At 44.8% G+C, this 288,358-nt stretch overlaps 1 protein-coding gene across 1 annotated transcript; it reads right to left on the bottom strand.

Annotated features, from left to right (window-relative positions):
* Window positions 1-51,029: 51,029 nt before the first annotated feature.
* Window positions 51,030-232,086, bottom strand: CDHR1 (cadherin related family member 1). Its single transcript, XM_044300029.1, has 17 exons — window positions 232,023-232,086; window positions 231,081-231,176; window positions 202,243-202,388; window positions 190,415-190,465; window positions 184,942-185,031; window positions 184,626-184,712; window positions 178,191-178,307; window positions 174,652-174,795; window positions 174,373-174,451; window positions 145,767-145,867; window positions 141,421-141,624; window positions 141,176-141,328; window positions 139,216-139,380; window positions 107,849-107,916; window positions 64,140-64,368; window positions 53,411-53,665; window positions 51,030-51,584 (listed from the first exon to the last, which is right to left on the bottom strand). The coding sequence occupies exons 1-17, from the start codon at window positions 232,084-232,086 to the stop codon at window positions 51,030-51,032; spliced, it is 2,604 nt and encodes an 867-aa protein (XP_044155964.1).
* Between the last annotated feature and the right edge of the window lie 56,272 nt (window positions 232,087-288,358).

Below are 288,358 nucleotides of genomic sequence, written 5' to 3'. Positions count from 1 at the left end.
GTATCAGAGCTATTTTAAATCTATCCCTAAAAGGGTATATAAGATTCAAGGTGCACATAGGGTCATTCTGAATAACTTCACACACACGCTACTGTGCATTTCCAAGTCTAATTCTGTCAGTAAACCTATACCTGTCACCCAGCGCCTAAATACTAGGCCTCAAATTTATATCCAGCTAAATCTGTCGTTACTGCTGTGCCTGTATTAGTGTAATACGGTCCTAAATAGATAGCCAGATAGTGTTAGGTGTCTGTAAAAAAAGGCCTGAATTTGAATTCAATACATTGGGCCAAATAATATTTTTCTTTTTGTGGTGAACGGTAACAATGAGGAAAACATCTAGTAAGGGACGCGGACGCGGACATGGTCGTGGTGGTGTTAGTGGACCCTCTGGTGCTGGGAGAGGACATGGCCGTTCTGCCACAGCCACACGTCCTAGTGTACCAACTACCTCAGGTCCCAGTAGCCGCCAGAATTTACAGCGATATTTGGTGGGGCCCAATGCCGTTCTAAGGATGGTAAGGCCTGAGCAGGTACAGGCATTAGTCAATTGGGTGGCCGACAGTGGATCCAGCACGTTCACATTATCTCCCACCCAGTCTTCTGCAGAAAGCGCACAGATGGCGTCTGAAAACCAAGCCCATCAGTCTGTCACATCACCCCCATGCATACCAGGGAAACTGTCTGAGCCTCAAGTTATGCAGCAGTCTCTTATGCTGTTTGAAGACTCCGCTGGCAGGGTTTCCCAAGGGCATCCACCTAGCCCTTCCCCAGCGGTGGAAGACATAGAATGCACTGACGCACAACCACTTATGTTTCCTGATGATGACGACATGGGAATACTACCTCAGCATGTCTCTGATGATGATGAAACACAGGTGCCAACTGCTGCGTCTTTCTGCAGTGTGCAGACTGAACAGGAGGTCAGGGATCAAGACTGGGTGGAAGACGATTCAGGGGACGATGAGGTCCTAGACCCCACATGGAATGAAGGTCGTGCCACTGACTTTCACAGTTCGGAGGAAGAGGCAGTGGTGAGACCGAGCCAACAGCGTAGCAAAAGAGGGAGCAGTGGGCAAAAGCAGAACACCCGCCGCCAAGAGACTCCGCCTGCTACTGACCGCCGCCATCTGGGACCGAGCACCCCAAAGGCAGCTTCATGGAGTTCCCTGGCATGGCACTTCTTCAAACAATGTGCTGACGACAAGACCCGAGTGGTTTGCACGCTGTGCCATCAGAGCCTGAAGCGAGGCATTAACGTTCTGAATAGAGTTGAGCGGACACCTGGATGTTCGGGTTCGAGAAGTTCGGCCGAACTTCCCAAAAATGTTCGGGTTCGGTGTCCGAACCCGATCCGAACTTCGTCCCGAACCCGAACCCGAACCCCATGGAAGTCAATGGGGACCCGAACTTTTCGGCACTAAAAAGGCTGTAAAACAGCCCAGGAAAGGGCTAGAGGGCTGCAAAAGGCAGCAACATGTAGGTAAATACCCTGCAAACAAATGTGGATAGGGAAATGAATTAAAATAAAAATTAAATAAATAAAAATTAACCAAAATCAATTGGAGAGAGGTCCCATAGCAGAGAATCTGGCTTCACGTCACCCACCACTGGAACAGTCCATTCTCAGATATTTAGGCCCCGGCACCCAGGCAGAGGAGAGAGGTCCCGTAACAGAGAATCTGGCTTCATGTCAACAGAGAATCAGTCTTCATGTCATAGCAGAGAATCAGGCTTCACGTCAGCCACCAATGCAACAGTCCATTGTCAGATATTTAGGCCCAGCACCCAGGCAGAGGAGAGAGGTCCCGTAACAGAGGATCTGGCTTCATGTCAGCAGAGAATCAGTCTTCATGTCATAGTAGAGAATCAGGCTTCACGTCAGCCACCAATGCAACAGTCCATTGTCAGATATTTAGGCCCAGCACCCAGGCAGAGGAGAGAGGTCCCGTAGCAGACAATCTGGCTTCATGTCAGCAGAGAATCAGTCTTCATATCATAGCAGAGAATCAGGCTTCACGTCAGCCACCAATGCAACAGTCCATTTTCATAAATTTAGGCCCAGCACCCAGGCAGAGAAGAGAGGTCCCGTAACAGACAATCTGGCTTCATGTCAGCAGAGAATCAGTCTTCATATCATAGCAGAGAATCAGGCTTCACGTCAGCCACCAATGCAACAGTCCATTGTCAGATATTTAGGCCCAGCACCCAGGCAGAGGAGAGAGGTCCCGTAACAGACAATCTGGCTTCATGACACCAGAGAATCAGTCTTCATGTCATAGCAGAGAATCAGGCTTCACGTCACCCACCACTGTAACAGTCCATTTTCATAAATTTAGGTCCAGCACCCAGGCAGAGGAGAGAGGTCCCGTAACAGACAATCTGGCTTCATGTCAGCAGAGAATCAGTCTTCATGTCATAGCAGAGAATCAGGCTTCACGTCACCCACCACTGTAACAGTCCATTTTCATAAATTTAGGTCCAGCACCCAGGCAGAGGAGAGAGGTCCCGTAACAGACAATCTGGCTTCATGTCAGCAGAGAATCAGTCTTCATGTCATAGCAGAGAATCAGGCTTCACGTCACCCACCACTGCAACAGTCCATTTTCATAAATTTAGGCCCAGCACCCAGGCAGAGGAGAGAGGTCCCGTAACAGACAATCTGGCTTCATGTCAGCAGAGAATCAGTCTTCATATCATAGCAGAGAATCAGGCTTCACGTCACCCACCACTGCAACAGTCCATTTTCATAAATTTAGGCCCAGCACCCAGGCAGAGGAGAGAGGTCCCGTAACAGACAATCTGGCTTCATGTCAGCAGAGAATCAGTCTTCATATCATAGCAGAGAATCAGGCTTCACGTCAGCCACCAATGCAACAGTCCATTGTCAGATATTTAGGCCCAGCACCCAGGCAGAGGAGAGAGGTCCCGTAACAGACAATCTGGCTTCATGTCAGCAGAGAATCAGTCTTCATGTCATAGCAGAGTATCAGGCTTCACGTCACCCACCACTGTAACAGTCCATTTTCATAAATTTAGGCCCAGCACCCAGCCAGAGGAGAGAGGTCCCGTAACAGACAATCTGGCTTCATGTCAGCAGAGAATCAGTCTTCATATCATAGCAGAGAATCAGGCTTCACGTCACCCACCACTGCAACAGTCCATTTTCATAAATTTAGGCCCAGCACCCAGGCAGAGGAGAGAGGTCCCGTAACAGACAATCTGGCTTCATGTCAGCAGAGAATCAGTCTTCATATCATAGCAGAGAATCAGGCTTCACGTCAGCCACCAATGCAACAGTCCATTGTCAGATATTTAGGCCCAGCACCCAGGCAGAGGAGAGAGGTCCCGTAACAGACAATCTGGCTTCATGTCAGCAGAGAATCAGTCTTCATGTCATAGCAGAGAATCAGGCTTCACGTCACCCACCACTGTAACAGTCCATTTTCATAAATTTAGGCCCAGCACCCAGGCAGAGGAGAGAGGTCCCGTAACAGACAATCTGGCTTCATGTCAGCAGAGAATCAGTCTTCATGTCATAGCAGAGAATCAGGCTTCACGTCACCCACCACTGCAACAGTCCATTTTCATAAATTTAGGCCCAGCACCCAGGCAGAGGAGAGAGGTCCCGTAACAGACAATCTGGCTTCATGTCAGCAGAGAATCAGTCTTCATATCATAGCAGAGAATCAGGCTTCACGTCAGCCACCAATGCAACAGTCCATTGTCAGATATTTAGGCCCAGCACCCAGGCAGAGGAGAGAGGTCCCGTAACAGACAATCTGGCTTCATGTCAGCAGAGAATCAGTCTTCATATCATAGCAGAGAATCAGGCTTCACGTCAGCCACCAATGCAACAGTCCATTTTCATAAATTTAGGCCCAGCACCCAGGCAGAGGAGAGAGGTCCCGTAACAGAGGATCTGGCTTCATGTCAGCAGAGAATTAGTCTGCATGTCATAGCAGAAAATCAGGCTTCACGTCAGCCACCACTGCAACAGTCCATTGTCAGATATTTAGGCCCATCACCCAGGCAGAGGAGAGAAGAGGTCCCGTAACAGAGGATCTGGCTTCTTGTCAGCAGAGAATTAGTCTGCATGTCATAGCAGAGAATCAGGCTTCACGTCACCCAACATTGGAACAGTCCATTGGCATATTTTTAGGCCCCGGCACCCAGACAGAGGAGAGGTTCATTCAACTTTGGGTAGCCTCGCAATATAATGGTAAAATGAAAATAAAAATAGGATTGAATGAGGAAGTGCCCTGGAGTACAATAATATATGGTTAAGGGGAGGTAGTTAATGTCTAATCTGGACAAGGGACGGACAGGTCCTGTGGGATCCATGCCTGGTTCATTTTTATGAACGTCAGCTTGTCCACATTGGCTGTAGACAGGCGGCTGCGTTTGTCTGTAATGACGCCCCCTGCCGTGCTGAATACACGTTCAGACAAAACTCTGGCCGCCGGGCAGGCCAGCACCTCCAAGGCATAAAAGGCTAGCTCTGGCCACGTGGACAATTTAGAGACCCAGAAGTTGAATGGGGCCGAACCATCAGTCAGTACGTGGAGAGGTGTGCACACGTACTGTTCCACCATGTTAGTGAAATGTTGCCTCCTGCTAACACGTTGCGTATCAGGTGGTGGTGCAGTTAGCTGTGGCGTGTTGACAAAAGTTTTCCACATCTCTGCCATGCTAACCCTGCCCTCAGAGGAGCTGGCCGTGACACAGCTGCCTTGGCGACCTCTTGCTCCTCCTCTGCCTTGGCCTTGGGCTTCCACTTGTTCCCCTGTGACATTTGGGAATGCTCTAAGTAGCGCGTCTACCAACGTGCGCTTGTACTCGCGCATCTTCCTATCACGCTCCAGTGCAGGAAGTAAGGTGGGCACATTGTCTTTGTAGCGTGGATCCAGCAGGGTGGCAACCCAGTAGTGCGCACACGTTAAAATGTGGGCAAGTCTGCTGTCGTTGCGCAGGCACTGCAGCATGTAGTCGCTCATGTGTGCCAGGCTGCCCAGGGGTAAGGACAAGCTGTCCTCTGTGGGAGGCGTATCGTCATCGTCCTGCCTTTCCCCCCAGCCACGCACCAGTGATGGGCCCGAGCTGCGTTGGGTGCCTCCCCGCTGTGACCATGCTTCATCCTCATCCTCCTCCACCTCCTCCTCATCCTCGTCCTCCTCGTCCTCCAGTAGTGGGCCCTGGCTGGCCATATTTGTACCTGGCCTCTGCTGTTGCAAAAAACCTCCCTCTGAGTCACTTCGAAGAGACAGGCCTGAAAGTGCTAAAAATGACCCCTCTTCCTCCTCCTCCTCCTCCTGGGCCACGTCCTCTTCCATCATTACCCTAAGTGTTTTCTCAAGGAGACATAGAAGTGGTATTGTAACGCTGATAACGGCGTCATCGCCACTGGCCTTGTTGGTTGAGTACTCGAAACAGCGCAACAGGGCACACAGGTCTCGCATGGAGGCCCAGTCATTGGTGGTGAAGTGGTGCTGTTCCGCAGTGCGACTGACCCGTGCGTGCTGCAGCTGAAACTCCACTATGGCCTGGTGCTGCTCGCACAGTCTGTTCAGCATGTGCAAGGTGGAGTTCCACCTGGTGGGCACGTCGCATATGAGGCGGTGAGCGGGAAGGCCGAAGTTACGCTGTAGCGCAGACAGGCGAGCAGCGGCAGGATGTGAACGCCGGAAGAGCGAACAGAAGGCCCGCACTTTATGCAGCAGCTCTGACATGTCGGGGTAGTTGTGAATAAACTTCTGCACCACCAAATTCAGCACATGCGCCAGGCAAGGGATGTGCGTCAAACCGGCTAGTCCCAGAGCTGCAACGAGATTTCGCCCATTATCGCACACCACCAGGCCGGGCTTGAGGCTCACCGGCAGCAACCACTCGTCGGTCTGTTGTTCTATACCCCGCCACAACTCCTGTGCGGTGTGGGGCCTGTCCCCCAAACATATGAGTTTCAGAATGGCCTGCTGACGTTTACCCCGGGCTGTGCTGAAGTTGGTGGTGAAGGTGTGTGGCTGACTGGATGAGCAGGTGGAAGAAGAGGAGGAGGAAGCCGAGAAGGAGGAGGTGGCAACAGGAGGCAAAGAATGTTGCCCTGCGATCCTTGGTGGCGGAAGGACGTGCGCCAAACAGCTCTCCGCCTGGGGCCCAGCTGCCACTACATTTACCCAGTGTGCAGTTAGGGAGATATAGCGTCCCTGGCCGTGCTTACTGGTCCACGTATCTGTGGTTAGGTGGACCTTGCTACAGATGGCGTTGCGCAGTGCACACTTGATTTTATCGGATACTTGGTTGTGCAGGGAAGGCACGGCTCTCTTGGAGAAGTAGTGTCGGCTGGGAACAACATACTGTGGGACAGCAAGTGACATGAGCTGTTTGAAGCTGTCTGTGTCCACCAGCCTAAATGACAGCATTTCATAGGCCAGTAGTTTAGAAATGCTGGCATTCAGGGCCAGGGATCGAGGGTGGCTAGGTGGGAATTTACGCTTTCTCTCAAATGTTTGTGAGATGGAGAGCTGCACGCTGCCGTGTGACATGGTAGAGACGCTTGGTGACGGAGGTGGTGGTGTTGGTGGTACATCCCCTGTTTGCTGGGCGGCAGGTGCCAACGTTCCTCCAGAGGCGGAGGAAGAGGCCGAGGCGGCAGCAGCAGAAGAGGCCGAGGCGGCAGCAGCAGAAGAGGTAGCAGGGGGAGCCTGAGCGACTTCCTTGTTTTTAAGGTGTTTACTCCACTGCAGTTCATGCTTTGCATGCAGGTGCCTGGTCATGCAGGTTGTGCTAAGGTTCAGAACGTTAATGCCTCGCTTCAGGCTCTCATGGCACAGCGTGCAAACCACTCGGGTCTTGTCATCAGCACATTGTTTGAAGAAGTGCCATGCCAGGGAACTCCTTGAAGCTGCCTTTGGGGTGCTCGGTCCAAGATGGCGGCGGTCAGTAGCAGGCGGAGTCTCTTGGCGGCGGGTGTTCTGCTTTTGCCCACTGCTCCCTCTTTTGCTACGCTGTTGGCTCGGTCTCACCACTGCCTCTTCCTCCGAACTGTGAAAGTCAGTGGCACGACCTTCATTCCATGTGGGGTCTAGGACCTCATCGTCCCCTGCATCGTCTTCCACCCAGTCTTGATCCCTGACCTCCTGTTCAGTCTGCACACTGCAGAAAGACGCAGCAGTTGGCACCTGTGTTTCGTCATCATCAGAGACATGCTGAGGTGGTATTCCCATGTCCTCATCATCAGGAAACATAAGTGGTTGTGCGTCAGTGCAGTCTATGTCTTCCACCGCTGGGGAAGGGCTAGGTGGATGCCCTTGGGAAACCCTGCCAGCAGAGTCTTCAAACAGCATAAGAGACTGCTGCATAACTTGAGGCTCAGACAGTTTCCCTGATATGCATGGGGGTGATGTGACAGACTGATGGGGTTGGTTTTCAGGCGCCATCTGTGCGCTTTCTGCAGAAGACTGGGTGGGAGATAATGTGAACGTGCTGGATCCACTGTCGGCCACCCAATTGACTAATGCCTGTACCTGCTCAGGCCTTACCATCCTTAGAACGGCATTGGGCCACACCATATATCGCTGTAAATTCTGGCGGCTACTGGGACCTGAGGTAGTTGGTACACTAGGACGTGTGGATGTGGCAGAACGGCCACGTCCTCTCCCAGCACCAGAGGGTCCACTAACACCACCACGACCATGTCCACGTCCGCATCCCTTACTAGATGTTTTCCTCATTGTTATCGTTCACCACAACAACAAAAATATTATTTGGCCCAATGTATTGTATTCAAATTCAGCTGAATATAAATTTGAGGCCTAGTATTTAGGCGCTGGGTGACAGGTATAGATTTACTGACAGAATTAGACTTGGAAATGCACAGTAGCGTGTGTGTGAAGTTATTCTGAATGACCCTATGTGCACCTTGAATATTATATACCCTTTTAGGGATGTATTTAAAGTAGGCCTGATACAGCAGAAACCGCTAAATTAGGAAATTGCTAAATTGGGAATTGTATTTCAACCCAGAACAAAAATTGTGCTTTGACGGACACTAAATAACTTTCCCAGCCAGAACAGTACACCAGTAATGACAGATTTAGCGGGATATAAATTTGAGGCCTAGTATTTAGGCGCTGGGTGACAGGTATAGACTTACTGACAGAATTAGACTTGGAAATGCACAGTAGCGTGTGTGTGAAGTTATTCTGAATGACCCTATGTGCACCTTGAATATTATATACCCTTTTAGGGATAGATTTCAAATAGCTCTGATACAGCAGAAACCCCTAAATTAGGAAATTGCTAAATTGGGAATTGTATTTCAACCCAGAACAAAAAATGTGCTTTGACGGACTCTAAATAACTTGCCCAGCCAGAACAGTACAGCAGTAACGACAGATTTAGCGGGATATAAATTTGAGGCCTAGTATTTAGGCGCTGGGTGACAGGTATAGATTTACTGACGGAATTAGACTTGGAAATGCACAGTAGCGTGTGTGTGAAGTTATTCTGAATGACCCTATGTGCACCTTGAATATTATATACCATTTTAGGGATAGATTTCAAATAGCTCTGATACAGCAGAAACCACTAAATTAGGAAATGGCTAAATTGGGAATTGTATTTCAACCCAGAACAAAAACTGTGCTTTGACGGACACTAAATAACTTGCCCAGCCAGAACAGTACAGCAGTAACGACAGATTTAGCAGGATATAAATTTGAGGCCTAGTATTTAGGCGCTGGGTGACAGGTATAGATTTACTGACAGAATTAGACTGGGATATGGCCAAAAAATAACCACACTATTGCTGGTTAAATGCACTTGGTGTGACAGCTTGACCAACCACACTACTGAGGGTTAAATGCACTTGGTGACAGGCGCAGCTTGCCCCTGATGTAGTATATGGCCAAAAAATGAACAGACTATTGCTGGTTAAATGCACTTGGTGTGACAGCTTGACCAACCACACTACTGAGGGTTAAATGCACTTGGTGACGGGCGCAGCTTGCCCCTGATGTAGTATATGGCCAAAAAATAAACAGACTATTGCTGGTTAAATGCACTTGGTGTGACAGCTTCACCCTGATGTAGGCTTTAGCCAAAAAACAACCACACCATTGAGAGTTAAATGCACTTGGTGACAGGCGCAGCTTGCCCCTGATGTAGTATATGGCCAAAAAATAAACAGACTATTCCTGGTTAAATGCACTTGGTGTGACAGCTTCACCCTGATGTAGGCTTTAGCCAAAAAACAACCACACCATTGAGGGTTAAATGCACTTGGTGACAGGCGCAGCTTGCCCCTGATGTAGTATATGGCCAAAAAATAAACAGACTATTGCTGGTTAAATGCACTTGGTGTGACAGCTTCACCCTGATGTAGGCTTTAGCCAAAAAACAACCACACCATTGAGGGTTAAATGCACTTGGTCGCAGCTTGTGCTGGCGCACAACAAGACACAAAATGGCCGCCAATCACCCCAGAAAAAAGTGACTGACAAACGGTCTGGGCAGCCTAAAAACAGTGAGCAATTGAGTATCAGCAGCTCAATGACCCACAGCTGCAGATCGATCAATAATCAAGTCCTTTGGAGGAGTTAATCTGCCTAATCTCGCTCTACTGTCGCAGCCGCAACCTCTCCCTACGCTAATCAGAGCAGAGTTACGGGCGGCGCTATGTGGCTCCAGCTTAAATAGAGTCTGGGTCACATGGTGCTCTGGCCAATCACAGCCATGCCAATAGTAGGCATGGCTGTGATGGCCTCTTGGGGCAAGTAGTATGACGCTTGTTGATTGGCTGCTTTGCAGCCTTTCAAAAAGCGCCAAGAAAGCGTCACAAAAGCGCCAAGAAAGCGACGAACACCGAACCCGAACCCGGACTTTTACGAAAATGTCCGGGTTCGGGTCCGTGTCACGGACACCCCAAAATTCGGTACGAACCCGAACTATACAGTTCGAGTTCGCTCATCCCTAGTTCTGAACCTTAGCACAACCTGCATGACCAGACACCTGCATGCAAAGCATGAACTGCAGTGGAGTAAACACCTTAAAACAAAGGAAGTCACTCAGGCTCCCCCTGCTACCTCTTCTGCTGCTGCCGCCTCGGCCTCTTCTGCTGCTGCCGCCTTGGCCTCTCCTGCTGCTGCCGCCTCGGCCTCTTCCTCCGCCTCTGAAGGAACGTTGGCACCTGCCGCCCAGCAAACAGGGGATGTACCACCAACACCACCACCTCCGTCACTAAGCATCTCAACCATGTCACACGGCAGCGTGCAGCTCTCCATCTCACAAACATTTGAGAGAAAGCGTAAATTCCCACCTAGCCACCCTCGATCCCTGGCCCTGAATGCCAGCATTTCTAAACTACTGGCCTATGAAATGCTGTCATTTAGGCTGGTGGACACAGACAGCTTCAAACAGCTCATGTCGCTTGCTGTCCCACAGTATGTTGTTCCCAGCCGCCACTACTTCTCCAAGAGAGCCGTGCCTTCCCTGCACAACCAAGTATCCGATAAAATCAAGTGTGCACTGCGCAACACCATCTGTAGCAAGGTCCACCTAACCACAGATACGTGGACCAGTAAGCACAGCCAGGGACGCTATATCTCCCTAACTGCACACTGGGTAAATGTAGTGGCAGCTGGGCCCCAGGCGGAGAGCTGTTTGGCGCACGTCCTTCCGCCGCCAAGGATCGCAGGGCAACATTCTTTGCCTCCTGTTGCCACCTCCTCCTTCTCGGCTTCCTCCTCCTCTTCTTCCACCTGCTCATCCAGTCTCATATGTTTGGGGGACAGGCCCTACACCGCTTAGGAGTTGTGGCGGGGTATAGAACAACAGACCGACGAGTGGTTGCTGCCGGTGAGCCTCAAGCCCGGCCTGGTGGTGTGCGATAATAGGCGAAATCTCGTTGCAGCTCTGGGACTAGCCGGTTTGACACACATCCCTTGTTTGGCGCATGTGCTGAATTTGGTGGTGCAAAAGTTCATTCACAACTACCCCGACATGTCAGAGCTGCTGCATAAAGGGCGGGCCGTCTGTTCGCGCTTCCGGCTTTCACATCCTGCCGCTGCTAGCCTGTCTGCGCTACAGCGTAATTTCGGCCTTCCCGCTCACCGCCTCATATGCGACGTGCCCACCAGGTGGAACTCCACCTTGCACATGCTGGACAGACTGTGCAAGCAGCAGCAGGCCATAGTGGAGTTTCAGCTGCAGCACGCACGGGTCAGTCGCACTGCGGAACAGCACCACTTCACCACCAATGACTGGGCCTCCATGCGAGACCTGTGTGCCCTGTTGCGCTGTTTCGAGTACTCCACCAACATGGCCAGTGGCCCAGGAGGAGGAGGAGGAGGAAGAGGGGTAATTTTTAGCACTTTCAGGACAGTCTCTTCGAAGTGACTCAGAGGGAGTTTTTTTGCAACAGCAGAGGCCAGGTACAAATGTGGCCAGCCAGGGCCCACTACTGGAGGACGAGGAGGACGAGGATGAGGAGGAGGTGGAGGAGGATGAGGATGAAGCATGTTCACAGCGGGGTGGCACCCAACGCAGCTTGGGCCCATCACTGGTGCGTGGCTGGGGGGAAACGCAGGACGATGACGATACGCCTCCCACAGAGGACAGCTTGTCCTTACCCCTGGGCAGCCTGGCACACATGAGCGACTACATGCTGCAGTGCCTGCGCAATGACAGCAGAGTTGCCCACATTTTAACGTGTGCGGACTACTGGGTTGCCACCCTGCTGGATCCACGGTACAAAGACAATGTGCCCACCTTACTTCCTGCGCTGGAGCGTGATAGGAAGATGCACGAGTACAAGCGCACGTTGGTAGACGCGCTACTTAGAGCATTCCCAAATGTCACAGGGGAACAAGTGGAAGCCCAAGGCCAAGGCAGAGGAGGAGCAAGAGGTCGCCAAGGCAGCTGTGTCACGGCCAGCTCCTCTGAGGGCAGGGTTAGCATGGCAGAGATATGGAAAAGTTTTGTCAACACGCCACAACTAACTGCACCACCACCTGATACGCAACGTGTTAGCAGGAGGCAACATTTCACTAACATGGTAAAACAGTACGTGTGCACACCCCTCCACGTACTGACTGATGGTTCGGCCCATTCAACTTCTGGGTCTCTAAATTGTCCACGTGGCCAGAGCTAGCCTTTTATGCCTTGGAGGTGCTGGCCTGCCCGGCGGCCAGCGTTTTGTCTGAACGTGTATTCAGCACTGCAGGGGGCGTCATTACAGACAAACGCAGCCGCCTGTCTACAGCCAATGTGGATAAGCTGACGTTCAGAAAAATGAACCAGGCATGGATCCCACAGGACCTGTCCATCCCTTGTGCAGATTAGACATTAACTACCTCCCCTTAACCATATATTATTGTACTCCAGGGCACTTCCTCATTCAATCCTATTTTTATTTTCATTTTACCATTATATTGCGAGGCTACCCAAAGTTGAATGAACCTCTCCTCTGTCTGGGTGCCGGGGCCTAAATATATGCCAATGGACTGTTCCAATGTTGGGTGACGTGAAGCCTGATTCTCGGCTATGACATGAAGACTGATTCTCGGCTATGACATGAAGACTGATTCTCTGCTGACATGAAGCCAGATTCTCTGTTACGGGACCTCTCTCCTCTGCCTGGGTGCCTGGGCCTAAATATATGCCAATGGACTGTTCCAATGTTGGGTGACGTGAAGCCTGATTCTCGGCTATGACATGCAGACTGATTCTCTGCTGACATGAAGCCAGATTCTCTGTTACGGGACCTCTCTCCTCTGGCTGGGTGCCTGGGCCTAAATATATGACAATGGACTGTTATAGTGGTGGGTGACGTGAAGCCAGATTCTCTGCTATGGGACCTCTCTCCAATTGATATTGTTTAATTTTTATTTATTTTATTTTTATTCATTTCCCTATCCACATTTGTTTGCATGGGATTTACCTACATGTTGCTGCCTTTTGCACCCTTCTTGCTCTTTCATGGGCTGTTTTACAGCCTTTTTAGTGCCGAAAAGTTCGGGTCCCCATTGACTTCAATGGGGTTCGGGTTCGGGACAAAGTTCGGATCCCGAACCCGATCATTTCCGGGAAGTTTGGCCGAACTTCTCGAACCCGAACATCCAGGTGTCCGCTCAACTCTACCCAAAATACATTGCCCTACTTCTCCTGAGTACGGTGACACTTTTTTGCAGCCAAGATGCGCAAAGGGGCCCAGATTTTAATGGGGCATTTTTACGCATTTGGATTCCAAACTACTTGTCAGGACTCGAACCCGTGGCCAGTCATTTCCCAGTCAGTAACTCTACCCACTAGGCTACCATCTCTCCTTAGACTACTCTCTTGCTAACTTCTAGCTAACTTCTAACTATTCGACTGGCATTCACAGTCGAAGTGGACGCTTCCGACACCGCAGTAGGCGCTGTCCTATCACAACGTACGGGAGAAAAGATGCTTTTACACCCTTGCGCCTTCTTCTCTCGCCAAATGTCCCCCGCAGAGAGGAACTATGACATCGGGAATAAGGAGTTTCTGGCAATCAAAGATGCCTTCTCGGAGTGGAGACATCTATTGGAGGGGGCCATCAATCCCATAACTGTGTTTACTGACCACCGAAACCTCGAATTCATCCGTTCTGCCAAGAGGCTTTCCGCCAGACAAGCCAGATGGAGCCTTTTTTTTTTCTCGATTCAATATCATTATCACATATCGCCCGGGGTCGAAGAATGGCAAAGCAGATGCCCTTTCCAGGATGTTCTCTGAACCTTAACAGGACAAAAGGGGCCAAGCCAGCATTCTACCCGAGAAAAAGGTCTTAGGAGCTACCTACCCAAAGGAACTCCTGGGGTCAATCAAGAAGGCTTAAGAAAAGGACCCCTTCCTCACCCACCCAGCAGAAGACATCAACCTCACCCTCAAGGGTGGCTTCTGGGTATACCTGGATCGACAACTGTACGTACCAGAAATGGCACGGCTCGATGTACTAAAATATAACCACGATACCAAGTTGGCTGGCCATCCAGGTACAAGAAAGACCCAGGAACTCCTGTCTAGCTCCTTCTGGTGGCCGACGTATAAGGAAGATACTAAAAGGTTTGTCTCCTCATGCACGGTCTGTGCCCGCAACAAGACTCCCCGCTCTTCACCCGTGGGGCTGTTGCGACCACTCCCCATCCCCTCCCGACCTTGAGGTTCAATTTCTATGGACTTTGTGGTTGACCTACCCCCTTCAAAAGGGACGAACACTATCTTGGTCGTCGTGGACCGCCTTACCAAGATGGCCCATTTCATCCCCTGCAAGGGCCTACCCACCGCCAAACAGATGGCTGACCTGGTATTCCGTGAAATCTTTAGGTTACACGGGGTTCCGGATTATGTGGTCTCTGACCGAGGAGTGCAATTCACCTCTAAATTCTGGAAAGACTTCTGCCTGGCCCTTGGGATCACGGTAAACCTGTCCTCCGCTTTCCATCCCAGTCTAATGGGCAGACAGAGAGAACGAACCAGACCCTCGAGCAGTACCTACGTTGTTTCATCACTCATTTGCAGGATGACTGGTTGGACCACCTTCCTATGGCCGAGTTTTCCTACAATAATGCGGAACACAGTTCCACCCATTACAGTCCTTTCTACGCCAACACTGGCCTGCATCCAGCTTTCATCCCACGCCTGCCCATCACCTCCACGCTTCCAGCTGTGGCCGAACGCCTGGCAAATTTACAAGAGGCACAAGAGAACATTTCCAATAATCTCCTTGAGGCTCAGAGATGCTTTAAGCAGGCGACAGACAAACGTCGTAGACCCGCTCCGGACTTTCAGATAGGAGATCAAGTGTAGCTCTCCACAAGAAACCTAAGACTGAAGGTACCTGCTCAGAAACTGGGCCAAAAATACTTGGGGCCTTTCCGGATCTCTGGCCAGATTAATGAAGTCACCTTCCGGCTGGACCTCCCACATTCCATCAGGGTGCACCCAGTGTTCCATTGCTCCCTTCTCAAGCCGTTTGTAGAGAACACCTTCCCTGGCCGCCATCCTCCCCCTCCACCACCAGTAAGGGTACAAGGCGAAAAGGAGTACATTGTCTCAAAGATCCTTGACTCCAGACTCCACCGGGGCAAAATCCAATACACAGATGCCCCCATAACAGTGCCATCCACAGATGCCCCCATAACAGTGTCATCCACAGGTCCCCCATAACAGTGCATCATCCACAGATGCCTCCATAACAGTGCATCATCCACAGATGCCCCATAACAGTGCCATCCACATATGCCCCCATAACAGTGCCATCCACATATGCCCCCATAACAGTGCCATCCACATATGCCCCCATAACAGTGCCATCCACATATGCCCCCATAACAGTGCCATCCACATATGCCCCCATAACAGTGTGTCATCCACAGATAGCCGCATAATAGTGCCATCCACAGATCCCCATAACAGTGTCATCCACAGATCCCCATAACAGTGTGTCATCCACAGGTCCCCCATAACAGTGCATCATCCACAGACGCCCCCATAACAGTGCATCATCCACAGATGTGCCTATAACAGTCATCCACAGATTTCCCCATAAAAGTGCATCATCCACAGATACCCCCATGACAGTGAATCATCCACAGATGCCCCCATAACGGTGCCATCCACAGATCCCCATAACAGTGTCATCCACAGATGCTCCCATAACAGTGTGTCATTCACAGATGCCCTCATAACAGTGCCATCCACAGATATCCCCATAACAGTGTCATCCACAGGTACCCAATATCAGTGCGTCGTCCACAGATGCCCCATAACAGTGTCATCCACAGATATCCCCATAACAGTGTCATCCACAGATGCCCCCATAACAGTGCGTCATCCACAGATCCCCATAACAGTGCCAAATCCACAGATCCCCTCCATAACAGTGTCATCCACAGATCCCCCACAATAATGTCATCTACAGACTACCATTAGTTCAAAACCCACAAAAAGCACACCTTTTGGTTCAAAATATTTTTTTCTATTTTCCTTCTCAAAAACCTATCATCAGGTGCGTCTTATAAAGCGAAAAATATAGTACTTGCTTGCTCCTCCTCCTGACCTCCCCTGCCCTTTGCATACGCTGCGTGCCATGACGTCACGTGGAGGCACTGTAATGCTAGGATGAGCCCCGGTCTCCTTTCAGAACTGCAGAGCGGTGCCCACTTCCAGCCCTGAGCAAAGCTGTCCAGAGCACTGATCCTGAGCATGCTGGAGTCTTCAGAACTGTGAAGTATTTACAGTAATTCGCTGTAAGCTAATATATATATATATATATATATATATATATACATATATATATATATATATATATATACAGCCAGGTCCATAAATATTGGGACATCGACACAATTCTAACATTTTTCGCTCTATACACCACCACAATGGATTTGAAATGAAACAAGCAAGATGTGATTTAACTGCAGACTGTGAGCTTTAATTTGAGGGCATTTACATCCAAATCAGGTGAACGGTGTAGGAATTTCAACAGTTTGCATATATGTCTTGTTAAGGGTCCAAAACTAATGTGACAATTGGCTTCTCAGCTGTTCCATGGCCAGGTGTGTGTTATTCCCTCATTATCCCAATTACAATGAGCAGATAAAAGGTCCAGAGTTCATTTCAAGTGTGCTATTTGCATTTGGAATCTGTTGCTGTAAACTCTCAAAATGAGATCCAAAAAGCTGTCACTATCAGTGAAGCAAGCTATCAATAGGCTGAAAAAAACAAAACAAACCCATCAGTGACATAGCAAAAACATTAGGTGTGGCCAAAACAACATTCTTAAATAGAAGGAACGCACTGGTGAGCTCAGCAACACAAAAAGACTCGGAAGACCACGGAATACCACTTTGGTGGATGACCAAATAATTCTTTCCCAGGTGAAGAAAAAACCCTTCACAACAGTTGGCCAGATCAATAACACTCTCCAGGAGGTAGGTGTATGTGTGTCAAAGTCAACAATCAAGAGAAGACTTCACCAGAGTGAATACACAGGGTTCACCACAAGATGTGAACCATTGGTGAGCCTCATAACAGGAAGGCCAGATTAGAGTTTGCCAAACGACATCTAAAAAAGCCTTCATAGTTCTGGAACAACATCCTATGGACAGATGAGACCAAGATGTACTTGTACCAGAGTGATGGGAAGAGAAGAGTCTGGAGAAGCAAAGGAACTGCTTATGATCCTAAGCATACCACCTCATCAGTGAAGCATGGTGGTGGTAGTGTCATGGCTTGGGCATGTATGGCTGCCAATGGAACTGGTTCTCTTGTATTTACTGATGATGTGACTGCTGACAAAAGCAGCAGGATGAATTCTGCAGTGTTTTGGGCAATATTATCTGCTCATATTCAGCCAAATGCTTCATAACTCATTGGACAGCGCTTCACAGTGCAGATGGACAATGACCCAAAGCATACTGCAAAAGCAACCAAATAGTTTTTTAAGGGAAAGAAGTGGAATGTTATGCAATGGCCAAGTTAATTATCTGACCTGAATCCAATTGATCATGCATTTCACTTGCTGAAGACAAAACTGAAGGGAAAATGCCCCAAGAACAAGCAGGAACTGAAGACAGTTGCAGTAGAGGCCTGGCAGAGCATCACCAGGGATGAAACCCAGCGTCTGGTGATGTCTATGCTTTCCAGACTTCAGGCTGTAATTGACTGCAAAGGATTTGCAACCAATTATTAAAAAGTGAAAGTTTGATTTATGATTATTATTCTGTCCCATTACTTTTGGTCCCTTAACAAGTGGGAGGCACATATGCAAATTGTTGTAATTCCTACACCATTCACCTGATTTGGGTGTAAATACCCTCAAATTAAAGCTGACAGTCTGCAGTTAAAGGGTTTCTACCACTTGCATATCACATATTTGGTGATCAGACACTAGCGATCCGCTAGTGTCTGATGTAGCTTACAAGCTAATTATTACCTTAATCCGTTCGGCCCATACCTCAAAAAAAGCACTTATATCTTTATGCAAATGAGCCTCTAGGTGCTATGCAGGCGTTTTTCCAGCACCTAGAGGCTCCGTCTACCTTGCAGTTTGCCGCCCATCGCCTCGCTCCAGCACGCCCATCTTCAACTCTATTCGATCCTCCCCCTGCTTCTGCCTTCCGAAATCTCGCGCCTGTGCCGTTCGTCGTGGCATTCGGCGCAGGCGCAGTCAATGTCTGACCGCTCCGTGCTCAGACATTTCCACTGCGCCTGCGCCGATGACATCGGCGCAGGCGCAGTGGAAATGTCTGAGCACGGAGCGGTCAGACATTGACTGCGCCTGCGCCGAATGCCTCCGAATGCCGCGACGAACGGCGCAGGCGCGGGATTTCTGAAGGCTGAAGCAGGGGGAGGATCGAATACGGTAAGAGATGGGCGTGCTGGAGCGAGGCGATGGGCGGCAAACTGCAAGGTAGACGGAGCCTCTAGGTGCTGGAAAAACGCCTGCATAGCACCTAGAGGCTCATTTGCATAAAGATATAAGTGCTTTTTTTGAGGTATGGGCCGAACGGATTAAGGTAATAATTAGCTTGTAAGCTACATCAGACACTAGCGGATCGCTAGTGTCTGATCACCAAATATGTGATATGCAAGTGGTAGAAACCCTTTAAAGCACATCTTGTTCGTTTCATTTCAAATCCATTGTGGGTGTATATAGAGCCAAAAATGTTAGAATTGTGTTGATGTCCCAATATTTATGGACCTGACTGTATATATATTACTTGTTTTATGTGAGTAAGGGTGCTGGGTGGTTGGAGAAGGGGAGGGTATATGGAGAAGGGGAGGGAGGGGTGGATGGAGGATGGAGGGGTTAGTAGTACAGTACTATCTGCACATTGTGTTGGAGGGCGTGATTGCATGCTAGGGTGTGGGAAGGCGGGATGCATGGGGCCCAAGTAAATTCTTGCCCAGGGTCTTATCAATATGAAAGACGACCCTGGCAAACTAGCAGAGTTTACCCTGGAAAAGCTGTCCTGCCCAGCCAGTAGTGTGGCATCAGAGTAGGTGTTTAGTGTGGCGGGGCCATAGTTACCCCAAGAAGAACTCGCCTGTCCACCCAAAATGTGGATAGACTGACCTTTTTCAAGATGAATCAGGAGTGGATCAGCCAGGATTTCCAACCACCAATTCAATTTCTGATGCATTAGACTAGATCATCCGTGGTGCCACATCAACACTTTGATAAAAGAGATCAGTTTCTTCTGACTACCTGCCTCAGCTACTACTCTGATGCTGCCACCTGCCTGATGCCACACATCTGATGCCAAGTTCTCCTTCTTGCACCCACCTTTGTCAGCGGGTACTTGTATTGCCACCCACCACCCCACTCTGTTACCGGGTCAATTTGTGGTCTCCTGATGTAGCTGCTGCTGCCATATACACACTATGTTACCTTGCCACTCTGTGGTCTCCTGATGCTGCTGCTTCTACTGCAATCTCCACATCAGGTCACCTTGCCACTCTGTGGTCTCCTCATGGTGCTGCCATCTCCACACTATGTCACCATGCCACTCTGTGGTCTCCTCATGCTGCTGCCATCTCCACACTATGTCACCTTGCCACTCTCTGGTATCATGCTGCTGCTGCTGCTGCTGCTGCTGCCATATCCACACTTTGTCACCTTGCCACTCTGTGGCCTCCTGATGCTGTCGCCACCTCCAAAATATGTCACCTTGCCACTTTTTGGCCACCTCATGCTGCTGCCATCTCCGCACTATGTCACCTTGTCACTCTGTGGTCTCCTCATGCTACTGCCATCTCCACACTATGTCACCTTGACACTCTGTGGTATCCTTCTGCTGCTGCCATCTGCACACTATGCCACCTTGCCACTATGTGGTATCCTGCTACTGCTGCCATATCCACAGTATGGCACCTTGCCACTCTGTGGCCTCCTGATGCTGCCACCACCTCCAAACTATGTCACCTTGCCACTCTGTGATCTCCTAATGATGCTGCCATCTCCACACTATGTCACCTTGTCAATCTGTGGTCTCCTCATGCTACTGCAATCTCCATACTATGTCACCTTGCCACTCTGTGGCCTCCAGATGCTGCCGCTACCTCCAAACTATGTCACTTTGCCACTCTGTGCACTCCTGATGCTGATGCTCCTGCCATCTCCAACTATGTCACCTTGCCACTCTGTGGCCTCCTGATGCTGCTGCCATCTACACAATATGTCACATGCCACTCTGTGGCCTCTTGATGCTGTCGCCACCTCCAAACTATGTCACCTTGTCACTCTGTGGCCTCCTCATGCTGCTGATGCTGCCATCTCCACTATGTCACCTTGCCACTCTGTGGTCTCCTCATGCTGCTGATAAAAAATGGCTGCACAACTTTACACATAGAAACAATAGAGCTGAGAAATGGGGATTATTCTAAATTAAAGTGGTATTATACAGTACCTACTATAAATGGTTAGGGCACGTTTTTGATCAAACGTGTGTCGGGCCCATCCAATAGGCGTCAAGGTGGCTTCCGCAGACAGGTACCTAACACTAATATACCGCCTCTCTTGGACTTACCTAAGCCTACATTTTCAGGGCAGTGTAGGAACCAGCTACATTTGTAACCTGCTCCTCATGCTGCTGCCATCTCCACATTGTCACCTTGCCACTCTGTGGTATCCTGCTGCCATCTCCACACTATGTCACCTTGCCACTCTGTGGCCTCCTGATGCTGCCGAATGAATGACCGAATGACGTTGTGTGAGGTCGTGTGACGTCTGAAAGTGTGAGGAAAATATATATTATGAAACAATAAATATACAAAAAGTACATGAAAACAATTACAACCTCTTGATGCTGCTGCCGCCTCCAGACTATGTCATTGTGCCACTCGGTGGCCTTCTCATGATGCTGCTGCTGCATTGGCCACTTCCAGACTCTGCACTTGGTGGCTTTCTCCTGATGCAGGCACCTCCAGACTATGTCATTGTGCCACTCGGTGGCCTTCTCATGATGCTGCTGCTGCATTGGCCACTTCCAGACTCTGCACTTGGTGGCTTTCTCCTGATGCAGGCACCTCCAGACTCGGTCATTGTACCACTCGGTGGTCTCCTCATATTGCCGCCACCTCCAGACTCTGTCATTGCGCCACTCGGTGGCCTCCTTATACTGCTGCCACCTCCATACTCTGTCCTTGTGCTACTCGGTGGCCTCCTCATACTGCTGCCAAATCCAGACCCTGACCTCTGTGGTCTCCCCATGCTGCTTTCACCTCATCACTATGTCATAGGTCCACTCTGTGGACTTCTCATGCTGTTCCCACCCTTCCCACTTCATGATTGATCCACTATTTTGGCTTTGGGGCTGGGCTTAGGGGGGCGGGGCTGACTGATTCACGCGCATAACAAAACACATGGTGCATATTAAAATATATAACACTATATAACGACTATATAAACTGACTATGGTCTCTGCTGCACTGGTCTCTGCTGCACTGTACCGTATTTTTCGCCCTATAAGATGCACCTAGTTTTAGAGGAGAACAATAAGAAAAAAATATTTTTCATCACACCTCAGGTCAGACCAGCAATCAGACCCCCAATGTTAATCAGACCTCAGATCAGACACCAGTGGCTCAGATCAACCCCCAAACTTGTAGCCATCTATCAGCCCCCAATGTCAGTCATAAACCCCCCATTAGCCCCTCATGTCAGCAATAAGCCCCTCATGTCTGCCCCATGTCCCCCAGGTCAGCCATCAGCCCCCAGTGCAAATAGAATAAAAAAAATAAAAACACTTACCTCTCCTGCTCCTGGTCACCATTGTGATCCTCTTCATTCTGCTGTCGGCTGGCTGTGTATAGCGGCGCACAGTGTGAGGTCACAGAGAGATCTCCCGCTGTGCGCAGCCCTGCACAGCCGATAGCCGAGCCGTGGACCAGGAAGCGGTGAGTACAGATACTTCACCGCTTCCTGGTCCTTATGTACTAATGAAGCGCTTCCATAATGGAAGCGCTTCATTAGTACAGCGTTAAAATGTCACAGAAGGTGTACTGGAAACAAGACAACACAAAATGAATATACGACTCACTGGATCCAAAACTAAGGAACAAAAAGGGAGACCCCTGCATCACACCTGGCACTCTCCCTGACTGCTCAGCCTAAGCGAAAATCCCAATGGTAGATGATCGCATATCCTCGTACCTCGACTGTATAACACCTGAACACCCTATAATAGTGAGGGGACACGACCACCGTCTCCCTACACTAGATACGGAGGGAGTCAGGGTCACCTGGGATCCAGTAAACAGAAAAACACAAATGAATACACAATACTTATCTTGTAGAAGACTGGGAAGTAGGATCAGCATGCACACACACTCCAGGAAGTAATATAAACCACAAACTGATGCACTATGGGGAGGAATTTAAAGGGATGCAATCAGTACAACTACATGACAGCTGAGAGAGGCTAACGAGATGAGGAACTGAAAGCAAAACAAAGGAAGCTCAAGGAGGAGATTCTGAAAGGCATCTGTCAGAGCTTCTTAGATGTCTGGTGGTGACATAAAGACAGCCCTGATCGCCGCGGCCTGGCAAACCATCTTCCAGGGCCCGGTCCTGGGCCGCGGCCTGGCGGTTGGGGACCGCTGTTCTACACCACTATAAAGGCTCTTAGCAGCCGGGAAATTGCCGTTTTGTAACGTAATTTTGTCGGCAAATTTATTCGGATCGAACCAAATTTTTCCCGAAAATTCGGCAAACCGGTGAATCAATTTTTTTTTTATTCGCTCATCTATAGTTCACATAGCTAGACAAACAATTAACTCTTTGTGACAGAACGGCTCAATATTTTTAATAAAGAATATATTTTCATAATGGAATGGGCGGCCCATTATACAAATGCCTATTCTTTTCTGCAATTGCTCTAGATTGGAATGAATGGGTCCGCACCCGTTCTGAAAAATTGTGGAACGGATGCGGATCCATTCATATGGTCGTGTGAATGAGCCCTTAGTATGAGCTCCTCCAGTGAGATTTTTGATGTTATTGATCAGCCTAAATTTTTTGAACTCACAGTGAGAGACGAGTGGCAGTATCTCCTACACTGTGCAGCATATAGAAAAAATGTAATTAAAAAAGTTCCCTTTTTCAATCCATACTTCACCTGACCTCTATGTCACAAAAAGAGGAACTCGTACATTATAAATATGGCTCTCATTCTGATACTGTATTTCAAAATGTATTTATACTAGATAATTAGCATAAATAAACAGATACATCTTCATTATATAGTTGTTGAGGAAGGGTTGAGACACATGCATATATATACATATATGCATGCAAACATCTGTGCCCCCTTATAATATAGGGGCTGTGCCCCCTTATAGTGTAGAGGCTCTGCCCTCTTATAGTATAGGGGCTGTGCCCCCTTATAGGATGAAACTATGTCCCCTTACATCCCCCTTCATAACATATATTCCCCCTGAAGTATGATCAATGTATACATGTGTATGGATGTGCCCCAAGCATCCATACACATGTATATTATATATATCCTCCCCCCATCTCCATAGGCTGTAACCAGGTGCATCAGTGTGAATGGGCCCCAAGCATTCACACCGATGCAATCTGGCTAATTGCATCAGAATGACCGGACAAGGGTCCGGTCATCCTGATGGATACAAAGAGCTCAGAGTCAACAGAATCTGAGGCCTTTGTTCTAATTATCTCCAGCGCCGCTGGAGAAACCTCCCCTCCTTCTATTATGCACATTCCGGAATGCCAGGTGCTGCAGGCGGTAGATCAAAAGCTTCTCCCACCTGTCTGCTAGAAGCGCGGCCCCTCTGTGCGCGTGAAGGGACACGTGGGCTGGCGCGGTGATGTCATATCACCGCGCCGGCCCACATGTCCTGGCTAGGCGCGCGCGCACAGCGCATGCGCGGCGGCCCGGGAGTGCGAGCTGCAGGGTATAAAGCCCGGCAGCCCTGCACACAGAGGAGAGCCCGACCGGACCCCCCCTCCTGAAGGAGAGCGCAACCGGCGCTCAGAAGAGGGTCGGGACCCCCCTTACCTTGAGAAGAGAGCGCATCCTGCGCTCAGGCAAAGCGGATTCCCCCATATAAGAGAGCGTGATCGGCGCTCAAGACGGAGCGCCCCCCCCCGGAAGACGAGCATCCATACCCCTGCTACCCCTGCTACCCCACCAACGATGCTCCCCTTTGAGTAACCCTTACCTACCCTATCCCACCAACGATTTAACCCTTACTTACCCTATCCCACCAACGATTATATCCCTGACCCCATGTATCCCTGACCCCCTACCAATTATCCCACCAATGATTTCACGCATTGTGGTGTCCCTACCCTGATACCCACACCCCTAGTGGCCCTGATTAACCCCTGGTGGCAACCCCTGACAACCCCTGCATAATCCCTGCCACACCCCCCCCCCCCTCACTGTACACTTGCAGGGTATTAACCCCTGCATTGCTGTACAGCCCTGATCACCCCCATTGTTAACACTTCCCTGATACTGTAATTGTGTTTGTGGTCTGCTTACACCCCTGTAAGACCACCGTTAACCCTCGTCGTACCCCATAGGGATAGTATAGAACCAGGTGGGTGGGTTGCTAATATTTGTATGTGTGTGTATTGTATAGTTAGTTTATGGGTGGACATTGGGAATTGTGTAGTGTAGTTTAGTATTGAATATTTAGTGCTGTATTGTTAGTGTATTGCGTGCTTAGTGTATTAGGCATTAATAAATACTGTGTTTCATGTACTACTATCTGTGTAACATGTAGTTATTAGCGATAGTTTAGTAAGGCGCATGCAGCTAGCGTAGTGATTAGTGTAAAGTATAGCGAAAGTATTGTATTGTTGTTATATAAAGGTATAAATAGGCGGGGTCATCACTAGACGGCTCCTCCCATTTATGAATATTAATTATTGCTATTTGCATAAATATTGGTGACTAATATTCCCCCTTTACATTGGCGAGCCAGGCCCACTGCGTGGATTTTGCATTTATTTTTGGTCTTGAGGCTGAGGGTCGCTGGAACTGTGAATTAGCAGGCAGGATAGACGCGGTCAGCGGAGTGTCTGAGCGTCTAGGACCCGATAATTCAGACAGGAGAAGCGATACTTCCCTTAGAGCACCAGAAATAAAACAATATCTTTTGCAGAGAATCTATAATCTATCTGTGTACTAATATTTTTGTATTTGCTTTACTGTAATGACCGGCGTCACGCACAGGGAGGGAAAAGGGAAAGCCCTGCCCAAGGGAGAGGGAAAGGTGGTGACCCCTGACTCACCTTGCGGCAGGCACCTGACTGCCCTGACGTCCCTAGATGGGTTCCTCACCTGTGCGGCGATCACGTGCCTAAACCCTGGCTTTCCCTAAAATGAGCCCTAGGTAGTGAACGGGCCGGTGGGATCGCTAGTCCGCACCACTGACACTAAGAGGGAAACACCAGGGAGAGGACAGACAATACAGACAAACACATAAACCCAGGTGGGCGACAACCGCAGACCACAAAGGTCCAACAGGGATCCGGAGGGAAACGTTCTGGACCAACAACCAGAGAACGCAGCAACACACCTCCAGTGGGTCAGTATAGAAGTCCAGGCAGGAAGCTCTATATCTGGCAACCAGAGAAGTGTGAGAGGGGAATATAAGGAGGTTGGGAGTGCTGGACAAGGAACAGCTGAGGAGAAGGAGCTACGGATCCCTGAGTGAGCCAAAAAAGGTCGCAAAGCAAACCCAGAAAGCTACCATAAGGAAACAGCCCTATCTTACATAGAGCGCGCAGCTAACCGCTGCGACTTCCTGACCCCGGGTATAACGGAGTCAGGCGTGGGTCTTGACACCCTCGTGACATTTACACGGTCACCGTCGCTGGGGTAAGAGAAGATGGATACGTCACGGAAAGAGATCCATCTTCGTTGGAGGTACCTCCAAGTCCGGCTGGTCGGGAAGAAGCGATCCGGAAGAAAAGGACTTCTTTCAAGCAGCTGCAAGGGACGAAAAAGTACAGCACCAACAAGAAGATGGAGGCTCAGAAAAATGTGAGTATGAACTTCTCTACACTCCAACACTTAGCCAAAAACAGCACATTTAACCCCATCCTCCCCACCACATACATGTCAGCAGAAATGCTGTTGTCCGATTTGTTAGCACAGGCTTGTAGTTATGACAAGCTTTGTGTTAACAAACGGACGGTGTTAAACAAGGCCACCAAACGGCTTTGGATGCTAGCCAAACTGGTTCATATGTTTGAGGCTAGCATTTGTAAGCCAAAGGAAGTGGCGCTGGTGTCTCAGTCAACCGAGACAATTCCTCCGGCCGTTCACTGCCAGTGCTGTGCCAGTAATTAGGACCAGGTTTCGGCATTGCGGACACAGCTGGCGGAGAATGTGCAGTCTACTGTTGACCGAGATGCGCAGGTGGCTAGGTTAGAGTCACAGTTAGTAGAGCTGCAGAGGCAGAAGGAGGAAATTGAGGCTAAGTTGACTCAGTCTTATACTGAGGTCAAGGCCTTCAAGGAGCAGACTGCCTCTACTAATGTGACGGTAGCCAAATTGAAGGCTCAGGTTGCTGTAAGCTCCCAGTTAATGACTGGCATGCAACAGGTCGTCACCAAGTTGGTGCCGGCCCTTTCTTTTCCCATAAAGTCAGGGTCAGAATCTCCCAAAACTTTGCCCTATGCAGGGCAAAAAGGGGGGAGAGTAGTCTGTGATGGGCCAAATCACCAGACCAAGCCTGTCCAGACTAACAGAGAATTTTCCCTAACTTTGGGGAAAAGAAAGATTGTGAAAAGTGCCTCCCTGAGGATGGAACAATTCAGGGAGCGCAGTTGCAGTGTGGACAGACCTAAGCCATGCCAGGCAAACATCAAATGTTTTGCGTGTGGTGGCTCGGGTCATATAGCGAAACACTGCAAAACACACAAAACAGAAAGCCCAATCAGGTGCTTCAGGTGTGGGAACAAAGGACACATTCCAAGGAATTGCCCTTGTGCAAGTAATTGCAATGTGTCCAGTGATGGGATTCAGGTAACAAATCGTGCAGTGGGGTCTAGTCAGCTTGGCCATAAAGGGGTTACCTCTCAGCGACACATGCATCAGGCGCTGAGGGGTCAGAATGGCCAAGCTAGGCCAGGCAACATTTGACACCCCTGTACTATTTGTTACACAGTGTGTTCCCTGTGTATGTCCATGTTGTGTTTTTTGTTATCTGTTTGTACGTTCTTCTTGATGTTGATGGTGGTAGTCCTTGACTACAAATGTGTTCCACCATGCTGATTTATGTAGTTTGTTGTAAGTCCCGTCTGCTGTTTTTGTTTCATTCTGTGTCCCCTTGAAGTGGAACAGTGTTATACTGTGGATCGAGAACGTATAGGTTTGCGAGCAGATAATTTCACACAGGAAATCCTGTACAAAGGATGATGTGATATTATTCTGGGCAACCAGGGTCTCAGATCGATACAGATAACACTGTTGTGCTCAAGGTTTTCGGTAGGGCTGTGTTGCGCTGGGGACTGGGGCGGACAGACAACATTGGTGTAATGTTGTGATGCGCGCTTAATTCTAGTCCGAGCAGGTAGCACAGCTCTGATAGGGATTGGACGCAGAGTGTTTGGAAGCAGAGTGTGGACTGTGTTCTTGTGTTGTGGGGTCCTGGGGAGCCAGGGCATGACTTTGCCATTGGTTCTGCGGGCCTCCACAAGACAGGATCACAGGGGGAAATCAGCCTGGGTACACATGAGTGGACGGGGATACGGTGCCATCAATAACAAGATGGTGGATTGTCCACAGAACTTCAGTTATCCTAACCTAGAAGGGTGGCCATCCTTATCTGTTGGTGCAGCGGGATGTGTAGCAGAGGACGCGATCCTCTGAAGGTAGGGTGTTCAGACACCAGTGTTGGGATAACGAGGGGTCCTGTGAGATAAAGGGAAGCCCAATACCTTTCTCTACCCATGGGTCAAAGGAATTGGTGCTGGGAATTTATGACATTTAATTGCACTGTGAGGGGAGAAATTCCCCGGGAGCGCCTGCTATTTTCTTCTGCCATAGGTGTGTTTTATATGGAGCGGAAGAAAAACCCAGGAGATGCCACAGAAGAGACCAGCTATTCCCCCTGACACTCTTGTGAGGCTCCAGAGGATCCCACTGGATTTTGGCAATCAAGCGACCTCTGTCTAGAGGTGTTCTAGAGATGGACTGTGCCACAATCCAGCGGGAGCATTATCTCAGGCTCTGGAGGAAGACTTGGAGACGTTCGGGTGGAGGAGCTTATTATCACTTGTTTCACCCAGTGAAACTTCTTCTGGTTCTGGTCATCGTCATCTACATTAGACTGTGTATCGGAGGGTGTGAGGAATATGGATTAATATTTACTGTCAGCCATGTCCTCACACCCCCCATTTGCTGACAGACAGCAGAGGTAGGGATTTCCCTGCTTCAAAGCCCCCCAGCCCTGATTGTAATTTTATGCACCTCGTGGCATGATTCAGTGTATATGCAAAATAAGTTTCCACCCCCCCCCCCCCCCAGCTAACTGAGTGTCAGTTGGCCAGGAAGACACCCCTCAGGGGGTCCAAGCTTCAAGGAGAAGTTCACACCTCTGTGCAGCAGTTGGGAGCCACCTGAATCTGCAGGAAAACCCCCTGCTGTGGGTATCTGCTTTTGCCTGGATCAATGAGATTTCCTAGACATATTGGCACCTACCTCTCATAAGGAATTATGAATCACCTGGCCATCGCAGGCGCAAACCGGATACATATTTGTGTCCCGGTGGCCACGAGGTACGGTCCCATGGTCTTTGTTTACTCGTACCCAGTCGGGGTAGGGAGATACCCATATCTCCCCATAGAAGCCACCTACCGGTACCAGGTTTGGGCTCTACTTGTAGCCGGAACCCAGGCAGGTCCATTAGTCCCAGAACCATCTCCCTGTGACCTTCTGGTCTGGAGCTATGACCCCTAAAGGGTTTTGTGGGTCATTCACCGTCAGCCCAGAAGAGGGGGAGTTGACCCCTCTTTGAGGCAGGGACGGGATGGGCCAGCTACAGGTTAAAAGCCTGGTGCCAGCAAGTAGGCGGGGTCTTTTCTCTGAAGAGGGGTCACATCCTACACATGTGTTTAGAGGGACCCAGGAAATAGCAGGAGATCACAGCCCCTCGTGTGGACTCCAGCTCAGGACATCACAAAGAACTTTCATCATACTTGGTAACTTACTTTTACACTGCTTAGCCCAGTTGTACCCATATAATCTGTATCTGTAATCTCAGACCACTGTATATATTGTCTGTGTATATTGTGTCATATCTAGTGTGCTCTTACAGCGATTAAATCTATAATTTAATCTTGTGCTATCTTGTATCTTGATCACGAATAGCCACGTCCGTGTTTTGGCCTAGCTATAAGCTACCGCGGGTTGGTTTCTGACCCTATATAATCCCGTTAGCGGACCGGGCTTATATCAAACGAGAAACTGGTGGCAGTTACCCGGGCTGAGTGTGGGCTGTTTTCACTGTGGCAGTGAAAAGGCCCTTCCAGCTTGTTGCCTCTCTATGCCCGTGTGGACAGGAGGTGTGTGTGTAAACTATACCAGCCTGACCTTACGTGCTCCTCTGGAGGGCGTAACTTCACGTTTTTGGTAAACCCCGTGATCATACCAGGTCTCGTAAGCTCGACGTGGTTGACGTCAGCGGACACGAGGGGTGGTATTCATCACATATTGGTGGCAGCAAAGTGGGATCGAGATACTAGTGTGTGTGAGTGTGAGACCCATACTTCCAGACACTAAAGACGACCAGCAGTAGCTCTTGCTGCTGGAGTCTTAAGATCAGCTCAACACTAGACAGTCTGATTGCAGATACAATAAGGTGTGTGTGCATCAGGTTGCAGTGGTGTCAGTGACCATCCGTTGCAATGCCGGCCAGTATCACAAGGAGCAAATCGAAGGAGATGGCCGATGCTTTAATTGGGGGCGTAGAGGAGGTGGAAGGCGAGGGGGAGCACAGCCAAAGCTCCCCAAGGAGCCAGTCGCCAGAAGTGAGGTCCTCGGTGGGCCTCACTCCACCTGCCCATCCCCCCAGCCAAGCTGGCTCAGCTGCTCTCCTACAAGCTGCCATGGACCGTCTCCAGGCTGGAGACCAGGCAGCCTCTGAGCTCCTACTGGCGGCTGCAGAGCGTCGCGAGCAAGCAGAGGCTGCAGAGCGTCGCGAGCGAGCAGAGGCTGCAGAACGTCGCGAGCAAGCCCAGGCCGAGCGTGAGCACCAGCTACAAATGCTCCAGCTGAAGCTTCAATTCCAGCAGCCCTCCCCAGCCCAATGTGAGTCTCCAGAGGTCCGGATTCCCAAACTGCGGGCGGAGGACTTTCCCCTACTGGACAAAGATGGGGACCTGGACACCTTTTTGTTGGCATTTGAGACAGCCTGCCATCAACACCAACTGCCAGAGGACCAGTGGGTCAGATTCCTCACGCCACAAAGCCCTTGAAATCTTCGGGTACCTGCCCAGCGAGACCATCCTGAGCTATGAGGACATCAAACAGGCTCTGGTCAGGCAGTATAACTTAACCCCTGAGTCGTACCGGAAAAGGCTCAGGAATTTGCACCGGGGTTCTACCCAGAGCTGGGCCGATCACATGCGGGCCTTGCTGAGAGCGGTCGACCAATGGACCACAGGATTGGAGCTCTCCACCGTCCAGCAGCTGAAGGAGCTCATCGCCACAGAACAGTTCTTGTGGAACTGCCCAGAGGATCTCCAGCAGTACCTCCGTGACCGGAAGCCAAAGGGGGCCTCCGCAACAGCAGCCCTGGCCGATAAATACACCAACAACAGGACTTCAGAGGCCCGGAAACCTGTCGGCTGGAGAGGGGGTAAGACGCACGCTGCACCTGCTACCCCTGCCCCTAGGCTCAAGTGGGCACCGGCCCCTGCTGCACTTTCCACGTCGGTGGGGGAACCCCGACTTTGTCACCTGTGTAAGCAGCCAGGACACTTCCAAGCCATGTGTCCCCAGCGCCCGAGGGATCCGTCCCAGTCATCAACCCGGAAACCGTCCACTGTGTTGTGTGTGGGTGGGGGTGGTGGGAGGTCCCTTGACAATGTTCAACCGGTCACCGTGGGCCAGGCCGTGGCCATGGGACTTAGAGACACCGGCGCTGAAATGACACTGGTACGGCCTGAACTGGTGACACCCCATGATTTACTGCCCGGGAGATCCCTCACTGTCTCCGGGATTGGAGGAGTGGAACCGACGCTGCCCGTCGCCAAGGTCTATCTGGACTGGGGCGCCGGTCGAGGAGTAAGGGAGGTGGGGGTATCCGCGAATATCCCTGCCAGTGTTTTGCAGGGGACAGACCTGGGGCGGCTTGTGTCTAAGTACATGGCCGCTGACCCCCCAAGGTCCGATTCCCCAGAATGTGATGTAATGTCCCCCCCTGATAATACTGTGAATGTACCCATTATGCCTGTTGATGGGGAGGTGGGGGATGTGATGTGTGCCTCTCCCCTCAGTGGAGAGGGGGGCATTCCTGTCAGCTGGGCTGAAGCCCCAGGGTGTAGCCAGCAAGCATGCTGGGACCTGTTGTCCTCCAGTGTGGTGACTGGGGGGACAAGCAGGGGGCAGACAGCTGCAGGGGGGAGGATGCAAATGAGGTCAGGGCTGTCCCAGGAGAAGTGGGACTGCCAGGTGAAGCCTCAGTGCAGTGTTCCTCCACCACTGGGATGTCAGAGGGCCCGGTTAGTCCGTCTGGACTGGCGACTTGGTCGGGAGCTGAGGGGAAGCAGGCACTACCAGCGGTGGCAGCGGCTGTCACGCGCAGTGGGAGTGCCGGGGCCCTAGGGGCCCCTCAGGGGTCTGATGGCTTTCCCCCTTCCGACCAAGTGGCTGCCAAGTCAGATGGAGGCCCAGAGACAGGTCCCAGGGACCTGACAGAGGACGTGGCAGTCTCATCTATTCTGACCACGTCCAGTCAGGGGTTTCAGGTGGCGTTAGTGGCTGACGCCAGCCTGAACGCTCTCAGGGAGCAAGCGGCACTGCCTCCCTCGGACTCTGACCTCAAGCAGGTAGTCTGGGACCAAGGAAGGCTGTGCCAGGGTCACGGTCCAGCAGGGCTCACCGGAGGAGTGGCCTAGGGACCAGCAGTTAGTAGAACTGACAGGGGACGTGGCAGTCTCATCCATTCTGACCACGTCCCACCAGGGGTTTCAGGGGGAGTTAGGGGCTAGCGCCAGCTTGAAAGCTCTCACAGAGCATATGGCACGGCCTCCCTTGGATTCAGACCTCCAGAGGGCGGTCTGGGACCAAGGTCGGTTGTGCCAGGAAACGGTCCCACAGGGCTCACCAGGGGCGTGGCCTAGGGCCCGACCATTTGTGGTATCCTATCCGTACAGGGCAGAATTTCTGTGGGCTGTGCATGAGACTCCGGTAACCAGATACCCAGGGGCCGCTAAGGCAGAGGCTTGGAGTGGAGACCTAGCCACCCCTGGGGCATCGGTCATCGAGTGTGTCGTGTGCTTCCAGGAAAAAGCGCCGGCCTTGTCGCGGTTGGTGCACGACAGGATGGGGCAGGCCCAGACCGTCCAGAAGCAGGGGTACGACCAGTTAGCTTGTGAGAGGACCCATCACGTGGGTCCGCAAGCATGGATACTGGTTTCGGTACCTCAGACTAAGCTTCAGGCGGCCTGGGAGGGACCGTACCTCGTGCACCAGCAGCTCAATGCCAGGATGTACCTGGTCACCCTGGACCACGCCCGGGGAAGGCAGAAGGCACGGGAGGCAGGTGCCCTCCCAGAAGGCCACCCCTTCCGGGAAATGTTAGCAAACAAGCATGGAAGGACTGCGTCCACCAAGATGCCCTTGGGCATGGAGTATGCCCCTGCCACTTCTCAGCGGATGGTCAAGCTGCTTAAGGGACTTGAAGGGTACGCGGCTGCGTACCTGGAGGTTATTGCCGTCTTCGGTCCTACATGGGAGGATCCCCGAGAGCATCTGGCGCAGATGCTCGGGCAGATCTGCCAGGCAGGCTTGACCCTTACGCCAGGAAAGTGCCAGCTGGGCATAAGTGAGGGGCCCTGGGTAGGCAGGGAAGCCTCGGAACCGGAACCTGGGAGAGGGGATGCCAGCTCATCCTGGATCACCCTCCGGGACAAGCACCAGGCGATATCCTTCCTGGGCTCCGCCGGGTACTATAGGGAGTTCGCACCCCACTATAGTAGCCTGGCAAGGCCCCTGACGGACCGCACCAGGAAGAAGCTGCCCTCCGCAGTCGATTTGACCAACGACTGCGAGACGGCCTTCCAGGCGCTGGAGCATGCCCTTTCTAGCTTCCCGGTACTATAGGCAGCCGACTGCACGCGGCCGTTTATGGTACCGTCTGATGCCAGCCATTGTGGCCTCAGGGTCAGGCTCAATCCAGGTGACCACCTGGGTCAGGAACGAATGGGAGGTTGGTACGCAGGAGCCTGGCTCTCCGGCCGTACCACTTTGCCATTAACCACCAGGGAGGGCGCGGATGGGCGCACGGGGGAACACAGGAATGTGCTGCTTCCTGGCGCCCTCTAAAAGGGGGAGGTGTGAGGAATATGGATTAATATTTACTGTCAGCCATGTCCTCACACCCCCCATTTGCTGACAGACAGCAGAGGTAGGGATTTCCCTGCTTCAAAGCCCCCCAGCCCTGATTGTAATTTTATGCACCTCGTGGCATGATTCAGTGTATATGCAAAATAAGTTTCCACCCCCCCCCCCAGCTAACTGAGTGTCAGTTGGCCAGGAAGACACCCCTCAGGGGGTCCAAGCTTCAAGGAGAAGTTCACACCTCTGTGCAGCAGTTGGGAGCCACCTGAATCTGCAGGAAAACCCCCTGCTGTGGGTATCTGCTTTTGCCTGGATCAATGAGATTTCCTAGACATATTGGCACCTACCTCTCATAAGGAATTATGAATCACCTGGCCATCGCAGGCGCAAACCGGATACATATTTGTGTCCCGGTGGCCACGAGGTACGGTCCCATGGTCTTTGTTTACTCGTACCCAGTCGGGGTAGGGCGATACCCATATCTCCCCATAGAAGCCACCTACCGGTACCAGGTTTGGGCTCTACTTGTAGCCGGAACCCAGGCAGGTCCATTAGTCCCAGAACCATCTCCCTGTGACCTTCTGGTCTGGAGCTATGACCCCTAAAGGGTTTTGTGGGTCATTCACCGTCAGCCCAGAAGAGGGGGAGTTGACCCCTCTTTGAGGCAGGGAGGGGATGGGCCAGCTACAGGTTAAAAGCCTGGTGCCAGCAAGTAGGCGGGGTCTTTTCTCTGAAGAGGGGTCACATCCTACACATGTGTTTAGAGGGACCCAAGAAATAGCAGGAGATCACAGCCCCTCGTGTGGACTCCAGCTCAGGACATCACAAAGAACTTTCATCATACTTGGTAACTTACTTTTACACTGCTTAGCCCAGTTGTACCCATATAATCTGTATCTGTAATCTCAGACCACTGTATATATTGTCTGTGTATATTGTGTCATATCTAGTGTACTCTTACAGCGATTAAATCTATAATTTAATCTTGTGCTATCTTGTATCTTGATCACGAATCCCCACGTCCGTGTTTTGGCCTAGCTATAAGCTACCGCGGGTTGGTTTCTGACCCTATATAATCCCGTTAGCGGACCGGGCTTATATCAAACGAGAAACTGGTGGCAGTTACCCGGGCTGAGTGTGGGCTGTTTTCACTGTGGCAGTGAAAAGGCCCTTCCAGCTTGTTGCCTCTCTGTGCCCGCGTGGACAGGAGGTGTGTGTGTAAACTATACCAGCCTGACCTTGCGTGCTCCTCTGGAGGGCGTAACTTCACGTTTTTGGTAAACCCCGTGATCATACCAGGTCTCGTGAGCTCGACGTGGTTGACGTCAGCGGACACGAGGGGTGGTATTCATCACAGAGGGTCAAGGGACTTATTGACCAAATACACCAGAACCAGACAGAACGTTACAGAACTAACTGGAGGAGGAGGCTCAGGACATAACTCAAACATTGTTCCTGTAGCCAAATATTGTATGGACACACTTTGTTTCCTATGAGGGTTGGGGACGTATAATTTGTACTACCCTGAAACCCCATGGCACATTATACATTTATTAATTATGTTTGTTGGTCGATGGTGTACCCATAGACACTCTAGGTACAAATGTGTGACAGCCCACACCCAGGGAAACTCGCCCAACACAATATGGTGAGTTATTATTTGGCTGCACACATTTGCATCCTATAGTCGTTTCCCATTGACACGGGGGTCTGAGACCTACCTGTATCTTTGGAGGTGTAGAGATATGCCAGGTGGCATGAGTCTCTATGGGTACACATACATATAATGGAATTTGGTGGTGTTGGGAGGGACGTGACCTGTGTTTTGTGTGAATGGGGATAAGGTTAGGACACGATAGGGACAGGCATCTTTTGTTTTCCATTTGCCCCCTTGAACCCTGGAACGGTGAAGTTCTTAAGGGAAGGGCTGGACGTGTAGTGTGGCAGAGGTGTTCTCCGCAGTTAGAATTTAGGTACTATGACATCACCGCTTAAAAGTCTGACCTGCCTTGTAAAGACCTATTAATCTGTCCACGGGAGAACCACACCCATCAAGATGTAAACAGATGTTGGACGAAAGTTGTGATTGAAGAAAGCTGGGACTGAGGTTGTGAGGGTGAACCCGCTCCAGATTCCTTGGAGGCGGGCCATACCTGAAGATTGGCAGAACTACCGAGAGACTGTGGGGGTGTGGTCACTCCAAAGTGGGGGTGGCCGACACTGAAAGACTGTTAAAGAAAAGTCAGTTAAAGACTGCGAGGGTGAACCCACTCCAGATTTGGGGGGGGACGACACCTGAAGATCGGCAACTACCGAGAGGCTGTGGGTGTGTGGCCACTCCAAACGTGGGGAGTCGCCGACACTGGAAGACTCTAAAGATGTCAAGAAAGTTCCCGAAGACGGTATATCCTGTGAACGGAGGAGTAGGTTACGGTGAAGGGCAGGTCGGAGGAAACTGGATGAGGGATGTCTAAGTACCTAAAGATCAGTGTGCACTACAGTTCTTCCTGAACTTTCACCAAGGATGGGGTTGAGGGTGGGGGGGGCAAATATCTCAACCCTTTTTCCTCAAGATATTGTCGTAAAATTTCAACAACAGGGGGATTGTTGAGGAAGGGTTGAGACACATGCATATATATACATATATGCATGCAAACACGTGCATGCATATATGATATATATGCATGCATTAATGGTCACTCTATAGGGTGATGTGCGCAGATGTGCCAAGCATCTGCGCACAGTGGCCCACAGGGGCTCATGGTGGCCCCTGTGGGAGATCTGTGCCCCCTTATAGTGTAGAGGTTCTGTCCTCTTATAGTATAGGGGCTGTGCCCCCTTATAGGATGAAACTATGTCCCCTTACATCCCCCTTCATAACCTATATGCCCCCTGATGTATGATCAATGTATACATGTGTATGGATTTGCCCCAAGCATCCATACACATGTATATTATATATATCCCCCCCCCCATCTCCATAGGCTGTAACCAGGTGCATCGGTGTGAATGGGCTCCAAGCATTCACACCGATGCAATCTGGCTAATTGCATCAGAATGACTGGACAAGGGTCCGGTCATCCTGATGGATACAAAGAGCTCAGATTCAACAGAATATGAGGCCTTTGTTCTAATTATCTCCAGCGCCGGAGATAATTATGCATGATAGAAGGGAGGGATAAACCCCCCCCTCCTTCTATTATGCACATTCCGGAATGCCAGGTGCTGCAGGCGGGAGATCAAAGGCTTCTCTCGCCTGTCTGCTAGAAGCGCGGCCCCGCTGTGCGTGTGCAGGGACGCGTGGGCTGGCGCGGTGATGTCATATCGCCACGCCGGCCCACGTGTCCTAACTAGGCGCACTCCCGGGCTGCAGGGTATAAAGCCCGGCAGCCCTGCACACAGAGGAGAGCCCGATCGGACCCCCCCCCCCTCCTGAAGAAGAGCGCAACCGGCGCTCGGAAGATGGTCGGGACCCCCCCTTACCTTGAGAGGAGAGCGACGGAGCGCCCGCCCCCCCTATGGCATCCATACCCCTGGAGGGCTGAGTATACCGCTACCCCACCAACGATGCTCCCCTTTGAGTAACCCTTACCTACCCTATCCCACCAACGATTTAACCCTTACCTACCCTATCCCATCAACGATTATATCCCTGACCCCCTATATCCCTGACCACCTACCAATTATCCCACCAACGATTTCACGCATTGTGGTGTCCCTACCCTGATACCCACACCCCTGGTGGCCCTGATTAACCCCTGGTGGCAACCCCTGACAACCCCTGCATAATCCCTGCCACACCCCCCCCTCACTGTACACTTGCAGGGTATTAACCCCTGCATTGCTGTACAGCCCTGATCACCCCCATTGTTAACACTTCCCTGATACTGTAATTGTGTTTGTGGTCTGCTTACACCCCTGTAAGACCACCGTTAACCCTCGTCGTACCCCATAGGGATAGTATAGAACCAGGTGGGTGGGTTGCTAATATTCGTATGTGTGTGTATTGTATAGTTAGTTTATGGGTGGACATTGGGAATTGTGTAGTGTAGTTTAGTATTGAATATTTAGTGCTGTATTGTTAGTGTATTGCGTGCTTAGTGTATTAGGTATCAATAAATACTGTGTTTCATGTACTACTATCTGTGTAACATGTAGTTATTAGCGATAGTTGGTTTAGTAAGGCGCATGCAGCTAGCGTAGTGATTAGTGTAAAGTATAGCAAAAGTATTGTATTGTTGTTATATAAAGGTATAAATAGGCGGGGTCATCACTAGACGGCTCCTCCTATTTATGAATATTAATTATAGATTTTTGCATAAATATTGGTGACTAATATTCCCCCTTTACAATAGTCATGATTCCAATAACAAACATAATTACATTGTAATGTGGTTTCTCACAGTGACTCAAAGCACAGAGATAGTTGTCTGACTGGGGCAACTACCGGGGAAGTCAAAGGCAGCTATATAGGCTCCCAACTCCAACACACTCTAGGGTCAATTTCATAAGTAGCCAATTTGTCTATTTTTGGAGTGTGGGAAAAAAAACAGGCAAACATGGGGAAAAATACAAACTCCATGCAGATGTGATCGGATTCAAACCCAAGACCCTAGTGCTGTAAAGGATCAGTGCTAACCATAGAGCGACGGTGCTGCCCATCATAAAAATGGCTACCTACAGTCACCATTAGAGGGAGCTGTATGTATTTTAAGGTATATTATTGAATATATCTTTGCATTAAGCTCCCCTAATGGTGGCTGATTGAAAAGGTTGTGAATCTATGTTGGGAAACAGGAGAAGAATATCAGCTCAATGCCCTCTCTCACCATGGGCCCCATAGCATTGTCTGACTTGCTGCTGTATGTCTTGTTGCAACCAATACAAAGCTAAAATTGTATGGCAATAGAAAGGTATTTACTGACTTGAAAATAGGCAGTAGCTTGTATTCTGACAATGAGACTTGGGGAGCATACTGTAGCTTGAAGATATATCAAGTTAGACTAAACAAGTTCATCATGTATGTACTGAATGTTCTGGAAAGATGTGAAATTGCCAAATTCAAGATAAAACTACTGTATGAGAAACTGCAAGAGACCCAGATTTATACTGCGATAAAAAATAAAAAAGTATATTTCAAGATCTTGAAATGGAAGAGTAGATCTTGACCAGTGATGGCCAGTTCGCCGTGTTCGCCCGCGAACACATGCGGGCTGCCATCTTAAATCACAAGTCCGTCGATGCACAGGTAAGTCCTTACCTGTGACTGCGCCACGAGACGGTCTGAAACAAATGCGATCACCGGGAGCAGGCAGTTCCGAGAACAGCCGTCGGGGGCCTTCATCGGGCTGTTCTTGGAACTGCCTGCTCCCGGTGACTGCATTTGTTTCAGACCGGCTCGCGGCGCAGGCACAGGTAAGGGCTTACCTGTGAATCGCCGGACTTGTGATTTAAGATGGCAGCCCGCATGTGTTCGCGGGCGACCTACCATCACTGATCTTGACATTGGAGAATAGATGTGAATTTACATCTCCATTTGCCTCTCATTCCCTAGCAATATAAGTTCTATTTACTAGTGTGTGATTGCTGGGTATATTTGCATGATGATATACCTGTGAAGAATATGAGGAGATATAATTTGATGCCCGCCCATTTGCTGTCAGGGTGATGGGCATCTGGCATAGGGAATAGGCTCCACAGGTGGTCCAGCTTCAAAGCCTCACAGTGATAACATTTCACACCTCCAGCAGCCAGACTGGAAGCAAACTTATTTGACAGGATCACCCACGTGCTGAGGGCCTGAGCTGGTCACCTGCATCAAACAATTCCCCCCAGACAGTGGGGAACTGGGAGTTCATAAGGAATTATGAAATTACCGTGCATCTTAGCCATACACTGTTTACATCTTCAAGACCCTGGGTCTGAGCCGAATGTCCCCCTGGACTTCGCTTGCTTATAGGACCTAGGTAAAGGGAGAAATTAATAACATTGTAGAAGCCCTGTAGCAACACTGTGTTTGGTCTCCAATTGTACCAGGGACAAGGCTGAATCCATTTGCTCAGAACCGCCTCCCTATGACCTTCTGGTGAAGAGTTATGGTCCATATTGGGTTTTTGGATCTTTAGCTCCCATACCCAAGGGGAGCAGCAGTAGGACCCTCCAAGTGGGTGGGAGAGGTGTGACCGACCAAGGGTTAATTGCCCATGCTCATCCAATAGCCATTGTCTTTCTTCTGAAGGGAGATCATGCCGTGGATCATGTTGGAGGAGACCTGGAAACCACGCTGACCTCACTGCCTCCCATTTGACTACAGCATCAAGGATTACACACCTATCCGGTCACTGAATTTCACATTATCCGCTAATTCTGACTGTACTACCACATTTATTTGCATCTCTGACTATTGTATATATCCCTTGTGTATATAGTGTTGAATCTAGTGTGCCTTTATACAATTTAATCTTGGATTGTTCTGTTATCTCGATTCCCAGACCCATACGTCCGTGTCTCGGTGTAACATTACATGCTACCTGGGCTGGTTTCTGGCCAGATATAATCCTCTTTACGGACTGGGCTCATATCTAATGAGGAACTGGTGGCAGTCTACCGGGCTGGTAGGGCTGTGTTTCACTGGGGCCGTGAAAGGGCTCTCTCAGCCTGTCATGGTTGTGAGCAAGTGTTTTGCCATGCCAGAGGTTGCGTGGGCCACCCTCTCACACTCCCTAGGCTTCTCTGTGCCTGTGTGGACAGGTGGTGTTCTATGTAAAACTGTGAAAAACTGACCTTACGTACTCCCAGGGAATGCAGAACGTCTTGGTGAATAGACCGTACCGCGTGATCCCGATTAGTGATGAGCGGCAGGGGCAATATTCGAATTCACGATATTTAGTAAATATTTGTGATCTCCAGGCATTACTTTCTTGATTGCGAAAATTCGCACAAAATTCGCATCAACATTTTCGCACTAAAAATTCGCATGAACTGGTATTAAAAAAAAAATCTATTATTCGCGATTACGAATATATTTTGCGATATTCTAAATATTAGCGAATTCTCTAAGTGCCCATATTCGCAACTAAAATTCGCAATTTGAATATTCGTGATCAACACTAATCCCGATATACTGTAGTGTGATGTCAGGTGTTGCTGCGAGGTTAGGTTTGTCACAATACCCAAACACCTAAATATAGTATGTCCACATGGAGTTGCAGATTTGCAGATTTTTACCACATCATGGCAATTTAAGCTGCGAATTTCCACTGTGGATTTCACCCTTTGAACTGCAGAAGATTAAATCTATGAACAATCTGCAGCCAATTCTGTGGTAAAGTCTGCATGTAACTTCTATAGATTCTGCTGGGGATTTATTGCATTTTATGTCGCAAGTGGAGGCACACTTAAAGGCTATGGGCTACTTTGGGGGCAATTTTTTTCAGTGTTTTTACTGTGTTCCTCCAGGCAGGAGATGAAGGTTATTAGATGACCGGCACAAAGTAAAAGTGTGATTCTCATAGCTAGGCAGAAATTGACCCTTTATGACAAAACTGCTGAAGGCCAATTGATAAAATGATTTCAAGCCCAAAATGAGTCAAATGCAATCATAAAAAAACTGCCTTGAAGATGTACATAGCCTTTAAACAGATCTGACCTGTCGATTTATCATTCTTTACATTTCTCAGCAAATCAGTATGATATAGCCAGTGGTGTAGAATGTAAGGAAACGTATTTGAAATGGTTTCCGAAAGTTTATTGAGTTTTATTGATAAAAATGATACATATTGAAACAGAATATTTCCACAGCACATCTTAGCATTTATCTTATTGAATTACAATTTGCATTCACCCACATGAATAAAGTAAGCACAGCTTTACTAGAAGAAATATGGGTTACCCTTTCAGTGTATTCCTGGGATGCACAGTTACCATTTCTAAGAGACAGCTGCAGTCACAGTTAGAGATATGCCTAATAAATGAGCACATATTTTTCAAATAAAGATGACAAATCCACTTTACAGCTTGCAGAATAAGGAAACGGTGAAGCTAAATTTTATTATTTCTTTATGTTATATCAGCTACTGTCCTATCAACGTAAATTCATAATCCCATTATACAAAAGTCCTGCCAGCCATAGAATATTTAAAATTTACAATTTAAGGAGTGTAGTCCAGGATTGACTCTTTGGACCTGTTCACGCATGGGAGACAATTTCTGCTGTAGATATGACCTTAAATCCAATTTTCAAATCCTTAGCATGCCCTAAGGTCCACAGAGATATTTTCCAAGGGGGTGTGAATGTGATTTTATAAAAATCCCATTTACTTTTATTGTACTGTATTCTTTGCTGTAGATCTTATCTATGTGGCTTCACTGAAAGCTGCACACTTGGAAAATGTGGCTATTTTCCTACAGTTCCTAGAATATATTACTTTTAAAATTATAGTTAAAGAGTAACTAAACTTTTAATTAGGTTTTTTGTAAAATGTCCTAAATGCCATAATTATACTTTTTGTAATATATTTTATTAATGGGTTTTTAATTTTTAATAGTTTTCCCTCCCTAAAGTGCACCTTTCCTTGTGCACTTCAAATTCACTTTTCTGTACACTGCTGACTTCTCAGCAGTGTACGGAGTATAGAATCTACAATTTATCAATGGGGCTACAGCGCTGTGAGTATGGGCAAGAGCACACATTGCTGCTCCTGCCTGTGCCCCCCTGAGGTTTACTAAATCCTGGCATAGCACATGGGTACCCTGTAACTATGTGCTATGCCAGGATTAGCTGAGCAGAGCAGGCTCCTGTCTGTGCCTGCTTCACTAAGCTAAAAGCATGCAGAACTCTTAGGCCTCATGCACACGACCGTTGTGTGCATCCGTGGCCATTGTGCCGTGTTCCGTTTCTTTTCACGGACCCATTGACTTTCAATGGGTCCGTGGAAGAATCTGAAAATCCACCGTTTTGCAGCCGCATCTGTGATCCGTGTTTCCTGTCCGTCCCAAAAATATGACCTGTCCAATTTTTTGGATGGACAACGGTTCACGGACCCATTCAAGTCAATGGGTCAATGAAAAAACACGGATGCACACAAGATTGGCATCCGCGTCCGTGGTCCGTGGCCGTAGGCTACTTTTACACAGACGGATCCGCAGATCCGTCTGCATAAAAGCTTTTTCAGAGCTGAGTTTTCACTTCGTGAAAACTCAGATCCAACAGTATATTCTAACACAGAGGCGTTCCCATGGTGATGGGGACACTTCAGGTTAGAATATACTAAAAGAACTGTGTACATGACTGCCCCCTGCTGCCTGGCAGGTGCTGCCAGGCAGCAGGGGGCACACCCCCCTCCCCCCCCCTGTATTTAACACATTGGTGGCCAGTGGGCCCCCCCCTTCATCCCCCTCCTAATTAAAATCTCCCACCCTATCATTGGTGGCAGCGAAGAGTACCGATCGGAGTCCCAGTTTAATCGCTGGGGCTCCGATCGGTAACCATGGTAACCAGGACGCTACTGCAGTCCCGGTTGCCATGGTTACTTAGCAATTTGTAGAAGCATTATACTTACCTGCGAGTTGCGATGTCTGTGTCCGGCTGGGAGCTCCTCCTACTGGCAAGTGACAGGTCTGTGCGGCGCATTGCTTAATGATCTGTCACTTACCAGTAGGAGGAGCTCCCGGTCGGACACAGGCATCGCAGCTCACAGGTAAGTATAATGCTTCTACAAATTGCTAAGTAACCATGGCAACCGGGACTGCAGTAGCGTCCTGGTTGCCATGGTTACCGATCGGAGCCCCAGCAATTAAACTGGGACTCCGATCGGTACTCTCCACTGCCACCGATGATAGGGGGGAGATTTTAATTTGGAGGGGGTGGGAGGGGGGGCCCACTGGCCACCAATGAGTTAACTACAGGGGAGGGAGGGGGGGCCGGCCGCACTGGCCAACAATGAGTTAACTACAGGGGAGGGAGGGGGGGCCGGCCGCACTGGCCACCAATGTGTTAACTACAGGGGGGGGGGGGTGAGGGGGGCAGTCATGTACACAGTTCTTTTAGTATATTCTAACCTGAAGCATCCCCATCACCATGGGAACGCCTCTGTGTTAGAATATACTGTCGGATCTGAGTTTCACGATCTAACTCAAATCCGATGGTATATTTTAACATAGAGGCGTTCCCATGGTGATGGGGACGCTTCAAGTTAAAATATACCATCGGATTGGAGAAAACTCTGATCCGATGGTATAAAAGGGACTCCGTCCTGACTTTACATTGAAAGTCAATGGGGGACGGATCCATTTGCAATTGCACCATATTGTGTCAACGTCAAATGGATCCGTCCCCATTGACTTGCATTGTAATTCAGGACGGATCCATTTGGCTCCGCACGGCCAGGCGGACACCAAAATGACTTTTTTTTTCATGTCCGTGGATCCTCCAAAAATCAAGGAAGACCCACGGACGGAAAAACTGGTCACGGATCACGGACCTACGGACCCTGTTTTTGCGGACCTTAAAAAAAAACGGTGCATGAGGCCTTAGGGAGAGAAAACTCTATAAAAAATAAAAGTAAAAATCTATTAATAAAGTATATTACAAAAAGTATTATTAGAGAATTTAGGACATTTTACAAAAAACTGAATTAAAAGTTTAGTTACTCTTTAAAGGGTCACTATAATTTACTTCATTAACCTATTTTCATTATTTCTTTATGTCTTCCAACAATTTCTCTTTTTTGTGATATAGCTTTATTATCAGTTTTGTCTTTGCAATTAGTTAACTGGCCTTGTGATGCCCTGTTGCTACCTACGATCATGCCAGTACACAGATTCATTGCTGCCCCTAGTCAGGAGAAGTCTGCATACCATTTTGCTCTATATGCATACACATTTCGTCCTGCTGCCTGCTGTGCTTGTTCCCACATTTCAGTCTGCTCACTGACTTCACTTCAGCTATTTCCCAAAGTCCCTCAAACTGCTACCACAATGTATTTTACCATTTGCCATATGGCCTGGCTTTCCAAATTGTTATGAAGCACGGGTGTACCTCTATGGGAGTTCTGGAAATAGCCGAGCCTATTTTTGGCACTCCCATAGAAGTGAATAGGGGGTGACCGATGTTGCGTGGTGTGCTCTCATTCACTTTGGGGGCACTTTTCTAGAGATGCCACTAATTTGCGAGATGAGCCAACCCCTTTATTTTTTATCAAAAAAATAGAATATCAATGGCATGCAGAGATTTCTACATTTATATACAAAATACAACATGTTCTAGAACCTGTTGAAAGCAATAAGATTGCATCAATGTCTGGTGTAAAGTAACTGTTGAATATGCAATCACTTGCTGATCAATGGAGACTAGATTCCAGAAACCCCCATGATCCTTAGTGTTCAAGCACTAGTTCACTTTAATAGTGACATGCCTTAGCATTATATGATGGATATAGCCCTTAAAGTGGCAAAGCTGTCTATATAATGTGTCCCAAAGTCATAATTTTCAAATATATTGATATAGAAAAAGAGCAAGACTGTGCAGAAGCCATTACCTTGTTTTCTAAAAATACCGTGCAGTGGGAAGACTACATATAATGCAAATCACCAGAACTGCTCTACTTACGTGTACAAGTGAATACAGCTTGCTTGGAGTTATAGTTTCACAACAATTGCAGTGCCAGAGGTTGCCAACCCCTGGTCTACACAACGAGTCAGCAAGAAATGTTGGTAGAGTCTGGCTCTGAAGTATTCAGAATTGGAAATACATTTCTGGATTTTAATACAGACTGTAGCTCAAAATCAATATCAAAATAATAAAATGTTACTCAAACTTCCTTTTTTAACTGTAAAATTGTGTTCAAAGGAGACATTAAAATACTAATCGGTAATGATTTACATATGCCCTGCTGGCTTAATTAAACCTTGGGAATACATTTAAAGTGTAACTACCATTTCACTACCAAAAATGTAATTCCTAACACATGTGATGCTGAAGGGAAGGTATTCATGAAGCTTTATTTTTTAGTCAATTTTACCTTTCTGTATTCAGCCCTTAGCAACCCTATTTCCCTATGCCTCTAGTTCAGCATCTTCCTAAAATGGCCTCTGCTGCACTTCCTGTGGTGATCTTTGCCATGTCCTGTATTTCCCTCACTTCCCATAACCCCTTGCTCTTCTTACATGACCTAGCAGGACCAATCAGAATACAGATAACTTCCCCTACTATGCCAGAGCAGTGTGTATCCTCTCACATACAGCTAACCAGAGACAGACAAGACCAATCAGAATGCAGATAACTTCCACTACCTCAGAGCAGTGTGTATCCTCTCACCATTGGCGTAACTACCATAGCAGCAGACTATGCGACTGCTATGGGGCCCAGGGAAAAGGGGGGCCCAGTTGGGATCGTCCCCTCTTTTACTGGGGGTGAAAACTTGGTCAGGACTCTACCCTCTAAAGGGACAACTTTTAGCAAATAAGGAAGCGGAAAAATGGGCCAAGAGTCATTGAAAAGAGTTTAGGCAGAAACTGAAACCCTTCTGTCCTGTGTGGGGGGCCTGGTTTTATCCTTGCTATGGGGCCCTTACTTCTCTATGTATGCCACTGCCTCTCACATACAGCTAACTATAGACAGACAAAAACAATCAGAATGCAGATAACCTCCCCCACTACCCCAGAGCAGTGTGTATCCTCTCACATACAGCTAACCAGGGACAGACAATACCAATGAGAATGCAGATAGCCTCCCCCACTACCCCAGAGCAGTGTGTATTCTCTCATGTACAGCTAACCAGAGACAGACAAGACCAATCAGAATGCAGATAACCTCCCCCACTACCACAGAGCAGTGTGTATCCTCTTACATACAGCTAACCAGAGACAGACAAAAGCAAACAGAATGCAGATAACTTCCCCCACTACCCCAGAGCAGTTTGTATCCTCTCACATACAGCTAACCAGAGACAGACAAAACCAATCAGAATGAAGATAACTTCCCCCACTACTCCAGAGCCGTGTCTATCCTCTCATATACAGCTAACTAGAGACAAGCCCTGGAATTACATGAAATCAATAAGAATTTGTTTTAGCCTCTTAAAGGGTTTCTGTCACCAGAATTAACCCTATTAAACTAGCTGACATTAGCAATGTGCTAATGTCAGCTGAACCTAACTAGTCTATTCCTACTTTCATCTATGCCCCCGTTATTCCAGAAATATAACTTTTATAATATGCTAATTAGCCTGTAGGAGCCAGGGTAGGCATTGCCCCTGCTCCTAAAGGCTCCGTTCTCCCACCTCTGGCCATGCCCCACTACACTAGATTGATAAGGCCAGACAACCTTCACCTCCAACTGCCGGCCCTGTGTGCTGGGGAAATCTAACGCTGTTCAGTATTCGGCGCAGGCGCAGTGAGGAAGATGACAGCCGGCAAGCGCCCTTCACTCACTGCGTCTGCGCAGAACACTGAACGGGACGGCGCAGGCACGAGATTTACACGGCAGACAGGGCAGACAAGTAGGAGACCAACGCTGCCTGGCCCTGTCAATCTAGTGTAGCAGGGCATGGCCAGAGGTGGGAGAACACCCCCCTGCTCCTAGAGGCTAATTAGCACATTATAAAAGTTATATTTCTGGAGTAATGGGGACATAGATAAAAGTAGGAATAGGCTATTTAGGTTCAGCTGACATTAGCACATAGGTAATGTTAGCTAGTTTAATAGGGTTAATTCTGGTGACAGAAGCCCTATAAAAGTCACCTGTCAGCTCTGCAGAAGCTCCCACATTCTCCTCCACACTGACAGGGGGAGGGGGGACTGCTTTAGCTGCTCATATCTCTGGTTTGGTACCAGCTAGAGACATAGGCTTTGAACTTTCTGAAAGCTGACATTACAGGATTTTAGACAATACCTGAATGGCAGCAATACATTTAGTACAAAGGAAGAGATCACTGATAGAAATCGGGATGCTGTGAATGCAGCTGAAAGTGAAAATAAAAGCAGATTTTACCCTCCATTATTCCCAACTCGATTTCTAACAGTGATTTCTCTTCCATTGCTTTGATATTAGCTACTATTCTGGTCTTGTATGAAAGCTTGGAATGTCAGTTGCATGTTTCTACCTTCTACCATTCAGGAGCTATCACCATCTAAAGCATCGCTCCCGCCTCCACTTTCTTCCAGGCACTCAAGGCTGTGCTCCTCCTCCCTGTGCTCTCCCCAGGTACTCAGGGCTGTGCTCCTTCTCCCAGTGCTCTCCCCAGGCTCTCAGGGCTGTGCTCCTCCTCCCAGTGCTCTCCCCAGGCACTCAGGGCTGTGCTCCTCCTCCCAGTGCTCTCCCCAGGCACTCAGGGCTGTGCTCCTCCTCCCAGTGCTCTCCCCAGGCTCTCAGGGCTGTGCTCCTCCTCCCAGTGCTCTCCCCAGGCACTCAGGGCTGTGCTCCTCCTCCCAGTGCTCTCCCCAGGCACTCAAGGCTGTGCTCCTCCTCCCAGTGCTCTCCCCAGGCACTCAGGGCTGTGCTCCTCCTCCCAGTGCTCTCCCCAGGCACTCAGGGCTGTGCTCCTCCTCCCAGTGCTCTGCCCCTCTCTTGTTTATGGTACAGAGGAGACAACGCTGTGAGAAGAGGCTGCAGAATAGGAAATTAGCACACATTTGTGGGAGTTATTATCAGGTAAAACTGAAAATGATTGCATTTTAAAGCACAAGAGAATTTGTACAGAAGGGTGTACTATACCATTAGGGTATAAAAAAATGAAACAGCAATTAAACTTTAAACAATATGCCTCTTACCACTGGCATAACAGGGGGTCTACAGTCCACTGTATGAATATGGGACTGCTGAGTACAGCACTCGGATAAACCCAGCAGTCCCATTGAAGTGAGAGGAGAGGAGGACATGCATGCACCATTCACATAAAGGACTCAGGAACCGCTGTCTTAATCAGTGGGGGTTCCAGCAGTTGAATAGTTGGTAAAAGTTGTTTTTCAGCCTTTAACAAGAACTTATTTGTAATACTTTTTTATTATACCAATCTATCGTCATCTTGAGCGAAACAGTGGCCCGATTCAACTTTATATTTATCAATACCAAAATAAATTCTGGTAGACTGGTAGATGCACGTTTTGTACACTGGGCCTGCATGTACTCTGTACACCTCTGTTCTGTTGGTTCAAAGTTTGGTAGGTTTCAAGTGAGGTTTATGCTGAAGAAAAGGTTATTTAAATGTACCCATATTCATGTTTTTTGATGGTTATTAGAAGTTTGCATTTCTTAAAATACAATTTTAAACTGATTTTATTTTATTTTTTGCAAAAGAACTAAAGCATGTAAATTAATTGCTAGATTATAAGCCTATTGAATGCTCATATTGAATACTTTCAATGAAAGTATGTTTCCCAGTTATTTACATTCTATATTAAATGCTTGTAAATCTGTAAAATCTTCATTTATATTCCTAAACATATTTTACAGAACCTATAATTTACAGTGAAGTTAAGAACCCTTCATTTGACATTCTAGTCATAACACCTTAACATAACACAGCAGCTTATTAAACTTACTATATGAAAACTGTTTTGCCACAATTTCATATCTAAAGTCAGCCATAAATATTAGATTAAAGCAGTTGTCCAGTGACGTGCCACTCCAGTCATTGGCCGCAGTGGCACCCCTGTCTATTCTGGAAGTTTAAAAGCGGGGACTGGACTGCAGCAAACACAGTGGTGGACTGAAGAACTAAAAACTGAGCAGTGGGTAGCAGGTAAATAGACCTCCCTCCACAGGTCTGGTGAATATTGATGGCCTATCCTCAGGGTAGGTCACCAATATCTAAATAGAGATGTTCTGACACCTGACATTACCATCAATGATCTGTTTGAAGAGGCCACAGCATTCTGGTGAGTACTGTAGCTTTCTCACAAGCATGCCAAGCACAGCACCATTCATTGTATAGTAGCTGTGCTAGGTATTGCAGCCCAGGCTCATTCATTTGAAGGGGCCCCTCAGTGGAGAGTCACAGCTTCATCAAACAGCTGAACGGTGGAGGTGCTGGAAGTCGGATCCCTACCATTCAGATATTGATAACCTATCCTGAGGATAGGCTATCAATACTTTACTCCTGGAAAACCCATTTAAAAAGGTGGAAAAACCCTTTCTTGTGGGACAAATCCACAGGGTTATGTGGATTATCCTGACATTCCAACATGCCTTATCTTCTTGTTTTCGGGGGGAATTAGTCATTGTCAGCTGTGTCTGTGTTCCCCATTCAGAACATATGGGGGAGGTAGGGAATGATAGCTGTAGGTGTGGTCAGGAAGGAAACACTTCACCCGACATCTACAGTGTATGGCCATTCTAAGACAATATAGCTATGAAGAAATGAGCAGCCAGACAAAATAAAAATAATAAAATGACCAGAAGCCACAGAGACCCTTTAAGACTCAAACACATGACAGCATTAGAGCTCAATGAATGTGCCATATACTGTATATTTAGGCCAAATAATGCCAGGAGAGCATTTCCCAAAGCTTTAAAAGGTTGTTGTCAGTGTTTAGAAAAAATGGAAAAAAGGCAGGGAAGGTGTTAATAAAAGTAATTATATCCTTTGGTTCAAATACCCTCCCTGAGCTTTAGCCATGACATTATGTTCTTGACTGCTGCAATGATGTACCCATATATTACACATGACCACTGCATCCAGTGAGACCCCACAAGACCACTAGAACCAGTCATTGGCTGAAACAGCCATGTGTGGTATGTGGGCTTGTCACTTATGCAGACATGTAACCAAAGCCAGCCAGGAGGATCAGAGGGGAGGTAATGGAGTGGAGCAGGTGTGCATTAGTTTAACACCTTCCTTACCTTTATCTATTTAGGCAACCCATTTAGTCTCATAGGACTTACCATGATCCTGATATATGACTCATGCACAGAGCCATAATACAGTTTTGTGCGGAGCCCTAGTGATCACACTCTTGACCATTTTTGTCACTAGAGAGACAACTCAGTGTGACAGGCTTAAAATTATGGTTAGCCTAAAGGGGTTTTCCAGGCTCCAAATACTGATGACCTATGCTAGCACTGTGAGTGGAGAAGGAACCATAGCTCAGGTCAAATTGTAGTGGCTGTGCTGGATTGCTGCACCTCAGCTCCCAAAGAAGTGGATGGGAGCTGACCTGCAATAACCAAGCAAATCCACTAAACACGAATAAAGTTGTGGTTCCCTCCTCATTCATAGTGCTAATTCCAGCTCCAGAAGCTTCAGAGAACAACTGATTAGTGGGTTTGCATAGAAAACCCCTTTAAGAAGAGTGTGTATTGAGTAGAATGTAGCATGTATACCCTCCAATATTTGAACTTTATACAGCTTTACATATCATGTCAAATCACTGTATGGTTTTCAGACATTACACTCTGCACATAGATCCATAACATTTTGCAAACAGATTTCCTTTACATTTCTAAGCTAGGACGAGCTAATAAAAAGATATTGAGCTTCCAGCGTTTTTCTTCTCCAGCATCAGTTTCAGTTCAGATACAAGGGCAACACTAGCGCTTGGGACTTTCTCTTTCATTTGCTGATCAATAATCCTCGGTGTAAGGGACCCAGACACAGTAGGCAAGCTCCATTCTTTCTTACTGGCTTTAGGTATTAGACGAGGGGGTGGAGGAGGAGAGGGAGCATTTGGTGGGAAAGGGTTAAACTGGCTGTTGTTATTTCCATTATCATTTTGAAGATCCGCTTCTACATCTTGCATGGCAAACTTCTCCCCAGAACCCGAGGACTTCTTGAACTTCAGCCATTCAGTCCTAATTGTTCTGGGAGGATGGTCTGGTCTTCGTCGTCTAATAATCCTCCTCATGGGCATAATTTTATTAGACTTTTTGTTGCGCCAGAACATGGCTGTAGATATTAACACTGTAATGACCACCATAACTGCCATGACACCAGCTAACACCCCTAAGGCTTTCATGGGGTTATCTTTACTTTGCATCAAAAAGGCAGCCACAGGCCCCTTGTGAAGAAGAGTCTGTAAAAGAGTACAAAGATAACATGTGACATACATACTGCCCTGTCTGTATGTCTGCCACTCGACCTCACAGTAAACCTCATTTAATAATGTGCTTAGCTTTCAGGATTCTGAACCGTAAATGATCATGACTGCCTGAGGATAAGGAGACACAGGTATTCTGATTCTAAAATCATTATTATTGCTGTAAAACCCCAAACAATCATGGATGTGACGCAATATCTAACACATGCTGACAATGCATTTTGTACATTGCTACAAATCTACCTTTAGTTTTCTTGTACTCTTTTACAGACAAGAAAGTTCTAAAATGAGACATCATTAAAATACATAAATGGAGACCAACTATAATTGTAATAATTTGGCATCTTGGAGGCACATAAAAACTGGTTCAGTTATTTAAAGGCCTGATTTCGTGGTCCCCTTGTAATCTTTTTGACCCTGCCTTTAGGATGGATTTTTGATCTTTTCACACTTTTCCAGTACATGATGGTGGAAATCACCATAGTTATAGAAATGCTGGAGAGGACTGTACTCAAGCAAATTCCAAATATCATCCACGGCCGTTTTCTGAGACTCAAAACATAGGACTTTACCCTTGATTTGATCTGGAAATGGCAAACATGAAAAGACGTAATGTGGGAAATGGAAGGGTGGCTGCAGACAGGGAAACAAGGAAATAATGATTTGCAAGGAACACAAATGATAGTGAAAATTTTTGCTGTTAACTTCCAGACTCTGTGAAATGGAAAATGGTGGTAAGCAACAGATGCCAATGAACAAACAGCTGTGACGTTCTAGCTTATTTCTCTGTGAAAATGCTGACTAGTTCGATTTTCCTAATAACCAAGGATAATACCATGTCAAAAAAGTAATTGTCACATCATAACATTTCTTATGCTCTCTAGGAGTAGTATATTTGTCATGATGCAAGAACTACCACTTGATTATTATGGATATATACATCCTTCATTATTAAGGGGCGAAGCTGATTTCAGATATGCTGGAACCATTTAGGAATTTGACAACTCCAATGTTTTAGTAAAGGCCCTTTACACAGGCTGATTATTGGGAACAAACAATTACACGTCTCGTTCCCGACACTTGGCCCATGTAAAGGTGTCGCTGATCACCTGATGACTGAGAAAATGCATGATGTGAACACCAAACTCACCTTTGCTGGTCAGCAGATCATCCTGTGTAATTAGGGTTCTGCTACTCGGAAACTATGATTTTTTTAATGGTGTTATTTTTTCTGCAGCTTTCGCCTACTCTAATGAGGGAATGAATGGATTGTCCTGCATGCCTGCCTGTTCAGTCAGCCTATGGAAAGGGGTTTAAATGTCCTTTACAGATACAGACATATGTAAGAGATCCAAAATATCTCATCACAGTGACATTTAACAGAAAATTATAGTGCACTTAAAGGGGTTGTCTGAGTTAAATAAAAACTTGAACAGCCTCTGTACCTGTGCTGAAATAAAAGAAGTGATCCCTACCTCCTTCCTGCCCTTCTGCTTTTTTCACTGTTGTCCTCTCCACTGCTGTTTGTTTCCCTGGCTGGAGTGGTGAAATCCTGTATACTGCTGAGGCCAATGATTGGCTGCATGTTCATCTGTGTGCATAGAATATCACTGCTGCAGCCGGGAAGATGATGGGAAGGACTGGAGAGATCACTTATTTGGTATTTTAGCACCTGTCTGGGACTTCCAGAGTTTTTATTTAATTTGAAAAACCCCTTTAACTCCACTAAAACAACCATCAAACTGATGGTATTAGACTGTACTATATGAATTTAAAAACACTTAATGCCCTCAAGGACTTACCTCTTCAGTAACATCAATCTTGACCACTGCTGTGGTACTGAATGATGGAGAGCCTCTGTCTTTGGCCTGTACAACCACAGACCACTTGCAGTTTTTGTTACGAGTTATGTTCTGAATAACATCCAAAGACCTAATATAGGACTTGAGGTTTATCTCGCCAGTGTTTTGATCTATGTCAAATACGTTATCTGGATCAGCTTGCATAATAGAATAATTTACAATATTGTTTGGTTCTTCTGCATCCTGGTCTGTTGCCTGAATAGGAAAATAATAATTTCAGCATGGAAAATAGAAGAAAACATCTGCAGGTGTATGTGTTATCGTTGCAGAAAAATATCTATACATATAGATATTTAAAAACCCAATGAGATGCATTTGCAAAGGGTTATTTAAAGACTTGCTAATGAAAGATGTGACCAATGTATTAAAAGTGCAGGCTCTTAATAAAGTAGGCGCTTGATGTCCATGTGACAGAAACTAAAAGCTACAACAACTAGGGGCTGGCGTATAGTTCAGTTATAATTTAAATACGTTTTCTAATGTAAAATATAAATGTGTAAGGCCATGGTGTCCCAGCTTAGTTTGGAAAAGATCTGCAAAAGTGGTAATAGCAGCTTAAAATATATAAAGAGAGAAACATTATTGCAGCAGAAATTGTATATGCGCCCAATTTTTGTGACTTTTTTTTAATGCCAAAAAACTGGCATAAACCTTTCAAAAATGACTCCCTGTGGGTATTTTTTTAGAGGAGGGGGCCTTTAATGTTTACATACAGAAACAATCATGTCCGTGACTGTCATTAGGGGGATGTACTGCATGTAATAACAATTCCCTCTTTCACTACCTAACCAGCTCCCCATGTACAGATATCAGTGACTGACAGCTATCTATGTAACTATACATATTTACAGGAGGAATACTATCACTGATTACACCTCCCCATGTACAGTTATCAGTGACTGATACACATGAACTGCCACTGGCTAACATCGAAGTTACACAGGGGAGTACTCCTGTCCGCTTGGATCATCAAGAATTTGTTGATGGCCTTTCTTTGTTCATATAGTCGGTCCAACATATGGAGGGTGGAATTCCAACGGGTGGAAACGCCGCATATCAGCCTATGTTGGGGAAAGGCGTTCTGCCACTGCAGGTCTAGGAGGGTGTGCTTTGCGGTGTATAAGTGGCTGAAGTGCATGCAAAGATTCATGGCCATTTTTAGGATGTCTTGCAGATGGGTGGAAGACGCCAGGAACCGCTAGACAACTGGAATGTACACGTGTGGCTCAGCCCTCCTTGACTCAGTGCCGACACCATGTTCTTCCCGTTGTCCATCACCATGGTTCCCATTTTCAGTTGTCACGGAGAAAGCCAGGATTCGATTTCTTGCTAAAGGAAACTGTGTGACTAGGGTTGAACGAACCCGAACTGTAAAGTTAGGGTTCGTACCGAACTTTAGGACTTTTGGACCCCGGACCGGAACCCAAACATTTCTGTAAAAGTTTGGGTTCGGTGTTCGGCGCTTTCTTGGCGCTTTTTGAAAAGCTGCAGAGCAGCCAATCAACAAGCATTTAACTCTGTGCCCTTAGAAGCCATCACAGCCATGCCTACTAATGGCATGGCTGTGAATGGCCAGTGAGCATGTGACCCAGGCTCTATATAAGCTTGAGTCATGTAGCGCTGCAAGTCACTCTGCTGTTACTAGTGTAGGATGCTGCTGGTGATTTCAGGGAGAGAATTGGAGAGAATCTTTGGTTCAGAACGTGAATCTAACTCAGCAATCTACATACATTTAGTTGTGTGGGTACAGGGCACAATCTGTTTACCTTGCCCTGAGCCCAGTGACTGAAAAAAAAAAACTTTTATCCGTCTGTTAGTTAGCTGGGCGGCGGCAGCGACCATTGTATGCAAGCTCAGTGCACCAGCACTGCATCTGAGCTTTTGTGACATTGAAATCCAATCTTTGAAAACTGCACTAATAATCTGGTTGTAAAAAAATCACACTTTTTTGGCAATATACAACATCTGGTGCATTTGCAGGATTAGTCAGTGTGTAATTTAAGCTATAAATACAGCCATCATTTTCAGTTTTTTTTAAAACACGAGTTTTATGCAAAATACACTATTTTACATCCCTAGCTGTATCTGGACGTGTGAAATTCAAATGTCATATACAGCTTTCCTATTCTGTTAGTAAAAAAAAAAAAACTTTTTGGGCAATATACAACATCTTGATTAGTTAGTGTGCAATTTAAGCTAGAAATGCAGCCATAATTTTCTGGGTTTTTCAAAACACACTTTTTTTGGCCAAAATCCACTATTTTGCAGCAAGTGTGAAATTCAAGTTTAAGATATACAGCTTTCATATTCAGTTAGTAAAAAAAACACTTTTTTGGCAATATAAAACACCTGGATTAGTCAGTGTGCAATTTAAGCTAGAAATACAGCCATCATTTTCTGGGTTTGGGGCAAAATACACCATTTTACAGCCCTTGCAGCATTAGCACGTGTGAAATTCAAGGGTTATATACTGCTGTCGTATTCAGTTATTAAACAAACACCCATTTGGGCAAAAATAGGTTTATTTGGCAGCCTTTGCTGCATATGTCATTGTGAGATACACCCTTTATATACAGGGGTTACATTCAGTTATTTAAAATAAAGCCATTTTGGGCACAAATCTTTAATTGTTGCGCCCTTGCAGTATCAAGACGTTTGAAATTCCAGGTTTATATACTGCTGTCATATTCAGTTATTAAACAAACACCCGTTTGGGCGAAAAAAATATATTTGGCAGCCTTTGCTGCAGGTGTCATTGTGAGATACACCCTTTATATACAGAGGTTATATTAGGTTAATTGAACACAAATCTTTAATTGCGGCCACATCAGGGCATGTGAGATACACCCTGTATATACAGGGGTTATATTCTTCTATTAATAGAACACCCTTTTTTGGGCAAAATACACAATTGTTCTACCCTTGCAGCATCAAGACGTTTGAAATTCCAGGGTTATATACTGCTGTCATATTCAGCTATTAAACACCCGTTTGGGCAAAAAAATTGAAAAATTGGCAGCCTTTGCTGCAGATGTCAATGTGAGATACACCCTTTATATATTTGTGTTATATTCAGTTATTTGAAATACAGCCATTTTGTGCATAAATCTTTCATTGCTGCCTAGTGTGGGTCAGGGCGTGTGAGATACGCCCTTTAAATACAGAGGTTCTATTCAGGTATTTGAAATACAGCTATTTTGTTCACAAATCTTTAATTGCGGACTAATGTGGGTAAGGGCGTGTGAGATACACCCTTTAAATACAGGGGTTCTATTCAGGTATTTGAAATACAGCCATTTTGAGCACAAATCTGTAATTGCGGCCTAGTGTGGGTCAGGGCGTGTGAGATACACCTTTTATATACAGGGGTTCTATTCAGGTATTTGAAATACAGCCAATTTGGGCAAACAAATTTAATTGAGGCCTAGTCTGGTTCAGGGTGTGTGAGATACACCCTGTACATACTGTCGTTCTATTCTACTATTAATTAAACACCCATTTAGGGCAAGATCCTAAATTCGAGAAATATGAGGAGAGCGTCAAATAAGGGACATTGCCCAGGTCGTGGTGCTGCTGGTGGAGCTCCTGTTGCAGGGAGATGATGTGGTCGATCTGTGCCAGCTACTCGCACAAGTGAAACCCCTTCCTCAGGTGCGAGTAGACGACAGAACCTGCAGCGGTATTTGGTTGGGCCTTACGAATGGTGAGGCCTGAACAAGTACAGGCGATAGTAGATTGGGTTGCTGACAGTGCCTTCAGTTCCTTCACATTGTCTCCTACCCAGTCTCCTGCTGAAAGATCAGAGTTGGCCCCTGCAGCACATGTCCATCAGTCTTTCACCTCACCCCCTTGCAATTCAGCCAAGCACCCTGAGCCCCAAATAATGCAGCAGTCTCTTCTGCTTTTTGATGACTCTGTTAGCAGGGTTTCCCAGGGCCATCCACCTAGCCCTGCCCTAGCCCTCCCCAATTACATGGGAGGACCATCGCAACATATCTCAGATGATGACAAAACACAAGTGCCAACTGCTGGGGCTTTTGAAAGTGTGCAGACCGACAAGGAGGGCAGGGGTGAAGACTGGGTGGAAGATGATGTGGAGGATGATGTGGTCCTCAACCCCACATGGAAATCAAGGTCATGGGAGTGACCTACGTAGTTCGGAGGAATAGGTGGTGGTCGCACACCAGCCACCAGCACAGCAGCAGAGGGAGCAGGGTGCAAAAGCAGAGCGGCCGTCCTCTAGACAGTACGCCTGCTACTGCTCACCACAGCAAGGGACTGAGCACACCAAAGCCAGCTCCAAGGAGTTCCCTGGCGTGGCAGTTCTTCAGACAATGTGCTGAAACAAGACACGAGTGGTTTGCACGCTGTGCAATCAGAGCCTCAAGCGAGGCATAAACGTTCTAAATCTGAGCACAACCTGCATGACCAGGCATTTAAGTGCTAAGCACGAGCTGTAGTGGAGTAGACACCTCATAAACTAAGAAAGGTCTCTGGCTCCTCCTGCTTCCTCTTCTGCTGCAGTCTCGGCCTCTTCATCCACCTCTGGAGTGACCGTGCCACCTGCCACCCCGCAAACAGAGGATCTTCCAGCAACACCTCCACCTAGGTCACCAAGCATCTCCACAATGTCCCAAGAAAGCGTTCAGCTCTCCATCTCCCAAACACTGGAGAGGAAGAGGAAGTACCCCCTACTCACCCGCGATCCCTAGCCCTGAATGCCAGCATTTCTAAATTACTGGCCTTTGAAATGCTGTCATTCCGTCTGTTGGAGACAGATCGTTTTAAAGGCCTTTTGGTGGTGGCTGTCCCACAGTACGTCGTGCCCAGCCGCCACGACTTTTCCAGGCAAGCCATCCCTTCCCTGCACAACCAAGTAGGGGACAAAATCAGGTGTGCATTGCGCAACGCCATCTGTGGCAAGGTGCACCTCACTACGTATACGTGGACCAGTAAGCACGGTCAGGGACGTTAACTCTCCATAACAGCACACTTGGTAAATGCAGTGGCTGCTGGTCCTGAGGTGGATAGCAGTTTGGCGCATGTCCTTCCACCACCGATGATTGCAGGGCGCTTCAGTTTGCCTCCTGTTGCTTCCTCCTCCTACTCCGCTTCCTCATCCTCTAACGACTCCTCATCCAGTCAGCGTAACACCTTCACCACCAAATTCAGCACAGACAGGGGTAAACAACAGCAGGCAGTTTTAAAACGTATCAGTTTGGGGGACAAACCCCACACCGCGCAGGAGCTGTGGACGGGCCTTGAACAACAGACCGATGAGTGGTTGGTGCCAGTGAGCCTCAAGTCCGGCCTGGTGTTGTGCGATAATGGTGTTATCACCCTGCTGCTGCTTGCCTGTCAGCGCTGCAGCGTAACTTCAGCCTTTCCGCTCACCGCCTCATATGTGATGTGCCCACAAGGTGGAACTCCACCTTGCACATGCTAGCCATACTGTACAAGCAGCAGCAGGCGATAGTGGAGTTTCAGCTGCAGCATGCACAGGTGAGTCGCTTGGCGGAACAGCACCACTTCACCACCAATGACTCGGCCTCCATGCGAGACCTGTGTTCCTTGTTGCGCTGTTTAGAGTACTCCACCAACTCCACCAACATGGCCAGTGCCGCAGTTCTCAGTGTAACTATCCCACTTCTATGCCTCCTTGAAAAAAACGCTGCTGGCGATGATGGAAGAGGATGTGGCACAGGAGGAGGAGGAAGAGGGATCATTTTGTAGGGTTTCTGGCCAGTCATTCACAAGTGGCTCTGAGGGTGGGTTCCTGCACCCACAAACGCCAGATACACAATTGTCCAGCCAGGGCACAGTTCTTGAGGATGATGAGGATCACAAACATGATGGAGCAGTATGTGTGCAAACGCCTACACGTACTGAATGATGGGTCTGCCCCCTTCAACTTCTGGGTCTCCAAATTGGGCACATAGCCTGAGCTTGCCCTTTACGCCTTGGAGGTGCTGGCCTGCCCTGCAGCCAGTGTATTATTTGAACGTGTGTTTAGCACAGCAGGGGGCGTTATCACAGACAAGCGCAGCCACCTGTCCACAGCCAATGTGGACAAGCCCACGTTCATTAAAATGAACCAGGCATGGATCCCACAGGACTTGTCCATACCTTGTGCACAATAGACATGTATACCGGCCTTAACCAGCCATTGTTATACTGCAGAGCAATTGCTCAATCTTGTATTTTGGATATTTCACACTCTTTTGAAGTATACCCTAATACATTGTCAGGTGACATTTTTCAAATTTTGCCGGATAGAAACCCCTGCTCTGAATAAAATTTTACTTTAAAAAGTTGTCCCACTTTTACGCTTTAATACTTTGTTCCATATTTCCCCTCTATAATTTTAAATTTGAAAAAATGAATCCTCCCTTGGATGTGGTCTCTCTTTCTCACTCTCCCTCTCCGGCCTGGAACCCTGATTCCCCGCCACCCGTGATCACCATGGTAGGCGTAGAAAAGAATATCGAAAGTTTATAGAGCACATATCAAATTGGATTGTGAACATCACAGGGACGTGCGACATGGTGGGGTAGTAAGTATGCACACGCCTACACAAAGTGACTGACAGGGGTCAGCCCCTGCAACTTCTGGGTCTCCAAATTGGGCACATGGCCTGAGCTTGCCCTTTACCCCTTGGAGGTGCTGGCCTGCCCTGCAGCCAGTGTATTGTCTGAACGTGTGTTTAGCATGACTGCAGGGGGTTATCACATGTTATATTTCCCAATGTTTTGGGGTGTACCCTAATTTAAAAAAATATAAATAAATTTAAAACCAAAAAGCAGTGTAGGCTACCTCCTCCTCTTCCACCGCCGCTTCCACCTACACCGCCATATCCACCGCCTCCTCAACCTCCTACTCCATATGGACCTCGTCCTCCTAGATCAAGATTATTATTTATAATTTTTACGTATTTTATGTTATTTAAAGTCATTTCCCTATCCACATTTGTTTGCAGAGCACTTGCCATGCTCTTAACCACATTTTGATGCCATTTGCAGCCCTCTAGCCCTTTCCATTACATTTTTGCAGCCATTTTAGTGCTCAAAAGTTCGGGTCCCCATTGACTTCAATGGGGTTCGGGTTCAGGGTCAAGTTCAGGTCCCGAACTCAAACTTTTTTTCTGAAGTTCAGCCGAACCCGTCGAACCTGAACATCCAGGTGTCCGCTCAACTCTATGTGTGACTCTGTTCGCCCAGGCAAACCAGGTGAAGAACATCGTGAGATTGATAAGAGGGGTCGCACATGGCTTGCATACACTACATGACTCCAACATAATTCTTGGATATCTACATCAAAATAATGTATTTTGTGTAAATCGCACAAGAGGCATAGTTAGAGACATTGACTTCCCTAGAGATTCAGCTGAGTTTGCTTTGAAATTAAAAATTTCACCACTACGTAATTCGGCCCATACCGCAAAAGGAGGTGTACAATCATCCATACATTTTCCCCAAAAAAGCCTGTGGCACATAAAGAATTTTACCACTAAGTAGTTTGGTCCATACCACAAAAGGAGGTGTACAGTCACCCATACATTTTCCCAAGGAAAGCCTGTGTCACATAAAGAATTTCACCACTAAGTAGTTCGGTCCATACTGCAAAAGGAGGTGTACAGTCACCCATACATTTTCCCAAGGAAAGCCTGTGTCACATAAAGAATTTCACCACTAAGCAGTTTGGCCCATACCGCAAAAGGAAGTGTGCCGTCACCCATAAATTTTCCCAAAGAAAGCCTGTGTCACATAAAGAATTTCACCACTAAGTAGCTCGGTCCATACTGCAAAAGGAGGTGTATGGTCACCCATACATTTTCCCGAAAAAAGCCTGTGTCACATAAAAAATAAGGCTTTACCACATATAACTGCACCGCTGAACGGCAAGTAGGCCCTTAAAGGATAACTGTCACATTTAGACCCTAATTTCAATTTTCATATATGTAGTTGTAGTGTACGGGAGAGTAATACCCCGTCACTACAGAAGGGTCACTTGGGTATTGTTGTTCCCCCTGTATTTAAGGGGAGGTTGGTATAGAATATCTTGTCAATGTACTGCTATGTATTTTCCTGTTACTGTGAAACGTGCATGTGCAGGCCGGCTAGGGTGTCATTCCAGCTCTGAGTCACTAGAGGGAGCTAGGGAGCCCTAGGTTATATAAGGCCCAGTCAGGAAGTAGTAGCGGGAGACAGACAGTGGGAGCAGAGGTCAGAAATGATCCTGTGTCTGAGAGAAGGCCAGGCTATGGGCCTGTGAGAGCATAGCAGGCCTGAAGCCTGCCGACTAGGAGAGGGTAGTAAGCCCTGTAACCGGGTTCCGGATCCAAGGAAAAGGTTCCCCTCCTGAGTCATCATCCGTTTAGCTGAGACAGCATAAGCAAGCCAACAGCCTGAAGACACAGAATACCACAGAGGCCGATCAGATAAAGCAAGAGGTACTCAAGATAACAGAGGAGGTACTAGATAAGGACAGCTTCAAGGGTACGCCAGATAAAGGGCATTAGACCTTGGAGAGAGAGTCACATGTGTCAGGACCAGTCAGGAATAGTGTGCAAGCCGCCTGTACTGCATCTCCTGCAATCAACACTCTGTATAAAACATTGCTGTGACCGGCCATTCTGTAATTCCAAGAACCACCTGTATTCTTATGGAAAACCAACTGTCTTTCATGGAACGGCGCTTCCAACTGCGTCCATGTATTACTATTGCTGATATTCAGTAAAGTTCCAGTTTTTGTTGGCTATCCTATGCTTGCTTCATTCTTCCACCATACCATACACGGCGTGTCACCGTTTAATTGACACTGGCGTCACGAACTTTTAAATACCTGCCTGTTCCAGTATCTGACCAGAATTGAAGACGACAGTGGATCCCAGGTTAGTGAGTCAAACTGCACTACAAAGCCCAGCATACACTACTGACCCCCTGGGACACTGCATAGTTTCTTATAACATGATATTTCAGAATCAGTTACTATTAGACTGACTTACCCCATATTTAATAAGATTCAGCCAGTCTGCATAAAACTGCAATTTCCCTATTCAGTTAAGATGGCCGCCACTGCCCTCACCCTGAGGCTAATCCCGCCTCCCCTCACTACCCACAATGCATTGAGCTCCTCACATGCACTAGCCAGTAACAATAGCCCCCCAAAAGTGTCAGTAACCAAAGCCCCCCCCTAAAGGGTTAATCTCCAGCAGCACAAAGGGGTCCTCTTACCGCATGTTGCTTTCATTTATACACTGAGCAGATGGCAGATCTCCCTTTTCTGGTCTGCGCTGCTCCAACTCTGCATTCTCCAGCTCTGCTGAGTGAGGGAGCGTCTGCCAAGTGCAGGGACATGGAGAAGTGCACACAGCCCAGGCACTGTTATCAGCTGCTGGGGAGGACCTGGGTTTAATCATTTACTTATAGTCCCTGGCTGTCAGTAATGTGAGCCTACACGCTGCATGCTCCGTCTATCAACAGATAGACGGTCCATGCTTAGCAACCCTATTTTAAGCACAGGTAAAAATAGGCAGTACAGAGAACAAAAATGTGGAAAGTTGAAATAGGGCCACCAAGGTGATATTAATCACCACAATCCAATACTCCAAAAAATAAAATTACATTTTTTAAACTTTTACACTGCACAAGGCTTTTCAACAGATAACTGCAACGTTGAATGACAAATATATTTTTCTTTTGCCGTCAGAGTCCTTTTGTTATGGCTTTGCACAGGGAGCAAGAATGTTATGCACAATTCTGAAGTAACTCCTGATCTTAAGAAACTGGGTGAACAGCCTGTCGGATCCATTCTGCCGCTAGTGCACGCGTGCCCCCGGACTACCGCTCCGGCACCTTTGACTATAGTGGGGGCGGGCCAGAGTTCCGGCGGCAGCACGGCAAACATGCCGAGAGGCAGCCAGAATAAAACAATAGATATAAGTGACTGACACTAGGTATGAGCAAATTTCATATTTTGAAATTCAAGTTCAGGTTCGGGTTGTAGTATAATGTGAATTGCATTATGGATTCCGTTACCATGGACCATAATGCAATTACATGACGGAATGCATAACGGAATTCTATGAGTCCTCTCCTGCATAACAGAAACCGGACGGATGTGTTATGCAGGCCATAGACTTCTATTATCACAGAATGGATAACGGAATGCCTATGCATTCCGTCATGGAATTGCGTTATGGTCCGTAATCCATAACGCAATTCAGATTATACAACAAATTTTGAAGTTCGCCCATCCCTAACTGACACCTATCTATGTAGGTACACTCATTTACAGAAGGAATGCTATAGATAACTGATAACACCTTCTCTGTGTATATCAGCGACTGACAGATATCTATGTAACTACACTCATTTACAGAAGGAATTCTATTGATAACTGATAACACCTCCCCTGTGTACAACTATCAGTGACTGACAGCCATCTATGTATACACATTTACAGAGGGAATGTTATCAATCACTGAAAAGACAGCCTACTTTGCTACTAAGCTCAAAAAGAGCAGAAATTTTAATATATAATTTACACATTTTACTCAATCTTTTCCCACAAAATTATATATCAAACGGCTCAGCTTCTCCTGCTCTATAAAATACTACAGATTACACAGCATTTGATGATGACTGATTCCTTTGAATGAATCACTTACCTCTATTTTTACTGGTGTACCAATTATCATAGTCCTTTCCTGAATATTCTCATTGAACTCTGGGCAATGGTCGTTAATGTCTAACACAGTAACAAACACTTCAGCTAAGCTGTACTTCCCTTCAGTGTCCTCGGCTTTAACATAAAAGTTATACTTTGAGTTTTCCTCAGCATCCAAGATGGCCCAAGGCTGTGTATAGATTATGCCAGTTGTGGGATGAATAAGAAAGCTGCAGGCAAAAAAAAACAACAATAAAACATATTTAGTCAGTGAAATGGGATTCCTAGTGCATTGTTAATTCAGTAGAGCAAATTATCTGGATAATATTGCACATCTTATGCTTCAGAAATACTTGGCTAGTATATTTGGAATGTCTTCAGGCCCTTTTTTCACATTTTGTTACATTCCGGCTAGTGTTGAGCGAAGCGAAGCATTCAAAGTGGAATTCGGGAGAGTGCAGGGAGACTTATTCTGCGTCAGTTTTATTTATTTATTACTACATTTACTTATTCTATATCAGCTGTAAACTAGAATATGTAATTCAATACCAATAAAATGGAAGCCTATATTATTCCAGTGCCAGTGTGCCAATCAATACCATCCAGTCTGCACCCCTTCGGGGGGTCAGGTCTTAATGATGACCATCCTCATAATTTTCTGGCTTTAATTCTTCCAAATCATCCTTCAAAGTCTCTACAGGTCCTTCTAAAAAAATTAGCATATTGTGATAAAGTTCATTATTTTCTGTACATTAGACTTTCATATATTTTAGATTCATTACACACCAACTGAAGTAGTTCAAGCCTTTTATTGTTTTAATATTGATGATTTTGGCATGCAGCTCATGAAAACCCAAATTTCCTATCTCAAAAAATTAGCATATTTCATCCGACCAATAAAAGAAAAGTGTTTTTAATACAAAAAAAGTCAACCTTTAAATAATTATGTTCAGTTATGCACTCAATACTTGGTCGGGAATCCTTTTGCAGAAATCACTGCTTCAATGCGGCGTGGCATGGAGGCAATCAGCCTGTGGCACTGCTGAGGTGTTATGGAGGCCCAGGATGCTTCGATAGCGGCCTTAAGCTCATCCAGAGTGTTGGATCTTGCGTCTCTCAACTTTCTCTTCCCAATATCCCACAGATTCTCTATGGGGTTCAGGTCAGGAGAGTTGGCAGGCCAATTGAGCACAGTAATACCATGGTCAGTAAACCATTTACCAGTGGTTTTGGCACTGTGAGCAGGTGCCAGGTCGTGCTGAAAAATGAAATCTTCATCTCCATAAAGCTTTTCAGCAGATGGAAGCATGAAGTGCTCCAAAATCTCCTGATAGCTAGCTGCATTGACCCTGCCCTTGATAAAACACAGTGGACCAACACCAGCAGCTGACATGAAACCCCAGACCATCACTGACTGTGGATACTTGACACTGGACTTCAGGCATTTTGGCATTTCCCTCTCCCCAGTCTTCCTCCAGATTCTGGCACCTTGATTTCCGAATGACATGCAACAGTCCAGTGCTGCTTCTCTGTAGCCCAGGTCAGGCGCTTCTGCCGCTGTTTCTGGTTCAAAAGTGGCTTGACCTGGGGAATGCGGCACCTGTAGCCCATTTCCTGCACACGCCTGTACACGGTGGCTCTGGATGTTTCTACTCCAGACTCAGTCCACTGCTTCCGCAGGTCCCCCAAGGTCTGGAATCGGTCCTTCTCCACAATCTTCCTCAGGGTCCGGTCACCTCTTCTCGTTGTGCAGCGTTTTCTGCCACACTTTTTCCTTCCCACATACTTCCCACTGAGGTGCCCTGATACAGCACTCTGGGAACAGCTGTATTCGTTCAGAAATTTATTTCTGTGTCTTACCCTCTTGTTTGAGGGTGTCAATGATGGCCTTCTGGACAGCAGTCAGGTCGGCAGTCTTACCAATGATTGCGGTTTTGAGTAATGAACCAGGCTGGGAGTTTTAAAAGCCTCAGGAATATTTTGCAGGTGTTTAGAGTTAATTAGTTGATTCAGATGATTAGGTTAATAGCTCGTTTAGAGAACCTTTTCGTGATATGCTAATTTTTTGAGATAGGAATTTGGGGTTTTCATGAGCTGTATGCCAAAATCATCAATATTAAAACAATAAAAGGCTTGAACTACTTCAGTTGGTGTGTAATGAATCTAAAATATATGAAAGTCTAATGTTTATCAGTACATTACAGAAAATAATTAATTTTATCACAATATGCAATTTTTTTTAGAAGGACCTGTATGTTCTAGAAAAGATAGCAAGATGCAGAGAGAGGAGCTGTTCCTGATGACATATTTGACATATTCTCATCGATATTAGATGATGTGGTAAAGGAGGAAAAGCAGATGTCAGAAGAAGGGCTACCACCTGTAGGGCAGGAGAGCACTGGGGTTGGAGAAGTGAGTACAGCCCCTGATTAAAGGTGCATTAAAGGTGTCGCACGGCCATTAACAATGAAGACAAACAATATAGTGTGGTCTTTATTATTAAATGAGAGGCAGCTGCGGGCAGCTCCGTGTGGCCGTACCCTAAGGCAGAGTGGCCTGGGTATACCTTATTTATAACGATTCATGACGAATTAACTCGTAATGAATCAAATTTCTTGTCAAACTTTGATGAAGGTGGCAAATAACATTTTTCAAAACCTCTCTTATCTCTAGTTATGGCCTTGTATTAAAATGTAAAACATCAAGTTTCCATCCAAAATCAAGTTTCCACTTTCAATCTGCTCTCTCTCAATACCCCATAAAGAAAAAGTGAAAACAGAACTTTACAAAATGTTAGAAAATGTCTTAAAAAGTAAAAACGTAGGGGGTCCTTTATTAAGACGCCAGTCTTAATAGCCCTTTAGCTGGCAGTGGATGAGCCGAATTAATGTAGAAGCGTCTGCCTCTAAACATCGATCGCCTGTCTAAATCTACGCCAGCTCCCTTGCTGGCATAGATTTAGACCATTTTCTATGCCTAAAGAGGTGTAAAAAATGGTACTGTGTCCCCTTTTTTAGACCTGGGCTTTGCACTGCAATCTGTGACAGATATACGTAAAAAAAAAGCCACTTGGATTTAACTAAGCAAATAGTTATGAGCCTCCTATTGGATAATTACTGCATGGGTGATTATCTTTCAGCTGGCAATAAGTTATTTAACCCCAACTGGTACAATGAGTTGCTTCTCATTTCTTAAACAACCATGTCGAAAGACACATCTCGTGGTCGTGGAAAAGATGTTAGTCTGTTTCAGAAGGGTGAAATCATTGGTATGCATCAAGCAGAGAAAACATCTAAGGAGATTGCAGAAACTACTTAAATTGGGTTAAGAACTGTCCAATGCATTATCAAAAACTGGAAGAATAGTGGGGATCCATCGTATTCAAGGAAGAAATGTGGCGGGGGAAAAAATCCTGAATGATCATGATCGGCGATCACTTAAATGTTTGGTGAAATCAAATCGAAGAAAAACAATGGTAGAACTCAGGGATATGTTTAATAGTGAATGTAAGAGCATTTCCACACACACAATGCGAAGGGAACTCAAGGGATTGGGACTGAACAGCTGTGTAGCCGTAAGAAAACCACTAATCAGTGAGGCAAACCAGAACAAAAGTATTACATTTTCTAGGGAGCATAAAGATTGGACTCTGGAGCAATGGAAGGTCATTTGGTCTGATGAGTCCAGATTTTCCCTGTTCCAGAGTGATGGGCGCATCAGGTTAAGAAGAGAGGCAGATGAAGTGATGCACGCATCATGCCTAGTGCCTACTGTACAAACCTGTGGGGGCAGTGCTATGATATGGGGTTGCTGCAGTTGGTCAGGTCTAGGTTCAGCAACAGTATGTGCTCCAAGAATTAGGTCTGCTGACTACCTGAACATACTGAATGACCAGGTTATTCCATCAATGGATTTTTTCTTCCCTGATGGCACGGGCATATTCCAGGATGACAATGCTAGGATTCATCGGGCTCAAATTGTGAAAGAGTGGTTCAGGGAGCATGAGACATCATTTTCACACATGGATTGGCCACCACAGAGTCCAGACCTTAACCCCATTGAGAATTAGGATGGGCTGGAAAAGGCTTTGCGCAGCAGTCAGACTCTACCGTCATTAAATGCAAGATCTTGGTGAAAAATGTATGCATCACTGGATGGAAATAAATCTTGTGACATTGCAGAAGCTTATTGAAACAATGACACAGTGAATGCGTGCCGTAATCAAAACTAAAGGCTTTTTTTGGGTGGCAACTTTGTATATCTGTTTGTAAATTACCCACAAAAATTTCACCTAGATATAAGTATTCAGACCGTTTACTATGGCAGTTAAAAAATTAGCTCTGGGGGGCTGACATGTCTCCTGATAATTATTGATTCCTTGATTGGAGTCCACCTGTGGTATATTCCGTTAACTGGACATGATTAAGAAAGACTCTCTCCTTCAGGCCTAACACCTGCAAATGCATATAGAACAAAAACCAAGCCATGAGGATGAAATAACTGCCTGTAGCACTTGGAGACAGGATTGTGTGGAAGCACAGATCTGAAGAAGAGTGTAAAAAAATCTACTGCACTGAAAGTTCCAAAGAGCACAGTTGCCTCCATAATTCTTAAATAGAAAAAGTTTGGAACAACTAGGACTCTTCCTAGAGCTGGATACCCCAGCTATGGGCCTATGCAGAGGTGATCAGGAACACAATATATTAGTAAAGATTTCAAACATTCTATTTTCTCATTATAGGGTATTGAGTGTTGAATGATAGGAATTTATTTTATTTTATTTAGCACAATGTCACAACATAAAATGTGTGAAAAATTAAAGTCTGCAGACTTTCCGAATGCATGGTATGTACTGTTGATCGAGCACCAAAGTGCTCTGGTGCTCAGGTGCTCAAGTAGAACACCTCAGGATGCTCGGGTGCCCTACTGAGCACTCGAGCACAATGGAAGTCAATGGGAGAACCCGAGCATTAAACCAGGCACCCCCTGCTCTTAAGAGCGGAGGGTGTCTGGTTCACATGAAAAGGTCAGAAATTGATGACAACACCACTGAAATAGTTCGGGAACAGAAGCGGGAGGATGTCTGGATGCATCTTGGACTCCCAGGTCGCTGCTAGGAACCATGTTGTCTGAGTAGTACGCCAATTTTACAGACTGACAATAATGCGCACAAAACCGAAGATAAAATTGATTTTAGAGGAACAATTGTTAGAAAACATTCTTTTCTGTATTTTTACTTGTATATAAAGAGCAAGTTCTGCCAAAAAATTTCAAGGAAGAGGCACTCCGATACAACCTGTATATCACATAAAGGAGGGTCTCATTCACATTGTGGTACAATTGCTCAGGTAGTGGGATTCTTACACTCATAAAGCCTATGCACTAAGTGAAAGGGCTGCCAAAAATTACAAGGAACTGGCACTCCAATACACCCTTTATTACACATAAAGGAGGGCATCATACACACCCTTGAAAAATTATGATTGATGGCCTGCTGGTGACCCTCAAAAACATTAGGCACAAGGGCCTGCTGGTGACCCTCAAAAACATTAAGGGAAAGGTCCTGCTACTGATTCTACCATCTAAAACATTAGAGGTGAGGGTCTGCTGCTGAGCTGACCATCTACAACATTAGGGGTGAGGGTCTGCTGCTGATATGACCATCAAAAACATTAGGTGTGAGGGTCTGCTGCTAAGCTGACTCTCTAAAACATTAGGGACGAGTGCCTGCTGCTGATCTGACCATCTAAAACATGGTTGAGGGTCTGCTGCTGAGCTGACCATCTAAAACATTAGGGGCAAGGGCCTGCTGCTGAGTTGACCATCTAAAACATTATGTGCGAGGGCATGCTGCTGATATGACCATCTAAAACATTATGTGCGAGGGCCTTCTGCTGAGCTGACCATCTAAAACATTAGGGGCAAGGGCCTGCTGCTGAGTTGACCATCTAAAACATTATGTGCGAGGGCATGCTGCTGATATGACCATCTAAAACATTATGTGCGAGGGCCTTCTGCTGAGCTGACCATCTAAAACATTATGGGCGAGGCCCTGCTGCCGAGCTGACCATCTAAAACATTAGGGGCGAGGGCCTGCTGCTGAGCTGACTCTCTAAAACATTAGGGGCGAGTGCCTGCTGCTGATCTGACCATGAAAAAAATTAAGGTTGAGGGCCTGTTGCTGATCTGACCATCGAAAAAATTATGGTTGAGAGCCTGCTGCTGAGCTGTCCATCGAAAAAAATTATGGGCGAGGGTCTGCTGTTGAGCTGACCATCGAAAAAATTATGGTTGAGGGCCTGCTGCTGAGCTGACCCTCTAAAACATTAGGAGCGAGGGCAGCCTAATAAGCATGTTGATATGATGGAGGAGGAGGACGAGAAAAGTAAGATTTAACCATATACCCTTTTTTGTGGTGGAAGGGGTGCATGGGAATACAGTGTATTCAATAGACCATTAAAGCCACATTTAAAGAGCCCCTTTATGCATTTTTATTTCTTTTTTCCCGGGGAGGAAGACGCAGCAGGATAGGGAGGGAGGGTTGCATTATGTAATTGTATTATACTGTTTATAATGTAAAACAGAATCAAAAGGATTGCTGAAGACCTGTATGAATTTCGTAAAAATAATAAAGATTATTTAAAAAAATAAAATAAAAAAATTAAAAGTGCCTTTATGTTCAGCCGCTTTCCTCTGGTGGAGTAGAGAAGTCAGGGGCAATCCAGGCCTTGTTCATTTTGATAAGAGTCAACCTGTCAGCATTTTAAGTAGACAGTTAGATGCGCTTATCAGTTAGTACGCCCCAGCAGCACTAAATACCCGCTCTGAGGCGTAGAGCGCCAGTTCATGATACGTGTCCAGCTTGGACACCCAATAGTTGTAAGGCACAGAGGGAAAAAGTGGCAGCTGGGGACTGAGTAACGGGGGACCGCCGCCGCAATCAGGCTGCGGAAAGCCTCAGTGTCCACAAGCCTAAATGGCAACATTCCAGGGCCAGCAATTTGGAAAGGTGCGTATTTAGTGCTATGGCCTGTGGGTGGGTGGCTGGGTATTTGCGCTTTCATTCTAAGGCCTGGGGTATGGACATCTGTATGCTCTGCTGGGACACAGAAGTGGATGTGATAGCTGATGGTGCTTGCAAAGGTCCAAGTGCAGGGCGGGAGGCATCCGGTGCTGCGTCTTGAACAGGGGATTTGGCCAGCACATAACACAGGGGAAGAGGAGGCAGTGTTGTGACCCACAGACACAGATTGTGGACCCAGTCGTTCGGCCCACCTATTAGGGTGCTTTGATGCCATGTGGCGGATCATGCTGGTGGTTGTGAGGTTGTTAGTGTTCACGCCCCTGCTAATTTTGGTATGGCACAGGTTGCAAATTACAATTTTTTTATCATCCGCACTTTCTTACCGCCAGACTGCGGAACACCTACCCCTTGGCAAGTGAGATTGGCTTTCCACCTTCCAAGGTTGGGTCAGTGATTTCATCGCCCACCACCTCCTCTTTCACTTCCTTACTCTGGTCATCCTCCTGACTTGTTGACCTAACAACCTCCCTTATTGACAACTGTGTCTCATCCTCAATCTCTTGAGACACTAATTGCCATTGACTTATTGGCAACTGTGTCACATCATTATCATCCACCTTGTGAAACACTAATTGCCGTCCCCCACCGTCATCTTCTTGTAACTGTGGATGCTCAAGAGTTTGAGCATCAGTGCACACGATCTATTCATGTCCCTCTTCAAGCAAGCTTTGGTGAGAGGCCTAAATCAAGGAATGGTGATAAAAAGAGCTCCTCTGAATATCCGAGTGTGGGATCACTTGTTTGGCAAGACTCTCCATGGTGGGATGAAGGAGGATCAGGGTGAGGATTCTGTTGACCAGAGTCTTGGCTACTGAGACTGGACTTTGTGGAAGACAGGGTGGTGCTTAACCGACTGGAAGCATTATCTGCTGCAATCTAACCGACCACCTGGTCACACTGGTCTGAGTTTGAGAGTGGTGTACTGCGCCGCCCTGCAAACTAGGACATGAAGCTAGGTATTCTGGATGAGTGTGTTTCTTGTGCTCTGGCAGCAGGCAAAGTTTCATCACGCCCGGGGCCACAGCCTCTGCATGCACCATCAGCAGCACAGCCAATTCCCCATCCCTTACTGCTCGCCTTCTGCATATTGCATATCTAAATTTTTGTAAGTGTATGCGCAAATAAATTAAACTGAATGTCACTGATATTTAGGGTGTGCAAACGTTATACAGGAGATGTAGCGCAGGTAATGTCACTGTCACCAGCAGCTAATAAAAAATAGGGAATGTCACAGCTATTTAGGATGCGCAAACGTTATACAGTAGATGTAGCGCAGGTAATGTCACTGCTGTCACCAGCGGCTAACGTTATACAGAAGATGTAGCGCAGGTAATGTCACTGCTGTCACCAGTGGCTAACGTTATACAGGATATGTAGTGCAGGCAATGTCGCTGCTGTTAACAGCGGCTAACGTTATACAGGAGATGTAGCGCAGGTAATGGCGCTGCTGTCACCAGCGGCTAGCGTTATACAGAAGATGTAGCGCAGGTAATGTCGCTGCTGTCACCATCGACTAACATTATACAGGAGATGTAGTGCAGGCAATGTCGCTGCTGTCACCAGCGGCTAACGTTATACTTGAGACGTAGCGCAGGTAATGTTGCTGCTGTCACCAGCGGCTAATGTTATACAGGAGATGTAGTGCAGGCAATGTCGCTGCTGTCACCAGCGGCTAACGTTATACTGGAGATGTAGCGCAGGTAATGTTGCTGCTGTCACCAGCGGCTAATGTTATACAGGAGATGTAGCGCAGGTAATGTCGCTGCTGTCACCAGCTGCTAACGTTATACAGGAGATGTAGTGCAGGCAATGTCGCTGCTGTCACCAGCGGTTAACGTTATACAGGAGATGTAGCGCAGGTAATGTCGCTGCTGTCACCAGAGGCTAACGTTATACAGGATATGTAGTGCAGGCAATGTCGCTGCTGTTAACAGCGGCTAACGTTATACAGGAGATGTAGCGCAGGTAATGTCGCTGCTGTCACCAGCAGCTAACGTTATACAGGATATGTAGTGCAGGCAATGTCGCTGCTGTCACCAGCGGCTAACGTTATACAGGAGATATAGCACGGGTAATGTCGCTGCTGTCACCAGCTGCTAACGTTATACAGAAGATGTAGCGCAGCTAATGTCGCTGCTGTCACCAGCGGTTAACGTTATACAGGAGATGTAGCGCAGGTAATGTCGCTGCTGTCACCAGCGGTTAACGTTATACAGGAGATGTAGCGCAGGTAATGTCGCTGCTGTCACCAGCGGCTATCGTTATACAGGAGATGTAGCGCAGGTAATGTCGCTGCTGTCACCAGCGGTTAACGTTATACAGGAGATGTAGCGCAGGCAATGTCGCTGCTGTCACCAGCGGTTAACGTTATACAGGAGATGTAGCGCAGGTAATGTCGCTGCTGTCACCAGAGGCTAACGTTATACAGGATATGTAGTGCAGGCAATGTCGCTGCTGTTAACAGCGGCTAACGTTATACAGGAGATGTAGCGCAGGTAATGTCGCTGCTGTCACCAGCAGCTAACGTTATACAGGATATGTAGTGCAGGCAATGTCGCTGCTGTCACCAGCGGCTAACGTTATACAGGAGATATAGCACGGGTAATGTCGCTGCTGTCACCAGCTGCTAACGTTATACAGAAGATGTAGCGCAGCTAATGTCGCTGCTGTCACCAGCAGTTAACGTTATACAGGAGATGTAGCGCAGGTAATGTCGCTGCTGTCACCAGCGGCTATCGTTATACAGGAGATGTAGCGCAGGTAATGTCGCTGCTGTCACCAGTGGCTAACGTTATACAGGATATGTAGTGCAGGCAATGTCGCTGCTGTTACCAGCGGCTAACGTTATACAGAAGATGTTGCGCAGGTAATGTTGCTGCTGTTGCCAGCGGCTAACGTTATACAGGAGATGTAGTGCAGGTAATGTCGCTGCTGTCACCAGCGGCAAAAAATTAATTACAGTCAATGTCACTAATATTTGGGATGTGGAAACGTTATACAGGAGAGATACAACAGGTAATGGCGCTGCTGTCACCAGCGGCTAAGAAAAAATTATAGTCAATGTCACAGATATTTGGTATGCGAAAACGTTATACAAGAGATGTAGCGCAGGTAATGCCACTGTCCGCAGCATCTACGGAAAAAGTACACTGGATGTCACAGATATTTTTAGGATGTGCAAACATTATGCAGGAGATGTAGCGCAGGTAATGTAACTGTCTGCAGCGAACACAGTCTACGTACGGAAAGAGTACACTGGATGTCACAGATATTTTTAGTATGTGCACACGTTAAACAGGAGATGTAGCACAGATAATGTCACTGTCCACAGCATCTACGGAAAAAGTACACTGGATGTCACAGATATTTTTAGGATGCGCAAACGTTTTACAGGAGATGTAGCTCAGGTAATGTAACTGTCTGCAGCGGACACCGACTACAGAAAAAGTACACTGGATGTCACAGATATTTTTAGGCCTGCACACACGTTACACAGGAGATGTAGTGAAGATAATGTCGCTGTTTTTAGCAGCCAAACAATTGCAAGCTATATAGCAGAGATTGCGCTAAAAATATATATTGCTGCCAGATACAACAATAGCCCTTAAAAGGACTTTTGGGTCTCTAACAATTGCACACAATTTAGTGCAGGTTGCGCTAAAAATATATATTGCTGCCAGACACAAAAATAGTCCTTAAAAGAACTTTTGGGTCTCTAACACCAACCCTGCCTAACAAAAAAAATAAAATAAAATTGAATAAATTCCCTACACTATCTGTCCCTTCTACAGCACAGCTCTCCCTGACTAATACTGAGCCGAACCACGTGTCATCAGGTGCTTTATACCAATCGATGACGCTTTCCGGCCAGCCAATCACTGTAATGCCAGTAACCAATGTGGCTACGGCATTACAGTGAGTGGCAGTACTTACTTGCACGTTTATTAGCTGCGTAGCAGCCAACAAACTTGTGGGATGGAGACTTAAGCATCGCGCTCGAGCACACGTGGTATTCGGATGAACACCACGATGTGCCGAGCATTGCGATGCTCGAGCTGAACTGGTGTTCGGCCGAGCATACTCAATCAACATTAATTGTATGGTCTATCTCACATTCATGGTATATGGTTCAGTTCTCTATTTTTACCCCTAAAATAGACCTCAAAAGCATTCCAATATCCTTATGTCGGAAAAGCCTTTCTTATTCACTAGGCTGGTATTTTGGGCTGCTTTTGGTGAAAATAAGTGACTATTAAAGTAGTTATATGTGGCCTTGCTGTTAGAGCAGCAAGTCATATTTCTTAATTAAAAAATGCTGTGGTGCATCTAATTTATTTATTAACTTTTTTATTTTTATTTTTTGGCGGGGAATGAAAAAAACCAATTCCAACATTTTACAGTGTTCAGCTTGATTTTAAAAGTGTTAACGTTATTATATGTGCATTTTTTGGTGCTTTTCTGTATCTAATATCAAAGCCTTTTTTCCTGTAAGAAATTCTCCCTCTGTCTAACCACCTAGAGGCCACGGTTGTAGCTGACTGCAGGATCTAATGGGTCAATAGGTCAGTAGCGTTCACAGAAGCACCGCTCAGCGCTAGCAAGTTCAGCTGCCGTATAAACAGCACTGAATGGATAACAGGGGTCTACTCTGGCATTTAAAATTGTCCCCAAGTGGTTAAGGTTTGTTGAATTTTGTTTACTCCAATTTTCACAATGCAAATACAATAGACTGTTGCGATATGCTAGCAAAACTGTTGACATTCACATTGCCGAGTGGTCAATGAAAATATAGAATAATACTGCTCCCAGCAGAGCATTGTGAACACACCACACATCTTGTGATATGTTAAACCAAGAGGATAGGTAGAGAAGAACAAATCTTTATTATTTTAAATTCTCAAGAATAACGAGGTACACCAGTATAACGAATAACAAAGAGACCAGTAGGGAGACAATTATTTAGGAAAGAGGTTAAATGGCTAGCCCATCTGAAGCTGTTCCAAGTGTGTAGTATATAATAATGTTCTGTATGAAAGTTCAGGGAAGAGGGAGTTGGACAGTTGTTTTTGTAAACAACTGATTGACTGTTGATGGTTGATATGGATCCACATAAGAGAGCAAGCAGTCAATTTGTGGACAGTGTCTGTGATGTACGCACTTTGGGGAATGTGTCAGCAGAAAATGACCTATTGTTTTAATGTCTTTTTGTTTAACATATTTATTTTTTATTTTTTGGTGACTTAAAAAAAAATTCCATGTCACTATAGGATATTTACAAAAAAAGTTGTACTGTATATAATCATGTATTTTTTACTCTGGCCTCTACACCTAAAATTTGTTTAGACTTCTTGTCTGTCCTTTTAGAGCAGCTACATGGGCCATAGACACAATGGACAGAAGATGATTCCATTGACTTCTTTGGGAGAATTTTCTAGGTGTGCTCTGTGACCTGTACAGAGGTCAAGAAAGAGCTGATAAGCTGTGATATCACCTATATAAGGGTTGATTCAGTGTTATTTATATAGAGGTGTTACTTATTGTAATTCAGCCTGATAATAGCTACTGAAAAGTTACCTGTTGAGAACAGGAAATCGTGACCTCTTATATGAAAATTGCAGGATTATATACTGTACATTTTTAAAATATAAGAAGTGACTAGTGATGAGCAAAGTATTAAAACATTCAATTTGCTTTGTGGCAAATTACTTCGTCATGAAGCGTATTTCTTTGTAAGTAGTGGGTGCAATGATGGAGCGGTGATTGAGCCGTACCCCGTCATTGTACCTCTCAGATGCCACATTCATAGCTGATCGCGGCATCTGTCATTGATATTACAGTGTAACATAAAGTAAAAATTAATAAAATCATACTTATCTCATCCATTTGATCGTGAAGAGCCAGCCGCCATCTTGATTGAAGATCTAGCACAAAATGTTGTGCAGCCGTAATTACTTAATTGCGCCGGCTGGCTTGGTGACTTGGTGACGTCATATGTCACCACACACTGGATTTTGTGCAGGATTTTCAATCAATGGCGTCAGCCGACGCTTAGCACTCAAACGGATGGGATTAGGTAAGTATGATTTTTTTACCACCATTTAGGGTAAATCGATTTGCTACTACGAAGCACGAGGAAATTCGGCTTTGCAACAAATCGAATTTCCCTGAAATTCAGATTGGATTCCACATCGTCTGGACCTATTTGCTCAACACTGAGGCCCCTTTCACATGGGCGAGTTTTCCGCGTGGGTGCAATGCGTGAGGTGAACGCATTGCACCCGCACTGAATCCGGACACATTCATTTCTATGGGGCTGTGCACATGAGCGGTGATTTTCACGCATCACTTGTGCATTGTGCGAAAATCGTAGCAAGCTCTATTTTGTGCATTTTTCTCGCAACGCAGGCCCCATAGAGGTGAATAGGATTGCATAAAAATCACAAACATCCGCAAGCAAGTGCAGATGCGGTGCGATTTTCACGCATGGTTGCTAGGAGACGATCGGGATGGAGACCCAATCATTATTATTTTCCCTTTCTTCAGGACCTGGGTAAAGGACCTGTGATGGCGTCTCTGCGCTCATCACATGGTCCGTCACATGATCCATCACCATGGTAAAAAAGATCATGTGATGGACCATGTGATGAGCGCAGTGACATCACCACAGGTCCTGAAGAAAGAAGGCAGAAGAGAAGCCGGGCTGCGCGAACAAGTGTATTAAGGTGAGTTAAATTATTTTTTATTTTTTTAACCCCTCCAGCCCTATTGTACTATGCATTCTGTATTAAGAATGCTGTTATTTTCCCTTATAACCATGTTATAAGGGAAAATAATACAATCTACAGAACACCTATCCCAAACCCGAACTTCTGTGAAGAAATTCGGGTTTGGGTACCAAACATGCCGATTTTTCTCACGCGCGTGCAAAACGCATTACAATGTTTTGCACTCAATCTGAAAAAACTTGCATTTTCCCGCAGCGCACCCGCATCTTATCCGGGCAAAAAACATGACACCCGTGTGAAAGAGGCCTAATAGTTACAGTGTTGTACCTCTAATAGAAGCTTACCACACAGATGCTCTGGGGCCTGTGGAGTAAGGGGGCCCATCCATGCAGGAAACCCCTGCCCCCAATTACACTTAGGGTACTTTCACACTAGCGTTTTTCTTTTCCGCCATAGAGTTCCGACCTAGGGGCTCAATACCGGAAAAGAACTCATCAGTTTTATCCCCATGCATTCTGAATGGAGAGCAATCCGTTCAGGATGCATCAGGATGTCTTCAGTTCAGTCTTTTTGACTGATCAGGACAGAGATAAAACCGCAGCATGCTACGGTTTTATCTCCGGCCATAAAAACTGAACACTTTCCTGAATGCCAGATCCGTATTGTATTGGAATGTATTGGTGCATTCAAAATACCGGAATGCCGGATCCGTCCTTCTGGTCTGCGCATGCTCAGACCGAAAAAAAGGTGAAATAAATAAATGCCAGATCCGTTTTTCTAGATGACACCGGAAAGATGGATCCGGCATTTCAATGCATTTGTAAGACGTATCAGGATCCTGATCAGTCTTACAAATGCCATCAGTTGGCATACTTTTTGACGGATCCAGGCAGGCAGTCCCGGCGACGGAACTCCTTCCGGATCACTCTGCTGCAAGTGTGAAAGTAGCCTTACATAGCTAGCTGGAAAAACCTAGCTAGCTGCAGAGAAAGACCTGCGATGATGTCATCATCATGTGATCAGGGCAGGGAGAGGGAGCTCAATGTGGAGAGGAAAAAGTGGTTAAGTGCCTGGGGAGCAGATTCTATCTTATCCCTGGAGGAGAGGTTAGTTGTCCTAGGATAGCCCATAACATCCTCATACTGGGAGTTGTAGTTTGGTCCTACTGTATTACCTTACATGAAATGTTCACTGATTCCCTATAATAACAATCTGGACATGCTGGGAGTTGTAGTTTTCTCCTCTTAAAATATCCACTGATGCTGTATTATAACAGTCCGGTAATGCTGGGGGTTGTAGTTCTCTCCTATTATCAGGGGCATCGTTAGGTCAAAACATTCGGGGCTTGAGCCCCGGATGTTTTGACCAGTGCCCCGAATGTTATGCTGGCAGGGCCGGCCGGCGCTCTGTCACTCCTGTGCTACACCGTCCCCATTGCTTTAACTCTAAAAAACTGTAATCCTAATCCGCTTGGCGCCTGCCCCGCAGACTTAACTTTTAACTTGAAATCAGCCGCAGCCGCCCGCTCATCTCTCACTAGATTCATACTGCAGCTCCGGTAACAGCAAGCAGTGAGGGCGGCACTTGCTCACTGACGTCAGGCGCCTGCTCCTCCCACTAAACGGCGCAGGCGTGTGACGTCAGTGAGTGAGCACCACCCGCACTGCCTGTTACTGGAGCTTACCGGCTGAGCCTGAGACTGAGTAAGACTAGAGATGACATAACAGCGTCATTCACAGATCCCCCACATAACAGCGTCATCCACAGATCCACCACATAACAGCGTCATCCACAGAACCCCCACATAACAGCGTCATCCACAGATCCCCCATAACTATGTCATACCCAGCCGCGTCAGCGGCTCATATGGGAAAATCCAAGCAAATAGACCTCTAGCACAATTCCCTTAAAATATTGCATCGCATATCGTTCTCGCAATTTGAAGAAAAAAAAACACACAGGAAATAGCTCCACAGGAAGTCTCTTTTCATTGGACACCTCAAGGCAGTTTTTCATTGGATGTCTCTGTTGTCAATCACACAAACGCGCGTATTACGAGCGTTTCCCAAATAGAAAAACGCCCCAAAATACGCCTCAAAAACGCCTGTAAAACACCTAATAAAAACGCCTGTAAAATGCGCTTACCAAATACGCTCAGGTGTGAACCAATCCTTATATCAGTTGAGATGAATTTAAGTTTGTGTCAGGTGGAGTTGACTACTTGGACAGGTCTCATAACCAAAGTTGGCAGATGTCATGTCGGCCATGTCATTCAGAAGCATACCTGAATTAAAGTTTCAGTTCAAAAAAGGCATTTTATTCCTCATTCACATTTGCATTGGAGGCTCGACTCTGAGCCTCCATTGTGATTTCTATGAAAAAAATATATATATGCTTCACTATTTTAGCATGTAAGATGACAAACTGATGGAAACCTAATGGACCCCATTATAGTTCAATGGGGTCCATCAGATGCCGTTTGTTACCATTATGCAGCAGACTGGAGCTTCTGTTATTTAAGGGTACTTTCACACTAGCGTCGCTGGATTCCGGCAATCTGCATGCAAACGGATACCATTTGTAGACGGATTCGGATGTGGATCTGTCTCACAAAGTATTGTGATACCGGATACGTCTCTCTGGTTGTCACCCAGAAAAACGGATCTGGTATTTATCTTTTTCACATTTTTAAAGGTCTGCACATGCGCAGACCGCAAAACCGAATCTGTTTTCCACTTAGGCCCAGATCCAGCATTAATGCAATTCAATGTAAAATAATGCCGGATCCGGCATTCCAGCAAGTGTTCCGGAATTTTGGACGGAGAAAATACTGAAGGATGCTGCGTTATTTTCTCCGTCCAATAACCGTACAGTGACCGAACTGATGCATCCTGATGCATACTGTACGGAATGCTCTCCATTCAGAATGCATTAGGATAAAACTGATCAGTTTTTTTCCGGTATTGAACCCCTAGGACGGAACTCAATAACGGAAAAGAAAAATGCTAGTGTGAAAGTACCCTAAGCTGTTTTCCTTGTCTTAGGATAAGGTCAAGCGCCTGTAGCTAGTTCAGCCCGATCGTTTAGCTTTAACCCCTTAAGGACATAGGATGTACCGGTACGCCATGTTTGCCGAGTCCTTAAGGACCCAGGGCGTACCGGTACATCCTGTGTAGTTTTGATCACTGCCGCACGGCCGGCAGTGATCGGAACGGGTGCTTGTTGAAATTATTCAGCAGGCACCCTGTGACAATGCCTAGGGGGTCCTGTGACCCCCCCCCCCCCCCCCCCCCCCCGCATTGCCGATCCCTACAAACCGCAGGTCAATTCAGACCTGCGGTTTTTAGCGCTTATGCAAGTTTCTGATCCGCAGGGATCAGAAACATCAAAGTGCCTATATTTCGATGTTAACCCCACCCTGCAGCCATCTGTGTTTTTGTGCCTGCAGGTGCAGCGGGGGGTGCGGGAGGCAGTTTGGAGGGCGGGTGCGCGATCTTCCGCCCGCCCCCGTTTATTCTCAGGACGACTGAGCGGTTGAATCAGAGTGTGAGATCATTGCTGACACTCTGATTCAAACGGCTGATATCTGTGCAGATGTCTGCCGTTTTAACCCCTTCCATGCCGCGGTCTGTAGGGACCGCTGTATGGAAGAGGTGAAGAGTGAGGGAGCTCCCTCCCTCTCCCATCAGGGGGCTGCTGTGCCTTTGTAGCCCCCGGACAGGATGGGGTCACAGGGGGAGGGAGCTCCCCTCCCTCCCCTTCCCCATCTGCTCAGTTGTGGCAGACGGGGAAGGTTCCCATGGCAACAGGACACCTTCTCAGGCATCCTGCTGTCCATGGTGCTAAAGGCATAGATCTGTTCAGACAAAGTGTAAGTAAAATACAGTACAATACACTATATAGGGTATTGTACTGTATTATACAGACATCAGACCCACTAAATATTCAAGAACCAAGTGGGTCTGGGTAAAAAAAAAAAAGAAAAGTGAAAAAAGTCAAAATAAGAAAAACGCATTTATCCCTGATTAAAAATTAAAAAAATAAAATTCCCTACACATGTTATATATCACCGGTTCCGTAACGACCCGATCTATAAAAGTCATGTTCCATTCCCCGCACGGTGAACGCCATAAAAAATAAAAAATTTAAACTATGATGAAATAGAAATTTTGCCCACCTTACTTCCTAAAAAAGGTAATAAAAGTGATAAAAAAAAGTATACGTATCGTATGTACGCCAAAATAGTAGCATTCAAACCGTCGTCTCATCCCTACATGAGACAATGGCCTGAAAAATAATAAAAAATATGGCTCTCAGACTATGGAGACACTAAAAAATGTTTTTGGGGTTTCAAAAATGATATTGTTGTGTAAAACTAGGGATGAGCGAACCCGAACTGTATAGTACCAAATTTTAGGGGTGTTCATGACACGGACCCGAACCTGAACATTTACTTAAAGATTCGGGTTCGTTGTTCGGCGATTCTATGGCACATTTTAAAAGGCTGCAAAGCAGCCAATCAACATGCGTCATACTACTTGCCCCACGAGGCCATCACAGCCATGCCTACTAGTGGCATGGCTGTGATTGGCCAGTGCAGCATGTGGCCCAGCCTCTATTTAAGCTGGAGTCACATAGCACTGCACGTCACTCTGCTCTGATTAGTGTAGGGAGAGGATGCAGCTGCTGTTAGGGCGAGATTAGGCAGGGATTAACTCAGCAAAAACACTTAATGAAGTGATTGATCTACAGCTGTGAATCATTCAACTTCTGCTAGTTAATTGCTCACTGTTTTGAGGCTGCCCAGAGCGTTTTTCTGTCACTTTTTTCTGGAGTGATCAGCGGCCATTTTGTGTCTTGTGGTGCGCCAGCACAAGCTAAGACCAAGTCCATTTAACCATCAATAGTATTTTTATTTATTTTTTTGCTATATCATACATCAGGGGCTTGGCTGTGCTTATTGTCACCCCTAGAAACTCAGGATAGAATTTTTTATATTTTATTGAGGGGTGAAATCTAAATCTGGTGTTCCAGCTGTGGCTAGCCAAGTGTAATACTGTCTGCTGTCTGGCAAAGTATATATTTTTTTCTGGGGTGAAATTCAATTGCCAAAATAGCAATACCCTAAATCTGGTGTTCCAGCTGTGGCAGGACAAGTTTTATAGTGTCCGTAAAAGCATAGCTTTTGTTCTGGGTTGAAATTAAATTGCCTAAATAGCAATACCCTAAATCAGTGGTTTCTGCTGTTGCAGGCCAAGTGTAAATCTGTCCGTAAAAGGGTATATTACACTCAGCGTGCATCTCCAAGTGTAAATCTGTCCATAAAAGGGTATATTACACAAAGTGTTAAATTACAATTGCTGAAAGCATAATCCTTTAATTTTGCACGCACTATTGTGCATCTCATAGTGCATTTCTGTCCGTAAAAGGGTATATTACACTCAAGGTGTAAATACAAGTGCTGATAGGGTCATCCTCAATAACTTCACATGCTAGTGTATTTCTTTCCTTTAACGGGTATATTACACTAAGTGTTAAAATACAAGTGCTCAAAGCATAATCCTATATATTTTTTCACACGCTACTGTGAATCTCCAAGTGTAATTCTGTCCGTAAAAGGATACCTTTCATCCAGGGCCTAAATACTAGGCCTACAATTGATATTCCCCTAAATCTGTGGTTATTGCTGTGCCTGTATTAGTATAATACAGTACGTAAATAGATAGCCAGATAGTGTTATGTGCCTGTAAAAAAAGGCCTGAATTTGAATTCAACACATTGGGCCAAATTTTTTTTCTTATTGTGGTGAACGGTAACAATGAGGAAAACATCTAGTAAGGGACGCGGACATGGTCGTGGTGGTGTTAGTGGACCCTCTGGTGCTGGGAGAGGACGTGGCCATTCTGCCACAGCCACGCGTCCTAGTGAACCAACTACCTCAGGTCCCAGTACCCGCCAGAATTTACATATTTGGTGGGGCCCAATGCCGTTCTAAGGATGGTAAGGCCTGATCAGGTACAGGCATTAGTCAATTGGGTGGCCGACAGTGGATCCAGTACGTTCACATTATCTCCTACCCAGTCTTCGACAGAAAGCGCACAACTGGTGCCTGAAAACAAAGCCCATCAGTCTGTCACATCACCCCCATGCATATCAGGGAAACTGTCTGAGCCTCAAGTTATGCAGCAGTCTCTTATGCTGTTTGAAGACTCTGCTGGCAGGGTTTCTCAAGGGCATCCACCCAGCCCTTCCACCTAGCCCTTCCCCAGCGGTGGAAGACATAGAATGCACTGACGCACAACCACTTATGTTTCCTGATGATGAGGACATGGGAATACCACCTCAGCACGTCTATGATGATGACAAAACACAGGTGCCAACTGCTGCGTCTTTCTGCAGTGTGCAGACTGAATAGGAGGTCAGAGAAGAAGACTGGGTGGAAGACGATGCAGGGGACGATGAGGTCATAGAGCCCACATGGAATAAAGGTCGTGCCACTGACTTTCAGAGTTCAGAGGAAGAGGCAGTGGTGAGACCGAGCCAACAGCGTAGCAAAAGAGGGAGCAGGGGGCAAAAGCAGAACACCCGCCGCCAAGAAAGTTTGCCTGCTACTGGCCACCACCACTTGGGACCGAGCACCCCAAAGGCAGCTTCAAGGAGTTCCCTGGTGTGGCAGTTCTTCAAACAATGTGCTGATGACAAGACCCGAGTGGTTTGCACGCTGTGCCATCAGAGCCTGAAGCGAGGCATTAACGTTCTGAACCTTAGCACAACCTGCATGACCAGGCATCTGCATGCAAAGCATGAACTGCAGTGGAGTAAACACCTTAAAAACAAGGAACTCACTCAGGCTCCCCCTGCTACCTCTTCTGCTGCTGCCTCGGCCTCTTCCTCTTCCTCGGGAGGAACGTTGGCACCTGCCGCCCAGCAGAGCGATGTATCACCAACACCACCACCTCCGTCTCCAAGCATCTCCACCATGTCACACGACAGCGTTCAGCTCTCCATCTCACAAACATTTGAGAGAAAGCGTAAATTCCCACCTAGCCACCCTCGATCCCTGGCCCTGAATGCCAGCATTTCTAAACTACTGGCCTATAAAATGCTGTCATTCAGGCTGGTGGACACAGACAGCTTCAAACAGCTCATGTCGCTTGCTGTCCCACAGTATGTTGTTCCCAGCCGCCACTACTTCTCCAAGAGAGCCTTGCCTTTCCTGCACAACCAAGTATCCGATAAAATCAAGTGTGCACTGCGCAACACCATCTGTGGCAAGGTCCACCTAACTACAGATACATGGACCAGTAAGCACGGCCAGAGACGCTATATCTCCCTAACTGCACACTGGGTAAATGTAGTGGCGGCTGGGCCCCAGGCGGAGAGTTCTTTGGCGCACGTTCTTCCACCGCCAAGGATTGCAGGGCAACATTCTTTGCCTCCTGTATCCTCTTCCTCCTACTCAGCTTCCTCCTCCTCTTCTTCCACCTGCTCATCCAGTCAGCCACATACCTTCACCACCAACTTCAGCACAGCCTGGGGTAAACATCAGCAGGCCATTCTGAAACTCATATGTTTGAGGGACAGGCCCCACACAGCGCAGGATTTGTGGCGGGGTATTGAACAACAGACCGACGAGTGGTTGCTGCCGGTGAGACTCAATCATATGTACCCTAAAATAGTACCAAAAAACTGCCACCTTATCCCGTAGTTTCCAAAATGGGGTCATGTTTTTGGAGTTTCTACTCTAGGGATGCATCAGGGGGCTATAAATGGGACGTAAATAAACCAGTCCAGCAAAATCTGCCTTCCAAAAACCACACAGCGTTCCTTTCCCTCTACGCCCTGACATGGGGCCGTACAGTGGTGTATGACCACATATCAGGTGTTTCTGTATACTGCAGAGTCAGGGCAATAAATATAGAGTTTGGTTTGGCTGCTAACCCTTGCTTTGTTAGTGGAAAGAATTGATTAAAATGGAAAATTTGGCAAAAAATTTAAATTCTGGAATTTCATCTCCATTTGCCATCAACTCTTGGGGAACACCTAAAGGGTTAATAATGTTTCTAAAATCAGTTTTGAATACCTTGAGGGGTGTAGTTTCTAGAATGGGGTCAATTTTGGGTGGTTTCTATTATTATGAAAGCCTCACAAAGTGACTTCAAGATTTGCATCTAAACTTCTAAGTCTTGTAACGTCCCCAAAAAATAAAATGGCATTCCCAAATTGATCCAAACATGAAGTAGACATATGGGGAATGTAAACTAATAGCTATTTTTTGAGGTATTACTATGTATTATAGAAGTAGAGAAATTGAAACTTCGAAATTTGCAAATGTTTCCCAAATTTTGGTAAATTTTTTATTTTTTTATAAATAAAAATGATTTTTTTTTACTCCATTTTACCAGTGTTATGAAGTACAATATGTGACAAGTAAATATGGATAAGTAAAAGTGTTTTAAAGTTATCACCAGATAAAGTGACACTGGTCAGATTTGTAAAAAAATTGGGTTGTCTGAGTTCTGAAAAAAAATAATATAGCACTGAAAATCTGATATATAACTGAGCTAAGCAAGTTTTATGCAAAAAATATATATATATATTTCCTCATTTCCCTGGTTCTTTTTCTGGCCCTTTGTTTACTTGCATTAAAAACAATCTCTGCCCCTCCCCCTGCTCTGCTAAGGGAGTGAATACAAGTACTGCCCTGAGTGACATGTCTACCTGCTGGGAGACTCTGCAGCATGTTGTATGTGTAGGATTACAAGTCCAAGCTGTATAATGACACTGCTAAGGGAGTGAATACAAGAGCTGCCCTGAGTGCTGGGAGACTCTGCAGCATGTTGTATGTGTAGGACTACATGTCCCACCTGTATAATGACACTGCTAATACACACAGGATCTTCCCCCCTACCTTCTTGTGCAATGTTCTCTCTAGTATGTCAGTTTCTGTGCCCAGAATTGTCTCCTCACTGCCTGCAGAGCTGTGCAGCTGAAGGGGTTAAGAATCCTAGCAGAGAGTAGACTGCAGTGAAGGGGGGGGGGGGGGGGCGTGGCCAGCACAGTGACGTCTCCTTTACAGGCTTGTAAACGACCTTTATCAGAGCAGGGAGAGAAGCTGACATCACAGGTCATGTGACCCTCAGTGAAATCTGAGAAACCAGCCACTGGAGATAAAGGGAGTGAATTGGAAAGCTGTTACATTTGCTTCGTTAGGAACATAGAAAGAACAAAAAAATAACTGGATAACCCCTTTAAGGTGAAATAGGGCTGAGTTTATTCTGAGACATTACCTCCGGAACCCACACTTATCTCTAGAATGGGTACCCCAAATTGAATGAGGGTACACCACCCAAGCATGGCCACCCTCCATTCACTTCTATGGGAGTTCCAAAAATAATTGAGCTCCTTCTCTGCCATTTTCAGAACTCCCACAGAGTTGAATAGAGTGGTGGCTGTGCATGCGTTGTGTTCTCTCCATTCACTTCGATGGGAGTTCCGGAAATAGCTGAGTGCAGTGTGCTCTTCCTCCCTTTGGTGGCCCTGTGCTAGAGATAGGTGTGGGTTTCAGAGATGGGACACACACCTATATGACATTGGTGGCATTTCCTAGCTATATGCCACCCAATCTCTCAGATGACACAACCCCTTTAATTTAATGAAGTAGAACAATGGAAATGGTTAGTACAGATGTGAACAAACCTGTAGAGGCACAGTTATTAAGACCAGAGTTTTAGACACCGGTCTTAATAAAGCCCCATAGCTGGCGGAGGATCCGCAGAAGTTATGAAGAGGCGTCGGCCCATCCCCTTCCCTAATGACTTATTTAGATCTGGCATGAGCTGGGAAAAGTCGCAGATAGCGGTGCAATTAACCGTTGTGCCACCATTTGCACCTGAAATACGCCTAATAAAGGCATATTTCAGTATAGTAAATGACCCCATTAGGCCCCTTTCACACAGGCGTTGTGGGAAAATGTGCGGGTGCGTTACTGGAACACCCGCGATTTTTCTGCGCAAGTGCAAAACATTGTAATGCGTTTTGCACTCTCGTGAAAAAAATCGCGCATGTTTTGTACCCAAACCGGAACTTCTTCACAGAAGTTCAGGTTTGGGATCGGGGTTCTGTAGATTGTATTATTTTCCCTTATAACATGGTTATAAGGGAAAATAATAGCATTCTGAATACAGAATGCATAGTCAAATAGCGCTGGAGGGGTTAAAAATAAATAAAAACATTTAACTCACCTTAGTCCACTTGTTCGCGTAGCCGGCATCTCCATCTGTCTCCTTTGCTAAACAGGACCTGGGGTGAGCATTAATTACATGAATAGGACCTGTGATGACGTCACTCCAGTCATCACATGGTCCGTCACATGATCTTTTACCATGGTGATGGATCATGTGATGACCGGAGTGACGTCATCACAGGTCCTGTTCATGTAATTAATGCTCACCCCAGGTCCTGTTCAGCAAAGGAGACAGAAGGAGATGCCGGGCTACGCGAACAAGTGGACTAAGGTGAGTTAAATAATTTTATTTATTTTTTTAACCCCTCCAGCGCTATTTGACTATGCATTCTGTATTCAGAATGCTATTATTTTCCCTTATAACCATGTTATAAGGGAAAATAATAATGATCGGGTCTCAATCCCGATCGTCTCCTAGCAACCGTGCCTGAAAATCCCACCGCATCCGCACTTGCTTGCGGATGCTTGCGATTTTCACACAACCCCTTTCATTTCTATGGGCCTGCGTTACGTGAAAACCGCTGAATATAGAGCATGCTGTGATTTTCACGCAACGCACAAGTGATGCGTGAAAATCACCGCTCATGTGAACAGCCCCATAGAAATGAATGGGTCGGTATTCATTGCGGGTGCAATGCGTTCAACTCACGCATCGAATCCGCACGGAATACTCGCCTGTGTGAAAGGGGCCTTAGTCTTCAAATCAGGCCAAGCCAAGTGCATCACACAAGCCTATGTGTATGTATTATTACTTTTAAAATGAATACATAGTACTGTTAAAAACAAACAGTTAAACATTACTTTTGGAAATGCAGAATAGCTATGAAATTTGCAGATGCCTCATCCCCCGGCTAACTTCCTAAACATGCTAAATTACATTAACACAATGTTCACTGTCGAAAGAAAAAAACAGCATGTCTATATTTAGTATTGCCACCTTTAAAAAGTGAGAAAATCTGAATAAGTTGCCACAATTATTTGCTCTTCCCCTCCATGGATGCAGTTGGAGCAGCTGTCATATTCAGTTATCGGCATTCCAGCTGCGTAGACAGCCCTCCCCCACTCTGATCCAATTAACAGCTTGTTCCAAGGTTTTAGCGAGAAAATACATTTCAGTCACAAGTGAATAGCAGTGCGGTACATGTGCTTGTAAGAAAACCAAAGCATATTTAATCACTAAGAAATCCACCTTATGGGGCAGTGATGTTATGGAAATCTAACGTAGACAAGTGGATATATAAAGATTTTTTCCTCCTAAGAGCACTGCTATGCAGCTATAAATGATGAACATCTGCAGCGTCCCACTACGTTTGTGTGGGCACTGCTTAAAAGCACTTTTTATCTTAACAATTGTATTGTGCGGTATTGTATGACTTTCTATTAATATATCTGCAAGATCCCTGTTACCAGGCAGATTAGGTGTATATTTATACATCCCACCACTAGATGGGGATAAAACTTAGGTTCCATATATACCTAGGTCAGGCCTAGTGAGAGGAGAAGGAGATCAGACCAGAGTGGAGTTCAGGGTTGAGAATGGATGCAGATCTGAGGAGATCAGATTAGATTAGTGGGAGAGAATGCAGAGTGAAGACTCCATGACACAGATTAGTGAGTGGAGCCAACTTCGCTATGAGGTGATACTAAGATGTGAAGCGCAGAAGAGCGTTTTCCTTCTGTGGCCGGACTATACACTTGCATCCCTGACCAGTAGGAGAGAGTTTGCCTCCCTGGAATAGAAACAAGCTTCCTAAGGAATCATCGGTGATAACAGCCATTATTGAGGGCTACAGACACCTTTGCGCATGGTGGAGGACTTATAGCTTCTGGCAGCCACACCATACTTCTGAGAGACAGCTGAGTTTACTAGTGATGAGCGGCAGGGGCAATATTCGAATTCGCGATATTTCGCGAATATTTGGGCGAATATTCGCCATATATTCGAGAATTCGCGAATTCATGATCTCCAGGCATTATTTTCTTGATTGCGAAAACTCGCATAAAATTCGCATACAAATTTTCGCATAAAAATTCGCATGAACTGGTATTTTCACAAAAATCGAATATTCGCAATTACGAATATATTTTGCGAAATTCGAAATATTCGCGAATTCTCGAAGTGCCGATATTCGCAATTAAAATTCGCAATTCGAATATTCGTGATCAACACTAGAGTTTACCTGTCCCAATGTTCAGCTTGTAGGGAAAGGACAAGGAATAGGACTGAGCACATCAATAGGAACAAAGTACACCTTACCCATAGCTCCAAGTCAAGCCTAAAAAGCCTAGAAATAGTGGATTTGCAGAATCAACTCTGTTAACATCAAGAGACTGCATTTTTGTACTGCTCCAACCAAAGTCATCAACAGTAAAAGTTGTGAGTTGCATCTTACCACTGTCTACCTCATTATTACCACTATTGGTTGTACCACCATTAACGGTACTGGCGTCACGACAAAAACCATCAAGGGACTCAGCCGCAACAAGCACCCTAAGCACCCCTAACATCAAGGGCACCTCAACCACCATCTTGGCTGATGCTTCTGTTTTTGTGACTTTATTCATGCTGCTTTCTTAAAGGGATCCTGTCACCAACATCATGCTGCTGTATATGCAGGTGTTAACCGTGTTTGTAATGGTAGTGCAGACTAGTGCCACGATGCAGCCGACAGCGTCTGTTTCAACAGAGGAGAGACATGACATGTGGCTCAGTTGATGTCCAACTTTAATATCAGTATCTTGTAATAATATACAGAAGAGAAGATAGGCAACCCTATAGGTTAACATAACAACAATTATATTCCATCTATAGTTATAACACTAACCTGTTTTAACAGAGGAGAGACATTACATGTGGCTCAGTTGATGTACAACTTTAATATGAGCATCAGGCCCTAACTCTCCTCAACCAGTGTAATCATGTTAGAGCTCCCTCTAGTGACAGCCTTATGTTTTTGTGCTATTGGGAAGTCTGAATTTAACCCTGTCACACAGGCAAAATGATTAGCAAAATGTCCAACAAGACTGCTAAGCTGCATTTAACCATAAAGCACTGACATCTTTTAGAGAAAACATAGACTTACAACTAGCTTGCTGTCAGTGTTATATGCCATTAGTGTTGATCATGAATATTCTAATCACTAATTTTTATCGCGAACATCGGCACTTCGAGAATTCGCAAAGATTTAGAATATAGTGCTATATCGCTAACATTCTGGATTTTCTTTCATCAGTAACCTCCCTTCTTGCTTGTGGCCAATGAGAAGGCTGTAATATCTTTGTCAGAGCATAGCAACATCCCCAGCAACCAATAGGAAAGTTGCCCACCCCTTACTATATAAGAACCTCCCCAGCAGCCATTTTCTGCTGTTTTTGCAGTTCTCTGAGAGAGAGAGCGGTGTCATTGTTGTGCTCTGTGTTTGCTGAGTCATTTACATTGATGAGTCAATTACATTAGATAGTTAGCTTATATATATATAATACAGAGAGTGGGAGATAGTCGGTGTAGGTTAGATAGTGATATAGTGTAGCTTATAGGTTTCAGTGCAGGGTGCTAGGTAGTGTGATAGGAATTACTGTACTGTGCATTTTCTCCAGTCTCAGGAAACTTCTAGCAGCTTGAAAAATGTATGAAACTAATGACTGGAGAAGATAACGAATTCAAAAATGTGCGAATTTATTGAGATTATTAGGCCCAAAATTTGCAAAAAATTGCAAAAACTAATATATTGCCTATGCTGCTCATCACTATATGCCATGTCCAGGGAGTAGTCCAGCTCACGATTGACAGGTCTTTACCTATAGTATAGTTAACCAGCAGCGGACACTTCTCCCTGAACCCAGCATATAATGCTAGCCTCAACTAGTGTTAAATGGACATATGCAAGGTGCGCAACGAAAAACAGAACCTCTTTTTCCTTGGTGTAGTTTCTACAGAATAAAGGAAGAATGATGTACAGTTGTGGCCAAAAGTTTTGAGAATGACACAAATATTAGTTTTCACAAAGTTTGCTGCTAAACTGCTTTTAGATCTTTGTTTCAGTCGTTTCTGTGATGTAGTCAAATATAATTACACGCACTTCATATGTTTCAAAGGCTTTTATCGACAATTACATGACATTTATGCAAAGAGTCAGTATTTGCAGTGTTGGCCCTTCTTTTTCAGGACCTCTGCAATTCGACTGGGCATGCTCTCAATCAACTTCTGGGCCAATTCCTGACTGATAGCAACCCATTCTTTCATAATCACTTCTTGGAGTTTGTCAGAATTAGTGGGTTTTTGTTTATCCACCCGCCTCTTGAGGATTGACAACAAGTTCTCAATGGGATTAAGATCTGGGGAGTTTCCAGGCCATGGACCCAAAATGTCAACGTTTTGGTCCCCGAGCCACTTAGTTATCACTTTTGCCTTATGGCACGGTGCTCCATCGTGCTGGAAAATGCATTGTTCTTCATCAAACTGTTGTTGGATTGTTGGAAGAAGTTGCTGTTGGGGGGTGTTTTGGTACCATTCTTTATTCATGGCTGTGTTATTGGGCAAAATTGTGAGTGAGCCCACTCCCTTGAATGAGAAGCAACCCCACACATGAATGGTCTCAGGATGCTTTACTGTTGGCATGACACAGGACTGATGGTAGCGCTGACCTTTTCTTCTCCGGACAAGCCTTTTTCCTGATGCCCCAAACAATCGGAAAGAGGCTTCATCGGAGAATATGACTTCGCCCCAGTCCTTAGCAGTCCATTCACCATATTTTCTGCAGAAGATCAATCTGTCCCTGATGTTTTTTTTGGAGAGAAGTGGCTTCTTTGCTGCCCTTCTTGACACCAGGCCATCTTCCAAAAGTCTTCGCCTCACTGTGCATGCAGATGCGCTCACCTGCCTGCTGCCATTGCTGAGCAAGCTCTGCACTGGTGGCACTCTGATCCCACAGCTGATTTCTCTTTAGGAGACGATCCTGGCGCTTGCTGGACTTTCTTGGATGCCCTGAAGCCTTCTTAACAAGAATTGAACCTCTTTCCTTGAAGTTCTTGATGATCCTATAAATTGTTGATTGAGGTGCAATCTTAGTAGCCACAATATCCTTGCCTGTGAAGCCATTTTTATGCAACGCAATGATGGCTGTACGCATTTCTTTGCAGGTCACCATGGTTAACAATGGAAGAACAATGATTTCAAGCATCACCCTCCTTTTAACAGGTCAAGTCTGCCATTTTAACCCAATTAGCCTGACATAATGATCTCCAGCCTTGTGCTCGTCAACATTCTCACCTGAGTTAACAAGACGATTACTGAAATGATCTCAGCAGGTCCTTTAATGACAACAATGAAATGCAGTGGAATGTTTTTTGGGGGGATTAAGTTAATTTTCATGGCAAAGAAGGACTATGCAATTAATCTGATCACTCTTCATAACATTCTAGAGTATATGAAAATTGCTATTATAAAAACTTAAAGTATAACTGTCATATATATTTTTTTGGGAGTATTGGATTGTGGTGATTAATATCTTCTTGGTGGCCCTATTTCAACTTTTCACTGTGTACTCAATTACCCCTTAATTCCACAGTTTTGTTCCCTGTACTGCCTGCTTTTGCCTGTGCTTAAAATCAGGTTGCTATGCAGGGTCCGTCTATGTGTTGAAGGACGGAGGACGCAGAAGCAGGCTGTGTGCAAGGTCAGATTACAGACAGCCAGGGACTGTAAGTAAATGATTAAAGCCAGGTCCTCCCCAGCAACTGATAACAGTGCCTGGGCTGTGTGCACTTCTCCCTGTCCCTGTGCTTGGCAGACGCTCCCTCACTCAGCAGACTGGGACAATGCAGAGTTAAAGCAGCGCAGACCAGGGAAGGGAGATCTGCCGTCTGCTCAGTGTATAAAGGAAAGCAACATGTGGTAAGAGGACCCCTTTGTGCTGCAGGAGATTAACCCTTTAGGGGGAGGGGTCTGTTACTGACACTTTTGGGGGGCTATTGTTACTGGCTAGTGAGGGCAGGCGGGATTAGCCTCAGGGTGAGGGCAGTGGCGGCAATCTTAACTGAATAGTGAAATTGCAGGTTTATGCAGACTGGTTGCTAAGGGCTGAATCTTAATGAATATAAGTCAGTCTAATAGTAACTGGAATATCATGTTATTAGTAACTACATATATGAAAATTGAAATTCGGGTCTAAGTGTGACAGTTATCCTTTAAGCAGCAACTTTTCCAATTTCCAATATTTATGTAATTCTCAAAACTTTTGGCCACGACTGTATATATTGATTACACGAGATGGTAGAAGCGGTTTCCTTCAGTGCCTATGCAAAGAGGTGTCCGTCTGACTTGTCCGTCTTGTTCTGGAACAACTTCTGTGCCACATGTTCTATATTCCAAACATGAATTTCTATTTGCTGTTTCAGTTCGGGAACAGTCTGAGGATTACTTTTATTAACCCTACCCTTTAGGTAACCCCACAGATAAAAGTTGCACATCATTAGGTCTGGTGACCATGGAGGCCACAACCCTTTTCCCACCATACATTCTTCTGTGAATGCCAAATGACATCACAAGAACACGTGTGATGTGTGGCAGGTTTGCCTTTCTTGCAGGAAAAAACAGTACTTATGCTTGTGATCAGTTAACTGTGCATAGAATTGTTTGTAGATGTCCATGTGTGTGACTCTGTGCACATTTTCATCAATTAATAATGGACTCATACTCCTCATCCCCATAGAGTAACAAATGGCAATTTCTGGACCATGAAGTGGCTGTTGGTGCAGCTCGATGGAACCATGCTTCATTATGCACGATGTCTAGTGTTGAGCGAACCCGAACTGAATCGAACTTAACAATTTTGGTGTTCGTGCATTTAATAAAGCAGAGCAGCCAATCAACAAGCTTTTAAGCTGTGGTCACTTAGAAGCAATCACAGCCATGCCTAGTAATGGCATGGCTGTGATTGGCCGCTGCATCATGTGACCCAGCCTCTATAAAAGCTGGTTCACAAGTAGCACCGCCCATCAGATCTGAGTAGTGCAGGGACAGGAAGCAGGCAGCTGAAGTGAGGGACAGTGTTAGGAATCTCATCTGGCTATTTGTTCTGTTGGTGACCTGTAGTAAATTTTTTGTGGGTGCTATACTCCAGCTTTGCACCCCTGACAAAGAAATATAATAATTAATTGGCTGTTAATTCTGTGAGTGACCTATAGCGATTTTTTTTTTTTTGTGGGTGCAATCCACCATCTTTGTACCCCTGACACAAAAATATAATAGTTAATCTGTCTGTTAGTTTGGTGGGTGACATATACCCATTTTTTTGTGTGAGGTACACCTGCACTGCATCCATGACAGGGAAATAAATATAGTTAATCCGTCTGTTAGTTCGGTGGATGACCTCAAAGAATGAGGAGAACATCAAATAAGGGATGTGATCCTGGTCGTGGTGCTGCTGGTGTTGGTGGAGATCCTGTTGCAGGGAGAGGACATGGTCAATCTGTGCCAGCTCAACACCCAAATAAAACACCTTCCTCAGGTACACGTAGGTGACAGAACGTTCAGCGTTATTTTGTAGGCCCGAATACCGGTGTACGAATGGTGAGGCCCGAACAAGTAGAGGCCGTAGTAGATTGGATGGCTGACAGTGCCTCCAGTTCCTTCACATTGTCTCCCACCCGGTCCCCTCCTGAGTTGGAACCTGCAGCCCATGGGCATCTGTCTTTCACCTGTCCCCCTTGCAAATCAGCCAAGCAGTCTGAGCCCCAAGTCATGCAGCAGTCTCTTATGCTTTTTGATGACTCTGCTGGCAGGGTTTCCGTGGGCCGTCCACATAGCCCTGCCCCAAAAGTGGAAGAGATTGAGTGCACTGAGGCCCAACCACTTATGTTTCAGGATGTGGACATGGGAGGACCACCGCAGCACGTCTCTAATGAAACACAGGTGCCAACTGCTGAGGATTTATGCAGTGTCCAGACCGGCAAGGAGGGCAGGGGTAAAGAGTGGGTGGAAGATGATGTGGAGGATGATGAGGTCCTGGACCCCACATGGCTTCAAGGTCATGCGAGTGACGTGTACAGTTTGGAGGAAGAGGTGGTGGTCACACAGCACCAGCCGCACAGCAAAAGAGGGAGCAGGGTGCAAAAGTAGAGTGGCCGTCCCCTAGCCAGTATTCCTGCTACTTCCCACTGCACCTAGGAACTGAGCACACCAAAGTCAGCTTCAAGGAGTTCCCTGGCATGGCAGTTCTTCAGACAATGGGCTGACGACAATACGCGAGTGGTTTGCACGCTGTGCAATCAGAGCCTGAAGCGAGGCATAAATGTTTTAAGCCTGAGCACCACCTGCATGACCAGGCATCTACAGGTCCTTCTCAAAAAATTAGCATATTGTGATAAAGTTCATTATTTTCTGTAATGTACTGATAAACATTAGACTTTCATATATTTTAGATTCATTACACACCAACTGAAGTAGTTCAAGCCTTTTATTGTTTTAATATTGATGATTTTGGCATACAGCTCATGAAAACCCAAAATTCCTATCTCAAAAAATTAGCATATCATGAAAAGGTTCTCTAAACGAGCTATTAACCTAATCATCTGAATCAACTAATTAACTCTAAACACCTGCAAAAGATTCCTGAGGCTTTTAAAAACTCCCAGCCTGGTTTATTACTCAAAACCGCAATCATGGGTAAGACTGCCGACCTGACTGCTGTCCAGAAGGCCATCATTGACACCCTCAGGCAAGAGGGTAAGACACAGAAAGAAATTTCTGAACGAATAGGCTGTTCCCAGAGTGCTGTATCAAGGCACCTCAGTGGGAAGTCTGTGGGAAGGAAAAAGTGTGGCAGAAAACGCTGCACAACGAGAAGAGGTGACCGGACCCTGAGGAAGATTGTGGAGAAGGACCGATTCCAGACCTTGGGGGACCTGCGGAAGCAGTGGACTGAGTCTGGAGTAGAAACATCCAGAGCCACTGTGTACAGGCGTGTGCAGGAAATGGGCTACAGGTGCCGCATTCCCCAGGTCAAGCCACTTTTGAACCAGAAACAGCGGCAGAAGCGCCTGACCTGGGCTACAGAGAAGCAGCACTGGACTGTTGCTCAGTGGTCCAAAGTACTTTTTTCGGATGAAAACAAATTTTGCATGTCATTCGGAAATCAAGGTGCCAGAGTCTGGAGAAAGACTGGGAAGAGGGAAATGCCAAAATGCCTGAAGTCCAGTGTCAAGTCCCCACAGTCAGTGATGGTCTGGGGTGCCATGTCAGCTGCTGGTGTTGGTCCACTGTGTTTTATCAAGGGCAGGGTCAATGCAGCTAGCTATCAGGAGATTTTGGAGCACTTCATGCTTCCATCTGCTGAAAAGCTTTATGGAGATGAAGATTTCATTTTTCAGCACGACCTGGCACCTGCTCACAGTGCCAAAACCACTGGTAAATGGTTTACTGACCATGGTATTACTGTGCTCAATTGGCCTGCCAACTCTCCTGACCTGAACCCCATAGAGAATCTGTGGGATATCGGGAAGAGAAAGTTGAGAGACGCAAGACCCAACACTCTGGATGAGCTTAAGGCCGCTATAGAAGCATCCTGGGCCTCATAACACCTCAGCAGTGCCACAGGCTGATTGCCTCCATGCCACGCCGCATCGGAGCAGTCATTTCTGCAAAAGGATTCCCGACCAAGTATTGAGTGCATAACTGAACATCATTATTTGAAGGTTGACTTTTTTTGTATTAAAAACACTTTTTTTTTATTGGTCGGATAAAATATGCTAATTTTTTGAGATAGGAAATTTGGGTTTTCATGAGCTGTATGCCAAAATCATCAATATTAAAACAATAAAAGGCTTGAACTACTTCAGTTGGTGTGTAATGAATCTAAAATATATGAAAGTCTAATGTTTATCAGTACATTACAGAAAATAATGAACTTTATCACAATATGCTAATTTTTTGAGAAGGACCTGTAAATGCAAAGCATGAGCTGCAGTGGAGTAAATACCCTCACACCTCAAAAACCACAAAAGATCTCAGGCTCATCCTACTCCCTCTTCTGCTGCAGTCTTGGCCTATTCCTCCCCCTCTGGAGTGATAGTGGCACGTGCCACCCTGCAAACGCCACCACCTCAATCACCGTCACCAAACATCTCCACACTGTCCCATGGAAGCGTTCAGCTGACTATCTCTCAAACACTGGAGAGAAAGAGGAAGTACCCCCCTGCCCACCCGAGATCCCTGGCCCTGAATGTCAGTATTCCAAAATTCCTGGCTTTTGAAATGCTGTCATTCCATTTGGTTGAGACTGAGACTTTTCAAAACCTTATGGCGGTGGCTGTCCCACAGTACGTGGTTCCCAGCCGCCACTACTTTTCCAGGCGAACCATCCCTGCCCTGCACAACCAAGTGGCGGACAAAACTAGGTGTGCACTGCGGGACGCCATCTGTGGCAAGGTCCCAGTAAGCACAGGCACGGAAGTTATATCTCCCTAACTGCACACTGGGTAAATGCCGTGGCGGCTGGGCCTGAGGCAGATAGCTGTTTGGCGTATGTCCTTCCACCACCGAGTAGTGCAGGACGTTTCTCTTTGCCTCCTGTTGCCTCCTCCTCCTACTCCACTTCCTCCTCTACCTGAAAAATTACCCTGTTATGTCAGAGCTGCTGCAGAAAGTGCGGGCCATCTGTGTGTGCTTTCGGCGTTCTCATCCTGCTGCTGCTCGCCTGTCTGCGTTGCAGCGTAACTTCTGCCTTCCACTCACTGCCTCATATGCGACATACCCACAAGGTGGAACTCTACATTGCACATGCTGGCGAGACTGTGCGAGCAGCATCAGACCATAGTGGAGTTTCAGCTGCATCACGCACGGGTGAGTCGCTCTGCGGAACAGCACTACTTCACCACCAACGAGTGGGCGTCCCTTCGGAACGGGTATGCTGTGTTGCACTGTTTCAAGTACTCCACCCACATGGCCAATGCCGATGACGCCATTCTCAGCGTTACTATCCCACTTCTATGTCTCCTTGAAAAAACACTTCGGGCGATGATGGAAAATAATGTGGCACAGGAGGAAGAGGAGGAGGAAGAGAGATCATTTCCACGGTTATCAGGCCAGTCATTCACAAGTGGCTCAGAGGGTGAATTCCTGCACCAACAGAGGCTAGGTACACAACTCTCCAGCCAGGGCACAGTTCTGGAGGATGAGGAGGAGGAGGATGATGAGAAGGAGGAACCATGTTCACAGCAGGGTGGCATCCAAAGCAGGTCATGGGCACCACTGGAGCATGGCTGGGTGGATACAGAGGACACAGATGATACAACTCCCACAGAGGACAGCTTGTCGTTGCCTCTGGGCAGCCTGGCACACATCAGTGACTACATGCTACAGTGCCTGCGCAACGACCGCTGAGTTGCGCACATTCTAACCAGTGCTGATTACTGGGTGGCCACCCTGCTTGATACCCGCTACAAGGACAACGTGCTATCCTTAATTCCGTCACTGGAGCGTGATCGGAAGATGTGCGAGTACAAGCCAGCACCTCAGAAGGGAGGGTTAGCATGGCCGAAATGTGGAAAAGCTTTGTCAGCACACCACAACAACCAGCACCACCAGCTGATATGGAACGTCTTAGCAGGAGGCAGCATTTCAGCAACATGGTGCAACAGTATGTGCGCACACGCTTACACGTACTGACTGATGGGTTTCCCCTAGTCAACTTCTGGGTCTACAAATTGGGCACATGGCCTGAGCTTGCCCATCACGCCTTGGAGGTGCTGGCCTGCCCTGCGGCCAGTGTATTGTCCGAACAGGTGCGGGGGTCGATCACAGACAAGTGCAGCCGTCTATCCACAACCAACGTGGACAAGCTCTTGTTCATTAAAATTAACCAGGCATGGATCCCACAGGACTTGTCCGTACCTTGTGCTGAATAAACAAGTATACCTGTCGCACCCAGCCATTGTTATACTTTCTCTTTGCATTCTCTTTTCTGTTTCCCAATGTTTTGGGGACTTCCCAAATTTATTTAAAAAAATGAAAATAAAAATAAAGGGAAAAAAAAAAGAACAGAAAAAAACAACAAAAACTGTGTTGGCTACCTCCTCCACCACCATTTCTACCTAGACTGCCACATCCACCGCCTCCTCAACCTCCTACTCCACTTTGACCTCTGCCCAGATTATTATTTATTTTATTTTTTATAATCTGTTATTTTATGTCATTTTCCTATCCACATTTGTTTGCAAGGCAATTGTCCTGCTCTTATCCCCATTTTGCTTAAATTTGCACCCTTTTAGCCCTTACTATGACTATTTTACTGACATTTTAGTGCTCCAAAGTTCGGGTCCCCATTGACTTCAATGTGTTTTGGGGTCAAGTTCGGTACCCGAACATTGAGTCGAAGTTCGGCCGAACCCGGCGAACCTTAACTTCCAGATGTTCGCTCATCCCTAATGATGTCTTGTAATGGACAAAAATGTCCTTCCGCTATCATATTTAGTATCCAATTACAATATGCCCCATGCTTCTGTTTATCTCCCTCTTCTTGCACAATTGACACGTGGTATGGCTTCAGGTGAAGAGATTTCAGCACACATCCAAATGTTGTTCTGCTGTGTGACTACTTGGAATAATTTTCATGTTAATCTCTTCATGCTTCTCATAATCCTCTCCTGCATATCTAGTGTCTAAACAACGGGTGTCTAGTTTTTGGAATCATCCATGGATCCCGTATTATGCCACTTCCACACTAAACCATGTATGCTGCTCTTTGCTGGAATGGGAAGGGCTGGAAACTTGCTAGTAAAAAAGTCCTGCATTTTTTTAAATTAGCCTGTCCCTGTGTAGACCTCTACTGTAGCAATTCTATGTTAAATCGAATATGGCATGTTCAACACATTTACAACCTTACTGCCATAAAAAAGAGTACCATCTATTTCATAAACTGCTTTGGTAAAATGAAAGCCGAGCTCTGATTGGTTGCTATGGGTAAGAGTTTTACGGTAAGACGGTTTTGATGAGTGAGGCCATTTTCCTGTACAAACCACACAACGGGAATGGAACTGTTTTTTATGGTCTGTCCTGTTGTAGCATTAATCATACTGTATTGCCTACTTTACAATATTTGTCAACATTGTAGTACTTATCAACATACTTATGAACACCCATTTTCTGCCCGGAACACCCATAATTTACAGAGACTGTCTTTGAAAATTAGTCCCTGGAAATTTAGGACTATTGGCAACTATCCTTTACCAAATCATCAAGGAGGCTCCTAAAAGAAGGGATGGTATCCTGCACTTCCAGAACAACAAGCAAAAAATCAGCAAAGCTCAGATCAGCCATGATGGATTCAAGAGAATATTCGCAGATCCACAATGCTGACCAAGGGATTTAGGACTCCATGGAAATGTTTGAATGAAGAAATGTTTGCATCTATCAAATAGGATTCTTACATGCTCAGGGATGCCCAGACTGCCTACAGCTATGAGCATACAGCAGGGCATGGTGGGAGTTGTAGTTTTACAACAGCTGGAGAGCCACAGGTTGGCCATCCCTGATTTAGATAGACACCATGAAGTCGCAGTCTTTAGTGGGGGGCAGTGTGATACATGGTGAAATATGTGGGGACCATCATCACAACATCAGCTTGAAGCAAAACCCAACACCCAACAGTCAGGCGCAAAGATTACACAGTATAGAATTTGTACCAGTCACATACTGTAATCCACTATAATTTCAAACCCTTATCAATGTGCACATAATAGTACTTGTGTCTATATCATAGTATCAGGGCCGCCATCAGGGGGGTACAGCCGATACCCCAGTAAGGGGCCCGGACCATGGGGGGGGGGGGGCCCAGCCAGTTCCAATAAAAAATAAAAATATATATATATATTTTTTTTTTTCCCCCTCCCATTTGTCATTGACTTGAGTTGAACTTTATTGCATCGCTAGAGGGGGGCAATTGATTATTCCTTGCTGGTGATGTCCGGTTCATGAACAAATCGTTCATTTGAATCGATTCAGTTCACTAAACCGTTGGAGTCGATTCCTCTGAGCTCATCCGAGTGAAACATTTCAGTCTGACCCAGCACACAATAGCGGAGCCGCTGGCAGCAGGGAGGGGAGGGGATCGGGAGGAGTGTAATCTGATCCTAGAGTGGAAGCTGCTTCTGCCAGCCCCTCCCCTCCCACCAACCAATCAGAGCTGAGGCAAGGCAAGCACTAGCAGCTCTGAGTCTGAGTCACTGACACAAGTACAGGGAGAAAGAATGGAATGAGTCACAGGTTAAAATAATCTAAAGATCCGACTTAGTTAGAGACTCATTCGATTCTTTGAGTTAAAAGAACTGTGAATCACTAGAACAGTTTACACTGAGGCTGATGCTTTTGTTGCAGCAGTGATAAGATTAAGGGACAGGAGCAGAGTGATAAGAGAAGTGACAGATGACTGTGAAGACCACGCGATCTGTTGCTCAGAAGCCATGAGATTGTAAGGCTACTTTCACACTAGCGGCAGGACGGATCCGACAGGCTGTTCACCCTGTCGGATCCGTCCTGCCGTTATTTCGCCGGACCGCCGCTCCGTCCCCATTGACTATAATGGGGATGGGGGCGGAGCTCCGGCGCAGCACGGCAGTGCATGGCGAAAGGTCCGACAGTGTGTCCAACTTTTTAGTCCGGCGGCCTCTCACCGCGAACTGCCGTGCTGCACCTGAGCTCCGCCCCCATCCCCATTATAGTCAAAGGGGACGGAGTGGCGGCAGGACGGAATCCGACAGGGTGACAATCTCTCTTCAGGTTTATTAGAAAATCGTGCACAAATTGCACACTAGTTATTTTCCTGAGTGATGTCTGTGTGGACTGTGGGGACTATTTTATTATCAGCCAGTGTTACTGTTATCACCTTAGCACATACAGTGTTCCCTGTGCATTCACTTAGTTGTACTGCTGTCAGACTGCTGTCACTGTGGGTAACAATGCATTGCATGCACAACAGACAACAATGCCCAGCACACAGCTCCTGAGTCCTCCTGTCCGCTTCCCTTCATTCCTGACTCACTCAGTCACAGAGCTCAGACAATGTACCAAGAGCCGACTCAGCGAGTCAGCAAGTGAATCGAAGCATCCGCGCATGCGCACCACCTAAGCTCTTCAGTCAGTAGACTCAGCAAGTGAACCGAAGATCCGATTCATGAATCGGTTCATTTGAATGAGCTGATTCAAATGAACCGATTGATGTGAAAGATCCGAACTTCCTATCTTCCTATCTCTATTCCTTTCCCGACCCCCCCTTCCCGCTCCGCTGATTCCCGTATTATACCTGGTATACCGGCTCCGGCTGCATTCCCCTTTAAAAGGCTCTGAGCCGCTGCGCAGAGGAATGTAGCTGCGCAGCGGCAGGTGACGTCAGACGCTGCCTGCTGCCGCCTCATGCCGCGACGCCGCCTTCAGATTAGCGCGCCGCAGCCAGCCTGCCACTGCCAGACTCAGTCAATTCTGGTTTGCAGGCTTGCAGCCAGGTGCGGCGTCGGGAACTTCGGTTCTGGCCTCTGGGAGTGGGACTGGAATCGAATCTGGAAAGAATTGTGGTGGAAGCCTGCCCAGCTGCCCTAGTGCCCTCGCCCCTCGCTCCACTTAGCCAGCCCAGGAAGGAGTCAGTGCCGACTCCATGCTCCACTCCATCACGTGTTGGACCGGACGGACCCCAACGATTCATTAAGGTCCATTAGGTTACTTGTTTCCATAAATAATGTTATTATTTTACTGTTAATGGTGGCATACAGTATTTTTTCAAAGCAGAACACACAGCTAAATAGCTGGGGCTTGGTGGGCTGGCAAGGGAGGGGTTAATATCAATAAGTGATGGAGGATCATGGCCCTGTGGGATAGTCCAGAAAACAGCTTTGCATTTTACCCCCGAGCAAAGACCACACAACATAGAGCTGCCTAGCCAAGTGGACAACATAAGGATCAATATGAAAAGAAATAATTTGGAGCCTTTGAAATCGCTCAGCTCAGTATGCGGCATAGGCTACTTTCACACCTGCATTTAGGTGCGGAGACGGATCCGCACCTATAATGCAAACGTTGGTATCCGTATCCGGACCGTCTGCATAACTCAGTAAAAAAAAAAGTCTAAGTCTAAGTGTAGGTCAAACGGATCCGTCATAACTTTACATTGGAATTTAATGGGGGACGGATCCGTTTGCAATTGCACCATATTTGTGTCAATGTAAACGGATCTTTCCCCATTGACTTACATTGTAAGTCAGGACGGATCCGTTTGGCTCCGCACGGCCAGGTGGACACCAAAACGCTGCAAGCAGCCCCCAGAGCGGAATGGAGGCGGAACGGAGCCAAACGGATGCATTCTGAACGGATCCTTATCCATTCTGAATGCATTGGGGCAAAACTGATCTGTTTGGGGCCGCTTGTGAGATCCCTGAAACAGATCTCACAGGCGGACCCAGAAACGGCAGTGTGAAAGTAGCCTATGCCGCATACTGAGCTGAGCGATTTCAAAGGCTCCAAATTATTTCTTTTCATATTGATCCTTATGTTGTCTACTTGGCTCGGCAGCTCTATGTTGTGTGGTCTTTGCTCGGGGGTAAAATGCAAAGCTGTTTTCTGGATTATCCCACAGGGCCAGGATCCTCCATCATTTATTGTTATTAACCCCTCCCTTGCCAGCCCACCCAGCCCTATTTAGCTTTGTGTTCTGCTTTGAAAAAAATGTTTAGGCCATGAAGGGGTTAATTAAGTGTTGGAGGGGGTGTTGTTGTGCATATTGTGTTTGGGATCCATTTAACAAGTTTAACCAGTTGGGTTTGAGAGTGGTTGAGTGTCATCCACAGATCCCCCATAACAGTGTGTCACCCACAGATTCCCCCATAACAGTGTGTCACCCACAGATTCCCCCATAACAGTGTGTCACCCACAGATTCCCCCATAACAGTGTGTCACCCACAGATTCCCCCATAACAGTGTGTCATCCACAGATCCCCCATAACAGTGTGTCATCCACAGATCCCCCATAACAGTGTGTCATCCACAGATGCCCCCCATAACAGTCTGTCATCCACAGATCCCCCATAACAGTGTGTCATCCACAGATCCCCCATAACAGTGTGTCATCCACAGATCCCCCATAACAGTGTTCGTCATCCACAGATCCCCCATAACAGTGTGTCATCCACAGATTCCCCCATAACAGTGTGCCATCCACAGATTCCCCCATAACAGTGTGTCATCCACATATTCCCCCCATAACAGTGTGTCATCCACAGATCCCCCATAACAGTGTGTCATCCACATATTCCCCCCATAACAGTACGTCATCCACAGATCCCCCATAACAGTGTGTCATCCACAGATTCCCCCATAACAGTGTGTCATCCACAGATTCCCCCATAACAGTGTGCCATCCACAGATCCCCCATAACAGTGTGTCATCCACATATTCCCCCCATAACAGTGTGTCATCCACAGATCCCCCATAACAGTGTGTCATCCACATATTCCCCCCATAACAGTACGTCATCCACAGATACCCCCATAACAGTGTAACAGTAAACCTTGTGCTTTTAAGGTGTTTTTTCTTAAATGTGCCAGGGGAAGATTGCTAGGGCAGATTAGAACAGGTAGTGTAGTTAGTGTTAGTGTAGGGACCTGCTTAAAGGAGTCTACCTTGTCGTGGTAGCAGGCTTCATATTATTTGGTCAAAAATTAATTCCTTACTGAAATCGCTGATTATCACTTTTTACTGTCTTTGTAGTTGTAAAAAAATAATGAAATTGGGGGTAGGTCCTTGGGGGTGGAGGGGAGGTGGAGTCAGGACGGATTCTAAAGGGGCGGGGTAGGAGGGGGGCCCAGGCCTTGAGCTGTGTAAGGGGCCCCAAAATTTCTGATGGCAGCCCTGCATAGTATCAAACATATCAGGATTCATATATTGTAATAATGCCATACATAGCAGCCACAGTTCACAAAAGAGCGCCAACCACAACATCCCGTTTTCTCTGTACCTTTTCCATTATCCCTTGTTGGTCTCCTTTTCCAATTGCAGACAAGACATATAAGATGTAATTTCTAATATCAAATATTTTTGCAGAAAAAGAGAGCTCTGCTTTAGCACAAGTGACCTACGAATAACAGCTTTGTGACAATGATGAAACTGGCAAAACCATACGATTATCTTTTATGCGAAATACAGTATCTTCATGTGCAATAATTCATCTGGTCCCATAAGTGTATTCATAGCAGGGAGAAGAAACGTGCCAGTTGCCCCTTAAAGGGGTTATCCCATCATTAATGTAAACAATGGAAATCGGAGACGCACATGACAATCTCTTTCTATCAAACTTAGAATCAGCCCTGTACGTCACATGGATCCTGAGATTTGCCCATTCATTGCTCCAATTGCTCTGCTAGGTTTATTTTCAAACTGTCAGCTAAGGGTACTGTCAACCTAGCGTTATTTTTTTCCGGTATTGAAATCCAGTAAAGGGTCTCAATACTGGAAAAAAAAACGCATCCGTTTAGTCCTAATGCATTCTGAATGGAAAGCACTCCGTTCAGTGTGCATGAGGATGTCTTCCGTTCCGTCCTGCTGGATCCGAACAACAGGGATGTGTCCTTTCTGCTGCAGCTGGTGGCAATGGTAGGATAAAACTGAGCATGTATGTAAACCTGAGTGAGCTGGGCAGAGAATTTTGCAAAAGAGCAAACAGCAGGTGGTGCTATACAGACAGATTTCAGTGAATAACTCAGTGGTACTTTCACATTAGCGATTTTCTTTTCCGTCAAAAGGGCTCAATGCCGGAAAATAACTGATCAGTTTTATCCCCATGCATTCTGAATGGAGAGCAATCCGTTCACGATGCTTCAGGATGTCTTCAGTTCAGTCATTTTGACTGATCAGGCAAAAGAGAAAACTGCAGCTACGGTTTTATCTCCGGCCAAAAAAAATGAAGACTTTCACATGCATTCAAAATACCGGAAGGTGAAAAAAATAAATGCCGGCTACATTTTGCCAGATGTCACCAGAAAGATGGATCCGGCATTTCAATGCATTTTTCTGACTGATCAGCCATTTTCAAGACTGATCAGGATCCTGTAGATAAGGAGAAAAGAGACCGGCACTCGCTTGTTTAGATAATCTTGCTGTGATTTATGCCGGGGGTCACGTAAGCGAGTGCCGGTCTCTTTTCTCCTTATCTACAAGGGACTCCGGGCCTGAGACACGTGCACCGCTACTATGCTTCAAACCACAGTGCCGATTGATATATTGTATTACTGATCAGGATCCTGATCAGTCTTACAAATGCCATCAGTTGGCATACGTTTTGCCGGATCCGGCAGGCAGTTCCAGCGACGGAACTGCTTGCTGGATCACTCTTCCAAAAGTGTGAAAGTAGCCTAAATTTTCTACAGACAGTTACAAAAGTATTCAAATCAAGGTGTTGTTTTGAAAAATGTAGAATATTTTTCTTGGAGCAACCCCTTTAAGGCCCAGTTGTTCCTTAATCTTATTAATATAATGAATATTTAGCGTGACAGTTTGATATCTGTCACTAAACCGCTAGCCCAAATAGTAATGTACATGTATAAGAAATAACATGTTTAACACACACTCGTTCAATACTATTTCACTAATCGCATGTATAACAGTGATTTTACTTACGGATCAGATCCAGCACCATAAATGGAATATTTTATTTCACCCCAGAGTCCTGAGTCCAGGTCAGTAGCCTATAAGACATAATAACGGGTGTTACCTGCAAAATGTTTTCAAGGTACACCTGTATTTACAGTATTTGCATCTAATGGACATATCTGAGAGAAATCCATCAAGCCGGTGTCATCAGCGTGACCTGGGATCTACAAAAAAAGGGCATGTTCACACAACAGATTTTTAACAAGAATTTCTGTATGAAAATCTGCATAAAAGAAAATATTAGACTTCAATTGTTTTAAATGGAAATCTGTGGCGTGGTTTATATGGAGCATGTTTTTTTGCAAGCAGATTTGAAAAAAAAAAAGAGAGAAATTGTCCATGGCGCAGTTGCTGCTGGTCACTTCGCCAGGTAGTCACACACAGATTAGCTCCGCTAAATGGGGCTAGTCTGTAGGTGGATTCTGTGGCCATGCAAACTGCAAACTGTGGCAAAAATACAACCATCAGATGTGTATTTCTGCCATGTAAACTCTCACGCCAAGAACCTCCTAGTGAAATTAAGTTCTAGCCAAGTACCCCCAGAGATGGACCTGGTTACGCAGCAGACTGGCTATTAACCTGCCATTAATATTAAAAGTGCTGTTGGTCACAGTGAATTAAAAGTGAATTGATCTATATGTCGACTTGGTTTTAGACTGCATCGCAGGTGCACCTTGGCTGTCACCTTTGCTGTCATTACAGCAGCCCTGCACTGCTGCCCCCAAGTACTGATGGTCAGTGGTCACACTGTCATTACAGCAGCCCTGCACTGCCCCCAAGTACTGATGGTCAGTGGTCACACTGTCATTACAGCAGCCCTGCACTGCCCCTCAAGTACTGATGGTCAGTAGTCACGCTGTCATTATAGTATCCCTGCTCTGCCGCACTCAAGTACTGATGGTCAGTGGGCACACTGTCATTACAGCAGCCCTGCTCTTCCGCCTCCAAGAATTAATGGTCAGTGGTCAGACTGTCATTATAGTATCCCTGCACTGCCCCTCAAGTCCTGATGGTCAGTGGTTACACTGTCATTACAGCAGCCGTCCACTGCCCCTCAAGTCCTGATGGTCAGTGGTTACATTGTCATTACAGCAGCCGTCCACTGCCCCTTAAGTCCTGATGGTCAGTAGTCACGCTGTCATTATAGTATCCCTGCTCTGCCGCACTCAAGTACTGATGGTCAGTGGGCACACTGTCATTACAGCAGCCCTGCTCTTCCGCCTCCAAGAATTAATGGTCAGTGGTCAGACTGTCATTATAGTATCCCTGCACTGCCCCTCAAGTCCTGATGGTCAGTGGTTACACTGTCATTACAGCAGCCGTCCACTGCCCCTCAAGTCCTGATGGTCAGTGGTTACACTGTCATTACAGCAGCCGTCCACTGCCCCTTAAGTCCTGATGGTCAGTAGTCACGCTGTCATTATAGTATCCCTGCTCTGCCGCACTCAAGTACTGATGGTCAGTGGTCACACTGTCATTACAGCAGCAGTCCACTGCCCCTTAAGTCCTGATGGTCAGTAGTCACACTGCAATTATAGTATCCCTGCTCTGCCGCCCCCAAGTATTATTGGTCAGTGGTCACACTGGCATTACAGCAGCCCTGCACTGCTGCCCCCAAGTCCTGATGGTCAGTAGTCACACTGTCATTATAATATCCCTGCTCTGCCGCCCACAAGTATTATTGGTCAGTGGTCACACTGTCATTCCAGCAGCCCTGCACTGCTGCCCCCAAGTCCTGATGGTCAGTGGTCACACTGTCATTACAGCAGCCCTGCACTGCTTCCCCCAATTCCTGATGGTCAGTGGTCACACTGTCATTATAGTATCCCTGCACTGCCGCACTCAAGTACTGATGGTCAGTGGTCACACTGTTATTACAGCAGCCCTGCACTGCCCCTCAAGTACTGATGGTCAGTAGTCACGCTGTCATTATTGTATCCCTGCTCTGCCACACTCAAGTACTGATGGTTAGTGGGCACACTGTCATTATAGTATCCCTGCTCTGTCGCACTCAAGTACTGATGGTCAGTGGGCACACTGTCATTACAGCAGCCCTGCTCTTCCGCCTCCAAGTATTAATGGTCAGTGGTCAGACTGTCATTATAGTATCCCTGCACTGCAGCCCCCAAGTATTATTGGTCAGTGGTCACACTGTCATTACAGCAGCCCTGCACTGCTGCCCCCAAGTCCTGATGGTCAGTAGTCACACTGTCATTATAATATCCCTGCACTGCCGCCCCCAAGTATTATTGGTCAGTGGTCACACTGTCATTACAGCAGCCCTGCACTGCTTCCCCCAAGTCCTGATGGTCAGTAGTCACACTGTCATTATAGCAACCCTGCACTGCTGCCACCAAGTACTGATGGTCAGTGGGCACACTGTCATTACAGCAGCCCTGCACTGCTGCCCCCAAGTCCTGATGGTCAGTGGGCACACTGTCATTATAGTATCCCTGCTCTGCCGCCCCCAAGTATTAATGGTCAGTGGTCACATTGTCATTACAGCAGCCCTGCACTGCTTCCCCCAAGTACTGATGGTCAGTGGTCACACTGTCATTACAGCAGCCCTACAATGACCTACCGAGAACTGATGGTCAGTGGGCACACTGTCATTATAGTATCCCTGCACTGCTGCCCCCAAGTATTAATGGTGAGTGGTCACACTGTCATTATAGTAGCCATCCACTGGTCACAGTCTGTCATTACAGCAGCCCTGCACTGCTGCCCCCAAGTCCTGATAGTCAGTGGTCACACTGTCATTACAGCAGCCCTGCACTGCCTCCTTCCCCAACTATTGAAGGTTAGTAGTCTTATTATTATTAAAGCAGCCATGCACTGTCTCCCAAGTACTAATGGACAGTGGCATCTAAACATTGTCATCACAGCAGCCCTAGGCCAACTGGCATGGTGGGGTCCACCAGGGTTGGAGTGATCTGGCAAGCACCACCATCAACTGCATTGACATCTGCAGGATGCCTATAAAGTTAAAACCTGTGGTAGAGCAGGGAGCCACAGGCTGCCGACGCTACCATTCTCATCTTGTAAGCCACAGGCCACTTTAGGTTCAGTGCCAGAGACCTGGCAGCATGATGACATCACCATAAGGTGAGTGCAAGGTTTATATTTTTATTAGTGGGGCAAATGTCTGTAGGGCATGAGGGGGATTATTAATTATTCAGAGCACACAGAGGTACAAGTGGCCTTAATATTTATGATATTTATTCAGGTGGCACAAGGGGCCTTAGTATTTATTCAGGGGAAACAAGGGCCTTAATATTTAATCAGGGGACACAAGATGCATTTATATATAGTCAGGGGACACATGGGTCATTAGTAGGTATGAGCGAACCCGGACTGTATAGTTCGGGTTCGTACCGAATTTTGGGGTGTCCGTGACACGGACCCGAACCCGAACATTTTCGTAAAAGTCCGGGTTCGGGTTCGGTGTTCGTCGCTTTCTTGGCGCTTTTGTGACGCTTTCTTGGCGCTTTTTGAAAGGCTGCAAAGCAGCCAATCAACAAGCGTCATACTACTTGCCCCAAGAGGCCATCACAGCCATGCCTACTATTGGCATGGCTGTGATTGGCCAGAGCACCATGTGACCCAGCCTCTATTTAACCACTTCAGCCCCGCTAGGTGAAACCCCCTTCATGACCAGGCCACTTTTTACACTTCGGCACTACACTCCTTTCACCGTTTATCGCTCGGTCATGCAACTTACCACCCAAATGAATTTTACCTCCTTTTCTTCTCACTAATGGAGCTTTCATTTGGTGGTATTTTAATGCTGCTGACATTTTTACTTTTTTTGTTATTAATCAAAATATAACGACTTTTTTGCAAAAAAATGACATTTTTCACTTTCAGCTGTGAAATTTTGCAAAAAAAACGACATCCATATATAAATTTTTCGCTAAATTTATAGTTCTACATGTCTTTGATAAAAAAAAATGTTTGGGCAAAAAAAAAATGGTTTGGGTAAAAGTTATAGCATTTACAAACTATGGTACAAAAATGTGAATTTCCGCTTTTTGAAACGGCTCTGATTTTCTGAGCACCTGTCATGTTTCCTGAGGTACTACAATGCCCAAACAGTATAACTACCCCACAAATGACCCCATTTCGGAAAGTAGACACCCTAAGGTATTCGCTGATGGGCATAGTGAGTTCATAGAACTTTTTATTTTTTGTCACAAGTTAGCGGAAAATGATGATGATTTTTTTTTTTTTTTTTTTCTTACAAAGTCTCATATTCCACTAACTTGCGACAAAAAATAAAAAATTCTAGGAACTCGCCATGCCCCTCACAGAATACCTTGGGATGTCTTCTTTCCAAAATGGGGTCACTTGTGGCGTAGTTATACTGCCCTGGCAATTTAGGGGCCCAAATGTGTGAGAAGAACTTTGCAATCAAAATGTGTAAGAAATGACCGGTGAAATCCGAAAGGTGCACTTTGGAATATGCGCCCCTTTGCCCACCTTGGCAGCAAAAAAGTGTCACACATGTGGTATCGCCGTACTCAGGAGAAGTTGGGGAATGTGTTTTGGGGTGTCATTTTACATATACCCATGCTGGGTGAGAGAAATATCTTGGCAAAAGACAACTTTTCCCATTTTTTTATACAAAGTTGGCATTTGACCAAGATATTTTTCTCACCCAGCATGGGTATATGTAAAATGACACCCCAAAACACATTCCCCAACTTCTCCTGAGTACGGCGATACCAGATGTGTCACACTTTTTTGCTGCCAAGGTGGGCAAAGGGGCACATATTCCAAAGTGCACCTTTCGGATTTTGCAGGGCATTTTTTACACATTTTGATTGCAAGGTACTTCTCACACATTTGGGCCCCTAAATTGCCAGGGCAGTATAACTACGCCACAAGTGACCCCATTTTGGAAAGAAGACACCCCAAGGTATTCCGTGAAGGGCACGGCGAGTTCCTAGAATTTTTTATTTTTTGTCACAAGTTAGCGGAAAATGATGATTTTTTTTTTTTTCTCTTTTTTCCTTACAAAGTCTCATATTCCACTAACTTGCGACAAAAAATAAAAAATTCTAGGAACTCGCCATGCCCCTCACGGAATACCTTGGGGTGTCTTCTTTCCAAAATGGGGTCACTTGTGGCGTAGTTATACTGCCCTGGCAATTTAGGGGCCCATATGTGTGAGAAGTACTTTGCAATCAAAATCTGTAAAAAATGACCGGTGAAATACGAAAGGTGCACTTTGGAATATGCGCCCCTTTGCCCACCTTGGCATCAAAAAAGTGTGACACATCTGGTATCGCCGTACTCAGGAGAAGTTGGGGAATGTGTTTTGGGGTGTCATTTTACATATACCCATGCTGGGTGAGAGAAATATCTTGGCAAACGACAACTTTTCCCATTTTTTTATACAAAGTTGGCATTTGACCAAGATATTTTTCTCACCCAGCATGGGTATATGTAAAATGACACCCCAAAACACATTCCCCAACTTCTCCTGAGTACGGCGATACCAGATGTGTCACACTTTTTTGCTGCCAAGGTGGGCAAAGGGGCACATATTCCAAAGTGCACCTTTCGGATTTTGCAGGGCATTTTTTACACATTTTGATTGCAAGGTACTTCTCACACATTTGGGCCCCTAAATTGCCAGGGCAGTATAACTACGCCACAAGTGACCCCATTTTGGAAAGAAGACACCCCAAGGTATTCCGTGAAAGGCACGGCGAGTTCCTAGAATTTTTTATTTTTTGTCACAAGTTAGCGGAAAATGATGATTTTTTTTTTTTTTCTCTTTTTTCCTTACAAAGTCTCATATTCCACTAACTTGCGACAAAAAATAAAAAATTCTAGGAACTCGCCATGCCCCTCACGGAATACCTTGGGGTGTCTTCTTTCCAAAATGGGGTCACTTGTGGCGTAGTTATACTGCCCTGGCAATTTAGGGGCCCATATGTGTGAGAAGTACTTTGCAACCAAAATCTGTAAAAAATGACCGGTGAAATACGAAAGGTGCACTTTGGAATATGCGCCCCTTTGCCCACCTTGGCATCAAAAAAGTGTGACACATCTGGTATCGCCGTACTCAGGAGAAGTTGGGGAATGTGTTTTGGGGTGTCATTTTACATATACCCATGCTGGGTGAGAGAAATATCTTGGCAAACGACAACTTTTCCCATTTTTTTATACAAAGTTGGCATTTGACCAAGATATTTTTCTCACCCAGCATGGGTATATGTAAAATGACACCCCAAAACACATTCCCCAACTTCTTCTGAGTACGGCGATACCAGATGTGTCACACTTTTTTGCAGCCTAGATGCGCAAAGGGGCCCAAATTCCTTTTAGGAGGGCATTTTTAGACATTTGGATCCCAGACTTCTTCTCACGCTTTAGGGCCCCTAAAAAGCCAGGGCAGTATAAATACCCCACATGTGACCCCACTTTGGAAAGAAGACACCCCAAGGTATCCAATGAGGGGCCTGGCAAGTTCATAGAATTTTTTTTTTTTTTCGCATAAGTTAGCGGAAATTGATTTTTTTTTTGTTTTTTCTCACAAAGTCTCACTTTCCGCTAACTTAGGACAAAAATTTCAATCTTTCATGGACTCAATATGCCCCTCAGCAAATACCTTGGGGTGTCTTCTTTCCAAAATGGGGTCAGTTGTGGGGTGTTTGTACTGCCCTGGCATTTGAGGGTCTCCGCAATCATTACATGTATGGCCAGCATTAGGAGTTTCTGCTATTCTCCTTATATTGAGCATACAGGTAATGAGATTTTTTTTTCCGTTCAGCCTCTGGGCTGAAAGAAAAAAATGAACGGCACAGATTTCTTCATTCGCATCGATCAATGTGGATGAAAAAATCTCTGCCAAAAAAAAAAATGGAGGGGAAAGGCGTCTGCCAGGACATAGGAGCTCCGCCCTACATCCATACCCACTTAGCTCGTATGCCCTGGCAAACCAGATTTCTCCATTCGCATCAATCGATGTGGATGAATAAATCATTGCCGGGATTTTTTTTTTTTTATATATATATATACAAAATGCTTGCCAAAGCATAGGAACGCCGCCTCCTCCTCAGCTCGTATGCCTTGGCAAACGTATCTGTCACTGCAGAGGAGAAAATCCCGTCTTGCAGCGCCGCATACACCGACTTGCGTGTAATCTGACAGCAGCGCAATGCTTCTGTCAGAATGCACATCGGTGCTGCAGCTAGTAGATCGGTTGGTCCACCTGGAAGGTAAAAAGACAAAAAAAAAAAAAAAAAAGAAAAAAACAGGCCACAACGCAATAATTTTATTAACTTTGGAACAGAACATGTAACTTTAACTTTTGGAACTAAACATTAACCTGTTTGCTTACCTGTTTTTTTTTTTTTTGTTTTTTTTTTGTTTTTTTACCTTTATAGAACAAACCTCTCCTTCCCCATGGGTCAATGTGCAAAGCGCAAATCGCCCAAAGATGTGGCGAAGTGCGTTATGCACTTTGTCCCATGTGAAAGGAGACGTTTGCAGCAGCTGTGAGTGAATGGGCCCTAATAGCCCTGTGTGCCTATCCTGGTGAGATGTGATCCCTATGCTAGGTGTACCTGTGTGTGGTACTTTCGGAAACACTCCCCTAAGCATAGGGCAGGGTGGTCGGGACAGTCAGGACAGAAATAACGGGTGTCACGCCTTATTCCACTCCTGCTACAGACACGACATTTTTTTCGGGGTGGCGGTCGGTTTGAGGTACCAGCAACGACACTGGGGAAGTGTCGCTCGTGTAGACGGCTAACTACACTGGTGGATGGGGCCACGGAACCTCCTGGATACAGGAGGTTCGCGATGATCTCTTCCTGAAATTTGAGGAAGGATCCAGTTCTCCCAGCCTTACTGTAGAGAACAAAACTATTGTACAGAGCCAATTGAATTAAATATACAGACACCTTCTTATACCAGCGTCTGGTGCGTCGGGAAACTAAATACGGAGCCAACATCTGGTCATTGAAGTCGACCCCTCCCATGTGGAGGTTATAGTCGTGGACTGAGAGGGGCTTTTCAATGACACGGGTTGCTCGCTCAATTTGGATTGTCGTGTCTGCGTGAATGGAGGAGAGCATGTAAACGTCACGCTTGTCTCTCCATTTCACCGCGAGCAGTTCTTCGTTACACAGTGCGGCCCTCTGCCCCCTTGCAAGACGGGTGGTAACGAGCCGTTGGGGGAAGCCCGCGCGACTAGTTCGCGCGGTACCACAGGCGCCAATCCGTTCTAGAAACAAATGCCTAAAGAGGGCCACACTTGTGTAAAAATTGTCCACATAAAGATGGTACCCCTTGCCGAATAAGGGTGACACCAAGTCCCAAACTGTCTTCCCACTGCTCCCCAGGTAGTCAGGGCAACCGACCGGCTCCAGGGTCTGATCTTTTCCCTCATAGACCCGAAATTTGTGGGTATAGCCTGTGGCCCTTTCACAGAGCTTATACAATTTGACCCCATACCGGGCGCGCTTGCTTGGGATGTATTGTTTGAAGCCAAGGCGCCCGGTAAAATGTATCAGGGACTTGTCTACGCAGATGTTTTGCTCAGGGGTATAAATATCTGCAAATTTCTGGTTGAAATGGTCTATGAGGGGCCGAATTTTGTGGAGCCGGTCAAAAGCAGGGTGGCCCCTGGGACGGGAGGCGGTGTTGTCGCTAAAGTGCAGGAAACGCAGGATGACCTCAAATCGTGTCCTGGACATAGCAGCAGAGAACATGGGCATGTGATGAATTGGGTTCGTGGACCAATATGACCGCAATTCATGTTTTTTTGTCAGGCCCATGTTGAGGAGGAGGCCCAGAAAAGTTTTAAATTCGGAAACTTGGACTGGTTTCCACCGGAAAGGCTGGGCATAAAAGCTTTCCGGGTTAGCGGTGATAAATTGTGTGGCATACCGGTTTGTCTCTGCCACGACTAAGTCTAAAAGCTCCGCAGTCAAGAACAGCTCAAAAAATCCCAGGGCCGAACCGATCTGAGCCGTCTCAACCCGAACTCCAGACTGGGCGGTGAAAGGGAAAACTACGGGTGCGGCTGAAGTTGGGGACTGCCAATCAGGGTTTGCCAGCACCTCTGGGATTCTAGGGGCTCTACAGGCACGTCTTTGCGGTGGCTGCGACGGGGTCACTACTGCACGTGCCACCGTACCAGCTTCAACTGCCCTTCTGGTGCTCGCTACTTCACCAGGTTGTACGGCAGTGCTGGTACTAGGTCCAGGAAGGGCTGGGCTGCTGGTGTATGCCTCACCACGTAATCCGACAGCACCAGCCCCACTCTGCTGCTCTTGAAGCGGATCCTGCGCAACCTGCGGTCTAGCGACACGGGGCCGGGTACGCCTGGTGCTATCAGGGACCTCAGCCTCCTCGTCCGAACTTTGGGTCAGAGAGCCACTGCTTTCTACAGGTTCGTATTCTGACCCGCTGGATTCATCAGATGAGGGTTCCCACTCCTCATCCGACTGGGTCAGAAGCCTGTAGGCCTCTTCAGAGGAATACCCCCTGTTTGACATGTGGGCAACTAAATTTAGGGGTATTCCCTGAGACTACCCAAGAAAAAAAAAGCAAGCCTGTCTTACAAAGGGGAGGCTAGCGAAGTACCGGAGGCTGCTGCGGTTGATAAAAAATATCAAAACTGATTTTTTTATCGCCGCAGTGCGTGTAAAGTGAATGTGCAGTGATCAAAAAAAAAAATATTTTTTGTCACTGCGGTGGGGCGGGTGTGGGCGAACGCACGTGTGGGCGACCGATCAGGCCTGATCGGGCAAACACTGCGTTTTGGGTGGAGGGCGAACTAAAGTGACACTAGTACTATTATAGATCTGACCGTGATCAGTTTTGATCACTTTCAGATACTATAAAAGTACAAATGCTGATTAGCGATACGCTAATCAGCGAATAACGGACTGCGGTGCGGTGGGCTGGGCGCTAACTGATCGCTAACTACCTAACCAAGGGACCTAAACTATACCTAAAACCTAACGGTCAATAACAGTGAAAAAAAAAAGTGACAGTTTGCACTGATCACTTTTTTCCTTTCACTAGTGATTGACAGGGGGGGATAAAAGGGGTGATCAAAGGGTTAATTGGGGTGATCTGGGGGCTAAATGTGGTGTGGTGGGTACTCACAGTAAAGATGTGCTCCTCTGCTCCTCTGCTGGAACCAACCGACCAAAAGAAGGAGCAGAGGAGCACAGCAGCCATATAACCCCATCATATTTACTAATATGTGGGGTTATATGGCTGCTGATTGGATTTTTTAAAAATCAGCAGCCTGCCAGCCAATGATCGTGGCCGGCAGGCTGCTGACGAAATAGTCTTCTGCGAAATGCCGGCCCGCGATGCGCATGCGCGGGCCGGCTGTGACGTAATCTCGCGTCTCGCGAGAGGACGCGCCGATGCGTCCAGGAGGAACTAAACAACCACCTCCCGGACGCATCCGTGCGTACAGCGGTCGGGAGGTGGTTAAGCTGGAGTCACATAGCGCCACCCGTCACTCTGCTCTGATTAGCATAGGGAGAGGTTGCGGCTGCGACAGTAGGGCGAGATTAGGCAGATTAACTCCTCCAAAGGACTTGATTAATCGATCGATCTGCAGCTGTGCATCATTGAGCTGCTGAAATTCAATTGCTCACTGTTTTTAGGCTGCCCAGACCGTTTGTCAGTCACTTTTTACTGGGGTGATCAGCGGCCATTTTGTGTCTTGTGGTGTGCTAGCACAAGCTGCGACCAAGTGCATTTAACCCTCAATGGTGAGGTTGTTTTTTGGCTAATTCCTACATCAGGGTGAAGCTGTCACACCAAGTGCATTTAACCAGCAATAGTCTGGTTATTTTTTGGCCATATACTACATCAGGGGCAAGCTGTCACCAAGTGCATTTAACCCTCAATGGTGTGGTTGTTTTTTGGCTAAATCCTACATCAGGCTGAAGCTGTCACACCAAGTGCATTTAACCAGCAATAGTCTGTTTATTTTTTGGCCATATACTACATCAGGGGCAAGCTGCGCCTGTCACCAAGTGCATTTAACCCTCAGTAGTGTGGTTTGTCAAGCTGTCACACCAAGTGCATTTAACCATCAATAGTGTGGTTATTTTTTGGCCATATCCCAGTCTAATTCTGTCAGTAAACCTATACCTGTCACCAAGCGCCTAAATACTAGGCCTCAAATTCATATCCAGCTAAATCTGTCGTTACTGCTGTAGCTGGGCGAGTTAGTTAGTGTCCGTTCAAGCACATTTCTTGTTCTGGGTTGAAATACAATTCTCAATTTAGCAATTTAAAAATTTAGTGGTTTCTGCTGTATCAGAGCTATTTGAAATCTATCCCTAAAAGGGTAGATCATATTGAAGGTGCACATAGGGACATTCAGAATAACTTCACACACCCGCTACTGTGCATTTCCAAGTCTAATTCTGTCAGTAAACCAATACCTGTCACCCAGCGCCAAAATACTAGGCCTCAAATTTATATCCAGCTAAATCTGTCGTTAGTGCTGTAGCTGGGCGAGTTATTTAGTGTCCGTTCAAGCACATTTCTTGTTCTGGGTTGAAATACAATTCCCAATTTAGCAATTTCAAAATTTAGTGGTTTCTGCTGTATCAGAGCTATTTGAAATCTATCCCTAAAAGGGTAGATCATATTGAAGGTGCACATAGGGTCATTCAGAATAACTTCACACACACGCTACTGTGCATTTCCAAGTCTAATTCTGTCAGTAAACCCATACCTGTCACCTAGCGCCTAAATACTAGGCCTCAAATTTATATCCAGCTGAATTTGAATACAATACATTGGGCCAAATAATATTTTTGTTGTTGTGGTGAACGATAACAATGAGGAAAACATCTAGTAAGGGACGCGGACGTGGACATGGTCGTGGTGGTGTTAGTGGACCCTCTGGTGCTGGGAGAGGACGTGGCCGTTCTGCCACATCCACACGTCCTAGTGTACCAACTACCTCAGGTCCCAGTAGCCGCCAGAATTTACAGCGATATATGGTGGGGCCCAATGCCGTTCTAAGGATGGTAAGGCTTGAGCAGGTACAGGCATTAGTCAATTGGGTGGCTGACAGTGGATCCAGCACGTTCACATTATCTCCCACCCAGTCTTCTGCAGAAAGCGCACAGATGGCACCTGAAAACCAACCCCATCAGTCTGTCACATCACCCCCATGCATACCAGGGAAACTGTCTCAGCCTCAAGTTATGCAGCAGTCTCTTATGCTGTTTGAAGACTCTGCTGGCAGGGTTTCCCAAGGGCATCCACCTAGCCCTTCCCCAGCGGTGAAAGACATAGAATGCACTGACGCACAACCACTTATGTTTCCTGATGATGAGGACATGGGAATACCACCTCAGCGTGTCTCTGATGATGACCAAACACAGGTGCCAACTGCTGCGTCTTTCTGCAGTGTGCAGACTGAACAGGAGGTCAGGGATCAAGACTGGGTGGAAGACGATGCAGGGGACGATGAGGTCCTAGACCCCACATGGAATGAAGGTCGTGCCACTGACTTTCACAGTTCGGAGGAAGAGGCAGTGGTGAGACCGAGCCAACAGCGTAGCAAAAGAGGGAGCAGTGGGCAAAAGCAGAACACCCGCCGCCAAGAGACTCCGCCTGCTACTGACCGCCGCCATCTTGGACCGAGCACCCCAAAGGCAGCTTCAAGGAGTTCCCTGGCATGGCACTTCTTCAAACAATGTGCTGACGACAAGACCCGAGTGGTTTGCACGCTGTGCCATCAGAGCCTGAAGCGAGGCATTAACGTTCTGAACCTTAGCACAACCTGCATGACCAGGCACCTGCATGCAAAGCATGAACTGCAGTGGAGTAAACACCTTAAAAACAAGGAAGTCACTCAGGCTCCCCCTGCTACCTCTTCTGCTGCTGCCGCCTCGGTCTCTTCTGCTGCTGCCGCCGCCTCGGCCTCTTCTGCTGCTGCCGCCTCGGCCTCTTCCTCCGCCTCTGGGGGAACGTTGGCACCTGCCGCCCAGCAAACAGAGGATATACCACCAACACCACCACCTCCGTCACCAAGCGTCTCAAGCATGTCACACGGCAGCGTTCAGCTCTCCATCTCACAAACATTTGAGAGAAAGCGTAAATTCCCACCTAGCCACCCTCGATCCCTGGCCCTGAATGCCAGCATTTCTAAACTACTGGCCTATGAAATGCTGTCATTTAGGCTGGTGGACACAGACAGCTTCAAACAGCTCATGTCGCTTGCTGTCCCACAGTATGTTGTTCCCAGCCGCCACTACTTCTCAAAGAGAGCCGTGCCTTCCCTGCACAACCAAGTATCCAATAAAATCAAGTGTGCACTGCGCAACGCCATCTGTGGCAAGGTTCACCTAACCACAGATATGTGGACCAGTAAGCACGGCCAGGGACGCTATATCTCCCTAACTGCACACTGGGTAAATGTAGTGGCAGCTGGGCCCCAGGCGGAGAGCTGTTTGGGTCACGTCCTTCCTCCGCCAAGGATCGCAGGGCAACATTCTTTGCCTCCTGTTGCCACCTCCTCCTACTCAGCTTCCTCCTCCTCTTCTTCCACCTGCTCATCCAGTCAGCCACACACCTTCACCACCAACTTCAGCACAGCCCGGGGTAAACGTCAGCAGGCCATTCTGAAACTCATATGTTTGGGGGACAGGTCCCACACCGCACAGGAGTTGTGGCGGGGTATAGAACAACAGACCGACGAGTGGTTGCTGCCGGTGAGCCTCAAGCCCGGCCTGGTGGTGTGCGATAATGGGCGAAATCTCGTTGCAGCTCTGGGACTAGCCGGTTTGACGCACATCCCTTGCTTGGTGCATGTGCTGAATTTGGTGGTGCAGAAGTTCATTCACAACTACCCCGACATGTCAGAGCTGCTGCATAAAGTGCGGGCCGTCTGTGCGCGCTTCCGGCGTTCACATCCTGCCGCTGCTCGCCTGTCTGCGCTACAGCGTAACTTCGGCCTTCCCGCTCACCGCCTCATATGCGACGTGCCCACCAGGTGGAACTCCACCTTGCACATGCTGGACAGACTGTGCGAGCAGCAGCAGGCCATAGTGGAGTTTCAGCTGCAGCACGCACAGGTCAGTCGCACTACGGAACAGCACCACTTCACCACCAATGACTGGGCCTCCATGCGAGACCTGTGTGCCCTGTTGCGCTGTTTCGAGTACTCCACCAACATGGCTAGTGGCGATGACGCCGTTATCAGCGTTACAATACCACTTCTATGTCTCCTTGAGAAAACACTTAGGGCGATGATGGAAGAGGAGGTGGCCCAGGAGGAGGAGGAGGAGGAGGAAGAGGGGTCATTTTTAGCACTTTCAGGCCAGTCTCTTCGAAGTGACTCAGAGGGAGGTTTATTTCAACAGCAGAGGCCAGGTACAAATGTGGCCAGCCAGGGCCCACTACTGGAGGACGAGGATGAGGAGGAGATGGAGGAGGATGAGGATGAAGCATGGTCACAGCGGGGTGGCACCCAACGCAGCTCGGGCCCATCATTGGTGCGTGGCTGGGGGGAAAGGCAGGACGATGACGATACGCCTCCCACAGAGGACAGCTTGTCCTTACCCCTGGGCAGCCTGGCACACATGAGCGACTACATGCTGCAGTGTCTGCGCAACGACAGCAGAGTTGCCCACATTTTAATGTGTGCGGACTACTGGGTTGCCACCCTGCTGGATCCACGGTACAAAGACAATGTGCCCACCTTACTTCCTGCACTGGAGCGTGATAGGAAGATGCGCGAGTACAAGCGCACGTTGGTAGACGCGCTACTGAGAGCATTCCCAAATATGACAGGGGAACAAGTGGAAGCCCAAGGCCAAGGCAGAGGAGGAGCAAGAGGTCGCCAAGGCAGCTGTGTCACGGCCAGCTCCTCTGAGGGCAGGGTTAGCATGGCAGAGATGTGGAAAACTTTTGTCAACACGCCACAGCTAACTGCACCACCACCTGATACGCAACGTGTTAGCAGGAGGCAACATTTCACTAACATGGTGGAACAGTACGTGTGCACACCCCTCCACGTACTGACTGATGGTTCGGCCCCATTCAACTTCTGGGTCTCTAAATTGTCTACGTGGCCAGAGCTAGCCTTTTATGCCTTGGAGGTGCTGGCCTGCCCGGCGGCCAGCGTTTTGTCGAACGTGTATTCAGCACGGCAAGGGGCGTCATTACAGACAAACGCAGCCGCCTGTCTACAGCCAATGTGGACAAGCTGACGTTCATAAAAATGAACCAGGCATTGATCCCACAGGACCTGTCCATCCCTTGTGCAGATTAGACATTAACTACCTCCCCTTAACCATATATTATTGGACTCCAGGGCACTTCCTCATTCGATCCTATTTTTATTTTCATTTTGCCATTATATTGCGAGGCTACCCAAAGTTGAATGAACCTCTCCTCTGTCTGGGTGCCGGGGCCTAAATATATGCCAATGGACTGTTCCAATGTTGGGTGACGTGAAGCCTGATTCTCTGCTATGACATGCAGACTGATTCTCTGCCGACATGAAGCCAGATTGTCTGTTATGGGACCTCTCTCCTCTGCCTGGGTGCTGGGCCTAAATTTATGAAAATGGACTGTTACAGTGGTGGGTGACGTGAAGCCTGATTCTCTGCTATGACATGAAGACTGATTCTCTGGTGACATGAAGCCAGATTCTGTGTTACGGAACCTCTCTCCTCTGCCTGGGTGCTGGGCCTAAATTTATGAAAATGGACTGTTGCAGTGGTGGGTGACGTGAAGCCTGATTCTCTGCTATGACATGCAGACTGATTCTCTGCTGACATAAAGCCAGATTGTCTGTTACGGGACCTCTCTCTTCTGCCTGGGTGCCAGGGCCTAAATTTATGACAATGGACTGTTACAGTGGTGGGTGACGTGAAGCCTTATTCTCTGCTATGACATGCAGACTGATTCTCTGCTGACATGAAGCCAGATTGTCTGTTACGGGACCTCTCTCCTCTGCCTGGGTGCTGGGCATAAATTTATGAAAATGGAATGTTACAGTGGTGGGTGGCGTGAAGCCTGATTCTCTGCTATGACATGAAGACTGATTCTCTGGTGACATGAAGCCAGATTCTGTGTTACTGAACCTCTCTCCTCTGCCTGGGTGCTGGGCCTAAATTTATGAAAATGGACTGTTGCAGTGGTGGCTGACGTGAAGCCTGATTCTCTGCTATGACATGAAGACTGATTCTCTGGTGACATGAAGCCAGATTTTGTGTTACGGAACCTCTCTCCTCTGCCTGGGTGCTGGGCCTAAATTTATGAAAATGGACTGTTGCAGTGGTGGCTGACGTGAAGCCTGATTCTCTGCTATGACATGAAGACTGACTCTCTGGTGACATGAAGCCAGATTCTGTGTTACGGAACCTCTCTCCTCTGCCTGGGTGCTGGGCCTAAATTTATGAAAATGGACTGTTACAGTGGTGGCTGACGTGAAGCCTGATTCTCTGCTATGACATGAAGACTGATTCTCTGGTGACATGAAGCCAGATTCTGTGTTACGGAACCTCTCTCCTCTGCCTGGGTGCTGGGCCTAAATTTATGAAAATGGACTGTTACAGTGGTGGGTGACGTGAAGCCTGATTCTCTGCTATGACATGCAGACTGATTCTCTGCTGACATGAAGCCAGATTGTCTGTTACGGGACCTCTCTCCTCTGCCTGGGTGCCAGGGCCTAAATTTATGACAATGGACTGTTACAGTGGTGGGTGACGTGAAGCCTGATTCTCTGCTATGACATGCAGACTGATTCTCTGCTGACATGAAGCCAGATTGTCTGTTACGGGACCTCTCTCCTCTGCCTGGGTGCTGGGCCTAAATTTATGAAAATGGACTGTTGCAGTGGTGGCTGACGTGAAGCCTGATTCTCTGCTATGACATGAAGACTGATTCTCTGGTGACATGAAGCCAGATTCTGTGTTACGGAACCTCTCTCCTCTGCCTGGGTGCTGGGCCTAAATTTATGAAAATGGACTGTTACAGTGGTGGGTGACGTGAAGCCTGATTCTCTGCTATGACATGCAGACTGATTCTCTGCTGACATGAAGCCAGATTGTCTGTTATGGGACCTCTCTCCTCTGCCTGGGTGCCAGGGCCTAATATTATGACAATGGACTGTTACAGTGGTGGGTGACTTGAAGCCTGATTCTCTGCTATGACATGCAGACTGATTCTCTGCTGACATGAAGCCAGATTGTCTGTTACGGGACCTCTCTCCTCTGCCTGGGTGCTGGGCCTAAATTTATGACAATGGACTGTTACAGTGGTGGGTGACCTGAAGCCTGATTCTCTGCTATGACATGCAGACTGATTCTCTGGTGACATGAAGCCAGATTCTGTGTTAAGGGACCTCTCTCCTCTGCCTGGGTGCTGGGCCTAAATTTATGAAAATGGACTGTTGCAGTGGTGGCTGACGTGAAGCCTGATTCTCTGCTATGATATGAAGACTGATTCTCTGCTGACATGAAGCCAGATTGTCTGTTACGGGACCTCTCTCCTCTGCCTGGGTGCCAGGGCCTAAATTTATGACAATGGACTGTTACAGTGGTGGGTGACGTGAAGCCTGATTCTCTGCTATGACATGCAGACTGATTCTCTGCTGACATGAAGCCAGATTCTCTGTTAAGGGACCTCTCTCCTCTGCCTGGGTGCTGGGCCTAAATATATGACAATGGACTGTTGCAGTGGTGGCTGACGTGAAGCCTGATTCTCTGCTATGATATGAAGACTGATTTTCTGCTGACATGAAGCCAGATTCTGTGTTACGGAACTTCTCTCCTCTGCCTGTGTGGTGGGCCTAAATTTATGAAAATGGACTGTTCCAGTGGTGGGTGACGTGAAGCCTGATTCTCTGCTATGGGACCTCTCTCCAATTGATTTTGGTTAATTTTTATTTATTTAATTTTTATTTTAATTCATTTCCCTATCCACATTTGTTTGCAGGGGATTTACCTACATGTTGCTGCCTTTTGCAGCCCTCTAGCCCTTTCCTGGGCTGTTTTACAGCCTTTTTAGTGCCGAAAAGTTCGGGTCCCCATTGACTTCAATGGGGTTCGGGATTAAGTTCGGATCGGGTTCGGATCCCAAACCCGAACATTTTCGGTAAGTTCGGCCGAACTTCTCGAACCCGAACATCCAGGTGTCCGCTCAACTCTAGTCATTAGTACTAAGTACAATAAGTGACAATAAAGGAGTTATCTCACCTGGAACATTGGTGGGAGATCACTAGAATGTACCTCTGGGACCCACACCTATCACTAGAACGGAGCTCCTGAAAATAGCCTAATGGTACACTCAGCTATTTTCAGAAGTCCCATAGAAATGAATGGAAAGCGCACTGCACTGCTCCATTCACATACATACTTACATGCTGTCAGAATTTTTTAAAGTGGAAGGGTCCAGAATGGTGATCTGCCCCACTGGGCAGTTTCCTTGTGGGCTGGGCTGTCAGTGGGCCGCCAGCCATAGGTGGCATGCAGGACTGGGCCAAACACAAACCAGCGCTGCTAGGCATCCATCTATGTATCGCTGTGCTCCTGGGTACTATGTCTGCCTTTAATTATGACAGAGGTGGGGTATAGACTGATCGATTGACCACAGTCACTCTAACATGGATCGTTCAATAGCCGCAGCAGAGAGCACACTTATCTTTGTTGCCTGTACAGTAGAGTGTGTCTAAGTATGCGTTTGCATGCAGGAGTGTAAACCACTGCTGTATGGGGCCCAGAGCTGAGAGCTTGATAGTGAGCTTAATAGAGAGCCCTGCTTATCCTACAACTGTTATCAGGGTTGGACAGGCCCATGGCAGGATCCTGCATTCCTCCCTCCTAATGAAATTAAGCTGTCCTGTCTGCTCTAGTAGAGACCCCTCCCGCCAGCCATGACCATTCTGCAGTGTGTGCAAGCAGATCACATGGCGATTCTGCCTCTTCATCACCTCCAGCAAAGCTGCAACCTGAGCTTGTTGAAGGCTGTTAAGACACTGCTTAGTGTTCACTAATTTAGAGGAACAGGAGACGAGGCCATAATTGACTTGCTGACAAATACTGGACATTTTGCTGTCCCTAGTACTACCAGATTGTCAATCAAATCTTGTTGGACCTGAAGTGAGGAGGTGTTGAATGGTACCTTTGTGATCATGTCAGATGGTTAGAACATGGAGCACAACATTTTACTACCCTTGTTCCACCTATCTTTCCTTGCTTAGGAATTGGGAGACAATGGAAGAACAGTCAATTATATGCAACAAAATTATGCATTGTAAAGTGGGCAAGGCGCCATTTTGTGAGTATCAGTGTATTATTTTGATATGACCGTCTGTATGTAGCCTACACGTTATGGTTTACTCAGTACCTCTAGGCACAAAATCTAGGGTACACTTCATATAAGATGAAATATTCAGCATTTATATTCATGCAATTGCAGCGTCCCACTACCCTCGTGGGTACTGCCAACTTGTTGTATTATGCTTTTTATGCTTTATATAGCCTGTCTTAAGCTGCAATACATTTTGGTGCATAATCCCTGCTAACAGGTGTATTAGAATGCATTTACACTGAAGTTACCACTAGGGGGAGATATTACCTCCCATATATATATAGTCAAGCTCAGGCCTAGCCAGTTAGGATCAGTTCCAGTAGCAGTTGAGAGAGCAGGTGTGTCAAGTGCTGTCTTTAATCTTGAGCCCTCAGCCAGATTTCAGCCCAGAGTTGAAGTGCTCCATTTATTCAGAAAATACTAAAGAAAGAGACCCCCAAAGGGTTATGGCCACATCATACTAGTGCCTTAGGACCTTTGGATTCCCCACATGAAGGAGTCACCACCCTCCGGCAACTTCACAAGCCTGAACCGGTATCAACAGGACCAGCCCTGAAGTCCTCTAACCGTAAGGCTATGATTTCATTACATTTATTAGTTAGAGAGGGAGATTTACACCTGTCAGCAGAGGACTTACAGCAGTGTTACCTCTGTGCCAATAGACTGTTTAATAATTTGGATGTACTGTTATCAGAAGTCATCTTTAGTAAAGTTCCACCTTGAATTTCATCCTGCTCGCCTCAGTCTCAAGTTCCTCAATTAACACTACAGTAAATGGTTGTATCGCCATAAAAAAGGTACTGGTGTCAAAACTACAAGGGACCTTGCCATAGGCACATTAATACAGACCACCAAGGGCACCTCAAACCACCATCTGGCCCGTGTCCCTTACACCAGAGTGTGCCCCAGAGAATTCTTGTGCCGTTCTCCTTTTCACTTATGCGAGCCTGTCCAGGGATGATGCAACCGCAAGTAACCAGAACTGTCTTTACCTCGGCCCACCTATTGCTCACACCGTGACCTCACGCATAATTCCCCTGCAAGGTCTGGCATATCGCACAATTTGCATTATCTAAGGGTAAAGTATAAAGTTATAATAAAATGTCTGGTAAACGGAAAAATGGAAAACAAAAGACCCATGCCTTGTTATCCGAGAGTCAGAATGTGGGAGGCTGTAGTAGTGAAAACATCAGTGGAAGCCCAGTATGCATCATCCGTTCTCCCTCACGTCCGATAAGTGTCAGACTGAAAGATTATTATTGAGGACATAGAGAATGATATTGTGGACTTGTTTTGTATTGTTTTGTTTGAATAGTCTCCAAGGCATTGCTCCCGGTTAGCCAGAATCCTACTCCACACTGATGAGGGGCAACACCCCAAAACAGCTGTGTGTGGATGGATAACTGGCTTAGGTCTTCCCCGTCACATCCTTAAAGCTTGTAAAAGAGCAGGTGTCACAGCCACTTCTGTGAGAAGGTCTGACAGACATCCTTCTCTACCTATTGCATGATGTTCTTTGTTTTGGTTTCACTTTCTCATCTCATTTCCTTCTCCCAGGTGTCACCTATTTAGAGTAATCCTCTTTCCTTTATATTCCCTCCCATACTGCCTCACTTTGGGGTTTATACTACTTCCTGGATTGAAGTGTTCAATGCTGGAGGCTTCTGCTGCTGCTTGTTTAGATAAGTCCTTTCATGTATTGTGTTTCCTTGCTGGCTTGATTCTAGGTGACCCTGACTCCCTCTGTATGAAGTGCAGGGAGACGGTGGTCGTGTCCCCTCACTATTATAGAGTTTTCAGGTGTCAAACAGTCTTAGGTACGGGGGCATGCAATCGTCTACCTTTGAGACCCTTGTATGTGCTTAGCAGTTAGGGTGAGCTCTTAGGGTTTTATAGGGGTCACCTATATGCTCCTTAGTTTGGGATCAAGCCAGTCGGACATTTAATCATAACTTCCAGCTATCTGCAACATCATCCGTGACAGCGGGAACTTGACATAGGGGCCACTTAATATGGTGGATTTGGTGATCTCTTTAATGAGGACACCCCTTTGCTCAGTTTTCCTTCCTTTGAGGGATATCTGTCTTTCACTGTGTTCAAAACCCTTCACTGGGGCTCCACGGTTATTTTGCATATCACGTTTCCCAGGAAGCTTTGCTGTTTGGATTGCTGTGTCGAAATTAGCCAGAATCCTACTCCACACTGATGAGGTGCAACACCCCGAAACAGCTGTCTGTGGATGGATAACTGGCTTAGGTCTTCCCCATCACATCCTTAAAGCTTGTAAAAGAGTGGGATCTTGAGATAGGGGCCACTTAATATGGTGGATTTGGTGATCTATATAATGGGGACTCCCCTTTGCTCGGTTTTACTTCCTTTGAGGGATATCTGGCTTTCACTGTGTTGAAGACCCTTAACTGGGGCTCCACGGTTATTTTGCATCATGATATTGTGGACTGGATGGCTCACTCAGTCTAAGTCACAACAGATTGATGTCTCTTTCTATCATTTTCTCTCTCTCTCTGCCATGTTGCTCCAGGGGTCCATCCCAGCTGACATCTTGCTGGTGGGCATGGCTGTCGAAGTAATGTTAGCTCTGTCTACTCTACACCCAGCCTCTCTGCTTCCTGCCTGAAGTTCTCTCTGTCTATAGGGTGTTCTTTTTCCCTCAAGCTGCTAAAGTGTATGCATCCTAATCAGTCCCCTTAGGAGCAGCCCTAGGTCAAATCTGCGTTATAGCATTTCTCACAATTGCCGATGAATTATTAAGAGCCATGAATGGGGAGGACTATGACCTGCACCTCATTGACAACAAATTAGTCACTGGAAAATATGGGCTTTATACTGTACACTAAAGATGAACGAACAAGTTCGGTCCCAACTTTTCTATCTTTTGAATGGCTGACAAACCCAAACCTTTTCAGGTTTGTTTTGGATGAATCCACTAAAATGGCATGTAGCGCCATTTTAGTGCACGTCTGTGGGAAAAAAGCACTAGGGATGAAGAAGGGTTTTCACATAACTCTGACAGGAAGTGTGGGGGGGGGGGGGGCTTGCACTCACTGGCTCTCAGCCCGATAGACAACCTGAGCAGAAAGTAATTCTGTGCTGCTGGGCTATGAATGAGGGCGGTTGATTCTTACAGTGTCTGACATTTATTTGGAAATCAATAAAGCTTGTATTCTACTGCCAGGGACAGTGAAGGGAAAGGTTTGAATTACAAAGAAGAAGAATTCTGTGAGTAGAATAAGGACAAGCAGGAAAGTTGTCAGCCAGGGAGTGAGGCGCTGAGGATTGCTGTGCCTCCTAGAAGGAGGGTGGGGGTAGGGTGGGGGAGTGGAATAAGCGAAAACTGTACAACATGTGTTCTACCATCAAACTAGCATAGTATATGGAATACTAGTGAGAACTCTATGTTAGGTCATCTCACATATTTATTTAAATTTTAGTTTGTTGTAGCTTGAAAAAGCGTATAAATCAGTGATTGACAAAGAATTATTAGGGCTAAATCCATTTATTATCTCCACACATGCACTTTCTTTTTTTTTTTTGGGGGGGGGGGGGGGTATTATACTATAAACTACAAGATGACTTGAACACTCTGAGTGATTGGGCATCAACATGGCAAATGAGGTTTAATGTAGATAAATGTAAAGTTATGCATCTTGGTAGTAATAATCTCTGTGCATCATATGTCCTAGGGGATGTAACACTGGGAGAGTCACTTATAGAGAAGGATTTGGGTGTCCTTGTAGATGATAAATTAAATTACAGCACACTGTGTCAGTCAGCTGTTTCTAAGGCTACAAGGATATTGTCATGCATTAAACGAGGCATGGACTCGCGGGACATCGATGTTGTGCTACCACTTTACAACGCATTGGTGCGTCCTCATCTGGAATATGCAGTTCAGTTAATAGAAAGGATGCTTTGGAACTGGAAAAAGTACAAAGGAGAGCGACTAAACTGATAAGGGGTATGGATGGTCTTCGTTATGAAGAAAGATTAAGAGAAGAGACGTCGAAGGGGGACATGATTAACCTATACAAATATATAAATGGGCCATACAAAAAAATACGGTGAAAAACTGTCCCATGTAACATGCCCTCAAAAGACACAAGGGCACTGCCTCCGACTGGAGAAGAAAAAATTCAGTCTCTAGAAGTGTCAAAGTTTCTTTACTGAAAGAACAGTAAATCTGTGGAATAGACTTCCTCAGGATGTGGTCACAGCAGGAACACTGGACAGTTTTCAAAAGGGCTTAGATTAATTCCTAAAAGTAAATTACATTAATGATTATGAAAATGTGAAAAAAGTCTCACTTCTTTCTCTGGTTCACATCCCAACCTATCCCTTGGTTGAACTTGATGGACTTATGTCTTTTTTAAACCGTATTAACTATGTAACTACAAACCGGATTCCCCAAAAGTTGGGACACTATACAAATTGTGAGTAAAAACTGAATGCAATGATGTGGAGATGGCAAATGTCAATATTTTATTTGTAATAGAATGTAGATGACAGATCAAACGCTTAATCCGAGTAAATGTATCATTTTTAAGGAAAAATACGTTGATTCAAATTTTCACGGTGTCAACAAATCCCCAAAAAGTTGGGACAAGTAGCAATAAGAGGCTGGAAAAAGTAAATTTGAGCATAACGAAGAGCTGGAAGACCAATTAACACTAATTAGGTCAATTGGCAAAATGATTGGGTATAAAAAGAGCTTCTCAGAGTGGCAGTGTCTCTGAGAAGCCAAGATGGGTAGAGGATCACCAATTCCCACAATGTTGCGCAGAAAGATAGTGGAGCAATATCATAAAGGTGTTACCCAGCAAAAAATTGCAAAGACTTTGCATCTATCATCATCAACTGTGCATAACATCATCCGAAGATTCAGAGAATCTGGAACAATCTCTGTGCGTAAGGGTCAAGGCCGTAAAACCATACTGGATGCCTGTGATCTCCGGGCCCTTAAACGACACTGCACAATGCTACTGTAAAGGAAATCACAGAATGGGCTCAGGAATACTTCCAGAAACCATTGTCAGTGAACACAATCCACCGTGCCATCCGCCGTTGCCAGCTAAAACTCTACAGTGCAAAGAAGAAGCCATTTCTAAGCAAGATCCACAAGCTCAGGCGTTTTCACTGGGCCAGGGATCATTTAAAATGGAGTGTGGCAAAATGGAAGACTGTTCTGTGGTCAGACGAGTCACGATTCGAAGTTCTTTTTGGAAATCTGGGACGCCATGTCATCCGGACCAAAGAGGACAAGGACAACCCAAGTTGTTATCAACTCTCAGTTCAGAAGCCTGCATCTCCGATGGTATGGGGTTGCATGAGTGCGTGTGGCATGGGCAGCTTGCATGTCTGGAAAGGCACCATCAATGCAGAAAAATATATTCAGGTTCTAGAACAACATATGCTCCCATCCAGACGTCATCCCTTTCAGGGAAGACCCTGCATTTTTCAACAAGATAATGCCAGACCACATTCTGCATCAATCACAACATCATGGCCAGTCTGCAGTCCAGATCTTTCACCTATAGAGAACATTTGGCGCATCATAAAGAGGAAGGTGCAACAAAGAAGGCCCAAGACGATTGAACAGTTAGAGGCCTGTATTAGACAAGAATGGGAGAGCATTCCTATTTCTAAACTTGAGAAACTGGTCTCCTCGGTCTCCAGACGTCTGTTGAGTGTTGTAAGAAGAAGGGGAGATGCCACACAGTGATGAAAATGGCCTTGTCCCAACCTTTTGGGGATTTGTTGACACCATGAAATTCTGATTCAACATATTTTTCCCTTAAAATGGTACATTTGTTCCGTGATTTATGTTCTATTCGGAATAAAATATTAGAAGTTGGCACCTCCACATCATTGCATTCAGTATTTATTCACAATTTGTATAGTGTCCCAACTTTTTGGGAATCCGGTTTGTACTATGTAACTATTAAATAAAATTAGTATGTAGGTGATCAGTAGACTAATACACACCTGTGAGTGTTAGTGTCCATTCAGACGTCCGCAAGTGTTTTGCGGTCCGCAAATTGCGGATCCACAAAACACCAGACCTCACATGGCCGGCACCCCAATAGAAATGCCTTCTCTTTTCCGTGTCTGCGGACAAGAATAGGACATGCTCTTTTTTTGCGGGGCTGCGGAACGGAAGTGAAATTGAGCTTTAGGCCTCAAATGTCCGTTTCTGTTTAGGCTACATTCACACTCGCGTTTTGGCTTTCCGCTTGTGAGATCCATAATGGGCTCTCACAATCGGTCCAAAACGGATCAGTTTTGCCCTAATTTATTCTGAATGGAAAAGGAACCACTCAGAATGTATCAGTTTGCCTATAAACAGTCTCCATTCTGCTCTGGAGGCGGACACAAAAACGCTGCCGGCAGTGTTTTGCTGTCCGCTTGACAAAACTGAGCCAAACAGATCCGTCATGGCACACAATGTAAGTCAATGGGGACAGATACGTTTTCTCTAACACAATCTGGCACAATAGAAAACTGATCCATCTCCCATCGATTTTCAATGGAGTTCATGACGGATCCGTCTTGGCTATGTTACAGAAAATCAACACTAATGAATGAACAAGCACATCACGACTAACAATGTATACATAAACTTTATTATGGTTCCCCGGGGGGAAAATCCAATAAAATACAATGACAAACAATACAAGACGGTGGCGGAAAACACACAGGGTGGAGGGATCACAAATATACAAGGTAAGGCATAAAGAAAATATATATGTATATATATGTAGGTTGGATCAAATCTGAATGATAAATAGATACCCTAATGGGGAGCACATATATATATATGCCTTCGCCAACCCTAAACAACATATTGAAACCAGCTTCAGTACATATCCATTAAAGTGCAGAGTGCATAAAATATAATGTACATGGACAATAAATTGCAATAAGTTAAATAAATAATGCCATAAATACCAAAACAATGATCCAATAGACCCCAAGTACGTTTCGCGTAAGCTTCCTCAGGGGGGAACTTGGTTTACAGGCCCAGTACGCATACTCACTTCGTGAGTTACTTATTATCGGTGTTTATGTTGCAGATAATGCAAACATATCCGTTCATGACTGATGCATGCGGTTGTATAATTGTAACAGATCTGTTTTTGCAGATTAATGAGGGATCCGCCTAAAACGTGAGTGTGAAAGTAACCTTACTGTAATTCCATACAGTTGGAATTTGTATTGTTTTTGGAGGGTTCAATTTAATTAAACCAGTATGTAGGTGATCAGTACACCAATACAGAGGGTTGGGCAACAAATTACCTGTGAGTGATAATGTGAAATTGAGCATCAGGCCTCAATCGTCCGTTTCCATTTATTCTATATTCAAACAGTTATATTTACTTTTTTTTATGGGTTCAATTCAATTAAACCAGCATATAGGCGATCAGTACACCAATACACAGGGTAGGGCACCAAATTATCTGTCAGTGATAACGGATTGAGGCATTTTTCAGGGAGGTTGTTGAAATGATTAAAATCAGCATATACGTTATAACTATACAAATACACAGGGTAGCACAAAAAGAGGCCCAGGGCTACGGAAGGGTTCCAAATGAAAAAGACCCAGACCCAAAACAAAGCTGTGCTCAGCTGCCTCTCGCTCTGCACAATAATTTCTCGCCTGGCAGTTTTTGTCCACACTGCTTGAAGACAAAAAGATTGCCTTGTGCTAGCTGTGGAAGAACAAATAAAGATGTGGACAGGTAAACACAACAAAGGCAAGCACCAGAGCTCTATTGAACCACATGAAGTGGCTGGCTTCCACAAGGTACACTGGCTTCCACAAGGTGCTGCCAAAATCCTGGAGACTGTCCAAGCACCTCAGCCATTGTTATATGGCAAGGAATGTTCTCCTGGACCTGCAGCTACCGGATGCCTGGCAGTGCCCTGCTTAATCTGTGACCTGCCAACTTGAATTTGACATTGCCCATGCTTCAGCATCTGTACGAGGAGCGGAAAGCTGTGAACGATTTTGTCATGCCTCAGCAGAAGGGAGCATGTATTGCTTCAAGGTCAGGCAGAGGCAGCTTATCCAAAATGCCTGTCAGGTGCTAAAGCCCACAAAGAGGCCACAAAGTTTGTCGACAGGAACAACTGTGGCATAAACAATGTCACTCCTCTCATATTTATCTTAGAACAAACGCTGACTCGTTTGTAGCAGGGGTGGAAGGCAGAAGAAAAACAGCTAACCTATCTTGCTGTCTGCCCTATTACTGTTGGGGACACACAATGGGAATCTGCCATGGAGGAGGATGTGGATGATGATGATGGCACCGGCTAGGACACCCAATTGTCACAGTGGGTGGTGATGCAAAAAAGAACTGGCTCCTCGGGCACGCTGGCCAGAATGGCAAACTGTATGCTCACTTGCTTACGCAGTGACAGGCGTATAACTGAAATCAAGCAGTCTGAAGATTACTGGATAGCAATGCTTTTAGACTCTCCCTATCAAGGCAAAATGAAGGACTGCTTTTCTCTCGCAGAAAGGGAGGACAAATTACTTTATTACCAGGAAACACTGTGTACACAGCTTGCCGCAGCTGATGGCAAGCATACGCCTGCCACCAGTGTGTCAGAAAAGGAGGCCTCTCTTGCCCCCCCCCATAGAGTCACCTTCCATCCCGCTGCCATGAGCAGCGGAAGCCGCAGTAGCAGCAGCCATTTCAGTCTCTTCAACATGATGGAACAGTTTTACCATGTGCTGCGCCAGGCTAAAGCCAGACAGCAAGATGACGGTTGAGGCCTATCTAGACTCTGGCCAGTCTCTGGCGCATATCCTGTTCCCTAACCCCATGGATTTCTGGACAGCCATCATAATGCCTAGTATGTTCTATGTTATGATGCTTCTGCTTACGCAGCTATTGCTGCCACATGCCACTATATCCGTATCCTTTCCACACTGCCGTGCTTCTGCTACTCCCAATTAAAAGGGTGAATTGTTTTATACTCGTTCACAACAATACACTTTTTCTTCTGACAGTCATATGGGCAGGCACTCTGTTCCTGTCAAGGCATAATGTTTGGTCATTGGGTCCCCCCATAACACCCCTGTGTGTGTAAAGATCATCTACCCCCTGATAAAGGGCAATTTTCGTAAGCTTTGGATATGAAAAAGTATAACACATGTGCAGACATTGTGTGTTTTTAAACACGCTGTATGTTAATGCTGTCAAATGTGCATTTCCCACAAATAATTAAATATTACCATGTTTTTATTGAACACACCATGTAAACATTCGCAGTGCAGATGGAAAAAGTATGTTACCCCTTGGATTTAATAATTGGTTGAACCTCCTTTGGCAGCAATGACTTCAACCAAACGTTTCCTGTAGTTGCAGATCAGACGTGCACAATGGTCAGGACTCAGGAGTAATTCTTGACCATTCCTCTTTACAGAACTGTTTAAGTTCAGCAATATTCTTAGGTTGTCTGGTGTGAATCGCTTTCTTGAGGTCAGGACTCTGACTGGGCCACTTGAGAAGGCGTATTTTCTTCAGTTTAAGCCATTCTGTTGTTGATTTACTTCTATGCTTTGGGTCGTTGTCCTGTTGCAACACCCATCTTCTGTTGAGCTTCAGCTGGTGGACAGATGGCCTTAAGTTCTCCTGCAAAATGTCTTGATAAACTTGGGAATTCATTTTTCCTTCGATGATAGCAATCCGTACAGACCCTGACGCAGCAAAGCAGCCCCAAACCATGATGCCCCCACCACCATACTTCACAGTTGGGATGAGGTTTTGATGTTGATGTGCTGTGCCTCTTTTTCTCAACACATAGTGTAGTGTGTTTCTTCCAAACAACTTAACTTTGGTTTCATCTGTCCACAGAATATTTTGCCAGTACTGCTGTGGAACATCCAGGTGCTCTTGTGCAAACTCTAAACGTGCAGCAATGTTTTTTTTTGGACAGCAGTGGCTTCCTCTGTGGTATCCTCCCATTAAATCCATTCTTGTTTAGTGTTTTACGTATCGTAGATTCGCTAATAGGGATGTTAGCATATTCCAGAGACTTTTGTAAGTCTTCAGCTGACACTCTAGGATTCACTCTAGGATTATTCTTCACCTCATTGTGCTGTGCTCTTAGAGTCATCTTTACAGGACGGCCACTCCTAGGGAGAGTAGCAGCAGTGCTGAACTTTCTCCATTTATAGACAATTTGTCTTATCGCGGACTGATGAACAGCAAGGCTTTTGGAGATACTTTTATAACCCTTTCCAGCTTTATGCAAGTCAACAATTCTTAATCGTAGGTCTTCTGAGAGCTCTTTTGTGGGAGGCATCATTCACATCAGGCAATGCTTCTTGTGAAAAGCAAACCCAGAACTGGTGTGTGTTTTTTAAAGGGCAGGGCAGCTGTAACCAACACCTCCAATCTCATCTCATTGATTGGACTCCAGTTGGCTGACACCTCACTCCAATTAGCTCTTGGAGATGTCATTACATCACATACTTTTTCCACCTGCACTGTGAATGTTTACATGGTGTGTTCAATAAAAACATGGTAATATTTAATTATTTGTGTGTTATTAGTTTAAGCAGACTGTGATTGTCTATTGTTGTCACTTAGATGAAGATCAGATCACATTTTATGACCAATTTTTGCAGAAATCCATATCATTCCAAAGGGTTCACATACTTTTTCTTGCAACTGTATACCAATTTTCAGGGCAATTGAAGCAACTTCGGTATGGTCCGAATTGATTTTGGTCTGGTAGTTGCGCTGAACACTTTCAGCCTCGCTGACGAGGCTGAAAGTGTTCATGCTGCAATTCTTATTTTGGCCACCAGATGGCAGGTCAGGATAAAAAACAAGCAATATTAAGTTTAAAAGGCCTTTTAAAAATGCCTGATAGAACAAAATAAAAAAAACATATATGAGCCATAAAATCATAAAAAAAATATGTTAATAAATATATGAAAAAATATTAAGTTTAAAAATCAACTTTCAGTATAATATTTTTTTTTTTAATCTAAATAACAATAAATATAAACATAATGGGTGTCACTATGACTGAAAACGCCCCATACTATTAAAATAGAAAAAAAAATTCCAATACGGCCAATGGCGTAATGGAAAAAAAAGGTAAAAATGGCCGATTTGCCATTTTTTCATTGCTTCTCTTACCCCAAAAATGTAATAAAATGTGATAAAAAATAAGTGATGCACACTCCAAAATGGTAGCAATAAAAACTACAGATTGTTCTGCAAAAAATGAGCCCCTAAAGAGCTCAGTAGACATAAATATAAAAAAGTTATGGGGGTCAGAATTTAGTGATGTAAAAAAAAAAAAAGTATCAAAGTTTAAATTTAATTTGACACTATTTAGACATAAAGAACCTATACATATGGGGTATTGTTGTATCGTACTGACCCAGAGAATGAAGTACATAGGTCAGTTTTGCCAAAATGCCATGGGAACAAAACTCGTAAAACGGGGGAGGAATAGCATTTTTTTTCCAACTCCACCCCATTTGGAATTTTTTACCACTTCCCACTACATTTTATGCCATAATTAATGGTGGCATTAGAAAGTAACACCTGTCCTTCTAAAAATAAGCCCTCATACATCTATGTGACCAGTAATATAAAAAAGTTATGGCTCAAGGAAAATAGGGAAGAAAAATGAAAATGCAAAAATGAATAAAACCTCCGGTAGCCTAAGGGTTGAAAGGGTCAATCTTTCATACCTGGTGTCCAGTAAGTTACAGATGTAATACAGTTACAGCCATACAGTTCTCTCTATAATTCATTAGTTCTCTTCCCTAATCTCTATCAGAACATAGCTTAGAAAGTCTGCGTGGCAGCATATTTCCCCTGAGTTGGGATAGTTTTTACATTACACACTTGCAAGTGGAATGCAGTTATTGCAGGTAACAAAGATGTTGGCAGAAAACTGTTTGGATTTATTCAACAGAACAGTAGACATGCATTTTATATAATAAAAAGACCACTTACTGTTGCAGCTACAACATTGGAGCCTCCAGGGGAGTTCTCTGGTATTCTAGCAACATAATACTCAGAAGAGAATCTTGGGACATTGTCATTGATATCAAGAAGGTGGATAGTTATATCAGCCGTTGAACTGAATTTTTCTGGTGTGTTGACCTCAATGGCAAGAAGCTAAATGATAAATACGTATGTCAGATTATGTCAATTTGAAAGAATAATGAGAAACACATTTATAAAGGAGAAACATCAGTGGTAAAAAAAATTTTTGCAGTGTAATGCTGCCACTGATTGCCCACCGAATAAGCAAACTCTCGTTTATCGGGAAATTCCGATTTTTAACCCCCTTAGTGAGCATCCATACGTATTTTTACGGCGGTCACTAAGGGACCTTAGGCTGGGTCCCCTGTGCAGAGAGGAGTGGGGACCCGGGTCTCACATGAGAGCTGCAGTCCTGCTCTAACAGCTAGGATCGGCAGCAATGGCACCCGCCGCATGTAAAGTGCTGACAGAGGAAGCGGACACCCTCTGTCTCTCATTGGTACCCCGCAAATGCGATCGCGGGGTGCCAATGTGTGTGAAGACTGGCTGGGGTCTGATGTAGGCCCCAGACCAGCCTTGAGTAATTTCCAGCAGGCTGCACCTCTCTGGCTCACCCTGCTGGTCAATGTCAGAAGAGCATTGCCATTTAAATGCAATGCACTATAGGAATAGTGCATTGCATTTTATAAGCAATCAAAATATTGTCTGTTATAGTCCCCTTGTGGGACTATTAAGTGGCAAAAAAATGAAAAAAATAAAACATTTATTAAATAACCCCCCTAAAAAAAATGTAATGCTTAGTGATCGCCGTAAAAACACGTATGGTTGGTCACTAAGGGGTTAATATAACGATGTTTATTATTCTAAGTATAGGTCTTAGTAGGGTTATCTTTTTCTTTAGACAATTAGGCTGGGTTCACATGGGCGTTGCGGGAAAAAATGCGGGTGCATTGCGGGAACATGCACGAATTTTCCCCGCGAGTGCAAAGCGTTTTCATGCATTTTGCACACGCATGAGAAAAATCGGCATGTTTGGTACCCAGACCCGAACCCGGACTTCTTCACAGAAGTTCGGGTTTGGGTTCAGTATTCTGTAAATTTTATTATTTTCCCTTATAACATGGTTATAAGGGAAAATAATAGCATTCTTTAATACATACAGAATGCTTAATAGAAGGTCAATTGAGGGTTAAAAAATTTAATAGAAATTAACTCACCTCCTCCAATTGATCGCGTAGCTGCGGTATCATGTTCTTTCTTCAGGACCTGTGGTGACATCACTGAGCTCATCACATGGTCCATCACTATGGTGATGGATCATGTGATGTATCATGTGATGAGCACAGTTATGTTACCACAGGTCCTTTGACAGGTCCTGAAGAAAGAACAGGAGAACGGCAGCTACGCGATCAATTGGAGGAGGTGAGTTAATTTTTATTTATTTTTTTAACCCTCAATTGACCTTCTACTAAGCATTCTGTATTAAAGAATGCTATTATTAACCATGTTATAAGGGAAAATAATATAGTGAATAGACTTTCATCCTAGCAACCATGTGTGAAAATCGCACCGAATCCGCACTTGCTTGCTGATGCTTGCAATTTTCACGCAGCCCCATTCACTTCTATGGGGCCTGCGTTGCGTGAAAAAAGCACAATATAGAGCATGTTGTGATTTTCACGCAACGCACAAGTGATGCGTGAAATCCACCGCTCATCTGCACAGCCCCATAAAAAATGAATGGCTCCGGATGCAGTGCGGGTGCAATGCGTTCACCTCACGCAATGCACCAGCGTTGAAAACTCGCCCGTGTGAAAGGGGCCTTAGTTTTCAGTTTAGGTATATCTATAGGTAAAACATGTTCATCCATGTTACTGAACTGTTTGTAAGAAGTTCAAAAGTATATAAAATATATGCAAAAGGATACCTTAAACGTTAACAAATGAAACTTTTCATAGTCTATTCCTGCAGAGTTCTCTACAATTATTGTCACTTGAGCTTCATTTAATACAGTCTGAGGGACTACACGAAACATTCCCCCAGGTCCAACCAAACGCAGGTTGAATTTGGCATTTGCACCCTAAAAATGTAAAAAAAAAAAAAAATGATAGTAGTGTAAGAAAATAATATGAAAATCACATGTGTATGTATAAACAAAATGCATAGACAAACCTGATCCGAATCATTCACAGTTATCTTAAGTCCCCTCAGTATCTCTCCTTCTGGGGGATGTTCATACATGGTAAGTTCAAATTGATTCTGTGGTCCATTCTCCCCATAGAACGTTGGAGGGTGATTGTTAAGGTCGACAACTCTTATGGTAACAACTGTAAAGGCCTGACCCACTACCTCACCAGAAGGAGTCAGTTCTGATACCTAACAAACAATGAAACATAGATTGATACATTGCTATATTTTAATACACTTAGGTTAATATATATAAGATGTATAAAGGAAATCCTGAAAAGTACATACTGTGTATGAGTTGGAGTGGTCTTCTTTAGCAGGTGTCATTGGCACTGGAATATGGGGCACTTGAATTCACAGCAAAGGTATTGAATTGATTGTCCAAGAAGACAATGTGCCCCTACAGCAGTTTACCACCACATATGGGGTATTGCCATATTCAGGAGAAAATGGGTAATACATTATTGAGTGCTTTTTCTCCTGTTACCCCTTGTGAAAATGAAAAATTTGAGGCTAAAACAATATTTTATTGGAAGAATTTAAACTATACATTTTCACAGCCAATTGTTTCTCAGAAGAGAAGAAGCGCCATTTGGCTTTTGCAGCGCAGATTTTTATGAATTGGTTTACGAGTGCCATTGATTTTTTTTTTGATTCATTTTTTGAGGGATGAGGTGACATTTTCATCAGTACCATTTTGGGGTACATATGACTTTTTGATACTCGATAAGGTGATTTGATTTTGTAAGGCGAGGTGACAATAAATGACTGTTCTGGCACTGTTTTTAATTATTTATTTTTACAGCATTCCTCTGACAGGTTAGATCATGTGATATTTGTATAGAGCTGGTTGTTATAGGTGCGGCAATACTTAATATGTTTATTTTTTATTTCTAAGTTTTACACAGTAAAATAATTTTTGAAAATAATAAAATCTTGTTTTTGTGTTGCCATTTTCTGAGAGGCATTTTTTATATTTTTCATTTTCGGGAGATTATCTAAGGGTTTGATTATTTGCAGGATGAGATGATGGTACCATTTTGGGGTACATACAACTTTATGATCGCTTGGTATTACTTTTTTTGTGAGGCAAGGTGACCAAAAATGTCTGTTTAGGCACAGTATTTATTTAGATTTTTTTACAGCATGCACCTGAGGGGGTGGATCATGTAATTTTTCTATAGCGGAGGTCGTTAAAGATGTGGCGACACCTAATATATCTATTTTTTTTCTTTTTGTTAGGTTTTACACAGTAAAAGCATTTTTTTAAAGAAAAATATCTTGTTTTTGCATTGCAATTTTCTGAGAGACATATTTTTATTTTATTTTTTTGAGTGATTGTTTTATGTAGGTTCTCATTTTTTTCAGGATGAGGTGACAGTTTGATTGGTACCATTTTGAGGTACACACAACTTTTTGATCTCTTGGTATTACAATTTATGTGAGGCAAGGTGACCAAAAAATGGCTGTTTTGGCACTGTTTTTATTTAGTTTTTTTGCGGTGTTTACCTGACGGGGTGGATCATGTAATATTTTTATAGAGCTGATCTATACGGATACAGCAATACCCCTCCCTCCACCGACTCCATACATGCCACAGTCAGTGCTGACTGCGGCACACACAGGGTTAAAGCGCCAGCATCTGTGTTTTCACCAATGCCGGCATACACAGCGGGGGCTCGGCTGTCAGCGACTGCTGGGCCGTTGCCGCAGATCGGGTGTGCGCAGCTCCTGCACCCACCCAATCAATGATCCATACCTGTATGGTGCTGGGTGCCGCAGTGCCATACATTAGTTGGATTAATTACATAAAGTTCTGACTATCCAGGGACTTTGGCTTCCCTATACAGCACTCCAGACATCATTAGTAATCAGAGCAAAAATGTGGACTTAAAACTCCTAGTGCAAATTATACCCTTTATGGCTGATCACCAATTATCGGGTGGGTGCCCATTATTTTAATGAATTAATAAAGTGAGTTTTTAGATTTCTATTCAGGCGTGAATTGCTGAGCTGCAATACAAGACACAGCACCTAAATAAGTTATTTCCCAATGAGTGTCCCGGTCAGGTAGTTGTCATGTAGTCATGTGGCCTTCTCTTATTTCTTAGGTGGAATGTGTTGATCCTGTGGAATTTTTTTTGTACCTAAATAAAAGTGATGATGATTCTGGGAAAAGGAAATAGCAAATGTCTGAGATTATGGGTGAGGGGGTAAGCAATTTTGTCCTGACCCCCAGTAGTTGACATACCTCTTTTTCATATGGTGCATACATTGTTTTCTAAAAGTAATGCATGGCAAGGTGGATTACGTTTTGTGGTTGTGAGTCCTCCTAGGGACAGTGAGTGATGATAATGTCTGAAAAGCACTGCAGAATACAGATGTAGACGAGCTAAACTTGACTCTGATAACATATGGCAGAGTATAATCTTGGTTATCTCGTGACAAGAGCGATTGAAACCCATTGAAAAGTCAGTCAACATTTTCTTGCTATTCTTTACTTAACGCGTTAACCATCAAGTTTAGCTCGGCTGCAACTATATGTCAGCGCTATATAATCGAGAATTAAAGGTCCCTTTAGACGGGACAATTTAATAGGTTATTGTCGGGAAGGAATCGTTCCTTCCCTGCAAGCGCCTGCTCGTCATGCAGCAATATCCTCCACAGTATAGGAAGAAGCGACCGCTAGTGCCATCGCTCGACCCCATACAGACTTGTTGTTTGCCGGCAGCAGAGCGTGTTTAGACAGCACGATCTGCTGCCAGCAAACATTGATTTAGGTGCTTACACAAACTATCCAATTACCCAATGAACAATGAATTTAGCTCCTTCATCAGGTAATTGGTGACACCCTTTCACTGCCAGATAATCGCTAACGAACACTCATTAGCAATTATCTGGTAGATTCTTGGCCTGTGTAAAGGGCCCTTAAATAAATAAAACAAATAAATTGCTGAAGACCAAACATTTTACATTGCTAAGGCTACTTTCACACTAGCTGTCATACTTTGGTGTGGGAGGGAAACACCACACCAAGCATAGGAGGGAAGGGGAAAACAGGACATCAGGTCTGAGAAATAGGGAAGGAAAATGGACACCTCCTAGTGAAAACCCTAACCAAAATCCTGACTGACTACCAGTATGAACCGACCCCAAAGGTAGGTGAGTTCATAGGCGGGAATACCTAGAGTCCTATCGAGTCCTAGAGGACCCTGGTACTAATGGCAGGGACAAGACTATCTGTTCCTCCAAAAGGAAGGACGAACAGGAGTCTCCTTCAGGCCTAATACAAACAATAGGGAAATGCAACACACAGAACTCAAACAAAATCCAAAAGGGAAAGGGAAGACTTAACTTCAAGGAGCAATAGAAGCACCAAGAACTCAGTCGAGATCCAACCACAATCTATCCAAAGGTCCAAACAGAAGCTATAATCCGCACAGCATTGTGGGAGAAGCAACTATAAATAGAGAAGGTTACATGACCCTAATAGCCACACCTGGGGAAAGAAGGTGCGGCAAGCACCAGAAACAATACAGACGTCATTTAATCCAAACGGAAAACATGTCAGATCAAACCACATGTTGCCAGTCTCACCGATTTCCTGTCAAAGGAACATCCGTGACACTAGCGTTTTAGTTTTCTGGTATTGAAATCCGTCATAGGGGCTCTATACCGGAATAAAAAGCTTCAGTTTTGTCCCCAAAAAACTGAACTGAACAGAACGGAATGCTCCAAAATGCATTCCTTTCCCTTTAGTTGCGTTCACATACCGGAGAGCAAACCGCAACATGTAGTTTGCTTTCCGTCCCAGGATAAGGAGCAAGACGAATCCAGCATGACCCCCAATGCAAGTCAATGGAGACGGATCTGTTTTCTCTGCCACAATCTGCCACAATAGAAAATGGATCCGTCCTCTATTGACTTTCAATGGAGTTCATGACAGACCCGTCTTGGCTATGGTAAAGATAATACAACCGGATCCATTCATAACGGAAGCAGATGGTTGTATTATCAGTAACGGAAGCGTTTTTGCTGAGCCATGCCCGATCTAGCAAAAATGCTGGTGTGAAAGTAGCCTTACGTGTAAATCTGCTTTAAAGAAGGACTTTGCTTGGAAATTGCTGTATAACTAATGTAATAATTACATTAATTAATTAACTAAATCGAGAATGTATTAGAATGGTCTGCTGACAGAATAAGGTAGACAGCAGATAAGGAAAAATAATATTCTAGTATTTTACTTTTGCCATTCTTTAGTGTGTCTCAGAACACTGTTAGACTGTAGTCTGAAATTCATATGCAAGGTAATCTAGAAAAAAATACTTTACCTGGATCTTCAACTCATACACTTCTTTCTTCAGTTCATTGGGATTTTTAATGACAGTGACAGCACCAGTTATATTGTTGATATCAAAAGCTCCATCAGCTCCTATCAACACACATTTTGGTGATTACATTTCTCTTTAGTTATCAGGATATTACTATTTTTCTGTTTTCATTGACAATACATTTTTGCAAAATGACAACAATGTAGCTTATCAGAAAATGGTGTGTTATTGATGAAAGATGCGACAAATGACAATCTTATGTCACGTTTACTATGATAAAAAAGATAAATCCCAAGGTGGCTCTCCAGTTCACTGATATGGATTAGGTGCACTACCGTTATGATTCAACCAATCATCTTACATTAATATTGATCAATTCCAAAAGATAGGCACTCAACAACTGGAATCACTCTGAATACACAATTTATTCATAACCACATTGTACATATCCCTTAAAAAACTAAGTAAAATCCATTTAATACACCATATACTATAATGCTCAACCTATCAAAGCTGATTAATAAAAAATAAAAAAAAAGGGAAAGAAAAATAGGAAAATTTGTAACCACTCTCAATATTAGTTTTGTATGTAGTGTGTGGACGACAGGCTTTCAGAAGGCTTATAAAAACCGGATTCCCAAAAAGTTGGGACACTATACAAATCGTGAATAAAAACTGAATGCAATGATGTGGAGGTGCCAACTTCTAATGTTTTATTCAGAATAGAACATAAATCACGGAACAAAAGTTTAAACTGAGAAAATTTACAATTTTAAGGGAAAAATATGTTGAATCAGAATTTCATGGTGTCAACAAATCCCCAAAAAGTTGGGACAAGGCCATTTTCACCACTGTGTGGCATCTCCCCTTCTTCTTACAACACTCAACAGATGTCTGGGGACCGAGGAGACCAGTTTCTCAAGTTTAGAGATAGGAATGCTCTCCCATTCTTGTCTAATACAGGCCTCTAACTGTTCAATCGTCTTGGGCCTTCTTTGTTGCACCTTCCTCTTTATGATGCGCCAAATGTTCTCTATAGGTGAAAGATCTGGACTGCAGACTGGCCATTTCAGTACCCGGATCCTTCTCCTACGCAGCCATGATGTTGTAATTGATGCAGAATGTGGTCTGGCATTATCTTGTTGAAAAACGCAGGGTCTTCCCTGAAAGAGATGACGTCTGGATGGGAGCATATGTTGTTCTAGAACCTGAATATATTTTTCTGCATTGATGGTGCCTTTCCAGACATGCAAGCTGCCCATGCCACACGCACTCATGTAACCCCATACCATCAAAGATGCAGGCTTCTGAACTGAGCGTTGATAACAACTTGGGTTGTCCTTGTCCTCTTTGGTCAGGATGACATGGTGTCTCAGATTTCCAAAAAGAACTTCGAATCGTGACTCGTCTGACCACAGAACAGTCTTCCATTTTGCCACACTCCATTTTAAATGATCCCTGGCCCAGTGAAAACGCCTGAGCTTGTGGATCTTGCTTAGAAATGGCTTCTTCTTTGAACTGTAGAGTTTCAGCTGGCAACGGCGGATGGCACAGTGAATTGTGTTCACTGACAATGGTTTCTGGAAGTATTCCTGAGCCCATTCTGTGATTTCCTTTACAGTAGCATTCCTGTTTGTGGTGCAGTGTCATTTAAGGGCCCGGAGATCACGGGCATCCAGTATGGTTTTACGGCCTTGACCCTTACGAACAGAGATTGTTCCAGATTCTCTGAATCTTCGGATGATGTTATGCACAGTTGATGATGATAGATAGGGATGAGCGAACCCGGACTGTATAGTTCGGGTTCGTACCGAATTTTGGGGTGTCCGTAACACGGACCCGAACCCGGACATTTTCGTAAAAGTCCGGGTTTGGGTTCGGTGTTCGTCGCTTTCTTGGCACTTTTGTGACGCTTTCTTGGCGCTTTTTGAAAGGCTGCAAAGCAGCCAATCAACAAGCGTCATACTACTTGCCCCAAGAGGCCATCACAGCCATGCCTACTATTGGCATGGCTATGATTGGCCAGAGCACCATGTGACCCAGCCTCTATTTAAGCTGGAGTCACATAGCGCCGCCCGTCACTCTGCTCTGATTAGCATAGGGAGAGGTTGCGGCTGCGACAGTAGGGCGAGATTAGGCAGATTAACTCCTCCAAAGGACTTGATTAATCGATCAATCTGCAGCTGTGCATCATTGAGCTGCTGAAATTCAATTGCTCACTGTTTTTAGGCTGCCCAGACCGTTTGTCAGTCACTTTTTACTGGGGTGATCGGCGGCCATTTTGTGTCTTGTGGTGTGCTAGCACAAGCTGCGACCAAGTGCATTTAACCCTCAATGGTGTGGTTGTTTTTTGGCTAAATCCTACATCAGGGTGAAGCTGTCACACCAAGTGCATTTAACCAGCAATAGTCTGTTTATTTTTTGGCCATATACTACATCAGGGGCAAGCTGTCACCAAGTGCATTTAACCCTCAATGGTGTGGTTGTTTTTTGGCTAAATCCTACATCAGGGTGAAGCTGTCACACCAAGTGCATTTAACCAGCAATAGTCTGTTTATTTTTTGGCCATATACTACATCAGGGGCAAGCTGCGCCTGTCACCAAGTGCATTTAACCCTCAGTAGTGTGGTTTGTCAAGCTGTCACACCAAGTGCATTTAACCATCAATAGTGTGGTTATTTTTTGGCCATATCCCAGTCTAATTCTGTCAGTAAACCTATACCTGTCACCCAGCGCCTAAATACTAGGCCTCAAATTCATATCCAGCTAAATCTGTCGTTACTGCTGTAGTTGGGCGAGTTAGTTAGTGTCCGTTCAAGCACATTTCTTGTTCTGGGTTGAAATACAATTCCCAATTTAGCAATTTCATAATTTAGTGGTTTCTGCTGTATCAGAGCTATTTAAAATCTATCCCTAAAAGGGTAGATCATATTGAAGGTGCACATAGGGACATTCAGAATAACTTCACACACCCGCTACTGTGCAGTTCCAAGTCTAATTCTGTCAGTAAACCCATACCTGTCACCCAGCGCCTAAATACTAGGCCTCAAATTTATATCCAGCTAAATCTGTTGTTAGTGCTGTAGCTGGGCGAGTTAGTTAGTGTCCGTTCAAGCACATTTCTTGTTCTGGGTTGAAATACAATTCCCAATTTAGCAATTTCAAAATTTAGTGGTTTCTGCTGTATCAGAGCTATTTGAAATCTATCCCTAAAAGGGTAGATCATATTGAAGGTGCACATAGGGACATTCAGAATAACTTCACACACACGCTACTGTGCATTTCCAAGTCTAATTCTGTCAGTAAACCCATACCTGTCACCCAGCGCCTAAATACTAGGCCTCAAATTTATATCCAGCTAAATCTGTCGTCAGTGCTGTAGCTGGGCGAGTTATTTAGTGTAGGTTCAAGCACATTTCTTGTTCTGGGTTGAAATACAATTCCCAATTTAGCAATTTCAAAATTTAGTGGTTTCTGCTGTATCAGAGCTATTTGAAATCTATCCCTAAAAGGGTAGATCATATTGAAGGTGCACATAGGGTCATTCAGAATAACTTCACACACCCACTACTGTGCATTTCCAAGTCTAATTCTGTCAGTAAACCCATACCTGTCACCCAGCGCCTAAATACTAGGCCTCAAATTTATATCCAGCTGAATTTTAATACAATACATTGGGCAAAATAATATTTTTGTTGTTGTGGTGAACGATAACAATGAGGAAAACATCTAGTAAGGGACGCGGACATGGTCGTGGTGGTGTTAGTGGACCCTCTGGTGCTGGGAGAGGACGTGGCCGTTCTGCCACATCCACACGTCCTAGTGTACCAACTACCTCAGGTCCCAGTAGCCGCCAGAATTTACAGCGATATATGGTGGGGCCCAATGCCGTTCTAAGGATGGTAAGGCCTGAGCAGGTACAGGCATTAGTCAATTGGGTGGCCGACAGTGGATCCAGCACGTTCACATTATCTCCCACCCAGTCTTCTGCAGAAAGCGCACAGATGGCGCCTGAAAACCAACCCCATCAGTCTGTCACATCACCCCCATGCATACCAGGGAAACTCTCTCAGCCTCAAGTTATGCAGCAGTCTCTTATGCTGTTTGAAGACTCTGCTGGCAGGGTTTCCCAAGGGCATCCACCTAGCCCTTCCCCAGCGGTGAAAGACATAGAATGCACTGACGCACAACCACTTATGTTTCCTGATGATGAGGACATGGGAATACCACCTCAGCATGTCTCTGATGATGACGAAACACAGGTGCCAACTGCTGCGTCTTTCTGCAGTGTGCAGACTGAACAGGAGGTCAGGGATCAAGACTGGGTGGAAGACGATGCAGGGGACGATGAGGTCCTAGACCCCACATGGAATGAAGGTCGTGCCACTGACTTTCACAGTTCGAAGGAAGAGGCAGTGGTAAGACCGAGCCAACAGCGTAGCAAAAGAGGGAGCAGTGGGCAAAAGCAGAACACCCGCCGCCAAGAGACTCCGCCTGCTACTGACCGCCGCCATCTTGGACCGAGCACCCCAAAGGCAGCTTCAAGGAGTTCCCTGGCATGGCACTTCTTCAAACAATGTGCTGACGACAAGACCCGAGTGGTTTGCACGCTGTGCCATCAGAGCCTGAAGCGAGGCATTAACGTTCTAAACCTTAGCACAACCTGCATGACCAGGCACCTGCATGCAAAGCATGAACTGCAGTGGATTAAACACCTTAAAAACAAGGAAGTCACTCAGGCTCCCCCTGCTACCTCTTCTGCTGCTGCCGCCTCGGTCTCTTCTGCTGCTGCCGCCGCCTCGGCCTCTTCTGCTGCTGCTGCCTTGGCCTCTTCCTCCGCCTCTGGAGGAACGTTGGCACCTGCCACCCAGCAAACAGGGGATATACCACCAACACCACCACCTCCGTCACCAAGCGTCTCAAGCATGTCACACGGCAGCGTTCAGCTCTCCATCTCACAAACATTTGAGAGAAAGCGTAAATTCCCACCTAGCCACCCTCGATCCCTGGCCCTGAATGCCAGCATTTCTAAACTACTGGCCTATGAAATGCTGTCATTTAGGCTGGTGGACACAGACATCTTCAAACAGCTCATGTCGCTTGCTGTCCCACAGTATGTTGTTCCCAGCCGCCACTACTTCTCCAAGAGAGCCGTGCCTTCCCTGCACAACCAAGTATCCAATAAAATCAAGTGTGCACTGCGCAACGCCATCTGTGGCAAGGTCCACCTAACCACAGATACGTGGACCTAGTAAGCACGGCCAGGGACGCTATATCTCCCTAACTGCACACTGGGTAAATGTAGTGGCAGCTGGGCGAGGCGGAGAGCTGTTTGGCGCACGTCCTTCCGCCGCCAAGGATCGCAGGGCAACATTCTTTGCCTCTTGTTGCCACCTCCTCCTACTCAGCTTCCTCCTCCTCTTCTTCCACCTGCTCATCCAGTCAGCCACACACCTTCACCACCAACTTCAGCACAGCCCGGGGTAAACGTCAGCAGGCCATTCTGAAACTCATATGTTTGGGGGACAGGCCCCACACCGCACAGGAGTTGTGGCGGGGTATAGAACAACAGACCAACGAGTGGTTGCTGTCGGTGAGCCTCAAGCCCGGCCTGGTGGTGTGCGATAATGGGCGAAATCTCGTTGCAGCTCTGGGACTAGCCGGTTTGACGCACATCCCTTGCTTGGCGCATGTGCTGAATTTGGTGGTGCAGAAGTTCATTCACAACTACCCCGACATGTCAGAGCTGCTGCATAAAGTGCGGGCCGTCTGTGCGCGCTTCCGGCATTCACTTTACTGCCGCTGCTCGCCTGTCTGCGCTACAGCGTAACTTCGGCCTTCCCGCTCACCGCCTCATATGCGACGTGCCCACCAGGTGGAACTCCACCTTGCACATGCTGGACAGACTGTGCGAGCAGCAGCAGGCCATAGTGGAGTTTCAGCTGCAGCACGCACGGGTCAGTCGCACTACGGAACAGCACCACTTCACCACCAATGACTGGGCCTCCATGCGAGACCTGTGTGCCCTGTTGCGCTGTTTCAAGTACTCCACCAACATGGCCAGTGGCGATGACGCCGTTATCAGCGTTACAATACCACTTCTATGTCTCCTTGAGAAAACACTTAGGGCGATGATGGAAGAGGAGGTGGCCCAGGAGGAGGAGGAGGAGGAGGAAGAGGGGTCATTTTTAGCACTTTCAGGCCAGTCTCTTCGAAGTGACTCAGAGGGAGGTTTATTTCAACAGCAGAGGCCAGGTACAAATGTGGCCAGCCAGGGCCCACTACTGGAGGAGGACGAGGATGAGGAGGAGATGGAGGAGGATGAGGATGAAGCATGGTCACAGCGGGGTGGCACCCAACGCAGCTCGGGCCCATCACTGGTGCGTGGCTGGGGGGAAAGGCAGGACGATGACGATACGCCTCCCACAGAGGACAGCTTGTCCTTACCCCTGGGCAGCCTGGCACACATGAGCGACTACATGCTGCAGTGCCTGCGCAACGACAGCAGAGTTGCCCACATTTTAACGTGTGCGGACTACTGGGTTGCCACCCTGCTGGATCCACGGTACAAAGACAATGTGCCCACCTTACTTCCTGCACTGGAGCGTGATAGGAAGATGCGCGAGTACAAGCGCACGTTGGTAGACGCGCTACTGAGAGCATTCCCAAATGTGACAGGGGAACAAGTGGAAGCCCAAGGCCAAGGCAGAGGAGGAGCAAGAGGTCGCCAAGGCAGCTGGGTCACGGCCAGCTCCTCTGAGGGCAGGGTTAGCATGGCAGAGATGTGGAAAACTTTTGTCAACACGCCACAGCTAACTGCACCACCACCTGATACGCAACGTGTTAGCAGGAGGCAACATTTCACTAACATGGTGGAACAGTACGTGTGCACACCCCTCCACGTACTGACTGATGGTTCGGCCCCATTCAACTTCTGGGTCTCTAAATTGTCTACGTGGGCAGAGAAAGCCTTTTATGCCTTGGAGGTGCAGGCCTGCCCGGCGGCCAGCGTTTTGTTTGAACGTGTATTCAGCACGGCAGGGGGCGTCATTACAGACAAACGCAGCTGCCTGTCTACAGCCAATGTGGACAAGCTGACGTTCATAAAAATGAACCAGGCATGGATCCCACAGGGCCTGTCCATCCCTTGTGCAGATTAGACATTAACTACCTCCCCTTAACCATATATTATTGGACTCCAGGGCACTTCCTCATTCAATCCTATTTTTATTTTCATTTTGCCATTCTATTGCGAGGCTACCCAAAGTTGAATGAACCTCTCCTCTGTCTGGGTGCCGGGGCCTAAATATATGCCAATGGACTGTTCCAATGTTGGGTGACGTGAAGCCTGATTCTCTGCTATGACATGCAGACTGATTCTCTGCCGACATGAAGCCAGATTGTCTGTTATGGGACGTCTCTCCTCTGCCTGGGTGCTGGGCCTAAATTTATGACAATGGACTGTTACAGTGGTGGGTGACGTGAAGCCTGATTCTCTGCTATGACATGAAGACTGATTCTCTGCTGACATGAAGCCAGATTGTCTGTTACGGGACCTCTCTCCTCTGCCTGGGTGCTGGGCCTAAATTTATGACAATGGACTGTTACAGTGGTGGGTGACGTGAAGCCTGATTCTCTGCTATGACATGAAGACTGATTCTCTGCTGACATGAAGCCAGATTGTCTGTTACGGGACCTCTCTCCTCTGCCTGGGTGCTGGGCCTAAATTTATGACAATGGACTGTTACAGTGGTGGGTGACGTGAAGCCTGATTCTCTGCTATGACATGAAGACTGATTCTCTGTTGACATGAAGCCAGATTGTCTGTTACGGAACCTCTCTCCTCTGCCTGGGTGCTGGGCCTAAATTTATGAAAATGGACTGTTGCAGTGGTGGCTGACGTGAAGCCTGATTCTCTGCTATGACATGAAGACTGATTCTCTGGTGACATGAAGCCAGATTCTGTGTTACGGAACCTCTCTCCTCTGCCTGGGTGCTGGGCCTAAATTTATTAAAATGGACTGTTGCAGTGGTGGCTGACGTGAAGCCTGATTCTCTGCTATGACATGAAGACTGATTCTCTGGTGACATGAAGCCAGATTCTGTGTTACGGAACCTCTCTCCTCTGCCTGGGTGCTGGGCCTAAATTTATGAAAATGGACTGTTGCAGTGGTGGCTGACGTGAAGCCTGATTCTCTGCTATGACATGAAGACTGATTCTCTGGTGACATGAAGCCAGATTCTGTGTTACGGAACCTCTCTCCTTTGCCTGGGTGCTGGGCCTAAATTTATGAAAATGGACTGTTGCAGTGGTGGCTGACGTGAAGCCTGATTCTCTGCTATGACATGAAGACTGATTCTCTGGTGACATGAAGACAGATTCTGTGTTACGTAACCTCTCTCCTCTGCCTGGGTGCTGGGCCTAAATTTATGAAAATGGACTGTTGCAGTGGTGGCTGACGTGAAGCCTGATTCTCTGCTATGACATGAAGACTGATTCTCTGGTGACATGAAGCCAGATTCTGTGTTACGGAACCTCTCTCCTCTGCCTGGGTGCTGGGCCTAAATTTATGACAATGGACTGTTACAGTGGTGGGTGACGTGAAGCCTGATTCTCTGCTATGACATGCAGACTGATTCTCTGCTGACAGGAAGCCAGATTCTCTGTTAAGGGACCTCTCTCCTCTGCCTGGGTGCTGGGCCTAAATATATGACAATGGACTGTTGCAGTGGTGGCTGACGTGAAGCCTGATTCTCTGCTATGATATGAAGACTGATTCTCTGTTGACATGAAGCCAGATTGTCTGTTACGGGACCTCTCTCCTCTGCCTGGGTGCCAGGGCCTAAATTTATGACAATGGACTGTTACAGTGGTGGGTGACGTGAAGCCTGATTCTCTGCTATGACATGCAGACTGATTCTCTGCTGACATGAAGCCAGATTCTCTGTTAAGGGACCTCTCTCCTCTGCCTGGGTGCTGGGCCTAAATATATGACAATGGACTGTTGCAGTGGTGGCTGACGTGAAGCCTGATTCTCTGCTATGATATGAAGACTGATTCTCTGCTGACATGAAGCCAGCTTGTCTGTTACGGGACCTCTCTCCTCTGCCTGGGTGCTGGGCCTAAATTTATGAAAATGGACTGTTACAGTGGTGGGTGACGTGAAGCCTGATTCTCTGCTATGACATGAAGACTGATTCTCTGGTGACATGAAGCCAGATTCTGTGTTACGGAAACTCTCTCCTCTGCCTGTGTGCTGGGCCTAAATTTATGAAAATGGACTGTTCCAGTGGTGGGTGACGTGAAGCCTGATTCTCTGCTATGGGACCTCTCTCCAATTGATTTTGGTTAATTTTTATTTTTTTAATTTTTATTTTAATTCATTTCCCTATCCACATTTGTTTGCAGGGGATTTACCTACATGTTGCTGCCTTTTGCAGCCCTCTAGCCCTTTCCTGGGCTGTTTTACAGCCTTTTTAGTGCCGAAAAGTTCGGGTCCCCATTGACTTCAATGGGGTTCGGGTTCGGGATGAAGTTCGGATCGGGTTCGGATCCCGAACCCGAACATTTTTGGGAAGTTCGGCCGAACTTCTCGAACCCGAACATCCAGGTGTCCGCTCAACTCTAATGATAGATGCAAAGTCTTTGCAATTTTTCGCTGGGTAACACCTTTCTGATATTGCTCCACTATCTTTCTGCGCAACATTGTGGGAATTGGTGATCCTCTACCCATCTTGTCTTCTGAGAGACACTGCCACTCTGAGAAGCTCTTTTTATACCCAGTCATGTTGCCAATTGACCTAATTAGTGTTAATTGGTCTTCCAGCTCTTCGTTATGCTCAAATTTACTTTTTCCAGCCTCTTATTGCTACTTGTCCCAACTTTTTTGGGATTTGTTTACACCGTGAAAATTTGAATCAACGTATTTTTCCTTTAAAATGATACATTTACTCGGATTAAACGTTCGATCTGTCATCTACGTTCTATTACAAATAAAATATTGACATTTGCCATTTCCACATCAGTGCATTCAGTTTTTATTCACAATTTGTTTAGTGTCCCAACTTTTTGGGAATCCGGTTTGTATAATATCCAGTTGTCCGTCAGCCGCACAGTACATACCAATACTGGAATAACCACCGTGGTGGTAACGGAACCAGCCGATAATAGTATTTCCTTAAAGAGGATCTTTCATCTGGCAAAACATTTTGAACTAAGTATCATGATATATACAGCGGCGCCCAGGGATCTCAATGCACTTACTATTATCCCTGGGCCCTGCTCCGTTCTCCTGCTATGCCCTCCGGTATGTTCAGTCACTTGGTTATAGTAGGCGGAGACTTAGGGGACTTGGTTATAGTAGGAGCAGACTGCCCTTGTTCTCCTGGGGGTCTTCTTCTCCCAGGCTGTAGCACTGGCCAATCGCAGCGCAGAGCTCACATCCTGGGAGGTTTTTTTCTCCCAGGCTGTGAGCTCTGCACTGCGATTGGCCAGCGCTACAGCCTAGGAGAAGGAGACGCCCAGGAGAACAAGGACAGTCTCCTCCTACTATAACCAATTGACTGAACATACTGGAGGGCATAGCAAGAGAACGGAGCTGCGCCCATGGATAATAGTAAGTGCAGTGAGATCCCTGGGCGCCGCTGTATATATCATGATACTTAGTTCACAATGTTTTGCCAGATGAAAGGTCATCTTTAACCTCCATATACAGTCAGGCCATAAATATTGGGACATTGACACAATTCTAAATTTTTTGGCTCTATACACCACCACAATGGATTTGAAATGAAACAAACAAGATGTGCTTTAACTGCAGACTGCCAGCTTTAATTTGAGGGTATTTACATCCAAATCAGGTGAACGGTGTAGGAATTACAACAGTTTGCATATGTGCTTCCCACTTGTTAAGGGACCAAAAGTAATGGGACATAATAATCATAACTCAAACTTTCACTTTTTAATACTTGGTTGCAAATCCTTTGCAGTCAATTACAGCCTGAAGTCTGGAACGCATAGACATCACCAGACACTGGGTTTCATTCCTGGTGATGCCCTGCCAGGCCTCTACTGCAACTGTCTTCAGTTCCTGCTTGTTCTTGGGGCATTTTCCCTTCAGTTTTGTCTTCAGCAAGTTAAATGCATGCTCAATTGGATTCAGGTTAGTTGATTGACTTGACCATTGCATAACATTCCACTTCTTTCCCTTAAAAAACTCTTTGGTTGCTTTTGCAGTATGCTTTGTGTCATTGTCCATCTGCACTGTAAATAGCCGTCCAATGAGTTCTGAAGCATTTGGCTGAATATGAGCAGATAATATTGCCCGAAAGACTTCAGAATTCATCCTGCTGCTTTTGTCAGCAGTCACATCACCAATAAATACAAGAGTACCAGTTCCATTGGCAGCCATACATGCCCACGCCATGACACTACCACCACCATGCTTCACTGATGAAGTGATATGCTTAGGATCATGAGCAGTTCCTTTCCTATTCCATAGTCTTCTCTTCCCATCACTCTGGTACAAGTTGATCTTGTCTCATCTGTCCATAGGATGTTGTTCCAGAACTGTGAAGGCTTTTTTTAGATGTTGTTTGGCAAACTCTAATCTGGCCTTCCTGTTTTTGAGGCTCGCCAATGGTTTACATCTTATGGTGAACCAATTGTATTCACTCTGGTGAAGTCTTCTCTTGATTGTTGACTTTGACACAAATACACCTACCTCCTGGAGAGTGTTCTTGATCTGGCCAACTGTTGTGAAGGGTGTTTTCTTCACCAGGGAAAGAATTCCTTGGTCATCCACCACAGTTTTCCGTGGTTTTCCGGGTCTTTTGGTGTTGCTAAGCTCACCGATGTGTCCCTTCTTTTTAAGAATGTTCCAAATAGTTGCTTTGGCCACGCCTAATGTTTTTGCTATCCCTCTGATGGGTTTGTTTTGTTTTTTTCAGCCTAATAATGGCTTGCTTCACTGATAGTGACAGCTCTTTGGATCTCATCTTGAGAGTTGACAGTAACAGATTTCAAATGCAAATAGCACACTTGAAATGAACTCTGGACCTTTTATCTGCTCATTGTAATTGGGATAATGAGGGAATAACACACACCTGGCCATGGAACAGCTGAGAAGGCAATTGTCCCATTACTTTTGGTCCCTTAACAAGTGAGAGGCACATATGCAAACTGTTGTAATTCCTACACCGTTCACCTGATTTGGATATAAATACCCTCAAACTAAAGCTTACAGTCTGCAGTTAAAGCACATCTAGTTCATTTAATTTCAAATCAATTGTGGTGGTGTATAGAGACAAAAATGTTAGAAATGTGTTGATGTCCCAATATTTATGGACCTGACTGTATGTTCATTCATAGATGTTACATAGGCGTTCTCTTTAGTCCACTGTGATAATTAGTAAACGAAGCAGGGTCAGTAATCCTGTGGTTGAAACACATATAGAGTGTCTGGAATTAGTGATCAACCCCAGAATAACCTCAGAAATAAATGTCCAGTCGGTGGTTTAACTGAATACACTGTATAGGTTCTTGTGCAACAGTGTAATAATTAATGTCAGAGGTATCTGTTCTCAGTTGAATATTAGTGTCATTAGAACAGAGTGTCTACCTACCGCTATAACGTGGTAAGTTACAGGATGTGTATTACCTCTTCTTTGAAGAAAGCGGGTAGGTGCGATACCTTCTCTCCCGACTGTATAACCTGAGATCCTGGAGGTCCGTGCACAGCGTGCTACGTGGCTCAAGAGTTTCAGAGCCTGGCGTCTTCCGTGTGTCGGCTTTACTCTTACGGTCCCGCTCTTTGTTACTGGGATACTGGGAGGAGGATTATGCGTTCAACCCTGCGCTTCGCTTACTAACTATCATAGTGGACTAAAGAGAAAGCCTATGTAACATCTATGAATGAACATATATAGAGGTTAAGGAAATACTTTTATTGGTTGGTTCCATTACCACCACAGTGGTTATTCCAGTATTGGTATGTACTGTGCGGCTGACGGCCAACTGGATATTATACAAGCCTTCTAAAAGCCTGTTGTCCACACACTACATACAAAACTAATATTGAGAGTGGTTACAATTTTTTTTATTTTTATCTCCCATTTCTTTTATGAATCAGCTTTTATAGTTCAAGCATTATAGTATATGGTGTATTAATTGGAGTTTTTAAATGGATATGACAATGTGGTCTATGAATAAATTGTGTATTCAAAGTGATTCCAGTTGTTGAGTGCCTCTCTTTTGGAATTGATCATGTTTACTACGATGCCTACCACAAAATAAGCCATCAAATGCAAAATGTACAACACAAAGGAATTTAGACCAGATTTACTGATGTGTCTGTGCATAAAATCTGTCTAAAAAGTGGTACAAATTGGAGCAATTTGTGCATCTAGGCTTTCAACCCATTTTTCTGACTTACACAAAAGGGGGTGGGGCTTAGTGAGAAGGTGTAGAGGGTCATGGCCTAAGTGTCTGTCCCTGCACCAAATTATCATCCATCCTGAGACACTGTGTTAAATCTGGGGCAGGGTTAGTCGTCCTGTCTGCTTACATTATTTTGGGGATTAGTAAATCTGGGCCTTTTTCTTCACTTTTTTAGCTCATAATTTGTTGATTAGTTTTTATATAAAAGTAGATGAAATGGAAGGTGTGATGTTTTAAGAGAACAGTTACTATATTATAATTAATGTAATGCATACATTAGTGGTTGACCGTTAAAAGTGTAACTGCACTTAAAAGAACTTTTTATGTTATAATGATATATCAAAGGTTTTGAACTAATAGGGGCCCGAGTGCTGAGCCCCCGACCGATCCCAGAAATAAAGCAAGTGCTTTCCTCGCTTCAACGATCAGCAGGTGTTTCAGCATTCGGATTACATAAAGAATGGCAAGAAAAAGATAACTAACTTTTCAATGGATTTCAATGGCTTTTGTCACAAGATAACCAAGATAACACTGTGTCATGTGTTATCAGAGTCAATTTTAGCTCAGCTTCTTCAGTACCTAGGTTGAAGAGCAATGAGCTGAACTAATTCGTTTCTAGTGATTATTTTGTGTTAGGGAACAGGTAACACCAAAGGTAGACACAGAAACTTGATTGCCCAGTACAAACAGTATATGGGCACTTTGTCTTATTAAATGGCTTCTTATAGATAAACCCCCTTACATCTTGCTATTAATCCTTTGGTAATCGAGACCCATCAAATTTATTAGCTCAGTAAAATACATGCAGTTCGCTAGACTGTAGGAAAAGTGACAGTAAGCAGTGTGCAACTGCACAAATTGATCATAAGGCACATTGTCCCTGTGTGCCACACTCTTGCAGATATCAAGCAGAGGCCAGTACAGTGCCTTGAAAAAATATTCATACCCCTTGAACTTTTCCACATTAAACCCACAAGCATAAATGTATTTTATTGGGATTTTATATGATAGACCAACACAAAGTAGCAGGTATGAGTGAAGTGAAAAGAAAATGATTCATGGTTTTCAAAATGTTTAATAAATAAAAATGTAGAAAGTGTAGTGTGCATTTGTATTCATCCCCTCTGAGTCATTACTTCTGCAAGTCTTTTGGAATATGTCTCTCCCAGCTTTGCACATCTTGAGGCTGAAATTTTTGCAGATTCTTCTTTGCAAAATAACTCAAGCTCAGTCAGATGGGATGGAGAGCGTCTGTGAACAGCAATTTTAAAGTCTTCCCACAGATTCTCAATGAGATTTAGGTCTAACACATGAATATGCTTTGATCTAAACCATTCCATTGTAGCTCTGGCTGTATGTTTAGGGTCATTTTGCTGCTGAAGAAAAGCATCCCCACAGCATGATGCTCCTGCCGCCACCATGCTTCACAGTGGCATGCGGTATTCAGGGTGATGTGCAGTGTTAGTTTTCCATCAAACATAACGTTTTGCATTTAGGCCAAAAGGTTTACCTTTGGTCTCATCTGACAAGGGTATCTTCTTCCACATGTTTGCTGTGTCCCCTACATCATGGCTTCTGGCAGACTGAAAACAGAATTTCTGGGGGAAAAGGGAGGAGCATGGGAGCATCTGACGCGTGGCACTAAGCTCTGCCTCTCCCCCTCGCTATCCGCTGTGGAGCTCCGTAGGCCATGTGAGATGCTGGAGTCGCTGAGGGTGTAGGAGCGGTGAGGAAGGCGTTCGGAGTAAGGCTGGATAGGATGGCCGGTCCCGCATGATAAGTTTGGCTCAGCCGGATATTAATCACTCAGGTGCGTCTGGTGAAAATACAGCAGGGAGCCGGACTCACATTGAGGGCAGGGAAGCAGGCAGTGTCGGACAGTTGCTGGTGGTGAGCGGTCCCGTGCGGTTGATGTGGCGGTGGACAAACCCGCTTGAAAGGAGGAGGAAAAGGAAAGAGGTTTTTGCTGAAGGAGGTGGTTGGAGGTTGGAGGGGTCTCCCCCATGAATGGCTGAGGGAAAGGGTGTTGTGGACTTCTTTTACTAACTGTACGTACACCCCTCATAAGTATGCTAACCTCACATTAACGAACATTAATGATTTAAAGCTTGGTGGACGCCTGTGAATCCCTAACCTCTAACTTATTAACTTGGAGCCCTTAGTGTCATTGGAAGTGGATTGTGGAAGATTAATTTATCAAAAGCAAAATATTGGACGGTGTGAAAATTGAGGGTGTGGGTCTGGAGCTGCCCTGTGTTTACTATCTGATATTTATTCACTGCCACACCCTGGAACTTGCTGATAATTGTCCCCTTCTTTCTTTCTTTTTTGGGACATTTTTTTTCTGTAAAAACTGGGTCAGAAAGAGTAAGGAGAGGGAAGAAGAAGAAAGGGGAAGAAAAAATGAGAAAAAAGGGGAAGGGAGGGGATTGAAAAAAGGAAAGGAAAAGAAAAAAAAAAGGAAAAGAAAACGGAAAAAGAAAAAGATTATCTCCATTGATATTCCACCACTGCTGCGTTGGAATCCAATTTTTGTTCCTGTTTGTTTTTTCAAAATGCCGCAAAAAAAGGGAGAATCAGGAGGGGCCTAGCACTAATAGAAAATCTGGAGCTGGGCTGGAAACTAGGCAGAAACAAAATGTCTTAACCCCTACAATTCCGCCACTGAGGTCTGCTGACTCTAGGAAAGAGATAATAGAGAATATGAGTGGTGTAATACCTGAAACTGCTGCTAAAATGGTCAAAGAGATTTTATCTACTGTGACTAGACTTGAAAATGTGATGGGGAATTTAGTAACTCAGATCGGGATGGTACAAACAGATGTGAGTCTGATTAGAGATGACCTAGTAAAGTTGAGAGAATGTTTGCGGGTGATGGATAGTAGAAACAAGCAGGTCAGAGTGTCTTGAACCTGGAGGCGCGCCCCAGCCGGCAGCGTAGCTCCTTTAGTTCAATCTCGTGGTTCACGCTCGTACAGAACAGGAGTGATGTCAGTACTGTGACTACAGGTAGTCACAGATACCATTAAGCCTCGACGTGTTTCAGATAGAGTCACTATCCTTTGTCAGGAACGGTTCTTCCCTGTTACAAGACACTGCCCATTTATGTCTGTGTGCCTGCACGTTGATTTAACAGTTTCGATGCTGTTGTTTAGGGTATGTTTGCTTGTATCAATAGATGGCTTGCTGTGCATTTAATCAAATGCATATAGTTCAATTTCACTATTTAAACCAGATGGGGCCAGTGTATCAATGTTAAATATCAATTTGGTTTCTGATCTTGACATTTCTCTAATGTAGTCACCCCCTCTCAATTTTTTTTCATCAACTCCACCCCACAAAATGTTGATCCTGTAAACTTTCTTTGGTGTTTTTCTTTATAGTGACCGGCTAATGGGTGTCCTGCATATTTCCTTTCTATATTATAGATATGTTCTCCTATTCTTTTTTTCAGAAACCTTTTAGTACGGCCAATGTACAGGGTGGGCCATTTATATGGATACACCTTAATAAAAATGGGAATGGTTGGTGATATTAACTTCCTGTTTGTGGCACATTAGTATATGTGAGGGGGGAAACTTTTCAAGATGGGTGGTGACCATGGCAGCCAGTTTGAAGTCGGCCATTTTGAATCCAACTTTTATTTTTTTCAATAAGAAGAGGGTCATGTGACACATCAAACTTATTGGGAATTTCACAAGAAAAACAATGGTGTGCTTGGTTTTAACGTAACTTTGCTGTGAAGATACGAGATGTGGAGCACCTGAAACTATGGATACTGGAAGCCTGTGCTAGCATTTCTCCTGCGGTGTTGCTATCAGTGTCTGAAGAGTGGGAGAAGAGGGTTGCATTGACAATCCAACACATTGGGCAGCACATTGAACACATTTTATAAGTGGTCATAAACTTGTAAATAACTCATGAAAGAATAAATTTACGTTGAAACCAAGCACACCATTGTTTTTCTTGTGAAATTCCCAATAAGTTTGATGTGTCACATGACCCTCTTCCTATTGAAAAAACAAAAGTTGGATTCAAAATGGCCGACTTCAAAATGGCCGCCATGGTCACCACCCATCTTGAAAAGTTTCCCCCCTCACATATACTAATGTGCCACAAACAGGAAGTTAATATCACCAACCATTTCCATTTTATTAAGGTGTATCTATATAAATGGCCCACCCTGTATATTTTATTGCCTGGGCACATAATGGCATAAATGACCCCTTGACTATTGCACAAGATAAATTCTACAATCTTATATGTGTATGACCCATCTGTATTTTCTACATGTGTCTGCGATTTCATTTTTGGTAGGTTTTTTTGCACCCCAAGCATTTTTTTCACAGTAAAAAGCCTTTCAGTCCACCACCTTTTTTGTGAAAATGCCTTTATTTTCCATATTTATACATTGGCTGGTTGGTGCTACAGTATTGCCAATGTTCTTTGCTCTATGAAAATGCCTTTATTTTCCATATTTATACATTGGCTGGTTGGTGCTACAGTATTGCCAATGTTCTTTGCTCTATGATAAATGAATCTTGGAACATTGGGAATTAATTATCCTATCATTTTGTCTTCCTTAAGGATTTCCCATTATTTATTCAATATCTTTTTTATTTTTGGGATCTGGCTGTTGTAGGGCATTATGATGGGTGGGATAGTCCAACTTTCTTCTCCCTGTTTTTTTTTGCTTTATTTTCTATCAATCCCTGTCTCTCTAGTTATCCTATCTTCGTTCTACATTTTGTTAGTTTGTCTGGGTTGTATCGCTTCATTTCAAATCTTTTTTGCATGCATTCAGCTTCTTCTTTATAATGTTCTATTTTTGTGCAGTTCCTTCTTATCCGCATGAATTGGCTTCTTGGCACATTTTCAAGACAAGTGGCAACTGTCCACCGAAATGAAGCTATTTGCGTCAGTCGGTTTGTTGCACGTTTTTGTGCATATTTTATTGTCTTCAATGAATACTGTAAGGTCTAGAAAGTTTATTTGTGTTTTACTATAGGTGGGGGTAAATTCTAAATAAAATAAATTTTTATTCAAATCATTAAAAAAACTCTTTAGTTCATTTCCCCCCCCCCCCCATTCCAAATAAAAATTATATCATGAATAAAATGGTGCCACATAAAATAATTATTTTCTAAAATAAACATTATGCACTCTCCCAAGTACTCAATCAGTTCTTTCATCATTTCTCATTTACTGTTACTGTTTATAAAGAATTGCGCAGCTTCACACCCCTTTTGATTCTAAGGTGCCCAGTATATGTGTGTCCCTCCATTCAAAATAATTTAGTATTTTTAAAATATGTTTTGTATCCTAGATATATGCAGGGAGGGCTTGTGCATAGGGCTGCAAGAATTGATCTACATATCAAGATAATCCACTCGTCAGGCAGTCAATTCTGGATATTTAGAAGATAGGACAAGAAGAACTAATTTGAGATGTGTGGGTATACTGGAGGGGATGGAGGGATCTAATTGTGTGGAATTCATGGAGAAATATTTTTTTGAGAACTGTAAGCCTGGAATACTTTCTAATCGTTATGCTGTAGAGAGAGCTCATAGGGTCACCAGTAAAAAAAGAATATCAGATGACCATCCAAGACCAATTTTGGTAAAGTTTCTACTCTCTAAAGATCGGGATGCTGTTTTCCGAGACTCTAGAGGATCAGATAAGCTTCAGATTGAAGGGAGAAAAATAAGATTATTCCCGTATTATTCAGCGGTCACTAATGGACGTAGAAAAAAATATGTGGTGTAATATGGGGGAAGATCGCTCCAATAAACCAGGTGCATGAGCCAGCCCAGGGTTAAAGAAAACAGGTGTTTATTTTCCAAACAAACCGAAAATAGGTACAGCTTCCAGCAGCCAAGGTCAAAACCCAACTTAAAGTCTTCTTAGTTCAGCATAACATAAACAGTAGAACAGTCCGTTCAAAATAAAGTTTTTTTTTTTTACCCTGGATTCTTTTTAGTCCGTGGTAGTTTTCAGTCAGCTTTCCTGCAAAACTTTCCATGTGTCCTCAGATTCCAGCTCTGCTTACAGCCACTCACAGCAGTGTGTCCACCACACCACACCACCCAGTCTCACTCACTTCCTTTTCGTCTTATCAGGAGAGTGAGTTAACCCTGTGGGTACTGGATCCCAGGTAGTGCTTTCTTAAAGGCACCACAACCCAAATAGTGTCCATATATATCTGTCACTGAGGACCCAACCTTGGCGTCATCTACATATCCCCCCCTCTGCTCCAACGCGGGGGCGGCGGAGGCACTTGTGGATAACATGCAATGCACCCGGGAGAGAGCATCAGCATTCTGATGTTGACTCCTTGACCTATGTTCAACCACAAAGTTGAAATCCTGGAGAGAGAGGCACCATCTCATGACCTTGGCATTGGTATGTTTGTGCTGTCTCATCCAGGTCAATGGGTCATGGTCGGAAACCAGGCGGGATTTCCTACCCAGCAGGAAATATCGCAGAGAGTCCAGAGCCCACTTGATGGCCAGACACTATCGCTCTACCACAGCGTAGTTCCTCTCTGCCGCTGTCAGCTTCCTGCTGAGAAAGACCATGGGGTGTTCCTCCCAATTGACCACCTGAGACAGGACAGCACCTAGACCTGCACTTGAAGCATCCGTCTGGACCACAAATTATTTCGAGAAGTCCGGTGCGAATTACATAAGGCCCTTTTAGGTTTATGAAAAGCCTCCTTAGCCTCCCTACTCCATTTGATCATGACGGATTTCTTTCCTTTTGTTAAGTCCGTCAAAGGGGCCGCAATAGTGGCAAAGTTGGGGATAAATCTCCTGTAGTAGCCAACTATCCCCAAGAATGCCAGAACCTGCTTCTTGGTAAGAGGGCGAGGCCAGTTATGCTTCTACCTTGCTCACCTGTGGCTTTACTAGCCAACTGCCTACAGTGTATTCCAGGTACTTTGCTTCCTCCATCCCAATGGCGGACTTTTCCGGGTTCACTGTAAACCCTGCCCCTTTCAAAGAGTCTAGGACTGCCTGGACCTGAGGGAGATGGGATTCCTAATCGGTGCTGAAAATGACAATGTCATCCAGGTATACTGAAGCGTACCATCCATTGGGCCGCAATATTTTGTCCATAGCTCTTTGTAACGTGGCAGGGGCAGAGTGTAAGCTGAAGGACACCCTTTTGTATTGCCAGTGGCCCTCTGAAGTGGAGAATTCCGTCTTTTCTATGGCTTCCCGGGTGAGAGGTATTTGCCAGTACCCTTTCATGAGATCCATCGTAGTAATATATCGGGCAGGTCCTAATCTCTCGATTAATTCATCTACCCGGGGCATCAGGTAGGCATCAAACTTTGAAACCTCATTTCGTTTTCTGAAGTCATTGCAGAATCGCAGTGTGCCATTGGGTTTTGGTATCAACACAAACGTACTTGACCATTCACTCTGCGACTCTTCAATGACATCCAGCTCGAGCATTCTTTTTACTTCTTCAGATACCGTTTTCCTCTGGGCCTCTGGAATTCAGTATGGCTTCAGCCGGATTACCACATTGGGCTTTGTAACAATGTCATGTTTAATGACATTGGTGAGCCCTGGCAAACCTGAGAATTTATCTCTGTTTCCCTGAAGAAACTCCTTTGCCTATTGCCTTTGGGACTTGGACAGCGTGTCAGCCACAAATACCTGGTTGGCTCCTACAGGGTCCTCTACCATGACCCTTGCCATAGCAGTAACTTGCTCCCGATCTTTCCAGGATTTCCGATCTGGTAGGTATCCCCGGAAGAAGCCAGGTTACAAAACGGCGTTGGGTCAGGAGTCGGCCGAGAGATCTTTGCACCACTCAGGATATGTTTAATCTTGTCCTTGTACTTTAACCTCAATCTCTACAATTGCCTCCTTTGCACTTTGTTTGGGGCGTTGCTGTCATGAGGTTTTGAGGTATGCTTTTTTAGCTAGCATTCTTTTTTCCCTGTGGTTATTTTCGCGCACTGATCTCCCGGCCTCTCCTTGGGTCCTGCTCCTCATCTGTGTGTCCTGCCTTGTGCTGCCTTCTTTTATCATGCATGTATGCATTGTTTATATATATTTATATTACAGTATTTTCATATATACGAAAGTCAGTTTAATTTTTTGGTGATTATTATGACTCCTTGGGGGTCAGTTTTTTCGATTTATTCTGTCCGGTTAATATTGGTTGACCAAGGTTGCATGCTTGACAGCCATCAGAAGGTTCACCCAGTGGGCAGTAAAAGTTATGTATGTACCTTCCCTGCCCTTGGTTGCTAGACCACGTCTCTGTGGTCAGATGTATCTTGGCACCGAAACTGTGCCAGAGATATATTCACTTGCCGCTGAACATGGCCATATAGCTCTGGGATGCCCTTCTGGGAGAAATATTTACTTCCTGGGACCTACCATTGAGGTGTGCTACTGGCCACAAATTTTCTAAAGACCTCCGAGTCCACCAGTTTATATGGCAGTAGTTGGCGGGCTAGCAGTTCTGACAAGCCGGCGGTCAACCTTTTTACGTTCAAACATTTGGGCCATGGAAGCCTACCTTTTGCCAGATGAACGCAGCGACGGCGCGGTGGAAGGTGGAGTGGAAGGTGGGCTCGGTGATGGGAGGCCAGGTGCCTTTTTAAGGCAGTCGTCCCTAGGTGAATGTTAGGCTTACCCGACTTTTGCGTTGACAGCACAGGCTGCAGATGGCAACACTATTGTCAGCAGCCCACACTTGGGAGCCATGTACTGGCGTCCTGGGAGTGCCAGATGTGACCATGCATGGTGGATGGCTCGCTCCAGATACATTTGAAGTCTACTTTTTGCCTCCTGTGCACTGATAGTTCTGCCTGCTTCTTCTCCTTCTACCCCCTATCTGCTGCTCCGTCTCTCCCTCTGATCTCCCCTCCTCTTCCTCACTTCTGGGCACCCACGTGATGTCCATCGACATATCATTATTGTCACCTTCACCACCACTGACTTTAGAGATCTCGGAGTAGGCAGCAACAGTGGGGATCACCATCCTTGGGCTGATCTGGGTACTGTCGTTAGACCGCTGGGTGGCGGCCATTGGTACCTCCTCTTTCTCATCCGATGCCAAGAATGGCTGCGCATCGGTAAGATCTGGGAATAGATGGGAAAATAATACCTCTGACTCAAGTGGAGGGGCTATGGTGGTGGTGGTGTCTTTGAGGGTGCACACAGCAGAGAGTGAGGAGGGTGCTGATACAGAGGATAAGGAGGATGCAGAAGCAGAAGGCTGAGTGAGGCACTCAACCAACTCTGGTTCGTCCTTTAACTTAATCACACGCAACTTGCAACTTAGGCTCCGGCCTGGTGCACCTGCCCATCCCCTACTACCCCTGCTGAATGGCCTGCCTCTTTCACTGCCTGTCATTTTCAAAATGTCCCTGTGACAAAGTCACTATAGAAGAGCAGTATTTGTGGAAGCAGGTATATCACAGGCCTCAATCGATATTTTGTGGAAGCCGATATATTAATATCCTCTATCAGTATTTTGTGGAACCAGGTATATAGAACCCAATAATGAGTATTTGCTGGAAGCTGGTAAATCAAACCCCTTAATCAATATTTGGTGGAAGCTGGTGTATTGCAGGCCTCAATCTATATTCGGTGGAAGTCGGTGTATCACACCCCTCAATCAATATTTTGTGGAAGGCGGTGTATCACACCCCTTAATCTGTTTTTTTTGGGGCAACATGTATATCACACCAGTTGCAATTAGTTATTCGAATACTGTTTGTCTCTCTATATAGCTGCGGTATCTCAGCAGAACCTCACAAAACTGCCGCAGAATACAAATGCACTATAATGTACTTTCTATGTTAGAAGGTATATTATAGGTATATCATACCCTTCTGTTAGTTATTTTTGGGGGGACAGGTAGATCACACCTGTTGCAATTGCTCATTCCAACAGCATTTGTCCCTCTATCTAGCTGCGGTATCTCAGCAGAACCGCACACAACTGCTGCACAATACAAGTGTAATATAATATACTTTCTATGTTAGAAGGTATATTATAGGTATATCACACCCCTCAATCAGTTTGTTTGGGGGGGCAACATGTATATCACATCAGTTGCAAATAGTTATTCCTACAGCGTTTGTCTCTCTATCTAGCTGCAGTATCGCAGGAGAACCGCACACAACTGCTGCACAATACAAATGCACTATAATATACTTTCTATGTTAGAAAGTATATTATAAGTATAACACACCCCTCTGTATGTCACACCTATCGATAGCACACCTATTTCAGTCTTTAAAAGGACTTTTGTGGCCCTACTAGCTAGCGTTTGGTGTCACTAACAGTCTGTCCCTGCTCCACACAGCAACCTCTCCCTACACTGGCAAAAAACAGAATGTAAAATGGCTGCCAGATCGGGTTTATTTATAGGGTAGGGGGTGTGTCCATGTGCTTCTCAAATAGGCTGTCCTGCCCCACCTGATGGATGTGTCAGGGGTCAAAGTTCGGCGCTATGCAAAAAAATATGGCGTGTGCGAATATCGCCATATGTTCGCATGTTCGGCGAATCGCGAACGAGCAAAGTTCGCCACAAAATGACCACAGGGCGAACCACAAGGCCATTTCTAATTTCACTTAATGTACGAGGATTAAGAGAAAGATTAAAAATGTTCACTATCTTTGACTGGATGAGGGGATACTTGCCAGCTGCCATCTGCCTACAGGAAACACATTTGGATTGGGATTCTGTGAGGTGGTTGCAAAAAAGTTGGATAGAGGGTTGTTATTATTCTCTATATACATCTTATTCGAGAGGAGTATCCATTTTAGTACATAATAAAGTTAAATATGAATTTGTGGCATGTAAGATAGATGACTGCAGCAGGTATCTCTTCTTACAATGTAGTATAAATGATGTACACATGTTGATAGCTAATATTTATATTACGCCCCCATATAAACCTGATGTGCTTTATGATCTGCAGAAATATATGCTCGATAAGCAAGACTGTGTATTGGTTGCAGTAGGAGATTATAATGCGGTGATGGATCCAATTAAAGACAGACTATCTAATAGTAACATTTCATTTTATAATACCAACTTGGTTAACTTAATAGCTGAGTTTGATTGGGTGGATGTTTGGCGTTTATTAAATCCAGAAGAAGAGTTTACTCTTGTAATTCAAAAACATATCAACTTTGTCAAAGATAGATATGATCCTGGGAAATAGGAAATTGTTGGAAAAAATATTAAAAAATTAAAATATGTTCCTATGGCCCTATCAGACCATTGCTCGGTTGTTCTATAGATTGATCTCATGGTCAAGAAGGGCCCTCTATTTTTTAAGTTTAACCCTCATTGGTTAACTCTGTTAAAAGATAAGGAAGAAATTGAGGAAGAAATGAAGGTCTTTTTTCAAGCTAATGAAGATTCAACTAATAAACATGTGTCATGGGATGCGGCAAATGCTTTTTTTAAGAAGAATCTTGTTCAGTAAAGTAAATTATTGGGAAAAAAGCTAAATAAAAAAATAAGATAGCAGAACAGAAGTCAGAAGAAGCTAAATTTAGTTGCCCGGCTGATCCCTCATTAAAAAAGCTAAAAAAAATATGGGAGGAGAAACAAGGGATAGTTAAAGATATAAAAATAGAAAATCTCAATCAACATTGTTTTTCCAGGGGACAAAGTTTTTTTCAGATGGTAAAAAAGTGGGTAAGACGTGAGCTAACATAGTTAGAAAAAATCATGGAAAGGGGCAATAAGAAATAATAAGGGCCAGATTGTAAAAACCCCGGATGAGATAAGTGAGGTTTTTGGGGCTTACTATCAAGACTTATATAAATCAAAAATACTCTATGAGAAGGAGGAATTATGTCAATATTTGAATGGGGTGTCTTATAAGAAATTGACTGCAACTCAAATAGAGCAATTGGAAAAAGAAATACAGTTGGAAGAGCTAGTAAGGGCTTTGAGATTCATCAGGGATAGGAAAGCGCCAGGGGAAGACGGACTATCATTTGAGATATATAAGGATTTTAGTCAATTACTCCTACCAGAATTAAGGTAACCCCTGTGTGAGGCTATAAGGACAGGAAAGTTCCCTGATTCAATGGAAGAAGCTATTATTATTGTAATTCCCAATGCTGGCAAAGATCTATTAAAACCAGAATCCTATAGACCTCTATCACTGTTGAACACCGATATAAAAAATATTAGCTAAAATTTTAGCGGTATTTACTAATATAGAGGGAAATAGTGAGCAAAGATAGTAAGAAAGGTAAATTATCACTGGATGCAATTAAAGCGTTTGATTGCATAGAATGGGATTATTTATGGGAGGTTCTTAAATGTTTTGGTTTTGAGGATAATTTTTATAAAAATGGATTAAGTTGATATATTCAAATCCTAGAGCTAGAGTATCGGTGGATGGGGCGATGTCCCTGCCCTTTGCCATGCCAAGAGGCACTAGGCAGGGTTGTCCCCTATCCCCGTTGCTCTTTGCAATTGCAATAGAGCCGTGGCTATAATAATTCATGAAAATGTTGCGTTCAAGGGATTTCAATATGGAAGTATTAATGAAAAAATTACGTTGTATGCTGATGATATTTTCTTGTTTTTGGGGAACACTAATGTGGATCTAAGTAAAGTAATGGGTATAATTAATACGTTTGGATATTTTTTAGGATTTCAAATAAACTGGGAAACATCACATTTGATGTTATTAGGTGAGGAAGTTTTTAATATAAGTTCAGACGTGTATATACAGTGGATAAAAGTGGTAGCTTTAAATATTTAGGGATAAATATTTCCCAAAATCTGGAGGAGTACGTAAAATTTAATGTGGCCCCACTTTTAAGGGAATTGAGAAAGAGAATCCATTATCACTGATGGGTCGAATTAATTTGGTAAAGATGGTATTTCTTCCCAAGGTTTTTTTTTGTATTACAGAATGCTCCAGTGTGGTTACCGAAAAACTTTTTTAGGAGGATTGATAAGTAAATTAGGGAGTTTATTTGAAAGGGGGGGAATAACTAGGATAAAAAAAAAAAAACTTCAATTACCTGTTAAAGAGGAGGGTTTGTCACTTCTGAATTGGTATTTATATTATTTGGTTGCACAATATGGGAATATGAAGGAAGGGGAGGTAAGCCCCTTGTTGAGATGGAATTTAATAAAAATAGGGGATAAGGCTAAACAGGGTAAATTGGTGGAGGTTTTAGAATCAAATATTTAATTTAATGGACTACACTTGGAGAGAAAAATAAATAATGGGTATAAAAGGTTATTTAGAATATACACTAATATGGAATAATATTAATTTGAGTGAAATTCTAAAACTTAGGCAGCATGTAAATTGGGAAAATAGAGGAATATGTTTGTTGAGTCACATTTTTGAGGGGGATATATTGAAGGATTTTGAAACTTTAATAAAGGAGTTTGGGATCCCCCAAAAATATTTTTTTAAGTATTTACAAATTAGGGATGGAATTAATTAATCTGCTGACCTTGAGAAGTATAAAAAAAAAGCACCTTCTAAGAATATTTATCACTTTCTCGGGAATAGAAAGGTTAAAGGTAGTATTTCAAAGAGATATAAAATACTAATGAGGAAATTACAAACAAAGATCAAGATAGTAGCCAAAGAAAAATGGAAAAAAGATGCTTACAGATGATAAATGGAGAAATGTATTAAGTAATAGGCCTTTGGTGTCATTAAGGGCCTGACATGGGGTTACTCTGTTCTTTCTTATAAATAGGTTACATCGCCCACTTACACTATTAAAAAAAAATGGGTTTAAGAGGCACAGATGAGTTTCCATGATATGGTGAAGAACAGACAGGTCTGGTTCATTTAATATGGAGATGTTCCAAGTTATTTAGATATTGGTCTGAAATAGCAGCTGTTATTGATAAAGCTTTAGGAGTAGATATACACAGTGACCCTGTGGCCTTTATATTAGGGGGTTCAATACATTTGGGCTTGCGGAAGTTGTGAAACAAGTACTCTTTAAGCTGCTGTTTCAGCCAAGATTGCTTATTTTGAGAAAATGGACAGAAAATAACCAGCCTTATGTGAATGAATGGGAGAAATCTGTGAATAACATGATAAAAATGGAAAGGAAAATATATAATAGGGGGATGAAGGACCATTTAGGCCAAATATGGAACCACTGGCTTAACAAAATATAAGTTTGAGGAAAAATTGGATTAATTGTAAAGTTTTTTTTTTTGGTTTTTTTTTAAGGATATATTGTTGTGTTGTTTCCCTGTTTTTATAATGTATTTGAAATTGTATAAATAAAAAATATTTCTTATGGCTTGCTTTCAAAAATGGCTTTCTTCATGCCACTCTTACATAAAGGCCAGATTTATGGCGTATATGACTAATAGTTGTCAGATTCTCCCACCTGAGCTGTGGATCTCTGTAGCCCCTTCAGAGTGACCATTGGCTTCTTGGCTGCTTCTCTAATTTGTGCTCTCCTTGTCTGGGCTGTCAGTTTAGGTGTAGCCTTGGTAGGTTTGGAGTTGTGCCATAGCCCTTTCATTTTCACAAGATTGATCAAACAGTGCTCCATTGGATGTTCAGAGCGTGGGATATTTTTTTTATAACCTAACCCTGCTTTACACTTCTCCACAATTTTATCCCTGAACTGTCTGGTGTGTAACTTGGTTTTCATGATGTTTGATCACTAATGTTCTCTTACAATCCTCTGAGACCTTCACAGAACAGCTGTAGCTATACAAATAGGTGACTTCTGAAAGCAATAGGTCACAGTGGATGTGATTTAGGGGTATCAGAAGACAGGGGATTGAATACAAATCCATGCCACATTGTTCAGATTTTTATTTATTAAAAATTTGGAAAACCATGGATCATTTTCTTTTCACTTCACACATATGTGTATTTTGTGTTGGTCTATCACATACAATTCGAATAAAAGGCATTGAAGTTTGTGGGTGTAATGTGGAAAAAAATGTGGCAGGGGTGTATATTTATATGTATTACCAGTACTTCTAGACTCAAAGAGTCAAATAGAGTAGCTTGTTCAAAGCACTGCAGGCATGAAACTCTTCATACGTATTTAAAAGAACCTAAAGAAGGGTACATGATAATTTCCTGAAAGGGATCAATCTTTTTCTTGCTACATGAAGTAGGTCTAATTTATTAACCCTTGCTTTAAACAATTTCCTTACCTTCCAAAAGTGAATACTGTATAGTATTGGGATTAACTCTGTCTCCATCAAAAGCGATCACAGTAAGTATTTCTGATCCCTAGTAAAATAATAAATATATTTTCTGAAATCATCATGCAATATATGATTTCATTCCATGTATGAACATGATGTTATAGTTAACATTGGAATTGTTATGGTTAATGAAAGCTTACAATGGTCTGAAACACAAATGGATTTAAAAACACATAAAACTAACAGAATTCAAGCCTAGGTGAAAAGGTAGGTTAAGTGGCTTACCAGTATAGTGTCCTCATAGACATAACCATAGTATGGTGTTCCTACAAACACTGGAGGTGAGTCTTGTACATCTTGAACATGGATGGTGACTGTTGTAGTTGATGAAAATACTTGGTACTTGCCACGTAGCTTTCCACCACCATCCTTTAAGAGGGAATAGATTGCATTATTGTAATGTAAAAAGCACGTTCAAGCAAGGGAGTCTTTTAAAATTATAGTAATTTTAAATACAAGCAAATGTTGTCCAAAGAGCAGGCCCTTATGATACAACATCATGTACCACAGAAAGATGTATCTCATACTCATCTCTCTGTTTTGTAAGTTGTGCAAAAGGTTAGCTCATTTAGTGCTGTGAACCTGAATTCACCTCAGTCTAATTTTCTTACTACAGGTAAACAAAGTCCAATTCCATAGGAAGCCAATTAACCTAAACATTTAATTTGTACCGTGGGAAATAAGGAAGCTGGGATGCTTAGATGAAGTCTTGAGGCAACAACACAATCAATGCAAATGAAAGCTGAATCCACGTTTAAATAAAAGGAGAGCATACTGTAAGGCAGCAGTGTTTGAAAGGAATGTGTCATCAGAAAATTACCTATTGTTTAAATCACATCTTTATGTTTAACGTATTTTTAAAGATTTTTTGATGACATTTTTAATTTTCCATGTCAATATCAATATTTAAACAAAAACATAAATTCCTGCAGTTTTTCACACTGGACACTAAGCCTAATAATAGGCGCTGATTCTTGAGGGCCTTTTACACGGGAGTTACTAAAAATGTTCGTTAGTGATGATCCTGGGGTGTAAATGCAATCAATTACCGATTCGGGTAATTGTATCTTTTGTGCAACACAGTGTAAACACGATCTTCTGCCTGGAAACAACAAATCTGTATGGGGAAGAGCGATGGCATTAGTGATCGCTCCTCCTCATACTCTGGATGCATGTAAATGCACCAGTCTCCTCTGCTAGTCATCAGCTGATTGTCTGGAAGGAACACTTCCTCCCCGAGAATCTGCTAGATCGTTATCCTGTGTAAAGGGACCTTTGTTCTGTACAGATGAGTTTACTGCAGTTATACATTATTCTAAACCTGCCTGTAATGATAAGGAGATATGTCATCTTTGTATAGATAAGACAGAATTCACCATTCACAATAGCTGATTGTCACATGTTATCTGTTCTTTCCTTGTATAATCACCTCTGCATAGATCACACAGCATGCCTAGAATACTCTCCCATAGAAGTAAATTAAGTCTCCTCCTGCCCATTGCCAATGGCCCATGGAGCTGCCGTAAAGCAATTTTTTTTATTGCTGTGTAAATGCTGTTAAGAAAAAGCTTAGCCAAGATCGACACTCACATAATCATTTTCAGGAAACAGAAAATAAATATGTAATCAAAAAATAAAAACAGATTAGAAAAAGAATGTGTTGCTACCATATATGATTTTAACCCCTTCACGACTGCCTTGTGGCTATATATGTGCTATCTGCACATGCCGCACGTATATAAAAGTTATGGACCTCTTTAATCCAAGCACTGCAAAATGCTTGGATTAAAGCAGGCATGTCTAAACTGCGGCCCTCCAGCTGTTGCAAAACTACAACTCCCAGCATGCCCTAATAGCTGTAAGCTATCCAGGCATGCTGGGAGTTGTAGTTTTGCAACAGCTGGAGGGCCACAGTTTGGACATGCCTGGATTAAAGCTTATTCCCCTGCACTGCCACTGTCAGGGACAGTGCAGAGTCCAGTAATGCCGGCAATGCACCAATCAGAGTGGTCCCTTTCCAGCGATTGCTCCAATTGGTTAGTCTGTGCAGATCGCTGCAGTGTAAATCTCTGCAGATCAAAGCCTGAAATCAGGCACTGGTTGCTGTGTGCCCCCAATATGTGCACCCTGATATGTGTCCCCTGCCACAATCTGTGCCCCCCCCCCCCCCCCTGTGCGCTCTGCCTCCAAATTTGCCGACCACGCTCTGTGTCGGCAACTGTGACACTCAAAAGCTATTCCAGCAAATCTGCTCTCCAAAACTATATACTGATCCTATCTTTCTGAACCCTGCTGTGCACCCATACAGAAGCTAACGACCACATATGGGGTGTTTCTGTAAACTGCAGAATCAGGGTAATAAATATTAAGGTTAATTTTGCTGTTAATTCTTGCTGTGTTATAGAAAGAAAAAAAAAATATTAAATATAAAAATCTGCACAAAAACTGAAAATTGTGAATTTCACCTCAAATTTCCTTTAATTCTTGTGGGACGCCTAAAGGGTTAACATAGTTTGCAAAAAACTGTTTTAAGTAATTTGAGGGGTTTAGTTTCTAAAATGGAGTCATCTATGGGTGGATTCTATTATGTAAGGACCTCAAAGTGATGTCAGAACTGAATTGGTCTTTGAAAAAGTTGGTTTTGAAATTTTTATAGAAAAGTTGAAAAATTGCTTCTTACATTCTATAAAATAAATAAAATGTGACTTTCTAAATGATGTCAACATAAAGTAGAGATATAAGGAATCTTAAGTAAAAACTATCTAATGAGGTATCACTATATGACTTTAATACATAGAAATTCAAATTTATAAAATTTTCGGAAAATTTGGGATTTTTTATAATATAAAGGTAAAACTTAATGACCCAAATTTACTCCTAACATTAAGTACTTATCTCAGAATAGCTTGGATAAATAAAAGTATTCCAAAGTTATTAGCACATAAAGTGACACGTCAAATTTGCTAAATTATCCGTGCACATTCTGAATCTTGCGGAACGGAACAGCTGGCCCCTACTAAAACAGTTCTATCATTGTCCATAATGCGGACAATAATAGGACATGTATTTCTTTGCGGAACGGAAATACGGACATACAGAAACAGAATGTACACAGAGTACCTTCCGTTTTTTTTTTAGGAACCATTGAAATGAACGGTTCCACATACGGTCCGCAAAAAATACAGAACGATCACGAAAAGAAAATACATTCGTGTGTGCATGAGGCCTTAATGACAGGTAACAAAAGGAATTTATGTAATGATGAGAAAAACTTTAAAGAGGTCATCTCATTGTTCAAACCTTAGCAAAAAATACAAAAAAAAAATGTAAATGTCTTATATAAAATTTTTTAGCTCTTCAATTCCCCCCCCACCAACAAACAATGTTGCCACCACTCATTCGATTGACAGCAATTCCACACACATGCACACCTCATTTGGTTCAGTATGCATGTGTTTTCAATGGCTAGAGGCAAAATGATTTGGAAGTTCAAATTCAAAATGCCTTATCCTTCTTTTCCGCTATAGCATCTGTTAGGAGAGAATCATGAGGCCCCCATACACATTAGATGCTGAAATTGATGGCTTCAGCTCATATTAACCTAATGCCAATACAGCACATGATCACAGAGGCCATGTGGCAGCCTATAAACAAAGATGGGCAGAGAACTGGAAAAGCAGGGGATTGAAAAGGTAAGTTTTTTCTGGCAATATTTTAGGACATTTGCAGCTTTTTTAACTGTGCTAATAAAATAGACTACATACCTTTGCTAGAACTGTGATAAAATGAGTTCTTGATTTTTCAAAGTCCAATGACACTCCAGCTTTGATACGAAGAACACCGCTATGGCGATCTACTGTGAATTTCGTGCTATGTGAGTCCTAAAAATAAAAGGTGTTATCTGTCTCATAAATGATCTTTTTTTAGAGTGTTGAATTTGCTCAGGACACCCCTGCTGAAAATAACTCAACATAGCTCACTGCTTCATTTACAGTAAGTACCATTAAGAAGGTCTAATCTGCCTTGCTACAAGCTGCTTAACCATAGTTCTACGCTTCATAAAAAAATAAAGAAATCTATAGGCACAAATAATGAATCTCTCATTTCTTTATTTGAGCGGATACCACATAAGCATAATAGATTCTAATTGATTCTTTGGGCACAGTGCCTAAACTCAACATGGTCTATGTGGTTTACTGATCTATGTGGTTTACTGAATAAGTGAATTACATGAACATTACATTGCAGTATCCACAGGGCTTTAATTTTTTAGTTTACGCATTACTAAAGATGAGCAGTAACGGCCATGCCAGTCAATATTGAGGCAATATGGACAATCATAATAGATTAGCAAGTGCAATCCCACCCCACCTAATCCCCAACCTCACACCTGTACTCAAGAAGCCTTCAATAGACCCATTCTCTTTATCCAGCTATCACCTTTCTCACTACTCCCATTCACATAAAAACTCCTAGAACAACATGTCATCTCAAACTGTCCTCCCACCTCTCATCCCACTCACTTTTTGACCAGCTGTAGTCCAGCCTTAGACCCAATCATTCCACTGAAACTGCCCTGACCAAAGTCGCCAGCAATCTGCTAACTTCCAAAGCTAATCGTCATTACTCTGTGCTCCTCCTTTTTTACCTTTCCTCTGCCTTTGATACTATTGACCAATCTCTCCTGTTACACACCCTCTATTACCTTGGCAGCAAAGACCTGGTGCTCTCCTGGATCTCCTCATACCTCACCAACAGAACCTTCAGTTTTTCCCATTGATCTACCACCTCCTTATCACGCCCCCTCTCTTTTGGTGTCTTTCAATGCTCTGTCCTGGGTCCCCTAATTTCTCCATTTACACATTCGGCCTAGGATAGCTCATCGAGTTCCATGGCTTCCAAAACCACGTCTATGATGATGACACTAAAATCTACCATTCTGGCCCAGATGTCACTTCCCTGCTATCCAGAATCCCAGTGCGTCTGTCAGCTATATCTGAATTCTTCTCCTCCCGCTTTCTAATTCTAAAACTCAACAGGGAGAAAGCTGAATTCATAGTCTTTCCCCCATGGGACTCAGCCCCCCTACTTGACCTATCCATTACAGTTAATAGCGCAATGCTTTCTCCAGTCTTGCAGGTTTGTGGCCTACCACCTTCAAAAAGCATGGTGCCACCACACAGCTAAATGAGCAGCAGATACCCTCACCTAGGGATGTGTTCTTTCCCCTTCCCCTGTTGATTGTAAGCTCTGGTGGGCAGGGTCATCTTCCCCTCTGTATCAGTCTGTTAATAGTTTCTAGTTTATTGTATTTTTATATTATGCATTAGTAAGCGCCTCTTGATGTACAGCACCATGGAATTAATGGAGCTTTCAAATAAATAATAATAGTTAAAAATAATTTGCCCCTTTTCATAGTAAACATTTTTAAAGTATATTTGTGATATTTTTAATTTTCCATGTCACTATCTATATTAGATAATCCTAAAATCCTGCAAATTTTGCACTGGCCACTAGGCCTAATAATTGCCATCATTTCTTGGTCTGTACAGATAATCTTTCAGTAGTTATATGATATCATCACACATAGGATTAAAAAATAGTGCCTATACATAGATAATACAGGATGTACCATTCACAATAGGTGATCTACACATAGAAGTCCCCTCCAAATTGTGTCTGACCCATGTTGTCTCCTTTAAAATATATCTCTAAATGTTAACAACAGCTCAGGCAAGATGGAGGTCTTTATAATCATGTTCAGGAAAAGAATAAAAAAATTAGAATCAGAAAATAAAATCTGAGTAAAACAAAGGGGTATCTGTCACGGTCATAGGTGACACACTCCCTTTAAACTAGATATCCATTAACTAATTGCTTCCAGTAGATTTCAGTGACTGTTTTCTTATACAGATTCAAATTTGCCTATAAGAAGGCCTGGGGAAAAGGGCACTTGCTGAAAAAATGTAGATGTGAATACTTCACAAGATGTACTCATATGTACATCAATGTCATTTGGGCACCTCAGTGATATGGGAGCAGGATTAGGGGAAGGCTACAGATATTGGTAAAAGCATACAATTATGATTGTAAAGCCACTGTATATGGGACTTTAGGTTAGGCCTACTTGACAGGCAGCATCTATGGTGCCAGACAATACAGACTCCAGTACTGTTCATCTGGTACCAGGTTGGATCAACATCTTCTCTATTCTGTAGCAATAGTACTAAATATTAGAAGCTATGTAGTACAAACATTATATACTGAAAACTTTATAGAAAATGTTAGAGTACAGTGCTGTAATAAATCTATATATAAGTTTATCGATATTCATATACAAACCGGATTCCCAAAAAGTTGGGACACTAAACAAATTGTGAATAAAAACTGAATGCAATGATGTGGAGATGGCAAATGTCAATATTTTATTTGTAATAGAACATAGATGACAGATCAAACGTTTAATCCGAGTAAATGTATCATTTTAAAGGAAAAATACGTTGATTCAAATTTTCACGGTGTCAACAAATCCCCCCAAAAGTTGGGACAAGTAGCAATAAGAGGCTGGAAAAAGTAAATTTGAGCATAACGAAGAGCTGGAAGACCAATTAACACTAATTAGGTCAATTGGCAACATGATTGGGTATAAAAAGAGCTTCTCAGAGTGGCAGTATCTCTCAGAAGCCAAGAAGGGTAGAGGATCACCAATTCCCACAATGTTGCGCAGAAAGATAGTGGACCAATATCAGAAAGGTGTTACCCAGCAAAAAATTGCAAAGACTTTGCATCTATCATCATCAACTGTGCATAACATCATCTGAAGATTCAGAGAATCTGGAACAATCTCTGTGGGTAAGGGTCAAGGCCGTAAAACCATACTGGATGCCCGTGATCTCCGGGCCCTTAAACGACACTGCACCACAAACAGGAATGCTACTGTAAAGGAAATCACAGAATGGGCTCAGGAATACTTCCAGAAACCATTGTCAGTGAACACAATCCACCGTGCCATCCGCCGTTGCCAGCTGAAACTCTACAGTGCATAGAAGAAGCCATTTCTAAGAAAGATCCACAAGCTCAGGTGTTTTCACTGGGCCAGGGATCATTTAAAATGGAGTGTGGCAAAATTGAAGACTGTTCTGTGGTCAGACGAGTCACGATTCAAAGTTCTTTTTGGAAATCTGGGACGCCATATCATCCGGACCAAAGAGGACAAGGACAACCCAAGTTGTTATTAACGCTCAGTTCAGAAGCCTGCATCTCTGATGGTATGGGGTTGCATGAATGCGTGTGGCATGGGCAGCTTGCATGTCTGGAAAGGCACCATCAATGCAGAAAAATATATTCAGGTTCTAGAACAACATATGCTCCCATCCAGACATCATCTCTTTCAGGGAAGACCCTGCATTTTTCAACAAGATAATGCCAGACCAAATTCTGCATCAATCACAAGATCATGGCTGCGTAGGAGAAGAATCCGGGTACTGAAATGGCCAGTCTGCAGTCCAGATCTTTCACCTATAGAGAACATTTGGCGCATCATAAAGAGGAAGGTGCAACAAAGAAGGCCCAAGACGATTGAACAGTTAGAGGCCTGTATTAGACAAGAATGGGAGAGCATTCCTATTTCTAAACTTGAGAAACTGGTCTCCTCGGTTCCGAGACGTCTGTTGAGTGTTGTAAGAAGAAGGGGAGATGCCACACAGTGGTGAAAATGGCCTTGTCCCAACTTTTTGGGGATTTGTTGACACCATGAAATTCTGAGTCAACATATTTTTCCCTTAAAATGGTAAATTTTCGCAGTTTAAACTTTTGTTCCATGATTTATGTTCTATTCTGAATAAAATATTAGAAGTTGGCACCTCCACATCATTGCATTCAGTTTTTATTCACGATTTGTATAGTGTCCCAACTTTTTTGGAATCCGGTTTGTAAATAGACACTCATTTATGAAAAAAATAGAAACACCTTTGTTAGAATAAACATTTACAGTAAATAAAAGTATAATACTGTACACTTTAAAGCATTTTCCCTTCCACTAGCTCAACAGGGTTAAAAGGATAATGATATGATGTATCCCTATATAAGGTGATGTGTTATTCATCTGATTTGCAGAACAGGTGTTGAGCTAGGAAAAGGAGCCAGCATCTATCAGTTCATGACGCGCTAGGGCTTCATGTTCCCCTAACAAAACTGGATGATTGGTTTACCATCAAACAGTCAGCTCAAAAGAGGGGAAAAAAGTAAAGCAGAGTGGGGAGTCGAAAAGCAGCGCAATATACAATATAGTATAATTCCCTGCTACAGTATTAAACTATTAAAGGGGCTTGCATTCCTGTTTCCTGTTTTATGTAAAGAAGACTACCTAAATCTGCTGGCAAGGGCTCTTATATGCAATTTCATTTTAGGGCTTACTGTTTATTTCATAATAAATAAATAAATATGCTGTTCCTTCTCTGGAGGATCTAACAGTACAATGTTTTATTATAGCCAGGTAGCAGATAATCTGATCTGTGTATGAAGGAGGAACTGAGGAACTATGGCGCCTGACACAGAACAATATCTGGTCCTTAGAAGGTCTTAAAATTATGTAAATACTAAAGTTTTAGGCAAGTGTGGAAAAAATTATATAAAGTACAAATGCATTCAATAATATAATTGAACACTATTTAGTTAATAGAATTAAGAAAATGTAAAGTGAATGACCAAAAATTAAATTGAAATCAAATCAATATTTGGTGTGGCCACCCTTTAAAACAGCATCAGTTCTTCTAGGTAGACTTGCACATAGTTTTTGAAGGAACTTGGCAGAGAGGTTGTTCCAGAGATCATGGAGAACTAACCACAGATCTTCTGTGATGATGTTGAGATCAGGGCTCTGTGGGGGCCATATCATCACTTCCAGGACTCTATGTTCTTCTTTTACACTGAAGATAGTTTTTAATGATGCTTTCTGTACGTTTTGGGTCATTTTCCTGCTGCTGAATAAATTTGGAGGCACTATTGCATGATAAATAAGTATCCACTTGTGTTTCTCAACATTGAGAACACCATTATTATTGACCAAATCCCTAACTTAATTTGCTGAAATGCATTCTCTTGCAAGGAACCTCCACAGTGCTTAACTGTTAGCTGAAAATACTTATTACTGTACCAACCCTTCGGCAAACTGCCTTCTATTACAGCCAAATATTCCAAATTTCGACTTATTGGTCCAGAGCACCTGTTGCCTTATTTGGCACCCTAGTTCCTATGTTTTCATGCAAAGAGGAGTCACTTGGCCTTGTTTCTACATTGAAGTTATGGCTTTTTTCTTCCCTGAAGACCACTTCTGGCCAGACTTCTCTGAACAATAGATGAGTGTACCTAGGTCCCACTGGTTTCTGGCAGTTCTTCTCATGACACTGGACGTCTTCTAATTTCGAAGGGAAGTAAGCATGATGTGTCTTTTATCTGCTGCATTAATTTATCAGTAAATGGAGCCAGGGATTTGGTCAGGATTAATGGAGTCTTCAGTGAGAAATACAGATACTAAACCATCATGCAATAACATTAGGAAAATGTTTGGTTGGCTCCAAATGTATTCTGCAGCAGGACAGCAATCAAACACATACAGCCAGTTGCATTAAGAGCTATTTTCAGCATGAAGAAGAACAAGGAGTCCTGGAAGTGTTAATATGGGCCTCACACAGCCCTGATCTCAACATCATCACATCTGTCTGGTATTACATGAAAAGAAAGAATGATATGAAAAGCTTCCATAGAGGATCTATTGTTCTCTAACATGTTTAGAAGAAACTTCCTGACGAGTTTGCTCAAAAACTGTGTGAAAGCATACCTAGAAGAATTGCTGCTGTTTTGAAGGCAAAGGGTAGTCACCTCAAATATTGAATTGATTTATATTTTTCTACACATTTTTTTACAGATAGCAAATTATGTTTGCTACTTCAATTAGGTATAAAAAAAAAATTATTAAAGATAGATCAATTTGCATATTATGTTAGCAATAAATAATGAAAATAACACACTATGCCTAGAGGATACATCATTTGGACCATGCTTACATCTCACTAATCACAGACAAATTTTATATTATCTATGAACAGTATTATATGACAGTAAATGCAATAACAGTACATTTAAAATATCAATGCTCAAACTAACAAACAGGCAACATCTATGAAATAAAAGTAACGCACCTGTACTAAATATGTAATACTTCCACCAGACCCTGTGTCTTTGTCTACTGCCTCTACCTGGAAAATGCTACTTCCAGGAAGAGTGTCCTAGAAAACACAAAATAAATGACATTCAAATTTAACAGTATGGGTAAAAAAAAAAAAAAAAAAAACCTGAATGCTCTGGTTTTTCAAGCTCTTATTTATTTCAGGAACTTTTCAGCCCTCATCCATAGAGAGATTAATAAAGTGGACTCATAATGATAAATATAGTGCTGAAACCTGAATAAAAGCCCTTATCTCCATCCCTCCAAGAAAATATGGATATTAACTATACCTCAGGCACATTCACAATATAAGGTGTATTCAGGAACTCTGGACTCTCATCATTGGCGTCTGTCACCAGAATTCGGACTCTTTCAGATACCTGCAATGAGTTTAAAATAATTGGGCATAACATAATTTCAGTGCTTTACAATTTTACTTTTCATTTTAAATGGATTGCTCAGGTTTTTGTGCTTTCTAACAAAGCCCTGCAGTGTGTTGTACCTGTTAGAAAAACTCATACTCACCTTCTACCTGCCACTATGTTGCAGCTCCCTGGCTCCATTCAGCAGTTTTCCAGTCCCTGTTCTGTGAACTTTCAGAAGGCTGGGGTCACATGCCTCTCAGCAGTCAATGACTGTCCTCACTGGTGATGTGTCCCAAAGCAGAACGTCGCTGCAGAACAGCTGTTTGGTGTGGTGTTGGACCCCTGCCGATAAAATATTGTTGGCCTATCCTGAAGACATCTACATATACATTCAGGTCCATAAATATTGGGACATTGACACAATTCTAAAATGTTTGGCTCTGTACACCACCACAATAAATTTGAAATGAAACAAACAAGATGTGCTTTAACAGCAGACTGTCAGCTTTAATTAGAGGGTATTTGCATCCAAATCAGGTGAACGGTGTAGGAATTACAACAGTTTGCATATGTGCCTCCCACTTGTTAAGGGACCAAAAGTAATGGAACAGAATAATAATCATAATTCAAACTTTCACTTTTTAATACTTGGTTGCAAATCCTTTGCAGTCAATTATAGCCTGAAGTGTGGAACGCATAGACATCACCAGACACTGGGTTTCATTCCTGGTGATGCTCTGCCAGGCCTCTACTGCAAATGCCTTCAGTTCCTGCTTGTTCTTGGGGCATTTTCCTTTCAGTTTTGTCTTTAGCAAGTGAAATGCATGCTCAATCGGATTCAGGTCAGGTGATTGACTCGGCCATTGCATAACATTCCACTTCGTTCCTATAAAAAACTCTTTGGTTGCTTTTGCAGTATGCTTTGGGTCATTGTCCATCTGCACTGTAAAGAGCCATCCAGTGGGTTCTGAAGCATTTGGCTGAATATGAGCAGATAATATTGCCCAACACACTTCAGAATTCATCCTGCTGCTTTTGTCAGCAGTCACATCATCAATAAATACAAGAGAACCAGTTCCATTGGCAGCCATACATGCCCACACCATGACACTACCACCACCATGCTTCACTGATGAGGTGGTATGCTTAGGATCATGAGCAGTTCCTTTCCTTCTCCATACTCTTCTTTTCCCATAACTCTGGTACAAGTAGATCTTGGTCTCATCTGTCCATAAGATGTTGTTTCAGAACTGCGAAGGCTCTTTTAGATGTCGTTTGGCAAACTCTAATCTGGCCTTCCTGTTTTTGTGGCTCACCAATGGTTTACATCTTGTGGTGAACCCTCTGTATTTTCTCTGGTTAAGTCTTCTCTTATGTGTGACTTTGACACACATATAGCTACCTCCTGGAGAGTGTTCTTGATCTGGCCAACTGTTGTGAAGAGTGTTTTCTTCACCAGGGAAATAATTCTTCGGTCATCCACCACAGTTGTTTTCCATCGTCTTCCGAGTCTTTTGGTGTTGCTGAGCTCACCATTCTTTTTAAGAATGTTCCAAACTGTTGTTTTGGCCACGCCTAATGTTTTTGCTATCTCTCTGATGGGTTTGTTTTGTTTTTTCCGCCTAATGATCGCTTGCTTCACTGATAGTGACAGCTCTTTGGATCTCATCTTGAGAGTTGACAGCAACAGATTCCAAATGCAAATAGCACACTTGAAATGAACTTTGGACCTTTTATCTGCTCATTGTAATTGGGATAATTAGGGAATAACACACTTGGCCATGGAACAGCTGAGAATTCCTACGTGTGAGGAAAGAAGTACAGGCGGCACTGCCTGCACTGATGTAGCCTGCAGTAATGAGAAACCGCTGGTGTGGTACGATGTACTCCACTCTGTGGTGCTCAGCGACACTGAGGTTAAGACCAAGTATGCAATGGGTAGGGAGAAGAGGAAGAAGTGGCAGCACTCACCGGAGTAGATAAGTAGTGGTTACTTTATTCAAGCTTCCTTAGAAGACGATACATGAAGGATCCAGGGGCGGACACACTGTTGCAAGCGGCGACGGCCATTTCGCGCGTGGGATCGCGCTTCCTCGGGCCGCTGTGTACGTCATTGCGCAAGCTTGCGCTTTATACAGGTGGACTTAGGAGCGGCCGGCACCGTCAGCCACAGCTGTGCACCCGTGAATCAATGACATAAGTTAAAAACATATCGACAGCGGGTGCCAATGTGGATACTGGAAACCAAATGTTAAACAAAAATTAAATGCAGATTGCACAATAATGCCCATATCAATCCGGTCACAGCCGCAGTCTCATGCATGGACGTCGGAGGGGGTAAAGACACAGCAATACAGATGCAAATATGATTAAGTACATTGTAATTCATACATTGATAACATTCGAGCTACTGCAGAGCACGGGTACAAGAAAGTTGCATTGCTAGAAGATCGCATTGCAAAGAAATCGCATTGGCAAAAAATCGCATTGCAAAAAAACAACAATCGCCCCTCTATATCGAACGCATCTGATTTACAAGAACACTGACATATCGTTCTTATCATTCATACCTGCCGCTCCCATCGCCCCAGTTTGCATAATCCACCTTGCCTCCCTCTGCAGGAGCAAGCGATGCCGGTCACCTCCCCTAAGGATGGGACGGACATGCTCAACCCCCGCAAAGGAGAGGCAACGCGGATGGGCATCGTGGGCGGTACGGATGTGATCAACAAGATGTGGGTTACCTCTGCCCGACTGTATGGAACCGACATGTTCACGGATGCGTTCGAATAGGGGGCGAATTGTTTTGCCTATATAAAAACGTTTGCAGGGGAAAAAAACTACATATACCACATAAGACGTGCGGCAGTTAATAAATTCACGTACAGTATGTTTTATTCCCCCTATCTGTAGATCTATGCTGCAGTTGTTCAATGCACAAAATGAACAGTGGCCACATTTGAAGTTGCCTCGGGGCTTCTTGAGCAAGGTCTCGTCTTTGGGCATATTAAATGCGCTCCTGACGAGCTTATCCTTAAGCGTGGGGCACTTTCTAAATGTGACCAACGGTTTATTATTTGTGAGATTGCTGAGAGAAGAGTCCCCCTTCAATAAATCCCAGTTTTGATTGATTGCTTGTCTAATTACTTCAGTGGCAGGACTGTATTGGAAGGATAACGCAAGGAGTAAGGGTTTGGCATCAAATCTTCCCTCCATAAGCAGGGAATTACGATCTAATTTCGCAGCCTTATGGAGGGCTGCTGAGACACAGTGGGTGGATTATGCAAACTGGGGCGATGGGAGCGGCGGGTATGAATTATAAGAACGATATGTCAGTGTTCTTGTAAATCAGATGCGTTCGATATAGAGGGGCGATTGTTGTTTTTTCGCAATGCGATTTTTTTCAATGTGATTTCTTGCAATGCGATTTCTTTGCAATGCGATCTTCTAGCAATGCGACTTTCTTGTACCCACGCTCTGCAGTAGCACGAATGTTATCAATGTATGAATTACAATGTACTTAATCATATTTGCATCTGTATTGCTGTGTCTTTACCCCCTCCGACGTCCATGCATGAGACTGCGGCTGTGACCCGCTTGATATGGGCATTGTTGTGCAATCTGCATTTCATTTATGTTTAACATTTGGTTTCCAGTATCCACATTGGCACCCGCTGTCGATATGTTTTTAACTTATGTCATTGATTCACGGGTGCACAGCTGTGGCTGACGGTGCCGGCCGCTCCTAAGTCCGCCTGTATAAAGCGCAAGCTTGCACAATGACGTACACAGCGGCCCGAGGAAGCGCGATCCCACGCGCGAAACGGCCGTCGCCGCTTGCAACAGTGTGTCTGCCCCTGGCTCCTTCATGTATGGTCTTCTAAGGAAGCTTGAATAAAGTAACCACTACTTATCTACTCCGGTGAGTGACGCGGCTTCTTCCTCTTCTCCCTACCCATTGCATGGAACAGCTGAGAAACCAATTGTCCCATTACTTTTGGTTCCTTAACAAGTGGGAGGCACATATGCAAACTGTTGTAATTCCTACACCGTTCACCTGATTTGGATGTAAATACCCTCAAATTAAAGCTGACAGTCTGCAGTTAAAGCACATCTTGTTTGTTTCATTTCAAATCTATTGTGGTGGTCTATAGAGCCAAAAAATATTACAATTGTGTTGATGTCCCAATATTTATTGACCTGACTGTACTTTTGTTTGCTTTTGCATGTGAGCTATAGTAGTGTGCACCTGCACTTTATTACATATTGTTTGGAGGTAGTGGTCTAAATTAATTTCTTTCCAGTAATGTCTTTTAAGCTATTTGTGTAATACTTTATATTCTAGGACAAAGTCTCTTTAGCAAAGTCTGTAGTTCAAAGGGTTGGCCACTATATCTTCATTGCTGCAGGGAACAGCACATAAAGGTAGCTAATGAAACACTGTTACTTGATTGTTTAATATGCTTAATTGTTGTTTTGGAGCACTGTTTCTTACCTGCAGCCTGGTACTGAAATCCCAAAATACCTGCTGATGAAGGGTCATGTGACCATTCTCATCCATCAGTCGCCTCCATAGTCATACACTGCAGATGGACTGTGCATGTGCTAGTTCACCTCTGTAAGGCAGGGGAGGCTGCTGATGGATGGACTGGTCACATGATGTTCCATCAACAGTCATTTTCAGGGGCAAACACAGATTTCAGAGGGTCCAAAAGCAAAACATAGTAAGGGCCATGAGATTTCTGCCTTATTTATAATTTTTTAAAAGAAACATACCTTGTCTCAACTACTTTTCCTGACTTCTAAGTTGGAAAAAGTAGAACTAGTGATTTATGAATATGTGCTCATTCTGAACACCATGTTTCTCAGTGTATTTTCCCCAGACGACTGGAATAAATACATTGATAAATATCCCTCACAAAGCTCTAAATCCTCTGCTTCTCCTCAATGTATTATAAAACTGTCAGCTTGCAGCCACCACTAGAGGGAGCTCACTGCATAGGAATGTATACAGTTATCATTTAACTGAATGTAAACTATAAAAATCAACCTACTGGTGGCTGCAGAAAAATTGTATTGTTTCCTGGTGAAGCAGGAGAATGAGTTCAGCACCAGGCCGTCTCACCATAGCCCCATAGCAGCCATGTATGTAGTCTATGGGACTGCTGAAGATTGCCAAGAAATGACTCCTCTATCACTGACAGACACTTATAGATATATAGAATCGCTGTGTTCATACTCAACTTGCTAGTCAGTTCACACAGGGCCACGTGACCACCCCCTCTTGTGATTAATGGGGCTCCCATATGTCAGCTTCCCTACAGAAGCATTAGTTCCTATCCATGGGATCTAGATAGCTTGTTCTAGCCATAATACCCTTTAAGGCCTTTACACTTACCTTGTTTATTCCATCTGATATGCTGACAATTGCCTCAATCTCATCTTCTTTCTGTAAGTATCAAAAATGAAATACTAAGAATAAAAAATGTAGCAAATATATTTTTTGTACTTACCAATAGGGATGAGCGAACTCGAACTGTATAGTTCGGGTTCGTACCGAATTTTGGGGTGTCCGTGACACGGACCCGAACCCGGACATTTTCGTAAAAGTCGGGTTCGGTGTTCGTCGCTTTCTTCGCGCTTTTGTGACGCTTTCTTGGCGCTTTTTGAAAGGCTGCAAAGCAGCCAATCAACAAGCGTCATACTACTTGCCCCAAGAGGCCATCACAGCCATGCCTACTATTGGCATGGCTGTGATTGGCCAGAGCACCATGTGACCCAGCCTCTATTTAAGCTGGAGTCACATAGCGCCGCCCGTCACTCTGCTCTGATTAGCGTAGGGAGAGGTTGCGGCTGCGACAGTAGGGCGAGATTAGGCAGATTAACTCCTCCAAAGGACTTGATTAACTGATCGATCTGCAGCTGTGGATCATTGAGCTGCTGATCCTCAATTGCTCACTGTTTTTAGGCTGCCCAGACCGTTTGTCAGTCACATTTTTCTGGGGTGATCGGCGGCCATTTTGTGTCTTGTGGTGCGCCAGCACAAGCTGCGACCAAGTGCATTTAACCCTCAATGGTGTGGTTGTTTTTTGGCTAAAGCCTACATCAGGGTGAAGCTGTCACACCAAGTGCATTTAACCAGCAATAGTCTGTTCATTTTTTGGCCATATACAAAATCAGGGGCAAGCTGCGCCTGTCACCAAGTGCATTTAACCCTCAATGGTGTAGTTGTTTTTTGGCTAAAGCCTACATCAGGGTGAAGCTGTCACACCAAGTGCATTTAACCAGCAATAGTCTGTTCATTTTTTGGCCATATACTAAATCAGGGGCAAGCTGCGCCTGTCACCAAGTGCATTTAACCCTCAATGGTGTGGTTGTTTTTTGGCTAAAGCCTACATCAGGGTGAAGCTGTCACACCAAGTGCATTTAACCAGCAATAGTCTGTTTATTTTTTGGCCATATCCCAGTCTAATTCTGTCACTAAATCCATACCGGTCACCCAGCGCCTAAATACTAGGCCTCAAATTTATATCCCGCTAAATCTGTCCTTAGTGCTGTAGCTGGGCGAGTTATTTAGTGTCCGTTCAAGCACATTTCTTGTTCTGGGTTGAAATACAATTCCCAATTTAGCAATTTCATAATTTAGTGGTTTCTGCTATATCAGAGCTATTTGAAATCTATCCCTAAAAGGGTATATAATATTCAAGGTGCACATTGGGTCATTCAGAATAACTTCACACACACCCGCTACTGTGTATTTCCAAGTCTAATTCTGGCACTAAACCCATACCTGTCACCCAGCGCCTAAATACTAGGCCTCAAATTTATATCCAGCTAAATCTGTCCCTAGTGCTGTAGCTGGGCGAGTTATTTAGTGTCCGTTCAAGCACATTTCTTGTTCTGGGTTGAAATACAATTCCCAATTTAGCAATTTCATAATTTAGTGGTTTCTGCTATATCAGAGCTATTTGAAATCTATCCCTAAAAGGGTATATAATATTCAAGGTGCACATTGGGTCATTCAGAATAACTTCACACACACCCGCTACTGTGTATTTCCAAGTCTAATTCTGGCACTAAACCCATACCTGTCACCCAGCGCCTAAATACTAGGCCTCAAATTTATATCCCGCTAAATCTGTCCTTAGTGCTGTAGCTGGGCGAGTTATTTAGTGTCCGTTCAAGCACATTTCTTGTTCTGGGTTGAAATACAATTCCCAATTTAGCAATTTCATAATTTAGTGGTTTCTGCTATATCAGAGCTATTTGAAATCTATCCCTAAAAGGGTATATAATATTCAAGGTGCACATTGGGTCATTCAGAATAACTTCACACACACCCGCTACTGTGTATTTCCAAGTCTAATTCTGGCACTAAACCCATACCTGTCACCCAGCGCCTAAATACTAGGCCTCAAATTTATATCCCGCTAAATCTGTCCTTAGTGCTGTAGCTGGGCGAGTTATTTAGTGTCCGTTCAAGCACATTTCTTGTTCTGGGTTGAAATACAATTCCCAATTTAGCAATTTCATAATTTAGTGGTTTCTGCTATATCAGAGCTATTTGAAATCTATCCCTAAAAGGGTATATAATATTCAAGGTGCACATTGGGTCATTCAGAATAACTTCACACACACCCGCTACTGTGTATTTCCAAGTCTAATTCTGGCACTAAACCCATACCTGTCACCCAGCGCCTAAATACTAGGCCTCAAATTTATATCCCGCTAAATCTGTCCTTAGTGCTGTAGCTGGGCGAGTTATTTAGTGTCCGTTCAAGCACATTTCTTGTTCTGGGTTGAAATACAATTCCCAATTTAGCAATTTCATAATTTAGTGGTTTCTGCTATATCAGAGCTATTTGAAATCTATCCCTAAAAGGGTATATAATATTCAAGGTGCACATTGGGTCATTCAGAATAACTTCACACACACCCGCTACTGTGTATTTCCAAGTCTAATTCTGGCACTAAACCCATACCTGTCACCCAGCGCCTAAATACTAGGCCTCAAATTTATATCCCGCTAAATCTGTCCCTAGTGCTGTAGCTGGGCGAGTTATTTAGTGTCCGTTCAAGCACATTTCTTGTTCTGGGTTGAAATACAATTCCCAATTTAGCAATTTCATAATTTAGTGGTTTCTGCTATATCAGAGCTATTTGAAATCTATCCCTAAAAGGGTATATAATATTCAAGGTGCACATTGGGTCATTCAGAATAACTTCAAACACACCCGCTACTGTGTATTTCCAAGTCTAATTCTGGCACTAAACCCATACCTGTCACCCAGCGCCTAAATACTAGGCCTCAAATTTATATCCCGCTAAATCTGTCCCTAGTGCTGTAGCTGGGCGAGTTATTTAGTGTCCGTTCAAGCACATTTCTTGTTCTGGGTTGAAATACAATTCCCAATTTAGCAATTTCATAATTTAGTGGTTTCTGCTATATCAGAGCTATTTGAAATCTATCCCTAAAAGGGTATATAATATTCAAGGTGCACATTGGGTCATTCAGAATAACTTCACACACACCCGCTACTGTGTATTTCCAAGTCTAATTCTGGCACTAAACCCATACCTGTCACCCAGCGCCTAAATACTAGGCCTCAAATTTATATCCAGCTAAATCTGTCCCTAGTGCTGTAGCTGGGCGAGTTATTTAGTGTCCGTTCAAGCACATTTCTTGTTCTGGGTTGAAATACAATTCCCAATTTAGCAATTTCATAATTTAGTGGTTTCTGCTATATCAGAGCTATTTGAAATCTATCCCTAAAAGGGTATATAATATTCAAGGTGCACATTGGGTCATTCAGAATAACTTCACACACACCCGCTACTGTGTATTTCCAAGTCTAATTCTGGCACTAAACCCATACCTGTCACCCAGCGCCTAAATACTAGGCCTCAAATTTATATCCCGCTAAATCTGTCCCTAGTGCTGTAGCTGGGCGAGTTATTTAGTGTCCGTTCAAGCACATTTCTTGTTCTGGGTTGAAATACAATTCCCAATTTAGCAATTTCATAATTTTGTGGTTTCTGCTATATCAGAGCTATTTGAAATCTATCCCTAAAAGGGTATATAATATTCAAGGTGCACATTGGGTCATTCAGAATAACTTCACACACACCCGCTACTGTGTATTTCCAAGTCTAATTCTGGCACTAAACCCATACCTGTCACCCAGCGCCTAAATACTAGGCCTCAAATTTATATCCAGCTAAATCTGTCCCTAGTGCTGTAGCTGGGCGAGTTATTTAGTGTCCGTTCAAGCACATTTCTTGTTCTGGGTTGAAATACAATTCCCAATTTAGCAATTTCATAATTTAGTGGTTTCTGCTATATCAGAGCTATTTGAAATCTATCCCTAAAAGGGTATATAATATTCAAGGTGCACATTGGGTCATTCAGAATAACTTCACACACACCCGCTACTGTGTATTTCCAAGTCTAATTCTGGCACTAAACCCATACCTGTCACCCAGCGCCTAAATACTAGGCCTCAAATTTATATCCCGCTAAATCTGTCCCTAGTGCTGTAGCTGGGCGAGTTATTTAGTGTCCGTTCAAGCACATTTCTTGTTCTGGGTTGAAATACAATTCCCAATTTAGCAATTTCATAATTTAGTGGTTTCTGCTATATCAGAGCTATTTGAAATCTATCCCTAAAAGGGTATATAATATTCAAGGTGCACATTGGGTCATTCAGAATAACTTCACACACACCCGCTACTGTGTATTTCCAAGTCTAATTCTGGCACTAAACCCATACCTGTCACCCAGCGCCTAAATACTAGGCCTCAAATTTATATCCAGCTAAATCTGTCCCTAGTGCTGTAGCTGGGCGAGTTATTTAGTGTCCGTTCAAGCACATTTCTTGTTCTGGGTTGAAATACAATTCCCAATTTAGCAATTTCATAATTTAGTGGTTTCTGCTATATCAGAGCTATTTGAAATCTATCCCTAAAAGGGTATATAATATTCAAGGTGCACATAGGGTCATTCAGAATAACTTCACACACCCGCTACTGTGCATTTCCAAATCTAATTCTGTCACTAAACCCATACCTGTCACCCAGCGCCTAAATACTAGGCCTCAAATTTATATCCCGCTAAATCTCTCGTTACCGCTGTCCTGTTGTGGCTGGGAAAGTTATTTAGTGTCCGTCAAAGCACATTTTTTGTTCTGGGTTGAAATACAATTCCCAATTTAGCAATTTCATAATTTAGTCGTTTCTGCTATATCAGAGCTATTTGAAATCTATCCCTAAAAGGGTAGATCATATTGAAGGTGCACATAGGGTCATTCAGAATAACTTCACACACACGCTTCTGTGCATTTCCAAGTCTAATTCTGTCACTAAATCCATACCGGTCACCCAGCGCCTAAATACTAGGCCTCAAATTTATATCCCGCTGAATTTGAATACAATACATTGGGCCAAATAATATATTTGTTGTTGTGGTGAACCATAACAATGAGAAAAACATCTAGTAAGGGACGCGGACGTGGACATGGTCGTGGTGGTGTTAGTGGACCCTCTGGTGCTGGGAGAGGACGTGGCCGTTCTGCCACATCCACACGTCCTAGTGTACCAACTACCTCAGGTCCCAGTAGCCGCCAGAATTTACAGCGATATATGGTGGGGCCCAATGCCGTTCTAAGGATGGTAAGGCCTGAGCAGGTACAGGCATTAGTCAATTGGGTGGCCGACAGTGGATCCAGCACGTTCACATTATCTCCCACCCAGTCTTCTGCAGAAAGCGCACAGATGGCGCCTGAAAACCAACCCCATCAGTCTGTCACATCACCCCCATGCATACCAGGGAAACTGTCTCAGCCTCAAGTTATGCAGCAGTCTCTTATGCTGTTTGAAGACTCCGCTGGCAGGGTTTCCCAAGGGCATCCACCTAGCCCTTCCCCAGCGGTGAAAGACATAGAATGCACTGACGCACAACCACTTATGTTTCCTGATGATGAGGACATGGGAATACCACCTCAGCATGTCTCTGATGATGACGAAACACAGGTGCCAACTGCTGCGTCTTTCTGCAGTGTGCAGACTGAACAGGAGGTCAGGGATCAAGACTGGGTGGAAGACGATGCAGGGGACGATGAGGTCCTAGACCCCACATGGAATGAAGGTCGTGCCACTGACTTTCACAGTTCGGAGGAAGAGGCAGTGGTGAGACCGAGCCAACAGCGTAGCAAAAGAGGGAGCAGTGGGCAAAAGCAGAACACCCGCCGCCAAGAGACTCCGCCTGCTACTGACCGCCGCCATCTGGGACCGAGCACCCCAAAGGCAGCTTCAAGGAGTTCCCTGGCATGGCACTTCTTCAAACAATGTGCTGACGACAAGACCCGAGTGGTTTGCACGCTGTGCCATCAGAGCCTGAAGCGAGGCATTAACGTTCTGAACCTGAGCACAACCTGCATGACCAGGCACCTGCATGCAAAGCATGAACTGCAGTGGAGTAAACACCTTAAAACCAAGGAAGTCACTCAGGCTCCCCCTGCTACCTCTTCTGCTGCTGCTGCCTCGGCCTATTCTGCTGCTGCCGCCTCGGCCTCTTCCTCCGCCTCTGGAGGAACGTTGGCACCTGCCGCCCAGCAAACAGGGGATGTACCACCAACACCACCACCACCACCTCCGTCACCAAGCGTCTCAACCATGTCACACGCCAGCGTTCAGCTCTCCATCTCACAAACATTTGATAGAAAGCGTAAATTCCCACCTAGCCACCCTCGATCCCTGGCCCTGAATGCCAGCATTTCTAAACTACTGGCCTATGAAATGCTGTCATTTAGGCTGGTGGACACAGACAGCTTCAAACAGCTCATGTCGCTTGCTGTCCCACAGTATGTTGTTCCCAGCCGGCACTACTTCTCCAAGAGAGCCGTGCCTTCCCTGCACAATCAAGTATCCGATAAAATCAAGTGTGCACTGCGCAACGCCATCTGTGGCAAGGTCCACCTAACCACAGATACGTGGACCAGTAAGCACGGCCAGGGACGCTATATCTCCCTAACTGCACACTGGGTAAATGTAGTGGCAGCTGGGCCCCAGGCGGAGAGCTGTTTGGCGCACGTCCTTCCGCCGCCAAGGATCGCAGGGCAACATTCTTTGCCTCCTGTTGCCACCTCCTCCTTCTCGGCTTCCTCCTCCTCTTCTTCCACCTGCTCATCCAGTCAGCCACACACCTTCACCACCAACTTCAGCACAGCCCGGGGTAAACGTCAGCAGGCCATTCTGAAACTCATATGTTTGGGGGACAGGCCCCACACCGCACAGGAGTTGTGGCGGGGTATAGAACAACAGACCGACGAGTGGTTGCTGCCGGTGAGCCTCAAGCCCGGCCTGGTGGTGTGTGATAATGGGCGAAATCTCGTTGCAGCTCTGGGACTAGCCAATTTGACGCACATCCCTTGCTTGGCGCATGTGCTGAATTTGGTGGTGCAGAAGTTCATTCACAACTACCCCGACATGTCAGAGCTGCTGCATAAAGTGCGGGCCGTCTGTTCGCGCTTCCGGCGTTCACATCCTGCTGCTGCTCGCCTGTCTGCGCTACAGCGTAACTTCGGCCTTCCCGCTCACCGCCTCATATGCGACGTGCCCACCAGGTGGAACTCCACCTTGCACATGCTGGACAGACTGTGCGAGCAGCAGCAGGCCATAGTGGAGTTTCAGCTGCAGCACGCACGGGTCAGTCGCACTACAGAACAGCACCACTTCACCACCAATGACTGGGCCTCCATGCGAGACCTGTGTGCCCTGTTGCGCTGTTTCGAGTACTCCACCAACATGGCCAGTGGCGATGACACCGTTATCAGCGTTACAATACCACTTCTATGTCTCCTTGAGAAAACACTTAGGGCGATGATGGAAGAGGAGGTGGCCCAGGAGGAGGAGGAGGAGGAGGAAGAGGGGTCATTTTTAGCACTTTCAGGCCAGTCTCTTCGAAGTGACTCAGAGGGAGGTTTTTGGCAACAGCAGAGGCCAGGTACAAATGTGGCCAGCCAGGGCCCACTACTGGAGGACGAGGAGGACGAGGATGAGGAGGAGGTGGAGGAGGATGAGGATGAAGCATGGTCACAGCGGGGTGGCACCCAACGCAGCTCGGGTCCATCACTGGTGCGTGGCTGGGGGGAAAGGCAGGACGATGACGATACGCCTCCCACAGAGGACAGCTTGTCCTTACCCCTGGGCAGCCTGGCACACATGAGCGACTACATGCTGCAGTGCCTGCGCAACGACAGCAGAGTTGCCCACATTTTAACCTGTGCGGACTACTGGGTTGCCACCCTGCTGGATCCACGCTACAAAGACAATGTGCCCACCTTACTTCCTGCACTGGAGCGTGATAGGAAGATGCGCGAGTACAAGCGCACGTTGGTAGACGCGCTACTGAGAGCATTCCCAAATGTCACAGGGGAACAAGTGGAAGCCCAAGGCCAAGGCAGAGGAGGAGCAAGAGGTCGCCAAGGCAGCTGTGTCACGGCCAGCTCCTCTGAGGGCAGGGTTAGCATGGCAGAGATGTGGAAAACTTTTGTCAACACGCCACAGCTAACTGCACCACCACCTGATACGCAACGTGTTAGCAGGAGGCAACATTTCACTAACATGGTGGAACAGTACGTGTGCACACCCCTCCACGTACTGACTGATGGTTCGGCCCCATTCAACTTCTGGGTCTCTAAATTGTCCACGTGGCCAGAGCTAGCCTTTTATGCCTTGGAGGTGCTGGCCTGCCCGGCAGCCAGCGTTTTGTCTGAACGTGTATTCAGCACGGCAGGGGGCGTCATTACAGACAAACGCAGCCGCCTGTCTACAGCCAATGTGGACAAGCTGACGTTCATAAAAATGAACCAGGCATGGATCCCACAGGACCTGTCCGTCCCTTGTCCAGATTAGACATTAACTACCTCCCCATAACCATATATTATTGGACTCCAGGGCACTTCCTCATTCAATCCTATTTTTATTTTCATTTTACCATTATATTGCGAGGCTACCCAAAGTTGAATGAACCTCTCCTCTGCCTGTGTGCTAGGCCTAAATATATGCCAATGGACTGTTGCAGTGGTGGGTGACGTGAAGCCTCATTCTCTGCTATGACATGCAGACTAATTCTCTGCTGACATGAAGACAGATTCTCTGTTACGGGACCTCCCTCCTCTGCCTGGGTGCTGGGCCTAAATATATGCCAATGGACTGTTGCAGTGGTGGGTGACGTGAAGCCTGATTCTCTGCTATGACATGCAGACTAATTCTCTGCTGACATGAAGACAGATTCTCTGTTACGGGACCTCTCTCCTCTGCCTGTGTGTGTGCTGGGCCTAAATATATGCCAATGGACTGTTGCAGTGGTGGCTGACGTGAAGCCTCATTCTCTGCTATGACATGCAGACTAATTCTCTGCTGACATGAAGCCAGATTGTCTGTTACGGGACCTCTCTCCTCTGCCTGTGTGTGTGCTGGGCCTAAATATATGCCAATGGACTGTTGCAGTGGTGGCTGACGTGAAGCCTCATTCTCTGCTATGACATGCAGACTAATTCTCTGCTGACATGAAGACAGATTCTCTGTTACGGGACCTCTCTCCTCTGCCTGTGTGTGTGCTGGGCCTAAATATATGCCAATGGACTGTTGCAGTGGTGGCTGACGTGAAGCCTCATTCTCTGCTATGACATGCAGACTAATTCTCTGCTGACATGAAGCCAGATTGTCTGTTACGGGACCTCTCTCCTCTGCCTGTGTGTGTGCTGGGCCTAAATATATGCCAATGGACTGTTGCAGTGGTGGCTGACGTGAAGCCTCATTCTCTGCTATGACATGCAGACTAATTCTCTGCTGACATGAAGACAGATTCTCTGTTACGGGACCTCCCTCCTCTGCCTGGGTGCTTGGCCTAAATATATGCCAATGGACTGTTGCAGTGGTGGCTGACGTGAAGCCTCATTCTCTGCTATGACATGCAGACTAATTCTCTGCTGACATGAAGACAGATTCTCTGTTACGGGACCTCCCTCCTCTGCCTGGGTGCTGGGCCTAAATATATGCCAATGGACTGTTGCAGTGGTGGGTGACGTGAAGCCTCATTCTCTGCTATGACATGCAGACTGATTCTCTGCTGTCATGAAGCCAGATTGTCTGTTACGGGACCTCCCTCCTCTGCCTGGGTGCTGGGCCTAAATATATGCCAATGGACTGTTGCAGTGGTGGCTGACGTGAAGCCTCATTCTCTGCTATGACATGCAGACTGATTCTCTGCTGACATGAAGCCAGATTGTCTGTTACGGGACCTCTCTCCTCTGCCTGTGTGCTAAGCCTAAATATATGCCAATGGACTGTTGCAGTGGTGGCTGACGTGAAGCCTCATTCTCTGCTATGACATGCAGACTGATTCTCTGCTGACATGAAGCCAGATCGTCTGTTACGGGACCTCTCTGCTCTGCCTGTGTGCTAGGCCTAAATATATGCCAATGGACTGTTGCAGTGGTGGGTGACGTGAAGCCTCATTCTCTGCTATGACATGCAGACTGATTCTCTGCTGTCATGAAGCCAGATTGTCTGTTACGGGACCTCTCTGCTCTGCCTGTGTGCTAGGCCTAAATATATGCCAATGGACTGTTGCAGTGGTGGGTGACGTGAAGCCTCATTCTCTGCTATGACATGCAGACTGATTCTCTGCTGACATGAAGCCAGATTGTCTGTTACGGGACCTCTCTCCTCTGCCTGTGTGCTAGGCCTAAATATATGCCAATGGACTGTTGCAGTGGTGGCTGACGTGAAGCCTGATTCTCTGCTATGACATGCAGACTGATTCTCTGCTGACATGAAGCCAGATTGTCTGTTACGGGACCTCTCTGCTCTGCCTGTGTGCTAGGCCTAAATATATGCCAATGGACTGTTGCAGTGGTGGCTGACGTGAAGCCTCATTCTCTGCTATGACATGCAGACTGATTCTCTGCTGACATGAAGCCAGATTGTCTGTTACGGGACCTCTCTGCTCTGCCTGTGTGCTAGGCCTAAATATATGCCAATGGACTGTTGCAGTGGTGGGTGACGTGAAGCCTCATTCTCTGCTATGACATGCAGACTGATTCTCTGCTGACATGAAGCCAGATTCTCTGTTACGGGACCTCTCTCCTCTGCCTGTGTGTGTGCTGGGCCTAAATATATGCCAATGGACTGTTGCAGTGGTGGCTGACGTGAAGCCTGATTCTCTGCTATGACATGCAGACTGATTCTCTGCTGACATGAAGCCAGATTGTCTGTTACGGGACCTCTCTCCTCTGCCTGTGTGTGTGCTGGGCCTAAATATATGCCAATGGACTGTTGCAGTGGTGGCTGACGTGAAGCCTCATTCTCTGCTATGACATGCAGACTAATTCTCTGCTGACATGAAGACAGATTCTCTGTTACGGGACCTCTCTCCTCTGCCTGGGTGCCGGGGCCTAAATATCTGAGAATGGACTGTTCCAGTGGTGGGTGACGGGAAGCCAGATTCTCTGCTATGGAACCTCTCTCCAATTGATTTTGGTTAATTTTTATTTATTTAATTTTTATTTTAATTCATTTCCCTATCCACATTTGTTTGCAGGGGATTTACCTACATGTTGCTGCCTTTTGCAGCCCTCTAGCTCTTTCCTGGGCTGTTTTACAGCCTTTTTAGTGCCGAAAAGTTCGGGTCCCCATTGACTTCAATGGGGTTCGGGTTCGGGACGAAGTTCGGATCGGGTTCGGATCCCGAACCCGAACATTTCCGGGATGTTCGGCCGAACTTCTCGAACCCGAACATCCAGGTGTTCGCTCAACTCTACTTACCAACTAAAAGCATTAAAATCTAAGTAAGAACTAAGTTTTAAGCACATTTGAAATCATTCAGAAGGAATATGTAGATAAGAAAAGTAAGACAAAGGAATACATTTCAAGTAAACAAAATCATTTAAGCAAATTTACAAATAGTTTTAAACATCATACACAATATGTTCACAGCACCTACACAGACCTGTGATTCTCTATGTTTACTGGCTGTGTAGTGTAATCCTGCAGCCATACTCCTATCTGCTACTGAATGTACAGTACGTTAGCAAGAGGTAAAGGACAGATGGAAGGGAATGCTGTATGACTGCAGGCTCATAGGGCATAGGCTTTATTCATAGCAATAAAAAGTTGTAGATATTTAAAGACATCCTAAATTATACAAGGCTTGTATTTATGTACCTCTCGGTCTAGCTCTTCAATCACTGTGATGTTTCCATTGATAGGGTCAATGGAAAAATAACGCTTTGATCCAGGTTCAAAGGTTAAACCATAAGTCACTGGATAGCCTTCAGGATCAGTGCCATTCAATGTATAGATGAATGCACCTGTACAGAAAAATAAAGTGTAGTATGAATAAATGTAATAAAATCACACAAACACAATACAAATGAAGGTGAAAAAAAAACTAATATATACACTAAATGCATAATATAGGGTTATTAGGACCCCATTCTTTTTTTACTTCCAGTGAAACAGTGTCATAAAACAAGGTCTTAAATTTTAGTTTATCCAAGGTGCCTCTTCTGCCAATCTAGTCTGTTGTGGAAAAATTATTGTTCGCTGTATGGTCGCCATCTATCCTATGGAGATGCGCAGATTCATTCGCATCTGCACAGAAACTTTTGTGCGATGGTCTGGTCGTCCCGACCTGTAGCTGATTTGTGCTTGGCCTGGTATTACTGCAGGATACCAGTGCAGTGGCGGCGGCTGAGGCGGGAGGGATGGGGACCGTCGAACAAAGGTTTCGTCATCCACGAGGATAAGCGCGGCAACGGAAAGGGGTGCAAATAAGTGTGCAAACTTCGCGCAATCATTCATATCTTCGCCAGCCAATCACTTCATACCATAACCTGTCTCCCCATTGGTCATGATTAGAAGACCGCCTTCCAGCCAATCACTTCATACCATAACCTGTCTCCCCATTGTTCATGATTGTAAGACTGCCTTCCATCTTCTGGTATAAATAAACCTTGCCTAGCTGTTGGAAGCAGGCATATTATTGGATCCTACTTGAGAACGTCTCTGTGATGTTATTTTGGAGGAATTGCGCACACATCGACTCACACTACACCAAGGATGCCCCGATTGTACTTCTGGCGGTTGTTTTCGGTTGTGAGAACGAGACATAGAAGCAAACGGCGATATCAAGTCCCTCTAGACCCCCCAAGTTGGAAAAGTACATTTACCTCTAACCTCTACCTTGCATAACATCAAATGGTTGCATTGAGTAAAGTTTGAATTTGCTACACTAGGGAGAGTGGCCAGGCAGTCGAGAGAGATGGCAGCATAACTGCTAGGTTCCATCTCCACAGCAGCGACAACTCCTAGCAAAGCCTGGTAGGCTTTGCTAGACCCAACGATCCTGCTCATTTCCTGGGACCCTTCAATTATGCAAAAGATGCTGAGAGACAAGAAAAGCCACAGGACACAAGGAAAACTGGACTTTTTCTTCCAGCATGAGCGAGCCAAAGATAGCGTTGGGTCTAGCGCGCACTCCTCCTCCTCCAATTTTAGACTGCAGCACTGTCAGCAACAGGGCTCTGTCCTGCATACTACCCCGCTGGCCTTATCTGCCTCCCTGCACCTCTCTCTAGTGTCTCTGCCTGGGACACATAATGATCAACTAGCGGTGATGGATACAGGCTTAGCTTCTCCACAGGATGTGACACCTTCACTCCCACCGACAAAGTCTGCCAACCCGGCCAAGCGAAAGCCCAGAAGGCAGGGCTCCCCTACAACAGCAGATACCAGTCATTCTGCAGCAAAGTCTACCTCTCTGACATTAGCTGAGGCATTTCAAGACTTTCACATATCAGACTTGCCAGCATCTGGCAATCTATTAAAAGAGATTTTAATGGCATTTAGTACTTTTATGACAGCCAACCTGACACAACTCATGACTCCAATTCAGTCTACAGTGGAAGAATTAGATGGCAAGTTCTAGCATGTGGAATCCAAAATGGGTGACTTTCCATCCTTACACAATCAGCTGATAGACGCCTATAATGCCCTCTCCGATGATGTAGCGCACCTACAGGGGGGGTCCAGCGGGTCTGGACCCCCCTAGAACAACCAGCCCAAATTATTATTTTTTTATCCTTCAGGGCCGCTTCGCCGATCACCACAGGCGGTGCGGCCCTGGATGTAATTACGGCGGCGGTGGTGGGGGGGCCGGGGGCGCAGTAGGAGATGTGCGCTTCCATTGTGGAAGCGCTCATCTCCATATCTAATCCATCTGTATCGCTGTCCTTAGGACAGAGATACAGATGCCTGTGCTGCGGCAGAGCAGGGGAGGGTGAGGTGTGTCCCTCCCCTGTTCTTCTGATAGGCCGCAGGCACTAATGCCTGCAGCCTATTAGAGGCCGGCTCACGGGCGCGATGACGTCATCATCGCGCCGCCTGAGCCGGGCAGCACACAGCAGGGACACAGGCCGGAAGAGGCCTGCATCACATCGCTGCTGATGGAGGTAAGTATCAGTGTATTTTTTTAATTTTTTTTTGGAGGGGGGGATGGGCACTATGGGGGCACTAAAGGGGAGAACTGGGGAGCATCTGGTGGTACTTTTTTTTTGGGTGGCACTTCTTACTGGCACATTATGGGGGGGGGCACCATGGGGGAGAGGCATTATGGGGGGGCACTATGGAGGCTCTAAAGGGGCTTTTTTTTTTTACACACTATGGGGGGCACTATAGGGGAGAACGGCACTATGGGGCATCTGGTGGCACTATAGGGGCATTATTTGGGGGTACCATGGAGGAGAGGAGCACTATGGGGGCTCTAAAGGGGCTTTTTTTTACACATTATGGGGGGCACTATAGGGGAGAACGGCCCTAGGGGGCATCTGGTGGCACTATAGGGGCATTATTTGGGGGCACTATGGGGAAGTGGGGGTTCTAAAGGCGCCTTTTTTTCTTATTGGCACATGGGGGCATTATGGCATCTGGTGGCACTAAGGGGGCATTTTTTACTGGCACATTATGGGAGGCACTATGGAGGAGTGGAGCACTATTGGGGCATATGGTGGCACTTTGAAAGGGCATTTTTTTCTGGCACATTATGGGGCGGCACCATGGGGGAGAGGAGCACTATGGGGGCATCTGGGGGGTCTAAAGGGGCTTTTTTTTTATTGACTCATTATGGGGGCACTATAGTGGAGAATGGCACTATGGGGCATCTGGTGGCACTATAGGGGCATTATTTGGGGGCACTAAGGGGAAGTGGGGGCTCTAAAGGGGCCTTTATTCTTATTGGCACATTATGGGGCATTATGGCATCTGGTGGCACTAAGGGGGCATTTTTTTACTGGCACATTATGGTAGGCACTATAGGGGAGAGTGGCACTATGGGGGAGAGGAGCACTATTGGGGCATATGGTGGCACTTAGAAGGGGCATTTTTTACTGGCATATTATGGGGGACACTATGGGGAAGGGGGAGAGGAGCACTATGAGGGCATTTACTGGGGCACTATATAGGGGTATTTTATACTGGCATACATTATGGGGACATTAGCTCAACAGCGGGCACTAAGTAGGGGTATTTTATGTACTGTCATATTGTAGGGAGAATTATTAGTACTAGGAGGTATTATGCGGAGCTTTGCTAATACTGGGGGGCTATGAGGAACATGATTACTAGTATGGGCACTATAGGGGCATTATTACTACTGTGTACTCCGGCAGAGAATTATTTCTATTTTGGGGAGCCCTGTTACTTTGGGGGGCACCCTGCCACAGTATCAGCTTAGCACAATAATTTTTGGGTGATATTATCTTTATACTATTAATGTCTGGGCGCAGCTATTATTTTAGAGCACTGTGTGCCAATAATTGTTGAAGGGGGCACTATCTGTGTGGTAGTAGTATTTCCAGGGGGACTGTTCCTGCAGTATAGTATTGGGGGCACAGCGGGCTCAGTATTGGGGCACTATCTATGTGGTAGCAGTATTTCCAGGGGGACTGTTTCTGCAGTATAGTATTGGGGGCACAGCGGGCACAGTATTGGGGCACTATCTGTGTGGTAGTAGTATTTCCAGGGGGACTGTTTCTGCAGTATAGTATTGGGGGTACAGCGGGCACAGTATTGGGGGTGGCAGGAAAGGGTGTTCAGAAGATGTGAAGATGATGGAAATGTGGGAAACTAATGTCTGTTTGTTAATCTCTGCAGAGATGGGAAATGGCTAAAAAAAATCATCATGGCGGTCTGGTCTGAATGGAGAAGATAAAGAAAGAGAACATCTACAACAAAGGTGACATCACTGGATGTAAGAGGTATGGGGCGCTATGTAGGAGAGGAGATGCTCCGGCTCCTCCCCCTTCCATTTGCAGAAGGAGGATTCAGAGCTGGATGAGGATGGTCAAGGGGGGCAGCAGGCCACGGGCGGGTGGCAGATCTGGGGAGGGAGGAGAGCGGAGGAGCTGTAGCCTGCTGTTTATTGTATAATGTGAAGCAGGCAGTGCAGCCAGGACAGACCTCCCCCTCTCTCCGTATGATGTGTAGAGACAGGCCGCAACTATAGAATGTCAGCTGTACAGTGTTTGTTGGGAGTGGCCTATTATATGTAGGAGGGGCTTTTAATAATGGGCGGGGCTAAAAAATGTTTTTCCTACAGAGCTTTTAGAATCGCCAAGTAAAAGAATCAGAGCAACACACTACACCCCTTCCCTGCATTTTTAAATATAAAGGGGGCTTTGAAAAATTTAATTAGCACAGAGCACTACACATGCCATATTTTTTTGCCTTTCGGACCCCCCCTAGACAAAATTCCTGGGTGCTCCCCTGCTCCGTATATGCCATTTATTGCAGATGGATGAACCTTTCTTGGTTACAGCCACCAAGTCTCCCTTTGATCTGTGGGTGACACTGACTGGGACATTAAAGAGCATCAAGCCCCTGTACTCCATGTTAGGCTCAAAAGAACTATTTGTTAAATTGGCTCCATACCTAGCATGGAAGGGGCAACTCAACCTAATGCTCATTGGTCTATGGCCATGAAACATGTATGAAAACAGTGCTTAGGTGGTACCACACTCCCATGCAGCTCAGCATTATGTGCAGTAAATGTAGAGAATGGATAGGCGGCACTCACCACTGTATAATAAACAAAGTCCTTTATTTCCTCCAAGGATAAAAGTAACAAGTCCCGGGGCAAGACAGCTCACACACAGTGTACAAAAATGGCGATGGCCGTTTCGCACAACACACACTTCTTCAGGCCACTGACGTCAGCACGCATATACATGCTCTACTAAGTCTCTACGCAGGGTCGCCATGAAGTTCAAAGACATAACCCTCCCCCTGACTCGATGTATGCTGAACATTATACATAAAAATAAATGCATTACAAAAAAAATAAAAAATAAAAGGAATACACTTAACCCCTTAGTGAACAAGCACATTTTTTAAAAATTGCATTCCAAGAGCTAGAACTTTTTTGTTTTTTCATAAATGTACTTGTATGAGGTCTTATTTTTTGCAGGACAAGTTATAGATTTTAATGCACAATTTTAAGTACATGTAATGATTGATTAAAGCCAGCCGTTTAGCTAAAACCCCCTTTGTTTACGTCAGTAAAAACACATATGGGTGGTCACTAAGGGGTTAACTCATTTTATCATTAAGCCCTAAAGGGCCCATAGATCCAGTGCGTAGAATCCACATTGCTTCTCTTTGTAACAGGAGGCGATGTCTATCTCTCCCCCTGTGGTGGACATGATACTAACTCAATACCTGCAAAACTAAGAGATCTAAAGTCCCCGCCATGTTAATTTCTTATGTGATCAATCAATCTGGGGCATCCTTTTCCTGACCTGATTAATTTGACATGTTCTCTAAATCTTTCATACATACTTCTGATTTCCCAATGTAAAAATGTCCACATTGGCATAACACTACATATACTACAAATATACTAATACATCTAATAAAACTGGTCACCTTGTGTTAAATCCCTCCAAAATTAAGAGCTTTACCTTGTAAATTGTACTGGCAGAAAGAACAATTGCCACCACTAAAATTGCTCTTAGGTCTCCTTTCTTGTAACCAATTACTACTCCTTTTCTCCACATAGTGACTCCTCACTAATCTATCTTTTATAGTGTGACTTCTTCATCAGGCCTCTGTACTCCATGTTAGGCTCAAAAGGACAATTTGTTAAATCGGCTCCATACCTAGCATGAAGGGGGAGCTCGACCTAATGCTAATTGGTCTATGGCCATGAAACATGTATGAAACAGTGCTGAGGTGGTACCACACTCCCATGCAGCTCAGCATTATATATCCGGGGACTTCTCATCTATGTTAGAGACAGTGTGGAGACAGGGGAGAAGTACTGCATATCTTATGGTCTTGGCTTAACTTAAAAACTGTAAGGTTCTTGGTCTTTGCATTTATCTCTAAAGCAGTCGGGACAGTGATTTCACCAAATCCAGCCTTAGGTTTGTTTTTTATAGAGCTTCATAGCATTATTATATCAGCGGGCACTATTGCAGCGCATGTGTTTTTAGCAACAAAAATCGCCATAGCCAGAAATTGGAAGAGCTGTACTATCCCGACACTAGGTGATATTTTATGCTCAGTAAACACCATGGTCTCATATGAATGATGGTGCTGAAGGATCCCAATATGAAGAGATTTGTTAGTGAAAGGGCCTCATAGAGATCACTGATCCTGGCCGTCATTTATTGAGGAGCATCCTTGCATGCTGTTTTGTACCATTCTGCCTTAATTTGATAATTCAGATTTATCTGTACATTGACTTATGCTGTATACCTCGGCACACAGGTATTGTTCTTTGTTATCTGTTCTTTTATTTTAAAAATCGAATAAAAACTTATTGAAATGAATTTGCTACACTAAGGGGCCATTCAAATTGCGTATTTTGCAGACAGTTTGGCATAGGTTCTTTGCCAAAAATCTGCCATGCAGCTGCTTCGAATCCACCTCTTATTGTTTTCAATTGGAGGCTATGCTAGTCTTCATGTCACGGTTTACAGCCACGACCTCATCAAGAAAGGACTTTTTCGTGTGGAATACATGCCAAATTCTGCCAGGAAAATATATTGTGTGAACACTCCTTAGGACTCATGCTATGCCCATGCTGTGGACCGCAAATTGCAGTCTACAATGCACAGGCACCTACCGCGTGCCCGCTGTCTGCGGACACAGACCCATTCACTTGAATAGGGTCCACGATTGACATCCGATGGTCCGCACTGCAAAAAAGTTGTGTATGCACTACTATTTTGCAATGAGGAGACACAGACAGAAAACCCATGGAAGAACTCTGAAGCACTCTGGGCTTCCGATCCATGCCTCTGTTCCGCACCACGGGCCACAATATGACCACGGACCTGCTACTATCATGTACATGAGGCCTTAGACTGAGTTTTCTGATGAAGTTGTTTGAGCCAAAACCAGGAGTGGATTAAAAAAGAAGAGAGATAGTATCTGTCCTCTATACTTTATGATCCACAGCTGAGTTTGGCTTTAAAGGGAACTGTAACCTGGATTTTGGGTATAGAGCTGAGGACATGGGCTGCTAGATCGCCGCTAGCACATCCAATATATCTAGTCCCCATAGCTCTCTGTGCTTTTATTGTGTAAAAAAACAAAACGATTTTCCGTCTGTTAGTTAGGTGCAAATAATATAGTTCATACATCTGTTAGTTAGGTGCGCATCATATACCAATTTAATGCGTGAAGTACAGCTGCACTGCATACGCGACAGGGAAAATCATATAGTTAATCTGTCTGTTTAGTTAGCTCAGAGGGTGACCTCAAAGAATGATCAGAGCATCAAATATGTGAGATGGTCCTCTTCGTGGTGCTGCTGGGGTTGGTGAAGCTCCTGTTGCAGGGAAAGGATGTGGTCGATCTGTGCCAGCTACACGCCCAAATGAAAAACCTTCCTCGGGTGCATGTAGGCGACAGAACGTTCAGCATTATTTTGTATTCCAGAATACTGGTGTACGAATGGTGAGGCCAGAACAAGTAGTAGATTGGGTGGCTGATAGTGCCTCTAGTTCCTTCACATTGTCTCCCACCTGGTCCCCTGCTGAGTTGGCACCTGCAGCCCATGGGCATCTGTCTTTCACCTCACCCCCTGCACATCAGCCAAGCAGTCTGAGCCCCAAGTCATGCAGCAGTCTTTTATGCTTTTTGATGACTCTGTTGGCAGGGTTTCCGAGGGCTGTCCACATAGCCCTGCTTCAGAAGTGGAAGAGAGTGAGTGTACTGATGCCCAACCACTTATGTTTCAGAATGTGGACATGGGAGGACCACCGCAGCACATCTCTGCTGATGATGAAACACAGGTGCCAACTGCTGCAGCTTTCTGCAGTTTGCAGACCGGCAAGGAGGGCAGGGCTGAAGACTGGGTAGAAGATGATGTGGAGGATGATGAGGTCCTAGACCCCACATGGAATCAAGGTCATACGAGTGAAGTGTGCAGTTCAGAGGAAGAGGGAGCAGTGTCTGTCTCCTAGCCAGTACGCCTGATACTACACCAAAGCCAGCTCCAAGGAGTACCTTGGCGTGGCAGTTCTTCAGACAATGTGCTGACGACAAAACGCGAGTGGTTTGCATGCTGTGCAATCAGAGCCTGAAGCGAGGCATAAATATTCTAAACCTAAGCACCACCTGCATGACCAGGCAACTAAATGCAAAGCACGAGCTGCAGTGGAGTTAACACCTCAAAAACCACAAACGATCTCAGGCTCCTCCTGGTCCCTCTCGGTCTCTTCCTTCTGCTCTGGAGTGACAGGGGCACCTGCCACTCCACAAAGAGAGGATGTCCGCCACCTCGTCCGTCAACGTCACCAAGCATCTTCACAATGTCCCATGGAAGTGTTCAGCTATCCATCTCCCAAACACTGAGAGAAAGAGGAAGCACCCCCCTACCCATCCGCGATCCCTGGCCCTGAATGACAGCATTTTAAAATTCCTGGCCTTTGAAATGCTGTCATTCCATCTGGTGGAGAAGGAGACTTTTAAAAACTAATGGCAGTGGCTTTTCCAGGCGAGCCATCCCCACCCTGCACAACCAAGTGGCGGACAAAATTAGATGTGCACTGCGTAACGCCATATGTGTCAAGGTCCACATAACCACCAATACGTGGACCAGTAAGCACCGGCAGGGACGTTATATCTGCCTAACTGCACACTGGGTAAATGCAGAGGCGGCTGGGCATGAGGCCGATAGCAGTTTGGCGCATGTCGTTCCGCCAATGATAATTGCAGGACGTTTCTCTTTGCTTCCTGTTGCCTCCTACTCTGCTTCATCCTCTACCGCCTGCTCATCTGGTCAGCGTAACACTTTCATCACCAACTTCAGCACAGCCAGGGGGAAATGACAGCATGCTGTTTTGAAACTCATCTGTTTGGGGGGAAAAACCCACACCGCGCAGGAGCTGAGGACGGGCATGGAACAGCATGGAACAACAGACCAATCAGTGGCTGGTGCCACTGAGCCTCAAACCTGGCCTGGTGGTGTGCGATAATGGGCGGAATCTCGTAGCAACTCTTGGCTTAGCCGATTTGACGCAAAATCCTTGCCTGGTGTATGTGCTGAATTTGGTGGTGCAGAGGTTCCTGAAAAATGACCACGATATGTCAGAGCTGCTGCAGAAAGTGCGGTCCGTCTGTGCGTGCAGCATAACTTTGGCCTTCCCGCTCACCCTCTCATATGCAACATGCCCACAAGGTGGAACTGCACCTTGCACATGCTGGAGAGACTATGCGAGCAGCAGCAGGCGATAGAGGAGTTTTAGTTGCAGCTCGCTCTGAGGAACAGCACCACTTCACCACCAACGAGTGGGCCTCCATGCAGGACATGTGTGCCGTGTTGCGCTGTTTCAAGTACTCCACCAACATGACGCAGTCCTCAGCGTTACTATCCCACTTCTATGTCTCCTCGAAAAAACGCTTTGGGCAATGATGGAAGAGGATGTGGCACAGGAGGAAGAGGGATCATTTCCACAGTTATTAGGCCAGTCATTCATAAGTGGCTCAGGGGGGTTCCTGCACCAACAGAGGCTAGGTACACAATTGTCCAGCCAGGGCATAGTTCTGGAAGAGGAGGAGGATGAGGAGGAACTGTGTTCACAGCAGGGCATCCAAAGCAGGTCATGGGTATCACTGGAGCGTGGTTGGGGGGATACAGAGGACACAGACGATACACCTCCCACAGATGACAGCTTGTTGTTGCCTCTAGGCAGTCTGGCACACATGAGCGACTACAAGCTGCAGTGCCCGCGCAACGACCACTGATTTGCCCACATTATAACCAGTGCTGATTACTGGATCCCCGCTATAAGGACAATGTGCCACCCTTAATTCCGTCACTGGAGCGTGATCAGAAGATGCACAAGGTAGACACTCTGGTAGGCACGCTGCTGGTAGACACGCTGCTGATGGCATTCCCACCTGACAGCGGGGGCACAGTGGAAGAACAAGGCAAAGGCAGAGGAGGAGGAAGTCGCCAACGCAGCTGGGGCACCTGCCAGGACCTCAGAAGGGAGGGTCAGCACGCCACAACAACCAGCACGACCAGCTGATATAGAACGTCTTAGCAGGAGGCAGCATTTCAGCAACATGGTGGAACAGTACGTGTGCACATGCCTACACGTACTGACTGATGGGTCTGCCCCATTCAACTTCTGGGTCTCCAAATTGGGCACATGGCCTGAGCTTGCCCTTTACGCCTTGGAGGTGCTGGCCTACACTGCAGCCAGTGTATTGTCCGAACATGTGTTCAGCACAGCGGGGGGGGGGGGGGGGGGGCTGATCACAGACAAGCGCAGCCTCCTGTCCACAGCCAATGTGGACAAGCTCACATTCATTAAAATGAACCAGGCATGGATCCCACAGGACTTGTCCGTACCTTGTGCAGAATAAACAAGTATACCGGCCGCACCCAGCCATTGTTATGCTCCAGTGCACTTTCTCATTGTTTTCTTTTTTATATTTCCCAATGTTTTGGGGTCTTCCCAAATTTATAATAAAAAAAAATAGTATTTGCTACCTCCTCCTCCACCACCGCTTCCACCTACACTGCCACATCCACCGCCTCCTCAACCTCCTACTCCACTTTGACCTCTATTCTATGTTATTTTGATTTTGATTCATTTCTATATCCACATTTGTTTGCATGGCAATTGTCCTGCTCTTACCCCTATTTTTCTTCCTCTTGCAGCCCTTTAGCCCTTTCTATGACTTTTTTAGAGCCATTTTAGTACCCCAAAGTTCCAGTCACCATTGATTTCAATGGGGTTCAGGTTTGGGGTCAAGTTCGGGTCCCCGAACCCGAACTTTGCGGCGAAGTTCAGCCGAACCCGGTGAACTTGAACTTACAGGTGTTTGCTCAACCCTATAGATCACTCAAAAAACAGACAAAGTAGGGAAAAAATTTAATTGTGACATTTTTTCACTGGCATATGCTGGTGGGAGGTAGGTTACACCAGAAACCAAAATCAGCACAGCTAACAATGAATCATATTGAAAGATAATGTTGGTATACAAAACCTCTTGTTTATATAGAAAATATATAATTACATCCAAGAATAAATATGTAGTTATAATCTAATTTACAATGCCCAGTCCCACTGACAGAAAAATTTAATAATTGAGAAATGTAAGTGGAAATAATATCCTGCGTGGAGTATACTGTTGTAGGAGAGTCTGGTGTCTTTGAACGCTCCAGCAATGTTTTGAGGGAATTCCTTCCTTTGTCAAGCCTTCCCCTATCCAATGTCAGAAAATTTTCCTCTAAAACAATTTTGCATATTGATGTTATAATTCAATTGAATTGATTGCTGCTGTAGTTCTGTTCAATTGAGTTCTTCGCAAGAGCCCATGGAAACAGACTATGGACAATAAAGATTAGTTCCATCACATTTGTTGTTGTGGTGTTGCTCTTTTTTTATTCAAGGAAACAAATTAACACATAAGGAAACATCCATCCATACCAGTGATGAGAGATTGTGGAGGTGTCAGCAGCATGAGGAGGCCACAGAGTAGCACGACAACAAGAGATTGTGGAGGTAGCAGAAGCATGAGGAGGCCACAGAGTGGCATGACGAAAAAGTGTCGGGGTGTCAGCAGCATGAGGAGCCCAGAGTATCACAATGAAGAGAGATTGTGGAGGTGTCAGCAGCATGAGGAGGCCACAGAGTAGCACACAACGAGAGAATGTGGAGGTGTCAGCAGCATGAGGAGGCCAAGTTCATACAAGATTCAAACCATAACTACCAACCCTTGGTCTCTTTGTCAGGGAAAACATCACAAGTTTCCAGTCATCATGGATGGGTAGGAGGGCATCCTGTGGTGTACGGAGATGGAGAGGGTCTTCGGATTCCCCCCGTACTATACGGACGTCTCAGATTTGAACTCCTGCGTCCGACAGAAGCTCCTGGGAAGGTCATGGAGTGTCCCGGTCATCCGGCATCTATTCGCCCCGCTGAAGGATTATTTTGAAAGTGCGTAGAAACCTCATGGGGCCCCCACGCTGCAGATTTATCTTGAAGACACCGGATTTTATAATATTGCATTATTATATAAAGAAAAAAAAAATGAAGCCCCTTCGTCACCCGGCTCCCAAGTGCGATCAGCTACATCATCATTATCGAGTAATGTCTGCACGTCACATATGTCCTCCTCAACTGTCTCTGGGTCAGGAGCCTGACCGCTAGCAACACCAGATCCCATGCCACTCTCCTCATCACTACTTGCCCGCCTAGTGGAAGAAAGGGCATAGGCAGGTTTAGGACAGGTGAGGGCACAAGGCCTGTTCCCAGGCCATGCCAACTAAGGGTTGTGTCTGGCGAACTCGCCGACTGTTGGCTGGGGGTGTCTGATGTCACTTGGGATGACCGAGTTAACCAATCAAGAACTGCTGGGTTTCTGGTCAAGACACGACCGCTAGATGACACCGGGAGCTCAGGCCTCTCGCTGCGACTCCTGCTGCCACGCCCCCTTACATCTGCTGCAACCTCTGCCTGCACCAGAAATATTTAGGCCTCTGCCACTCCTCTGTGCATTGCCTGGCACTTCTCTGTCTGACATACTTTTAGCTGAATATATATATTTTTTGTACTGAAATAGGCCACTAAACGCTTTCCTCACAAATAACTGCAACAGTGAAGTGCGTATATATTTTTCTTTCTGTATTGAAATAGGCCACTAAACGCTTCAAACACATATAACTGCAGAAGTAAACTGAGAATATACTTGTATTTCTGTACTGAAATAGGCCACTAAACGCTTTCACCACAAATAACTGCAACAGTGAAGTGCGTATATATTTTTCTTTTTGTACTGAAATAGGCCACTAAACGCTTTCAACACATATAACAGCAGAAGTGAACTGAGAATACCGTATTTTTCGCCCTATAAGACGCACCGGCCCATAAGACGGTTTTAGAGGAGGACAAAAAGGAAAACATATTTTTAATTAGATCTCAGGTCAGACCCCAATGTGAACGACCCCCAATCAGACCTCAGATAAGAGCCCCCATTGCCTTATAGCAGCCTCCATTGCCTCTCATATTAGCCCCCATTGCCTCAGATCAGCCCCCAGCAGCCCAATATTGCCTCAGATCAGCCTCCAGCAGCCCCATATTACCTCAGATTACCCCCCAGCAGCCCCATAGTGCCCCAGATAATCCCCCATCAGCCCCATATTACTTCAGATTACACCCCCTGGAGCCCCATATTGCCTCAGATTACCCCCCAGCAGCCATATATTGCCTCATATTACCCCCTAGCAGCCCCATATTGCCTCAGATTACCACCCCAGCCGCCGCATATTGCCTCAGATTACCCCCCAGCAGCCTCATATTGCCTCAAATTACCTGCCCAGAAGCCCCATATTACCTCAGATCAGCCCCACATTGCCTCATGTTATATAAAATAAAAAACCCACTTACCTCTCCTGCTCCTGGCCGCCTCCGCTCCTTACTGCACACAATCTTCTTCCTCCTGCTGTTGACTGTGCTGTGAACTGCTGCACACATCGTGAAGTCACAGAGCGCCCTCACGCTGTGCGCAGCCGCTGTGCACAATCGACAGCTGAGGACCAGGAAGAGGTGAGTAGAGAGCCTTCACTGCTTCCTGGTCCTCCAACACAAATAAGCGCTTCCATAATGGAAGCACTCATTAGTATTCGCCCTATAAAACGCAGGGACATTTCCCCCCCAAAAAATGCATCTTATAGGGCAAAAAATACTGTATATTTTTTTGTAATAGGCCAATAAACGCTTTTACCGCAAATAACTGCAACAGTGAACTGCATATATATTTTTCTTTTAGTACTGAAATACGTCATTAAACTCTTTTACCACAAATAACTGCAACAGTGAACTGCATATATATTTTCTTTTTCTGCTGAAAAAACATTGGCAAACGCTTTCACCACATATAACTGCAGAAGTGAACTGTGTATGTTTCTATAGCTACTAAACTAGTACATGGATTGCAGGATAAAACTTACCAGGAAAGATTAAGGCCTCTTTCACACGAGTGTGTCCGGATAAGGTCTGGATGCGTTGCGGCAAACCAGCGCGAGTAGGTACCCAATTGCAGCGCGAGTAGGTACCCAAAGTCAGTTTAGACTGCGATTGCGTTCCGTTGTTCAGTTTTTATCACGCGGGTGCAATGCGTTTTGCACGCGCGTGATAAAAAACTGAATGTGGTACCCAGACCCGAACTTCTTCACAGAAGTTCAGGTTTGGGTTCAAGGTTGTGTAGATTGTACTATTTCCCCTTATAACATGGTTATAAGGGAAAATAATAGCATTCTGAATAAAGAATATATAGTACAATAGGACTGGAGGGGTTAAAAAATAATTTAACTCACCTTAATCCACTTGTTCGCACAGCCAGCATCTCTTCTGTTTTCATTGTTTAGAAATAGGACCTTTGATGACGTCACTGCGCTTTTACCATGGTGATGGATCATGTAACGGACCATGTGATGAATCGCAGTGACGTCATCAAAGGTCCTTTTCCTCACAGATGAAGACAGAAGAGATGGTGGCTGTGCAAACAAGTGGATTAGGTGAGTTAAATTATTTTTTATTTTTTTTAAACCCATCCAGCCCTATTGTTCTATGCATTCTATATTAAGAATGCTATAATTTTCCCTTATAACCATGTTATAAGGGAAAATAATAATGATCGGGTCTCCATCCCGATCGTCTCCTAGCAACCGTGCGTGAAAATCGCACCGCATCCGCACTTGCTTGCGGATGCTTGCGATTTTCACGCAGCCCCATTCACTTCTATGGGGCCTGCGTTGTGTGAAAAACGCACAAAAGTGATGCGTGAAAATCACCGCTCATGTGCACAGCCCCATAGAAATGAATGGGTCCGGATTCAGTGCGGTTGCAATGCGTTCACTTCACACATTGCACCCACACAGAAAACTTGCCGGTGTGAAAGGGGCCTAAAGGACCTTAACATGTATAGCTTGGAAGAAAGACGAGACAGAGGGGATATGATAGAAACTTTTATATACATAAAGGGAATCAACAAGGTAAAAGAGGAGAGAATATTTTAAAGAGGAAAAACTGTTACAAGAGGACATAGTTTTAAATTAGAGGGGCAAAGGTTTAAAAGTAATATCAGGAAGTATTACTTTACTGAGAGAGTAGTGGATGCACGGAATAACCTTCCTGCAGAAGTGGTAGCTGCAACTACAGTGAAGGAGTTTAAGCATGCATGGGATAGGCATAAGGCCATCCTTCATATAAGATAGGGCCAAGGGCTATTCATAGTGTTCAGTATATAGGGCTGACTAGATGGGCCAAATGGTTCTTATCTGCCGACACATTCTATGTTTCTATGTATATATTTTTCTTTTTGTAATGAAATATGCCACTAAACCCTTTCAACAAATAAAGGCTGCAGAAGTGAACTGCCCATATATTTTTCTTTTTGTATTGAAATACAGCACTAAACCCTTTCACCACATATAACTGCAGAAGTGAACTGAGAATATATTTTTTCTTTTTCCACAGATATAAGCCATTAAAGGCTTTTCAACATGGCACTTGCACCCCAAGAACAAATTGCTGGAATGACAGAGCTGTATAATGGCTATTTGGATCCCCAAATAATATTTCCCTGCACTTGTAAATGGCTTTTCAAGCACTGTCCCTATGACCTTCTGACGTCTCTCCCTGCACTAAGATGCTGAGAAATGATTACTCTCTATCCTTTCCCTGCACTTCTAAATCATTTTTGCTGGGGTTTTTTTTGTCACAATTAGGTTTTTCCTATTGTTGTCCCTAGTGCCTTCTCACGTCTGTCCCTGTACTCCGAACGCTGGAAAATGTCTGAATCCAAGATGGACGCTGTATTTATAGGGCTGTGACATCACAGGGCTGGCTGCTGATTGGCTGCATGAATGGGTCATCCCGCCTAACTAGAGTTCCTCGCCCCATGTCCTCACACAATTTGCTCATCTCTACTACATTTAATAGAAATACATTTAGTAAAAATACAATATGTCAGATCGTAAATTAAATTCCTTTAGGTGACCGGGTGATCCAGTGGAATTCTCTCACCCGAACTTTGTATGTATAGTCTCCACCTCTTCTTGGTTTAGACACTCATTCACATGCACATACTTGCAAGGAGGACAAATCTCCATTATGTTAATCCCTAAAGTAGCGTGAAATAGCTTATTTAGTCCTGGTTCCTGTACCTAATGCATCGTTAATATGTTCTGAAATCCTTTTGCGGAGAGAGCAGATGGTTGAGCCTGCATATTGTTTATTACATATTCCACATTTTATAACATAAATAATATTATCAGAACCACCATTCAAAAAAGTGTTAATCGGAAATCTTTCACTAGTGAAACAGGCAGATATCTCTCGGGTAGTCAAATCATATTTACAGGTGTTACATCTGGGTTTTCCACATTTGCTGAAACCTGTCGTCCTCAGCCAAGTAGATGCTTCATCTCCACCCAGTATTTGTGTATTATACAGACTAGGGGAAATCATATTGCCCAATATAGTTGCCACAAAATTAACTCTAGGGACTAGAATATTGTGTAGTTGATTATCACCATATAGCATGGGAAGATTTTTTTCACTATATAGACCACTGGATGGGGGCAACAACACATGGACCTTATTAAGGCTACTTTCACACTTGCGTTCAGAGCGGATCCGTCTGCCTGCTGAGCGGAGCGGAGGCCAAACGCCGCCAGACTGATGCATTCTGAGCGGATCTGCATCCACTCAGAATGCATTAGGGCTGGACGGAAGCGTTCGGGGCTGCGTGTGAGAGCCTTTGAACGGAACTCACAAGCGGAGCCCCGAACGCTAGTGTGAAAGTAGCCTAAGTCACTCCCAGGACATCTAGCTGCTGGATATTAGCTGGTGGTCATAGACTCTACTGTGTATATGCATGGTAGCTGATAATAAGGCCTTGGCTACAATGCGACTTTCTGTAGTCTGTAGGAAGGAGCAAGGGTCCGTCGTGGACAGAAGGTATGTGTCACCAAGGTTCCTGGCCTCAGTGGAGTAAGAGCCAGTTTTCATGTGTCAGCAGCAGATGCTGTTTGACACCAAACTATTTAGTATAGCTATATAGCTGATCCGGGACGGCTCTTACTGGGAGTAGTCAAAATGCTGGGTGAGTGATTACTCCCCACGTTCCAGGCCGGGTCTTGACTGGCCTATAAAAAACCCAGCCGGCAGTGTCAGCTGGGTGTGATTACCTCTTTATTTGAAAGAGGAGCTCTGGCAATCGCTGGATTGGGATCTGAGCCGTGTGCTAGGCTAGAGGCCTGAGTTTGGGAGGTCTGCTCTGTCCTGAGCAATATCGATAGGGTGTGATCTAACACCTAGGATAACAGGTGACTGTGTTGCTGTATGAACTGTCTAGGTGTGAACGAACACCAAAACTGCAAATGGACTATCGTACTGTTTTGTTGCCATAAGTGTGAATAAAACACTAATGTTTTTTTGAGTTACTAGCTGATCTTTGCCTCTATACTGCATCCGCTTGTCCTGTCTACCAGAGTGAATCCCCACAATTGGTGGAGGATGTGGGCATTGCAGTGAGGCTGGCGTGAAGGCCGAAATATTTTTGTTTTTCCGGGCACGGTTGTATGTCCTACATCAAACCAACGAGAACACAACCCGTGTCCCTCGACAAAATGGAAGCTGTCGTGAAAGCCCTCATGGAGGCTAACCTGCAACAGTGGGAAGCCAATAAGCAGCAGCAGGAAACAAACCAGCTGCTGTTACAACATGTGATGGCTTTATAAGCAGCAGGAGCATCCCAGAGCATCCATGATGCCCGGAAAGTGGTCCATGAGGCAATCCCCAAGATGACCCCCCACAGACGACGTCAAGACCTATTTTGAGATCTTCAAGAAGGTAGCCGTGAGAGAAAAGCTACCCTGGGAGCAATGGGCTGAGGTCGTCGCTCTGTTCCTGGCGTCTGGACCCCAGCAGGTGTATTTTGACCGGACGATCAAGCGGCTGATTACCCAACAGTAAAGGATGAGATCCTGGCAAGACTGTGGGTGAATGTATTAGTCTGGTCCCAGCAGGTGCATCAGTGGGAGTTTAACCCGGCTGAGCCCGCAAGGCCCCAGTATTATACCCTATTATACCTGTTGCAAAAATGGCTGCAACCTGACGTGAACGAACACCAAAACTACAAATGGACTGTTTTGTTGCCATAAGTGTAACTAAAACACTGACTTTTTTTGAGTTGAAAACTGGTCTTTGCTTCTATACTGCGTCCACTTGTCCTGTCTACCAGAGTGAATCCCCACGAGTGTTACTGATGAAGTTTAACTCTTTAGTGACAACTGCAGAGCACAAGCTTGCCAACAACCTTTTGATTTCCTTTGGGCTGCAGCCAGTTAAAAATCAATCACTAGCACTAGAAAGAGTCAAAATGTAGTCCAGGCCTAAAGGCCCCCATACTCATACACATTAGTGTATTGTCAGCCGAACCCATCAAGAAAGGTTTGGCCAACAGTCTGATATGTATGAGGAGCTCCTGACTTCCCCAACAGATGATATCAGGGGGGCAATGACTGGGCAAAGTTAATATTTTTACTGGCCCTTTTGCTCTCCCAGGAGATAAAACCTCCCCAGAAGTGTCTGGTTACATGTACCGTATATGTACGGGGGAGCCGGGAAAGATTGCGTTTGGCTGAATGCCCACAACAGATATTGAATGTGTATGGCCACCTTAAGACCATGTTCTTCACAGACAAAAGAACACAGGCTTTTTCGTGCAGACATTGCTTTCTGTTGAAGCACCTCTTTAGGCCATCCTACCAGCAGCTTTCACTGCTAAACTGCTTCTTTACTGCCGCACATTGGTGTCATCTTAGACCACTCTTCTTCTAGTCATCTCTCACCCTCTCTCCCCTTCCCTTAGTCCCAGCCATACATAACTGCACAGTATATATGCAATTGTGAGCATGCAGTTACAAGTCGAAATATTTAAACATCTGACCTACAGTTTTCCACATACATATAGAATATAGAATAAAATCTTGAACTAAATCAATACATAAAAAAATAAAATAAAAGGTCACCATCTCACAGTGTAAACGGTTAATGGTATCAACATTTGCCAGAGGTGCAAACATTTTCTCTCATAGCTGTCAGTGGTTATGAATTTATTAACGTCTTCTGAGATTTTTTATTCTATATTTGGTGTTGCGCTATAGGTAACACATTCACACAGGAATCACCTGTAAATAAAACCTGCCACTTTTGCTTTTTTATAGTCAAACGTTATTTGAATTTGTTTCTGGGAAAGATAGGCAAGAACTAATGTTGATCGAGCACCAAAGTGCTCGGGTGCTCGACTAGAACACTTTGGGATGTTCGGTTGCTCTACAGAGCACCAGAGCACAATGGAAGAAAATGGGAGAACCAGAGCATTAAACCAGGCACCCCCTGCTCTGAAGAGGGCAGGGTGTCTGGTTCACAGTAAAAGGTCAGAAATTGATAGAAACACCACTGAAATGGTTCGGAAAAAGCATGGGGAGGATGTCTGGATGCATCTTGGACTCCCAGGTCGCTGCTGGGAATGATGTTGTCCAAGTAGTACGCCACTTTTACAGACTGACAATAATACGCACCAAACCGAAGATAAAATCTAATTTAGAGAAAAAAATTGTTGGAAACAATATTAAATTACAAGGAAGAGGCACTCCAATACAACCTGTATATATTACATAAAGGAGGGCCTAATTTACATTGTGGTACAATTGTTCAGGTAGTGAATAGGTAAAGCCTATACGCTAAGTGAAAGGGCTGCCAAAAATTACAAGGAACCGGCACTCCAATACACCCTTTATTATACATAAAGGGGGGGGGGGCATCATACACACCCTTATTATGATTGAAGGCCTGCTGGTGACCCTTAAAAACATTAGGAGCAAGGGCCTGCCGGAGACCCTCTAAAACATTAGGGGCGAGGGTCTGCTGCTGATCTGACCATCTAAAACATTAGGGGTGAGGGTCTGCTGCTGAGCTGACCCTCTAAAACATTTGGGAGCGAGTGCCTGCTGCTGACCTGACCATAAAAAACATTAGGGGTGAGGGCCTGCTGCTGATCTGACCATCTAAAACATTTTGGGCGAGGGCCTGCTGGTGACCCTCTAAAACATTAGGGGTGAGGGCCTGCTGCTGAGCTGACCCTCTAAAACATTAGGAGCGAGTGCAGCCTAATAAGCATGTTGATATGATGGAGGAGGAGGAGAAAAGGAAGATTGAACCATATACCCTTTTTTGTGGTGGAAGGGGTGCATGGGAATACAGTGTATTCAATACACCATAAAAGCCACATTTAAAGTGCCTTTATGTTCAGCCGCTTTCCTCTGGTGGAGTACAGAAGTCAGGGACAATCTAGGCCTTGTTCATTTTGATAAGAGCCAACCTGTCAGCATTTTCAGTTGACCGGCGGATGCGCTTATCGGTTATTATGACCCCAGCAGCACTAAATACCCACTCTGACAAAACGCTGGCGGCAGGGCAGGCCATCGCTTCCAAGGCATAAAGCGCCAGTTCATGCCACGTGTCCAGCTTGGACACCCAATAGTTGTAAGACACAGGGATCACTGAAGACGCTGACAGGGTCTGCTACGTACTCCTTCACCATCTTCCAAAACTTTTCCCTCCTTGTGACACTAGGCCTCGCATCAAGGTGAGGGTGCTAGCGGGTTGTCATGAAACTGTCCCAGGCCTTGGAGAGTGGTGTCCTGCCTCTGTTGGAACTGCTGTGTGTTCCCCTGGTCTCCCCTCCTCGGTTGCATAAGGAACTACGTACTCTGCCAGTCAGCTTTGTCAGCTGGAGATTTTTGGAGCAATTTTTCCACAAGCACCTTATGGTATTGCACCATTTTGCTAGTCCTCTCCACCACAGGAGTGAGAGATGATTAGTTATCTTTGTAGCAGGGGTTGAGAAGGGTGAACAACCAGTAATCGGTGTTGGCCAAAATGCGTATAACTCGAAGGTCACAGGAAAGGCAGCATAACATAAAGTCAGAAACTTCAATAATCCGCAGCACTCGCCAGTAGTTGGTGAAAAATTGTAATTTGGAAAGTCTTGTCTGTTGGGACTCTGTCACACATGGCTGACTTTGTGTTATAAAAAAGAAAAACTCAGAGATTGGCAGCACTACTCATCCCACATACTTGGGTACGGACCAGTAAACAGGCTTCAAGCCGGATGTTGCACGCAGATAGGGATCCTGGCTGACTCTTCCAGAAACTTTTTAAAAAACGCAGCACTCGCCAGTAGTTGGTGAAAAATTGTGATTTATTCACTCAGACAGCTAGATTACAGCGACGTTTCGACCTTGGTTGATCTTTATCAAACAATGCTTGATTGCTTGATAAAGACCAATCAAGGTCGAAACGTCGCTGTAATATAGCTGTGTAAGTGAATAAATCACCATTTTTCACCAACTACTGGCGAGTGCTGCGGTTTTTTGAAGTTTCTGGAAGAGTTGGGACCCCCAGCCAGGATCCCTATCTGCGTGCAACATCCAGCTTAAAGCCTGTTTACTGGTCCGTACCCAAGTATGTGGGATGAGCAGTGCTGCAAATCTCTGAGTTTTTCTTTTTTATAACACAAAGTCAGCCACCTGTGCTAGAGTCCCAACAGACAAGACTTTGCTGTCCTCATCAGGAGGATGACTCTCAATCTCCTCATCCTCTTTGGCCCATCCATGCTGAACAAATGGAATAAACCTTCTATGGGTACTACCCTCTGTAGATGAGGCAACTGTCTCCTGCTCCTCCTCATCATCATCCAATTCGCACTGAGAAGACGAACTGAGGGTGGTCTGGCTATCACCTTGTGTACTGTCTTCCCCCATTTCTACCTCTTCCACATGCAAAGCGTCTGCCTTCATTGTGAGCACCGAGCGTTTCAGTAGACACAGAAGAGGGATGGCTGTGCTGATAATAGCGGCATCGCCGCTCACCATCCTTGTTGATTCCTCACAGAGGTCAGACATCCATGCCCACTCGTCGCTTGTGAAGAGCGGAAGCTGACTGGAAAGGTGACAACCATGTTGCAGCTAGTATTTCACTACAGCCCTCTTCTGCTCACAAAGCCTAGCCAACATGTGGAACGTGGAGTTCCAGCGCATGCTCACGTCGCACAACAGTCGGTGAGCTGGCAATTGCAAGCACTGCTACAGCGTTGCCAGACCGGCGGCAGCTGTAGATGACTTTTGGAAATGGGCACACACACGGCGCATCTTTTCCAGTAGCTCAGGCAAATTGGGGTAGGTTTTGAGAAACCTCTGAACCACTAAGTTGAACACTTGGGCTAGGCATGGTATGTGTGTGAGCTTGCCGAGCTCCAAAGCAGCCACCAAGTTACGGTCTTTATCAGACACAACCATTCCTGGTTGTAGGTTGAGTGGCAAGAGCCACAGCTCAGTCTGGTCCCTTATACCCTGCCACAGTTCTGCGGAAATTAGCAAATTAGTTTCAGCGCGGCCTGTTGCTGCTTCCCCACTGCAGTGCTAGACTTCCAGCTACTGACTGATGGCTGACTGGTGCTGCAAGAGGAGAATTTAGAGGTGGAATTGGAGGAGGAGGTGGAAGAGGAGAAGGAGGGGGGGGGGGGTTGCAGCCACCAGGCTGCGGAAAAGCCTCAGTGTCCACAAGCCTAAGGCCTCATGCACACAAACGTTGTTTTGGTCCGCATCCAAGCTGCAAATACTTAAAAATTTACTTAAATGGGTCCACAAAAGATGCGGACAGCACTCCGTGTGCTGTCCACATCTTTTGCTCCGTATAGGCAGTTATATTAACTCCGCGTTTTGCGGATCTGCAATTAGCAGACCGCAAAACACACAACGGTCGTGTGCATGAGGCCTAAATGGCAACATTTCCAGGGCCAGCAATTTGGAAAGGTGCACATTTAGTGCTATGGCCTGTGGGTGGGTGGCTGGCTATTTGCGCTTTCGTTCAAAAGCCTGGGGCATGGACTTCTGTATGCTGCGCTGGGACACAGACGTGGATATGTTAGCTGATGGTCCTTGCGAAGCTCCAGGTGCAGGGCGGGAGGCATCCGGGCCTGAGTCTTGGACAGGGGATTGGCCAGCACCTAACACAGGGGAAGAGGAGGCAGTGGTGTGACCCGCAGACACTAATTGTGGACCCAGGCATTCGGCCCACCTATTAGAGTGCTTTGATGCCATGTGGCAGATCATGCTGGTGGTGGTGAGGTTGCTAGTGTTCACACCCCTGCTCATTTTGGTACGGCACATGTTGCAAATGACAATTCTTTTATCATCTGCACTTTCCTCAAAAAAGCGCCAGACTGCGGAACACCTACCCCTTGGCAAGGGAGATTGCCGCAAGGGAGTTCTCAAAGGAACAGTTGCGGGCCTGTTTGGTGTGGCCCGCCTTCTCCCTTTTGCCACCCCACTGCCTCTTTCAGCCTGGTGCTGCGGATCCCTCCCCCTTTGTACTGCTGTCCTCGCTCGGCATGCCACCTTCCCAGGTTGGGTCAGTGATTTCATCGTCCTCCTCTTCCAGTTCCTCACTCTGGTCATCCTCCTGACTTGTTGACCTAACAAAAACCTCACTTATTGACAACTGTGTCTCATCCTCATCATCAATCTCTTGAGACACTAATTGCCATAGACTTGATGGCAACTGTGTCTCATTATCATCATCCACCTCGTGAAACACTAATTTCTGTTCCCCACCGTCATCTTCTTCTGAGTGTGGATGCTCAAGGGTTTGGGAATCAGTGCACAAGATCTCTTCATGTCCCTCTTCAAGCGGGCTTTGGCAATAGGCCCAAATCAAGGAATGGCGATAAAAAATTGCTCCTTGGAAGATCCGAGTGTGGTATCACTTTTTTGCCAAGACTCTCCATGGTGGAAGGAAGGAGGATCAGGGTGAGGATTTTGTTGACCAGACTCTTGGCTATCGAAACTGGACTTTGTGGAAGACAGGGTGGTGCTTAAGCGACTGGAAGCATTATCTGCTGCAATCCAACCGACCACCTGGTCACACTGGTGTGACTTTGAGAGTGGTGTCCTGTGCCGCCCCTGCAAACTGAGACATGAATCTAGGTATTGTGGATGAGTGTGTTTCTTCTGCTCTGGCAGCAGGCACAGTTTCACCGTGCCCAGGGCCACGGCCTCTTCGTGCACCATCAGCAGCACGGCCACTTCCCCGTCTCTTACTGCTCGCCTTGAGCATATTAAATGGTATATATGCTTGCAAGTATGTCACATGTACAGTAGCGCAGGTTTTCTAAGTGTATGCGCAAATTAATTACATTGAATGTCACAGATATTTAGTATGCGAAAATGTTATACAGAGGATGTAGCGCAGGTAATGTTGCTGTCACCAGCAGCTAAGAAAAAATTACACTGAATGTCACAGATATTTAGGAATGCGCAAATGTTATACAGGAGATGTAGCGCAGGTAATGTCGCTGTCACCAGCGGCTAAGAATAAATTGCACTGAATGTCACAGATATTTAGGATGCGCAAACGTTATACAGGAGATGTAGCACAGATAATGTCGCTGTCAGCAGTGACCAAACAATTGCGCTGAATGTCACAGATATTTAGTATGCGTAAATGTAACACAACAGATGTAGCGGAGGTTGTGTCACTGTCAGCAGCGGCCAAATAATTGCATGCAATTTAGCGCAGGTTGCGCTAATAATATATATTGCAGCCACATAAAACAATAGTCCTTAAAAGGACTTTTGGGTGTCTAACACCTTTCAACACTAAACCCGACCTAAAAAAAAACTATTCCTGTCCCTACACTATCTGTCCCTTCTGCTGCAGCTCGCCCTGACTAAGACTGAGCCAGGCCACATGTCATCGGGTGCTATATAGCACCCGATGACGCATTCTGGCCAGCCAATCACTGTAATGCCAGTAACCAACATGGCTATGACATTACAATGAGTGCCAGTACTTCCACACACGTTTATTGACTGCATATCAGCCAACAAAATCATCGGGAGGAGACTTGAGCATTGCACTCAAGCACACGCGGTGTTTGTCCGAACACCGCGATGTGCCGAGAATCGCGATGCTCGGGTCAAAATGGTGTTCAACCAATATGTTTGACAATACAACTCCAACAGGAATTTTCACCAGGGTAACTCACTTTGTTCATTGGCAATGGCAAATTTATCTTCTAATGCAGCGGTCCCCAATCGCCGGGCCGCGGCCCAGGCCCAAGCCCTGGAAGATAGTTTGCCGGGCTGCAGACGAGAAAAGAGCGCAGATGCCAGGCGCATGCACTCCCGATGCACACATCAGGCCAGAGTTAGTGGAGAAGGAAGGAGGGAATCCCTCCCTCCCATGACGCAGCCGCAGCAGAGCCCAATACAATGAGCGGGCTCTGAGGTGCTGCACCACTGCCACCAATAAATGTGTGTCTAATATTAAAGTAGGAGGAGGGACGGGGGAGGGTTTACTGATGCGCCGTCTAAGCTTGTGCTTAGCGAACGGCAGCCTCCTCCTCCTTCTGATTCTTGTGTTCTCCAGTCTCCAGCCATTAGTGCTCTGAAAAGCGCAGGTACCCATACACTGTCCCATACACTGCAAGATTATTAGCTTGCCTCAAAATAAAGGCATGCAAAACACATGAACCAGGCAGCCAGCAAGATTTGGGGTTAATGTGACTCATTAACCGCAATGTTGCCATCAGCCTTAATTTGAGAAGATGGGGTCACCTATTATTAATCTGAGGTATGGTAGATAGTGCTATTACATTAGTACCCCCATGTACCTCACATTAAAAGTAAGTGGCCCCCATGCACCTTATCAAATAATGGGCAACATTGAGTTAACCATTAATGTGAGGTACACATGAAGAGGTTACTTACTATTAATGTGAGGCACATGCAGGTCTAAATTGATACAACAATGTATCAATGCACCACTCTTAACCAGGGAGAATGAGCTCCTCCCTGGCTAAGAGCGGTGCGCTCTGATTGGATGCACTCACAGCCATGGAGAAGAGAACCACCCCCAGCGAAACTGCGAGTCTCCGCCTAGAATAACGAGTCGGCTCATTATAATATAAAGCGCCGAAATCAACGCGGCCAACAGCGGACGATTCTTTGGGGAAAAAAATATGTGCCATGTCATCAGTGGGGGCCACCCTATAAGGTAAGACTATAATTAGACTAGGTCTAAACTCTATAAATCTTTAGACTAAGTCTTAGTTCATTTTGTCTACATTTTGGACACAATTAGTAAATTATTTTCTATATTTTCATGCCTGACATTTATTGAAGCATACCTCCAATTATTAAATATTTTTTTCTCTAAATGAATAGTGCATATAAATATAAGAAACTTTGCAATATATTGTATTAAAGAAAAAGTGTTCTATCTTATTTTATCAGGGTGCTTGGCAATTTCCTGTTTTTAACATTAAAGTCTGTAGAGAGAGGAGGGGGAGGAGCAGGCTGCAGGATGAGAGACACACAAACTGCAGTTTCTTAGCTCTGCTACGCTCTATCACTGTTGAGAATGAGGTAGTAAATCACTTAAGGTGTATTTACATGTGCTGACTGAGCAGGCAATTACTGGGATAGAATTGCTGCCCAAAAACAATGATTGATGTGTCCGCAGAAGGCAGGGTTCACATCTCAGCTGTGAACTCTGGCAGTCTGTTCTCACGGAAGAACAGACTGCTGGAGTTCACCGTATCCGGCATAACCGGATACCACCGTGTAGCCCTGGATCCCCAATCACTGTAATGGGATCTGGCGGTAATCCATCCTCTTTCCGCCATATGCAAAAAATGTTGTATGTAGAATTTCTTGTCCGGCTGAAAGCGGGCATGTACGCTGGATACAGTGACTGGATTAGAGTGCTAGAGTTTATAACCCAGATGTGAATCCAGGCTAAGCAGTTATTTCCCCCCATGAATGAGCTATTTGCTCATTCATCAGGCGATCTACAACACCTTTACATGGGCAGATTATCGGGAATGAGCGTTTATACTGACGTTCATTCCCACTAATCAACCTGACAATTGCCACATGTAAATGTGCCCTTACTAGCTGGCAACAATCTCCTCATCCCACCTCTTCTCTCCATCAATTGTGTGCGAGGCTGGAGACGCAGATGGGTGCTATTGGTGATAAGAGGCTGAGTAAAGGGAAATGTTACAATGGCATTTCACTAGTGTCATTGTGCAGTGCGCTTATTTGTTGGCTACTTGTGGGTGTAAATTTGTGCTAATGTGCTTGTATTTCTCCTCAGTTGAGTATTGCATGAGTTAATGTTCCCTTGGTCTTGTGTCTGCATCTGTTTGACTAATGAGTTTTTTAGTCTGCTATATATTTTCAGATTTGTTACCTTGCTATGGATTTTCCTGACTTCTGTGTCCTGTCCCTGGCTGTGCAACATTGATTCTGTTGGATCTTTGCACGTTCTGTCTGTGTTTGGATTCTGTGATGTCTCTTCTATGGATTTTGCTTGTGTGTGTTTGTATTATATCCTATTCCAGCTGTCGTCTGATCTGCCTTGCCAAGTTTCTGTGTCTCAACCTTCTACGTCTGAACGGTTTCCTAGAGTTTTGTGCCTGTTCTGTCTTAGTTTCTGCTCATGTATCTATATGTCTGAACTGTGTCCTGAAGTCGGTTTCATCAGTTTTGCATGTACTCTGCCTGTTTGTCCACAGTCTCGGTCTGTTCTTGTTTTGCCTTGGATTCACTTATGTTCTGCCTTTACGTCCTTGCCTGGTCCTTTCTCTGATCGTACCCATGCTTTTGATGCCCTGCAATTTTGGTTCTGACCCAGTGTGTCAGCTGTCTATATTGGGACTATCCCTAGAGGTAGCAGCTTGGTGGCTTCCCTGCAGCGAAGTCCAGATTCCTGTATAGGGGTTTAAGAGTGAATACCAAGGTTCCACCAGGATAATTCCTTCAGGTCCAGCACAAAGTCAAATGGGTTAGTTGGCACAGTGATTCCACAACCATTTTCCATAACAGGAAGATAGAAGAAAGCAACTTGAGAAACCCACAAGGAAGCATCATTCTTAAAGAAGATATATTCACCTGTGCTATTCATTTATGAAGACTTGTTCATAACTGGAGGGACACTTTAAGCAGTTACTTTACAACAGTGAGGAAATAAATTAATATCAGTGCAAAGTGTGATGGCTGCAGTTGAACTGGCTAGTAATGATTCACTAAGAATTTGGCTTGAGGTTTCTAGATAAAGTAATTTATAAGAATGAAATTTACATTTTATGTTTTTATAAATATTAGCTATTAAAATGTTTTCTCATCTAAACGATTTATTTTCAGGATTGGCCATGACTGCGGGACAGTTGTAGGTTCCTGCTCTGGGACCCTCACCTAATGGGAGTCCCATGACTACTGTTTGAAATTATGTGCAATGGAGAGATATAAAGCACATTACAGCAGCACATTTACAGTAACACATGTTGTCAATTGGTTTCACTTTAGATGACGATGAAGAAAACAGTTAAAACACTGCACTGACCAACTGGTGTGTCTTCAGAAAGGTTCAAGAGTGCCATGTTCCCATTGTTGCTTCCAGGTCCATTGTCAAAAAAGTAGGGGGCATAATTGGTTTGCACTGCAGAATACAGAAATGTACATTATCCACCTAAAAGTCTCTCAAGATGCCATCACTACTAGCACATTATAAAGAAAGGTCAGAAGATTATATTGTGGTTTCCAAACTGGATTCTCATAGCTCTTTAAAATTAGGGCTTCTCCTTGATAATATTGATGCTCCTCTATCTATCTATCTATCTATCTATCTATCTATCTATCTATCTATCTATCTATCTATCTAAAACAACAGTACACAACATAGCCAAGCCAAAGTGCATTACACCTATCACCCTATTCAAACAGCTATAATTACATTTTAGCCTGTGTGGAAACCAGTATATGGGACCAGAAAACCTATAATGTGTTAAATTCCAAAGCATGATTTCACGTTAAACATTAATTAACATTAACATTTTTTCTTAACACTTTGTGTGTATAATTTCTTTGCAGTTGAAAATGATAAACCTCTCATGTGCCATTCTGAAACTATTATGAGATAGCACTAAGCAAATGGCACAATCAGTCTGAAAGACAAATCCAACATCAAAATGTTAAAAACAGTTGTTGTTTTGTTCTGTCGATACACTGATATCTTGTGTAATCATCAGGTGCTGAAAGTATTTTCTATAGTTGCCCTAAAGACTTATTACAGACTTATTTGGTCAGCAATACATTACATACTGACTATGAATAATTTTCCTATAAAGCCAATTTGAAAATAGCTTGACCCGTAGAATAGCCCCCCTTAATTCTAACAGCTAAATCCCCATCCGTGTGCTGGGTCGATAAAGATGGATTAGCTTTCTTGCTCTGTGAGCGTCTTTGCTTTTCTTTTACATGTTAAAAATAAGGTGATTTTACTAACCTGCTAGGCAAATATGAAGCAGAGACAAAAGAGAAGATGTTGTAAAGTCCCAGACATACTTCATCGCCAAGTGCAGATCTGTCACTTTCTTTCCTTGTGGTTTGCTATAATTTTATTTTAAAGAGCTGTAGTAGTTGGTGCCATCCAGGACAATGTAAGGGCTCTCTATGCCACGGGAGGTAACAGATGCTAAGATGCTAATCCGATGACACATCTTATTTTTCTCCTGCCTACTATCTAATTAGACCTATTAACTTGCGAAGAGCTGCGGGAATTCTTTTCTTTTTTTTCTTTTTTTTCTTTTTTTGTATGTGTGTGCGTTAAAGCAAAGAAACTGCCCAATTGTGAGTTAGTTTTCTGATTTAACAATTGGTGTATTAATAAAATATGAATTGTACATCTTCGACTAGTTGATAAAAAAAAAGGGGGAATATGAATAGTTCCACTAAAATGTTCTTTTCAATTGATTTTAAGAGTTAGTCCAATGATATAAAAGGGTATCATTTCTTTCAATTCTGTTTTTAGATTAAAGATTTAATAAGGGTAGTGAAAGACCATTTTCACACAATTTCATATTTATTTTCAAATACCCAGACATGAAAATACATTTAAATACATTTTAGTATGTGTTTTTTGATGCAGCGAAGACTATGATTTTTATTTAGTTTTTACTTATTCATTTTTGCTTTGGGGAAAGGGGGGTGATTTGAACTTTTATATATTTTTTTATTTATTATTATTATTTTAACTTTTTTTTTATGTCACATCAGCTTTCATATTCTGTAAAAAAAATCACTTTTTGGGCAATATACAACATCTGGATTAGTCAGTGTGCAATTTAAGTTAGAAATACAGCCATAATTTTCTGGATTTTTAAAAACACACATTTTTTTCCAAAATACACAATTTTACAGCCTATGCAGCATCAGCACGTGTGAAATTCAAGGGTTATATATTGCTGTCATAGTCAGTTATTAAACAAACACCCGTTTTGGGAAAAAAAAGTTTATTTTGCAGCCTTTGGTGCATATGTCATTGTGAGATACAGACTTTACATAAAGTAGTTCTAGTCAGTTATTTGAAATGCAGCCATTTTGGGCACAAATCTTTAATTGCGGCCTAGTGTGGGTCAGGGCGTGTGAGATGCACCCTTTATATACAGGGGTTATATTCTTCTATTAATAAAACACCCTTTTTTGGGCAAAATACACAATTTTTCTGCCCTTGCAGCATCAAGACGTTTGAAATTCCAGGGTTATATACTGCTGTCATATTTAGTTATTAAACAAACACCCGTTTGGGGAAATAAAGTTTATTTTGCAGCCTTTGCTGCATATGTCATTGTGAGATACACCATTTATAAACAGGGGTTTATTCAGTTATTTGAAATACAGCCATTTTGGGCACAAATCTTTAATTGCGGCGTTGTATGGGTCAGGGCGTGTGAGACACACCCTTTAAATACAGGGGTTATATTCATTTATTTCAAATACAGCCATTTTGGGCACAAATCTTTAATTGCAGCCTAGTATGGGTCAGGGCGTGTGAGATACAGCCTTTATTTACAGGAGTTATATTCAGTTATTTGAAATACAGCCATTTTTGGCACAAAGCTTTAGTTGCAGCCCAGTGTGGGTCAGGGCGTGTGAGATACACCCTTTATATACAAGGGTTATATTCTTCTATTAACGAAACACCCTTTTTTGGGCAAAATGCACCCTTTATATACAGGGGTTATATTCTTCTATTAATAAAACACCCTTTTTTGGGCAAAATACACAATTTTTCTGCCCTTGCAGCATCAAGATGTTTATAATTCCTGGCTTATATACTGCTGTCCAGGGGCGTAGCTATAGGCTCATTGGCCCTGGTGCAAGAATTCAATTTGGGCCCCCCCCCCACCCTCAATACCATTTCCTAACACCACCAGACCCCTGCACGCCCACCGTGCCCATATTGCTGATGATATAGCTGCCGCTTGTGCTGGAATCAGTCTATTGCCGAATGCACACGGCCGTGAACGGTCCGTGGTATCCCGGCCTGGATTGCTGCTGACAGCAGGAGCGCACTGACGCCGTGCGCTTCATGCCGCCACTGTACTTCAGTAATACACTCGTATAGATCATACGAGTGTATTACTGTAGTACAGTGGCGGCATAAAGCGCACGGCGTCATAGCAACCAATGACGCCGTGCGCTCCTGCTGTCATCAGGAATCCAGGCCGGGATACCACGGACCGCTCACGGCCGTGTGCATTCGGCCTATATGTATCATTCTGCAACATGGGAGGTACATAGTTCTTAATTTTCCTTCACTTATCCTTTCAGTTTGCTTCATCATATGCCAGCAGGGCTATTAACATCGCCGCCAAGCCCGCCATTATTGCTCACACAGGGCTGGTCAGCACTGGAAATATGGGATTGCAAGTGCAACCCCTATGGGTGCAGTGACTGTCACCATATTGCTGTGAGTGACTGATGATATAGCTGCCGCTTGTGCTGGAATCAGTCACTCACAGCAATATGGTGACAGTCACTGCTCCCATAGGTGTTGCACTTGCAATCCCATATTTCCAGTGCTGACCAGCCCTGTGTGAGCAATAATGGCGGGCTTGGCGGCGATGTTAATAACCCTGCTGGCAAATGATAAAGCAGTGATGATCATGATATAGCTGCCGCTTGTGCTATGAATGTGATGGTCTATGGGCCATAGACTATCACATGATTCATAGGACTCTGCTGTGACATCTACCAGTACTTGTAGGGTAGCAGTAGTGGGTCCTCTTACTTGCAGAGCTCATTTGCAGCTGCACATGTGGCTAGAACGGTGCTAGTAAGAGGACGCACTACTGCTATCCTATGTGATGGTAGTGTTCTCTAGCTACTAGCAAGCACCCAACTGCCAGAGCAGAGACTGTCTCCGAGTCTCTGCTAGTCACGTCGCCACGGCCGCCCTCACCTCACTCACTCGGGCGGCACGCAGCTTCTCCTCCGCCGCTCCACTTCCGGACAACAGTACTGCCAGATGGGACGACTCCCTCTCCTGGCTGAGCCTGCTCCTGCACGGCTGCACGCACGGCTCTGGCTCTGCCTCCGCCCCCCCCCTGTGAAGTTAGCCGCCGGATATTCTGTACTGTGTAAATCAGGGGCCACTGCCAGGGCTTCACTCCGTCTCTCCTGGGGGGCCCCGTGGGCCCCCCTGACTTAGGGGCCCGGTCGCAATTGCGACCGCTGCGACCCCTATAGCTACGCCACTGCTGCTGTCATATTCAGTTATTAAGCAAACACCCGTTTGGGGAAAAAAAGTTTATTTTGCAGCCTTTGCTGCATATGTCATTGTGAGATAAACCCTTTATATACAGGGGTTATATTCAGTTATTTTAAATACAGCCATTTTGGGCACAAATCTTTAATTGCGGCCTAGTGTGGGTTAGGGCGTGTGAGATACACCCTTTATATACAGGGGTTATATTCAGTTATTTGAAATACAGCCATTTTGGGCACAAATCTTTAATTGCGGCCTAGTGTGGGTCAGGGCGTGTGAGATACACTCTTTAAATACAGGGGTTATATTCAGTTATTTGAACTACAGCCATTTTGGGCACAGATCTTTAAGTGAGGCCTAGTGTCGGTCAGGGCGTTTGAGATACACCCTTTATATGCAGGGGTTATATTCAGTTATTTTAAATACAGCCATTTTGGGCACAAATTACATTTTCGGGTGAAATTCACAAATTTTTGGGTGTAATATACCCCTCTTCTTCCTAGTTGACAGCTTAATAAATTTTAATAATTTTTCTTTTACATTTTCGGGTGACAATAAATTTTTTTATCTATCATAGACCCCTGCTATACCAAGTAAACAGGTTAATAAATTTCTGTAATTTTTCTGTTACATTCTTGGGTTGACATTTTACAATTTTGGACGTCAATAGGTGACAGGGAATAAAATGTAATAAATTCTTCTTTAATTGATGCGCGCAAACTCCTTTCAATGCTTAAACTTTAACAAGTTGTACAACATTTGCGTTTCAATAACTTTTCCCACATTTGCGCTTCAGTAATTTGTCCCACATATGCGCCTCAATAACTTTTCCCACATTTGCGCTTTCAGTAATTTGTCCCACATTTGCGCCTTAATAACTTTTCCCACATTTGCGCTACAGTAATTTGTCACACATTTGCGCCTCAATAACTTTTCCCACATTTGCACCTCAATAACTTTTCCCACATTTGCGCTTCAGTAATTTGTCCCACATTTGTGCCTCAATGTGATTGGAGCATGTGATCTGACGTCACCACAGGTCCTTAAGCTGGTAGTTCATCATTAAAGAAGTAAAGAAGAGACCGGGAACTACGCGATCAAGAGGAGAAGGTGAGTTAATTTTTTAATTTTTTTTAACCCTCAATTGATCACCTACTAAGCATTCTGTATTCAGAATGCTATTATTTTCCCTTATAACCATGTTATAAGGGAAAATAATACAGTGAATAGACTGTCTCCTAGCAACCATGCGTGAAAATCGCACCGCATCCGCACTTGCTTGCGGATGCTTGCGATTTTCACTCAGCCCCATTCACTTCTATGGGGCCTGCGTTGGTGATAAACGCACAATATAGAGCATGCTGCGATTTTCACGCAAAGCATAAGTGATGCGTGAAAATCACAGCTCATGTGCACAGCCCCATAGAAATGAATGGGTCCAGATTCAGTGCGGGTGCAATGCGTTCACCTCCCGCATTGCACCCGCACGGAAATCTCGCCCGTGTGAACTCAGCCGTAATAATTTTTTTCCACTAACAATGCAAAGGTTAACAGCCAAACTTAATTCAATATTTTTTGCCCTGGGCAGGGCGCAGAAGGAAAGGAACGCCATATGATTTTTAGAAGGCAGATTTTGATGGACTGTTTTTTTTTACACTATGTCCCATTCGAAGCCCCCCGATCCACCCCTAGAGTAGAAACTCCCAAAAAGTGACCCCATTTTAGAAACTATGGGATAGGGTGGAAGTTTTGTTTGTACTAGTTTAGGATACATATGCTATTTTTTTTGCTCTATATTACACTTTTTGTGAGGCAAGGTAACAAGAAATAGCTATTTTGGCACCTTTTTTATTTTTTTTCTGTTATTTACAACATTCATCTGACAGGTTATATCATATGGTATTTTTATAGAGCCGGTCGATACGGATGTGGCGATACCTAACATGTATACAATTTTTTTATTTATGTAAGTTTTGCACAATGATTTCATTTTTTAGACCAAAATATAATCATGTTTTAGTGTCTCCATAGTCTGAAAGCCATAGTTTTTTCAGTTTTTGGGTGATTATCTTGGGTAAGGTCTCATTTTTGGCGGGATAAGATGATAGTTTGATTGGCACTAATTTTGGGTGCATATTACTTTTTGATCGCTTGCTTTTACACTTTTTGTGATGTAAGATGACAAAAAATGGCTTTTTTTATACCATTTTTATTTAAAAAAAATTACGGTGTTCATCTGAGGGGTTAGGTCATGTGATATTTTTATAGAGCCGGTCGATACGGACGCGGAGATACCTAATATATATACTTTTTTTTATTTATGTAAGTTTTACACAATTATTTCATCTTTGAAACAAAACAAAATCATGTTTCAGTGTCTCCATAGTCTGAGAGCCATAGTTTTTTCAATTTTTGTTTGATTATCTTGGGTAGGGTCTCATTTTTTCCGGGATGAGATGACGGTTTGATTGGAACTATTTTGGGTTGCTTATGGTTTTTTTGATCGCTTGCTATTACACTTTTTGTGATGTAAGGTGACAAATAATTGCTTTGTTTACACCTTTTTAGTTTTTTTTGTTTACGGTGTTCATCTGAGGGGTTAGGTCATGTGACATTTTTATATAGCAGGTTATTACGGACGCGGTGATATCTAATATGTATACTTATTTTTATTTATTTAAGTTTTACACAATAATATCATTTTTTAAACAAAACAAAGTGTCTCCATAGTCTGAGAGACATAGTTTTTTCAGTTTTTGAGAGATCATCTTAGGTAGGGTCTAAAAGATGATGGTTTGATTGGCACTATTTTGGGGTGCATATGACTTTTTGATCACTTGCTGTCACACTTTTTGTGATGTAAGATGGCTTTTTTACAGTTTTTTTTTTACTGTGTTCATCTGAGGGGTTAAGTCATGTGATATTTTTATATAACTGGTCGATACGGACGTGTAGATACCTAATATGTATACTTTTTTAAGTTTACATAAGTTATACACAATAACAGCTTTTTTAAAACCCCAAAAATTATGTTTTAGTGTCTCCATATTCTGAGCCATATTATTTTTTTTTTTTTGGGCGATTGTCTTAGGTAAGGGCTCATTTTTTGCGGGATGAGGTGACGGTTAGATTGGTACTATTTTGGTGTGTATACGCCTTTTTGATCGCTTACTGTTGTACTTTTTGTAATGTAAGGTGAAAATTGTTTATTTAGCACAGTTTTTATTTTTTATTATTTTCAGTGTTCATCTGAGGTGTTAGGTCATGTGATATGTTTATAGAACCGGTCGATACGGACGCGGCGATACCTACCGTATTTTTCGCCCCATAAGACGCACTTTTTCTTCCCCCAAAATGGGGGAGAAATGCCCCTGCGTCTTATGGGGCGAATGCTGCCACTTTTACATCGCAAGCTGCAATTTTTGAGCAGAGTGGGGACTCGGGGAGGGACTGGGAGGAGGAGCTGGGGGCCGACAATAGTGGCGGGGCGGTGCAGTCAGTGTAGTATAGCACCGCCCCGCCGCTCCGGTATACTAATATAAGATCTCATATTGAAGTAATAGTTATTAAACATGCCCCCCAACTGCTATTACTACCTTACCTCCTAATCGCTGCTGTAGAATTCAGGCCAGGCGGGCGGGCGGCAGCGTAACTCGTGTCACGTGCCTGCGCCACCTACTTTATGAATGAAGTAGGCGGCGCAGGCAAGTGACGTCAGTGAGACGCGCCGGCCGTCCTGCCTGCCTGGTTTCTACAGCAGCGATTAGGATGAAAGGTAGTAATAGGAGTTGGGGGGCATGTTTAATAACTATTAATTCAATATGACAACTTATATTTTGTGCGGCGGCGGCAGGCGGGCGGGCGGGCGGGAGGAAGGGGGGGGTCTGGGGGGCGGTTCGGATTGCGATCTGTGGATGGCACTGTTACAGGGGGGGGGATCTGTGAATGGCACTGTTATGGGCTGGGGGGTCTGTGGATGGCACATATATAACAGTGCCACCCACAGACCCCCCCCAGCCCATAACAGTGCCATCCACGGATCCCCCCTGTAACAGTGCCATCCACAGATCCCCCCTGTAACAGTGTCAGCCACAGACCCTCCCCTGTAACAGTGCAAGCCACAGATCCCCCCCCCCATAACAGTGTCAGTTATCCACAGATCACCCCATAACAGTGTCCGTCATCCACAGATCCCCACATAACAGTGTCCGTCATCCACAGATCCCCCCATAACAGTGTCCGTCATCCACAGATCCCCCCATAACAGTGTCCGTCATCCACAGATCCCCCCATAACAGTGTCCGTCATCCACAGATCCCCCCATAACAGTGTCCGTCATCCACAGATCCCCCCATAACAGTGTCCGTCATCCACAGATCCCCCCATAACAGTGTCCGTCATCCACAGATCCCCCCATAACAGTGTCCGTCATCCACAGATCCCCCCATAACAGTGTCCGTCATCCACAGATCCCCCCATAACAGTGTCCGTCATCCACAGATCCCCCATAACAGTGTCCGTCATCCACAGATCCCCCCATAACAGTGTCAGTCATCCACAGATCCCCAGTAATGGTGCCATCCACAGACCACCATTAGTTCCAAACCCACCAAACACACAGCACACCCTTTGGTTAAAAATATTTTTTTTCTTATTTTCCTCCCCAAAAACCTAGGTGCGTCTTATGGGCTGGTGCGTCTTATAGGGCGAAAAATACGGTAATATGTCTATTTTTTTACCAATTTTATTTAACTTTATTTGGGAAAAATGACATTTTAGTTTATTTTTATTTGAAACTTCCATGTCATCGGGTCCCCCCTACAGGCCCATGGGGACCCGATGGCACCTCCGCCAGCCGCCGCTGCAACATTGAAAAGCCGCAAAACGCAGGTCTGAATTGACCTACGGTTTGCGGCGATCGCCGAAACGGGGGGGGGGGGGTCCCAGGCACCAGGTTCCACTAGGCAGGCGGTGATCGGAAAAACACATGACGAACCGGTACGTCATGTGTCCTTAAGTACCGGGACAACATGCCGTACCAGTACGTTGTTTGGCCCTGTAACTGACCAAATAAGTGAAGTGTGAAGTGATTCTAAGAGTGACACCTGTCAACTGCCTGTCATACTGACGCACAGTAACTGTTTCACTACCACAGCGGTGTTGCATGTTTCTGCAAAGCGCAGTGTTGTACACCGATATACAGGCTCTCTGCAGCTGGGAAACAGCTGATTTTTAACAAGCTTCGCTACGAATACATTCATATCGAATCAAATTTTTTAGGAAAGTTCGATAAAGCATCTGAATCAAATTTTTAAAAACTTTGCTCATCGCTAATAATGACCTTGACATTGTTTTTATCTCTGGAATAACTAGGATAATGGCACCTGAGCATTAATGACACTGCATGTTTTTTTTACTTCTTGTGTTAGTTAATTCGATGGATGTTATGTTCCCAAATTTGGAGAGGGAAATTCCTACTTTTATCCTGAATTTATACGTTTTCCATTGTTTTCAGAGACTGATGGTATAATTTTTAAAGGGAATGTGTCATCAGAAAATGACCTATAGTTCAAATCACATTTTTATGTTTAACATATTTTTAAAGAATTTTTGATGATGTTATTTTTATTTTTCCATGTCAACATCTATAGTTAAACCAAAAATATAAAATCTTGCAGTTTTCATACTGGCCACTAAGCCTAATAATAGGCGTCACTTGTTGGTCTGTACAGATCACTTTACTGCAGTTGCATATGTAGTGTCTCACTAGGTAAATGTGGGCACTACACAAGGGTAAATTGGGCCACGTTGTTCCCACCTCCTGTGGGACAGGGTCAATGTATTTTATATAATGTTTGTATGTGTATTTTTCCCTGTTATCTGTGTATCAGGCCTGTTAGGGTGTAGTTCCTCCTCCTAGACAGTAGGGAACCCCCTAGTATTTATAGTCAGGTCCAGCTCAGGGAGAGTCAGTCTGTGTAGAGTCAGAAGTCAGTGTGGACTTTAGCTGGACATTAGCTGAAGTAGAGCTTCTGACGTGCAGCTAGACAGCCCAGGCTTCTAGTTTGCCACCAGGAGAAGGGTTTACCTCCTGAGAGAAACTAAGTTCCTACCAAGTGCAGTGCAGAGCAAAAAGTGATTCCAGCTGAACTAGAGAGCTGAAGGGCAGAAGGATCTATTTAAAGCAAGGAGACATATACCCGAAGAAGTTTTCCCTAACCAAGGATAAAGCCAGCAATAGAGCATACGGGCCGTGGGATAAAGACAGACAGGATTCTGAGGAAAATGCAGCCTGATCTGTAAGTGTTTAACCCTCTGCATATCTTGCAAGAACATTGTACCTGCCAATTGAGGTAAAGCCTGCATGTTACTATCACTGGAACCAAAGACTGTATATAGTTAACTGTTCCAGTAAACAGAAGTTTTAGTTCACCACAACATCGTGTTCCTCTATTATTCCTACAATAAATCGGTGTGCCACCGTTACCGGCACTGGCGTCACAAATTTAACTTCTTAAGGACACATGACGTACCGGTACGTCATGATGTCCTGGTACTTAAGGACACATGACGTACCGGTACATCATGTATGGTTCCGATCACCGCCGCGCGGCGGGTGGTGATCGGAACCCAGTGCCTGCTCAAATCATTGAGCAGGCACCTAGGCTAAATGCGCCGGGGGGTCCTGTGACCCCCCCATGTTGGCGATCGCAGAAAACCGCAGGTCAATTCAGACCTGCGGTTTTCTGCGTTTCCGGGTTATTCGGGTCTCTGAAGACCCGATAACCCGGAACAGGATGGTGATGGTGGTGTGATTTCACCCCACCAATCACCATCCAGCGATCCTCAGGATCGCTTCTGATTGGTCTGTGGGCGGTCCGGCTGCAGATTCAAAAGAGGCAGGCGCTCCTCTCCTCCTTCTTTTGTGTTCCGGAGCCGAGGAGAGAGGAGCTGCCTACACGTGTGTCCGCCAACACTGCCAGCACCCCGATCTGTGCCCCTAGCACCCCATCAGGTACATAGGGACAGCATAGGGAAAGTGTGGGTTAGGCAGGGAAAAAAAATGGAAAGTTAGTTTGTGAACTTTTCATTGCATCACCCTAACTTAGGGTGTCTGGGGTCCACAGCACAGCTATGTGACCCTAGACCCCCCAAGGGGTGCTGCCGCTTGCCCCACCCCCTTTTTTTGGGTGCAGGATTTTATTTATTTTTTGTGTACGCTGACTGTGGCCGGCACTTTTAGCAATGATGATGAGCCCCCAAGGCGGCGGAGACGCCGCCAGACGGAGCAAGGGGCCCGCCATGTTAGGCACCCTGTGGCCCAGCCTTGTACAAGCAGCTCTGGGGCTCGTACTGGTTTCCCGGCCCACCAGTTAAATCCACCGGATCACCCTGCCGGTGAACTTGTCTGGTGTAGCCCAGAGCGATACGAGCCTGTGATTCCTAATTTTGTAGGCCAATCAGGAATCCAGATTTCCACAGTGGGCTACACTGAATATGACTTTTTTTTTTCATTTTTTCAGTGACCCACTGGTAAATCTGATGGTGGAGCAGACGAATCTGTACGCCCAACAGTTCGTCACTCAACACCCGGGCTCCTTTGTGCCCAGGCCCGGTGGCTGGACGCCGGTCAGTGCAGCCGAAATGAGGACATTTTGGGGCCTCGTGCTGCATATGAGCCTGCTCAAGAAACCGCTGTACTGGAGTGGGGACGTCCTATACCAGACCCCACTTCACAGTACGGCCATGACATGCTCCCGGTTTGAGGCCATCCGGAAATGTCTGCATTATTCTGATAATGCAGCATGTCCCCCCCAAAGTGATCCTGCCCATGACCGTCTGTATAAGATACGGCCGGTCATCGATCACTTTGGGGCCAAATTCATGGAGGCCTATGTACCTGGAAGGGAGGTCGCGGTTGATGAGTCTCTCATTGCGTTCAAGGGGAGACTCATTTTCCGCCAGTATGTGCCCTCCAAGCGGGCAAGGTATGACGTGAAGCTATACAAAATTTGTGAGAGTACCTCAGTGTACACTTACAAATTTCGTATATACGAGGGGCGAGATTCCCGGATTTAACCCCCAGAATGTCCCCCCACTCTGGGAGTTACCGGGAAACTTGTGTGGGACCTTATGTACCCACTGCTGGATAAGGGTTACCACCTGTACATGGATAACTTTTATACCAGTATCCCCTTGTTCCAGTCCCTTGCCGCCAGATCCACGTTCGCTTGTGGGACCGTGCGGAAAAATCAACGCGGCCTCCCTGCCCTCCCCCTCCAGGTACCTATCCCCAGGGGTGAGACCCGTGCCCTTACCACTGGAAACCTGTTGCTGGTCAGGTATAAGGACAAGAGGGATGTCCTTATGCTGTCCACAATTCATGGTAACGGCATCACCCCTGTCCCTGTGCGAGGTACCGCGGCAACGGTCCTCAAGCCCGATTGTATCGTCGCCTACAATCGGTATATGGGAGGAGTTGATCTCTCTGATCAAGTCCTCAAGCCATATGCGCAAAACCCAGGCATGGTACAAAAAAGTTGAGGTCTACTTGGTACAGGTTGCCATGTACAACTCTTTTGTACTATCCCGAAGCGCTGGAAGCACAGGGACATTCCTCCAGTTGAAATCAGTCCTCAAGGCCCTGATTATTTCAGACCGGGAAAGAGCAGGCCGGAGTACCTCAGGAACTGTAGGCGCCCGGATCGTCTCTGGCTGTAACAATACAGCCTGGACCGCAGCGGCTCCCTGTGACGATACGCTGGCTTGCGCTCCAGCGTGGAACGCACCGACCGTCTGCGATGATACGCTGGCTTGCATTCCAGCGTGGAACGCAGCGACTGCCTGTGTTGTTACGCTGGCTTGCGCTCCAGCGTGGAACGCAGTGGCCGCCGGGCCTTCTGTGACTCCGCCCACTTACCGCCCGGGCCTTAAATAGTAGACAGGTGCTAAGCAGGGTGTTCCACTAATGTTGTGCGCACCCTGCTAGCTCCATTGCATCTGAGGACTCTGTCCACATATCCAAACCTGGATACCTAACAACATCGTGAAGGACTGTCTACCTTCTTGCCACAGGCTTCTAGCCAGGACCAACTAACCGCAAGTATATGCCTGTTACCTGCTCTGATTAATGTCCTGGAACTCAGAGTGGGGTGGTTACTGCCGGTGTGAGGCGATACTCCCAATTCAACTCTAAACCGTGGACATGCTATACTAACTCTGAACCTACTGCATAGTATATACTAAACTGTGGACATGCTATACTAACTCTGAACCTACTGCATAGTATATACTAAACTGTGGACATGCTATACTAACCCTGAACCTACTGCATAGTATATACCAAACTGTGGACATGCTACACTAACTCTGAACCTATGGCATACTATATACTAAACTGAGGACATGCTATACTAACCCTGACCCTACTGCATAGTATATACCAAACTATGGACATGCTATACTAACCCTGAACCTACTGCATAGTATATACCAAACTGTGGACATGCTATACTAACTCTGAACCTATGGCATACTATATACTAAACTGAGGACATGCTATATACTAACTCTGAAGCTATTGCATACTAGATGCTAACTCTGAACTCTGCACTAGCTTATACTAACTTGTGACTCCTGTAATTCTGGGAGTCCCTCCTTGCCATCAGTAAAACTAATTGGATGGATAGCGGTAAATGATTTTGTTACCCCAAACTCTCCGCCTAAGACTGAGAGTGACGCCTGGGGTACATACTGAGTAACCGCGAATCCCACAGCCAAACACAAGGGTGGTGGGATAATAGTGGATGTCCATTGCTTCTGCAGTTGAGATCCTAACTGATCAACTAGGTGCGTTACACTGGCCAACACTTTCCAGGTGTGGCCCCCCATACTGGAAAGAAGGGGCGAACCCAAAAAAGGTGCAGAGTGTGTCGCAGGAGGGGGATACGGAAGGACACCGCTACTTAATGTGACACGTGCCCCGATCATCCGGGCCTCTGCATTATTGGTTGCTTCAGGGAGTATCACACTTCCATGGAGTACTAAATTTATATCCCAATTTTGCACTGACATCGGATAAAAAAACTGGTTCTCAAACTTAAGACACCCAAAAAAACAAAAATAATTTTTTAAAAGTAGACATATTAGGTATTGCCGCATTGGTAATAATCTCATCTATAAAAAATACCCCATGGCCTAACCCCCCAGATTTGTCACCTTACATAACAAAAAGTTTAATAGCAAGCGATCAAAAAGTCATATAGCCCCCAAAATAGAGCCAATAAAACCGCCCGCTCGTCCCGCAAAAAATGAGCCCCCACATAAGATAATCAGATAAAAAATAAAATAACACTTAGACTTTAGAGATACAAAAAAAAATTGGGTATCAAAAAGGATAATATAGTCTGAAACCTAAATAAATGTAAAAAAAAGTAGACTTATTAGGTATTGCCGCATCCGTAAGAATCTCCTCTATAAAAATACCCCATGACCCAACCCCCCAGATTAACACTGTCAAAAAAAAGGTGCAAAAAAAGATTTTTTTTGTCACCAAACATAACAAAATGTTTTATAGCAAGCGATAAAAAAGTCATATAGCCCCCAAAATAGTGCCAATAAAACCGTCCACTCGTCCCGCAAAAAATGAGCCCCCACATAAGATAATCGGATAAAAATAAATAAAAAAAATGACACTTAGACTTTAGAGATACAAAAAATGTATTTTTGTATAAAAAAGGATAATATAGTCAAAAACCGAAATAATTGTAAAAAAAAGGTAGACTTATTAGGTATCGCAGCGTCCGTAAGAATCTCCTCTAAAAAATTTCCCATGACCTAACCCCCCAGATTAACACAGTTAAAAAAAAAAAAAAAGGTGCCAAAAACGCAATTTTTGGCACTTTTCCATTTCAAGCCGTTTTTTTCCGGTAACAAAACAAGGGTTAACAACCAAACAAAAGTTAATATTTATTACCCTGATACTGCAGTTTACAGAAATGCCACATTTGTGGTTGTAAACTGCTGTATCAGTAAACGGGAGGACGCAAAAGGAAAGGACCGACATGGTTTCTGGAAGGCCGATTTTGATGGCCTTTTTTATTGACACCATGTCCCTTTTGAAGCCCCCCTGATGCCCCCCTAGAGTAAAAACTCCCTAAAAATGACCCCATCTAAGAAACTACACCCCTCAAGGTATTCAAAACTGATTATACAAACTTTATTAACCCTTTGGGTGTTCCTCAACAGTTAATGGCAAATGGAGATGAAATTTCAGAATTTCAATTTTTGGTAGCCTTGCCTCACAAAAATGTAATATAGAGCAACCAAAAATCATATGTACCCTAAAAATAGTCCCCCAAAAAAATGCCACCTTATCCCGTAGTTTCCAAAATGGGGTCACTTTTAGGGAGTTTCTACTCCAGGGGTGCATCAGGGGGGTTGAAACAAGACACGGTGTAAATAAACCGGTCCATAAAAATCAGCCCTCCAAAAACAAAACTGCGCACCTTTCACTCTATGCCCCGCTGTGTGGCCGTACAGTAGTTTACGGCCACATATTGGGTGTTTCTGTAAACGGCAGAGTCAGGGTAATAAAGATACAGTCTTGTTTGGCTGTTAACCTTTGCTTTGTTAGTAGAAAAAATGGGTTAAAATGGAAAATAAGGCAAAAAAATTACATTTTCAAATTTCATCCCCATTTGCCAATAACTCTTGTGCAACACCTAAAGGGTTAACTACGTATATAAAATCAGTTTTGAATACCTTGAGGGGTGTACTTTCTTAGATGGGGTCACTTTTAGTGAGTTTCTACTCCAGGGGTGCATCAGGGGGGTTGAAACAAGACACGGTGTAAATAAACCGGTCCATAAAAATCAGCCCTCCAAAAACCAAACGGCGCACCTTTCACTCTACGGCCACATATTGGGTGTTTCTGTAAACGGCAGAGTCAGGGCAATAAAGATACAGTCTTGTTTGGCTGTTAACCTTTGCTTTGTTAGTAGAAAAAATGGGTTAAAATGGAAAATAAGGCAAAAAAATTACATTTTCAAATTTCATCCCCATTTGCCAATAACTCTTGTGCAACACCTAAAGGGTTAACTACGTATATAAAATCAGTTTTGAATACCTTGAGGGGTGTACTTTCTTAGATGGGGTCACTTTTAGTGAGTTTCTACTCCAGGGGTGCATCAGGGGGGTTGAAACAAGACACGGTGTAAATAAACCGGTCCATAAAAATCAGCCCTCCAAAAACCAAACGGCGCACCTTTCACTATACGCCCCGCTGTGTGGCCGTACAGTAGTTTACGGACACATATTGGGTGTTTCTGTAAACGGCAGAGTCAGGGCAATAAAGATACAGTCTTGTTTGGCTGTTAACCCTTGCTTTGTTAGTAGAAAAAATGGGTTAAAATAGAAAATAAGGCAAAAAAATTAAATTTTCAAATTTCATCCCCATTTGCCAATAACTCTTGTGCAACACCTAAAGGGTTAACTATGTATGTAAAATCAGTTTTGAATACCTTGAGGGTGTACTTTCTTAGATGGGGTCACTTTTAGTGAGTTTCTACTCCAGGGGTGCATCGGGGGGGTTGAAACAGGACACGGTGTAAATAAACCGGTCCATAAAAATCAGCCCTCCAAAAACCAAACGGCGCACCTTTCACTCTACGCCCCGCTGTGTGGCCGTACAGTAGTTTACGGACACATATTGGGTGTTTCTGTAAACGGCAGAGTCAGGGCAATAAAGATACAGTCTTGTTTGGCTGTTAACCCTTGCTTTCTTAGTGGAAAAAATGGGTTAAAATGGAAAATTAGACAAAAAAATGAAATTCTCAAATTTCATCCCCATTTGCCAATAACTCTTGTGCAACACCTAAAGGGTTAACAACATATGTAAAATCAGTTTTGAATACTTTGAGGGGTGTAGTTTCTTAGATGGGGTCATTTGTTGGTGGTTTCTATTATGTAAGCTCCGCAAAGTGACTTCAGACCTGAACTGGTCCCTAAAAATTGGGTTTTTGTAAATTTTAGAAAAATTTCAAGATTTGCTTCTAAACTTGTAGGCCTTGTAACATCCCCAAAAAATAAAATATCATTCCCAAAATAATTCAAACATGAAGTAGACATATGGGGAATGTAAAGTCATCACAATTTAGGGGGTATTACTATGTATTACAGAAGTAGAGAAACTGAAACTTTGAAATTGAAAATTTTTCCAATATTTGGGTAAATCATGTATTATTTTGTACCCCCCAAAAAATGTTTTGACTTCATTTTACCAGTGTCATGAAGTACAATTTGTGACGAAAAAACAATCTCAGAACGGCCTGGATAAGTCAAAGCGTTTTAAAGTTATCAGCACTTAAAGTGACACTGGTCAGATTTGCCAAAAATGGCCTGGTCCTTAAGGTGAAATATGGCTGTGTCCCTATGGGGTTAAAGGGATCTTGCCACCGGCACATTAAACAAACCTGCAACATCCAGGGCACCTCACCTACCATCAGGCCTGGTCCCTATACACAGAGAGTGCCCCAGAGGACCTCTGTGCCAGTCTCTCCATCACTGCTGTACGTCAGCCCAGGGTATAATAAAGACTGTGAGTACTATAACCACCCTCGGTTAGCAACTACCCCTGTGACCTCACCATTCGCCTCACCCTGCACGGCTGAGTACTGCACATACCGTATTATTCTAAACCTATCATCATCTCTATGTATATCATCTCTGTGTATAGATAAGACAAAATCCACCATTCACAATAGATGAAGCCTATCTATTATTTTCTTGTACAATGACCTCTGCACAGGTCACAGAGCATGCCTAGAAGACTCTCCCATAGAAGTCAATGAGGTCACCTCCTGACCATTGTGTCTATGGCCCATGGGGCTCCTCTAAAGCAATTTTTTAATGCTTTGTAAATGCTTTTAAGAACAGCTCAGGCAAGATGGCAGCCTCCATAGTCATGTTGGAATCTAGTTGCTATGGGCAACTGAGCTAGTTCTACTTCTCACCAGTCTGATAAATCTCCCCCTATGTTTGCATCTGAGGGTAGAAGGAGGAGAAGACTTCATTCCAACCTGTTTGGTGCCCCATTTCTTATTTCCCATAAAGCTAGGAGTGTGAGACCCACAGAGGGAGGTTGTAGTGCCACAAAGTGGAATGTTTTCCTATTACACGTCACTAATCCCCCTGACCACAGGGCACTTAATCCTGGTGCCAAGTGTCAGACTGATGGTGTCAAAATGTTGGGTTAAACTCAGCTCTGGCAGCAAGATGCCACTTGAATATTCATGACATATCCTTGGCATTTCTACCTGCCTGTTTCCCAATGCTGTTCACCTACACTATTCAGCTCTACTATGTCAATCTCTACTGCATTATGTTCAGCTCCTCTACTGTAGCTTTTCTGTGTCAGTTCACGAACTCTTGGCTGCATCAACCCAGGCTGTACCTCAAATTCAACTCCATTACTCCTATTCAACTGTGCTGCATGCTGATGCACTAGCAACACCTTTCCATGAGGCTCAAAACCCACTATCCTAGAAAAGCTGCTTAGGCCAGCTCCACATATATCTAGAAATTCTGGTTCAGTTCTCCTCCGGCATTTTCCATTTCATGCCAAAGGATAACTGAAGCTAGAACTGATCCTATAGTTTTCTATGGGATCTATCATAATTACCTGGCGCATTACTGATGATGCCTGACGTCAATCAGTGCTGAATAGAAAAATGCAGCATGCAGTTTTTTCCTGTCTAGCACCATCAGTGTATAGATGTCATATCAATGCACTGAAGGGCTGTGCACATATGTCAGCTGTGTATGACTACTAGTCTAAATACACAACTAATATATGTGAATGAGGCCTTAGAGGATCCACGATATTACAGCAGGGCATATGGCATCAACACAGTGTAACTAAGGTAAGCTAGAAGGGAAATATCACTGTAGTACCCCAGACCTGGGGTACTCCAAATTGTTTATTGTTATGCATTTTATTTTACTGCTTGTTTCCTGCCATTACTACCAGCCAGGAAGATATAGCAAAGGTTTTTAGGAACAGGGTCCACTCTTGGGGGAAGTAGTCTTGTGCTGCTTCCTGCCAAGAGTTGGGGAGTTCCTGTCTAGATACAGAGAGAAAAGGACGCATCCTGCATTGCTCCTTATCCTACACATATTTATCCAGAGCTAATCATCACTAAATTGCCTCAAGTAAAACCTTGAGAGTATTGAGACAGCAAAGTGAATTGCTATATACAGCTTCAGCAGACCCTGCTGCTAGGGGAGGGAAAACATGCTAAATTGCCACCAACCAACCTGCGCCAATATTCTTGCTGGTGCCAGGAGAGAATTGCACTAAAACTTGCTGCTACTGATTGTATTTTCAAGTTCTACATTGCACTTAGTAAAAACGACTTTGTTGCGTTCAACTCTGGCCTCTTTCTTCAGTGCTACAACTTTCACTACAATGGACCCCAGGGAGATATGGCTCTGCATCAGGGCCACTATCACTCCCATCCTCTACAACAGCTCCTATGGGGGCTTGCTGCCCCACCACAACTTCTCCAGCCCACTTCTTTGTGAGACTCCAGGACATGCTCTCCCTCTGGACCCTGTATGGACACAGGTGGTTCAAGGAGAGAAGTATTTAGCCTCTTTTTTCTTGTTCCTACATTTTTTTAATAATTGATTTTTGCACCGCTAATGCAGTAACCCAAAGCACCCCCAACTCAGAAGAAAAGTTGCCAAGCAACTTTAGCAAACTCAAGAATTAACCATAAAATGGAGGACTTTTTAACAGTGTCTTAATTTGCCTTGAAAAAAATCTTGGAGTCTTGGAGTTAAGAAGGGACTAAATAAGCCTTTCTGGTGCTGCTTAGTAGTTAAAATAATTCTGCTTATGGGGTGGAACATTTTCTTCTGCATATAAAACTCGTTGTTTTATGCCATTCTTATTGACTGTCTGAGGTATCTAGTTAACGCTCACTAATACAATTCTAAAGGGGCATCTGAATGATGCTTTCTAGTTGAGACATCTGTGCACAGCACAAACCTTCCAGTATTACATTTTACTAGAACTTTGTGCATTATTCCTTACATATTTGCAACACAGATTTTCATTTGAATCAGCACAAATTACATTTATGATGTGATCCTCACCTCTCTTTGTAGTTTATTTTTCCTGTTATCCTTCAACTTTTTACACCTTCTAACAGACACGGTGTCTGTCTAAATATAAGTTCTTACTGAAGTGTGAGAACTGATTTATGGGTAGAGATTGATGATAGAGATATTATGCAGGTTATAATATTAAAGATTGTGGTTTTCATGGCAACATAGCCTCTCATAAGGGAACCAATCTAAAACTTTCCTGCTGAAAGATGACACTAAAAAAGTGCAGACTTTTATCCCCTGCTACCCTATCTTTCACACTTTCCAGAAATGAATAAATTAACAGTTCTCCAGTCATCCAATTAAAGTGGTATAATGAGCAATTATAAATGGCTGCTGAGTAATTCACTCAAATATTTTTTTTTTATGCACATCTTGTAACGGTGTGACTGTCATGCCGGTGTATCATACGCAAGTAATAGAAATAGGCTTTAGTGGGACTCACCTTAAAACATATAAACCTTCATTGAAGACAAAGGCAAAAAGGGTCTAGTAAGGATGAATGAATCATTCTAAACTAACCAGGTTTATTACAAATTTCACACAAATTAATTCGACTAATGAACCTGAACCTTGTTTGGTTGACTTCAGATAAATATTATAAAATGTGGCGCAGTGCCATTTTACTGTACATGTTGGAGGGCCAAGCCACAAGAGAGGAAAAAAAAGGATGGTCTCATGACAGTGGGAGTAAATGAGGAAGAAGGCTTTCATTGATTGGCTCACATGCTGACAGAAATCCTTCATTAGCCAATCGGGGGGCAGCAGACAGGGAGGTACTATTGCAGAGTATCATTGTGCATTTGTACTTGCAGCCTGGGAAGAAGGGATGAAAATTGGCTCTTAGCAAGCTCATGTCTCAAGGACCATTTAAAGGGAAGAACATTGACATATAGGTTAGCTGCCTTACATCTGGTTGCATTAGAGGCAGAGCGTGCCAAGATATAATTTCCACCCCTTTTTCCCAGAATTCCAGAGGAGCATGTATGGCCTATAAGCCTCCTAATGCCGATTAAGATGCTCTCCGCAAGGAGAGATAGTATCCCCCAAATACTTGTAACTAGAGGGAAACTCTAAGGCCCCTTTCACACGGGTGAGAATTCCGTGCGGGTGCAATGCGTGAGGTGAATGCATTGCACCAGCACTGAATCCAGACCTATTCACTTCAATGGGGCTGTGTACATGAGCAGTGATTTTCACACATTACTGGTGTGTTGCGTGAAAATCGCAGCAAGCTCTATATTGTGCGTTTTTCACGCAACGCAGGCCCCATCAAAGTAAGGGTCCATTCACACGTCCGCAAAATGGATCTGCATCCGTTCCGCAATTTTGCGGAACGGGTGCAGACCCATTCATTTTAAATGGGGCCGGAATGTGCTGTCCGCATCCACATTTGTGGATCCGCACTTCCGCATCCGTGCTTCCGTTCCCGAAAAAAATAGAACATGTCCTATTCTTGTCCGCAATTGCAGACAAGAATAGGCATATTCTATAGTGCCGGCAATGTGCCGTCCGCAAAATGCGGAACACACATTGCCGCTGTCCGTGTTTTGCGAATCCGCGGCTCCGTGGATCCGCAAAACATGTTGCGGACGTGTGAATGGAGCCTAAAAGGGGCTGCGTGCAAATCGCAAGCATCCGCAAGCAAGTACGGATGCGGTGTGATTTTCATGCATGGTTGCTAGGAGACGATGGGGACCCGATCTTTATTATTTTCCCTTATAACATGGTTATAAGGGAAAATAATAGCATTCTTAATACAGAATGCTTAATAAAATGTCCATTGAAGGGTTAAAAATAATAAACAAATTTAACTCACCCCATCCACTTGGTCGCGTAGCGGTTCTCCTCTTCTTTCTACTTTCTTCAGGAACCGGGCTAAAGCACCTTTGATGATGTCACTGCGCTTATCACATGTTCCATCACTATGGTGATGGACCATGTGATGGACCATGTGATCAGCGCAGTGACATCATCAAAGGTCCTTTAGCCCGGTTCCTGAAGAAAGTAGAAAGAAGAGGAGAACCGCTACGCGACGTATTAAGAATGCTATTATTTTCCCTTATAACCATTTTATAAGGGAAAATAATAAAATCTACAGAACACCGAACCCAAACCCGAACTTCTGTAAAGAAGTCCGGGTTCAGGTCTGGGTACCAAACATGCCGATTTTTCGAGTTTCCTGGATTAGAGACTTCTTTGCTGAATATTTCTGCTCCGCTGCAGGAAGAGTGGACTGGCAGGACCAAATGATTTAAATGTATTTATTTTTTTCATGAAAAATGTATGTAATTTGAATATATTCTAGATGCAGTTTGGTTGCATGGTTATGTGGGTGGATACAGTTGTGTGTTTATCGATCTTTCAAATTTGTTTTGTAAAATTTGTTTCAGCTTAATAAACTTTTTTTTACACCATATAATGAGTCTTTATACATATATTTATCCCCCTACGCTGGAGTAATGACAAATACTTGTGCCCCTCCGCCAGCGTTGGGAGATTATGCCAGGCCTCTCTTCTGCACACTAGTCTTCAACATACTCTCCCCATGATGGAGGAGCGACACATACCTGTGTCGCTCTGCCAGCATTGCGAGATTATGTCAGGCCTCTCTTCTCCACGATATTCTTCTACGTACTCTCTCAAGGCTGGAGAAGCGACAAATACTTGTGTCGCTCCGCCAAAGTAGGAAGATTGTCAAGCCTCTCTTATGCACAATAGTCTTCAACATACTGTCTCAACACTGGAGTGACAAATACTTGTGTCACTCCGCTAGCGTAGTGTCACTGCCAGCTCTCTGAGAAGGTCTGGCAGATGTTCTTCTGTACCTCTTGCATGATTTTCTTTGTTTAGGTTTCACTTTGTAATCTCCTTTCCTTCTCCCAGCTGTCACCTATTCACACTAATTGCCTTCGGGACACAGCCGACCCTCGAAGTCACCTGTTGCCGCTGGGGTTTTTTTGTTAAGAAAAAAGATGGTTCTTTAAGACCTTGTCTGGATTTCAGGGAGCTGAACTGTATCACAATTCGTGACCCATATCGGCTTCCTCAGATCCCGGATCTGTTTAACCAGATTGTTGGGGCTAAAGTTTTTTCTAAGTTGGATTTAAGAGGGGCATACAACCTAGTCAGGGTCAGGGAAGAGGACGAATGGAAGACGGGCTTCAATACCCCTAAGGGTCATTTCGAGAATTTGGTTATGCCATTTGTTTTGATTAATGCGCCGGCCGTCTTCCAACATTTTGTAAACAGCATTTTTTTTATCATTTAATGGGGAAATTTGTACTGGTGTATCTAGATGACATTTAGTTTTTTCTCCTGATTTCAAAACTCATAGGGACCACCTACGCCAGGTCTTGCTCATTCTGCGGGAGAATAAATTGTACTCTAAACTGGAAAAATGTGTGCTTGCGGTTCTGGAGATTCAATTTCTTGGTTTTCTTCTCTCCGCTTCTGGTTTTCGTATGGACCCTCAGAAGGTCTGCGCTGTGCTTGATTGGGAGCTTCCTGAGAATCAGAACGCGCTGATGCGGTTTTTGCCAATTATTACAGAAAGTTCATTTTGAATTATTCCTCTGTTGTTAAGCCACTCACTGATATGACTAAAAAGGGGGTAGATTTTTCCTCCTGGTCGGTAGATGCACTTAAGGCCTTTTCTATTATCAAAGAGAGTTTTGCTTCTGCTCCCATTTTGGTACAACCTGATGTCTCTCTACCTTTTAGTGTTGAGGTGGATGCCTCTGAGGTGGGTGTGGGTGCGGTCTTATCTCCTGTCAAATGGCGACCGTGTACCTTTTTCTCAAGGAAACTCTCCTCCACAGAGAGAAATTACGATGTGGGAGATAGGGAGTGGTTGGCCATCAAATTAGCTTTTGAGGAATGGCGCCATTGGCTAGAGGGAGCCAGACACCCTATTACCGTGTCTACCGACCATAAGAATCTGGCCTACTTGGAATCAGCCAAGCGTCTGAACCCACGACAGGCCAGATGGTCTTTATTCTTTTCTAGGTTTAATTTTGTTGTCACGTTCCGCCCTGGAGTAAAAAATGTGTAGGCTGATGCCCTGTCACGTTGCTTTCCGGGAGGGGGGAACTTTGAAGACCCGGGTCCCATTTTGGCTTAAGGGGTGGTCATCTCTGCTCTTTATCCTGATTTGGAGGCAGAGATTCAGGCAGCCCAGGCAGAGGCTCCTGATCTTTGTCCTCCTGAGAGGTTGTTTGTGCCTCTCGCTGTACGACACAAGGTTTTTAAGGAGCACCACGATACTGCCCTTGCTGGGCACCCGGGGAGTAGAGCAACAGTGGATCTCATTGCTCAGAGATTCTGGTGGCCGGCTCTTCGTAAGAAGGTTGAGGGTTTTGTGTCAGCCTGCGAGACCTGCTCTCGTGCCAAGGTTTTAGCAAAATGGCACATTTCATTCCCTTTCCTGGGTTACCCAATGCTAAGACGCTGGTGTAAGCATTTGTTGATCACATTGTCAAATTGCATGGCATTCCTTCAGACATCGTTTCTGATAGGGGCACGCAATCAGTTGTCATTCTCTTCTGCTTTTCACCCGCAGTCGAATGGTCAGACCGAACGCATCAATCAGAATCTGGAGACATATCTACGCTGTTTTGTGGCAGAGAATCAGGAGGATTGGTGTTTTTTTTGTCACTTGCTGAGTTTGCTTTAAATAACCTTTGCCAGGAGTCCTCTGATAAGTCACCATTTTTTGGTGCATATGGGTTTCGTCCACAGTTTGGGACATTCTCTGGAGAGGGGTCTTCTGGTTTACCTGATGAGGAGAGATTTTCCTTGTCTTTGTCATTTATTTGGCAAAAGATTCAGGGTAATCTGAAGAGGATGAGTGAGAGATATAAGCGTGTGGCGGATAAGAGACGCGTGCCTGGTCCAGACCTGAATGTGGGTGATCTGGTGTGGTTGTCTACAAAGAATATCAAACTGAAGGTTCCCTCCTGGAGGTTGGATCCTAAGTTTATTGGGCCTTACAAGATCTTGTCCATCATCAATCCTGTTGCCTTCCGTCTTGATCTTTCTCAGACTTGGAAGATCCATAATGTTTTTCACAGGTCCCTATTAAAACCTTATGTCCAAGCCACTGTACCCTCCTCTTTGCCTCCTCCTCCGATTGTTGTTGACGGTAATCTTGAATTTCAGGTCTCTAGGATTGTGGATTCTCGCATTATTCGCAGTTCTCTCCAGTACCTCATTCATTGGGAGGGTTATGGTCCTGATGAGAAGATGTGGGTCCCAGTGGTGGACATTATGGCCACTCATCTCATAAGGGCTTTCCATAGGTCCCATCCTGAGAAGGTGGGCTCTGAGTGTCCAGAGTCCACTCGTAGAGGGAGGGGTACTGTCACTGCCAGCTCTCTGAGAAGGTCTGGCAGACATTCTTCTGCACCTCTTGCATGATGTTCTTTGTTTTGGTTTCACTTTGTCATCTCCTTTCCTTCTCCCAGCTGTCACCTATTCACACTAATTGCCTCCCTTTATATTCCCTCCCATACTACCTCACTTTGCGGTTTATACTACTTCCTGGATTGAAGTGATCACTTCTAGAGACTCCGGTTACTGCTTGTTCAGATAAGTCCTTTCTTGTATTGTGTTTCTTTGCTGGCTTGATTCTAGATGACCCTGACTCCGTATTAAGTGCAGGGAGCTGGTGGTCGTGTCCCCTCACTATTATAGGGTTTTCAGTTGTCACACAGTCCAGGTACGAGGGCATGCAATTGTCTACCTCTGAGAACTTTGTATGTGCTTAGCAGTCAGGGTGAGCTCTTAGGTTTTTACAGGGGTCACCTTTATGCTCTTTAGTTTGGGATCAAGCCAGTCGGATGTTTATCCATAACTTCCAGCTATCTGCAATATCATCCGTGACACGTAGGGAGATTATGTCAGGCCTCTCTTCTGCACACTAGTCTTCAACATACTCTTCCCATGCAGGAGGAGTGACACATACTTGTGTCGCTTCGCCAGCATTGGTAGATTATGTCAGGCCTCTCTTCTCCACAATTCTCTTCAACATACTCTCCCCACGCTGGAGGAACAACACATACTTGTGTCACTCCGCCAGCGTTGGGAGAATATGTGAGCACTAAAGCCCTCCATGTCCCAATGCTGGAGGAGCGACTAATACTTATGTCGCTCTGCCAGCATTGGGAGAATATGTGAGCACTAGAGCCCTCCATCTTCCTTACACTGGTGGAGCGACAAATACTTGTGTCGCTCCGCCTGTGTAGGGAAAATTTAGGGGTTCCAAAAGAACCCATTTTTTATCCCCAACTTATAAAACCCATAACAAAAAAAACCAAGACAAATAGAGTTTCTAAAACAAATAACATTTATTAACATATGCATATTTCAGAAAGTATTAATAAATAAAAAACATATTTACAATTGCCTAAAAACAGGCCTGGGGGAACTAGAAGAGTGGGAAGTGGAGGGCAGTGTGTGGTTTGGGACCCCTCTGTCCTGTTGCTCTTCTGCCACCGTGGACAAATAAGTGCGCGTTTAGTTAAGTACAACACTGGGATTATTTAATGTGGAGGATTGGGCAGAAGATGGAGTTTGATGAGCTGTGGAAGAGGGAGTGGTGAAAGAGGTTGGAGGATAATAATGAGGAGGAGAAGGAGAAAAGTAGTGAGAAAATAGCTCAGGGGTTTGGGACTGGGATAGGGAAGCAGGGTGGGATCGGGTATTGGGGATGGGTGTAGGATGGGGAATAGGTGTGGGATGGGGCTGGGGAGGGGGATAGGATGTGGGGCAGTGTTGCACTTGCTACAAGGCGCAGTCCACTTGTCTTCTGGCCTCAAACAATTGGTTAGGCATAAACTGTTCCATCACGGGGACTAACGAATTCAAATAAAGTTGGACCAGACTCATTTGCGATGTCAACACCGCCCCCTCCTGAAGACGACGCAAATTATCCTCCAGTCTGGCAACTCTATTTGTGAATACCATCAAGGACTCGTAAACGAGCCTTGTGAGATCCTCGTAGTCCGCCTGACAGCTCCTACCTGCCCTCTAGCGACGCATGATGGCCTCAAATAATGGGGCTAATTGGGCCATCATTGCATAGCCAGGGGACAGATGTAGGGGAACATGGGAGTCCTGACCAGTTGCTTAAGCAGGACGAGAGGGACCTGCTTGATGTTCTGTAAAGCAAAGAAAAAAATAACACAATTAGCAATTTGATTTAGAGAGTTTTTGTTAAAGCATCTTCGGATGTATAATCTGAAGCACGATTTTCTAATCTCTACTCAATAAAATACTATGTGAATGTCCAAGACAGAGTGTCAAATGACAGTCTGCCTGGGTCATACTCATAGATTGGATAACATAATTCAGAATCTCTAGAAATATAATTTCTTACCTTCGCAGCTCTAGGGTTCTTCATAGGAACCCCAAGGCGGAATGATAGTGATATTCCCGCCTTTAGGTTCCTCCCTATCCCCCTGGGGTCTGAAGTTTCGCATTGTAGTCTTTCTTGTAGCGGTCCCTGATGGACCGCCACCGAACCATGATTGTCGCCCCTGGAAAAAAAAAAAAAAGATAAAAAAATAAAGTTAGTCTTTAAAACACATGATTTTGTGACATCAAAAATGGTTTACTATTTAATTGATCAAGCCACAACAACACAGAAAATTCATTTGTTGTTAAACTATCAGTGGCAGTGACCCACATCAACTGGAAGGTAAACCACTTCTGAGCAATAAAACATACGTGTATGCAATCTACAAATGAAATATTGTATACTTACGGCACTGCTCCCGTTGCCTGTCTACGAGGTCCTCCCAATTCGGCAAAATTGCCTCTCCGATTTCATGCCAGAGAAGCCAGGTTGCTTGATGGTCTGCGTGGTGGCGGTCAGTGCGGTCCTATAACGGTGGCCGCGCCTCCACAATTTGGATGAGGAGGTCGTTATAAAAAAAAAAAAAAGCCGACCTCCTCTTCATCTATTCTGGTTGAGACTCTGGAACCCTAAAAAAAAAAATAATGTAAAATACAGTTTGAAAGTTATTAAATTTAAAACACTTTGATTGAAAATACTCACATGAGCCCGACTGCCGCTCGTTCCCAAAATTCCTCTGGCAGAGGCTAGAAGTCCTCTCTGAGAGGCAACGGGGCGAGATGGCTGTAAAATAGAAAACAAAATTATGATTTCAGAACATACAATAACTTTTATTTTTGGGGACAAAATTTAAAAGTAAACACCTACCATTTGTTGTCCTCCACCCACACTTTCCCCCTCTAAAATTTCTTCTTGGCCGGGATACATCTCCTCCACAGATGATGACTGCAAGAAAAAATGTAAAACATAATTAGAATAATGGCAAAATATTACAGTGTGGCTTGCTGTAATCCAACTTGACATACCGTATCATGTCGGCGACGTCGGCGAGGAGGAGAGCTCCCAGGCAAATTGATTTTATATGTGATGTGAACAAGTGTCAATCTTGTAAGTAAAATAAAATATGTAGTGTTTCAATAACCCGTGGGTATTGCACTATGTTGTGTTCCTTTTAAAGAATAAAAGAGCTGTGATTGCTGGTGGACATTGAGACCGAGGAGCTGGTTTTGTTTTGAATCGAGATAAAATCGCCTTGTGGAAGTGTTGCTGTGTGTGAACTGTTCCTTACTGATGTAGTTCAACCGCAGACCCTGAATTGCAGTTTATTTTGACTAACATCAAAATGAACAATTTACTGTGACGCATTTTGGGCTGTTGCATCTTAGCCCTTCATCAAGACAAACAAACAGACTTAAAAACCTAGATTTTATACAATTGCATGAAACACCCACTTGATTGAATAATCGACACCACCAGGAATCGACACCTGACGGTAAGTAGAATCTTGCAAAAGGAAAATCCAATCAAGTGGAACGGAGACTCAATACAGATAAAAAATATATACTTTATATTGTAGGGTTAAATCATGCTTCTTATTCAATCAATTTGGTATACATGTTCCAAGGTTAAACATCCAGTATGTTTCCCTACTGAAAAGATTCTGTTTGCAATCTCCCCCCGATCGGTGTAATGACTCTTTCAATGCCCTGCACAAAAAACGCAGAGGTATCACCTTTGTGAACTGACGCAAAATGTAGAGTGGCTGCTGATACATTGCGCGTTGAAACATGCGGGACATCACTTAAATGTTTTCGTATTCTAACCTTAAGCTGGTTCGTAGTACATCCCACATATTGCAACGTGCAAATTCGACAGGTGATGACATACACAACATATTACGTGTTGCAATTTATATACTGTCGCAATTTATGTGTGCTACCATTGGACGTGGATACAATATTTTTACTTGTTGACATATGAGAGCAGCAAATGCATTTTTTACTTCCACATACAAAGTTAAGTTGTATTCAGCCAAACTGGTAGGCAAATAACATCAGAGGGACTCACTTTTTGTCCAAAGGTCGGTGCTTTTTTCGCTATAAACTTAATACCTGCTTCTGCTACATCTCCCCAGCCCTCATCATAACCTATAACTGAGAAATGTTTGCGTAAGATGTTACCATAGTTTGTGACAAAAGTCACTGGCTCACTTAGACCTAGGACTATTAAGTAGTCCTAGGTACTACTACTCCTAGCATCACCTATGTACTTATAACATACACCTCCTATGTATAAGTACATAGGAGCTGCTTATATTTCATTATTGGCGCAGGCACAGACCGGAAAACCAGATCCAGCGACGCAGCAATTTCCTGAACACTTGGTACCAGATCCGGCATTAATACATTTCAATGGAAAGTGTTCCGGAATTATGGCCAGAGAAAATACTGCAGCATGCCAAATATCGTAAAAGGGAGACAGCCTGATGCATACTGAACGGATTGCTTTCCATTCAGAATGCATTAGGACAAAACTGATATTTTTTTTTCCGGTATTGAGCCCCTAGTGTATAACTTTAACGCTAGTGTGAAAATAGCCTTACATTCAGGCTTTCTCTTGGTTCCAGCAGGCTTTGGCATAAACTGGCATGCAAACTTGGTAACTCTACTTTCTCTCTTTCTCTGCTGGGCTGACAGGCTTGCTCACCGACTGTGCTTTCTTTCTCTCTGCTGTGCTAAACTCTGCTTGAGTCTACTTACTGGACTTTTGGTCGGTTCTGACATCCTTGGATTGAGGTGCCTTGAGCTGTTAAACCCCTCCTGACACTCAGTAAAGTTAATTAGCATGGAGTCCTGGTGCTCTACAAGCTAGTTCCCTTTGGTGGCTCCTGCTCCAGCCGAAGAACACTTTCCTCTGGCTGCTACTTCTTTCAGTATTTTTTAGCTCCACTATGGAGTCTAAACTGGAATAATCTAGAACTGCAACCTCTCCTTTTTGGTAGGAAGCAGGACTGGCCCACTTCTGCCCAAAAGGAGTAGAATGGAATGGTAAGTACAATGATGTGCGCATATACGCTGCCACCTCCGGGTGAACCAGGCACAATACATGAACATAACAGTTGCATAACCATAATAGAAATGCACAGTCTTGAAAGACCTGGAAATAAATACAAAGATGACATACAGGTTAACAGGTAGAGCCAGTAGCAGGATGAAGGAATGGTAATTCCACTCCGGGTGTTACATAATCAGGGAGAGGGAGTGATAACTTGTCACTATCGGGTGTATTCGCTGGCAGGCTACTATCAACTCAACTGCTGGCAACTAGTTTTACATTACAGAATCCTGCAAAAACAGGCCTTTTTTTTAAAGTTTCTCTCTACACTTCCATACAAATTAGGCTACTTTCACACTAGGGTTGTTCTGTTCTTTTCCAGTATTGAGAGACGGCACAGGGTCTCAAAACTGGAAAAACACACATCTGTTTTGCCCGAATGCATTCTGAATGGAAAGAGATCTGTTCAGTATGCATCAATATGTCATCCATTCTGTCGTTGTTACGTTTTTTGGCCGGACAAAATTCTGGAACACTATTGCACTAGCCGGATCCGGTATTAAATGCCATTGAAATGTATTGGTGCCGTATCTGGCACTAAGTGTTCCGGCATTTGACGCGTCACCGGATCCGTTTTTTTCATTCTGCGCCTGTGTCGGTATGTAGGAGGAGCTGCTATTGCTGCTTTCTTTTTTGTCATTTTAGCGCCAGCCTGCGAGGGTTCGATATCAAGAGACTGTATGTGAGTATACAACTATTTTTTTTCTTTATTTTAAGTACAAACAGAACTCCCTGCAAATATATAAGCAGCTCCTATATACTTATACATAGGAGCTGTTTGTATAAGTCAAATCTACCACTAGTCCTAACATCTCCTATGTACTTCTACTAATAGCACCTATGCATAGGTACATAGCAGCTGTTGGTAATACAAGTATATTGGATATGTTAGGAGTAGTAGTCACAGCTACTACTACTCCTAACATCTCATATGTACAGTTTGTATTGCCAACAGCTGCTATGTACTTATACATAGGAGCTGCGGGTTGTAGAAGTACATAGGAGATGTTAGGAGTAGTAGTCACAGGTACTACTACTCCGAATATCTCCTACTAATATCTCCTATGTATTTGTATTACCAACAGCTGCTATGTACTTATACATATGAGCTTTTGTAAGTATAAGGACATAGGAGATGTTAGGAGTAGTAGTAGCTGTGACTACTACTCCTAACATCTTTTATGTACTTCTACTAACAACAGCTCCTACAGGGAGTGCAGAATTATTAGGCAAGTTGTATTTTTGAGGATTAATTTTATTATTGAACAACAACCATGTTCTCAATGAACCCAGAAAACTCATTAATATCAAAGCTGAATATTTTTGGAAGTAGTTTTTAGTTTGTTTTTAGTTTTAGCTATTTTAGGGGGATATCTGTGTGTGCAGGTGACTATTACTGTACATAATTATTAGGCAACTTAACAAAAAACAAATATATACCCATTTCAATTATTTATTTTTACCAGTGAAACCAATATAACATCTCAACATTCACAAATATACATTTCTGACATTCAAAAACAAAACAAAAACAAATCAGTGACCAATATAGCCACCTTTCTTTGCAAGGACACTCAAAAGCCTGCCATCCATGGATTCTGTCAGTGTTTTGATCTGTTCACCATCAACATTGCGTGCAGCAGCAACCACAGCCTCCCAGACACTGTTCAGAGAGGTGTACTGTTTTCCCTCCTTGTAAATCTCACATTTGATGATGGACTACAGGTTCTCAATGGGGTTCAGATCAGGTGAACAAGGAGGCCATGTCATTAGATTTTCTTCTTTTATACCCTTTCTTGCCAGCCACGTTGTGGAGTACTTGGACGCGTGTGATGGAGCATTGTCCTGCATGAAAATCATGTTTTTCTTACCTTGCAGACTTCTTCCTGTACCACTGCTTGAAGAAGGTGTCTTTCAGAAACTGGCAGTAGGACTGGGAGTTGAGCTTGACTCCATCCTCAACCCAAAAAGGCCCCACAAGCTCATCTTTGATGATACCAGCCCAAACCAGTACTCCACCTCCACCTTGCTGGCGTCTGAGTCGGACTGGAGCTCTCTGCCCTTTACCAATCCAGCCATCTGGCCCATCAAGACTCACTCTCATTTCATCAGTCCATAAAGCCTTAGAAAAATCAGTCTTGAGATATTTCTTGGCCCAGTCTTGACTTTTTAGCTTGTGTGTCTTGTTCAGTGGTGGTCGTCTTTCAGCCTTTCTTACCTTGGCCATGTCTCTGAGTATTGCACACCTTGTGCTTTTGGGCACTCCAGTGATGTTGCAGCTCTGAAATATGGCCAAACTGGTGACAAGTGGCATCTTGGCAGCTGCACGCTTGACTTTTCTCAGTTCATGGGCAGTTATTTTGCGCCTTGTTTTTTCCACACTCTTCTTGCGACCCTGTTGACTATTTTGAATGAAATGCTTGATTGTTCGATGATCACGCTTCAGAAGCTTTGCAATTTTAAGAGTGCTGCATCCCTCTGCAAGATATCTCACTATTTTTGACTTTTCGGAGCCTGTCAAGTCCTTCTTTTGACCCATTTTGCCAAAGGAAAGGAAGTTGCCTAATAATTATGCACACCTGATATAGGGTGTTGATGTCATTAGACCACACCCCTTCTCATTACAGAGATGCACATCACCTAATATGCTTAATTGGTAGTAGGCTTTCGAGCCTATACAGCTTGGAGTAAGACAACATGCATAAAGAGGATGATGTGGTCAAAATACTCATTTGCCTAATAATTCTGCACGTAGTGTATGTATAAGTACATAGCAGATGTTAGTAATACAAGTATATATGAGATGTTAGGATTAGTAGTCACAGCTACTACTACTCCTAACATCTCCTAAGTACTTGTATTACCAACAGCTGCTTTGTACTGTTGTTAGTAGATGTACCTAGGAGATGTTAGGAGTAGTATTAGCTATACAAACAGAACAACAGAATTAAGTGGTCCTTAATGCTCAAAACCCCATATGCTGTTGCGCATTTCTAACTGGGGGAGCAAATCCTGCACATTTAGTCTGTTGTTAACAGCAATCCCCAGCAAAAATGCATACAATGGTGGATGCCTGCAAGCTACCACATGTACCATAAAGACATCCTACACAGGATAGCCAAATGTGTAGATGTGATTGGCTATTGTGGGGCTTTCCTCTGGTAGTTAGGACTAGCGGATGCAGTATAGAGGCAAAATACACAGTTCTTTAATCAAACAGCAGTGTTTATTCACACATTGGTGTATAACAAAACGTAAGGGGCTTGGTGTTTGTTCACACAAAAGGAAAGTTCATAAACAATAAAAAGTCACCTTTTCGCTAGGTGTTAATTTACACCCTGTTAGCAGTTCAGCCTCATCAAGTCCACAGGCGGTGTGAGTCCACGAGCCTGGCTCAAACCACAAATCCCAGCACAGCCCTCAATTCACAGCACACAGACTCCTGAGCTCCACTGTCAGAGGGAAGTAAATCCACCCACCTGGCAGTGCTGGCTGGTTTTTATAGATAAACCAACACTTGTTTCCCTTTTACTTACTATGTAAGCGACCCAATATCACCTATAGCGCAACCAATAATCGATATATGGATCTAATTTAAATCACAAATTACAACTCCAACAACATGACTTTATACAAAATCAATCGTTTTTATTAGTACATATAGAGTTGCAACCATTACTGGCCACACAGACATTAAGAACACTGCAGGCGTGTGGTAATTACAGTACATATTGATAAAGTGCAAGTGCCTACATATATATACACGAAACAAAGAGATACAGTCAGTGCCTATCAGAAGTATAGTCCAGTCCACAATGTATTATCACAAGGTCCAATTATAGACCCTGGACTATATAGACATCAACTCACACTATGCTATATTCAGATTTAGTACAATAAGCAAAGAGTAAAGCATACTGACTCACGTATCTACCACAGCACCTACAGGGCACGGACTGTAGGTGCTGTGGAACCTCGGTAACACATTGTCACGGCTGGGGATGAGGAAAATCCTCAGCCGTGCGATGCCCAGAGATGTAAAGCGCTGCTTGGCCAGGACGACAGTATTAGGGAGCAGGTCACCTCCTATCGCGTCCCTAAACTGACCCTGACTCCTAACCATATGAGTCAACCCTGAAGGTGGGAGGACTCATACACCGAATGCCTTGGGGTCCCTGCTAGCCATCAGGATTGCCCTGGAACAAGGAGCAGGGTAAGACGACCTGTTCTTCCTAGGCACGGAGGAACAGGAGTCTCACTAGCCAAGCTGCAAAGGGAAGAGAACATAAACGGCCTATGGATATGGCAGGAGGCTGAAAAGCACTTCCACACCTACCTGCCACAGACACACAGACTGGATCCTGTGCAATACAGCAAATGTCCACACCCAAACACCAATGGACACAGCACACACACAAACACACAGGAACCCAGATCCATAGGTGCATAACATAACAAAGGAAAACATCAAGTGGACATCAACATAAACCTAAGAGTCACAGTTTGTTTATGACCACAAGGGTGGTCAGTGGCCCCCACTGGCAGATGGAATACACAGGAGGATGCTCCAGTTAACCATGGCTGAAGTACCCCCCTGAACTGCACTATACACTGAGGCTTTATAGGGCCAAGTAGTCACACCCACATAAAGACACACCCAGTGTTCACACACACACAGAAGGGAATTAACCCTTCCAGCACCAGGGAAGGGAAGACAGCAACTTAAAGGGGAATACACACAAATAAACCCTGTGCACACCAAACAAGGAAAGTGCGCACATACAAACCAAGTTGCCAAGTAAAACCGCATGCACTTACAGCAAGCTGCCTAACAACAGCTCAGGCTGCTATGCTGCAACAGTACAACATAACTTGTTGCCCCCGGCAACCACAAGTGAGGCAGCACACTAGCGGCCCTCACCTGTGGTTGAACACCTACATACAAACCGCAGGCAACAGCATGCAGTTCAAGAGTCACGACCATGACCATGGCCGTGACACACATACCTTCCATCCACGATGATTCCAGGTACCTTCTTACACTATATAAAACAGAAATTTACAAAAAATGGTTTACTACAATGGTAAATGCAATTGATAATATATGGCTAAACCCTCACACTGATATTAAAATTAGACTTTCACCTTTATATTCTTATATTAAGAACATACCGGAGCCCATGCAACCTGTCAAGGTATCTCAAAGTGGCACGGGACCTAAAGCTAACCTACCTGTGACGTATGGGCAATTGCAGGGGCCATATGGGCAATTACAGGGGCATAAGGTCCTTCACACAGCGAACAAGTCTCAGTTACCTCAAGCGTAAAATCACACATACAATGGGAGGAGGCTGGTGGTAACTGGGAGTTGTTTGCTGTGTCGGACCTTATGCCCCTGTAATTGCCCACATGGCACAGGTAGGTTAGAGTTAGGTCCCGTGCCACTTTGAGATACCTTGATGGGGTGCGCGGGCTCCGGTATTTTCTTGATATAATAATATATTGGCGAAAGTCTCATTTTAATATCAGTGAGAGGGTTTGGCCATATATTGTCAATTGCATTTACCATTGTAGTGCACCATTTCTTGTACAAACCGGATTCCCAAAAAGTTGGGACACTATACAAATCGTGAATAAAAATTGAATGCAATGATGTGGAAATGGCAAATGTCAATATTTTATTTGTAATAGAACATAGATGACAGATCAAACGTTTAATCCGAGTAAATCTATCATTTTAAAGAAAAAATACGTTGATTCAAAATTTCACGGTGTCAACAAATCCCCAAAAAGTTGGGACAAGTAGCAATAAGAGGCTGGAAAAAGTAAATTTGAGCATAACGAAGAGCTGGAAGACCAATTAACACTAATTAGGTCAATTGGCAACATGATTGGGTATAAAAAGAGCTTCTCAGAGTGGCAGTGTCTCTCAGAAGCCAAGATGGGTAGAGGATCACCAATTCCCACAATGTTGCGCAGAAAAATAGTGGAGCAATATCAGAAAGGTGTTACCCAGCGAAAAATTGCAAAGACTTTGCATCTATCATCATCAACTGTGCATAACATCATCCGAAGATTCAGAGAATCTGGAACAATCTCTGTGCGTAAGGGTCAAGGCCATAAAACCATACTGGATGCCCGTGATCTCTGGGCCCTTAAACGACACTGCACCACAAACAGGAATGCTACTGTAAAGGAAATCACAGAATGGGCTCAGGAATACTTCCAGAAACCATTGTCAGTGAACACAATCCACCGTGCCATCCGCCGTTGCCAGCTGAAACTCTACAGTGCAAAGAAGAAGCCATTTCTAAGCAAGATCCACAAGCTCAGATGTTTTCACTGGGCCAGGGATCATTTAAAATGGAGTGTGGCAAAATGGAAGACTGTTCTGTGGTCAGACGAGTCACGATTCAAAGTTCTTTTTGGAAATCTGGGACACCATGTCATCCGGACCAAAGAGGACAAGGACAACCCAAGTTGTTATGAACGCTCAGTTCAGAAGCCTGCATCTCTGATGGTATGGGGTTGCATGAGTGCGTGTGGCATGGGCCGCTTGCATGTCTGGAAAGGCACCATCAATGCAGAAAAATCCCAACTTTTTGGAATCCGGTTTGTAAATTTCTGTAGTAGTAGTACTTATACATAGGAGCTGTTGTTAGTATAAGTACATAGAAGATGTTAGGAGTAGTAGTCACAGCTACAACTACTCCTAACATCTCATATGTACGTATACTGCAATCATAGAGCCCCAATGTACAATAATATAAGTACTAGCATACTGCACCAATGTTCAAGAATATAACTACTAGCATACTGCCCCAATGTACAAGAATATAAGTGCTACCATACGCCCCAATGTACAAGAATATAAGTACTACCATACTGCACCAATGTTCAAGAATATAACTACTACCATACTGCCCCAATGTACAAGAATATATGTGCTACCATACGCCCCAATGTACAAGAATATAAGTACTACCATACTGCACCAATGTTCAAGAATATAACTACTACCATACTGCCCCAATGTACAAGAATATAAGTACTACCATACTGCCCAATGTGCAAGAATAGAAGTACTACCATACTGCCCCAATGTTCAAGAATATAAGTACTACTATACTGCCCCAATGTACGAGAATATAAATACTACAATACTGCCCCAATGTACAGAATATAAGTACCACCATACTACCCCAATGTACTCCTGCTAAGACGTTCCATATCAGCTGGTGGTGCTGGTTGTTGTGGCGTGCTGACAAAGCTTTTCCACATTTCGGCCATGCTAACCCTGCCTTCTGAGAAACTGGCGGTGCGTTGGCGACCTCTACCTCCTCTTCTGCCATCGCCTTGTGCTTCCACTGTGCCCCTGCTGTCAGGTGGAAATGCCACCAGCAGCGCGTCTACCAGCGTGCACTTGTACTCTCGCATCTTACGATCACGCTCCAGTGACGGAATTAAGGACGGTACGTTGTCCTTGTAACGGGGATCCAGCAGTGTGGCCACCCAGTAATCAGCACAAGTTAGAATGTGGGCCACTCGGCGGTCGTTGGGAAGACACTGCAGCATGTAATCTCTCATGTGTGCCGGGCTTCCCAGATGCAACGAAAAGCTGTCCTTTGTGGGAGGTGTATCGTCTTGTGTCCTCTGTATCCCCCAGCCACAAACCAGTAATGGCCATGAGCAGGTCTGGGTGCCACCCTGCTGTGAACATGGTTCCTCATCCTCCATCTCCTCATCCTCCACCTTGTCATCCTCCAGAACTGTGCCGTGCTGGACAATTGTGCACCAGGCATTTGTGGGTGCAGGAACTCACCCTCGGAGCCACTTGTGAATGACTGGGTGGAACCCTTACGAAATGATCCCTCTTCCTCCTCCTCCTCCTGTGCCACATCCTCTTCCATTATTGCCAGCAGCGTTTTTTCAAGGAGGCATAGAAGTGGGATAGTTATGCTGAGAACGGCATTATCGGCACTGGCCATGTTGGTGGAGTACTCGAAACAGCGCAACAAGTAACACAGGTCTCGCGTGGAGGCCCAGTCATTAGTGGTGAAGTAGTGCTGTTCCGCAGAGCGACTCACCAGTGCGTGCTGCAGCTGAAACTCTACTATTGTCTGCTGCTGCTTGCACAGTCTGGCCAGCATGTGTAAGGTGGAGCTCCACCTTGTGGGCACGTTGCATATGAGGTGGTGAGCGGGAAGGACAAAGTTACGCTGCAGCGCTGGCAGGCGAGGAGCAGAACGGTGAGAATGCCGAAAGCGCGCACAGACGGCCCGCACTTTATGCAGCAGCTCTGACATATCGGGGTAATTTTTAAGGAATCTCTGCACCACCAAGTTCAGCACATGTGCCAGGCAAGGGATGTGCGTCAAACCGGCTAGTCCCAGAGCTGCTACGAGATTTCGCCCATTATCGCACATCGCCAGGCCGAGCTAGAGGCTCACTGGCACCAACCACTAATCGGTCTGTTGTTCAAGGCCCGTCCACAGCTCCTGAGCGGTGTGGGGTTTGTCCCCCAAACAGATACATTTTAAAACTGCCTGCTGCCGTTTACCCCTGGCTGTGCTGAAGTTGGTGGTGAAGGTGTTACGCTGACCGGATGAGGAGCCGGTAGAGGATAAGGAAGCGGAGTAGGAGGAGGAAGCAACAGGAGGCAAACTGACGCGCCCTGCAATCCTCTGTAGTGAAAGGACATGCGCCAAACTGCTATCTGCCTCAGGCCCAGCCGCCGCTGCATTTACCCAGTGTGCTGTTATGGAGATATAACGGCCCTGACCGTGCTTACTGGTCCACATATCTGTAGTGAGGTGCACCTTGAAACAGATGGCGTTGCGCAGTGCACACCTGGTTTTGTCCCCGACTTGGTTGTGCAGGGAAGGGATGGCTCGACCACGTCCTCTCCCTGCAACAGGAGCTCCACCAGCAGCACCACGACCTGGCCACTTCCCTTATTTGACACTATCCTCATATTTCTCAAATTTAGGATCTTGCTCTAAATGGGTGTTTAATTAATAGCAGAATAGAACCACAGTATGTAAAGGGTGTATCTCACACGCCCTGATCCACACTAGGCCGCAATTAAAGATTTGAGCCCAAAATGGCTGCATTTCAAATAACTGAATAGAACTACACTATGTAAAGGCTGTATCTCACACGCCCTGATCCACACTAGGCCGCAATTAAAGATTTGTGCCCAAAATGGCTGTATTTCAAATAACTGAATATAACCACAGTATATAAAGGGTGTATCTCACATTCCCTGATCCATACTAGGCCGCAATTAAAGATTTGTGCCAAAAATGGCTGTATTTCAAATAACTGAATAGAACCACACTATATAAAGGCTATATATCATACGCCCTTATCCAGACTAGGCCGCAATTAAAGATTTGTGCCCAAAATGGCTGTATTTCAAATAACTGAATAGAACCACACTATGTAAAGGCTGTATCTCACAATGACATATGAAGCAAAGGCTGCAAAATAAACTTTTTTGCCCAAAACGGGTGTTTGTTTAATAGCTGAATATGACAACAGTATATAACCCTTGAATTTTACACATAAAGTGTATTTTTCACATAAAGTGTATTTTTCCCCAAAAAGTATGTTTTTAAAAACAAAAATTATCGCTGTATTTCTAGCTTAAATTGCACACTGACAATTCCAGATGTTGGATATTGCCCAAAAAAAAGTTTTTTTACTAACTGAATATGAAAGCTGTATATAACCCTTGAATTTTACACGTGCCGATGCTGCAAGGGCTGTAAAATAGTGGATTTTGCCCAAAAAATTCTGGCTGTATTTCTAGCCTAAATTGTACATTGACTAATCCTGCAAATGCACCAGATGTTGTATATTGCCAAAAAGTGATTTTTTAAAACCAGATTATTAGTGCAGTTTTTCAAGCTTGGATTTCAATTTCACCAAAGCACAGATGCAGTGTTGGTGCACTGAGCTTGCATAAAATGGCTGATGCCGCCGCACACCTAACTAACAGACGGATAAAAGTTATTTTTTTTCAATTAGTGGGCTCAGGGCAGGGTAAAAAGATTGTGCCCAGCACCCACACAACTAAATGTATGTCGATCGCTGAGTTAGATTCAAGTTCTGAACAAAGATTCTCTCCTATTCTCTCCCATACAGCAGCAGCATCCTCTCCCTACACTAAGTACATCAGAGTGACGTGCAGCGCTACGTGACTCCAGCTTATATAGAGGCTGGGTCACATGCTGCACTGGCCAATCACAGCTGTGCCATTAGTAGGCATGGCTGTGATGGCTTCTAAGGTCAGACAGTTAAACACTTGTTGATTGGCTGCTCTGCAGCCTTTCAAAAAGTGCCAAGAAAGCGCCGAACACCAAACCCAAACCTTTACTGAAATGTTCGGGTTCGAGTCCGGGGTCCAAAAATCCTAAAGTTCGGGTTCGCTCAACCCTAATCAGGAGCTGACAGAAACGCATCATCTGTTGTAAATCAATTTATGACAACTTGTATTTAGCACAGAACTGCAAAATAATCTGAAGTCTCACAAATCCAGAAGTAGCTATACAATAATATGAAATTGCAGCATATTGTACATTAGCATTTAAATGTTCCTACTACTACAAGTACATTTTATAAGACCATCAACTAGTCCAGAACTTAAAATACAGTATGATCTGATTAAATATTGAAGTGCAACTGTCATTTCATTGTTTTAACATGCAGGGGCAGTGAGTGTCTTTGTAATATATTTTATTACAATAATATGTTACTTTTTATTAGAAAATTCTATCTCCCCTTAGCATCCCTCTAGCTTAGCATTGCTAAGGGGAATCCAGAATGCTTAAGACACTGGATAACTATATGATGCAGAGGCAGGCTCCTCAGCATGCCTCTTGTCTCCCTGCCCTAACTTCTGCCTCCTTAAAGGATAACTTTCACATTTAGACCAAATTCGATTTTCAGATATGTAGTTACTAATAACAGGATATTCCCGAATCAATAACTATTAGACTTACTTACCCCATATTTAATAAGATCCAGCCCTTAGCAACCAGTCTGCACAAAACTGCAATCTCACTCTCTTGTTAAGATGGCCGCTGATGCCCTCGCGCTGAGGCTAATCCCGCCTGCCCTCACTACCTACAATGCATTCAGCTCCTCTCATGAATGAGCTTCGGGAGGCGTTCCCATGGTGATGGGGATGCACCTCTGACAGGGCGTTGCCATCCGCGGCACCCGAGGGGTTAATTGCGCGACGGCAGCTCCCTGTCAGAGGTCGGGTGGCTTCTACAATGTTTACATTGGTGGGCAATGGCCCCTCCTCCTCCCCAGTAAAGGGACACTGACAGGCCGTTAGAGCATATAAAGTGACATATATTCTTCTATTGGTCTTAATATGCTTCATTAAACTGTACCATTATCGCCCCTCGCTGCCTTTCCGTTACTTATAAAAAGTGTTTTTATTAATATGCACATTACCTTACTTTGTGCCCAAGACGCTGTCTCCTAGTGCCACCCAGCTCATTAGTATTCACTTCACTGGGTGGCTTTTTTTTTTCTCCCGACACAGTGAAATCCCACGCATGCCCAGTACTATCTTCCTGGCATCAGCCTCATCTTGTCGCTCCGTGCCTGTGCCGGATAAGGTCCCTGGCACCCTCCAGCTCCAGTAGAAGATAGTACTGGGCATGCTCAGGATTTAGAATAGGCGCTATGGGGGACAAATCACCTTTATACAAATCACCTTTATACTAATCACCTTTATCAAAATATGAAAAAAAAAAATGACAGTTATACTTTAACCTGCAGTGTCCCTACAGTGTTCAGGGCTAGCAGAACATATACTATGTTCCTGTATACTTACTGTCAGTGCTGCACCCTACAGCCCCGCTTCTCTCCCTATGCTCCCAATGTCTGCGCTTCACAACATTTTTGGTAAGCCCTATTGCACAATTAAGGAGGCTGGGCAGCATTAAAAAGGCAGAGGGTGGGAAAGGGAGACCAAGCCTTGTTTCTATATCATACAGTTGTCTGATGTTCTCAGTGTTCAGCAGAACGCTGAAGATGGATTCTCCTTAGCACCCTTCAGTTAGAGAGTTGCTAATGGGTGACTTTACATACAGTTCTCACTGTCCCTACATATGAAAAAGTTACAATTTGATGGTTTTAATTGTAGAAATTTAACGTGACCCTCAAATCAGGTCTAAAGCTTCTAATTTAATTAGCATTATATACTACATATTAATAAGAAACTAATGCTCAGAGATACCCCAAGACCTGCCTGGACAGGTTGATGAAATCCTCTATTAAACTAAATTAGTCTTTTTACAATAAACAAACAGCAAGTCTGAGCTTGTGGTTTAGGATTCCCATCTTTGATACATGTGCTGTGATATACTTGATTTTAGCTCCCTCTATAGTATACTGGCTGCAACTGCATTGTCTGCTTTTTTATATTAAAAATAACATACCCTGGTAAAATAACTATGCCTGGGATCTCATTCAACAACCCCTCTAAACCCATACACCCATATTTGGGTGTTTTTACTTTCTGCTTACCAGCATTCTGTATTTTTTACATTTTGTTTAGGGGATACAGTTTAAAATTTCAACTATATGAAATTAATACAAGATAAGTTTAAGTGATGGTTAAATCATCATAGATTGATAGTAATGGTTAATACTGAAAAATGTCAGCTAGCGACCTGCTCAATGAAGCACAAGTATAAAATTAATGAAAAAATATTAAAGCATAGGGTGCAGCAAGGCATGTTTAACCAGTTACAGCATATTCAATATTATAAAATTCATTTACTTTAAAGCATACTGTAACTGTTGTTGCGTGCCTCCAGAAATACATTTTTTTTTTTTTTTTCTGTTTTCAGAGTTTCTTTCACTAATCACATGGAGTACAGGGTGCTTAAATTACATTTAGAACTATACAGATGGTAAATCTAACTCTAAGAAGATTAGCCTTGTGTTAATCTCTGTCTTATTACATCATGCGTGGAGCTAGATGCATTGCATTGGGTGAATCAAAACATACATGAGACTTGAAAACAGGGACTGATTCAAATAAATAACAGGCTCCATCACATAGACAAATATAAGTCCATTTGAAAAATGTTACACCACTTGATGTTTTCTCTGAACAATATAGGAATTGTTATTCCTTATTACTTCCCAGGTCTTATTATTGGATCATTTCATCCCCATCATTTCTGGCCAAACTTCTCTGCCATCATCCTTGAGCACAAGTTGGAATTACATGTTTTCATCTTGTTGCATATACTCCTCTTATGTCTTATTCACACAGGTCCGTTTGTTGCAGTTTCTGCATATGTTTTTAAAGTTAAGACTGAGCATGGGTTCCAAAGAAAAATGTCAGGATAATCTGCACTAGAGATGAGCGAATCGAATTCCATAAAGCCGAAATTTCTTTGTGCTTTGTGTCAGCAAATCGATTTAACCTGAAATAGTGTAAATAAAAATAAAAAATCATACTTACCTCCTCCATTTGCTCGCAAAGGGCCGCCAGCCTCCATCTTGATTGAAGATCTCGTCCAAAATCCTGTGCGTGGTCACGTATGACATCACCACGCCGGGCGACGTGATGACGTAATCTCGCAACGCGAACGATTTTGCTCCAGATCTTCAAGCAGAAGCTGTAAGTTTGATTTAAAAAAAATATGTATGTTAATTTCACTCAGTTTTTACACTCAGATGCCGCGATCATGTATAAACGGGGCATCTGAGGGGTACAATGATGGGGAGCAGCGCTATCGTTGCTCCCTATCATTGCACCTACTACTTACAAAAAATGCGCTTTGTGACGAAGCCACAAAGCAAATTTTCTTGTAAAATTTGGCAAATCAGCCAAATCAAACTTTTCATAAATTTGCTCATCTTTAATCTGCACATTTTATCTTCACTGTGCTTTAAGGTTTTTCAGAACTTAAAAGGATTGGCCACTTTCTGGTTACTATTGACCAATGTGTTTCTGATATGATCATATGGCACTTACTAATATAGGCTTTGCTGAAATTCTGCACCATTTTCTATATTTCAAAAGTTATGCCTCCTTTCCTCTATTCAAACACACTGCACCTGCACTAAACTCTCAAAAGAACAAGTGCAGATTGCAAGTGCATTGTGTTTGAATGGAGGAGGCATCCCATGGAGGTAATTTGCTGGTCACATGACTCTCCATCAGTGGCCATCTCATGGACAGAACACACGACTTTGTAAAAAAGGAGACATACCTTATGAAATATAGAAAATAGTGCAGAATTTGAGCAAAGGATATATTAGTAAGTGTTATATAATCATCTCACAAACACCTTGGTCAACAATAATCAGAAAGTGGCCAACCGCTTTAACAAATGGATTGTCAACCCTAAGGCCCCTTTCACGCGGGCGAGTATTCCGCGCGGATAAGATGCGTGAGTTGAACGCATTGCACCCGCACTGAATACCGACCCATTCATTTCTATGGGGCTGTTCACATGAGCGGTGATTTTCACGCATCACTTATGCGTTGCGTGAAAATCGCAGCATGCTCTATTTTGTGCGTTTTTCACGTAACGCAGGCCCCATAGAAATGAATGGGGTTGCGTGAAAATCACAAGCATCCGCAAGCAAGTGCGGATGCGGTGCGATTTTCACGCATGGTTGCTAGGAGACGATCAGGATGGAAACCCGATCATTATTATTTTCCCTTATAACATGGTTATAAGGGAAAATAATAGCATTCTGAATATAGAATGCATAGTAAAATAGTGCTGGAGGGGTTAAAAAATTAAATCAAAATAATTTAACTCACCTTATTCCACTTGATCGCGCTGCCCGGCATCTCGTCTGTCTCATTTGCTGAACAGGACCGGTGGTGACGTCACTCCAGTCATCACATGTTCCATCACATGATCTTTTACCATGTTGATGGATCATGTGATGGATCATGTGATGACCGGAGTGACATATTTTACTATTTTACTATGCATTCTGTATTCAGAATGCTATTATTTTCCCTTATAACCATGTTATAAGGGAACATAATACAATCTACAGAATACCGATCCCAGACCCGAACTTCTGTGAAGAAGTTCGGGTTTGGGTACCAAACATGCGCAATTTTTCTCACGCGAGTGCAAAACGCATTACAATGTTTTGCACTTGCGCTGAAAAATCGCAATGCACCCGCACATTTTCCCACAACACCCGTGTGAAAGAGGCCTTAGGACAAGGCATCAATATATGACTGGTGGATGTTCATTCTCCATGACCCTGATTAGATGAGCGAATCAAAGTTGACAAAGTGGAATTCGATCCTAATTTCAGGAAAAATTTGATTTGCACCGAATCAGAATTTCCCAGACATTGTGGTAAAAAAAAATTGCATTTTTTCTGCATTTCCTAAAATGGCTGCTGCAAATGTTAGGACATGGAGCAAGGAACTTTGGGAACGAGGGATCACCCACAATGCCATGCATGCAGCCAATCAGCAGCCAGCCCTATAAATAACCTCAGCCATCTTGGATTGAGCCATTTTCCAGTGTACTTAGTGCAGGGAGAGACGTCAGCAGGCACTAGGGACAGTGGTAGAAAAGACTTTGAAACTTTTATTTTGCTGTATAGAAGTTCAGGAAACCGATAGTGTCACTGTCGGCCCTGTGAAAGATCTGAGGAGATTATATAGACTTGCTGCACGTGAGTCTATTTGACGGGTTCTAGGTGTTTCCTTTCAGTTTGTTGTTGTGGATGGGATCCCACCTCTCCACAGGTTCGGCTCGTTTGCTGGTTAGAGGCTCTATTTTAGTCTGCCTCTGACTTCTCACCATGCGGTTGATATTTCCTTCTGGTTGTTTGTGGATTCCTTGTTCCTCACTCTTCCCAAGCTAAGTTTCGCTTTTGCTCTGTGTTGTTTGTGTTAGTCTACGTCTCAGGGAGACGCTGGCCCCTTCACTGTGGAAGGTACCGGCAGTCTCATTCCCCGTTCACTAATATAGGGTTTGCTACAGTATTAGCAGGGTCTAAGCACGAGTGCATGTGTTCGTCCACCATCAGGGCTTGCACATACTGTCAGGAGTCAGGGAGAGACTCAGGGATTGCTAGGAGGCAACTATCTCTCCAGTCTAGGCCTAGACTGTTATTCTATGCTGTCTGTTTATCTGATGTACCTGTTATCCACATTACGCCGTGACAGATAGGGAGGAATCATTCCAAAGTATTGAAGCAGAACAGGGTTCAAAAGGAGAGTTTACAGCCTGGGTAATAGGAACAATCCGATTACACCTTGCTGCACTATCTGCGGATCCAAATTCCCATTATACAGCTCTGTAATTCCAGCAAACCGTTCTTGTTATTGTGGAGCAAGTGCTGTTTGATACAGCCATTAACAGGGTTTATTACAAGTAAATATTTCTACGTCTTATTTGCCCTTGTGCGGTGCAGTTATATGTTCTCTAAAGCATTTTTTGGCTTGTATTAGTGGGGAATAAAAGGGCTTATTAGCCATTGTTTGAAGTGAGAAAATTACACCCCTTTTTGGCCTGTAATAGTGGCAAAAAATATATATATTATTTGCCGTTCAGTGGTGCAGTTACCGTATATGTTGTAAAGCCCTTTTTGGTGTGTATTAGTAGCACAAAAATATATATTATTTGCCGTTCAGCGGTGCAGTTATATGTTTTAAAGCCCTTTTTGGCACGTATTAGTGGCAAAAAAATCTATATTATTTGCTGTTCAGCAGTGCAGTTATATGTTCTAAAGCCCTTTTTGGTGTGTATTAGTGGCAAAAAAATATATATTATTTGCCGTTCAGTGGTGCAGTTATATGTTCTAAAGCCTTTTGTGGTGTGCATAAGTGGAAAAAATTAGGGCTTATTTGCTGTTTTTAAGCCCTTTTTGGCCTGTATTGATGGCAAAAATATTATATGCCGTTCAGCGGTGCAGTTATATGTTCTAAAGCCCTTTTTGGCGTGTATTAGTGGCACAAAAAAAGTATTTGCCATTGTGTGGTGAAGTGAGAAAATTACAGCCCCTTTTGGTGTTTATTAGTGGCGAAAGAATTATATTTGCCACTCAGTGGTGCAGTTATATGTGCTAAATTACTTTTTTGCGTGTATTTTTTGCTGTTGTGTGGTAAAGTGAGAAAATAACAGCCCTTTTTGGCGTGTAATAGTGGCAAAAAAAAAAATTATTTGCCGTTCAGTGGTGCAGTTACCATATATGTTCTAAAGCCCTTTTTGGCATGTATAAGTAACACAAAAATATATATTATTTGCCGTTCAGCGGTGCAGTTATATGTTCCAAAGCCCTTTTTAGCATGTATTAGTGCCAAAAAAATATATATATTATTTGCCGTTTAGTGGTGCAGTTACATGTTCTAAAGCCCTTTTTGGCGTGTATTAGTGGCAAAAAAATATATATTATTTGCCGTTCAGCGGTGCAGTTATATGTTCTAAAGCCCTTTTTGGTGTGTATTAGTGGCAAAAAAATATATATTATTTGCCGTTCAGTGGTGCAGTTATATGTTCTAAAGCCTTTTGTGGTGTGCATAAGTGGAAAAAATTAGGGCTTATTTGCTGTTTTTAAGCCCTTTTTGGCCTGTATTGATGGCAAAAATATTATATGCCGTTCAGCGGTGCAGTTATATGTTCTAAAGCCCTTTTTGGCGTGTATTAGTGGCACAAAAAAAGTATTTGCCATTGTGTGGTGAAGTGAGAAAATTACAGCCCCTTTTGGTGTTTATTAGTGGCGAAAGAAATATATTTGCCACTCAGTGGTGCAGTTATATGTGCTAAATTACTTTTTTGCGTGTATTTTTTGCTGTTGTGTGGTAAAGTGAGAAAATAACAGCCCTTTTTGGCGTGTAATAGTGGCAAAAAAATATATTATTTGCCGTTCAGTGGTGCAGTTACCATATATGTTCTAAAGCCCTTTTTGGCATGTATAAGTAACACAAAAATATATATTATTTGCCGTTCAGCAGTGCAGTTATATGTTCCAAAGCCCTTTTTAGCATGTATTAGTGCCAAAAAAATATATATATTATTTGCCGTTTAGTGGTGCAGTTACATGTTCTAAAGCCCTTTTTGGCGTGTATTAGTGGCAAAAAAAAAAATATTATTTGCCGTTCAGCGGTGCAGTTATATGTTCTAACTAGGAGCAACACACTATATGAGCGGGGTATACGCTCCTGAACATAAATGCATAACGGCATAGGCAGGTTTAGCTCACCTGAACTAAGACCACCTTGTTGCTTGGTAGGTGGGCTTAGATATGTTTTAATCAAAATATATTAACCAAGTGTCTCAGATTTTATCAATTGAGTGAGGGCTTAGTCCATATGTTATGCTTGCATCTGTTATTATAGTGCATTATTTTCTGTGATTGCATAAATGTAGCCATGTACATCCGCAAAATTCATTATCATATCGTGCAGGATGTTTTATATATTTTTTTCTGTGATTTGTTTAACTTGTCTTGAAGGAGTTGCACCTTCATTTGTGAATACGCTCCTATTTTGGGAGTAGTATTCATGTGCCCTTTTGCCCCACCTATCTAATAGGCGACCTTGATTTAAGGTGGTTCATATAGGCGTATGTGCTCCTCCTCCTTCCGGTTGCTGTTGCACATGGAGGTAACTGGGCGCAACACACTATATGTGCGGGGTCTGCGCTCCTGAACATAAATGCATAATGGCATAGGCAGGTTTAGCGTAGGACCTGCCTGAACTGAGACCACCTTGTCGCTTGGTAAGTGGGCTTAGATGTGTTTTGATCAAAATGTATTGACCAAGTTTCTCAGATTTTATCAATAGAGTGAGGGCTTAGTCCATATGTTATGCATGCATATATTATTATAGTGCATTATTTTCTGTTATTGTATATGTTCTAAAGCCCTTTTTGGCATGTATAAATGGGAAAAAAGGGCTTATTAGCCGTTGTGTGGTGAAGTGAGAAAATTATAGGTGTTTTAATTTCCTTTTTATTTATTTATTTGATCTAACAGTGACAGGCCCTGCACAGGGGAGTGGCGGAGGCCTAAATGTTTCTGGCTCAGGCACAGGTCACAGCAGAGTAAGAGGGCGTGGCAGCACCTGTTGCATCGAGAGGCCTGAGCTCCCGATGTAATTGAGTAGTTGTGTCTTGACCAACAACCCAGAGGTTCTTGAATGGTTGAAATTGCCATCTACTTTGTCGGAAGTGACATCAGACACCGCCAGCCAGCTGCGTCCTACATGTGGTCAGGTTATTGCCTGATGAAGGGCTTGTGTTAGCCTGAAAGTTGCTACTTGTGTACCACTGAGCCCGGCTGAAATGAAATGAAATAAAAATTCACTGAGCATCATCATTATCGTTGGAGTGCTGTCTAAATTTATACGATATATACAGTTCTTGAGGTGGAGCTAAAGAATAAAACCCGGACGTGTACCCATTTTTACCAGATTTAGAAAGAGTGAAACTGAGGAGGACATCAGTGGCATGCAGACAGTACTCAATGATGATGTTGTAGCTAATCGTACTTTGGAGCCGGTTGAATTAGGGGCTTCATCATCATTGGGAGAAGAGGGTGGCAGCTTGCCTGTGAGGCAGCGACGGAGCCAGCAAGTCGCTAGCGTGGACGGGAGTCAGCAGGGTGGCAGCAGTAGGAGGTCGGGAGCCAAACGTGCCCACGGTAGACCACCCGCTTCGCAGGAGCCTACCTGCCTGGAAAGTAGTGCTGCAGAGGTTCACAGAAGCATCAGCAGTAGCAGTCAGTCAGTGCGGAGTGTTGGGAGTAAAATCACCTACTCGGCGGTGTGGCAGTTTTTTGTTAAGCCACCGAAGTAGGTAAACATGGCCATTTGTAGAATCTGTGAGCAGAAGGTGAAGCGTCAACATATGCAGCGTCACCATAAAGTTGCCTGGGAGAACCGTGGCTCCAATGTGGTAGTCCAGCCTGCCGCAGCAACCACTGCATAACCCAGTGGCACGCACCCAGCAGTCAAGCTCCACCACCTTACCCGAAGGGAGCTGTCTGTCCTTCCCATCATCTGATGCTCCTGCTCCTACTCCTCGTCAGTCATTCCATCAGCACTCGATCATCAAAGCGATTGCCAAGAGACAACAGTATGCGTGCACTCATCCAACGCCGAAGAATTTGAATGTGCTCCTGGCCAAGTTGCTGGTGCTGCAGTCCCTCCCTTTTAAGTGGTGGACTCTGCATATTTTAGAGAACTGATAGCTTGTGCCAAGCCAAGGTGGAGAGTCCCACTGAGTGAATGTGGTTCCTGCACAGCCACATCAGCAACTTGGCCACGTGATGCCGCTTCCGCCTCCACGTTCTCACGCCGTTGGTCCTGCGACAATTTCCGTCTCTGCCTCCTCATCCTCCACCGTGTCCTCAGCCTCCACTGCAGGGACAATTCACAGTGCACCTCCAGCATACCACATGTGTATGGCACGGCGGTGTCATGCTGTTCTGCACCTCGTTTGCCTGGGCAAACGGAGTCACACAGGGGGAAAAACTGCTCCGTGTCCTTCATCAAGAAATCGAATCCTGGCTTTCTCCGTTATAACTCAAAATCATAACCATGGTGACCGATAATGGGAAGAACATGGTGTTGGCACTGCGTCAAGGAGGGCTGAGCATGCGCCCTGCATGGCACACTTGTTCAATCTGGTTGTTAAGTGGTTCCCGAAGTCTTTCATCCATCTGCAAGACATCCTACAAATGGCCAGGAAACTTTGCATACACTTCAGCCACTCGTAAATCACAAAGGACACCCTCCTTGAGCTGCAGCGGCAGAACAGCATCCCCCAACTTAGTCTGATATGCAACGTTTCCACCCATTGGAATTCCACCCTCCATATGTAGGACTGACTATACGAACAGAAAAAGGCCATAAACAATTTCTTGATGATCTAAGCAGACACGAGTACTCCCCTGTGTAACTTCAATGTCAGCCAGTGTCAGCTCCTGCGTGACACCTGCCATTTTTTCAGGCCCTTTGAGGAGACCACGTTAATTGTCAGTAATAGGACTATGGGATGAACAATGTTATTCCACTGCTTCATGTCCTGAAACAGATGCTGGTAAATCTGGATGGTCAGGGGACTGGAGACGTGATGCCTAGATCTCACGGCCACATGACCCCTATGGGGGCTGAACTGGAGGAGGAGGACATTGGAGCACAAGCAATGTGTAGAGAAATGGGTGGTTTTTCTACACAGGTGACAGGAGAGGAGGAGCAGCCAGAGGAGCTAAGGACGATGAGGAAGACGAGACAGAGGACCAATACACACCATGGCAGTATGCAGTGGAGATGGAGGCAGGGAGTTCCTTCGAGTCACTTGCACAAATAGCCTGATGCATGCTCAATTTCTTGCATAGTGACAGCTTTATTGTCACCATTCGGCAGAAAGATGACTTCTGGTTATCCACCTTGTTGGACCCTCGCTACCGGTCCAAAATGGGGGACTTTTTTACACCCGCTGAGAGGGAGTACAAACTGAACTACTATAGAGATATCCTATGTGGTCAGTTGGCCGCTGCCTATCTGCTCCATCCTCCACCCTCTCGCAGGTCTGACCGGGGGGCCCTCTGTGCTCACGTTCCTCTGCCATGGCTGCTGTGGCAGGGTGGGGGTAGGAGCAGTTCCAGCTCCATCAGAAGCTATTTGAGTCTACAGTCGCTTATAAGCAGCTTTCTTCACCCGCCTAGTGAATCAACTGCTCACCAGCAGCAGCTAGACCTGGAGCAGGACCTGAACAGCAGGTGATGGCATACTTGGACAGCACCGTGCTACCCCACATTGAAAATCCGCTGGACTACTGGGCAGCCAAACTGGATTTGTGGCCACAACTAGCAGAGTTTAGCCTGGAAAAGCTGTCCTGCCTGGCCAGTAGTTTGGCATCAGAGCGGGTGTTTATTGCTGTGGGGCCATAATTACCAAAAAATAACTCATTAGTCCACCCAAAATGTGGAGAGACTGACCTTTGTCAAGATTATTCAGGTGTGTATCAGCCAGGATTTCCACCCACAAATGCCTGATGCATTAGACTAGATCATCCATGGTGCCACACCAACACTTTGACAAAGAGACCGGTTTCTACCTGCCTCAGCTACTATTCTGATGCTGCCACCCGCCTGATGCCACACATCTGATGCCAAGTGCTCCTTTCACCCACCATCTTCAGCTGGTACTGGTATTGCCACCCACCTCCCCACTCTGTCATCGGGTCACTCTGTGGTCTCCTAATGCTGCTGCCACCTCCACACTGTGTCACCTTGCCACTATGTGGTCTCCTGTTGCTGCTACCTCAACACTATGTCACCTTGCCACTCTGTGGCCTCCTGATGCTCCTGCTGCCACCTCCACACTGCCATTGTTCCACCCTGTGGCCTCCTCCTGAAGCTGCTGCTGCCACCTCCTCGCTCTCTCATTGTGATACTCTGTGGCCTCCTATTGATGTTGCTGCCACCTCCACACTGCCATTGTTCCACCCTGTGGCCTCCTCCTGATTCTACTGCTGCCACCTCCACACAATGTCATTGTGCCACTCTGTGGTCTCCTCATGCTGCTGCACATCCACAACACTGTCAGTGTGCCACCCTGTGGCCTCCTCCCGATGCTGATGCTTCTGCCATCTCCACACTCTGTCATTGTGCCACTCTGTGGCTTCCTGATGCTGCCGCCACCTCTACATTGTCATTGTGCCACTCTGTGGCCTTTTCCTGATGCTGATGCTGCCGTCCACTCCACATTGTCATTGTGCTACTCTGTGGCCTCCTGATGCTGCTGCTGCTGCCACCTCCAATTTTCAACTCTGTGGCCTACTCCTGATGCTGCTGCTGCCGCCACCTCCACACTTTGTCACTCTGTGGCCTTCTCATGCTGCTGCCACCTCCACACTGCTATTGTGCCACTCTGTGGCCTCCTCCTGATGCTGCTGCCACATCCAGGCTCTGTCATTGGGCCACTCTGTGGTCTCCTCATGCTGCTTCCACCTCACTACTATGTTATAGGGCAACTCTGTGGACTTCTCATGCTGTTCCCACCCTCCCCACTTTATGACTGAGCCACTATTTTGCCTTTTCGCCGGACTGACATTTTCATTTATTTGACCCTTCTTCTGATCTGTCAGAAGGAAAAATGATAATCACAACAGATCCTATTTAACAGCTGTAAGACCTGCATGACATGGTCCCTATTTTGCATCAGAATTGGCTTATGATTTGGTAGCCAAAAGCAGGAGTGGTACAAAACACAGAATACATGCAAATATTCCATTCACGTGTCATCTCTGTTTTGGATTCACTCCTGGTTTTTTTTTGGGCTTTAGAAATACTGATGGATTACTGACCAAATGCTGACAGATGCTCCACAGACAGGATTCGTTTTTTGGGGGTTATTGTTCAGACGGATCAGAGGAGGGGCAAAATAATCAGTGACGTCAACACAAACTTACGACTGACACCCTCTTCACTCTGTCGAGGGGCTCTACTTGTATAAGCATTAAATAGAACAGGTTCTGTAGACATCTATGTGGAATCAGCTGCTGACTAGTGATGAGCGGGAGGTGCCATATTCGATTTCGCGATATTTCGCGAATATTCGAATGAATATTCGTGTTATATTCGTCGAAATCGAATATTCGTAATTATTCCAATTATCGCGAATAATATACGAATTTTTTTTTCGCGTATTGCGATTATTTATCTTGATAGTATAAGGCAACGTTCCTATGCTAATTGACTATGGCTAGGCTAATATGTGTATTTTACGAAATTTCGTGATTTGCTCTAACTTCGTCTCTTAGAATATTACGAATATTCTAAAAGACGAAGTTAGAGCAATATTACGAAATTTCGTAAAATACACATATAGATTGTAATTTAGCTAATATACTGCTATAATCCCTTTTTTTGCCTCTAATTTTTTTTTTGCCTCTTCTGAACTTAAGTTTTGTAAAATATGTACACTATTAAAAAATAATACTATAGCAGTATATTAGCTTAAATACAATCTATGTGTATTTTACGAAATTTCGTAATATTGCTCTAACTTCGTCTTTTAGAATATTCGTAATATTCTAAAAGACGAAGTTAGAGCAATATTAAGAACATTTGCAAAAGCCGAAATTGCGATGCGAGTAATATAATACGAAATAATCGCATGAAGATTTCAACTTAGCACTGCTATATTCCATATTCTAGCCTAATATGGAATATAGCTGTGCTAAGTTAGCACTGCTCTATTCCACACTAGGCTAGAATATGGAATATAGCAGTGCTAAGTTGAAATCTTCATGCGATTATTTCGTGTTATATTACTCGCATCGCAACTTGCGAAATTTGCAAATGTTCTTAATATTGCTCTAACTTCGTCTTTTAGAATATTACGAATATTCTAAAAGACGAAGTTAGAGCAATATTACGAAATTTCTAAAAGACGAAGTTAGAGCAATATTACGAAATTTCGTAAAATACACATAGATTGTATTTAAGCTAATATACTGCTATAGTAATATTTTTTAACAGTGTACATATTTTACAAAACTTAAGTTCAGAAGAGGCAAAAAAAATTAGAGGAAAAAAAAAGGGATTATAGCACTATATAAGCTAAATTACAATCTATATGTGTATTTTACGAAATTTCGTAATATTGCTCTAACTTCGTCTTTTAGAATATTCGTAATATTCTAAAAGACGAAGTTAGAGCAATATTAAGAACATTTGCAAATTTCGCAAGTTGCGATGCGAGTAATATAACACGAAATAATCGCATGAAGATTTCAACTTAGCACTGCTATATTCCATATTCTAGCCTAGTGTGGAATAGAGCAGTGCTAACTTAGCACAGCTATATTCCATATTAGGCTAGAATATGGAATATAGCAGTGCTAAGTTAAAATCTTCATGCGATTATTTCGTATTATATTACTCGCATCGCAACTTGCGAAATTTCGTAAAATACACATATAGATTAGATTGTAATTTAGCTAATATGGAATATAGCAGTAAGTTGAAAACGCCACTGACTGGAGCAGCCAGGAAGCCAGGAATCCAAAGGACAGGTAAGAACAACTTTAGAGAAGTGGGAAAGAAAAAAAATATTATAATAAAAAAAAAAATACGAATATTCGAATTCGCGAATATATAGAACGATATTCTAAATATTCGCGAAATCTCGAAATTGCGATATTCGAGAAAAAAATTCGTAATTCGAATATTCGCGCTCAACACTACTGCTGACGGTGTAAAAGGAGTGCGCTTCTTCTTGACGCTAACGTTGACCTGTAAGACTGAGTTCACACTTGAGATATTTGGTCAGTTTGGGCCCTGTAACTGCCCAAATAAGTAAAGTGTGCAGTGATTCTAAGAGTGACGCCTGTCATCTGCGTGTCATACTGACTCACAGTATTATTTGACTACCACAGCATACTCTCTATGAGTGTTACTGCAAGGCACAGTGTTCTACACCACTATAAATGCTTTCTGCAGCCAGGAAATAGAAGTTTTTTAACGCGATTCGCCGCAAATAAATTCGGATCGAACCAAATTTTTTTCTAAAAATTCTGCGAACCGGCCTAATCAAATTCTTTAGAAATTCGCTCATATTTAACCCTGATGGTCACTGATATAAATCTGAAGGACTAGGCACAGCCATACTCTGAGGCAGGGTGTAATAGGATGTCTGCAATACAGACGTATTGTAATTTATTATACTGGAAAAATGGACTGGTATACTTCATAACCATATAATTAAAAACATAAAGAAAGCTAGACATCATTTTAATTATGTAGCTATGAAGTATGCCAGTTGTCACGGTGGGGAGTGGGGGAAACCGCCCACCGTACAATGTAAAATGGATAGGGGTAGCAGCTAGATCAGGCTAGCAAGAAAAGGGAGCTGGTCACCTCCTATAGCATCCCTAAATCTGGCCCTGTTCTCTTCTGTATGAGCAGACCCTTAAGGTAGAAGGGCCAATACACCAGAAACCTCAGAACCCTGAAATTTCTGAATATCCCTGAGGTTAGGAGACAGGAACAAGAGACAACCAGGTTCATCCAAGAAACAAATGAACCAGAGTCTCCACAGGCCTAGCTGCAGGGAAAAGTGGACGACTGAATACAGCAACAGATTCGGCAGGTAAGAACACCAGAAACACACTTACCTACCGCAGCCACCACGACTGGAACCCGTGCATAAGTACAGGTGCCCACATACCAAATAGGACACCATACAAACAACACCACACACAGGTATCCAGCACACTTGATACTGCCTGGGCCCCATACAGCAAGGTGCACGGCCGCTCCAGGCAGCACTGCATCCAGACTTTTGGTTCACCACTCCGGGAAACCACACCCAGAACATAAACCTACATCAGAAATGGTTTGGACAGCACTCCGTGAATGAGTTCCGGTGCTTAGCGGTAATGTCAGTCAGTAT

Source organism: Bufo gargarizans, chromosome 6 (assembly GCF_014858855.1).
Source record: "Bufo gargarizans isolate SCDJY-AF-19 chromosome 6, ASM1485885v1, whole genome shotgun sequence".
NCBI lineage: Eukaryota > Metazoa > Chordata > Amphibia > Anura > Bufonidae > Bufo > Bufo gargarizans.
The sequence above is the reverse complement of the archived record's forward strand: the minus strand, read 5'-3'. Positions and strand labels throughout refer to the sequence as shown.

What these genes read in the sequence shown, in the direction of transcription:
- CDHR1 (XM_044300029.1), bottom strand. Translation starts at nt 232,086, where the DNA reads ATGAAGTATGTCTGGGACTTTACAACATCTTCTCTTTTGTCTCTGCTT. An exon ending in CTGTGAATGATTCGGATCAG is followed by an intron (nt 141,329 to 141,420) that starts GTTTGTCTATGC and finishes TTACATTTTTAG; the next exon opens with GGTGCAAATGCCAAATTCAA. An exon ending in GTACACCAGTAAAAATAGAG is followed by an intron (nt 53,666 to 64,139) that starts GTAAGTGATTCA and finishes TTTCCTATTCAG; the next exon opens with GCAACAGACCAGGATGCAGA.